Here is a 288,358-nt window from a genome sequence, read left to right on the forward strand (position 1 = left end):
AACATTAAAGTATTATTTAATCTTGATTACTAAGATTTTTGGCAACCTCTTAAATTTTGCAGTGACTTATTCACCTCAGCCTGTTTCAAAGGGACTCACTATCTTTGACTATTTGGTCATTTTTCCCCTTGCATGAGCTAGTAAAAAAAAAGGGAAGGATTTTTTAAAAATAAGAAAACTAAAAAGAACTTTGTGCTTGCTTCGAGTACCTGTAAGTAACAGAGAATGTATCTACATTCTGTTTCTCTGTGGATTGGTTTGGGAACAGAGAAATCCTGGAAAAATGACAGCTGTTAATAGAAACTGAAATGGATGAGCCAGTCTTCAAGGCTCTCAAAAAGTAAGGTATATGATGATCTGAGCAAGAAATGCAACCTTGGGAGGTCATTCTACCTTGGCCTAAGCTTCTGTCCTCTGAAGTTCCTACCCAGGTCTTAGGAACCATCACCAATAGTTTTTTTTATGTCTTTTTTATTCTTAAGATTTATTTTATTTATTTCTCTACCCTTCTCCTCCCCCAGTTGTCTATTCTCTGTGTACATTTGCTGCATGTTCTTCTGTGACCGCTTCTGTTGTTGTCAGCGGCATGGGAATCTGTGTCTCTTTTCGTTGCATCATCTTGCTGTGTCAGCTCTCCCTGTGTGCGGCACCATTTCTGGGCAGGCTGTACTTTCTTTTGCTCTGGGCGGCTCTCCTTACGGGGCGCACTCCTTGCACATGGGGCTCCTCTACGTGGGGGACACCCCTGCATGGCAGGGCACTCCTTGCATGCATCAGTGCTGCAAATGGGCCAGCTCCACATGGGTCAAGGAGGCCGGGGTTGGGAACCGCGGACCTCCCCTGTGGTAGATGGACGCCCTAACCACTGGGCCAAGTCCGCTTCCCTACTACCAATAGTTTTTATCTGAAGGGTCTTACTCTGACAGTCATGCTGCTGCATAAGGATATGTAAATTCTCCATTATTCAAAATTAGTACTCCAAATGCATTTTTCTGTAACAATGCCGATAAGATTCATTTATTTGACAACAACAACAGAAAAAACAATATTTTTTGCCTTTTGTATACCTGGCACTGTACAAGGTCCCTGAGATATAAAAGTAAATGAGAGGACTTCTGCTTCCAGAAAGATGGAGTTGATGTAACTTTCCCTATTCCGTCTCCCAAGTGCAACTAAAAACCCTGAACATTATATACACAACAAAAAGAAGATTGAAAAGTTGAGAGAAGTCAGACTGTATGGGGTCCTCTGGACCCAAGGAATAACCACAGATGAATTCCTTAGATTTTCTTTTATCTTCATATATTCCAGTATTGGAGTTCAAGAAGCCTGGAAATGCCAATAAGCACTGAGAAAAAAGCCCCAACAAAAGTCTGCTATGTTTAGTCAAAGGATCAGCAAAGGGGAAGTCTAGCAAAACAGAAAACTTAGATAATAATTGCTCTTCTCTGGCTAAACACCACAGAAAAAACTGTCCCTCCATCCCCAACCATACCAGTAAGGGCTGAACAGGCAGCCTAGATTTTCAACTTCTCCTGGTGCTGACAAAGTGCCCCAATATCTCCAAGAAAGTTATCAGAGCAAGCCAAAAGAAGATCTGGGAATTTTATACCCACAGGGCAGTAACAAGGTATCCCACATCCAGTATAACAGTGGAAACTATGTGAGGAGCCTAGACTTCCATCCCTACCAGGCAGTAATAATGTACCCTTTCTCCTCCCTACTGGCACGGTATCAGAAGAGGCTTGTGGAGAATCTGGACTTTCACCACAGCTTAGCAGTAATGAGGCCACCTCCTTTCTCCTCCCTTCCTCCCCTGTGGTGTCAGTGGAGGCTACAGGAAAAGCAGTAATGAAGGAGTCCTACAACATGCACTCAGGGAAATATCAATGGAGATCTAGTGGAGCACCCTATCCAGCAAAAATAAGGAGACTTCCCTGTGGGAAAGATTGATTATAGAAACTGGACATATTCCTCCACCTGGCAGTATCAAGTCAGCCTCCCACCCTTACATACTGGAGTGATTTCAGGAAGAATAAGCTAAAACAGAAGATTTACATAAGATCCAGAATCTCAGAACACAACACCCAAGATGCGTAAGGTTCCGCTGGAAATCACTCATCATACCAAGAATCAAGAAGGTCTCAACCTTAAGGAAAAAGGACAATCAGTTGGTACCTACATCAAGATGATAGGAATGTTAGAATTTTCTCTCCAATATTTTAAAGCAACCATCATCAAAACACCTCATCAAGCAATTATGAACACATCTGAAACAATGGAAAAAAATAGAAAGTATCAGCAAAGAAATAGAATATAAAAAGAATCATTACTGAACCTGTGGTTGGTGGTAGGGTTGGTGTATGCTCTGGAGACTTAGAATTACTGGATGGTCCATGTGCCAGCTGGGCCCTGAGCCTCAGCAGAGTTGCAACACCTACACTCCAGTTCGGTGATTTACCCAGGTCAGCTAACAAGGAGGTGCAGATGGTCAACCACCACACCAAGGAACCGAGAGAATTTACAACTACAAGTAGGAGAATCCCATCTATCAGCCATGTGGGATCTAAGTCCCATTTCAATTTAGAGATGGAGTGGGCATCACCATCCCAGGGTCCTCAGGATGGAGGAATAAAATATGGATTAGAGTGGACTTACTTGTATTCTACTATAGAATTATTGTGACTCTAGGAATTGAAGAAATTATATCATTGGTGTGGAGACAGTAACCACAAGAGTTGCTGAAGGCAGGGAGAGGGAAAAAGAGGTGTGATATGGGGGCATTTTCAGGACATAAAGTTGTCCTGAATGACATTGCTGGGACAGTTGCAGGACATTATATATCCTGCCATAACCCACTTATGGGAACTGGGAGAGAGTATAAACTACAGTGTAAATTATAATCCACGCTGTGTAGCAGTGCTCCAAAATGAACTCATCAAATGTAATGAATGTACCACACTAACGAAAGAAGTTGTTGACGTGGGAAGAGTGGAGGGTGTGGGGAGTGGGGCATATGGAAACCTGTAATATTTTTTAATGTAACATTTTGTGTGATCTATGTATCTTTTAAAAAAAAGATAATAAAAATGAAAAAAATAGAATCAAATACAATAACCAACTTTGAAAAAATAGAATAAAAAACTCCAAAACCCTCTGGATGGGCTGAACAGCAGAAAGAAGAGAATAGAGGAGGAAAGAATCAGTGAATTTGAAGATAAAGTAAAAGAATTTACTGATCAACAACAGAGAGAAACTAGACTAAAAACAAACAAACAAAAAGAATAGAGCGTAAGGGACCTGTGGAACAATAACAAAAGAGCCAACATCTCTGCCATCAGAGTCCTGGAAGAAGAGGCTAAAGAGGGTGGGACTGAAAATATTCTTAAAGAAATAATCACTGAAAATTCCCTAAATTTGTCAAAAGAACTATAGATTCCAGAAGCTGAGCAGACCCAAAATAGTATGAACCTAATGAAATTTAAACCAAAGAACATCACTGTTAAACTTCTGAAAACCAAAGACAAAGAAAAAATCTTGATGCAAGAAAGAAACATTTTTATTATAGGAAGAAAAGAATAATGACAGCAAATTTATCACCAAAACCAATGGAAGCCAGATGAAGGAGCACTGCATTTTTCAAGTACTAAAAGAGGAGAAGTGGAAATCTAGAAAACTATACCCAGCAGAAATAAATTCAGGTGTAAAGGGTAAATAATATCATTTTCAAATGAAGGAAAACTAAGAGAATTTGATAAAATGGCCAAAGGAAGCTTCCCAAACAAAAAGGAAATTATGAAAGAAGGGATCTTGGAATATCAGGATGGGAAGGAACAGGGTAAGCAAAAATATGGATAAATACAATCCAATTTCCTTCTCTTACTGAATTTTGTAAATAATATTTGATGGCTGAGGTAAAAATTGTAATTCTAGTGTGGTTCTAAATGTATTCAGAGGAAATATTTAAGACTACTATACCACGGAGCGGAGGCTAAAGGGACATAAAGGAAGGTTGCATTTCTGTACTTAAACTGAAAAATGATACCAGTAGACTAAGTTGTGTATGTATAATAAATAACTAGGGTACCTGCTACAAAATGTAATCAAAGAAATACATTAAAAAATACTGCAGATATATCAAGATAGAGTTCTAAAATATATTCAAGTAAACCACAGAAAGGCAGATAAAAAATAGAAATGAAAAACAGCAAACAAAACTGAAACAACAAATATGACATTCTTTGGCCTTAGTGTATCAACAATTACATTAAATGTAGAAAATACCAAAGAATCTACAAAAAAAGAGAAGAGAAATGAATGCTAACACAAAAATCTGTACATAAATTGTTTATAGCCACTTTATTCATAATAGCCAAAAACTGAGGGAAAAAAAAATGTTGTCCTTCAACATGTGGATAGTTAGGCAATCTATGTGGATAGTTAGGCAATCTATGGTACCATGGAATACTACTCAGCAATAAAAAAGAACAAACCAACTATCTGGATGAATCTCCAGAGAGTTATACTGAGTGAAAAAACTTATCTCAATAGTTCACATATTGTTTAATTCCATTAATAACAACATTCTTGGGATGACAAAAACAAAAACAAAACACTCCTCAGAATTCTTGAACTCCTTGATTTTCTCATTTTATAGACATTCTATTAACCAAACCTTGTTACTTTCAACATATATGTGTAATTTGTGATTGATGTTTATAAAGATAAATCAGCGCCATTGCTGTAATCTGAAGTGACCTTTTTAAAATTAATTTTTAAAAATAATATATGCCCAAGATAAATAATTCAGAGTCTAAAAGAGGAGAGTAAAATTTTCTCTCATCTTAACTTCTGGTCCCCCCCATTTCCTTCTCTGGAGGAGATTTACTGTTACCAGTCTCTTGTATATCCTTCTAGAGAAACTCTATTCCTATATAAGAATATTTACATATATATATGTACACAGAAACAGATGTGTGAGATTTTTAAAAATCTTTATTCTTTTCAGTCACTGCCTATTCAAACCTACTATAAAGAGCTATTTCTTTCCTGCAGCTTAGAGAATATCTAGGACAAGTTCTATTACTTTTCTATTGATCCTGCATAAGCAAAAGTCCTCCAGAGCCTTCTTGTCACAAAGCCTTCTCAATTCAGTAATTATATGTTCAATTCAATGCAGTTAAGAAACAAAAAAAATGCTACCATTCTCAAATGAAGTAAGACTAAGAGAATTGGACCCCATGAAACCTACTTTAGTAAAATGACTAAAGGAAGTTCCACAAAGAAAAAGGAAATGATAAAGGAAGGGATCTTGAAATAGCAGGAAAGAAGGAGGAACATAGTAAGGAAAAGTTATTATTTTTTCATATAAAGTTATTTCTTCTGCCCACCTTCATCTTGCCTTGCCTTAAGCTGGCTGCCTGTGTTTCCCCACTTAAGACTTGCCTCCCACTCATTAGACTGCATCGCATCCCCATATTTCCAGTTGTGAATCAAATGGCTAGTCCACTGTGTGCTCCAAGTTCAGGAGACCCATAACAAGCTCCTCCATGGGTCTGCTTAGAAGCTCCTTTTCCTATCCTACCCACACACTGATGCAACTGGAATGGGAGGCAGTCTCAGTGCTCTCTCTCTCAATCTCTTCTGTCTTTTTATAATTATGGGTGGGGTCAGGGAGGTTCACAGGTATATGAAGCCATTTTTTAAATAAACTTTGCAATTCCTGCATGAGTAGTCTGGCATCTTATTTAGAAATATGTAGGTAATTGGCACATAGTACTGGGGGACTTCGTCTGAAAATAAAAGAGACATAGTTCCTTCTTCCATTTCAGGACATGGTTGTGTGTGTGTGTGTGTGTGTGCATGTGTGTTTGTATCTATATATGTCCATATATATATATATACACACACACACATGCACACACATATAATATATATGTATATATATGGGGAGAGAGAGAAAGAGAGTCCTGCCTTATTTTTGTAATTATTTTAATGTAACTTCAAAGATTCAAATATTCATAGAATATTTGAGTCATATGTTGTTGTGTTCTAATACGAAACTTTGTACCACCCACTGGCATGTATCTTAATTTTATAAGTTGTAAAACATTTGGGATTCACTCATTTCCCCACCTTTTGCCTTTCTAAGAAAATCCCTGGGGAAGACAGCATTTTCTGAATAAAAAGGCAAGCCTCACAAGGGGAGGCTCTTTACTCAACCCCACTCTCATCTTTTTTTCTCTCCTTCCTAGAATGCAAATGGAAGCAGCCATATTATCTGGACAAAAGTCCCATTCTAAGAATGGTGAAGTGGAAAGATAGAGTCTAGAATATTCATATTTTCTTGAAATCATTGCACTAGACTTTTTTTATGAGGAAAAAATCAACATTACATTTTATTGCTTTGTTATGTTTATCTGCAGTCTGTTTTTCTTACACTTGGCATCAGTGCAGTGGTCTTTGCCTCCAATAGAGCTCATAAAGCATGCAATTATAGATATTTTTATTGTATTCAGTTTGGGGAGAATTTATTTTAAAGAAAAACAGAATTTATTCTTATACATATCATGGACAATGTTTCTAACTTTCTAACTCATTTCTTTTGATAGTTGCATTATATTCTATGCATTTACTGTAATTTATTCAGGCATTTTCCTATGGAGGGACATTCAGGTTGGTTCCATTTCTTTCATTCTCTCTCTCCTCCCTCCCCTCCCCTCTTCTTCCCTCCTCTCCTTTGGGGACCCAAGCCCCACTAAGTTCTCAGCACGTAGCTGAGATCTAGACATAAGTTAAAGCTTATGTGATCTAGACATAAGTTAAAGCCTGTGTGATCTAGACCTAAGTTAAAGTTTAAGAACTCTCCCCAGAGAGGAGAGAATGCATAGAGGGTATCATAAACTATAATCTTCCCAAAGCAGTAAATGTCCTTGGTAAACATCCTTCCTATGCAAAATACAACCCATTGACAAGTTTGGAACAAGATATTCTCATTTAAGACTGAGATTCGGCTGCTATCTTTCAATAAGATTTGCAATTATATTTTTTTCCCTTGTAGGGGAATGGGTGAATAAACCCAGGCCTTTATTAGGATAAGCTGTATATAATGATTTAGTTTGGATAATGGCTGAGTCTGTCATCATAGATGGCATCACTCCTGTGTTCATAGAATGATGATAGAATCCATGATGTGGAGTGGTTACTCCCTGTGTTGTGTAGTTTTACTATCAAGGCTAGATATAGGGTAAGCACATTCCCTGGTGATTCTACCCATTCACCATTTTTGTGCCAGGTGTGACTATAATTGTCACTGAAAGACACATAATAACTTTAGCTGTTGTCTTTTATACTGTTGCTGTGGAATGTGGATTCAATGCTTGTCTAAGTTTATTTATTCCAGAGTCATTGCCTCCCAGAACAAGGTATTAGTCATGTGGGGATTTCATCCAGTTCCAACCATGGTGCCAGACTCACCTTCCCTCAACCTCAATAGAATAACCAAAGAGTTTAACATCTTATCAATTAGGGTCTTCTGCCCTTAACCAGTATGAAGCAGCTACAGGAGAATGACCACTACTCCTCAGCACCCCCTCAAGAATAAGGGTGTGAACTCTCTGAGGGGAGAGTTGAGGCAGGCTAGGATACGAAACAGGGAAGGTGACTGGTCAGAATAAAGTCTGCCAAAGACCATAGTCCTGGCGTCCAGTTTGAAAGTCCCAGACTACTTTGTTATCTACTAATGGAAATGTTGCTTTCTTATTTTTTATTTTTTATTTTTTAATCTTTATTCATTTTTTAATATTACATTAAAAAAATATGAGGTCCCCATATACCCCCACCCCCCTTACCCCACTCCTCCCCCCATAGAAATGTTGCTTATATACTGTTAGACCAGCATGATTTGCCCCTTATTGTTCCCCATAAATGTCTTTCTTTTCACCTGTAGTGCCCTAGCCAATACCTTTCTCCAGTGGGCTTTGACAGTAACTCTTGTCCATGGCTAAACTCAATGTTGGGTTTGCACAGACTTTCCATCCTTGGGTGTTACTGGCTTTCCTTGGACCGTAACTCCTGCAAATTGAACAGCTTGGAGCAACTTGCTGGCATGGCAGAATATGAGCCAATAAGTCTGGAACGTTATCTTCTCATTTAAGACTGAGATTCAACTGCCATCTTTCAATGAGACTCATTATTATATTTTCTCCCTTGTAAAGGAACAGGTGAATAAGTCCAGGCCTTTATTAGGATATGCTGTGTATAATAGTTACTGAAAAACACATAATCACTCTAGCAGTTGTGGAATGTGGATGCAATGCTTGTACTATAGTCAATGTAGGTCACTGGGGTGGATTGTGGGGACCCAGGCCCCCCAAGTCCTCAGCACATAGCTGCCTGCATGACCTGGACATAGTTAAAGGTAAACAAGTCTCCCCAAAGAGAGAGAATTCATAGATGTTATCATAAACTATAATTTTCCCAAAGGAGTAAACATCCTTGGTAAATATCCTTCTTACTAGTGTAGCGAAAATATCACCACACTCCATGTGTATGTCTCATGTGACATGAGGAATGTCCTTGTTCTCATACCCTGGGCCTCAACATTTAGTCATACAATGTGGTTAAATCAAAGCCCTAATCTTAACATAATTTGATCAGATGTCTCAGCTGAATCTGATACAATCAAAGGATATCATACCCAGAGAAAAGACCAGTTTACAAACATAACCTGTATTTCTTTTTGGAATTCATCAAAAATATCAAACTGTCATAACACCCAAATGCTTGAGCCACATCCAATCCCTGCTCTTTTTCTGTTGTTTTTGTTTACTGTCTGATGGTTGTTTGCTCATTGTCTTGCTCATTGGTTTTGCTCGTTGTCTGCTCATCATTTCTTTTTCTTCTTTAGGAGGCACCAGGAACTGAACCCAGGACCTGAACCCAGGACTTCCCATGTGGGAGGTGGGCACCCAACTATCTGAGTCACATCCATTCCTTCCTTCCCTCTTGAACTTTTTTCACTACAAGCAATTATGTAATAAACATTCTTTGGTAGTGATGTTTTTATTTTTGTTGACTAGACTTTCAACATAGATCATGTGCTCTTTTATTTTTACAGATATTAGCAACATTTTATGCCTCTACCAGAGTGCATGAAGTACACATTTTCTCACATCCTCACCAATACTATTAGCAGTTGTTTTTTGTTTTTTGTTTTTTTTGGGTAAAGCCTAATAGATTAGTTAATTGTTTTAACTTTTATTTATCAAACTACAACTGAGATTGGGAATGTCTTCATATATTTGTTGGCCGTTTGCATCTCCTTTTCTATGCCTTTGCACTTTGTTGATTTTTTTATTTGAAGTTCTTTGTCTGGTATTAGTATTAGTGCTATTAAACTTGTAGAGGCCACAAGATTTACAAATATTTATTTTCCTATAATTCATCTTTCGACCTATTTTTGGAATCATTTACTTTTATCTATTAATATTTGGAATTTTTATCTATTTAAAAATGAATATCTTCTCCTTTATGACTGCTGGTTTCCAGATTTGCTTAATAAAATTACCTCACCTTTTTGAAAATTTAGATTTTAATCTGATTAATCTGTGACTCTTGAAATAGGACAAGAAATATGTGGAATTCATGAAAGAATAGCATTACTGGATTACACATGATAAAATCCAATAGAACATTTCAATTATTGTACAATTAGAATTGTGTAGTAGATACTTTTCCTAAATTAATTTAGATTTGACTGTGAATTGAGGGGAGGGTGCCTTTTACATCAGAGTGTTGGTTTAATGTCAATTTTATTGGGCTGTTCAGTAAATATTCTCAAATTTTGCTTTGGCTTTCTTTTTGGGTATATAGAGAAAAGGATCCTTCCAGTTATCCTTTTATCTCTAGCTAACTTGAGAACATTGCCTCTAACAAGCAGCACAATGATGCTAGAAAGAACTTGTTTGGGGAGAATCATATCCATTTTCCTAGTACCATCATCCTTTTCCACTTTTATATCCTAGGCCATATCCTCCCTTTTCAATGCACAGTTCATATAGATTCACTGATGTCACATTGAATATCTTCTCTGGGAGAATATACAGATTCACAACTTTTCTCCACTTTAATGACAATCTGCACTAATGACATATGCATAGCTACTTATTTTCTTTTTTTTCTACCTTGCATTATATGTCAATCATATGCTAAAGGAAACTTTGTAAACCTAACTGCCATTAAAATAGAAGGACTAGAACTCAGGATTTCCTCTTTCTCAAAATGAATTGATTTATTTTCTCCAAGTATAATTTCTCAATTGTCAAGTAATTTCTTTTAGTTTAGCAGAAATTCTACCCTTTTGCCTTTCCTATCATACATTTTTAATTCTCGTATAAATTCATTGTGCTAATTCAGCTGAACATCTTAATAGCCATAAATACTCTATAGGCCATGTTCTCTTTCAGTGTACACTAATCTGGGTATTACTAACAAGATTGCCAGATATTCTGCTATGAGTTAAATAATGATTATAAATTTAGGGAAGATGTAAAGAAAATCAGAGTAAGTTCTTCCCTTTCTTTTTCTCTCATTATTGTCAAGGCACATCATCAAGCATTTGGTGGGAAAAAAAGAGGATAGATATCAGAGAGAGGTAGAAATATTTAGGATAGGAAATATTCAGTTTGCATGACATTAATAAAAGAGTGTATTCTCTGAAATGGCTTCCTGACTCACTCTCTTAGTCATAAAAATTCATTTGTATTTACTATTTCCCTTTTTTAGTCAAGGTCTTTTTCCAGATGCATTGCTAGTTAATGCTTGGCAATAATCCCTAAGTGCCAGGGAAGTTCTTCCCCAAGAGTCATGTCCCATGCTGGGGGGAAGGTAGTGTGTTTATATGCTGAGTTTGACTTAGAGAGAGGCCACATTTGAGCAACAGGGAGGCTCTCAGGAGGTAACTCTTAAGCAGTATACAATACTAGGATAAGTTTCAATTTCACAAGAAAAGGTTCATAAGTACAATCATCAATATCAAAGGCCAGGCATAGTGGCATGTCTTCCTTCATTAGACATTGCCCTTGTACTCAGGGGATTCTTGCTGTCCTATTAAAGAATGTAGCAGAACTCCCCACAATGGGAATTCAATATTCTTTTGGTTATTGTGGATCTCCTCCCATTGAGATAATGTCCCATGAACACTTGAGCATATCATGTATCTTAGAGGCATGCCCCAGGTGAAACCCTTCCAATGCATCCTCACTTCACTGACACCATCTGCCCCATGGGATCTAAGCCCCTTCTCAATTAGAAGCAAGGTGAGCATCGCCATCCCCAAATCTTCAAGATGGGGGAATAAACAGTGGACTAAAGTGGACTTATTATTCTACTACAGACTTACTATTATTCTAACAATGGAAGAGCTCTCATCATGTAAAGGTGATGACCACCAGAGGTTCTGAGAGATGGGAAAGGGAATAATTAGATATAATATGGGGGCATTTTTTGGACATTGGATTTGTCCTGTATGACATTGCAGTGACAGATACATGCCATTGTATATTTTGTCATAACTTACAAAATTGTGTGGGTCAAAGTGTAAACTATAATGTAAATTGTAGTCCATGGTTATTAGCAATACTTCAATATGGGTTCATCAATTGTAACAAATGTATCACACCAATGAAGGATGTTGTTAATGTGGGAAAGTGTGGGAGGGGGAAGGAGTGGAGCATATGGGAATCTCTAATATTTTTTATCCAAAATTTAATGTAATCTAAATCTTCTTTAAAAATTAATTATAAAATAGTGTATTTGTTTATGAATATTTTGCTTGAGCACATTTTAATAACAGCTTGGCAATTTAACACATTACTAGCTAGTGTTATTTTCATTCAGTGGCTTGAACCCAAGAGAAAAACAAGGAAAAACATGTCATTTTGATAAAATAAGCTGTCTTTCTAAGAATCTAGCCCTGGCCACGGTTCCTGGATCCCTTGCTTTAATCACAACTCTGCATACTGGAAATCAGACATTTCCTGGGATTCCATGAGATATGTAGGCTTGGGCTTCCCAAAGATTGGTGGATGACTATTCCCCTTTTGTTTTTTGGTGTATCAAAAATATTGAGATCCCATAATCATTGCCACTCTTTTTCCTTAGGATTGAAACTTTTGCTTGAGAATTTCTCTGCTCTCCTTGTTTCTGGGAATTCCTATTGAAATGCAAATGTCTCTAGAATAGACCTGCACAGGTCTCTTGAATAAATGTCTTTACACCAACCACTACTGGAATTTGTGATGAGGAATTTTTAGAAGATAATTACCTAATTATTTTAAATTATTTTTAATTTAAAAATTTAAAAATTAGTTTTAAATTATTTTAAATCACAACCAAAAATTGTAAGCACTTTTCTTTTTTTTGCTTTAGTTCCAAGCCCTTCTCTGTAAATATGAATTTCCTAACTGGAATTATCAGATCTTCTTTGTATAAACCATACCCACAATATATCAGCCATGATTTCCATTTTTGGTTTATTTAATATGGAGCTAGAGTTTAGGTTTGCAATGCAATCTGAATATAGAATCATGTTAGACTTTAAGTTCCCTTACTCCCTTCCCCAATCTATTACCACTCTCAGATCCATCTAATGCGACAGTAATAGCTTTTGGGTGGTACACACTTATCAGTCTTTTAAAGCTTTGTTTTCATAATTTTAGAGCTATTTTTTCTTCTCCTCATTCTCATATTTTATATACTTTAATCAGTTTGTTAAGATATATAATTAAAATAATAAATAAAACCATTATGAACAGGCATGGGAACAAATTGATGTGTGTGTTTGGACAGTGGAAGCAAATATGCTTAGAGTTTGCTATCCATGATGTTGTACAGAATAATGGAGAGTGTGAGTTAATCTGGCAATTAAGTTAAGAGGAGGACATTTTAGAAAACTTTTTTGTCTTAAATGCTAATTTTTCAAAAGGAGAAATGAGAATTGCAAGATTTCAGGAAGTATGACTTGCTAATTTGGGGCACAGGATAAGTGATTTAGGAAAAGAGATGAATAATGTATTAAGTAAAGAGGGAGTCAGTACTGTGTAGTGTGATGGTTATGAGCATGATCTAAAGTCAGGCTATCTGGGTAATATTCTCACCTCCACCACTCTAATAAGTTGTGAAGCTTTGGGGGATGTTACTTAAACCTTCCAAGCCTCAGCTTCCTTATTGAGAAAATGGGGATAATATTTACTACCCTGATTTCTCATAGTGTCATTGAAATATAAAAATAAAATAAGATATTATTTAAGTATTAGGTTTTTATTAATACAATTATTTGGTGAAGATAAAAGAATAGGAGGAAGCACATTATTACCATTAGAAAAAAATTAGTGTACTCATGATATAGCAATTTCATAATTTAAAATATCCACTATTGGGAATGTGTATAAAGTTTATTTTATATCATAAGTGTAGTAGATTGAGTTACATGCCCCAGAGGGCAGGAAACAAAATAAAACATATTCTTAATCTTAATTTGTATCTGTGGGTGTAAATAGGACTATTGTAAATAGGACCTTTTGAAGATGTTTCTTTTAGTTGAAGTATAGTCAAATGAATCAGGTCAGGCCTTAATCCAGTTTACTGGATTTCTTCAGAAGCAGAATGAACTTCAGACAGAGAAAGCCATGTGAAGAAGTTGGAAGTTAAAAAACCTAGAAGATAAAGGAGAAGACATCACCATGTATGTTGCCATGTGACAGAAAAGCCAAGGACAACGATCACTGGCAGTCAGCCCTAAAATACTTGTCTTCAGGGAGAAAACATTGCCTTATTGATACCTTGATTTGGACTTCTCTTAACCTCAAAACTTGAAGTCAGTAAATTCCCATTGTTGAGGCCAAGTCATTGTATAGTGTTTGTTTTAGCAGCTGGGAAACTAAGGCAAGCATACATTTAATACTTGGTGGTTCCCTTCTTGAACATTCTAACCAAGTGAATGATGGGCAATTTGCCAACTATCAGAGAGTCTCTATTGAGTTTTGAACTACTCTATTCATTTGTTTATTTTCTCATCAATCATTTATTGAATATCTACAGTGAGTAAAATGTTAGGCATAAAAGTAAATTAGATGACTTGCCCCTTTTCTTAAGGAGCTCAAAGCATAACTGTTAGGACAAATTTATAAAGAACTAATTAGAATGCAATGTAATAGGTGCTACTTTCAGGATATATACAAAATATTTGTGTAGAATCATTTTTTATTAGATTGAATTTAATTATATTCCTGTATCTTTTTCTCATCTACTAGGTTGTAAGAAAAATAAGGATTGACTATGGCAGATACTCTTGGAACCCAACAGCCATCTCTCTCTTCCTCCTCTTCCTAACTGGAAGAGTATTAACTGTGTACAGGCATTTAGTATTCCATGTGCATCCTGTCAGTCCACAGGGATGGAAAATGATTAACATGAGACAATTGTGATAATTCTAACCACTTCTCTGTCATGGTTCTGACATGGGCATGTGATCCACTACTAGCCAATGGAGACTGAGGGGGAAATTTGTGAAATTTCCTTTGTGTTTCTAGAAAGGATTTTTCTTTTCAATAAAATGAGGTATCCCATCTTATTCAGCAGTTATTGTATATCCATGTGATACTTGGAATTGCTTCAGCTACTCTACAATCATAAATAGAAACATCACAGAAATACTAAAGTTGACAGAATGGAAATATGACCTGGGTCCTTCATAAAGTTTGCATGATGCCGAATAAAACAACTCTGAGATATTCTTCTCCTCATTTATTATTTAAGTTAGGGGAGGGACCAGGGGAGACTTAGAAGCCATTTTATACTATCAAGTCATATTAAACTTCTATGAAGCTAAAGCTCTAATATATGCACACAGAAACTACAACAAAGCTATAGCCCCTGTTCTGTAGTAATAATCATTGAAAGACAAATTCAGCATTTTACATTTGCTCAATTCAATGTCATCCTATTCAAGCCATACAACTCTATCTTTTCAAAATCTTTGTAGGTCCTTATACTGCTACCAGCATTTTTGTTATTATCCCTTCCTCACTATTTGTAAAAGTGTATGAAAGGACCAAGATGTCAGAGCAAGGTGCTCCAGGGCTGTCTTTCTATAGAAGCTTTGAACAAAGATCAAGAACAGCCAGAAATATATTTCTCAAAGCTCTGATAATCAGTCAATGGGTTACAGTAACAGAGAAAGCACCAACATCAAGAAAAAGCTCAATTCAAATAGCAAAAAAAGCTCTAATGCCCCTGCTGGCCTCTCCTCCATCCCCTTACCAGCTCAGCATGGAACCGTCCTGTGCTTCCAGTGTGTGTGGTGGTCCTGGTGTCAGAGAAAGTATAGTATGTCTTTGACAATTTGTTTGGAGGCAGATTGAAGGACTGAACCAGGACACGAATGACAGGTTTGCCATCCCAGACCTTGCCCTGGACCTAGAGATGGCTAACAGCTCATCTACAGAAAGCTGTAGGAGAACAGTCAAATTGCAACTGCCTGGGGCAAAGGAGTACCAGCTATGCAACGTGCAGTGAAGCACCAAGGACCTTGAGGAAACATTGTTTCCTAGGGGAATGAAGACATTCATATCTATGCAAATTGTGGGAACTCCTAGGGTTACATTAGCATTGCCAGGAGAGTACACATACATAGAAAAGACTCAAAGGACCCTATGGTTTTGCTTTGAGCTGATCTATAAGTTCATTATTAGAATAGCAAAACTCTGAAGGGAGAACCCTTATGCAGGCCTATTGGCAAAGACTGGGGAAGGTGTTTTCTTTATTCCTTTTTAAAACAAATTTTTGTTAACCACTGATATTCAAATAAATCTCTATCATAACACTATCTGATTTCAAGCTTAAGGAAGAGATATCTCATATTCTAAATTTTAGAGATAATACATTAAAATAGTAAAATTTCCAGGTTGCAACAAAAATTGCAAAACATGCAAAGAAACAGGAAGCTATAGCCTATGCAAAGGAGAAGATTAAGGTATTAGAAACCATCAATGGGTAGCACCAGACCCAGGACACAGCAGACAAACATTTTTTTAAAATGGTCCTAAAAATGCTTAGAAAGCTAAAGAAAATATGGGCAAAGAAATAAAGGACATGAGGAAAATTGTAGATAAACACAAAAAGAATATCAATAAAGAGAGAAAAATCATGAAAAAGAAGAAAATAGAGCTAAGGGTCACAATAACAGAAATAAACATTTTCTTACAGAGGTTTAGCAGCAGATTGGGGCTAGCAGAAGAAAGAATCAGTGACTTTAAAGATAAGGCAATTGAAATTATTCAGTCTGAGGAGTAAAAAAAAGGTGGTGGGGGGGAATGAAGAAAAGTGAACCTCAGAAGCTAGAGTACTATGGGACAGAACCAAGGGTACCAATATATGCATTGTGGGAGTCCCAGAAGAAGAAAGAGAGAAAGGGTTAGTTAGCATATTCAAAGTCATAATGGTTAAGTAATTTCCCAAACTTAATGAAAGATATGAATATACACATATAAGAAGCTCAATGAACAAAGTAAAACCTAAATAGATATTCATCAAGTGTGATAGTCTGAAATCCTTTTGTGAATCCCAGAAAACTGTGTTCTTAGAACTACTCCATTTTTGTGGGTGTGGGGCACTTTGATTGTATTGCATCAGTGAAGCATGACCCAGGTTGGGTCTTAATCCTCTTGCTGGGGTCTTATATACACTGAGAACTAAAGCAGAAATACACAGAGAAAGACAGTTACTATTTTTCCCTGCCATGTGAAAGAGGACTTTGGGATCAGCTGAGAGAGAGGTTGGAAATTGGGATCAGGGAGCACAGTAAGAATCCAATGGGAGGCAGACCCATGGAGCAACTCAAAGCTGAAGATATGTACCATACCATGTGATTGATTGCCCACAACTGAGCTTGAGTAGAAAGAAGCCTGAAGAAAAATGCAGAGACCTAGATTGAGAGCCATCGTTTTGTCTTGCCATGTGGCACACTCTGGGATTGGCCAGCAGTCAACCTTTGGTGAACTTGGAACTGTAAGCTTTTATCTGAAGAAATTCCCTTTATAAAAACCAACTAATTTCTGGCATTTTGCTTTGGTAACCTTAGCAAACTAAAAAATCAAGACATATGATCAAACTGTATACATGCCAAAGATAAAGAGAAAATTGCAAAACATGAGGACTGTATTACATACAAATGAGTCTTAATAAAATTGTGTGCTAATTTTTCTTTAAAAAAAATACCTTGGAAACAATAAGGCAGTGGGGTGATGCTTTAAAAGTCCTGAAAGAGGCGGCAGACTTGGCCCAGTGGTTAGGGCATCCATCTACTACATGGGAGGTCCGCGGTTCAAACTCCGGGCCTCCTTGACCTGTGTGCAGCTGGCCCATGCACAGTGCTGATGCACGCAAGGAGTGCCATGCCACGCAGGGGTGTCCCCTGTGTAGGGGAGCCCCATGTGCAAGGAGTGCGCCACGTAAGGAAAGCTGCCCAACATGGAAAGAAAGTGTAGCCTGCCCAGGAATGGTGCCGCACACATGAAGAGCTGACACAAGATGACACAACAAAAAGAAACACAGATTCCTGTGCCACTGACAACAAAAGAAGCAGACAAAGAAGAAGATGCAGAAAATAGACACAGAGAACAGATGGGGGGAGGAGAGAGAAATAAATAAATTAATTAATTAAAAAATCTTAAAAAAAAAAAAGTCCTGAAAGAAAAATTGCTAACCAAGAATTCTATATCCAATAAAAATGTTTTAGAAAGTGATTGAGATTAAGACTTTCTAGATAAACAATAACTAAAGGAGATTGTCACCCCTAGACTAGCCCTACAAGAAATGCTGAAGGAATCTCTTTAGGTTGAAAGGAAGGATCAGTAGACAATAGATTAAAGCAGTATGAAGAAATAAAGATATCAAGTTAAGGTAACAACCTATGGGTAAATATTAATGCCCATAATATTGTATTATTGGTTTGTAATTTCACTTTCTAGTTCCTACAGGAACTAAAATGTAAATGCATAAAAGTAATAATAAATCAATGGCTTTTGGACTCAAAGTATAAATATGCAATTTGTGACAACTACATAAAATTGGGAGTCTAAGGGGTATAAGAATATAGTTATGTATGCTAATGATGTTACATTGGAATAAAACCTAATTAGCTTTTTATAGATTTAAGATGTTAAGCATAATGGTGTGCTTGGGAGTGGTTAAATGGGCAAGATTGTGTTGTATGTATGTTTCTACAAATTAAAAAAGAGCAACTAAAGAGATGAAAATTAAGTGTAATTTATTATCCTGGACTGGATCTAATAATGAAAGAGAAAAGGCTCAAAAGGACATTATTGGTACATATGAAAAAACTGGAATATAGATTGTAAGCTTTATACCAATGTTAAATTTCTTGAACTTGACAACTGTACTTAAGAGGTTATATATAAGTTAATATCCTTGTTCTTAAGAAATGTACAGGAAAGTATTATGAGTTAAAATAGCATAATGTATATAATCTATTTAGAAATAGAAGAATAGATAGATTGATAGATGGATAGATATTGATGATAGACAGACAGACAGATAGATAGATTGATAGATAAAATGTGGCAAAATGTTTAAATTTGTGTATCTGTGTTTCTGGAGAGGGTATGTGTTGAAGTTCTCTTTATGGGTTTTGTATTATTTTTACAACTGTCCTATAAGTTTGAAAGTATTTCAAAATAAAAAGTTTATGAATAAAAAGTACATGAAATGCCACCACCACTCCATTCATGACTATATCTTTATTCCTGTGCCATAATGTAAATTCCACATGACAGGAAATTTTTCTGCTCTGTTCATAGCCATTTCCCCAGTTATGTCTGGACATAAGTGCTTAGCCCATATTTCTATAGTGAATGAATGAGAAGAGATTATATCTCTAGGTTGATACTATTTAAAACAAATACATGTACAGTAGGAATACTAATATAATTACCCATTGTTTTAATTTGACAGGGCTGCTGTAACAAAGTACTACAGACCAATTGGCTTAAACAACAAGAATTTATTTTCTCACAATTTTGGAGGCTAGAAGTCCAAAATCAAAGTGTAAGCAAGATAATGCATGCAAAATAATGCATTCTCTGATATCTGAAGTGTTCTGGTGGTGACATTCTAGCAATCAGAACTCAATCTCTCTCCATCATGTGGCTGCCCCTTTCTAATCTATCTCTTTCTACAGGGTCTATATTTTCTCTGTTTAAAATTAAGGACTTTAATCAAATCAGATGGTTTAAGGTTCAGCCTGATTCAGTTTGATTTCCCCGTCATTAATAGCATCTTTAAAAATCCTGTTTATGAATTGGCTCAGATTTATAGGACTGTGAGTTAGGCCTTGAACAAATTTTGTGGGGGAAATTATTCAACCCATAATGCCTTATCAACACTCATGTGCAATATTCCAACATATATTACCCATTATCTTATCTACAACTAGCTGGGAGAAGAAAACCTAGGAACAGAATATGTTTAGGGTTTTTGGTAAGAAAGAGGGAACATGGCAAAAGCATGAAAAATTGGCCGTGGTGGTAAAGGTGTGGTTGGAGACTATAGAAAGAACTTCTGATTTGTTTAGTGGCCACATGATTATGCTGAGCCCCTGGGAATGAGTAAATAATCTTATACAGTAATGGGAGCAAGTGCTCTGAGCAAGAAGTAAGATCACATGCATCTCTGCTGCATAATTCAAGGAAACACAGGAAAATCTGGCAATCAACATAAATAATATTTTAGTGCACTATTTAAAAAATCAAAATCAATGCCAAAAAATCCAGGATGAAGGAAATAACAAAATTGTAAGTAAATACAGGATCAGTGGAAGCAATAATCCACTCACACTCTACTCAGAGTCCAGAAGTGAGCCCCAAAAAGGTATACATGCATACTGATTATTTTCTCAAATATTAGACTAGTCAGATTACCCTCATCCTATTCTCTATCCATGCACAATTTCTGCTGCTTCCTCCTCAATGAGGACTTCTTAGGGGGATACCAATGTACTTGAATATACTCTTTTGAGTATAGAATCAGATTTCAATATGCCTTAGGTATCCCATTAACCTCTTAATACCCCATACATAAGTCACATTTATTTTCCTATTTCTCTGTCCTTGAACTTTGAAGGGGTCTGCAATATGAATTATTTGAAATTCAAACATATATTTCAAAAGTTTCTTAACTTATGCACATGATTGTAATCTGTTATATTTAAGAACACTTTTCTGGAAAAATTCTGGGAGATTTCCAATGGAAGTCTAATCCTAGCCATATTCTCCTTGCTCTGGATCCACACAGATGGTTGCCTGTTTATGACTGTGAAAAATGCTGACTTCATCATATAATATTTATCTACTCATATGCTTATAGTTATATTTAGTAATCTCACAAGGCAGTGGGGAGATTGAAATTTATAAGGACTTTTCTGATTCATGAGCAAAGAAGCTATTAATCCCTTGCTTAATAAGGAACATTATAGAAATATATCCTTAACAATATATTATTAAAGAAAATGTCACTTTTTTCTAAATACATGGGCAAATAGCTTGGATTTAATTATGTTTGTTCAAAAGGAAGATTGTTAATCTAAATTCCCTCCCAACATGAGCAAATTCTGTGTTGTTTAGGCCACCAAAAGTTTGAATTAAGAAATTTAATCATTCAAGGAGAAACTGTAGGGAAAATGTGTTATCATTATTTGAGGATACATATTGATTATGTAGTCTGATATAGAAAATACTGGGTGTTTTTCTCAAGTAGTTATTGTCTTATTTCTCATAATCCTTGTTTAGAAAAGTTAAGTAAAATTAGTAAGTATGGGTATAAAAGAAAGTGAGTATATAATATAAAATTTAGTATTTACTATCTCTAATATTAATGTTTTATATAATAAAGTTATATTAATTTCTTATTAAAAAAGGACATATGGCTGCATTTCTTATATAATGTCTTTTTTTATATTTGTATGTGATATTTTGTGATGCTATATGGAAACTGGTCAAAAATATGGCATAGTGGAAAAACAATTATTTCCCTGTCATTATGCACTAGTATTCTTCAAAGTCACATCAATATGTTTGCTTAAAATTAATTTCTATGGCAGTAACTGTGCAGTAGAAATAATATCAAATAACTCATAAATAGGCAACAAAGTGAGATATTTACAATGAGAAAGTAAACGGTTACCACCTTTCTGGGAAGTATTTTCATGATTAATTTCTATTGTGTTTTAAAATGTCCATTACTTTGACCTAGAGTAATGGTTAGGCTAATGAGTCAAATTGCCCAGGTAATGATGCCTAGTTGTTAGGTCAAATAAACATTAAGCTAATTGTAATACAAGGACATTTCATGGACTTTAATCATCAGTGAGTTGATTGCATAGATAGCTGATTACATCTACAATCAACAGAAGAGATTTCTGTAAGCAATTAGTGGTGTCTCATCCAACCTGTTAAAGACCTTGAAAGGTGAAGTGACTTCAGCTTTCAGAAAGAGAATTTCTATCTCTACTTCAGAAAACCAGTAACTCCTGGGGAACTCATTGAGGATTTTAATCTGTGTCCATGGCTTGCAGCCTACCCTACAGAATCTGGACTTGTGCATCCCCATGGTTGCATGAGACAATTATATAAAAGTTCATACTATTTACAGATATGTCCTGTTGGTTCTGTTTGCTAGAGAGTGCTGACTAATACAGCTTGGTGCCAGGAATGGTTCTTGAGAAACAGAATCTTAACAGTGGGATTTCTGAATTGTTTCTGTGGTTTTTGAAATTGGCCCTCTACTCTGAATAGATTCAAGGACATTAACGATTGTTTCTAATAATCAAGAGGCCACTGAGGGAAGTGGATGTGGCTCAAGTGATTGGGCTCCTACCCAGTTGGGTTCGTTCTTGGTTCCTCCTGGAGAAGGTAAGCTGGCATGATGGGCAGGTGAACTGGGCAGACACAATAAGATGATGCAACAAAGAGACACAAAAAGGAAAGACAATGAGAGACAAAAACCAGGGAGCTGAGGTGGTTCAAGTGATTTAGGTTCTGTTCCTGGTGTTTCCTAAAGGGAAGACAATCAGACACAGAGAGCACATAGAAAATGGACAGAAAGCAGGTAGCCACTGCAAATAAAGAGGGGTGGTAGTGAAATAAATAAATAAAATAAATCTTAAAAAAAAAAAGAGGCCACTGACAGTTTATGGTGTAAATTGACAATAGAAATACACAAAATATCTCAACACTGGATATGATATACAACTACTTCCATACTTTTAAGAGGCAAAGCTCTGGGTGAAATTGTTTTCAATACCTCAAAAAAGTTTTGTGGAGTTAAAAGGTACAATGATATTAGCTGGCTGTTCCTAAATATGCTGGGTACAATTACAAAAGAAAGGGATAAGTCTTCAAATTTGCAACTTAAGCACCATTTGCATGATGGGAAACTTTCTATCTGTGCCCTGAAAGAAAATCTTGTTTTGTGCAAGCTCAGACTTGAAATCTCTGAAAACCAGACTCAGAGTCTCATTGTGCTAGTAGCAGAGCTAAAACAGAAACTAAAATCTCAACCTTCCAGATGTATATATCTTTAAAAAAATACAATTTACAAAAATGATGGGGGTGGGGTATGGGGAGTGGGTTATATGGGAATCTCTTATGTTTTTTAATGTAATGTTCTTTGTGATCTATCAACTTTAATAAAAAAAAGTGTTAAAAAATCTCAACCCTTTGGGTGTCTGCTGTTAAAAAGAGAGGGCATTTATTGGAAAGGATTGGAATCTTCAGGATTGGGATGGAGACATATGGGTTGATAATCATGGCAGTGGGAACATTGAGACCCTAAATTCTGCTAAAATTTTGACAGATAATCCTGTAATGATCTGCCCTGAAGAGACAGCCATCAAACCTCCTCCTGACCATGAGAAGAGGTCAATCCATCCTCAACCCTGCACCACCCAACCTCAGCCTGCACTACTCAACTCTGAGCCTGCCCCAAGGAATCCCGACTTCCTTCCTGCCCTGAGAAGACAACCATCCAAACTCCACCTTGCCCTGAGGAGTCTGCCATTCAACTTCACCTAAAAAGATCAATATTGTCTCACCAGATGAAATTGTAACAAAATGCCCTGAGGTAATTGACTTGTAAGATGCAGCTAATGCTTTCCCTTACTCATCGCCACCACCCTTCTTTTCTCCCAGAACTATACCTAGACTACAGCCACAAGAAACCCCCAAAGGTGAAGTATAAAGTGTGACCCATGAGGAAGTACACTATACTCTAAAAGAACTGCATGTTTGTTTTCCAATTTATATAGACAGATATCAGGGAAATATGTGTGGGAATGGATGTCAAGGGTATGGGATAATGATGGAAGGAATATCGAGTTGGATCAGGATGAATTTATTGATATGGGCCTACTAAGCAGAAATTATTCTGACATGTGTAGACTTTGGTGTTGGCTAATAGATTATGGGAAAAACTAGAAGCAAAATAGTTTTTTGAGTAAAATTGCAGTTTACTCAATTGCTACTTGATTTGTATAAGCAAAAGAGTTCCAGGTCGAGTGAACAAAAGCCTAACTTGACTTACAGAAACAGAAAGTCACAGCCTCTTAATCAATTCCCAGACTTGGGACAGTTTACAGACCCAGAGCCCTTAAATGATGGGGAGGTCAGGTTCCCTTTGGGAAGGATCCTGGGACACTGGCAAAAAAAATTATATTGTTAATATTCTACCCAGCATTCTCCAAAGAGACTTACAGCCTTTTACCAGGGTAATGTGCATTGGAGAAAAAAAAATGATCAGACATTTCAGGGATTATTAGAAACTGGTCAGAAATGAAATTAATTAATTTCAGGAGACCAAAAAGTCATTGTGTTCCATCAGTGAGAATAGGAACTTATGGAGGTAAGGTGGTGGGTGGAGTTTTAGCTTATGTCCACCTCACAAAAAATCCAGTGAGTCCCCAGTCCCATTCTATGGTTATTTTCCCATAGTAATGGGATGCATATTATGAATAGAATGCATAATTGGAATAGACATACTCAGAAAGTGGTAGAATCCCTACACTTTTTCCAGCTCATGGAGTGAGGGCTATAAGAGTAGGAAAACCTAAGTGGAAGCCACTAGGACTGTCCCTACCTGACAAAATAGTAAATCAAGAGGAATACTGGATTCCTGGAGAGATTTCAGAGATCAGTGACACCAACAAGGATTTGAAGGATGTGGCATTTGTGATCCCCACCACATTCCCATTCAAATCTCATATTTGGCTTGTGTAGAAAAGAGATGGCTCTCAGAGGATAAGAATGAGTTTCATGGACTTAACCAGCTGGTGACTCCAATTGCAGCTGCTGTATCATTGCTTGAGCAAATTCATGCATCCCCTAGTACTGACATCTAGCTATTGATTTGGCAATTGTTTTTTCCTTTATAAGGATCACCAGAAACAGTTTTCTTTCACCTGACAAGGTCAGCAATATATCTTCACTGTCCTACCTCAGGGGCCTATCAGCTCTACAGCCCTATGTCATAATATTGTCCACAGGGAGCTTGACTGTCTCTCTTTCCCACAAGGCATCTCACTAGTCCACTATATTGATGATATCATGCTTATTGGGCCTAGTGAGCAAGAAGTAGCAACTACTCTAGATTTATTGGTAAGTCATTTGTGAGAGAGGATGGTAGATAAATCCAACAAAAATACAGGGGCCTTCCACCTCAGTGAAATTTCTAGGTGTCCAGCGGTGTGGGACATGTTGAGATATCCCTTCTAAAGTGAAGGATAGGTTGCTGAATCTGGCCCTTCCTGTGACCAAAAAAGAGGCACAACACTTAGTTGGCCTCTTCAGAATTTGTTGACAACATATTTCTATTTGGGTGTGCTACTCCAGTCCATTTACTGATGACCAGAAAAGCTGATAGTTCTGAGGGGGGACCAGAAAAAGAAAAGATTTTGTGACAGATCTAGGCTGCCATGCAAGCTGCCCTGTCACTTAGGCCATATGATCCTGCAGATCCAATGGTGCTGGAAGCATCAGCATCAGAGAGGCTGTTTAGAGCATTTGATAGGCCTCTAAAAGAGAATCACAAAGCAGACCCTTGGGATTTAGGAAAAAGTTCCTGCCATCTTCTATAGATAACTACTCTAACTTTGAGAAATAGCTATAATCCTACTACTGGGTCTTAGTAGAGACTGAAGTCTTAGCCACGGGCCACCAAGTTATCATTAGATCTGAGTTGCCTATTATGAGCTGAGTATTGTCTGTTGTGCCAAACCATAAAGTTGAGTATGCCCAACAGCACTCTATCATAAAATGGAAGGGTTATATACAAGACAGAGCTCAAATGGGTCCTGAAGGCACAAGTAACTTACTTGAGGAAGTGGTACAAATGGCCATGGTCACCATCCCTGATGTGTTACTTTCTCATTCCCAGCCCACAGCTATGTTCTCTTGGAGGAGTTCCTTACAATCAGTTGATTGAGGAAGAGAAAACTCAAGATAAGTTTACAGATGGTTCTGCATGATATGCAAGTACCACCCAAAAGTGGACAGCAGCAGCATTGCAGTCCCTTTCTGTGACTTCCCTGAAGGACAGTGGCAAGGGGAAATCCTACCAGTAGATAGAACTTTGAGCAGAACATCAGGTTGTTTATTTTGCTTGGAAGGAGAAATGACCAGAGGTGCATTTGTACTGATTCATGGGCTGTTGCCAATAGTTTGGCTGAATGGTCAGGAACTTGGAAGGAACATGATTGGGAAATTGGTGACAAAGACATCTGGGGGAGAGGTATGTGGATAGAGCTTCCTGAATGGCAAAAATCATAAAAATATTTGTGTCTCACTTGAATGTTCACCAGAGGGTGACTTCATCTGAGAATGGTTTTAATAATCAAGTGGATAAGATGACCTGTTCTGTTGATAGCCATCAGTCACTATCCCCAGCTACTCTTGTTATTGACCAATAGCCTCATCTCTACCTTAGACAGCTAGTGTCTCCTGAAGAACTCATTAAAGATCTTCATTGGAGTCCTTGGCTTGCAGTCTGTCCAACAGAAATTGGACTTGTGCATTCCCATGGTCATGTGAGACAATTTTATAAAAATCTCATACTATTTACAGATATCACATGTTGGTTCTATTAATCTAGAGAAACCTGACTAAAACAGTCCTATATTTTGTAAAAAAAAATAGGATGAAACACACTATTCAAATAAAACATGGATTTTATCACTCCTGTTGTTGAGAATGAGAAATCATGTATCCCCACAATAACATTCCTTCTGACTGAAACCTTTCCCCTTCATGTCAGAGAGTCCTAAATCACAGGATAATAAGTTTTCCTCAACTTTAAGTGGTAATGGTTCTTCAGTATTTCATTCTGACTCATAGCTTTACTTACTCTGTGTTTCTTGAACAGAACAACTGGTTTAATATATCCATATTCACTTGATTAAAAACAGTGAGAACTCTTGGACCTACAACAGAGACAGTTTTCATATAACTGGAACACCTTTTTAAAATTGTTGGAGGTTTATATAAAAACCCTCATGAATGATGTTTAAAAGCATCTAACAAATTGGGAAATAATATTTGTAATATATATGACAACTGGATAACTTCACAAAGAAGTATGTGCTGTATTCATTTCATTAGTGTTTATAATAGCAAAACAATGTGAGACTTAAAAGCATAAAAAACCATAACACAACAATCTGTTCTTTCTTAACTTGAAGCTACCTAATTGTCTAACAGCAGGAGATTAGTGAAATAAATTTTGTCATCTATAAAAAGGAATGTAATAAAACTACTTAAATTGGATACTCAGTTGATCATTTAATAATGTTCTCAACAAGGGTTTGGGAAAATCCTTTTTAGAGAAGTCTACCACCATTCACCTTTTTTCACAAATCATCAACATTGTGTATTGAAAAGAAATCTGAGTTAAAGGAAGGATATCTAATAAAAGTCTCCACAATGAACACATTATATGATAACTAGATTGTTGCATTTATCACATGTAGTACCTCTTTCTTTGATCTTTGAGGCAGGTAGTTTCTGGTCTTGAAATGTGACTTTCAACTGAAATTTGCCTATGACTAGAGAAAATGCTTTGGGATTCCACAGTCAAAATGCTAGTTTGGGGCAGGTCTGCAATTTCCTTTAGATCAAGAGTTCTTAACAAGGAGTCTGGGAGCTTAAATTGAAATTCAGAAAATATTATTCTTGTGGAGATGTGTTGGTGAGAGTGTGGTATATTTATTAAATAATACACAGCGTAGTGTGGACTTAGTAAGGGGTCCATGATTTTCACCTGACTGGCAAAGGGGTCCATGGAACAAAAAGGTTAAGAACCCCTACTTTAGATTGAGTTCAGTGCTGTGGTAGTTTGAAGCTGCATGTACCCAAAACAAGATTTTCTTAAAGTTAATACATTCCTGTGGGTGTAAAACAGTGTAAATAGAAACTTTTCTGAAAAAAAAAGTATTCTTTTTCTTTATTAGAGAAGTTGTGGATTTACAGAACAATCATGCATAAAATACAGTCTTAACTTTCTATTCTCTAATCCAACCCCATCCCCTGGCAACCTATATTCTAGATTCTGACTCCATGAGTTTGTTTATTGTAACTGTTTCAATACAGTGAGATCATACAATATTTGTCCTGTTGTGTCTGGACAGGGGAGACTTGAGGACCTTTTGGGAGAGAAAGCCATGAAAGCAAGAAGCTGAAAGCAATGGAACTCAGAAGAGAAGGGAGAGACCAACAGACACTACCATTTAATGAGGAGCCAAGGATTGCTGGCCTCTGGTTTTGGGGAAGAAAGAATAACCCTGATAATACCTTGACTTGGATATTTTCTTAGCCTCAAATCTGTAAGCAGATGAATTCCCATTGACCAGGCTGAACTGTTTCATGGTACTTGCTTTAAGCAGCCCAGGAAACTAAACAAATTTTGGTACCAAGAGAGTGGGGTGCTGCTATTGCAAATACCAAAAATGCAGAAATGGTTTTGGAATTTCATAATGGGTAGAAGCTGGAAGAATTGTGAGATGCTTGAAGAGACTGTTCATAGAAATGTGGACACAAAAGGTACTTCTGATGAGGCCTGGGACAGAAATGATGAATGTGTTATTGGAAACTTGAGGGAAGATGATCCTTGTTTTAAAGTGGCAGAGAACTTGGCAAAACTGAGTTCTGATGTTGGATGAAAGTAAGAATTTGAGAATGATGAGCTTGGATATTTAACTGAGGAGATTTCCAAGCTAAGTGTGGAAAGTGCAGCCTGGCTTTTCCTTGTAGCTTAGAGTAAATTGTGAGAGGAAAGGCATAAGCTGAGAACAGAACTCCTGGGCACAAAGAAACCAGAAATTAATGGTTTGGAAATTTCTGAGCTTCCAGAAGGTGAGTTCACAGAGAATAGTGTTCCATGTAAGGATTTAACTGGACATAGATCAAGTCAACCATTTTAGTCCAAGTTAGGATTGGAGGTGCAACTATCCTGGAGGATCTGTGGAAAGTCCTACTGTCTGTTGGTTTGGACCTCTGTGTATTATATGCAAAATCAATAAGTTTTTTTCAGATTTGTATGAATGAAATGACTGCTGGCCTGGACTAAAAGGGACAGATTGAAAGAAAATTCACTGCAAAGGCAAAATGTGCAAGCTCCAAAGGCATCTTCTTGGACCAAGAAAGCTGGTCCATCCTTTTGTGTGTATAGGGTGAGTCAGCCCCAGAGCTTAGAGTAGGAAGACTTTCCACCCTTTTATTCATAAAGAATGCTACCACCCATTGTTCTCAGAAAGTGAAGCCTATTCCCTCGTGGCTGTGGGGAGTCTGGCCACCACCCCAGGTTTCTTGGAGGGTGTAGCCTTTACTCCAGTGCTTGAGAAGAGCGTGGCCACTGTACAAGCCCTTGGAAGGGGTGGTGTTGCTGTTCCATCAGACCTGGAGGGAAAATTATCATTCCATAGGTGACTCTCAGACCTTGAAATATAATATAATATAATATAATATAATATAATATAATATAATGTAATGTAATGTAATGTAATGTAATGTAATGTAATGTAATGTAATGTAATGTAATGTAATGTAATGTAATATGCCCTGTAGGATTTTGGAATTGTTAAGGACCTGTGATCCTACTTCATATATGTTAAATGCTCAGGATGTTATAAAGTCACCATGGTCTTAGCCCATGCACAAAGAGTAATTTTGTGTGTTGATTGCTCCACTGTCCTCTGCCAATCTTCTGTAGAAAAAGCAAGTCTAGCATAAGGATGCTCCTCCAGATGGGAGCAGCATTAAAAGCATCCTGAGGGAAGATAAATGGGATACCATCTCAATAAACATTTTGGATACAAAAATTATTCCACTTTCTCCCTATGGGAATGGGAATGATTTTCCTATGCCTGACCTTCCATTGTATACTGGAGACATATGACTTCTTTTCTAGGTTTCACAGGTCCACAGACAAGGGGAATTGTGTCCCAGGACAGACCACACCTATAATTGATTTTGAGGAGAATTTGTATTTAATATTGTTACTGAAATCACTTAAGGCTTTTGGGATATTTTGATGGAGCAAATATATTTTGTATATAAAGAGAACATCTCTTTTTAGGGTCCAGAGAATGGAATGTGGTGGTTTGAAGTTTTTTATACCCCAGTAAAATACATTTTTAAAGTTGATACATTCCTGTGGGTATAAACTCATTGTAAATAGGACTTTTTAATGAGATCACCTCAGTTAAGTTGTGATCCACCTAGTTCAGGGTGGGTCTTAATCCTGTTACTGGAGTCCTTTGAAAATGGAATGAAGAGAGGGAGCGAGAGAGAGAAAGTCACAGAAGCAAGAAGCTGATATCAACAAAACCTGAAAGAGAAGGGAGAGACCAGCAGATGCAGCCATGTGACTTGCCATGTGGCAGAGGACCCAGGACCACAACAGCCAGTCTTCAGGAAGAAAGCATTGCCTTGATGATGCCTAGATTTTGACATTTTCTCAGTCTCAAATTGTAAGCTAATAAATTCCTATTCCTATATCAAGCTGAACCATTTAATGGTATATACTTTAAGCAGTCGAGGAAACTAAAATGAGTGCTAAGTGGAATCTTCCTTAGGCTGGAATTTCAGTAACTTGGTCAAGAAAAGTAAACCTTAAAATAAGGTAATAAATGGGGGTAGTTAAATTGAATTAATCTTTTTTTTTTTTTCCACCCCCACCTCACCACTCCCCACCCCCCAGCAACACTCATTCCCATCATCATGACACATCCATTGCATTTGGTAAGTACATCTCTGGACACCTCTGCACCTCATGGTCAATGGTCCACATCATGGCCCATACTCTCCCCCATTCCATCCAGTGGGCCCTGTGAGGATTTACAATGTCCGGTGATTGCCCCTGAAGAACCATCCAGGGCAGCTCCAAGTCCCAAAGACGCCTCCACATCTCGTCTCTTCCTGCCATTCCCCATACCCATTAGCCACCATGTCCACTTTTCCCACTCCAATGCCACCTGAATTAATCTTATTCATGCCAAGGAAGGTCTCCAATTTTAAGTACAACTAAGATTTAAACAACAAGCAATCTCTCTCTCTTAATCTCATCTTTTTATTTTATTAAAATAAGTGCTCCTACACAGTTGATAGTAATAAATACTAAAAAGTCCAAAAAACTGGGATAGAGAAATTTCAAAATGGGATGCTTTTCTATAGCTAACTTGAGGAGAAAGGAAAGGAACCAGGTAGAAAAATAGGTGGAAATAGTGGATTAAAATGAAATAAAAAAGGGAAGCAGCTGTGGCTCAATCATTTGGGCTCCCGTCTACCATGTGGGAGGCCCTGGGTTCATGGCCCAGGATCTCCTCGTGAAGGCAGTCTCACCTGCACACTGTGGAGGGCCACCAGCCCAGGCACCATGGAGTGCCGCCTGGCCCGCAAGCACCACAGAGAGCCGACTCAGCAAGGTGATGCAACAAAAAAAGGGAGACAAGCAAAAAAATGCAGAAGACAGTGCAGTGAATGGACACAGAGAGTGGACAGCAAGGCAAGCTGCAAGGGGGGAGGAATAACAGAAGAGTGCTCAGCAAATGGATGCAGACAGCATACAAAAAAAAAAGCTACCCGGGGGGGGGGATGATAAAAAAAGTGAATAAAGCAATTTATTTTAAAAAAAAAAAGGTGCAGAGACTTCAAGTTCAAGCAACATGATAGGCTAAGGCAGCAACCTACTTCCCCTTCTATTGAAATTTCTTTATATAAAAGTATAGCACAAAGATGTATGAAACGTGCTTGAATATGAAAGAAGGAAAGAAGGAAAGAAGGATGGGGAGGAAGGATCCATATATGAGATCCAAAGGTGATATTCAAAGCCAGAGAATAAGTGTTGGATGATGCTGTGGCATCCTGGGTGGTATCAAACCTGGATATAGGCTGTATGGGATTCTTACTAGGAGAAAGGAGGAGTGGCTGTGGCTTAAAACTTTTGAGCTTAGAGACTGGAAGAGAGCCTCCACCAGCAAACCCCTTTCAAATTCTGTTCTTTAAAAGGCCCTCCAGTCCATGAAAGGGGCTAGAAAAACTAAATCAACCTGCATGGAGATTCAGAAAGATATGTTGTTGTCTCCTCAGTCTTAAGATGGAGGAAAAAATTCCTATGAGAGACTGAAACTCAAAGTTTGCATACTTATGTGTAGGTGTGTTGGCTGAATTTATTCAGCCAGAGAGTTGCTGAATTCTCCAAATAAGTAATTCAGATAAATACCAATCCAAGATCATGCAACAGAAATATCTGTTTAGTAGATTTATATTCACAAAACAGAATGCATTGGAGACACATAGATGGATATAGTAGATTTATAGACCAGTGGGCAAAAGAGGGAGTCCAGAAACATTTCCATGTATAAAGGGGACTTGTTAATTCATAAAGGAGTCCCAGCAGATCACTGGGTAAAGGTTAGACTGTTCATTTGTAACAGCTGTTGAAATAATAAAATCAATAATATGCCTCACCATAAATGTTTTTAAAACAACTTTAAAGCTATGGAAATAAAGGACCTATATTTTTTAAAATAAAATTTTATTGAAGTATATTATCCATACACAATACACACAAACAGTAAATGTATAGCAAAATTTTTGAATTTATGCAACAGACATGCATATCATCATAAAAGGCTTCCATACATCTCCCCACCACCAACACTTTGCATTGTTGTGAAACATTTGTTACAAACTATGAAAGAGCATCATCAAAATATTACTACTAACTATAGCCCATATCTTACATTTGATGTATTTTCCCCCAACTCACCCAATTAATACCCTATTTTAGTATTATATATTTACCATATATATTTGTTATCAGTCAGGAGAGGGATTATCATTCAGGGGAAAATGTTCTCAAATTCCTGAGTCCTGTTAACCAGTTCATCATTCAGCACTGGATTACCTCTGTTATACAGTCCCATGCTTTGTACAATCCATTCAAAATGTACACTCAGTGGCTCTCATTTTGATCACAGAGTTGTGTTGTCATCACCTTAGTCAATTTTAGAACATTTTCTTTACTCCAAAAGGAAAATTTTCATACCCTTTTAACTCCCCTATTTTGTCCCTTAGTATTAAAATATCTTCTACCCATTGCTGCAATATATTGCAATATTACTGTAAACTATTATCCATAAGTTACATTAGTTGTCATTTTTTCATGTACCACCATATTCTTAGCAGTTTATGAAAGAAGAGCATTTTTATATTTATACTATTAACCACAATCTTCATCTTCCACCAAAATCACTCTTACACATTCCCTAGATTATTCTCTAGTTTCCTCTCAATTGACATTTATTAATGCATCTACAGACTACCCCTCTCACCCACAATCAGATTTAAAATCATCAGTGTTAGTTATACTCACTACAATGTGTACTCCCAACTCTATTTATTTATATACTTCTATAATAAACTTTATTAAAAATTCTACATACATTAAGCAAGATTCTCAACTCACATTCTCTTTACTAGTCACTTATACTGTAGAGTTTACCTCCCTGAGTTTACTCATTGTATTCAGTTCATATTAATGAGACCACACAAGATTTGTCCTCTTGTATCTGGCTTATTTAACTCAGCATAATATCTTCAGTATTCATCCATTTTGTCATATAACTTCAATTTCATTTCTTCTTTCAGCTAAATACTATTCCATTGTATTTATATACCATATTTTCTTTAGTCATTCATCAGTTGATGGTCACTTGGACTCAATTCATAATTTAGCAATTGTGAATAATGCTGCTTTGAACATTGGTGCGCAAAAGTCACTTTACACCCTTGCTTTCAGTTCTTCTGAATATATTCCTAGTAATGGGATTGCTGGATCATGTGGCAGTTCTATATTCAGCTTCTTGAGGTACTGACAAACTGTCTTCCACAGATGATGCACCATTCTACATTCCCACCCAAAGTGAAGGAGTGTTCCTGTTTCTGTTTCTCCACATCCATCCAAAACTTGTAGTTATGTTTTTTTTAATAATGGCCATTCTATAATGTGAAATAGTATCTCATTGTAGTTTTAATCTGCGTTTTCCTAAGTGCTAGTGATGTTGAGCATTTTTTCATTAGCAAGTTGTGTATGCTCTTTGTAGAAATGTCTTTTCAAGCCTTTTGCCCATATTTAAATTGGGTTGGTTGTCTTTTTATCATTGAGTTGTGTGGTCACTTTATATAACATAGATATCAAACAATTGTCAGATATGTGGTTTCCAAATATTTTCTCCCATTGAGTAGGCTGCCTTTTATTTTCTTAACAAAGTCTTTTGAAGAACAAAAGTGTTTACTTTTTAGGGGGTCCCATTTATCAAGTTTCTTTTTTTTTGTTCATGCTTTGGGTGTAATATTTAAGAAACTACTTCCTACCACAAGATCTTGAAAATATTTCCTACATTTTCATCTAGGAGATTTATGGTTGTAGCTTTTATATTTAAGTCCTTGATCCCTTTTGAGTTTTTTATTTTGTTTTGTTTTGTTTTTTTGTATAAGGTATGAAATAGGGGCTCTCTTTCTTTCTTTTAGTTATGAATATCCCAACACCACTAACTAAATAGACTGTGGTGGGTTTAAGGCCCTTGTAAAAAATCACTTCATCATAGATGTGAAGGTCTAGTTCTGAGTTCCAGATTCAGTTCCATTGGTCAAATTGTCTATCTTTATGCTGGTACCATGCTGTTTTTATTTTGTTGTTGTTATTGCTGTTTGTTTTGTTTTGTTTTACCACTCTAGCTATGTAATAACCTTTAAATTCAGGAAGTGGCAGTCCTTCAACTTCATTCTCTTTTAAAACATTTTTACCATTGTGGGCCCCTTACCCTTCCAAATTAATTTGATAATTGTCGTCTCCATTTCTGCAAAAAAGACTGTTGTTGGGATTTTATTTAGATTCCATTAAATTGGCAAGTCAGTTTGGGTAGAACTGACATCTGATTTTCCAATTTTCCAATCCATGAACATGGAATGCTCTTCCATTTATGTAAGTCTACTTTGGTTTCTTTTAGCAATGTTTTGTAGTTTTCTGAATGTAGGTTCTTTATGTCCTTGGTCAAGTTTATTTCTAAATATATGATTATTTTAGACACTATTATAAGTAGAATTTTTTGCTGATTTCCTCCTCAGATTGTTCATCAGTAGTGTATAGAAACACTACTGATTTTTGTGTATTAATCTTGTTTCCTGCCAATTTGCTGAACTCGTCTATTAGTTCTCATGGCTCTATTGTTGATTTTTTAGGATTTTCTAGTTACAGGATCATATCAGCAAATAGCAACAATTTCACTTCTTTATTTCTAATTTGGGTGTCTTTTATTTCTGTATCTAATCTAATTGCTCTAGCTAGAAATTCTAGCACAATATTGAATAACAGTGGTCACTGTAGGTGTGTCCCCTGCTCCCACCCTGCCTTTCGCTTCTTTACACTTTGCCCGCCTGTTCCTCGTAACCTCCCTGTATTATGGCCCTTCTCAGCAGCAGTTTGTGCTGCTGCCTCCCTCTGCCCCTCCTCCCAGCCACTGTTATCTTCCCCCTCCCAGCCGATCGCTGTTCTCCCCGCCTCATTTCAACCACCCTCATCCCGTATCCGCCCCGGCACAACCTCGGAAACAACCCCCTCTGCCATCAATGGCTTACGTCATAAACCGCAGGTCCGCCCTTGCCTCTGCAGCCAATCCTCAGCTGCCCCGCGGACATGCCCCTCCCACAACCTCCCCGCCTCCATGACACTATAAAACCCCATGTACTTCCCGAATAAAATCAGACCTGCGCATAGACCTCGTCTCCGTGGTTTTTCCTCCATCGAACCGCGCGTCCCCCAAGCCTTGAGCCGCCCGCTGCCGCCCCGGTCAGGCCGTGGCGTAGGCCCGATCCCCGGCAGCGACTCGCCTGCAGTGACCCGCCTGCAGTGCCGCAGCGGAGGCCAACATAGGTGTCTTTATCTTGGTCCTCATTTTAGTGGGAAAGTTTTCAGTTTTTTGCCATTGAGTACAATGCCAGCTGTGGGTTTTTCATATATGTACTTTACCATGTTGAGAAAGCTTCCTTCTATTCCTATCTTTTGGAGTGCTTTTGTGAAGAAAGGATGCTGTATTTTGTCAAATGCCTTTTTTGCATCTCAATTGAGAGGATCATGTGATTTTTCTTCTTCAATTTATTAGTGTGGTTTATTTCACTAATTGATTTTCTTGTGTTGAAAACTTTTCATACCTGGAATAAAACCCACTTGATCATGGTGTATAGTTATCTTAATGTGCTTTTGGATTTGGACTGCAAGTATTTTGATGAGGATTTTTGCATCTGTGTACATTAGAGATAATGATCTGTAATTTTTTTTATAGCTGGTTTTAATATTAAGGTGATAGCTTCATAGAATGAATTAAGTAGTATTCTTTCCTGTTCAAGTTTTTGAAAGAGCTGATCAACATTGGTTTTTGAGCATCTTTGGATGATTGGTAGAATTCACCTGTGAAGCCATCTGGTCCTGGGCTTTTCATCTTTGGAGGATTTTTATGATTATTTCAATCTCTTTACATGTGATTGCTTTGTTGAGGTCTTTTGTTCCATCTAGAGTCAGTGTAGGTTGTTCGTGTGTTTCTAGGAATTTGTCTACTTTGTCTTTGTGGTCTATTTTTGGCATACAGATATTCCTAGTATCCTCTTATGAACTCTCTTATTTCTGTGGGGTCAGTGGTAATATCCATCCTCTCACTGATCTTTTTAGAGAACCAACTTCTGATCTTGTAGAGTCTCTCCATTGCTTTTTGTTCTCAATTTCATTTATTTCTGCTCTGACCTTTATTATTTCTTTCCGTAAACTTTGTTTGGGATTAGTTTGCTGTGTTCTTCTCATTCCTCCAGGTATACAATTAGGTCTTCCATTTTAACTCTTTATTCTTTTTTTAATGTAAGTATTGAGGACTATAAATTTCCCTCTCAAAACTACCTTTGCTATGTCTCATAAGTTTTGATATGCTGTGTTCTTATTTTTATTTGTCTTAAGATATTTACTGAATTTCCTTGGAATTTCTTCTTTGACCCACTGATTATTTAAGAGTATGTTGCTTAATCTCCATATATTCATGAATTTTCCCTTTTTATTTCTGTTATTGATTTCCAGCTTCATTCCATAATCACTGGAGAAAATGTTTTGTATATTTTAAATCTTTTTAAATTTATTGAGACCTGTCTTGTGACCCAACATATGGTCCATCCTGAAGAAGGTTCCATGGGTATTTGAAAAGAATGTATATCCAGCTGTTTGGGGCATGTAATGCTCTATAAATGTTAGTTCTAGTTCCTCTATCATATTATTCAAGTTCTCTGTTTCTTTATTTATCCTCTGTCCAGATGTTCTATCCAATTCTAAGAGTTGTGTATTAAAATCTACCACTATTATTGTAAAGATTTTTATTTCTTCTTTCAGTTTTGCCAGTGTGTGCCTCATATATCTTGGGGCACCCAGGTTAGGTGCATAAGCATTTATTATAGTTATTTCTTCTTGGTGAATTGCCCTTTTTATTAATATATAATCACCTTCATCTCTTATAACAGTTTTGCATTTAAAATCTATTTTGTCTGACATTAGTATCACTATTCTAGTTCTTTTTTGGTTCCTATTTGCGCGAAATATTTTTTCCAACCTTTCACTTTCAACCTGATTGTTTCATTATGTCTGAGGTGAGTCTCATGTAGGCAGCATTTAGATGGTTCATATGTCTATGTTTTTTTGATTGGGGAGTTCAAGTCATTAGCATTCAATGGTATTAGTGTAAAGGCATTACTTACTTCATCCATTGTATCCTTTGGCTTTCCATTGTCATACCTTACTATTGTGAGTCTTTTTACCCTTTAAGTTACCCCTTCCTAATAACCTTCATTTCTACACTATTCTCCAAGTCTCTCACCCTTGCTTTTTTTTTTTTTTTTTTTTTCATTTTTATTTCAGACTGCAGCACTACCTTTAGTATCTCCGGTAATTCTGGTCTTTTGGTAACATACCCTGTTTTTGCTTGTTTGTGAAGACTTTAAACTCACCCTCATTTTTGAAGGACAGTTTTGCTGGATGCAGAATGGTTGGCTGGCAGTTTGTTTCTTTCTGTTTCTTAAATATATCATGCCACTTTCTTCTTGCCTGCATGGTTTCTGATGAGATGTGGGACTTAATCTTATTGAAAAGTTCCCTTGTATGTAATACGTTGCTTTTCTCTTGCTGCTTTCATATTCCTCTTTTTCCTTTTGATATTTTTCATTCTGAGTAGTAGGTGTCTTGGAGTAAGTCTATATGGAATTTTGTTCTGTTTGTAGTCCATTAACATTCTTGGATATTGATATCTCTGCCTTTCATAAAGGATAGGAAGTTTTCAGTCATTTATTTCCCCAAATATTCCTTTTGTTCCTTTTCCATTCATTTCTTCTTCTGGGACACTAATAGCACTATGTTTGTGTACTTCACATTGTCATTCAATGTTTGTGTGTGTTCATATGTAAATGATATAAAGATAATGGTGATGGTGGGGTGGGTTTGGGGAAAAATACTTTGATTAGTGGTGGTGTTTTGATGATACTCTTTTATCATTGGTTGGGAAAATGTAGCAACAGTACAGGGTATTGGTGGTGGGGTGAGTTATGGAAGTCCTGTGTGATGTTATATCTGTTTGTTTTGTAGGTTCACTACTATTGCTGTATACTTGTTGTTTGTGTGTGTTTGTATGTGAGTGATATACTTCAATAAATTTTAAAAATACAGTAAAAAAAGATATGGTCAATATTTTACCATTTATGTAGGCTAAAAAATCTACAGAACAATATCTATATTAGTAATGTTATATGTAGTGGTAAAATATACAATTATAAAATGCAAACCTTGTATATACACACTTCAGTATACTGCTAGTATGGTGAGTCAGGAAGTAACATGCATTGGAGTGGAGTGGTGGTACTTTAGTTACATTGGTAACATTTTATTTATTTTTAAAAAGAAGGGGTTCCAGAGTAAGTATATAAAATAATAGCATTTGTTAAGACTGTATGATGGGTATATTGGTCATTATTGAATATTTCCTAAGTTTTTCTGAATGTCTGAAATACATATATATAAAACAAAAAAGGTGTGTGTGTATACCTCTGTGTGTGTGTATGAAAAACAAGGGCATACAGGGTGAATTTCTGTGTAGCATAAGCTTGGAGTGAACCTAGGAATGATACATTGACTTAAATGTAGAAACTCACTTGAAAATTCACATTCCTATAGAATGCTCTAGATGAGGTAATGGAAGTCAAAGAGGTTACGTGACTTGCCCAAGATAACATGTCCATTAGTTGTAGAGCTCTGTCTAGTACCCAAGTCTTTCTATGCCCTATCCAGTGTTCTTACTACATTGCCTTGAATACATCCTTAATATATGACACATCTTTTGCAATGTGGTCTCATAAGGTAGATAATTTTATTTTCCTTAGATATGTAGATAGTATGAGCTATACTTTGTCGATCTTTTTTTTTTTTTAATCTACTGGTTCTGTCTACAGCAAAAGGCATTTCTAAGTGGAGTTAATATTAAGATGCCCAAAGTAACTGTGAGATGATAAAATTTACTTCCACACAGGAATTTTCCAGTTACCATGAAGCTTGAGATTCAGGTGAGGATTAGTTTCAGGAATTTTTGCAACATAAAATCAATTACTTAGAAACTTACTTCAGTAAGCACAAAAGCCAAAGTATTACAAGTGTGTTAACTGTTATGTCAAAAGAGAAGCTGTCTTAGAGTTTTGCTGGAGTCAGTATTAACTACCTGATCTTTTGCATTAAAATTTTGTCTTTCTAACTAGAGTACTAAAAAAAAAAATGTTTCAATGAGTATATTAGTATCAGATTTTTTTTCTTTCCTTGACAACTTAGATAAATGGATTTGTGACTAGCAAAATGGATTTTTTTTTTTCTCTTCAGATATTTTGTAGAACCACATAGATTTTGCAGAAAATGGCTATATTTTTAGTAAGGGAATTATTTCTTCTGGAAAAAAGTACTGAATGTGGAAACATTAAAACAAGATGTGGAGCTGGCCCAAGCACAGTGCTGATGTGCACAAGGAGTGCTGTGCCACGCAGGAGTGTCCCCACGTGGGGAAACCCCACACGCAAGAAGTGCGACCCATAGGGAGAGCCACCCAGTATGAAAAAAGTGCAGCCTGCTGAGGAGTGGCGCCTCACACATGGAGAGATGACGCAACAAGATGATGCAACAAAAGGAAACACAGATTCCCATGCTGCTGACAACAACAGAAGCAGACAAAGAAGAACACGCAGCAAATGGACACAGAGAGCAGAAAATGGGAGGATTGGGGGGGGGGAAGGGGAGAGAAATAAATTTAAAAAAATCTTACTCATTAAAAAAAACACAAAAAACAAGAGACAAAGAATGGAGGTCATTTATTGAACTGATCTTATTTGTCCTATATTTATAGTCACTTAGAATTTAGAATTCCTTGGGGATGGAGCATACAGCTAGGTATTAGGAACAGAGTTCTTCTATTCTGATACCTCCAGCCCCAGTTGTTTTCTGTACGTCATTTCTCCATGTAGAAAATGGATTTTAATGCCAAATAACCCAAAGATACAGGGTAAGAAGTTATTAATAAATGATAATAAAATATTGTCATTTATAAGTTCTTAATATGAATGCCTGATAATCTGGAGAAATGATAAAATCTCTACTGCTGAAAGGCATTGGACATGGGAAAAAATAAACAAAGTGATCATTAAGCTGGATCCTGGCTTTAGCAGACAACTGGAATCCAGATAAAACATCTTGGAAGTTACTAACAGGCCTATTTCAGGAATGGTTTGTTTCTGCTCCTTAATATCTGCAACACACATATTGCTTTCCAGGTGACCTGGGCTTTCTCACAACGTGGTGGTCTTCGAGTAGTTGGACATTTTACTTGGTGGCTCAAGGCTGCAAAGGCAAGTGTATCAAGAGAACTAGTGGAGGCTGATTGGCATTTTCTTTACTTTTGTTCTTTTTTGTTTTTTTAAAGATTTATTTATGTCTCTCCCCACCTGCCCCCTGTTGTCTGTTCTGTGTCTATTTGCTGTGTCTTTTGTCCGCTTCTGTTGTCAGCGGCACAGGAATCTGTGTTTCTTCTTTTTACTGTGTCATCTTGTTATGTCAGCTCTCAGTGTGTGAGGCCCCATTCCTGGGCAGTCTGCACTTTCTTTCGCACTGGGCAGCTCTCCTTACGGGGCGCACTCCTTGCACGTGGGGCTGTTAGCCTCACAAGTCATATAACAATACTTCCACTGTACTAAATTGGTTAAGGTGGTTATATGCCCACCTAGATTCAAGAGAAGAAGGCATAGACCCCAATTCTTCATGGGAGGAAGCCAAAGAATTTTGGAGTCATGTAGCCATGTGTTGAAGGTCACCAATATCGATAATAAAACAAAAATGATGGTGAGAAATTCTTTTTTGCCCAGGCTTCCCTACCAAGGGAAGGCATTTTGTTTTAAAAAAGCTGTGGTTTCTGGTGTCTATCCAAGTGTTACATTAAGATTTCTCTGAGGCTCACATTCTTCTGTTGTTTCAGGAAGCCGTTCTTACCAACATCACAGCAGGGGGGACAATAAGAATTCCTCACAAACCCACATTACTAAGTCTCTGGAAACCCCTTGAAGGGAAGCAGCAAAAAAAGGGAAGCCTCCTACAAGATTATTTGCTTATCATCAGCTCAGCGTACTTAAAGTATTCAATGTTAGACTATTCATTTACAGATATAGTAAAAGGTTTTTCAGATGTTGTAGCATTTTGATATTATTGATGAAATCCAAAAAGAAATATTGGATTATGTTTGTAAACTGGTCTTTTCCTCTGGGTGTATTAGAGTGTATTGGCTTCAGAGATTTTACTTTTATTTTTACTTGATTAAATAATGACTTAGCTTTTGACTGGGCCACATCAGTAGGACAAGCTGGTTCACAGAGAAACTACACTGCAGAGAAGGGAGGTTGGAGTTTTTGAGCTGGAGTCCTGGGAAGTAAATACACAAAGAGGCAGGGAAAGAGAGAAGGCTCCATTAGACACGGCAGAGACCCTGGGAAGAGAGATGAACCATTCACCTGATGGTCTACAGGTGACCTTTTGGAGAGAGCAGGGCAGCTGAACCAGGAAAGAAACAAAGCCTGGGAAGAGAGGAACCCTGGATGCCTGAACTCTTGGCAGATTTTGGCAGCCATCTTGATCCAATACGTGGCAACAGCCTTTAGTGAGGAAAGTAACTTATGCTTTATGGCCTGGTAATTGTAACCTTCTACCCCAAATAAATATCTTTTAAAAAAGCCAACAGATTTCTGATATTTTGCATCAACACCTCTTTGATTGACTAATACAGATGTCAACAATATTTTTAAGTCCAATTTCAAGGAAGCTCTTTCTTTAATGTAAGTCTTCTAAATATAATATTGTCTTCAGTGTGTACATCTATTGTTGCACCTCCCAGAGAAACTCTGTGGTACTTGGCTTCAGGATTCCAGAAAGAGATGTTGTATCCTATCTGATTTGCTAAGCCAGACATTTTTGAGAAGAGCCAACTATCCCAGTCAAGTACTTTTCCTCAAGGTCTCATCCTGTGTCAACTCCACAGTGCTTCTCAATTTTTTAAAAGGAGGTAACAGGAATTGAACCCAGGATCTCGTATATGGGAAGCAGGCACTCAACCACTTGAGCTACATCTGCTCCCCCCCAATATTTTTTATATCATATCTCACAAAAGAAATTATATTTATTGAACATTTAGTGGCAAATGGGATGATATTTTTGGCTGGAGACAAACAGCTCTTGGATTCCTCCTATCCCAGGCTCCATCTAGCTGTGTAAAGGAATTAATGTCTTCCACATGCATATATGGCCCACTCTTTTTAAATAATTTATTGGAGAAGTAGTAGCTTTACAGAAAAGTCATTGATTGGGAAACTGATTAGAGGCCATGACTCTGGATTAGGAATTTGGAGATATGACTTCCAATCCTGTCTGTATATCCAACTTGTCATGTGATCTTGGGCAAATTAATTGCTCTTATTATGAAGTGCTTCTACTTGCCTCACTTCCATTTCTTAATTTGCTTGTTTCTCCCTCTATCATTCTTTTCCCCATTAAATAGTTCTTCATATTTTTATTAATAATATTCACCTCAGTGTACTTTTTATGTTATTGAAACAGACCTTATTAGAAGATAATTTCTTCTTGCCTACAAAATACTGATATTTTAGGTGAAAATTTAGGTGATGTCTACTTTTCCATCCTGCAATTTATATCAGAAAATGCTATTTTGGTCATTGTAGAAAGAAATATGTCAGTTATTTGGAACAGTTTTATGCATTGAAATCTGAGCCTAAATAAAAGGATGCAGTTGCTCAACCGGCACCCACATCCTACAGCAAAAGCACAAACACTCTCAGTGAAACACTTCTCTGGGAAAGAAGCCTGAGAGAAGCTTTTCTTTGTTGAAAACACTTATGACCCAAACATGAAATAATTCCTCTTTGGCTATGTCTCTCTGTAAGCCCCATAGCTGAGTATCTGTTTCTCCTCTGGGAAGTAGATAGAAATGAATAATAAGGAAGATAAAGTCCCTGGGGTAAAGGGGAAGAATGTGGTATGAGGCGGTGTGAGAGTAGGAGTTGTGGCACATACAAAGTGTGGGAGGGCTAATGGTGGCAAATGTTAAAGGACACTTAAGGCAGCATTCACAGCACAGTGGACATTTTCATTTTGGGGAAGAAAGAAAGCTAAAAAAAAAAGCCACTCTAACTAAAACGCAGTGATTTAAAAGAGAAAAGAGGACTGCCAATTTCTCTTAGTTTTAGAATAGGATGCAGTAGAAAGAAATTAGGACACAGATGAGGTAGACCATGCACCTTTACAGTATATCTTCATTGAAAAGGACCTTTCTCCGAGGTTCTTTCTTGGTCCACCCTTGAAGAATTCCTACATGCTGGTTTTCTACCCAAGAGTTTGCTGAAGGCAATATCACTGGAAAAAAGAGACAATTGTTGGCTGCTATGGGTTATGAGAGTGAAGAAGAGACAGAATGAGGAAAGGTCCACATTACACTGCATAGGGAAAATTATCAGGATGGGTTCTAAGGATTAAAGTTGGAAAGCCCCCAGACTAAAGAATCAATTAGGTTAACTCTGTTGTAAATGAGACTTGCATTATTAACTTTGATCAATGAAGAAGAAAGCACAGGTACTATAAGATTCACGGCAACAGCAATGATGTGGAAAGTATTCATGAGTTTGTTTATTTATTCCATATCCACTTATTGAATGTTATGATGTGGTAGGCACCATGCTTAGCATGGAGGATCCAGAGGTAATGAGATGAATTCAGCCTTCAAGGAGCTCTGAAGACTGGAGTGGAAAAGAAATATTGTTCTTCCATTCATGGCTCATTTACTTAAAATAATTATTAATGATCTGTCTCAATCTCTTTCTCAGACTGATCTAGTTCTTTGTCTTCAAAAAAACAGTTTCAAATGCTTTAACTGCTGGTGATGGTGGAAGAGTTGTAGTTCGTAGGTCTGCAAGGCTAAAATATAAATCCCCAAAACATGTTCTTGTCCTAATCTAGGAATCTATGATCACTACTTATTTGGGAAAAGAATCTTTGTTGACATCTTGATTTGTGCACCATGAAAATGATTTTGGGCTTCTGGCCTCTTCCCTTATGAGATTCTGAATGGTTACTCAAACAGCCTTTTGTTAATGGAATTGCTTAATGTCAAAAACATGACTAGTATCAAGTTCAATTTTTGTCAGACTAAACTGGGTGGTAAATCAAGGATTTACCTCAAAGATGAAGGAAAAAGTAAAATATACTAACATCAGGCTACTTGTTAAAATGAAGTAAGGCAAGGATTCAGGTCCTAAAGAGCACATTCTACCACTGTTTAATTGGCTCCAGAGTGATTTTGGCATAAAGATTTTAGAACTGGCCTTCACCACAGAAATGTAGGCATTGATTAAGATTAAAGGCTCCCATGAACCTTCAACTACTCAATTATCTCTGAAGAATACTTACCAAGAGGTCAAGGTTGGAAAGATTCATTAGTGGTGTAGGACACATAAAGGGAAACCTAGTGCCAATCAGAAATGTATAAAGATCCAGAAACTATTAGTGCATGCATGAGTCATTTGTCCAATTTCAGTTTTAAATGCGCTCACCTAATTTCCCTGCAACCACAAGCAGGATTTATAAGAAGGTTGATACTGTCTAGAATACTAGGACATGTTATTTAATAGTAATAATAGTATAGAAGTAAAGGACTACAATACAATTCTTTAGTTTGTAGAGTCTTAACATATGCAGTTGACTGAATCACAGTATCAAAATACATTAATTTGATGCTTGCAGTATATCAAGTCTCTGAATTGAAGATTATGTAGTGTTTGCTGTGGATGAGTCTCAGGAAAAGCAGCCTGCATCTGTGAGAAGTGGAACTGGGTATGTGTGATTTGTCCTTTTAATAATTAACAATTTCAGATTTTAATAAACTGAAGTTTGTAATGGTAGGCGAAATGAGTCTTAAGGATCTTCCCATTATGATTTTATAGAGGGAGAGCTAATATTTTACCAATGGGTTAGATCGTATAGCCATCAAAACTAAGGAAGAAGCCTAGATAGAGCAAGGAAGAGAGAAGGATTCAGATAATTTAGCTAATGTAAGTTTTAAGATACCATTTGTTTGTTTGTTTTTGTTTTTCTCACAATTGAGGGAAGTTCCTTGATTACAGTTTCAGTAAAATAAGTGCCTCTATTGCTTGAGAGAATAGCGAGAATTTCCCAGGTGGGGAAAACAAAATCTATTAGCATTTTAGCTACTGTGAGGACAGTGACTTATGACTGTTTAAAACTTTTATCCATTTAGGCAACAGACAGGTGATAACAAAGAAATATTTATATCCCATTGCATTAGTCAGGTAAAGGGATGCTGAAGCAAAATACCAGAAATTGGTTGGTTTTATAAAGGATATTTATTTGGGATAGAAGTTTGCATTTACCAGGCCATCAAGCATAAGTTACTTTCCTCACCAAACTCTGTTTTCATGTGTTGGAACAAGATGGCTGCCAGTGTCTGCAAGGGTTAAGGCTTCCTGGGTTCCTCCCTTCCAGGGTCTTGTTTCTCTTTCCTCTGTGAGCTTACTTCCTGGGGCTCCAGCTTAAGGCTTCAGCATCAAACTCCAACATCAAAACTCCAACATCAAAAATTTTCCAACTCTGTCCTTTGCCATGTCTTTTATCTCTGAGTCCCCACCTACCAAGGGTCAGGTACTCAATGCCCTGCTGATTATTTAATCAAGTAAACCTCTGGATCCAATATGATCTAATATGCCCAAAGGAAAAGATCAGTTTACAAACATAATCCAGTGTTTCTTTTTGGAATTCGTCGATAATATCAAACTGCTACACCCATAGAAGAGAGAAGCTATTTAAAGTCCATTTGGAGATATTTAAAGGGTCCTGTTGGTTAAGTTATATGACCCTGTGTCATCATTACAGTTTTTTCAGGTTTATGCAATAGATAGGTGGAACATGATCTATACGCTTGTTTTCCTCTTTTCATTAAAAGTCCCTTTTTTCTTGCAGACAAAGCTCTGACTTGTAGTTGATTGTAAACATTACGGAGACCCTTAGAATAAAAATTAATGTAAATAACAAGGAAATGTGGTTGTTTCTGTGGCATGTAAAATTTTTAAAGAAAAACTGAAATTATGACAGTTAATAAATATATTGTTCAATATTACTTATAAATTTCTAGGAATTTTATGTAATTTCTGAATATTTATATTAATATTTTATCTATACAAATTTAACCATCATAAGGTTAGAAAATCCCTTTTAGCTTGACAACACTTGATATGCAAGTCATATCATATTAAATAAACCTAACTATTTCTTGCACCACTTTGTTTCACAAAGTAAAAGAACAAATCTTTGTGATTTTTCTAGGGGCCTGTGACAGTTTAATATTATTGATGAATTCTAAAAGGAAATACTGATTATGTTTGTATATTGGTCTGTTCCTCTGGGCTAGTAATACTCTTAGATTGTATTGAATTCAGAGATTTCACTTTTATGATTAAATTAAGCCTAGGACTTTAATAGGGGCCACTTCAGTAGGACATTGAGTTCTCACCTCTTTTGTGGGCAGGGACTTACAGAGAAAATGACAAGGAAGAGTAGACAGTTGATGTTTTAATGCTGGAGCCCCGGGGAAATAAATACACAGAGAAGCGGATACATTAGGATACATTAGGAAAGAAAGAACGCTCCATTAGACATGGCAGAGTCCCAGGAAGAGAGATGAGCCATTCACCTGATAGTTTACAGCTGGCCTTGTGGAGAGAGCACAGCAGCTGAGCCCAGAGAGAAACATGACCCAGAAGAGAGAAAAGATTTGTCCCAGCCTACAGCTGATATTGAAAGAAGCTGGGACCACAGAGTCTTAAGAGGAAGAGGAAGCCTGAATCCTTGCAGACATTGGCAGCCACCTTGCTCCAACACATGGCAACAGACTTTGGTGAAGGAAGTAATTTACGCTTCACGGCTTGGTAACTGCAAACTTCTATCCCTTTATAAATACCCTTAATAAAAGTCAACAGATTTCTGGTATTTTGCATCAGCATCCCTTTGGATGAATAATAGAGGCCCTTTGTAAAATCCCAAACACATTTTGAGATCAAGAAGACATCATATAGGATTGGATTTCGCAAGGCAAAATGTCAAAAGTTGTCAGGTCTGAACACTTGGTTAAATATGATCATAGTTGTGAAAAGTACCTGGCTTTTTATTTAACCAAAGTGTCAATAAAATATTATTAAAATAAAGAGAGGAGTTAACATGATTATAAAACAAAAATTAATGTGAATTTATTTTTTAAATTGAAAAGACTTGTTTTTTTCAGTAATATAGGATGATAAGGTTAACATAAAGCACAGGAAATTATTCTGGTAAAACGTAGCATCTTTGCATTCTGGCACATTACTCACATGGTTAAGAAAAAGTCTTTTACAACCTCTAATTAAGAACAGAAAAATAATTCAAGAAAATTTTGTTATTTTAAATGAGAAAAAAACCACATTCTAGTTTTGCATGAATATATTATTTGGTATAATTGCTCTTAAAAATGTTATAAGCCTATGAAATCTTAGCCAGTGTTGACCACAACAAATAAAATTCCTTTCTGTGAATTTTCTACGACTTTCCATATTCTTCCAGGTATTGTTTTACTCTCTCCTCCTCATTCTGAAACAGTCATTCTACTTTAGGACAAAATTATTTTTTTCTTTATCAAAAACACATCCTGTATACCTTACATATTTAGTTATTGAAAAGGTATTGGGAACTATCTTTAGACTGACAAATTATAAAATATAATTATTGTTGAAATAAAGTTTATCAGAATAATTACTGAATTTGCTTAAACATATATTTATATTTTCATCATCATAAATATCTAGCAGGTATTATGCTCATGTATTTGAACAGTAAGCCTGCATAAATTTAGGAAGAAATACCCAAGTAGAATAAAATCATATATGTGTATTGTACTTAAACATTGATAACTTAGAAGACTTTAGGAATATTTATATCAGCATTTATTTATCTTTAAGCCAATTTGAACAGAGCTCTTTGAAGGGATATTATAAGCTAATTTGTTAATACCATCCAGAGGTAAGAAAATATCATATACATAACTTATATAAATAAACATATAGACAGATACAAGTAGAGGACTAATAACTTAAAATTTTCAGCCATGAGTCAGACAACTGACTCAGAAGCATAAATTCACTTGTTTATATAAAAGAGCTGGTTTTCTGTTCTTTCTATATTTTTATATTTTTAGCAAAATTATGTTCTTGGCAGATGGAACAAGCAAATAAAGGGTATTTGTTCAATTTGTGGGCTAAAGCTGCCCCCCAGTATTTGTGAAGGGGACTTTTTAAGATTTTGTTTGTCTTTATATGAAATCTTACATTTTGACCCTCATATTTATTGTGGAAAAAGGGATTCTGTAAGTCCCTTTCCAGATCAGTCCAATGAAGTTTTGCTGTCCAGGATTTAAAAACTGAGGTTCTGACCAACATGAGTACTAGCTGTTATGGATCAGGTAACCTTGGATATCCACCCAAAAGATTTGTAATTTTTTCTATGAATATTTTCTCATCTTGTTTGGGTTTAGGGAAAACTTTTATGTGAGCTCTAAGTTCTGCTTGAGTCCAAGGTTTAAATTCTCTAGTTGCCTGTTTACCTGGCACATGGGAGGGATGGAAATTCAGGGCAATTGGCATTATGGGGTTTAAGAGAGTTGTTGGGAAAAGATAAGTGATGTGGACAAGAAGGGAGATGCTGACAGGTACAGAAGTAGAAAACTTAGAAGTTTAAGAGGAATGAGGGAGGTCTGGATATAGGAAGACTCCTGTAGGACAACACAGGGTAAGCATTTAGAATTTTGTTTGGAGGTCTCCACATACCAGTAAAAATTGAAGACTGCCCATTGGTCACGTGTTCTTTTCCTTTTTAAGCAACAATTTTGTTCATATCAAAAGTTCCCCCAAAGCAGCCACTGCAAAGTCAAAATGTACTTTGACAGTTCTATCGATGAATAGGAAAGTCTTAGATAGCAAGTCCATAGTACAACTACATATAAGAAGCAGGCGTTTTAGGAGTAGAGAAGAGGTGAATCTGGAAAGTCCTGAGAAGGTAGTTTATTTTTTCCTTCTTTTTCTTCCTCTCCTCCTCCTCCTACTCCCCTTCCTTCTCCTTTTCCTCCTCCTCCTCTTTCTTCTTTTGTTAGCTTCTGGCATTCAAGAAAAGCTCTGGCATAACATAACTCCAGTGATAACACGTTAAAATATCAAAATGTCCAGGTTTCATCAAAAGGTTACAAACAGGCAAGGAAACAGAATGTGATGGTCCAAGCAAAGGAGAAGATTACAGAATTAGCAACCATCATTGAGGAGGACCAGACCTGGGACATACCAGACAACAAAGTAAACAAAGGTCCTAAATATAGTTAAAGAGCTAAAGGAAAACATGGACAAAGAACTAAAGGAAATCAGGAAAACAATAGATGAACACAAAGAGAATGTCAATCGAGAGATGGAAATTATGAAAAGTAACCAGAGCTGAAGACCACAGTAAAAGAAATTAAAAATTCCCTTGAGGGATTCAATGGCAGATTGGAGCTAGGGAATGAAAGAATCCATGAACTTGAGATAAAACAATTGAAAAATCCAGCTGGAAGGGCAGAAAGAAGAAAGAGTGAAGAAAAGTGAAAAGAACCTGAAGAACCTGTGGAATACCATCAAGTACAACAATTTAATGTTTTGGGACTCCCAGAGAGAAAGGGGCAGGGAGAATATTCAAAGAAATAGTGGCTAAAAACTTCCCAAATATAACAAAATGCATGAATACATACATCCAAGAAATTCAACAAACTCCAAACAGAATAAACCCAAAGATAAAGGGAGAATTCTGAAAGCTGCAAGAGAGAAGAAACATGTCACGTACAAGGAAGCTGCAATACTATTAAGTGCTGTTTTCTCACTGGAAACCATAGAGACAAGAAGGCAGTGGAAGATATATTTAAAGTGCTAAAATAAAATTTCCAACCAAGAATTCTACATCTAGTATAACTGTCTCTCAAAAATGAGGAAGAAATTAAGACAATCCCAGATAAGCAAAAGCTGAGGGAGTTCATCACCACTAGACCAACTCTATAAGCAATGCTAAACAGAGTTTTAAAGGTTGAAAAGAAAGGACAGTAGATCAAAGCTGCATGGAGAAATAAGATCTCTGGTGTGGGTAATAACTTGAAATGTAAATGTCAGTACTGTTTTTTGTTTGTTTGTAATCCACTTTTTAGTTTCTACAGAATCTGAAAGTCAAAGGCATAAAATGTAATGATAAATCAGTAGTTTTGGACTCATAATGTAAAAATATGTAACTTGTGACAAGAACTACATACAAGTGGGGGGATGGAGATGGAACATATAGAAACATAGTTTGTATATATTATTTGTGGAGTTTGAAATTATCTTATGAATCCACAAAAGAGAAAGATAATGCTGTAAACTAAATCTACTTCTTGATTGCATTAAACTCGATAGTCATATGATTAGATTACTTGATACGATCGATCTAGGCTCTAGGCCTTTGTATTAGACTATGTCAGTGAGGCATGACTCAGGTTGAGTGTCCGCCCTCTTGCTGGGTCTGATATAAATGGAAACACAGAAAGAGACAGGACACAGGAAATGGAAGCTGCCATGTCAGATTCTTTCACATGAGAGAGGACTAGAGGATCACTTAAGCACGAAACCCCAAGAGGTTGGACGAATAGAGCAGTTTAAGAAGAGATGAGCCATGGTATATGCCTGATAGCTTGTAGTTAAACTTGAGAAGAAAGTGAAACAGCTGAGACTCATATAGGAGGTCTGGAAAGAGAGAAGTCCTATGTCTAGTTGTCCCCAACTGAGCTCAAACCTTGACAGAGATCAGTAGTCATCTGACTTCAACACGTTGCAGTTGACTTTTTTGAGAAAGCATCTCTGATGGTGCCTTGGTCTGGACTTTTCATAGCCTTGGAACTGTAATCTTTTACCTCAAGTAAATCCCCTTTATAAAAAACCAACCTATTTCTGGTACTTTTCTTTGGCAGCCTTTGGCAAACAAACACTGTTGAAGTAAGTGGGTATAAAAGTAAATGAGATTGTTATAGAAGTAGGATCCTAAATTTAGGCCCCATAGTAACTACAAAGAAATTTTGAGAGAATATGCAAGCTCATAGAGACAGAAATTAAGAGTACAGTTTGGCACGAATGAGGTTGGTAATGGGAAGGGGAAATAGGGAGTAAACACATAATGGGTGTAGGGTTGCTGTTTTGGAACAAGGGGAAGTTTTAGTAATGGAAGGTGGAACAGATATCAGGACTGTGAATGTGATTAATCCCATTGAATGGGATGCTTGGGTGTGGGTGATGTGGGAAAGTTTGTTTCTACAATTGAAAAAATAAGAAACAGCAACTAAAGAGAAAATGACAATTAAATGCAATTCACAATCCTTGATGGTATCTAGCAAGGGAGAAGAAAAGGCACAAAGAGACATTTTTGGGACATATGAAAATATTGGAATATAGATCGTAAGCTTTATATCAATGCTACCTTTTTTTAACTTGGTAACTGCTTTTAAGGTAGTTACATAAGTGGATATCCTTCTTAGAATATGTGCATGGCAGTAATAAGTGTTAAAGGAGTATGATGTATGTAACCTACATTCAGGTATTCATAAAATGGATAGATAGAAAGAATAATACAGCAAATGTGGCAAAAAGTTAAAATTGGTGGATCTGGCTATCTGCGGGGGTAGGTTTATATTGGAATTCTCTGTATGAGGTTTATATTATTTTTGTAACTGTCTGGTAAATTTGAAGTATTTCAAAATTAAAAATTAAAAATAATAAAGTGTTTCATTGATGCAAACTAAGTGCGTGTGTGTGTGTGTGTGTGTGTGTAAAGTGAGAATTCTTATAATAGAAGCAAGGTCACAAAATCTTTCAGGTCATAGAAATAATATTCTTAAAATGTTTATAGTAAACTACAATGCCTTTGTGGTCATGGAGAACTACATTTTATGATAAGGGAATATATTTTCTGTGACCTATACCATAGACCTCTATATATGTGCCAACTTTTGTGGAAATGTAAATCAGCAATTTTGATAAAAAGGGCCAGACTTACATTGTAAGAGGCAGAGTTTATTTCTTTAATAATTAAATATTGGAAAAAATGCATATTTTCTCTTTTTTTTTTTGCATTTGAAAGAAAAAAAAGGCAAAACAATGTATCAAGAGGAGAATATGGACTATTATATTTGAATATTTATTCTAATAGTCATATACTTGGGGATATCCCTTACTTTTGATCAGTGGTAATCCGTGTATAGAGAAGTCAGAGCTATCTGAGAGCCCATTCAGATTTCCCATCTTCTCAAAGTTTTGAAACTGCACTGTCATTGAACTTGTCTCCAGGGCTGGAATATGCCATATTAAGCCTCTGGTACCTGATAGGAGTATTTCACATGTCTTAAATGTTATGGAGTAGAAAAAAAAAAAAGATTTGTGAATCATTGTTTTCAATGCACCCTTATTTATGAAAATCTAGATTTACACAATAGACAAATGGGAGGTACTAGTGTTGTTAAGATATTCCCAACATTTCACGTGTTCTCCTAAGGCTCTCATGACCACATACTTCTGAAGAACCCTCAAATCCTTTTTCAGACAGGATTTGCCACTCAGCATCAGAGTCATATCTCGAGATACATCACCTAGATGTCCCAAATATTTCCAAACTTAATATCCCCTTAACTGGACTCCGATTTCAGTTTCCTCTCCTGTTCAGTGTTCCTAAACCCAGGGATTGGTCCTGCTGTTTACAAAGTCTCCTATATGGAAAACTGGGAGTCTCTGTTGAGTTCCATTTCTCCCTCCCCTATCCAGACAGTCATCAAGTATTAAAAATTTCTAAAAATGCCTCATATTCATCATTCATTTCTTTCCCTACCAATATTGCCTTAAATAAGCTCTTCACTATTTCTCATCTGGACAATTCCAAAGATCTTCTAAGGTTTCTTTCCTCAAATTTTATTCTCTCTAATCAGATTTCAAGGATCTTCCTGATGTACAAATCTTTTTCCCAGAATGCTTCCTAGCAAGGCAGGCAAGGAGTCTGGTTCCTTTCTAGCCAGAAGTCCTGTCTTCTTCATATCCTAAGATTTAAAGGTATTGAAGGAAAGGTCTTCCATGAAAAGCACCAACTTGACTTTCAGCTCCTTGCCTTTATGGTTGTTTTCACCTGCCTAGAAATTGCTTGAAGACAAAACTCCAGTTTTTTCTTTATCTGTGAACCCTTCTTGGCTCTTTTACACAGTCTGAAGCTCTCCTCCCATTTACCCTATATACACTTCCATTAAATCTTTATTGCATTATATTTCATTGTTCCTAGGATCCTTGGGAGTATGGATTATATCTGTCCTTCTTTCAGACCTTAGTACATGGTACAATTGCAGAATGTAGTGTTGCAGAATAATTATCTGGCTAATGAATGAATACATCCACTTAATTAGAAGAGTTGACAAAAGCAGCTAAAATTAAATTTACTACATTATAAAATTTGACTTACAAACTTCGGAGTTACAAATATATTATGTACTTACTAATAATCAAATAGAATATTTTAAGAGTATAACACTATCTGAGTTGAATATAGTGACCTCTTGGAGAAGTTTGCACATCTAGTGGATTATCACATATGTGCAGAAAGTTATAGACATCAATAGGTTTATAATCTCTACTGTCTATTTTGTGTCTTTCCCTCCTACAATCAGCTGAATACTTTGTATATCATATTTGTTCTCTTTTGGAAGGCACTGTGTGTGGGTGGTCTGATGTGTAATTGCCCAACACGAAAGAAAATCACTCTGGAGGAAAATGTAGGCAGTGTCTGTTCTTACCTTTGGGAAAAAAAACACTGTTATATAACAGCTCCTAAACCCTCTGAAGAAATTTTTTATCTTAATACTTTTTTTCCTCCCACACTATAGTGACTAAAATTGGCTCAAGGCTTCTAGCATCATATTCCTAAATATTTTTTTTTCAATCAGTGACTACTTATTGAACACCTAGTAATTGCCAGATGTTTTTCCAGATGCTGGGGTTACAAAAACTAAGACAGAATCATTATTCTCATAGAAATTATAGTCTATTAAGAAAAACTTTACAAAACTTACAAAAATTATGTGTGAGAGAGTAGGAACCCTGACTAAAACTGAGCTACCATGTGGTCCATGAACATGGCTCTCAACAGGATGGTTTCTCACAGGGTGTGTAGCATACATGAAGAATTCAATCCAAAAATTGAAAATTAACATTAATTTTTCCTTAAAAATGCCTGATTATTGCAAGAAGCACTGTGAAATATCCAAAAAGTCTCCTATACCCAAACATCTCCCAAAGTCAGTCATCAAAGTATAAGGCTGTTGTCCTCAATCTTCTCTTTCAGCCCACGCCATGCTCTTGGTTTATCTTTCTCGTTCATTGCCTCTCTTTCTCTCTAAAATTCTGGCCATTGCAGGCCTTCTAGCTCTCTTTTTCTTTTGATGCCTTCTTTTCTAAATTCATTCTCTTCTTAAAAGCATAGACTTTGCCTGTCTTAATGTAACTAACCAATTTGTGTGTGTGTGTATGCAGCCATGTTATACCTACACCATAATCCTGATCAGTCCAATGACCAAAGCAATGAGGAGCCCAGAAGCTATGAAAGGGTGAAGGGAAGCAAGGAGGCTGTGAATATTCATGTATTAACGTTTTCCCCTATCCCAATAGGAAATTATGACATTATACATCCATTGCAGTGGTGGGATGCATTGGGTAAATTAAAACCTTTCCAGTTTATGTGAAAGATAATAACACCATGATTATTAAGCACCCTGGACCTAGAAACTTAAAATTATAAGAAGTACATTTGACTGCTATAATGAAATGAGCAGAAAAGAACACAAAGGGAAATAATAGATAATTCTTTAGAAACCTTGGCCTGGAATGCTTATAGGGGTAAAATCTATGATAAGGTGGAGGTATGTAGTTATACAGTGGAGGGGCATGATAGTGGCATAATAATACTGTTGGGTTGGGTGGTGTTGGTTTGTCAGGGAGGTGGAGTGGGGAGGCTGGGTTGGACTGTCCATGGAACTGGGGGGTGGATTGGGGGAGGGAGCAGGTGAACATTGGGGATTGGTGGGTACATGGTTAAAACTACAATGTTGGAAATGCTCTGTCGCCAATATAGCAAGTGAGTATTGCTGGTCTGGGATGTTGGATGTACAGGGCATTCGGGACAGGGCGCACCTGGGGTAGGCTTCTAGGGAGTGTGTGAGTGTTTGTCTGGCCATAGTGTGTTATATCAGTGGGTGGGGACCCACATAATGAGGAGGAAGATGGTGGACTGTCATCTTGGGGAAGCCCAATATGTTCTCAAATAGAGGGGTGAGAGTCTCTGGAGAACATGGAAAATGCCTAATAGGGGAGGACAGGCCAGTATGTCAAAGCCCTCAGAGTTGTTGCAAGTAACAATGAATCTTGTCCTTCAAAGAGTAAAGCCTGGTGGTCGCTGTGGGCCCCAAGGGGTAGGGGAGGGATGAGTAGAATAGATGGAACAGGGGGGATTTGGGGGCAATGGAAGTGTTCTATACGAGCTTGCTATGATGGATACAGGCCATGATAAATTACATCAAAATTTATAAAGGTGTATGGTTCAAAATGTAAACCATAATGTAAACCACTGACAATGGTTGGTAGCTATGCTTCAATATTTGTATATCAGTTGTAACAAATTAACCATCCACATATAAAATGTTATTAATAGGTGTAGCAGTTTGATATTATTGACAAATTCCAAGAAGAAATACTGGATTATGTTTGTAAACTGATCTTTTCCTCTGGGTATATTAGATTATATTGGATTCATAGGATTACTTGATTAAGTAATCATGAAAACCTCTTGTGGCAGTAGGACAGTGAGTCCCCACCCACCCAAGGGTGGTGACTCACAGATAAAAGGCATGGCAAAGGATATATTAAGGGTTTTTGATGTCAGAGTTTCAATGTTGGAGTTTGATGCTGAAGCCTTAAGCTGGAACCCTGGGAAGAGAGGACCCCTAAGCTTGGAAAGAAACAAGCTCTGGGAAGAGAGGAACCCAGGAAGCCTGAACCCTCACAGATGTCGGCAGCCTCTTGCTCCTACATGTGAAAATAAACTGTGGTGAGGGAAGTAACTTATACTGTATGGCCTGGTATCTGTAAGCTCCTATCCTAAATAAATACCCTTTATAAAAACCAACCCATTCTGGTATTTTGTCAGGAGATCATTCTGGAGGTTATACTTGTGTACATCTCAGCAGGATCTCATTGACTACCAAAGTAGATACTACCCCAAATAGCAGGGTTACTGAGGGCTCTGGAGCCATCCAGATGCTGTAGTCAGGGCAGATAGCTCAGGAGTTTGTTGCCTTGCCAGTGAGATCTACTTTAGAATTTATGCTCCCCAGGGTAACAGAGTTGGACTCAGTTGTGCTTTCCCTGCACGTAGCTCTTCTCACTCTTCTATTTGAACATATAATTAGTACTAGAGTTGGTAAGTGTACATCCAAGAGTCTTCAATCTTTGGGCCATGTGCCAGGGGGGCCCCAAATCTCAACAGAGTGGCAACACCTACTCTCCAGTTCATTGGTCTCACCCAGGACGACTAACAAGGAGGAGATGATGGACAACTACAATACCATGGGACAAAGAGAGTCTACAACTACAAGCAAAAGAGTCCCGTCTATCGGCCTTTAATGGATTGCAACCCCCTCTCAATTAGAGGTGGAATGGATATCACCATCCCAGAATCCTCAGGCTTGGGCATGAACTATGGACTAAAGCAGACTTACTGGTATTCTACTATAGACTTACTGTGATTCTAACAATAACATCATTGCTGTGGAGGCAGAGGCCACTGGAGGTTCTGAGGACAGGGAGAGGGAAAAACAGGTGTAATGCACAGGCATTTTTGAGACTTGGGAATTGTCCTGAATGACATTGCAGTGACAGATACAGGCCATTATATATCTTGCCCTAACCTACAGAATTGGACGAGAGAGTGTAAACTACAATGTGAACTTTAATACGTGCTTGGTGGCAATGCTCCAAAATGTGCTCATCAATTGCAATGAATGTACCACACTAATGAAGGATGTTGTTAATGTGAGAAAGTGTGGGCAGGACAGGGAGGTTGGAGGGTGGTGGCAAAGTTGGAGCGGGGAAGTTCATGGGTCTGTTAAGTTCAAACACAGGTGAAGTGAGACATATCCATGGATGACTGGGGCATTGTGCCTCTGCAATCTCTTTTGGTTGTAAATCTTAAGGTATATTTTTAAGTTATCATCCAACTAATTAATCAAGAGAAGATGAGATAAGATAAGAGCATTAGGATACTCACTCTATTAGAGACTTCTGTCCCAGTTGCCATAGTCATTGCCTAAGCATTTAGTGGGAATAAATTTTCAGCCAGCTGAGACTTCCACCAACAACATGACCTTCCAGCTCATATTTCATTCCATTCCTTGAAAAGATCTTTGATGTCTATGACTAAATTCAGAGATGAAATGAACTACACCAAGGCCAGACTTTGCTGGTTTAATCTATCCCTCATCTCTGATCATATTATTTGTTGGTTCAATTTCTTTCCCTTCCTCCCCTTAACAGGGATATTTGCATTGCCATACATGTGAGAGGCACTCTCTAAATATGTACTATTTGATCTGAAGTCTGACTTAGCTTTATTCCCTTGAAAGCAACTATATGGTCATGTGTTGTGGAAAGGGTGGAGGGAAGCAGCACCAATAACATTTCCAGATAATAGATGTACTTCAAAATTAGGCACCGTGTAATTGATGAATGTCTGGAATTAAATATATTGCTTATAGATATTCAGGTAATTAGTTATATATTTTACGACACTCAGAATTTTAATCACAGGTCTAAACAAAGTGCTCTGTATTAATCATCTTTTCATTTTAGGAAGATTTTCCTTCCTTCTCTCCTTCCGTTCCTTCTTTCCTTTCTCTTTTTCTGCATGAACATAATAATAGCTCCCTCTCTCTTCCTCCCTCTGTTCCTTCTTTCCTTTCTCTTTTTCTGCATGAACATAATAACAGCGACATATATAATGGAGCAATTATGCCTTTGGGTGGTGTTGCAGAGATTAAATGAGGTAATCCATGTACGGCACTGACCATGGTGCCAGCAGTGCTACCTGATTTTGTGAGTGGTTGTTCATTTATATTGAGTACTTATTTTTTCAAGGCACTAGCCTAAAGCACCTTATATAAATTATGTCTTTTTATTTATCAATAAGCTTATTATCCTCACTGTGAAGATGGGGTCCATGGTTACCGAGCTGGTAAAAGGCAATGACAATATGTGACTCTAGGCAGCCTGGTTCTAGTTTCCTATTCTTAGCCAGCATACCATAGAGCCTCTCCATGAGACAGCTGTGACTTACTCTTATTTCCCTCCATGTGTAGCAAGCCCAACTCTGCCATGCTGTACCATAAGATTTCCAGATGTAACAAAAGCTTAGGTCGTTTGAATTACTTGAGTGAAGTTCTTTAGCAATAAATCAGCAATACAGAGATTTCCCATGACTATTGATAATCACCAAGAGAGCTCTAAATTTAAACTTTATTTTAATAAATTTATTAAAATTTATATTTTTAAATTATTGATACATTTAAGGTATCAATAATAAAAGCATTGTCAGGGAGAAATCAAATGTAACTTAAATTATTCTGGAAAAAATGTTCCCTTTGTTATTTAACAGTATAGAAATAAACTACCTTATTTCTTTCATTGCTGCAGCAAGAACTCCTAACCCAATATAAAATTTCACAAAATTGCGAGTGATATTAATGGAAGAAACTTAAAATTCCTTGTATTTTACTAATATACAGATCTCATTTAGTACTTTTTCCAATGCTAGGGACATAGCCATACAAACACACACACACACACACACACACACACACACACAGACTGCAATTAAAATTTCAGTAAATTCAAAATGAAAGGTAACACTGATAATTTAAGGGACAATATTGATTTGTATATTTTTCCCTTTGAAGGCTATAGATTTATGCCTGACTAATTCATTCAACAACATCTCTGGCCACAGTATATTTTTGAAGTAGTTTATGTTATAATTTGCCATTCTATATTTCATAATACTTACTGTTTGGGAGAATGCATTTAAATCAAGACCTGTAAAACATTCAGAGGAAAATAGGAAAGATATGAAATAAATCATGTTTTAAATTATGTGACTATGCTCAAGAAAGTTCTGGGCTTAAGAAGACAAACTGTCTTATTCAAAGGACTACTTTAACTGTGACATAGAATTCTATTGGAGACACATGGATTATAGGCATCCTGCGTCCTGCACTAACACTGGATCCCAGCTTTTAACTTAGTGTAGTGTCTACCATACAGGGGAGTCTCACTAAGTGTTTGTTAAATGGGCAAATTTTAGTTACTTAATGGAAACAGTACAGATGTTGTGGTGCTTAATTTTATGTGTCAGCTTGACTACCTTATAGTGTCCAAATGTTCAATCAAATACTGGCCTAGGTATTACCGTAGAGGTATTTATTTCATAGAAGGTATTAACATCTATAATCAGTTGACCTGAAACAATTACCCTTCATGATGTGGGTGGGCCTTATCCAATCAACTGGAGGTCTTAACAGCAAAAACTGAGGGTTTCAGAAGTCAGAAGAATTTCTGCCTCAAGACTTCAACATTGCTTTTACTGGAATTTCCAGCCTAAGGCATGAACTATGGAAATCAGACTTTCTAGCCGCCACAATCATTTAAGCCAATTACTTATAATAACCCCCCTCCCCCCATATATATGTCTAGGTATATACATATATTCTGCTGATTCTTTTTATTTGGAGAAATATGATTAATACAAATGTGATAGTGCATGTGTGTGTGGAGGGGTGTTTAATAGGAAAAGACAGCTCATTTATTATTAAGGAGAAAAAAGTTTATAAAACAAAGGTTTGAATGGCAAAGGTTTTTAAAGGAACGGGTTATTAGAAATTAAGAGCTCAGATGGGTATGAATGATAAAAGTGAATTGTTAAGTCCTATTTTAATGCCATGTGACCGTCTTTAAATATTGTGCTTTTGGATAATTTATTTTGTAGACATTAATTTGTTGCCTCCAACTATGTCATGAAGGAGTATGAATTAATAGAAAAGAAAAATAACTGTACGTAAATAATAATTACATTTTCCAACAGGTCAAATTTGAAAATAAATTTTGATTATACAAGATCTCCTTTTACAACTTTGCATACCTGACGATTTTGTTTTTTCTGTAGAAAACATTGTCTTGCACGAGCAAAGAAAGTGGTTTAACCCATACAGGTAAATTCCTCTAGTTATAACCCACAATACTAGCTGTGATCTTGAAGTTCATTTGTAAGTTGACAGTTGGGAAGTTACAAATATATTTGTGTGTGTGTGTGTGGAAGCAATGTAAGAAATGGACCTTAGGTTCCCAGAGTGACAGAGGTGCCATGGCTTGTCCCAGAAATTAAATGTAAACCTAGGTTCTGAACTACGAAGGATCAGAATTCAAATTGTAGCTCTTTAAGCATTAGTTTAGTGTGTGGATTAAATGAGGTAATGTGACATAAAGTACAGAAGCCATTGTCTGTGATTGTTAAGTCTACTAAACACCCCAGTAACTCTATTTTTAACATTTTTATTTTAATCCAGTAGTTTTGGAGACTTAGGCATGTGCAGTGTTTAAAAATTATCCATGCATAGTGAGAGCACAACAGCCCATGGTACTTTGGTGGTCCCTCCATGAAAATCTCCAGGGGATTTTGTCATCATCTGTGATGAAGCTCTAAATAGCATTAGAATGAAAAGCGGGGAGTCAGCAGAAAATAGTAGTGCAGTGTTTTAGTCTTAAAGGCATGACTGTTATTTACAAAGGTATTCAATCTGAGGAAATTTGAAAAGTAGAGATTTGTCCATCCTAGTGGCCAAAGTCTAAAATAGTCACTTTGGCTCTTCCAAACAATTTAGTCGTTTCTGTTGCTCTTTAAAAAAAAAAAAAAGAATTGGTCATTGTTGATTTCCATTCTGTCTTTTAGCCAGACTTACATTTGGGGGCTTGATACAATCAGTCAGTTCAATTTTGCTTGCGGTTCTGTGTTTGTGTTTCTCCTCTATTATTTATTTTTAAAATTGAGATCCTAGTCTTAAAAAAATTAAAATTAAAATTAAAAAATTAAAAAAAAATTATCCATGTAATTCTGCTCTTCCTCACCGAATGGATCTCCTTGCCTTTCCTCATGATCTTTTCTGAGTTGGAAAAGAATTTCCTACTATTTTGCCTTTCAAGTCCCAACTCAAATATTACTTCCTCTTGAAAGATTTTTTTCCCTCTCTTGAGTGAAAATTAATTAAGAAAAGCTTAAATATTGAAGCTAATACTGAGCAGAACTAGTTGTAGAACCAAGAGAGCCAGCTTTGGGGGTTGCAGGGAAGCAGGTAGATAATCTAAGGGGGGATTGTAGATTATTACGGGCTCTTTTGGTAGACAGCAAATATGTGAGAGCCCTGATATCAAGGATCTGTTGAAATAAATCACAATAGAGTGAAGGAGCACAGAAATCCAATTTGAGTTAGGGCACGTAAACTTAACTGTAAGCCTGTGTGGGCAGACACACTGTTTAGGTCATTGTATAATCTTGCCTCTAGCAAAGTATAAGAGAAAGATACTTTAGAAATTAAGCTGCACTGACAAGGTTGCCTAAATCACTGTCAAAGTTCTTATCCTTAGTCTATCCTATATTTGAATGAATGCCTGCTTGGTATATCTATTTCATGGACAGAAATGGGTATTTTCTTACATCTAAGTTTTACTTAAAACTTCGTGCAAAAGTAATTGTAGTTTTGCATTGTTGAAATTTGCCATTTGATATTGGCATACATTCTTAATTAAATATGGTTATTTTATACATCATTTTAATGTGCATTTTTTGTTTCATTTATTTATTTGCTAATGACTTATTACTTGCTATTCGTTTTATATTTATTTTAGACTATAGAAATGATATTAGACAAAAAGCAAATTTGAGTGATTTTCTTATTTGAGTTCAAAATAGGTTATAAAGCAGTGGAGACAACTCGCAACATCAATTATGCATTTGGCCCAGGAATTGTTAATGAATGTCCAGTCACTGGTGGTTCAAGAAGTTTTGCAAAGGATAGGAGAGCCTTGAAGTTGAGGAGTGCAGTGGCCAGTCATCAGAAGTTGACAATGACCAATTGAGAGCAATCATCGAAGCTGATCTTCTTAAACTACACGAAAAGTTGCCAAAGAACTCAACATCAACCATTCTATGTTTGTTTCACATTTGAAGCAAATTGGAAAGGTGAAAAAGCTCAATAAGTGGGTGCCTCATGAGTTGACCAAAAATCAAATAAATCGTCGTTTTGAAGTGTTGTCTTCTCTTATTCTACGTGACAACAACAAACCATTTCTCCATTGGATTGTGATGTGTGACAAAAAGTGTATTTTATGATAACCAGTGATTACCAGCTCAGTGGTTAGACCAAGAAGAAGTTCCAAAGTACTTCCCAAAACCAAACCTGCACCAAAAAATGTCATGGTCACTGCTTGGTGGTCTGCTGCTGGTCTGATCCACTACAGCTTTCTGAATCCTGGCAAAACCATTACATCTGAGAACTATGCTCAGCAAATTAATGAGATGCAATGAAAACTGCAATACCTGCAGTCAGCATTGGTCAACAGAAGGGGCCCAATTCTTCTCCACGACAATGTCCAATTGCACATCGCGCAACCAACGCTTCAAAAGTTGAACAAACTGGGCTACAAAGTTTTGCCTCATCTGCCACATTCACCTGACCTCTTACCAATTGACTACCACTTCTTTAAGCATCTTGACAACTTTTTGCAGGGAAAATGCTTCCACAACGGGCAGGAAGCAGAAAATGCTTTCCAAGAGTTCATTGAATCCCAAAGCATGGATTTTTACACTACAAGAATAAGCAAATTTCTTGTTAGCAAAAATGTGTCATTGTAATGGCTCCTATTTTGATTAATAATGATGTATTTAAGCCTAGTTATAATGATTTAAAATTCAGTCTGAACCACAATTCCTTTTGCACCATCCTAATAATAGAGACTATTAAAATTAAAGGAATAAAAGGTAACTAACCACTCTTCATATTTTGGAAAATATCCTTCCAGTTCTTTCTCTCATTTTGTTAATTTTAATTTGCCTTTTTCATGGAATATGTTTCAGTATCCATATATAGATGTGCACATCATTATTTTATGGCAAAAAAACTGTTCCACTTGGCATACGTAAGATAATTTATATACCCATGGCCCATTCCTGAGGTAATAGATTGCTTCCAATTTCTCATTATTACACATTTTTCATTCATTTGAAAACAAGTGCTTTCCTTATGCCAAATACAAAGCTCAGCTTAACAACAATACATTTGAGCAGCCATTTCATTTTTTCTAAATTAGGAAGAATAATTTTCTGAAGTGTATTTATGGTCAATTCTACTAAAGATGAAAAATAAATTACTAAACTAAAATTAGGCTTGGTTATTTCTCAATCTGCCAATGTAAGAATATAAATATAGAGACTCCATCATGACCATTAAGTCATAAAAGAATTTATTTTTAATGAGATGTTAACACAACATCAGAGAAGGCTATTTAATGCTTATATCTTAGACATCTTTAAAACGAAAGCTTTTCTTTTATAAACTAATCTTTTCTCAATCTACCTGTTCTATTGAGTTGTGATTCACAAATGTTTTTAAGTTAAAAAAGATACAGTCTAAATACTGACAACACAGTTGGGATGAATGTTTTCAAGTAGCGTCTAAACGTCAGATTTCTTAAGTCTAACTGACATGATTTGGTTTGATCACTCTCAAAAGAGGGAGAAAAACAGAAGAGCTGCTATGAAAATCCTGTCTTGTGAAGAATTGCAATAAAAAGCAAAATGAGAGGACTGATTCCTGCTCTGAAAGAGGAAAAGCAACAATGAGTGACATGTAATTTTTGCTGTCATTCACAATTGTCCAATGAAGAAATAATTTCAGATTTGACTTCAAACCATCATTGTGAATGTGTATATCTCTTATGTGGTGATTTGGAAAAGAGCAGAGTGGTGGGGGAGACAAGAGCCTTTACTGAATATTAAAAATTCTAATGCTTTGATTATGGGACTTATAAATTTCATGTGTTATCCTTATAACATTCAGAACTGAAATGTTGGTAGTTACAGAATAAGATGATTTTGAGAAGGGCAAAACCACATACACATGAGCAGAGAGAAAGAGAACTTATATCTTATTTTCCATTTTTCTAGTCCACCAAGTTATATTGATAATTCTGATTTTCCCAGGAAAGAATTTTACATTTTTGGTAAATATCGTTTTTGTTTTGTTTTGTTTTACTTAAAGGGTAACAGTGACTAAAGGCTATGATGTATTGGCACCCAGGATACTTAGAAGAGAGTGTCTGGCTTTCTTCCAACTCTTCCATTCAGCACATGGCCTTCCCAGGGGGACTGTTCTATTTTATAATTATGCTGTTATGGGCAACCACTTTAGTCAGGTGCAGTGGAAATTTTTTCTTCCTTTCACAAATGCTAAGCTAGCCACCCCCTCACAAATGTGGTTGCATGTCTTTCTCTGAGTATCAATTTGTAGGTTAACACCTTCAGATTTTGTCCTTGACCTTCATGGTTTCTTCTGTTGATGTCCTTTGGCTTATTTCCTTTCTTCCTTTGGAGTCTAGAACTATCTCTGAATATATTAAAGATGTCCAATTTAAATTTCCAACTCATATCTCTCTCCTAAGTACCCAGTTACATCTATCTATCTATCTAAAGGCCTCCTAAACATCCCTACTTCTATATCCAATATATTGAACTCAACATGTAAAAAACTTAACACAAAATTGCTCTCTTTCTTTTTCTTACAACAATCTGATCTTTATTTCAGTGAATGCCATATTTATTTAGGTAGTTACCTAAGACGGTGGTATGAGGACAGAACTCCAACCACTTCCTCATCTCATATAGCCAATTAATTCATCTTTATTAATATCTTTGGAATCTGCCCCCTTTTTTTTTTCCCTGTATCATTGCTTTACTAAGAGCCTTATAATATCCTGCCTGTTTTACTGTAATAGCTTCCAAAATGTTGTCTGCCCCCAGTCGCCAGCTCTTTTCAATTTTCTTTCATATTGCATCAATCCACAGTGAATGTTTTAAACACAGAACTTGGGTTATAAATTTGTCTAATATTCTTCTGGACCAGTAAATTCCTTGAGTTTAGTATATCTTTTTCAACTTTGTATTTCTATTGTCCCAGTGAATTTTGAATATGAAGTAGATTTGCAAATTCACTTTCTTATTCATTTATTTACTTTTGTATGCATGTGTGTGCACAAGATTTAATAAAACAAACAAAATTAGGAATGCTTGCTTTCAAAGTTTTCAGGTTGTGATAGATTTATACAGTTACCTGTGGTGTGGTTCTAAGCTTCATCAGTGGAACAAACACAAAATGCTGTCCTTCTCTCCAATGCCAATCCCACAGAGGGAAGCCAAAAGCTGGCTCGCTCAGGGTTAGGCACAGTGACCCCTCATTTCCTTCTCTACCCTCTCCCATAGGCAAGTGAGTTGACAGTACTGTGATATAGGCAAAACCAGTTTGGGTTGTTCACCTTTTTCTCCACCCAATAGAAATTAAGCCTATCTCATGGTGTGCTCAGGTCCAAGTGCCCCACCCCCCAAGCTCCAAACCAGTGCCATCATGCAGCTGAGCTTGAGACTCCGTAAGAGCCCTGTTTCCACACCACACAGAACTAACTTAGATAAGACTGAACTAGCTTAGCTTGTTGCCCAGTGGCAGGTGGCCGTTAGTGCTCTGGTTTACAGTAGGGAAAGGATTCTAACACTTTTCCTACTGATGAGTTAATTTTGGAATACCATAGAAAATAGCTTTGACAGACAATAGGAAGTCAGAATCAACATGGCATGGAATGGTGTGAAAGCCATAAACCAGTCTCTCATGCATGCATACCGACAGTTAATGCTAGCAGTAATAACAATAAAAAAGCGAGTCCTTGGGCTGTGCTGCTGTAAGCTGAGAAGGGTGTGTGTTCAGCTACTCTTTCTTTAAGTCCCTGGATTCAAAGAGCTTCAGAAGTCCTTGCTAGGTCAGGCTTTCTTTCTTTCTTTGACCAGATATTTCTCAGTTGCTGGCTGATAGAGTACCTGTCTGTCTTCAAGATATCAGGGGTGCTTTTAGATTTCACTACATCATATCTACACACAGTGATGTTTTCCAGGAACCTTTCACCCAGTGCTTCTGTAGCTGCTGTAAGCTGATTTTTCAACCTGCTGATGTCACAGCCTGTCTTTGCCTTCACAATACTGAACTCCCCATAGATATCTTTGTACACATCATTAGCATACTTCTTGTGCCAATGCTGTCTGTAGTACATCCTTGAGAGCTAATTTCCTGTACTGTAGGTACTGTGTTTCCCATTCATTGACATGCAATAAGACCTCTAGCTTGCAGGCCTCCTTTGCCTTGTGTAAGAGGCGAATCACCCGTCTCCCCACCACCCTCCCAGGTCAGCAATGTCTGCGATCTGGTGAGCTCCGCTGCCAGGCGATTCTTTAACTCCGCGTTGTGGGCGCTGGGCTCCTGGTTCTGGAGCTGGCACTGACGCAGGCCTGCCACTCCGCTCGGTCGCCTGGGTCAGGTATGCGTTCTCCAGGCACTTCTGTGAGTACTGCTCGGACAGCAGCTTCACCTGACGCTGCACCGACTGCAGCTCTTCCCACATACTGCCGCCTTAAAGTTTCAATGTCCTGGTTGAAACTACTGATCTGAGATGGCTGGCTCTTATTCAGCTCACACTTGTCCTCCCGGTGGGCGTTCTTCCAGGCTTCCATGGCAGAGATGGTGGCCGCATCTCCTTGGCCAGGAGGCGGTCTTTCTCAGGAAAGTGCACCTGAGACCCATTTCCCGCTGGGGCTGCCTCTGTGGGTCTTCCATCTCCTGGTGAGTTTTTTTCTGTTGCGGCCTGTAGCACGCAGCCCTCCTGAGCCCTCTGCTCTTAGGCCAGAGCCACGCACAACTGGTTCTGGAGGAGCCAGAAGGTCAGAGGCCTCCTTCTGGTTCTGCTCCAACTCCTTCTCTAGCAGAGAGGTCAGCCCAGGTGTGGAGAGCCGATAGCTCCTGTCCTCGCAGGAGAACAGGTGCAAGTGGGCGATGGACACCTGCTTCTCTTTCTGGAGAGGAGTGGTATCTGCCTGCTGCCACTGCTGCTCCATCTCCACCTGGGCGTTCTGTGCGTTGAGGTCTGTGGCCACTAGCAGCCGCATGCTATGGTGGATGTCCATCTGTAAGTGGCGTCTGCAGCGCTCTCGGGTTTGCGCTCGGCTCCGGTTTCTGCTCACACTCCAGATCACCGGGCTCTGCCTCGGCCTACTCCTGAGTCAGGGCCTGCTGGATGGAGCGCAACTCGGCCTGCCCAGTCCAAGGTATGGCCTGCCTCTCCCGCTTCCTCTCCCTGGTGAGGTTTTTCCTCTGCTGGGGGTCAGACTCCCCAGGGGCCACCTCCTGCTTCTCACTCAGCCTCTGGCGGTTCACCAAAGTGCAGCTACTCTTGTTCTTTTCCTGTGGCTAGGAGCTCGTGATGCTGGGAGCGGTGGCTGAGTGGACATACTCCCTGATGGTTTAGGTCCAATTCTGCCACATTACGTGTGAGGGTGAACTCGCCCTCCTGCATGTTAATCTGCAAGTTATAGTTCCTCTGCACTGCATGTTCATTGGCATCATTGCAAGCAGACAAGTCCATCTCCCCTTCAGGTCAACTGCCTCCCCAGCCACAGTTTTCCTGTAGTATCTCAGGCTTTGATTCGCAAGAGCACGTCAGTGTTTTTTTTTTTCTGCTGGCCAGACTTTCTTAAAATTCAGCAAGTTGGGTATCATTAGGGCTCTGTGAACCTCCTGTCCTGTGCCTTGGCTTTCTGGTGAGGAGACAGAGGGGAGGCTGAAGCATCTGGGAGAGAGCCCAGACGGGGTTTGGTGATGAAATCCCGCCTCCCAGAGAAAAACTTCTTCAGGTGGCTCTGATGGGCATCGGTCCACAGCGTAGCTGGCCAATGGATTGTTCTCTGTGTACCCTGCCCTTTCAATGTCCAGGGCCTCAAATTTCTCAATGATCTAGGACCTTCTGTTGTTGGGGGTGCTGAGCCTGGGCGGGGAAGAGAAGTAGGGGCAGCGGCTACACTTTGGGGTCTTCAAGTCTAATCTAAGGAGAAGTTACCACCTTCGCCCAGACTTTGAGGCCATAGTCCATCCAGTCGCTATCTATGGCACTCTTCCATTTGCTCTCCAGCTCAGGTTCCCTCACAGAGCTGAAAGCTGGTGACTAACTCTGGCCTGCACTCTGTATTAGACACAGGCTGCTGCCTTCTTTCCGACTCTTGGCCCCCATTCCTTCCTGCCAGAGGGTGGACTTGATGGGTGGGAGGGGGGACTTTATCCAGACTGAAGATGCTGCTGCTACTGGTGAAGCCACCTTGGCAGACCCCAGCTCCTGTGGCTTGGTTGGCTCCACCTTTTGTTTCTTCTTCTGATCTGCTTCTTGGTCTTGGGACAGACCATGCATAAAGCATCTCCAGCAACTCACTGATGATCTCTCTATTGTCTGTAGGGATTGCTCCTTCTCAGGTGTCAAAATACACAGAGAGAACTTCTGACCAGTCTGTTCCTTCCTGTCCACCACATTCGTGTAATGGTTCACGTTGCTGGGGCCCTAAGGGGCGTCATGAGTCTCTCATCTGGGGCAGAGCACAAGAGGCTATTTGTAGAGGATGAAGAACCTCTGTGGCCATGGTCAATATATTTTCGTTCACTGCCTGGCTGAGTGAATATAAAGAAGGTGGGGAGCTTCTTTCTTTGTTTTGGCATTGGGGATATCACAGTCCCTAACTACCTGAGTGCTATAGGGGGGGGGGGGGGGGAGTGTGAATCTGGAAGCCTTGCTGTCTGCACCTGCCTGGTTGGGGATGGTGTGGGTGAAGAGCCCCAGGAGTTTCCCAGGTAACTCCCTGTGCTGGAAACTTCTAGCTGGAGGGCTGATTCCTTTCCTTGCTGGCCTTCTGTATTGCATGCCTCAAGTGACTGCCCATACTTCTGTATGCTGGGCCTGGGGCTTCTCTCCAATTCATTCCTCACGTTTGACAGCATCTTGGGACTCGTGGGAATCTGATGATTCTCCTAACTCACCCTACCTGCTGTCCATTTTCCACCTTGGAAAAAAAATCATGAGGAGACAGGGGGTGAGATGCCTTATCCTTACCTTGCATTGGTTTTTAGGTCTTTTCAAGCTCTTTCATTTAAATTTCCCCTGGATACTGCAGTCAGCAATCTGTTTGAGAAATAGGCATTGAGGAGTAGTGTGCCCTAATCGCCTTTGGACTGTTGATTGGGAGTCTGAAATGTCAATAATGAATAAACTAGCAAGTCTCAGTGATATTTAAAATGGCTATGATACTGTTTTTCCAAGTTTTTAAAAAGCCCTAAGCAGAGATTTAGAAGCATGGCTTCAAAGTGAATAAATACCAGGAAAAAGGAGAAATTATTCCAATATTTTGATTCATATTAAGGGCTTGATTTCCCATTAGAGCAAAAAGTCCTATAATTGTTTTTTAAAACAACACCAAATTCAAATATGCTGTCTATTGTCTGCCTATATCTGAACTGATCTAAAATTTCTAGTATTTCAACTTACTAACTGGATCTCCCAACCCCTTCTTAAATGCAGAGGCTCCATTTAGATGAAAAAATAAATCACCATAATGGAGATAGAATAGCAAATTGTTGTGTTTCATAGACAAGAGTATAGATTTCACAATAATGTAATTAAATAAGACAGTGCTGCATAATATACTTAACCAAATTTGTTTAGATATTTATGAAGGTTGGTGGAGTTAGGAAATGTGTGGAAATGGATTCTTTTTGGTGTTGTGAAGTATTAGGGGGGTTGAAGCCAAACAGACCTATCATTTCTTCCCTCTCACCTTTGGGAAGAATTTCAGTTCCTCTCAGCTTTAGACCTGGGACCTATTCCCTTCAATGCAGTATTTTCCAAGCTTGCCTGGGGGTAATAATTACCTTGCCTAATCCTTAAATATTACATTCCCTAGTGCCTCTGAGATTGCAGGCTTTTTAGAGGAGGGGCTGGAGAAGTTAGATAATTAATGCCTCAGATGATATCTGAGACTGCATTTGACTTCATAAAATCTAAAATATAGAAGAGGAGAATTGAAATTTTGATTGGAAGATGAGATTTTAGATCATTATAAGAAATTAAATTGATTATGATGAATTAAATGATTATGATAAATAATTTGCTTTCAGTTGTCATTCAGGATATCAAAAGATGAGCTGTGCTGGCATTTTACTGCATACCCCTTATCTTAGGTCTGTTTCTTAAAAATTTAAATGAATACATACAAAAATAAACATGATCTCTATGATCTTGAATAAGAACAAAGTACATTATTTCCTCCCCTTTTGGACTTCTGTATTATAGAAATAGGGGAGATGTTGCCACATTCAGTTCGTGGGAGATGTGATTTATTTAGAAAGTGCTACTCTAATTTTGTTATATGAAATAGCAATGATTTTGTATCCTGTTAAGAATTAGAATTGAGTTTGCCTGTCTTTTTATTGTTGTTACTATTTTTTTTAATTGCAAGTTATGGTCATGAATATTTTGAATTGGTTAAAAAAAGTAGAAATTGCATTATTTTTTCACATGATTAAATTAGGAAATCACTTGATATTAGGTGTCATATATTTTACAAGGAAGAAGTTCCTATAAAATATTTTAAAAGAAAGATTCTCAGTGATTATTCATAATAATAATAATACATTTTAAATAATGAAAGGAGTAATTGTATTATAATTTTTAAAATACAAGTGAAATTAACAAAATTGGTTAAATCACAGTTCTATAGATGGCTTACTCCCTATGTGAGTTTATTATAATAAGTCATTACTTATTTAGTGGTTGGTTAGGTGAACCAGCTATGTTTCTGTGTGTCAATAGTAGAAACAGCCCTTTTTGCTTATATTTCATTGTTTTCAGGGGGTAATGTGGCACTTTGAAAAAGAAGATTTCAAAGTACTACTGTTCATGCTATTACTGAGCATTCTGTGCTTGATTTAATTGAAAAATGATGCAATTACCTTTTTTTTTCAGTACTAGTTTAGATTTTAATCTACATTAATGGTGAATAAACCAATATTAGGTAATTTAAAACAAATGAAAATATGGTTTTTTAATTTGCTTCACCACATTGTGAGATTCAACCAGATCAGAAAGGAAGTAATAAAACCATACAGTGAAGACCAGACTAAAGAAAGAAGAAAAAGTATATAGTTTCTCATTTTAGAAAACACATATTTTTTAATTACAGGAAATATGGAAAATACAAAAAGGAGAAATAAGAGGAAAAGAACTCCAGTTTCACTATCCAAGCACAAGGTTTACTAACCTTTAATATTTTTTCCTCCACTGTTTTATCTATGCCTAACTTTTGAGATTTTTGTAGTTGCATATAAGCAGTACCAAATGCTGCTTTTTTCCCATCACATTTAGCATATGTTTCCTATATTGTTATACATTTCTCACAGATTTAGTTTTAAATATCACCAAAATATTTCCATTTACCAAATTGTACCAAATTCATTCTATCAGTCTTCTAAGGCTGGACAGTAAAAGAAGCTCTCATTATTTTCCATATGGCTTTGCTATTTCTCTCATTGGCACATTTGATTTCTCTATAACTCTCTATATATACCATAAAATTACCAGTCCTTAGAAAAATTGAGCCTGTCAAAAAAATTGAAATCATTGTACTTTTCAAATGAAGCTAAGTGGAATTTTCCAGGAATGGTAATGGAAAATTGACCAAATTTTTATTTTATTGTATGGGGACATATCATATGTAGTGATACAGTAGATGTAATTGACTTATAAGTTTTACAGTCAACATATATCCATGACCGATCTCAAAATCGCTACCTGGAAAGTTATATGTTAAGCAATATAATTGTAACTAAATGGCATAAATTACATGAAAACAATAGTTTTCCTAATTTTAAAAATTTAAATGTGGCTATATCTTTGCTGTACACCTGAAACTGAATATTTTCATGTTAGATAGAAATAAACTCCAGCACAAAGAATAGTGGGAACCAATCCTGTACCTGAGAAACTGCAACCTGTTCACAAAAGATCCTGTCTGGAGCACAATGTCGATGAAAGTTAGACTGATGAATTGCATTTCCTTTTATGTCTGGGGACACTGAATCCAAGCAAGGTTGCACTGTTATTTGTTGAAATAATGACTGGAAACAGAAAGTGCTATTGATCTTTGCATCAGTAAATCATGTGTAAACAATGCAAACTCCTTGAACTGCTAGGGGAAAATTATGATATCTCATTTCCCATTTACCTCCTTCAGTGGAGCAGAATCATTCATTAAATGTGCAAAAAGGAAGTTCCAATTCAGAGTGGACTTCTAATATAGCATTTTTTTCCTCTGAGAAAATCGTACCTCTATAGCTTCATCCCTAATAACAAACAGCCTTTAATGTCACTTTCTTTCCTTTTTTCTTCTTCCTCATCCACATTTTTTTCATCCTCTTCTTCTGCCTCATTCTCCTCCTCTTTTTTTTTTTTTTTAATGAACACAGCTTTCTTTGGGAGAACTGAAATTAAGTTACTAAATTTTTTTTTTTAATCATAAAAGGCAGAAGAAATTCCTATACTGTGTTCCCTGCCAAAGCAGATGGGTATCTAAGGCATATCCTCTCAGGCAGTAGACTGCTGTTAGCACTGGGACTCAGCTGTATTGGGGTTTGCTAGGTCTGGAAAATATTAATAGAACTACTGTGGTAGGTGAGAAGTCCAGTACAGGCTTTAGCAGTAACCAAATAGAGGAGAGCCAGGCATTGCAGGTGGCTAAGGAAGAGCAGGCTGCTCAGTAGGTGCAGCAGGTGGTACAGTGAGCAGTAACCTAGTACTTGTCGAAGGATTTTGTTAGATGATAGGCCAAAGGTTCTGACATGTTAGCAAGGTATAGAGTGAGGGAATTTAAAAGCAGGTAGAGGGAACTAAATCACAGAATCCTGAAGAGCAAGAAAAGTCCAAGTCTAGAAGAAAATCCTTGTGGAAATTCTTATGGATGCAAGTACAATTATGGATATATTTATTAACAATATCGTTTTGTTCATTGTGCAAATTATACTACAATTGCATAATGCTCACTGCCTATTAAAATTTTTCAGCAGATTTTGAATATGTCATCATTTATGCTCAATTAACCATGCTATCTTGGCCTTTGGGACCTCAATGTGATTGAAATTATTATTTAGAAATAAATGTGTACACACTAAATTGGAAAAATATTTGAGTATAAATGTAACAAACAAATTACAATTTTGGGGATATATGTGTCCATCTATACCAGAGTAATAAGAAACGAGTAAATTAGTAGGTACCAAGCTCTAGAAAGATCCTTTAGTATCACTACAGTGCTAATGACTTTCAAAATGTAATTAAATCTGCAATTGGAAATAAACATTAGAGACTGATTAGACCATGTCTAGATATGTATCTTTTGGTTACCCAAGAATGAATTATGAAAAGCACAATAATTGAACAGTGCACTGCAAAATTTATTTTAGTACCAGTCCAATGTGTAATTATGGACGAATTATGTTCCCAACGTAATTTGTTGATTTTGTGAAAAGATAAGAAAACCAGTCAGCCAACCATCCAATCACCAACTCATTGGTGTCAGGAGATTTGTAGCTCTCACTACAATGAGTCATCTCCTCAAGCAGATGGATATTGGTACTCATTGACACATGTGTAGGTGAACTGAAAAATCTTGGTAATTTTGGCAGCATATTTTCTTCTATTCAATCATATGCTAAGTATCCCTGGGGAAATTGAGTAAGGACATGGATGACTGGGAGTGACTGGATATTTCCTACCATCAGAATTTATCTATGTGCTTTATATTTTAGAATAGAAAGGAAATGTTTCAGACTATGGATTTTGTTATAATAGCACTTAGTCTGGAATGAGAATTTACTCTCTGCAAGATATTCTTTTTTACTCTCCCTGTCTTGAAAATAGAATCAGATTTCTGTTCATGTTCAAGAGTTGGTATTTTTTAATGGAGGAAAATAAAAATTAATGATATCTACAGAAAAGAACAGCATTATGTGTCTTCACAGTTTTTGCTTTATGAGTGGGCTGAGTAAAGAAAAGTTCAAGAGCCTTTCCTTTGATGATTTCAAGTGAATATAAAGCATCTTTTGATAGTGCTGCTAAATATTGAAATTGTTTCATTCAAGCTTGAAAAGATTATTTGTTGGGTGTAGGTTTCTCAATTTTACATCTATGTAATTGAGTTTATTAATTGCATTCTCTAAATCCTCTCTCTTTTGTAAATTTTTGGACATCCTCATCTATCCATTTCTAAAAGGGATATATTTAAGTCTTCAATTATATTTGTGAATTCTATAAATCTCTCATTATTCTGTAATCTTTATATATATTTTGAGACAATGCTTTTAGGTGCTTACATGAAAATTGTCTCTTCCTTGTATTCCTTTATTATTTTCTTTGAATGAAGCTCTTCATCTCTATTAGTAATCTTTGCATTCAATTTATTTTTATTATATTAATTATTATAGACAATTGGTTATGATATTCCTGGAAAATCCTTATCAATTTCTTCACTGTTAAACTTTCAAGTGTCACTTTTAAGGTGTACATATTACAGTGAATATCTACCTGGATTTTGTTTCTTTGCTGTATATTGATTTTTTCCTTTTTATAGCTGCCATTTTGTTTAATGTTTTATTTTGCTTTCACTTTGTTCCCTCTTTTCTGGAATTCCTGTTAGATGTATATCAGAGCTTCTCAAGCTATTATCTATGACCTGCTTGAAAATTTTTTATATGTGTAATCACATATATATTAGTGTATTACTAGAAATTTAGTAAATACAAGTGCTAAAATATCATCACAGAAATATGGCAATTAACATTAGATGTTAGTGCCAAAAGGGTTATGTCTTTTCACTATTTTTCCATGATATGACAGTACAGAATACATCCACTCACTTGTATGAACAAATCTTTTAGCAACAAGGAACCTCTGGGGCCTTCTTCAGATAGGAAACAAATTAAGTACAATGTAAACAAACATCATGGGCAGCTATGCCTCAAGGGCAGAGAACCCACAAAAGAAAATGTGTCATTTTGCTTGTAAATACTGGGCTATCAAACCTGCTTCTAGTTGTTAAAAGCATTTGCCAAGCATGTCATTACCTAAAGACAACCTGCATTTGTTTCCTGGGACTGGCTCTATGGAAATGCTGGTTTATTTTGGCACAGGGCATCTCTGGAACCCAACCACCCCCCGCACACTGCACGGGCAGTCAGTGTTCTACTAACCAGATGCACTATGCTTATAGGTTTAGACCTTTTTTACTTTCAGAGAGGCTTACTCTAAACCCCCCAGGATCATTCATTCTCTTGTAAATGACCATGTGCCCTAAAACCCAACCCTAGAAAGGAAAATCAGGACTTACTCTATGTTAATGAGGAATGAAAGAAACTAAATGTGTTAGAAATATCCTACCCTTTCTTCAAAAGGTTTTCTGTGATGATTTGCATAAATCAGCTTACAATCATCCTTAATACCGCCACAAAGTAATGCCTAACTTGATCTTTCCCAGGCACAGGGGCTTTCAATTTACCTAGTGCATTGACCCTATGTCTTTTTATTTTTTTTTCAATCCCTTTTTTTAAAGCTTTTATTAAGTAACTTTTAATATGTAGTTTCTGTTGACAGGCCAACCATAAGTCCCATTCCTCTTTAAAACCAGTATGTCCCTTTTGGCTGTTAGTTTTCAGCATTTTGACTATGATGTACCCATGATATGGGCTGTGGTGGGGGGGGAGGTGTATGTTTCTTCATAAATAACCTGGGCTGTGTGTGTAAGCTAAATATATTAATTTAAGCTTACCTGGAATGTGGAAAATAGGTGTGTGTGTGGGGGGGGGGGTATGTCAATTCAGACTTATCTAGAGAGTATGTGTTAATTCAAAACCTATCTGAAACTTACCAAGAGAGTATGTGTTAATTCAAGGCTTATCTGATACTCAGATAAAACACTTGAAACTCTAAAAAACTAACAAAAAGTCCTTTTGCGTATAAAAACCACTGTTTAACTCCTGACTCCTACATCCTCTGTGTAAAAGAAACCCAAAGTTCCTATTCGGGGCTTGGGGTTTTGAACAGCAAAGTTCCTGAGCCTAGCCAGTTGTTAATAAATTTTCCTTCTCAAAATTATTACTGAGTCCTGGCCTCCCATATGCGATCATTGAATCTCCCTGCTTCCACAACACCCAGATGATTTTCTTTGTATTCTTCCTGTATGGGGCTTAGTGAACTTCTTGAATATGCTGACTGATGTCCTTTATCAGTTTTTAATCATGTCCTTCAACATTCTTCCGGCCTCTGCAATTGCCACCTACCAAAGCTACTTCCATGTTTTTAGGTATTTGCTGCTGCCACCTCCCACTTCCAGGTACCAAGATAGGTATTTGTTTCCTTTTGCACATGTAACAAATTACCACAAATTCAGTGGCTTAAAAAGAAACAAAACATAAATTTGTTATCTTACAGTTCTGGAGATCAAAAATCCAATAAGGGTCTTTCTGAGCTAAAACCAAAATGATGGCAGGACTGTGTTTCTTCAAAGGCTCCAGTGGAGAATGTTTCCTTGCCTTTTCTGGCTCCTAGAGATCATGTGCATTCCTTAGCTCCAGGTCCCTTTTTCAAAGCCCACAGTTTAGCATCTCTAGCATTTCTCAGATCCTGACCTTTTTTTTTTTTAAAGTAGATCAAGAGAGTTTATATTTTAACAGGCACATATAAAATTTAACAAATTGTTTTTTTCCTATTTATAACTTCACAGGGGTATACTTTATAAACAATGTACCACACATTTAAAGCCTGGTACGTGGATTGTCTTTTTGGTTTCTTAAAGGCATCTTTCAAAGAACAAAGGGTTTTGATTTTGATAAAGTCCAGTAGATCATTTTTTTCTTTCATGGTTCATACTTTTTGTATCCTATCCTAGAAATCTTTGTTTATTCCAAGGTCACAATGACCTGCTTTTAAAAGTTTTGACTTTGTTATCTCCTTAGTCTTTATTGTAGATAATTTTTTCTACATTGTCTTTGAATTCCCTATTTTTTTCTTCACAGTATTTTGAATTGAATTATACCTCATTTTTACATTTTCAATTTCAGTGAATTTATTTGATCATTTCTTAGGGTTTCTAATTTATCTTTTTAAACCACTTGTTTTTTGCATGTGAGATTGGGATAATAAATTATTTTACTAACCATCTTAATTTGCTTGAGTTTCCATTTTACCCAGCAAATTATAAAGAAGAAACAGAGGTTAACTAAAGTTTGCTGACATACCAATAATCCTTTGTGGTGCTAATAAAATCCCCTGCTCCAGCCTGGGAAGAAGAACTGTAACAAAGAGTTCAAGTGGACACCAGCTGATATTCACCAGATGGCCACAATCTTACACCAACATCCTGCTTGCTAATTAATATATTGAACCCCAAGGACACCCTGCCCAAATAGTGTAGTCCATGCAGGTCACGGACCATACATACTAACCATAATTTGTGCCCTTTATCCCTCCCCATTCCCTCACACCTTTTCTTTGTTTCAAGCAACCATATAGGCTGCTCCCCCAGCTCAGCTCTTTGAGTGGAAACCTCTTTTGGTGCTGTTCCTACATTAATGCAACGTTAACTCAATAAGCTTGTTCTGCATCCCCTTTTTAAGTCTATTTTATTTTCTGCACAGCAGTACCATTTCTTCAAGTTGGTTTCATAATTTCTTGTTCTATTTTGATTAATGCTATCCCTTCCTTTTGTTTTCTAAGGATGCCAAACATTTATTTTAAAGATACTTTCTGTTTGCCATATTATTTTCATTTTATCTGGAGTGAGTTTATCAACTTCTTTTTAAATGTTGTAGATGATCTGTCTATTTAGGCTTATACTGGGTGGGAATTTTAATTTTTTATTTCTCCTGCTTTTTCCTGCTTCTCGTTGGCAGTACAACAATTGCCTCCATCCAAAATCTCTAGAACTCCCAGGCGAAGATGAGGTCTTAAATATGCAATTCAGGATTCCTGTTCCTCAGAGATTCTGGCCATATGGGAAGTCCTTTTACTAAACTAGTTGATAATATGGCCATGTTCTAACACTTAGGTTATGTTTGTTTGCTTCTACTTCCCTTGCTGACTCTACACGTTAACTCAGGCAGTGTTTGGTGACAGTTGGAGAGACCTCCCTAAGACTTTGGTATGGTAAGATTTGTTATATTGTCCAATTTGGCATGCATCACTTTGTTTCTCTTACATCCTGGGTTGGGATATCCCAACTGACACTGCCTTCTTATAGACCCCAAATTTGGCTGGCCTATGGTTTTCATTTTGCTCTGGCACTGCATTTTGATTTTATTCTTATGCTATATAGATACTGATCTTATTTTAGATCTTAGATATTCCTTTTTAATTTTAACTTTATTCTTTTACATTTTTATCTCCCAATCATGCATATTAGCAGTAACAGGTCTCAGAACATAAAGCTATAACCCTATGTTGCCCAAGGTTGCACTCTCCAGTATAGCCACATCTGACATTTTAAGTTAAAATTAGCTACAATTAAATTAAAATTTTAGTTGTTCAGTCAGAGTACAGTTCAAGTGCTCAATAGCAACATGAAGCTAGTAGCTACTCTTTTGGATAGTACAAATGTAAAAAGTTGTCTTCATTTTAGGAAGTTTTATTGGACAGAGAGATCCATAGTATGAAGCCAAGTATTGGAATGAAAAAAATAGGCTGCATTTTTTTTAGCATATTGTGTTTGTTGGAAGTCTTCAAGCTCATTAAATGATTTTCGCAACACATATATAGACTGTGCAATAAGATTTTTAATCTTTATGTTTTCTTTTCAACATGTCTATAGTAGCCTACTATGAATTTTTTTTTCTAAAATATAATCTTATGATTTTGAAGCCAAAAGACCTGGGTGCAAGTTCCAGCCCTGCCCCACACTAAGATTGTGATGTTTAAATAATAGAGATATCCATGTCAAGTTATTTTAATAACATTAAATTTTTAGTAAATGAAAAATTATATTTTCCTTTCCAAACAAGTATGCCTGTGGGCAACATTCATTACTAATGAAGCTTATCATGGTGGTTTTGAAGGCATTTCTATTGCAGAATCCCACAACTGCAGGCTCAGTAGATGACGTATATGTTTCTAAAATTTAATTTAACACATTTCAACCTGTAACATTTTAACAATATTACAGCACCAATTAAAAATAAATGACTGATTTTTATCAGTGATAATCAGGCATACTATGAAGCTAAGAGCTGAAGCCATAAATAAGATTTGGCTCTAATGGTTGTGTCCATTTCCACAATCCAAAGAGTAGTCTTTAAACTTGTGCAGTTTGGTCTTTTTTTTAGTAGAACATCTTTACAGAAATTATTTTATTAAGCACTTTAGTTAATAAAAAATTTTCAATGTTTCACTCTAAAAACATATATATATATATTTATATAAAAGTAAAGTCATGGTAACAAAATTTCTTTAATCATTCCTGAATCATTATATTTATTTGTTTAACTAAAATGCTAATTTTGAGGAAATATAGGTAGTCAAATAATAGCCATTTTTTTAAAAGTACTATTTATTCTACTTAAAATATCTATCTACCTTAACAATTGTTTGATATTTACCCAATATTTATTTCTTCTTTATGAATGTTTGGAAATGCATTGTTCTAAAATCTCTCATTTGTAAAATTTTTTAAGCTGAGATTTATCCAAGTCCTTATACTTCTGATGTGATGATTTGGTTCTAGCAGCTGTTCTTATTATAATTGCAATAATAGCAGTTTCTTTTCACTTTCAAATATTTGTGTTATTTGTAATTCTAAATATAACTTTATTTTGAAAAATGAAGAGTAAACAAATTCTACAACTTGGAAAATAAAAGGAAGAAGGAAAAATATTTTTACATGTTTAAGTCAAAAGCAAATGTTTATATTTTTTAGAAGGAAAGCCAAAATGTTTCAAATCTGTTCATTTCTCACTCTTGTGCCAGTCAACATCATCTCTGGCCATCAGTAGCAGAAGAGACTTCTACTTTGATAGTCCCTCTTCTTCCATTATTGTGGATGGTTCTCTTCCAAATACTGGGAATATCATGTTAGCAAGACTGACATGATTCCTACAATTATGGAGCTCATAGAATTTCACATTCTTGGAATGGAGTCTGAGCATCTCAGTGATTTAACATGTTCCCAAGCTGATATTTTTGTACATGGTCCACAGACCTTACTTTGACAAATACCCCTCTAGAGTGATGGTTCTCAAACTTGCTAGTCATAAGTTTCACTGGGGATCATTGTTAAAATAAAATAAAATCTCCAGGGTTTCCCTCTGACCTATGTCTGACAAATGTCTAGGGGAGGATCCTGGAAACTGTACTCTTAACTAGGTCCCCATAGGATTCTAATAATAAATAAAATTTGGGAAATATTGCTTCAGAGACTCTGGGCAAATCGTAGATTACAACTCATAGGGCAGAAACAGTGAGAGTGAAATTCTGAGTACCAAGAGATCAACTTACCACTTCTAGACCAGTAACATCCAGGGCCTGGAGGCTAAGCAGCCAAGGCAGACTAACAGCCTTACAAGGGAAACAGCTGACAAGCTAGAAAGCAGAATCCTTGCAACATTTAGAACAACCTTCCATATATCCAGACATCCAGGAGAATAGAGCCATCCTTTTCCAAGAAGCAGAAGGAATTCTCTCTCTTGGCTGAGGAAGTCAAAATTATTTGGTGGTGACTGACCCATTTTAAGCCAACCATAGGAAAAGTTAAATAGTTCCATGGGGTATTTTTCAGATGGAAATGGTTATGGGAGGCATGAAGAATATGTGTTCTGGGACTCTTAAAAATGCTTTCTCCTGCAAGGCAAATATACATCATCCATATTTTAAAATTTGATGTAATGGAAGTACAGACCTTTAACTTTTCCCAAACAAGGTTTTGATTGAAGCCCAACTCCATATTGGTTGTCTTGCAATAAGGGCTCAAGACAGAGTCCTAACTGTGATATTGAATATCTATTTTTTTACCCCTAATCCTAATTAAGTATTTTAAATTTTACACTGATTGCATTTTTATTAGCTCTTTTGACCTATTTTATTCTCTTTTTTTAATAAGGCATCAAATGATTATTTCTGGGAATCAAACCATAGACAGTGAATCTCACCCAGAATGCCTAAATATTCTGCATTCAAGTAATCAATGGCCCTTTTTTTGCCTATTATCATGTTTCCTCTAATGTCTCATCTTATAGTCTAGTTTTAGCATAGGTTTTATAATTGTCTATTCACTAGTGATGTTGTCTTTGTTATAAAGTTAGAATTATGTTAAAATCTTACTTTTTGCTATATGAAAAGTAACTATAAGATTGGCATAGAAAGAATTTATATGTAAACAATAGTGGAATAAAAGAAATTTAAACTAATCATAGCTATTTGTATTAAAATATAGTACACCATGGCATACGCTCCATGCAGAGAAAAAAGAAATATGACCTTTTGATTTCACTTATTAGAAAGACTAAACCAGTAAAAGCTTGGGAAATTTAGTTTTCTACAAAAAGAATTTTATGAGTGGTTTTCCAGGATACTGAGAATATATAAGGTGATCCTGAACATTTATTTTGCATTTATGACCAAGTTGTTTCTCTTAACTCAGTTTGTAGTAGTTTGACCTCTACATGGAAGGTTTATGCAATTGTAATGTGAAGCTGGAATGAGTTTTAAAAGATTATTTATGCCTATTCCTTTCTCTTCTCATTTCTTCTGTACTATTCTGATGTGGGCTATGGGTGGGAGGCTCTTTGTCTCTTCAGAGATAACCTAAGCTCTCTGACTTGTGGGTGTGACAGTAAGAGGCTGCAGTCCTGCCCTTGGTAACAATGGCAAGGACTCCAGTCCCAGGAAACAGTTTAACAATGCAAGGTCTATAAACTTTAAGTATTTAGGGGAAATGCAAACTAAATATGCTAAAAGCTTACCTAGAATGTCTGAAGTCCATGCTAAAAGCTTACCTAAGATGTGGAAGATATATATGCTAATTGAAGTCTATTGAGATCTGAAACAAAGGGACCATTTGGCCTTTCCTCTCTGTATAAAAGGGATTCAAAAATCTTGTTCGGGGCTCAGGATTCAAACAGAAAGCTCCTGAGTCCGGCCGGCTGTCAATAAACCATTTTTCTTTCTCAAAATCATTCCTGAGTCCTGGCCTCTCTATACGCAAATAATTGAACCTCTCTCAAATTCTACAACAATTCAAGGCAGGTGATGTTTTGAAGCTATTAGAGAAAAGCTCACAGCCAAAATACTCTACTAACTCCAGTAACCTACTCTCTTGCTATATGCTCTATTTTAAAATCTATATCAGCCTACAAGAATTAGCTCGTAGGAGAATGATGGGAGTAGTGAGAAAATGTGAAACTATGTCATAAAAGGGAAAATGAAGGATTTTAGTTAACTAGGAGAATCATGAGACATTTCTCAAGCATTTGAGAAGATGGTAAAAAGAAAAGGGGAAGACATTTGTGTCCTAAAATTGTCCGTGTTAATGAGTAAAAGCTGCAAGAAGACATATTTCAGGATGCTCTGAGAACAGTCATTTAGAGAGTTTTCCAAATTTGCAGGCATATCATAGGGGGAATTGAAGTAATAAACCAGTATTTGGGCTGAACAATTGTCTGCAAATTTCATTTTGCAGACAACATATTTGGACATTAGAGAAGTTAAGTAACTTTCTCTAGTTATGTCAGAGCTGGAAATCAAAACCTAGTGTACTTCAAGTCCAACAGTTTTGCATTCTACCCTGCTTTTGAGGTTCAGCATGTTAGCCAATCGCCATCCCTTCAGTTTTTCATGAGACAACTGAGTCCCAGAGGGAGGAGGAAACCTACCTAAGTTTACATGTCAAACCCAGTATATAAAAGTGTACAGTTTGCATAAATGGCAAGTGACTAATATGGATTGGTTTTTAGGGTGGAATGGATTATGGATGGAAAATTCTCAGATCTTAGAAGTGAGAACATCTGCAGAGGTCACCTTGTCAAATGTAAAGCTTCCTCTGTAGCTTGCCTGGCAAATGGTTATTCAGCAAGAAAGGATAGATCTTCTGAGGGATTTACAACCTTGTGAATACTCCTTTCCATGTTTGATACAGGAAGTTTTTAGGTCAAACTAGAAAACAGTTTCCTTTTCTGGCCCAATTTCTATACTCAGAAGCCATAGAGAATGTTAATTCTCCTTTATATGCCAAATCTTCAAACTTCGAAGACATCTTAATTGGTAGAATATCATCATTATGCTTAATTGTGTGGGTTTTTTGTTTGTTATTGTTAACGTTGTTTTTGTTGTTTGCCCAATTTATTTGAAAAGGTAAAAGACTCAAGTAATTCTTAGAATACCAATACTTATCTTGGAGAATTTTAGTTTGTGAACTATTCTTATGCAAAATAGAAATTAAAAATCAGAATAAAAAGTGTGTGGACAGAATTTTAACTTTATGAATTGTAGTGTGACTTGAACAATACTTCCTTTTGACCACTAGAGGTCTTCAAAGGACTTAAAAAACTACACCTCAGTCAACTGGGAAGGAGGAAAATAGCTCTAAAAACTAGGCTGACAGAAATTCTTAGCAAGTAATTTACTCCAGAGCTTTTGTAATTATTGATGTTCTGTAGTTTTAAGACTAAATATTTCTGCTAGCTAGAGTTCAGGCCAAAAATTTTAAAAAAGGAAAAAAAAACCTCCCCCCACAAAAGAAAAAAAACTCCAAAAACAAAAACAAAAACAAAAAAAAACACCAAACCCCACAAACAAACAAAAACAAACCTTCAAATAAAGGAGAGTTATGCTTCATTTTGTATTTTAATTCATTGCCTAATCATTTTAGTTTGTTTTGGGGAGCTTCTGATTATAATTGCAATGATAATAAGCTTCTTATAAATATTTCACAAAGTGGAAATCTACTATCATTTACCTATGTTATGAATATTTTATAAATAAATTAACATACATATAAGTATATACATGTGCACACACAGAATATCCCAAGTTTGGTTTCAGATTCGAAGGCTAGGAGATGTTGTGGACTAATTCTTAGACTAATCCCAAAACATTGTGGAGCAAGTCTAGGACAAGTTTTTGTATCAATTTAGAAAAGGGGCTTCCTGTTTGGATTTAATAAAAGAAAATCAAATCACCAATGACCTTAGATGAACTAATAGATCCTATAATGATCTGAGTAACAATTTTCTGATTTCATTGGTACTTTATTATTTTGTCTTAATTACTGAATTAGTTCAGTAAATACTTATTAGGAGTCTACTACATGCATGCCATTTTAACAAGTAATTGCATACATAATAATTGCAATCACATATGATCCTAATCAAGCAATTAACAATTTGGGGTGGGGAGAGACTTTATAAATGCCACATTAGAAAGATAATAGTAAGGCAATGGGAACCCAGAAGGCTATCTAATTTCTTGCAAGCCAGAGATGTCAGGAAAGATCAGACATATGAACCAGATGTTGAAAGATGAAAAGGCACTTCTGTAGGAAATGGGAGGGATAATGTTTCACTGAGGAGAAAGAACACATGCAAAGCAAAGCCCCAAGGCAGGAGATAGCAAAGCATATTAGGGAATTATAGGAAGTAGATGGAGCTTTTAACACATGCTTAAAAGTATGATTAAAATCTTAAAGGTAATAATCAAATGAGTCTTGAAAGTATTCACCTCTTTCACTTTTTTCCCCTGGAGATTTTCCCCTTCTGTTTATAAAATGGAATTAGGAACTACATCTTTGATTGTTTTATATGGAGGGTCAAGAAAGGGCTGAATGAAGTTAAAGTAAAAATTGATATTTCTGAATTCTTATTTGTTATTTTAGCCATTAACCATTTGACAATAAATAATGATAATCCATCAGAGTACAAAATATTTTTTAAATTGGCTTTCATAATGAGCTAAATAAAAAGCAATCTAAAAATTGTTTTCCCTTTATATTACCTAGCCCATATCTTTTTTTCTCATTCACTGCCCATTCACTCCCTCCCTTCTTGCTTCCTCCCTTCCTTTCCTTCCTCCTTCCTTCCCTCTCTCTTCTCTCATTCCCTCATACTTTCTGAAGGTCAGCTTACTCTAGTGAGTAAGGGGTGGTGAAGAGTGCGCCATGTCTGATTTAGAGAAGAGGAGATGCTGGTTAACACAGGTGTGGTCAATGGAATATTTATGTGTTTAATATTTTTTGTAAGCAGGAAAAAGGAAACATTACAAAATCATTCAAAATCTTCACAGTAGAAATAAGAAATAAATTTGAATTATATTTTATGGTAATAACAGTAATGCTCTAAGGAACTTACCCAATTCAACCATTATGTTTCAAGATATTTCCTGGTCTTCTAAGAAAACAGCTGTTGCTGTCTTCAGTCTTCATAATGTAAAATCATTAAAAATTGTTGGAATGCCAAGCTTGGGGATTCAGGTTCCTGTTCTTTGCAGGGTTCAGTTTGAGACCTCTAATTATATTTATAGTTGAATAACAAATAAAATATGTTAAGTGGAAAATTCCTAACCAGTCTCACTGCCTCTCATCTAATTATCCTCTGTCTGATTTAATCATTCTGCTGACTTTTCATTGTCTAAACATAATGTCTAAACACCTATACAAGGTCACTCATGATCCATCTCTCCCCCCAAGCTCTTTTTCTTTCCTTGCTCTATAGAGCTCTTTGGTCTAGTCATATCAAACTTCTGTCATTTTCCATAAATTCACATTATAGGAAAACCTCCAGGCCTTTGCACACATTGTTCCCTTAGTCTTAAGACTGATCACTTTAGTCTTTCCCTATCACTTCCCTTGTTTATCTACACAATAAAACAAAGATCACACTCAAGAAATTATAGTATAACAAAAATATTAATTTCATTTACAGTAGTTATCTCTACTATTTTTTCATGAGGCTGTGACAGCCTTGAGAAAAAGGCTTTTATGTTTTCATCATGATATCCCCAGCACCTGGGTAAGTGCCTGGCACATAGTAGGTATTTAGTAGAGTTGTATTCAGTAAATGAATGAATGAAGAATTGTAAGGGGATCCATACTGAAATAATCATACAGACAGGACTATTTGGCTCCATTTTTTAAACTTAGGCGTATGGGTTAACTGTACTTCAATGTGTTTTAATATAAATAATTCAGGTATCATTAGCTTGCTATTTTCCTATAGATATATTTTGTGATTCTGAAGAAATACATTTCTCATTCCTTCAAGGTTTTCTGATACTACATGCTATTTGATTAAATTCTTCTCCAGAATTTATTTCAGCTAGTTCATCTTTGTTTCATCTTTGTGCTGTCACTTCAAGCTCTTTTCCAAAGGGAAATAATTTTTGTTACTTACTACTCGATTAATCACCTATTGAAAGGAGTATAATAGATATTTATGGTAGGCTCTTTGTGTTTTGTTAATGTTTGAGATTGAGAAGTGAGGAAAATATCCATTTCCTTCCAATATGCTTCAAGTCATGAAAATACAAATACAGATTTAACACATTTTATCTCATCCATCAGCACCTCATTTAGAGGAAGTCAACCCTTTCCATTTGTTCCTGGTGGTGAAGAAGTGGTGAATATGTGGTCTGAATATTCAACACAGAGTTACAGCAGAGCAGGTGCTCCAAAATGTCGACCAGGACTTCAGGGCTTTGGAATAGACTTGCTTTCTCTTCAGTATTGCTTTATTTGCTAACAAGGATTTCTGAATAATCTCATTTGTAGATTTTATGCATTTGGAATGTTGCTACTGAATAAGGAGACTATAACCTTTTAATCAGCCTAGCAGGAAATCAGTGTCAGATCAGCTTTCTTGTTCTTCCTTGACACCTAGACTTCCATTTGGAAAGGACCCATTTAAAAGTGTAGAAGGAGAATTTTCAGCTTGGAAAAGTTTGTTGATTTACAGGAAAAACATCTACCAGAAAGACAGTAAGAAAATAAGCTAGTCTGAAGTTTATTATTATTAAAGAAAATCTTTAAATGTTAACATCTTTCCTACTATGTATAGTATCATTTAATTTCTAAGAGATCTTAGATCTACAAGTTGATTTTTAATCATCTTGGTCAAGGATCTGCAAACTATGACTGGTGGCCAGCCGGCTGCCTGTTTTCATCAATATATTTTATTGAAATACAGTCACTCTCATTTATTTACCTATTTTCTATAGATGCTTTTGCACTTCAACAGCAGAACAGAACAGTAATGCCTACAAGGTCTAAAATATTTAATATCTGTCTTTGACAAGAACTTTTGGTCTACTCTTGATTATATATGATGATATTTAATACTATTTTATTTATTTTATTTTATTTTAAAGATTTATTTATTTATTTATTTCTCTCCCCTTCCCCCACCCCAGTTGTCTGTTCTGTGTGTCTGTTTGCTGTGTGTTCTTCTTTGTCCGCTTCTGTTGTTGTCAGCGGCACGGGAATCTGTGTTTCTTTTTGTTGCGTCATCTTGTTGTGTCAGCTCTCCGTGGGTGTGGCACCATTCCTGGGCAGGCTGCACTTTCTTTCACACTGGGCGGCTTTCCTTACAGGGCGCACTCCTTGCGCGTGGGGCTCCCCTACGCAGTGGACACCCCTGCGGGGCAGGGCACTCCTTGTGCGCATCAGCACTGCACGTGGGCCAGTTACACATGGGTCAAGGAGGCCCGGAGTTTGAACTGCAGACCCCCCATGTGGTAGACGGATGCCCTAACCACTGGGCTAATTCTGGGGCCAGTACTATTTTGTTGGTCAACATAATGTTACTATTTATCATTTGTTCTTTTTAGATAATGATGTAATAGGATATATGTTACAAATTAAAATTTTACAACATGTGTCATTGGATAGAGACCCAAATAATGAGAGTGAAGGTATACTCACATCCCAGGGAGGACTGATGCCCTCAAATAGAGGGAATTGTATCTCTCAAGAGAAATGGTGGTTCCCAGTGCATTAGGGCAGTTGAGCATGTCAAGCTCAACTTGCAACTGTTGCAAGTATCTCTGAACATGGCCCTTCAAGCAATGAAGATTGACTGTCACTGTGGGCCCTAAGGGGAGGGAGAAAGAGGTATTGAATAGATGGAACCAATGTAACTGTGTGGGCAATAGAAGTACTCCACAAGAGTACGCAAGGATGGATATAAGACATGCAAAATTACACCAAAAATATATAGGGGCTGATAGACTAAAATATAAATCATAATGTAAAACATAAGTTAACTAAAATTTTAGAAAATTGTATAGTCTAAAATATAAACCATAATGTAAACACAAATGTTACCTTGTTTGAAAGCTATTGTCTCAATATCTGTACATCAGTTTCAGTAAATACAATATGAATATGTAAAAGGATTATTGCTATGGAAGGGAAATGGTTTTATGTTGGATATGTGGGAGTACTGTATATTGTATATATGAATTACCGTGATTTAAAACTCTTGTGAAGATAAGCTTAATAATTAGAAAAAAGAAAAGAAAAAGATAGGACGTAGACACTGAGGAAAAGACGGAAGTAGTTGCCTTGCCAATTTGCATACAGGGCAACACTTATTGCAGTGATGGAAGAGAAAACATCAAAAACAAAGCTTTTGCATTTTTTAATTTTTTGATACTCCAATTTATTTTTACCGTAATTTTTCCAAATTAATATGTATTCTATATCTAACCTTTAAACTCATCGCTATATTCCATTTTACTATTAATGGAACTTGGCAATTTATTGGGCTTCACTTTTCAGGAAATTTTGGATCACAGAGAGGTTCAGCAATGGTAGGGGAGGAATACTGGTGTGGGATGTTATTGACAGGGGACACATGGTTGGCAGGGAGTTCTCCAGGGCATATATCCAGGGTACATAAAAATGTTTGGATATTTTCATAGTGGATACAATTAAAAACAACAACTGAGGGAGTGCTGAGTTCCTAGCCAGCGGAGCTCTATCACAGTCCCTAAAGGAACAGCAACAATCCCCCAAGTGCAGCAGCAAAGACCAAAAAAGAATGAAGGTCCAACAATGAGCCCTTGATACTGACTATGCTTGTGAGCCTGTGCACCTGAAATAAGAACAAGTTCTAGAGCTGCAGGGTGCCTAAGAGTTACCTCCTGAGAGCCTCCATGTTGCTTAAATGTGGCCAGTCTCGAAGCCAAACTCAGTATGTAAATGCATTGCCTTCCCCCCAGGATGGGATGTGACTCCTGGGGATGAGCCTCCCTGGCACTGAGGAATTACTACCAAGTACCAGCTGATGATGTAACTAGAAAATGACCTTGAATAAAAGGGTCAACTTGGACCAGCAGAATATCTCAGTCTACATATAATACCAGGAGTTAAAAATGCTTTTTGACCTGAATCAAGGGAGAAATGGAAAGGACAAATGAGTTTATATGGCTATGAGTCTCCAAAAAGAGCTGGGAGGTTATCAGAGGGGTTGCCCTTTTGCACACTTCAGCAGAGTCCCAGAGACAGATAAAGATACAACCCCGGGTATTGGTTCTTCTGAGGGCTACAGAGACCCACAGGTTCTATGGTCATGGCAGATGGAGTTCAGTGCCGTGTCAGTTGGCCCTTCTTTGGAGTTGGTGTTTCTGTGTGATGGAGCTGGACTCAGATGTGATCTTTTTTCACAAGACTCTCCTGTTACTTTTACCAGAACTGTAGTTGGTGCTGGGGGTTAATATATATCCAGGGGACCTGAATCTCTGGACTGACCATATGATATCCAGGCCCTGAGTCTCAACAGACTTCAGCTCCTACACTCTGGTTTATTGGACTTACCCCACTCAGCTAACATGGAGTTGAAGAAGGTCAACCACCACACCATGGAGCCAAGAGTGCCTACAACTGAAAGCAGGAGGATTGCATCCAGCATCAATGTGGAATCTAAGCCCTCTCTTGATATAGATGTGGAGTGAACACAACCATTCCAAGGTCCACAGATGGAGGACTAGAATATGGTTTAGATGGACTTACTGATATTCTATTCATGAACTATTGTGATTAGTAATCAAAGAAAATGTGGCATTGGTGTGGAGAAAGTGGCCATGGTGCCTGCTGGGTGTGGGGAATGGGAGGAAGAGATGAGATGTGGAGGCATTGTCGGGACTTGGAGTTGTCCTGGGTGGTGCTGCAGGGACAGTTACCGGACATTGTATGTCCTCCCATGGCCCACTGGGTGGACTGTGGGAGAGTGTGGGCTATGATGTGGACCATTGACCATGATGTGCAGTGGTGCTCAGAGATGTATTCACCAAATGCAATGAATGTCTCATGATGATGGAGGAGATTGTTGCTATGGGGAGAGGAGTGGGGTGAGGGGGGTGGGGTATATGGGGACCTCATTTTTTTAAATGTAATATTAAAAAAATAAAGACAGAAACAAAAACAAAAAACAAAAAAAATTTCACAACATACATAGAAATAGGGATAGGATTTTAGGTTAAGTGTGCCTTGAATAAAAAAGGTTAAAAATATATGTATACAGGATTTTTTTTTTTGTAAAATAAAAGCAAAATTGGTAAAAGAGAGATGAAATAAAATGAGTAGAAGGGATAAAAATATCAGTATTATGAATAACTCTGTAGGTCTATCAAATAACTTTCTTATAAGAATATTGTTTACTATCAAAATTCTAAAGAAAGAAAAATTCTAATTAGAAGAGAATTAATACTACTTGCGAAAAGTAATACACTTCATCTATTTTAGGACAGCAAAATTCTATCAAGGTCATTCAAGATATTTTTTCTCTTCTTAAACTATAACATTATGATATTTGTGCCGTTTTTACTGCCGTTTCCAGTAATTAAAACAGCAGGCTACAGATGGATTATTACAATATGGCACAGACATTTTCTTGCCCTTGGGTGAGATGGACATTGTCTTATGTAGGCACTGTCCATTCGCCACAGGCCAGACTCCCTCAGCTTGTCCTTGGAGAAGCAAATTAACCTAAATAAAACTCTTTTTATTTGTCCCATGAATCTTTGAAACAAACTTTATTAATGACTGTCAGCCGAGCTGGTCCAAACAGGAAAATAATCCAATAATCTTATTTTTTTATGTCAACTTGACACAAACTTTGAAGTTAAAAGGAAAAAGATTGTTATTAAGACCAGATTTTTGAAAGTCTACTTTGAAATGCATAGCTATTTGTAAAGTATGTTAAACTTTTTTTAAAGCTGATTGAAAGAAATCTGTTCCCTCTGAAAATAATGCTCTAATGATTTCTATTGTAATACTCGCCTGTACAGTGGAAGTTAGGAAAATTTTAGCAAAAGAAGAGAAAAGATGAAAATGTTTCAAAACAATAAGCACATTTGTCTTTGGGTGGGGAGTCATGTCATTTGGCAGAGTATCAAATGCCTCTTTATCCATTTATTTAAGCTCATGCAGAATTTGTGGAAAAAATCTTAACACATTCAGCATGTGTCCCTTAGATGATCTAAAGTTTCTATTCCATCTCAGAACTAGGAAACCTCCTCCCCTCCCCTCCCCTCCCGAAACCGAGAATATAGATATCTATATAAGGTATTACAGTGCCTGAGGGAAAACTTTTGTTTTACTTATTGTTCCTATGTGTATAATGTGTAGTTTAAATTATCAGCATTTTTGAGCCTTAACGAATGTTTGACACTGTCCCAAGTTCCTTTAGGTGGGTCCCTATGTTAAGAACTCCAGAAGCTTAAATTAACAGTCTGCTTTGGTTTTAGAGTACATTTTTTCATTCCTTACCACACATCATGAAATAACCGCTGCCTCCTGCTTACCTAAATTCCTTACCACTTCCTCTCTTCACCATCAGTCAAGATCCTACCCATCATTTCACACCAAGAACTGTCACATTCATGAAGTCTGATCACATAAGTTGGCAGTATCTCTCCTTCCACTGGTCTATCACAGCATTCCTTACCAATTCAATGTATAGCTTTTGTATTATACTCTATTGGTTTGTCTTGCCTTACCTTTATTAAATGTCTTATTTGTCCTATTGGGCAATAAGCTTCTAGGCCAGTTACTGGGTCTTATACTTTTGGGTTTCCCCTAATGGTAAATATACTAGTCACTCAAAAATACCTGAAAAGCCATTCTCATACAAGATATAAATGATTTTGGATAGTTACCTTTTAAGATTACACATACACTTCTTTGTAATAATTCAGGTAAAGAGTTGACTAAATCATCCCTGAAAATGATCTTACTTAAGGGACTAGAAGAAAAATCTCTTCCAAATCATGGTTGAAACTTCATGAATTATATATTCTGCAGAAGACAGCTTTATGCAAAATCAAACCTAAGAGCAATTTCTGTCTTTATCTATGATTTTTATGGTAGTACCCTAGGGCTTCATTAGCCTGAAACCTCTATTTACTTTTTTTTTTTTTTTAAAAGAAAGAGTTGCCTTCCTTTGAAACAAACACCCATTTGTGAGAAAAATCGTGTTTACATCTATAAAAGATAGAGAATATTTGGATCTATCTATCCATCTATCTATCTATCTCTCTACCTAACTACCTATCATCTATCTATCTCCAAGCAGAGGTTTAAAATCAATATAGTAAATACTTTGTATAATATTGTTTGAGGAGAAAAGGGAGAGCAGTAGAAAAATAATTCGACTTGTCTCTAAATTTATCAGTGTTTTGAAATTTCCACTTTTTAAATTACTTTAAAGAATCTGAATTAGGCCTCATCCAAAGAAGAAAATTGTCACTATTTGAGCAAGTGCCTAATGGAGCACGATGGAGAGCACATTATGCAGACATCATCCTGAAGTACAAAGTAATTACTGTATTATTGAGTGTCTACCCCTCTGCCAGCATATGTTAGGTGTTTTACATACACTGTCCATTTTATTCTGCACACTACCCCAGGGGGTGCTTTCAGCAGTTTTATTCTATTGGTAAATATCAAGCTAAAGCTTAGAGGGAGTTGTGGAGCAAGTTTCTACGGCAGTGCCTAGTGGGAACATAGCTTCAGGGCCCGAAAGAAACTTTCAGCAAATGACCCCTTTAGTGTACAGAATAAAGAGTCCAGAAAGGGCAGATCTCTTTGTCACTTACTTAAACAACTCAGAGAGTCCAAAAAAGCAGGGGAAGAAGTCCTAACATGGCTGGTCTCCCAAGGTGGCTGAAGACTATTCCAGGTCAGAGTCCATAAATGGCAGCTCTGCACACCCCACTTCACACCCAAGAAGAAAACCAATCTATGTTTGAGTGTGGTTTTATCCACCTGGTAGGGTAAGGGAGCCCTGCCACTGAGAATTCCTCTTCTATTAAGCATTTGGGGCTGCTTATTCCCAGTATTAAGGTCTGGCAGACATTTTTTTAAAAAGATTTATTTATTTACTTTATTTATTGCCCCTTCCTGTCCCCTTCCCCCTCTCCCCTAGGTGATTCACTCCTCTGTCTGCTCCTTGTTTGCATGCCTTCTCCAGGAGGCACTGGGAACTGAACCTGGGACCCCCGACATGAGAGGTGAGGGCCCAATGGTCTCAAATCACACCTCGTCCCCGTGGGCTGCAGCATCTGCTGGCATGTGGCAGGAGTGGTGTGTCTAGCTCGTTGTGATGGGGGTGGCATGGCAGAGACTTTTCATTAGACTTAACATCTCCCCCAGGTTGTGAAATAGCACATGGAAAAGGTGGTGGGGGTAGCAGATGGCCACTTACATTGACCCTGTGTTTGTGACTTCCCCAGAGGAGAAGGAAGTGGGAGTAGATAAGTTCTGGTCAATGGTTGCTTAACAGGTGCCTGTAACTTCCCTAACAGGAGAGTGTAGCATTTGCCCAAGACCACACATGGAACTGGAAGGGAAAGGCAGGCCTATCTGACTCCAAAACCTATGTTTTTTCTCTTATCCCATATTACCTTTTACAGAAATGAATTCCCATCCTTGAGCAATCTTGCTTGTCAAAATCATCAGAAAGTTTCGAGTTTAGAGGCAATTGAGATATATAAATTTATAACTAGATGATAGGGAACCTTTACAGATATACTTCACATTATTCTCAAAGAACTTTTTACATATAATCTTTGGAAAAAGCAGGATTTGCCATTTACCAGGAGTATGGCACTACCAACTCAAATTCACAGTGCTCTCCATTTGACCTCTGAAACCCTTCCTGTTTTATTTTTGCTTAACCTGCCTTTCTCTTTTTTTAGAAAAGCAATATTCTTCTAATGGATTTTCTTTCAGGGTTGGAACTTAGTTCAATAGGATTCTGACACTCAGAGATGCAGGAGACCTTAGGGAAAAATCCGACATCAAACCCTCATTTAACATGGGTAAAATGCTGACACTTGGGGAAGTGAATTTATTTATCTAGATTATGGGAGGGATCCAGGTCCCTAATTCTCATCTCAGTGGTCTTCTGTGACACACTGTGTCTCAGTAAGAAACCTAGAAATTAAAACAATTAGGACGTTATAGATAATTGTTTTTTGGTGCTTAGTGATCACAATACTTTTCCACCCTCTCCTTTCCTGGTTCATTCCAGAACTTGCCATATACTTCATGTCATTTTCATTTAGTCCCTAGTACTTTCCAGATCTGAACTGTCTAGAAAAATCTTATGTATTCTCCCTTTCACATGTCTGAACTTTAGTCATACCTTCTGTTTTAGTTTCCTAGACTGTTTAAAACAATATACCAAGACAAGGTTTGACTTTTAAGAATAGGGATTTATTTGCTTACAGTTAGAGTCTGGAAAAATGTCCAAATCAAGGTTTCATCAAGACGCTGTTTATTCCTGAGGTCTGGCTGCCTGCCACTGGTGCCTCTGTCACATGGCAAGGCACATGATGGCATTTGCTGGTCTCTCCTCTTCCTGGTCTCCTTGCTTTCAGCTTCTGACTTCCATGGCTTTCTCTATCTTTGTCTGAATTTCATTCTCTTATACAGGATTCTAGTAAGAGGATTAAGAGCCACCCTGGCCCACACTTAACTGAAGAAACCTAATCGAAAGTCCTGTTTACAATAGGTTTACGCCCACAGGAATGGATTAGTTTAAGAACATGATTTTCTGAGGTACATACATTTTCAAACCACAACACTTTTTCTGAACGTTAGACGAATTCTTCCACTGTCTGTTCTCTCATAGCAATTTGTCCCTAACTTTATTACAGTATTTATTTACCTTTTATTGCCACTCTATATTCACTTATCTGCTTCTTCCTCCAAATTGGAAGTTCCTTGACACAAAGATTTTGTCTTAATCATCTTAGTATCCCCCATGACAACTCAATGCCAGGCACAATGTAGGTGCTGAAAAATATTCCTGCTAAATGAATTCCTTGAATACCATGGTGTTTTGTACACAATATCCTAAAAGAAAAAAGTTAGAAAATTAGGACTATAAGTAAGATTTTCTGCTAAGATAAGTATTAGGCTTTGCTGTCATTCTTATTAATTGAATTTTGTCTTGTTACAAAGTTTGAAGCTAATAGTTTATTTTGAGTGGTCTGTTTTATGTTGCTTTTTAAGTAATAGAGAAGGGTTTATGATCACAATCATAATCACTTGATTGGTTGCTTAACTTGTCTTTCTCCTTTTAAGTCATTATGGCTAATAACATTAATTCAGCTATTTGATTGCTCAAAACTAAGCCGCTAACCACTTCTTCTAATTTGACATAATAAATCAAGTCAATGACGATTATAAATCATTGGCCTTTTTGTCACCATAATTTTGTTAGAACCAAGGTTTAAGATGGGTTTTATATAGATAGAGAACATATCCATTATAAATAAAATCAACAGAGTCAAATTCCTAGGGGTGTGGGCACCCTGTCAGTGGGTCTTACCTTGGAATATATAATGCCTTATCCCCCAATGTATCAGAGTTGGACTCATTTACACATGATTCTTATGCCCTTTTTATTTTAACCTTTAATTAGCACTATACCCATTAAACATCTGTTCCAGAGAATTAAATCTCCCAGTTGTTCATAGGCTGGTTGAGCCCTGAATCTCAGCAGATTTGCAGCCAACACATACTCTCTGTTCATCCAACTTTCCAGGACAACTAACAAAAGGACAGTGGTGGACAACGCCCCTCCCAAAAAACAGTATCTGCCAACTGCAAGCAAGGCAGTTCCATCCATCTGTCCCATAGGATCTAAGCTCCTCTTCAATTAGAAGCAGAGTGGGCATCATCATGCCCAAATCCTTAAGACTAAGGAATGAACAAACATAAGGGGGGGAATGTGACCATAGACTAAAGTAGATTTATTATTATTATGGTAATGGAAGACCTGGTAAAACTGATATTAAGGCAGTGTTCACCAGTGTTTCTGAAGGGAGGGAGAAGGGAGAATAGGTGTAATATGGGGCATTTTTGGGACATTGGATTTGTTCTGCATGATATTGCAACAACAGATACAGGCCATTATACATTTTGTCAAAACCTATAAAATTGTTCAGTGCAAAGCGTGAACCATGATGTAAACTCTAGACCATGGTTATGTGTTCATCAGTTGTAAAAAATGTACCATACTAATGAAAGAGTTTGTTAATGGGGAACAATGTGGGAGGGGAGAGGGTGGGGTATATGAGAATCCCCTATATTTTTGATGTAACATTTATGTAATCTAAAGCTTCTTTAAAAATAAAATAAAAAGATAATAAACCTATCTGATCATATCTATAGAATTGATTCACATACACATGCTTTTCATAAAGCTATGGTTTTTTTTTGTAAATCTTCCCAGCTGATAAGAATGAAAACAAGCCAAACTGCAGCTGTAGGATATCTAATTTGATAGATTATATTAGTTTATCAGGGCAAATGTGTTCATCTGTACAACTCCAAACCTTAGGCAAGATTAATAAAACACTGAGATCCTAGAGACAGTGTCTTCTGGCCCATATATAGAGTTATGTAATGCAGAGCTGTTTGCAATTAATCACAGTTTATAACAGCTAGTGAGTTTATTCTGTACACTTTATTTTTTTTATTTTTTTAAATTTTTTTTATTGACTTTGTAATAATATTACATTAAAAAAATATATATATGAGGTCCCATTCAACCCCACCCCCCCAGCCCACCTCTCCCTGCCCCCCCCCCCCCCCCAGCAACACTCGTTCCCGTCATCATGACACATCCATTGCATTTGGTAAGTACATCTTTGGGCACCTCTGCACCTCATGGTCAATGGTCCACATCATGGCCCATACTCTCCCCCATTCCATCCAGTGGGCCCTGTGAGGATTTACAATGTCCGGTGATTGCCCCTGAAGCACCATCCAGGGCATCTCCATGTCCCAAAGACGCCTCCACCTCTCATCTCTTCCTGCCTTTCCCCATACCCATCAGCCACCATGTCCACTTTTCCCAATCCAATGCCACCTCTTCTATGTGGATATTGGATTGGTTGTGTCCATTGCACCTCTATGTCAAGAGGAGGCTCAGATTCCACATGGATGCTGGATGCAATCCTCCCACTTTATTCTGTACACTTTAGAAGAGCAAAAATGCTGTGATATTTTTGTGAGCTAAATAAACAAAAGTTTAGACACAGGCAAACTGACACATTAACACTACAATTCATTATTGGAGAATTTTACTTTACCAATGACTAAATCCAGTGAAACATCTGTAAGTATACTTAAATTGGGCTTGATGGACTTGGTTTATGTAACAAATTGTAGTTGCATAATCTATGACTGAAACAATGCTTAGGTGGTATAAATGAGCTGCTTCTTAGCGATTCCCAGATTGTGTAGAATGCAGGTGCTAGAATCTGGGATACTGTATATGGAATTTCTAACAGGTCTGCTACTTTTCTTTCTCATTTCAGCAATTACAAAAATGGTCTGCCATTGCAGTTGCCCTGGTAAAGAAAAGGTTGTCACGGGATGGATCTAGATTTAATTTAATTCTTTTTCTCTTTACCCTATTGCACTTCCAGGGGAAAACGTTTCCATATAGGTAGGTTAGGGTTATCCTACATGAAATATTTTGATTAATATACTACATATGGTCTATTTCTTCCCTCCTTTTAATGACCGTGAAGTATTTTGCTGTTAAACTATCACCTTCATTCACAGGAAATACACACGTTATAGCTAATTAAATGATACTACAAAAATCACCATGAAAATTTCCAGTTTACCTGAGTTGTTGCAACATTCTTTTAGTAGAAATACCATCTTCTTGTCCTGAGAAAAAATTATATGAATAATTCTAAACAAAGGAGTAAAAAGAGATTCCATTTGATAACTTAAATCGTGTTTCCAAATGTGCCCCGCTTATCAAGTTACTATACCTAGGTCATTCAGTTCTTTCCTTCTAGCTACTTCTATTGATCATGAGGTGTTTTTTTCATGTAGAACACAAGACTTACAATGCTTTCATTAGGACTTCATATGAGTGAAGGAAAATGATTATCAGAGGACAAATTCCCCAAGAGCAGACACTTATACTCTAGGGTTTGCATATCAGAGATTTATTGGGAATTGATCTTGGGAACAACTAGGAAAGGTGAGTAAAGCAAGATTGAGCAGGGGGAGAAGTTGAACTGGTAAGGTTTTAATAGAAAGCCCAGATGATCCTATAGGAAGTTCTCCATTTGGTATGAACCTTCAGACTTTATCTGCCTTGAGGCATGGACCTGTCACTGCTTGCAGGCCTTGGAAGGAATGAGTGCTTCCATTTTGAGAAGGCGTTCTGGGCAGCATATCACAATGCCCCTTACAATGAGATGCTTGAATTTTAGTACAGCAGTTGTGGGTGATGATTAACTTGCATGATATAGAACATTTAAACCATTTAAGTATACCATGACTTGTAAATGGTGGAAAATATCAACATTATTCCATAACATGGTTATCTTTAGAAATAGTCTATAATTCCCACTAACCCTCAGGTAAATTATAAAGATTATCCTTAACTTTAAGGAGAACAATTTGTATAGAATGACACATTAGTAAAAGAATAAAAACATACTCACATGTTAAATTTTGAATATCCCTTTGTTTATTTCAGCCTTTAAATGAATACAAAGTTATAACTGTTTTCAGAGCTTTTACCAAAATAACCAAGAATTTTTTATATTTTTATTGTTTTATTCCTAATAGATTTTCAAATATATTACTATCCAATTTTGACTATTTAGAAATATTTCTATTAGATAGATTAAAATGTAGAACTGAAGAACAGGTAATCTGTTAAGAAAAATAAAATGGCTAGATTTTAAGGATCAAATGGATCTACTTTTGAAGCTGTGTTTCAGAGTGAAAAGAGGATATAATTGAATGATATAAATCATGATGTTTGTTGACAAAGTAACTTCCGTGGCAAAAATAAATCCAGATGTATGGTGAGCATATAAGAGAGTTAGAGTGACATAATTGAATTAAACACAGAGTTTACTAGCTTAAAGAACAGGTCAATTAGCATTTCACACTAAGGGATCAACTGAAATTTGAAATGAATGTTGGTGACAGATGACAGAGTAGATAAAAACAGATCAAGGAGTAGAAATATGGTAGCACAACATTGAAAACATAATTAACAGCACTGAAATATAATTCTGAATGTGGTTAAAAGGGGAAATGTTTGTATAAATGGTAAATAGAAGAAAAAGTTGTAAAAAATTCATGGAATTTCACTACCCAAACGTGAACTAAGTTAAGCCATGGACTATAGTTAATAGTACAATTATAAAATTGTGCTTTCATCAATTGTAACAAATGTGCCACACCAATGCAAGGTGTTAATAATAGTGTGGTATATGCATGATTGTTTTGTTAACCCACAACTTCTCTAGACCAAAAAAATTACAAAAAGGAAAACAAAGAAGTAGAAATAAATCCAAACACACTAGTAATCAGAATAATTGTTACCAGATTAATTATCCCTACTAAAAGACAGACACTACCAGATTTGGTTTTAAAAGATGTAAACAGTCAGGTACGTATGTGCTGATTGTCAATGATAATGCCTTACAAAAGGAAGGTTAAAAATTATTAAATATGGAAAGGTTATTCAGTATAACCTGTAGTGAAATTAGTGCATATGAGCACAGGTGAACATGTATAAGGATTGATTCCCATTGAAGCATTGTTGTTTTTTTTTTGCAGAAAAAACTGGAAACCACCCAAATACTCTGTGATAGAATTCTATCAGGTAAAATTAATGAACCAGATATTTATGTGTGAAGAATTTAAAAAACATATTTTGAGCGAACAAAGCTAATTAATTACATAAATTGCATAATTATATGAATTAGAAATATAGCATTATATAATATTTAAAGCTAGTGGCAAAAGTAATATATTAAAGATTCCAATAAACATATGATGATGAGTAATATAGAGAGGGGATAAGGGAATATCAAACGTAATGTTTTATTTCTTTCAAGAAGAGAGAAAAACATAAAATACCATGACTTTAAAATGCTGTTTGACCTAAAGTAAGGGGGAAATGGAAAGGAGAAATGAGTTTATATGGCTACGAGTTTCTAAAAAAGAGTCTGGAGGCTGGCAGAAGGTTTGCCCTCATGCACAACTGAGCAGAGTCAGAGAGACAGATAAAGCAGATACAACCCCCAGATATTGGTTCCTTTGAGGGCTAAAGAGACACCCATGGGAGTTATGGTCATGGCCGATGGGGTTAACTACCAGGGCAGATGGCCCCTCTTTGGAAATGGTGTTTATGTGTGATGAATCTGGACTCAGATGGGATCTCCCTTCATAAGACTTTCATGCTAATGTGCTGGAGGTGCAGTTAATGTTGGGGTTTAAGATATATTTAGGGGATTTGAATCTCTGGACTGACAATGTGATAGCCAGATCCTGAGCCTCAACAGACTCCAGCACCTACGATCTGATTTATTGGACTTACCACACTCAGCTAAGATGGAGTTGAAGAAGGACAACCACCACACCATGGAGCCTAGAGCGATTACAACTGAAAATGGGAGGATTGCATCCAGCATCCAGGTGGAATCTGAGCCTCCTCTTGACATAGAGGTGCAATGGACACAACCAATCCAATGTCCACATAGAAGAGGTGGCATTGGATTGGGAAAAGTGGACATAATGGACAAAGGGTATGGGGAAAGGCAGGAAGAGATGAGAGGTGGAGGCGTCTTCGGGACATGGAGCTGCCCTGGATGGTGCTTCAGAGGTAATCACCGGACATTGTAAATCCTCACAGGGCCCACTTGATGGAATAGAGGAGAGTATGGGCCATGATGTGAACCAATGTATATGAGGTGCAGAGGTGCCCAAAGATGTACTTACCAAATCCAATGGATGTGTCATGATGATGGGAACGAGTGTTGTTGGGGGGGGGGGGAGAGGGGGGGTGGGGGGGTGGGGTTGAATGGGACCTCACATATATATTTTTAATGTAATATTATTACAAAGTCAATAAAAAATAAAAAAAATAAGAAAAATAAAAAAATAAAAAAAAGAAGAGAGAAAAAAATAAATTAAAACAAATATAGTAAAGATTTTTATTTGTTCTGGGTAGTAAGTACATTTATGTTGTGGTTTCCCTTAATACTTTAATGTGTTTAACATAGGTGCACATTTAGTTTAATTCCTTAGATATTTATTTCACACTTAATATATATTCAAGGAGGTAAGGATTGACCATTAAAAAAGTAAGTTAATAGTCTCAAGCTTCAAGGAACTTTATGGGGTGATAATAAAATATTCATAAATAATTATAACTACATATTGTATTTATTTACCATTGTAAAGTTCAGAATGTAGTCTCCTTTAAGTCAGGCTAGTGTTTATGCAACACCAGCTGTATGTGATTCATTATGATAGTTGCTAGGGATAACAAAATATATGAATGAGTCCCTGTTTTAGGGAGCTCAATCTGACCAATGATATAGACACATAAATTCTGAAAAAAAATTTTTAAAGTTAAAAAGGCAAGAGGACAAAGACAGGGATTTGAAAATAAAGAGAATTTCAGTGACTTTATTTATTTTTTTAAAGATTTATTTATTTATTTATTTATTTTTCTCCCCTTCCCCTCTACCTCCCACCCCGGTTGTCTGTTCTGTGTCTATTCGCTGCATCTTCTTCTTTGTCTGCTTCTGTGTTTCTTTTTGTTGCGTCATCTTGTTGTGTCAGCTCTCTGTGTGTGCGGCACCATTCCTGGGCAGGCTGTACTTTCTTTCACGCTGGGCGGCTCTCCTTAGGGGGCACACTCCTTGCGCGTGGGGGTCCCCTAAGCGGGGGACACCCCTGTGTGGCAGGGCACTCCTTGCACGCATCAGCACTGCGCATGGGCCAGCTCTGCGCATGGGCCAGCTCTGTGAATGGGCCAGCTCCACACGGGTCAAGGAGGCCCGGGGTTTGAACCGCGGACCTCCCATGTGGTAGACAGAAGCCCTAACCACTAGGCCAAGTCCACCACCTCCTTCAGTGACTTTAAAGGACAAGTTTGAGTAGATCATTAAGAAGATGGGTGAATGGAGTATAGTTTCTGAGGGAAGGAATAAATGACAGTGGACTACTTCTAAGGGCAATTTTCACTTTATAGTTACCTAAAGATGCTCAACATTAGGAAATTTCATTTATTTAAAGGGAAACATAAAAGAAATAAAAGGCAATTATTTTAATGCCTCTATAACTTCTTAAGCACCAAGAGTATGTATCAAAAACCAACAGCAAGTTCTGAGGAAGGAATGCTAAGGGATACGGAGTCTTTGTTTTTGGAGTAATGAAATTTTTCTAAAATTTTTGAGAGGATGAATATACAACATGGTGATTATATTAAAAGCCATTGATTAAACATTTTGGGTGAAATACCCGGAAGCAGCAGCTATGTACAGTGGGGGAAGCATAGAGAGATTGAGAGGTGAGGAATTTTCTTGTTTGTTTGTCTGGTTTTTGTTTATTAGTATTATTGAAAAAATGAAAATGTTCTAATAATGATTGAAGTGATGAACACACAACTATGTGATTATACCAAATACTATTGATTGTACACTTTGGATGAATTGTATGCTTTATTAATATGTATCAATAAAATTGATTTGGTAAAAAAAAAAGTACATTGAGAGGGGAGTGGATGTGGCTCAAGTGGTTGAATACCTGCTTCCCACATGGGAGATCCTGGTTTGGTTCCTGTGCCTCCTAAATAAACAAAAATACAAGCAAACAAATGAAAAAACCAACTCAGGGGAGCTGATGTGGCTCAGTGGTTGAGCACTGGCTTCCCATATATGAGGCCTGGGGTTCAATCCCCAGCTCCGGTACCTCAGAAAAAAAAAAGTACAGTGAGAGGGAATGTACACTATGGACCTTGGTTAGTGGTAATAATCTGATGATATTATTTCATAATCTGTAACAAATATTCCACCGCAGTGTGGCGTATTGGTGAAGGGGTGTTATATAGAAATTCTATACATGTGCATGATTGTTTTGTAAATTCACAACTTCCATAATAGAAAAATATTTAAAAAATGGGAAGTGGATGTGGGTCAACTGATAGAGCATGCGTCTACCATATGGAGGGTCCAGGGTTCAATCCCCAGGGCCTCCTGACTCGTGTGTGGTAAGCTGACCTATGCGCAGTGCTGCCATGCACTAGGAGTACCATGCTGTGCCATGTAGGGGTACCCCATGTGCAAGGTGTACGCCCTGAAAGGAGAGCTGCCCCATGTGAACAAAAGCACAGCCTGCCAGGAGTGGCACTGCACACATGGAGAGCTGATGCACCAAAATGATGCAACAAAAAAGAGACGCTGTTTCCCAGTGCTGCTGGATAATGCAACTGGGTGTAGAACAACACACAGTGAATGGACACAGAGAGCAAACAATTGGGGTGGGGGGCAGAGGGGAGAGAAATAAATAAAATAAATCTTTAAGAAAAAAAATATATATTTGAAAAATAGTGTGGGTTGGGGGAAAATACACCAAATGTAAAATATGAACTATATAGTTAGTAGTAATATTTTGACAATACTCTTTCACAATTTGTAACAAATGTTTAACAACAATGCAAAATGTTGGTGGTGGGGTGATGTATGGGACCCCTGTATGATGTGCTTGTTTGTTTTGTAAGTTCTCAACTTTTACTATACACTTATTTTTAGGTATGTTCATGCATGAATGACATACTTCAATAGAATTTTTTAAAAAGTAAAAAAAGAAGCTAGTAGCAAACATAATATGTGGTGAAATATTAAAGACATTCCCTTAAAATTAAGAGCAAGGTAAGGATGTTTATAGTCACTGTGATGGTTCAATACTGTTTTTGTGGTTCTAGCTAATGGAATAAGATGTCATGTGGAATAAATGTAGTAAGAAAAAACATTTTGTTTTCAGATGATACAGTTGAACACCTAGGAAAATCAGGAAATACAACCAAAGATCTATTAGCACTATAACGAAAATTGAGTAAGATGGCTGGATAGAAAAAAGCAATGTTTTCCTTTTATTTTGGTGTAACAGGATGTTAAATTGAAAGTTTTGACTGAGCCCCAAGTTATAGTGTGCTGTGAGTCAGATCACTAAGCTGAAATTTCAGAGAAATGTCTGTGAATCTGTTAGATGAGTCATCTACATCACGGATCTAAAACAGTCAGGATTTGGTGAGGAGGACTGGTTTGGAAGACTCTGTGCCGTCCTTCACATCTCCCACCCACAGGGAAGAAAAGGGGATAATATCCAGTGAGTGCAGTGTCACCAGGACTGTTTGAAGAGCTCATATGAATTTCCTGCAGCTGAGGACAACAGCGGCTGATTTCTGATTCATGCCTGAGAAATCTGATGCAAAAAGATTGTAGCTGGCTGTTTGTCTAGGTGACTAAGCTTCTTTCAATGAGCTATAATGAAAGCAGATGTCATGTCCCCCGCTTTCTCATTCCTCCTTCCTGTTGCTGAGAGAAATGCCTGCTTGTTGGCATTGGAGCAGTTATCTTAGAGCTTGAAATGACCTATGGCATTGGAGAAGAAGGAAGGAGTCTGGGCATCTGATAATTATGGCCCACCATCCAGCCCTAAACTGCCTATACCTGGATATCTTTTACATAAAAAAAGGAGAAATGTACTTTTGTGGGTTTTCCCCCCCTATTATTAACAGCTGAACCTAATCCTCTCTTTTAATCTTCACAATCTGAGAGGTTTAGAAATGAAGGGAAAAAATCACAACTGATAAGAGATGGTTGTAAATAAACGAAACCAAGGGCAGGCCAAAGCTGGTTTAGAGGAAGCCCTCTGTCCCTATAAACTATTTTTCTGAGCTAGTTTAACTGCAGGTCATGTAACCTGGGCATGTGCAGAAAATACTGACTCTTGTCCTTAAGATGACCTTTTGAGACACCAAGAAGGAAAGTCACATCCCTTGGAACGAAGATAATTAAATCAGGGAGATACTGGAAATAAATGCTAGAGGTCCTTCAATGAGGAAGACCCGGCCTAAAATATACTATACCTCACTTGGACACTCTATAATTAATTGTTTGGGTTATGCCAAATCAAAACTCTCTACTTCTGTCCCTACCTTTTACATCCCATTCCCATTTCCATGAAATCTCCTTAACTTTCAGGCTGGGGAGACAGATCTGAGCCTTGCCTATCTGCTCGTTGGTCTACCTCACAATAAAACTCTTTTCTCAAAATCCTAAAGTCATAGCATTGACCTCTGTGCATGTTGGGCAGTGAAACTCTTCTCAGTAACATAAACATAAAAGCTGATGTGGAGTAACATTAAGAAAACACATTTCAGAGAGGGAAGGAATATAAAGGTAATGTGTCAGTGTTGAAATATTTTCAAGTATTTACTAATAAATTATGCTCAAAATTCTTATTTTGCTTTATGGTTTTCTATACTCCATTCATACTTTTGGCCGTAAAGTTTCATTAATGAAGGAAGTAGGAGCTGAAAAACAAACACAAATTTTCAATATTTAAGCTGAAAGGTGCCAAAGGCATATTTCACACAAGAAAATTTCAATTTACCTCTTTCCACAGAGAATGGTTGGAGTCAGAGAAAGGAGCAGAGTGAAAGCAGAAAGGTTTCTAAGAAGAGACTGACTTTTTAAGGCCAAGCTCCATGGTGAGGAAATGGCATGAAGGTGGAGAATACAACTCTTCAGATAATTTAGTGATCTGGGAGTCAATAAAGGTAGCCTCTCTATCTGTAAATTTCTATCTGCCACCATGGGAGTTCAATAGGTTGATGAGGATCAGAGGTGAGAAGAGGAATGACTGATTGAAGTGTCAAGGATTGAAATGGTCTCAGGCAGCCCTACTGGTGTCCTGTGTCTTCAGAGCTGCATGGAAGAACTGTGTAACTGTCCCATGTTTCATAAGAAGGCTGTTGAAGTTAAAAGAGAGAAAGAACTAAAGAGAGAGCTGTTGGATGCTGAAGGATTCTAGAGGTTATGAAAAGGGGCCACTGTAGGGGAAAACTGTGTGGAGCAACTTTGGAGGCATGGCCCTAATTTAAGACCTGAAAGAAGTGTGTATCTCAGTTGTGACCAGTAGAGAGAAGCCAACAACCAGTCATCAGACAACCCTCTGTTCCCTCTGCTCAGTGTTGTTTAAAATAAGCTTTTTGGACATTTCATGCTATCCTGGGGAGATGGTATGTGTGTAGGGCTTGTATTTTTTTTTTTTTAATTTTATTTCTCTCCCCATCCCCCCCGCCCCACTCCAGTTGTCTGTTCTCTGTGTCCATTTGCTGCATGTTCTTCTTTTTTCCGCTTCTGTTGTTGTCAGTGGCATGGGAATCTGTGTCTCCTTTTGTTGCGTTATCTTTCTGTGTCAACTCTCCGTGTGTGTGGCGCCATTCCTGGGCAGGCTGAACTTTCTTTCGCACTGGGTAGCTCTCCTTACAGGGTGCACTCCTTGTGCATGGGGCTCCCCTACGCAGGGGCATCCCTGTGTGGCACAGCATTCCTTGTGCACATCACCACTGTGTGTGGGCCAGCTCCACATGGGTCAAGGAGGCCCGGGGTTTGAACCGTGGACCTCCCATATGGTAGACGGACGCCCTATCCACTGGGCCAAGTCCACTTCCCTAGGGCTTGTATTTATTGAATTTAATTCTCAAGATGGTAGGACTTACTAATAATTAAATGGATTAACATTCTGGTACATTGACTAATGTTGACTTGAAATAAAGATTAAGAAATTTAAAAAATTTTTACATTTATATGTATAAACTCAAATTAGTGCCCTACAGTAGCTTGAATTGTGTACCGCAATGAAAGACAAGTTCTCAATCTCAATCTGCATTCTAATGGGTGTGGACTCAAGTATATATAGGGCCTTTTGCAGATGGTATTTTTAGTTAAGGTGTGGCCCAACTGAATTAGGGTTGACCTTAATCCATATTACTGGAGTCCTTTATAAACCAAAGAAATTCAAACACAGTCAGAGAAGGCCACAAAGAAAGAAGCTGGAAGCCAGTGGAAACTGGCACAGCAGAGACAAGGAGAGAGATCACTATGTGACAGGAGGCAGAGATGCAAGCCAAGCTACTGGAAGGATTGCAGCAAGCCAGCACTAGAATGCTACAGTAGCAGTTTGATATGGTTATGAATTCCAAAAATAGATGTTGGATTATTTTTGCAATCTGGTCTATTACTGGGCATGACTGAGTTATGATTAGGACTTTGACTGGGCCACGTCATTAGGGCATTGGCTTAGTTAATAGTCAGTGACTGATGATAACTAGAGAATCCCAGATTAAAGTAACACAATACTGTCTTTCATATGATTGATGAAGCTTTTTGGATATGCAACATGGCAAGGTTAACAATACTGACCACAGATAATTTCTTACAGTGAAAAATGACTTCACACATTTGAACTCAGACAAATGTTAGATATTACAATTTTTACACAATTAGTTTCCTCACATACGGATTGAGGTCCTTATTTAGGAGTAACTAGATGAATAGAATACATCATTGCCCTTGGAAGCTTAACATTTATTTATTGTGCTGTGCTTTTTCTTCCTCTTGGCAATGGCAATAAATATACACTGACCTTCCTTCATTCTCTTGTTTCATTTTGTGGCTAAGGCATTTGGTATCTGAAGGAGATTAGGAGTATAGTCCATTTTCAGAGAAGAGAGCAAAAGTTATAGTACCTCCCAAATCAGGAAGACCTGACGATAGTGGGATTTGCATGCAAATACCAAAAAAGCAACAAGTATCATCATAATTCAATTCTCTTGTGCATACAGCAATCTGAAATAAACTGATGTTCTTTTGTGTTTACTCACAGATATGGTGAAATTTCTGGTGAGCCAGCAATTAAACCAGGCAAACTCCATTATCCTTAGTGAAAAACTCATTCTTGTGGACTGGCTTATACAAATGAACAAACTATGGAAATCTGAATTTTAGGCAATCAATATTTTAAAATATTAATTTGATTTACTTTAAATAGCACTGTCTTTTTTGAAGGGTCAAATTGCCTAGAAACAGTTGCAAAGGCTCTGGTATTTATGTAGTCACTAAAAGCTCTGATTTATCTAGAGATTTACTGTCTTTTTTTAAATGAATTTTAAAAATTGAATTTTAAAAATCTGTGTGGTTGCTCAATAGAGTTAATTTTATGAGTGAAAATTGAATGTAATAATAATAAATAGTATATTGTCATTTGATCAAGTACTGTAATTTTGTTTTAACTTTGTTTTGCTTTAAACATATAGAATTGGAGATTCCCATCTAGTTTCCTGACTGTACCATCGGGAAGTAATTCTAAGACCTACTTTAATTCATATAGATCGATAGTGGCATTAAACAACAATAACAACTGTCATTTTTACTGCTAACTGGTTATTTTCAAGTATTCCTTTTGAACTTCCTATTTCTGATGGAATTCCTTGGAATGACATGTGGTTCTGTGTATGGATATTAAGATAGGATGGGGACTAGCACACTAGGCATTGGAGAGATGATTAATATATCCAGAAAAATTTCTTTTATATGTGCCCTATTCCACTCTAAGCTTCTCTGACATCATAATGCTAGTTATGCAAATTGCTCTACAGTAATGTTTTTCAACCTATTTTCCACTACAGGCCCCTAAAGAGATTGTTCAGAGATTTTTTCCTAATTGCCTACTCTTTTAGTTTGCTAAAGTTGCTCAAAGCAGATACTATAAATGTGTTGGCTTTTAACAACGGGAATTTATTAGCTTACAAGCTTACAGTTTAGAGACAGAGAAAAATGTTCAAATCAAGGCATTATCAAGGTTATTCTTTCATCCTGAAGACTGGCTGCTGGCAATCCTGTACTCTCCTCTGTAACATGGCAAATCATGTGGCATCTGCTGGCCTCTTCCCCCTCTTCCAGGTTTTGTTGCTTTCAACTTTTTGCTTCCATGGTGTTCTTTCTCTGAATTTCATTCTCTTATCAAGGACTCCAGCAAGAGAATTAAGACCTACCCTGAATGATATGTTCTTACCTTAACTTGAAGTTTCTACTCACCAAAAGATTCTAGTTACAATGGGTCCACACCCACAGGAATGGATTAACTTTAAGAACATACTTTTCTGGGGTACATACAACCTTAAAACATCCCACCCCCCTCCCATGAAATTTTAATACCTTCAAAATATTAAATATATGACTCTTGAAGTACTGTATGTATATCTGTACAGTAGACATAAAAATAGTAAAATTATTTCACCTCCAGTTATGGATTGATTATGTCCCCCACAAAAGCACATTCAAGTCCTGACCTCTGGTCCTGTGTAGTGTGAAATCATTTGTAAATAGGATCTTTGAAGAGCCTATTATATAAGGTGAGTCCAAACTGAATGAGGGTGGGCCTCAATCCAATATGACTAAAGTTCTTATAAGCAGGGGAAATTTGGACGCAGTAGGAGACAGAAGGAGACCAACAGATGACCATGTTATTGAGGCAGACACTGAGCTGTGGATTAGTGGCAAACCACCACCAGAACATTATGGACTTCAGAGAAAGGATGAACCTGCCAACACCTTGATTTAGAACTTTTAACTTCCAAAACTGAGGCAATAAAACTTGTTATTTAAGCCAATTAGTCTGTGACAATTGTTATAGCAGATCTGGCAATCTAAGATACTCCCAAGAACAAATTTTCACCTTTTGGTGGCAGTATCACCCCATCATGAAAACATGCTATAACACAAATAACACATTGCTGGCCATGTAGTCACTCAATAAATGTTTGATGACAAAGCATATTTAGAAGAAATTCTCTTAATAGGAGGTCGATAGACCCTCATGGAATCCTGGATGGGACCACCAAATTATATAGAAAAGCTTGGTTCATCAACAATTTTTTGGAGCAGTTATTATTATATACTCAAACTGTTCCTTAAGAAAGAAATGAAAAAAAAACTATTGGTTTTAGACAAACAGGAAGAAAGGCATTTGTATTTTGGGAATAATTTTGCTAATGATTTTTATATATTCTGAAGGACAAGACAGATTTTAAAGTCATTAATTGAATTAATGTATCTGTGTCAGTTTGGCATTGTTTATGAATTCCAAAAATAGATATTGAATTGTGTTTGTAAACTGGTTTCTTCCTCTGGGCATATTAGATTATATTAAGTTTAGAGGTTTCACCTCTACTTGATTAAATTATGATTAGGGCTTTGAATCGCCATGTCAGTAGGATGTTGCATCCCTGCTCCATGGGCAGGGATACACAGAGAAAACCCACAGAGTAAGAGAACACAGAAAGTTTAGTTTTAGGCATTGGAATCCTGGGGAGAGAGTCAAACCATTCACCTGATAGTTTGCAGCTGAAGAGACTAGAACCCTGAATAACCAAGAAAGTCCAGAAAGACACAAGCCTCAGGCAAAGAGACAAGCCTTATGCTATCTAACAGCTGAGAATGGAAGGAGCTGCAACCATGGAGCCTTCGGAGGAAGAGGAAGTCTGAACCCTTCCAGAGACTTGCGGCCATCTTGCTTCAATACGTGGCAACAGACTTTGGCAAGGAAAGTAATTTATGCTCTCGAGCCTTGTGACTATAAGCTTCTACCCCAAATAAATACCCTTTATAAATGCCAACAGATTTGTGGTACATTGCATCAGCACCCCTTTGGCTGACTAATACAGTATCCTATATAATAGTTTCCATTTTTCTCTGTTGAAATGACGAAATTCAATTTTAATCACCAAACATTAACAGAGAATTGACTTTATGCAGATGGTTGCTATGGTATGTGAAAAGGAAGTGGAATACTGTTTTTAGAAGCTTTGCTTGGAACAAGAGTTTTTGTTACATAGTTTGCACTGCTAGCCAAAGTTCTAGCCTTGAAGTTGCTGGTAGGATTACTAAAGACCTCTAAATTCATACGATTATATTATGAAACTTTGAAGTATATGTGTGAACTTATGTAAGCTTTTTAGGTCACTGAATGGAATAGAGAAAAAGAAATTGTCTGCAAGTGATTCAGAAGGGTTTAAATTTTAGGAATTTGGTAAATAAGTTAGATAAAACCAAAGCTGAACAAAAGTGGATATGCAGTAACCTCTATTAGTGTATTTTCTGGGCAAACTCTTTTAAAAATTTTTCCAATACCCGAAATCTTTTCCTGCATCACAAAGACTTAGTAGATGTCAAGGTAAGTGAAAGAAACAGACTTTAATAATAAATATATCTCATTAGCAGTTGTGATATATTCATTATTTACCCCAACAAAGACACATTCTTAATATTAGTCTGCATCCTTGTTGGTGTGAGCTCCTTGTAAATGGGATCTCTTGAAGATGTTGTTTTTAATGAAGTTATGGCCCAACTGAATCTGTGTGGATCTTAATCCATGTTACTGGAGGCCTTATAAAGAGAAGAAACCAGAAGTCAGAGAGGTCCACACACAAAAGAAGAACCTAGAAATCATGTGAAAGTGGAAGAGGAGAGAGAGACAGAGAGAACCAGGTGTTGGGAGGCAGAGATGCAACCCAAGGAACTCCAAGGACGGCAACAAGCCAGCGTCAGAACACTACAGACTTCAGGGAGAAAGTATTGCCTTGCTGATGCCTTTATTTTGGGTTTATGGTCTTCTAAACCATCAGAAAGTACACTCCTGTTGTTAGGCCAATCTATTGTGTGGTATTTGTCAGAGGACCCTGGCAAACTAAGATAGTAGTGGAATAAAGAAGTAAATTATGGCATATCATGCAGCAGTGAAAATGAATATTCTACAACGACACACAACAACATGGATGGACCTCACACACATCAAGTTGAGCAAACAAAAAGCCAGGCACAAATGTTATTGCTATGACTCCATTTATATTCAAGACTAGCTGGTGATAAAACTCAGGAGAGTAGTGGATTTGGGTGGTGTGTGTCTAAGGCGGCTATTAAAGAGGTTTTGTGAGTCACTGGAAATATTCTATTTCTTTATCTGGGCAAATTTTGCAGTTTGTATGTGTACTTTGTGGAAATGCATTGTGTTGCACACTTATGATATATACCCTTTCTATGTATTCCATACTTCAAAAATTTCTGAAAAACAAGAATAAATATTTCCTTATGTTACTGAGGTCTCCAGATGTAGAGGCTATACAGTTAATTGGGCCTTTATTATTTTATCTTAATAAAATTATTTTCTAATTATTTTATATATATAATTTATGTTTGTGGGAAATATATACTCTATGTTAATGGTACTGTAAAAGAGTTACCAATTTAGAGAACAATTATAAAAATAGAAAAATCATGCTCAGTTTGTACCTTCTCTATCCTGAGAATCATTACTCTTCAGTTACTATATTTACTTTAGAATTCTGAGATTCAAAATTCTGGAATGGCAGAGCGAAACACAGCTTAGTGGCTATGAGCTTGTTCTCTGGTTTAGACCTTGGGCAAGTGATTTAACATCTCCAAGTTTCATTTTGTTTACTTGTAAATGAGGAGAATAATCACTATGAGTATCTAATATGATAATGTGCATAAACTGGTTAACCTAGTACGTGGCACACACAAGGGAAAACAAAGAATTTAACTATTATAAGCAGCATTGATAATAACAAAGTATTCCAGATTAATCTGAATCAGAGATTAAAAAGCATTTTTCCTCATAATCTTTCTCAGTTTTTCCAGAAAACTCTATATTTATTTCACTTTGCTCCCATGGTATATCATATTTTACTTGTTTTACCACCAGATTTTATTTGACATCTTAAAAAAGGGGCTGGTTCTTATTAATCCAAGAAATCCCAGGGAAAACTGCCTGGCTTCTTTCTAAAAGTGCCTGTCTGGATCGTAGACTGGTAACTACACCAGAAAAACAGCAGGTGCTCTTTCTCCCATCATCTCAGTCACTGGACTCAACTTCGTTGTGTGTTTTTCCAGGTGGCATGGCTAGTTGAGTGATTAAATATTTGCCACCCTTGTCCTTTCTCTTTCCTTCCTCCCTTCATCCCAGGTCATGAGTCCTTCCTTTTTCATTAAGTGCTTTTCTTTACCAAAGTAGCCCTTGAGAGTTTCCTGGTTAATTAGTGGTGGGCTGGTAAATATTTAACCACCAGGTCTGGGGTGGGGTTGGGGGAGGCCTGATTTGTAGCATTTGCTTATTTTCACAGTGTAAATACACCTACTGTAGCCTATTTTAAACTACCAACCTGAGATCACCGGGCACAGAATTGTGATGCAATGAGGACAACCTGTTCTGCCAGCCATGCCAATGCCAACCAGCCCTAGCATACCCTCATTAGTTCACATTTGAGCCCAGACATTGAAAGCAAAAGTTCATTCAGGTCTCCTTCCCTTCCTCCCTCTCTTTGTTCTCTTCTCCCCCATTGCTTTAAAGACACTATTCACTCAATAGTTGGTTCTCCTCCTCCTAAGAAGTCATCTTATTATTGCTCAGGCTGTTATTGCCCTTTCTCAGGGCTTCGCGAGAAAGCTGCAAATGGCCACCAGGTGGCCAAGTAACTTTGTTTACTCCTTTACACCCAGGTCTGCACTTTCCAGTCAGATCATTAAGAACACAGTTAACAATTATCCGCCTTTTATTCAGAGTGTAAATTCTTTTTATAGCTAGTCCAATTCATGAACAATTATAACATCTTCTGCGTTTAATGAAATGTAAAGGATAATATAATCCAACCTGTACAAAAATAATGTAAAATCATTAAAAACATATGATTGGCAAAATTGGCCATGTCAGTTCAACTTTTTTCCACAGAGGCTTTGCCAGAGTTTTGTTAGGACAGTATAGAGAACAAAGTTTGTTTTGGTTTTCTTTTTTTTCCAGGAAAGAGGGCATTGTCAAGAAAAAAAAAAACAAAACCCTTACATCTTTTCCTAGTGTAAAAATGTTTATTCTGTCGTTTGATACGTGAAGTTATTTTTGAAGTTAGACAAGTTTCCTTTATGAATTATATATCAAAAAGTTAAAATCTAAATGAAATTTCTCTGCAGTATGAAATGAATGAAGGATTTCTCTTAGCCACCATGGTGAAGGCCAGTTTGTCTTTGCTTGTCTTCATTTCCTCAAATCTTTGCAAGTATCAGCCTAGAGTCTTTAGACCAGTTGCCAGCATAACAGATTGGTCAGCACACTTCTATTATTAAAGTGAGGTGCCACGCCAGCCTACGTTTACCAAGATGGGTCCTACCTGACATCATCCACTGAAGAAGGAGAACCGCAGCTTTTTGAGTGGTGCTCCAAAGCACCCACCTTGGCCAGCTGGTATGAAATGTGTCATATACCATTTGAAATTCTTTTGAACTTTAAACAGTTTAAAACTGTTTTGTTTTTTTTTTTCATTTCCTGATTTATTGGCTAAGTCTTACTTGGTTTCAGTCTGACAATTCTATTTAAAACTCTTGGGGTAACCTGGTATCAATTTCAAGTTCTCACTATTGCTTTAACAAATGCCTGACTTACAAAAAAAATTTTTGAGCACCTACTCCATGCCAGGCATTAAGGAAAATGTTTACACACATTATCCTTAATATTTACAGTTGTCCTACGTAGTAGGTATGATTATTCCCATTCTACAGGTAATGTAACAGGCACTCAGAGAAACTGATAGTCTGAGGATTTGAGCTTGTCTTCTCCAAAGTCTGAGTCATTCCAGCTTCTAAAATACATTGTAGCTTTGTTAGTGGACACCCCAAAGACTAGACTCTACGTGGCCCTGGATATGTAATTTATATATAAATACTTGCATTTCATTCAGTCCTACTTTGTGCTAGACACCATGCTGGGCACATTATGTACCTTTATAGTACATAATGTTCATTACTGTAACCCTATGAGGTAAGAACTAATTATTTCCATTTTAGGAATGAAAACCTGAAAGAAATCTACTGAGAACCACATAGCTACTAAATAGCAGAGCTGGGGTTTGAATAACCATGGTCTTTCTAAATCCAAAACTATGGCCTTAATCATTGTTTATGCCATAGGCAAATAATGACTTGAGTAAATTATATCATCTACCCCATATGGTTGATGATTCAGACATATTATAATATCCAGTACTATAAAATTGTTTGCAAAATTAAGGCAATGATTCGTGGGTTTACAGTGATCAATAAAATGCTTTGAAGAGGAAGAAAAATTGCTTTGAAGTAAACTTAAACTAATGAAAGATTATTTTAAAAGTTAGTTTTCCATAAGTAGAAACACATATACACAATATTCTGAAAGGCTACATTCTAAGGTTACTTTTCTTAAGTTTACATTTGTTTCCAAGGTCATTGCCTGCACCTGTACAGGCCCCTCCCAACCCTGCCCATGACTCAGGCCCCCTTTTCACATAAGTGTCCAAGAAATCCAGTAAATACAAAGGCCAGCTGGGTTTCCAGAATCACAGGCAGGAAACTCTTGAATAGATACTGTGAAGAAACTCAAGCTTAACTTCAAAACAATAGTTTTTGATAGATGTGCATATAATTTGCATTTCCATTTTCATATTAAATCTTTTATTTTCTTTCAAATAACTTTGATTTCATTTGGAAAATTTAGAAAAATAGAATAGTAACTGATAGGTTGTTTTAGTTTCCTCATTGCTAAGGTAAATACCATGCAATGGGTTGGATTAAACAATGGGAATTTATTGGCTCACAGTTTTAAGGCTAAAAGTCCAAATCATGGTGTCAAGGTGGTTCTTTCTTCCCAAAAACAGGCATTCTGGGGCTGGCTGACAGCAATTCTTGGTCCTTGGCTCTTCCGTCTCACGGCAGTGCACATGCCTATCTTCTCCTCTGGATTCCTTTGACTTTTAGGTTCTGGCTGCTCCTTCTGTGACCTTCCCTACAAAGACGTGTGTAGTTCTTAATTTAAAATCTCACATGTCAAAATTGACTATGAAATGACGTAAAATGAAAAGTATCCATACTCCCACTCCTCACCAGTTGAGTATTGCTTACCCCCAATGTAATCTCTGATGGCACTTCATAGTCTTCAAAAATAATTGTATACAAATGCCATTTGTGAACTGTCAGTATACATATTTATTGCCCACAGGGGGGTTACTCTCTATGCACTTTAATTTTTATTTACTGCCACTGAAAATAACTTTTATTGAGTACATACTATGTACCAGGTAATATTCTTTTTACCTACAATCATTATCTAACTTAAGCATCTCAACAACCTTACTATTATCCCTATTTTATTGATCATGAAGCTGAGTGTATTAGTCAGGGTTCTCTAGAAAAACAGAATCAACAAGAGATATCTGTCAATAGAGATGCGATTCTATAAGAGTCTCTCATGCAGCCGTGGGGATGCACAACTCCAGGTTCCACTGGCAGGCCACAACCTGGGGCTGCAACGAAAGTCCAATGAAGGTTCTTGACGAGCTCTGGGAGATGTTGGCTGTCCGAAGACGAGCTGGGAAATTCTTTCTCAATGCTGGAATCACTTCCCCTTTTAAGGCATTCAGCTGATTGGGTTAAGTGTCACTCCTTGCTCATGGTAATCTCCCTGATTGACGTAATTATAACCAGCTATCTATGATTTACCACTGCAGTAAAGTCAATAGTGACTAAAGTCCATAAATGCCCTTGTATTACAGTGCTTGTTTGACCAAACAACTGGGCACGATTACCTGTCCGAATTGATACAATAGCCTAACCATCACACTGAGGCTGAGATATTAAGTTCTTTTCTCAATTTGCATAGCTATTATGAAAATGTCTAGCCAGGATTCTGGCTTCATAGTCCATCTTTAGCTATTACTCTGCCCTGCCTCTGCCCATGTACATTTACCTCACTCCCTTTGATAGCTCCTACTATTTCATAATATAGATGGAGCATAATTTATTTAAACTGCTGCTTTGAGTAGCTATTTAAGTTGTTTTTCTGCTTTGTAAATAGACTTATTACCAAATTTTCTGTAATAAACATTTAACATATTTTGGCATACCTGCGCTATGATATCAGTGTAGCCTCAGACTACAAGAGGATTTACATGTAATTGTAGTTGTTATTTTAGCTTATTTCTTTTACTAGTTATTGCAATTATCTTATGTTAAGTGAGATAATTATAATACTGTTGTTTCCAGAAGCTTTCCTTGCCCCTCATTTATAGCCCGTTATATTATATGAACAGAGTGATTTATAACACTGCTGTAACCAGATGCTTGCCCCTTATTTACAGCCCTCGTTTACAGCCAGTTAGTGCTTACCATAGCTAGCTTTTATCAATTTTCAAGGGCTTTTCAGGCTCACATTTGCACTCTCTCTATTAATTGTAAAAGAAACATAACCAATTGATATTTAACACTTAACATCCCTATCTTCACCTCCATTTGTTTGCATCCCATAAAAACCCTGAGCTCTTTAGACTTGGAGAGACAGGTTTGAGCTTTTCTCCTGTCTTCTTGTTTGGCTGCCCTACAGTAAAGTTCTTTCTCAAAATCCTGGTGTGATGATATTGACTTTTGTGTACATTGGGCAAAAGAGCCAATTTCTTAGTAAAATCACTAAAATGAATTCCAAATACAGTAATTGCTATAGTTTAAATCATAGGTAATTGCATTTTACATTTTATAGACATTTTCCTATTTCTTTCCAAAATGGTTGAATGAACCTGTACAACCATTCTATGGGTGTGCTCTCCCCAACTCTACCCCTCCCCATAGCCTCAATATACTGGGTATTATTGATCTTTAATATTGTTGCCATTCTGATATGTGAAAAACATCTATTTTAATTTCGATTTTATTATGACTGTGGTTAATCAGCTTCATATGTGGCTAGTACCAATTCATATTTCTTTTTTCTATGACCTTGTTATTCCTGTCTTTTGACCCATATTCTTAATTGATTTTGTGTGTTTTTTTCTTATTTAATTATATATTATCATTGAAAAACAAATTAACACTATCTGTTTTGAGTTCTAAAGTATTTTTTCAGCTTGTTGTAACTTCAGTTTAATTTTTTGCTCTACAAAAGTCTTTATGTATTTCTGAGTGCATGAGTCCTTTCCTAAATGAGTCTGTGCTGCTTCTTCCCTCTTTAAAAATTATAAAAAAATAATCAAACTAAACTTCACCCTTGTTTTATTTTAACCTTTGTAGTTTGATTGTTTTACTTTTAATCTTTGACATCTTGTGGAATTTATCTTGGTGTAGGGAGTAAGGCAGAAATACAGTTAAAATGCTTTTTAAAGTTCTAGCCACATATCTCATTATCATTTACTGAGAAATCCATTTTTGCCTGCTACCATAAATGATCTTTATGCAAAATTTCTACTTGTATTTGGTACTACCTCTGGACAGTGTATTCTATTCCCTTAATTTGTTTATTTATTTTTCATTACCAAAATATTTTAATTATTTTTAATATGATTCATATATATATATAGTACTTTTCTATTTGGCATGATAGCTTTCCCTTATTTCTCCACTTTAAAAAAAATTTCTCTCCTGATTATTATTCTAGATTAATGAGCTGATAGCTTTTCTTTTCTTTTTTTTTCCTTTTTTTTTTTTGTAATGAGCCAGGTAGTAAATATTTTATGCTTTGCTGGTCATATAGGCATACAGGCTCTGTTGCTACTATTCAGTTCTCCTATTGTAGCTTGAAAACAGCCATAGACAATATGTAAACAAATGAGTCTGGCTGTGCTCAAATTAAGCTAAATTTATTAAATTTACCAAAACTAATGGCTGACCAGTTTTGGCTTAGGGGCTGTAGATTGATAAACCCTGTTCTAGATAACAGACATTGCCATTTTTAAAGGCTTTCCTCTAAAATCTCTTTAATATTTTCACTGGCATATTATGAAATTTATGGACTAAGCATATTGCCATCTCAAAATATAGTATTTTTCTCTCCAAGAACAAGCTATGTTTTTATTTAATACCATTTTAAAAGTTCCTCAGAGAATTATTGGGGTTAACCTCATATAGGTTTTTCACATTTCCTTTTAGGCATATATCTAAATATTTCATATTTTATTGTTATGTAAAAAAGGTTATTTTCATCTGATACATTTTCTAATTGCTTGAGATGGTTATTGATTTTTAAATTGATTTTATAATCTACCAACTTATCAAATCCTCTGTTGAAACCATTGATTTTTTAGTTGATTCTTTTGTTTTAGTCACAGTAGGTGTCATATCACTTTGCATTACTTTTCATCCCTTCACTCATCACTATTTAGATGTATTGCCCCAATTTAAAATAACCACACACTTCATGACAAATGGAAGGGATATTAGCAATCAATGGGAAGAGCAAGTCTGAAAACATCATCTTTGTCTCACAACCAAAGATATTTTTATTTCAGAAGTCTTGAGTGATGTTTTTATTTTTTTGTAAACATTTTTCAAACTGTGATATATATTATTGCCCAGTATCTATGGGAAAATCTATGCACTTGATTTCCCATTTTCTTGGCAATAATAAATCACTAGTGATTGGAAGAGAAATTTATTGTTATATGCATATATATACATACACATACAACATTAAATGACCAAAAAACCCACCAAATTCTTTGATACTTCTAATTAGGTCAAATAGAAAGTCTCCATGACTTGCTATTATGTCTTGTACAGTTCTCTGATATGAAAATTTCTCCTGTTTTTAATAAACAGAAAGCAGACCTCAGAGTAAATCTTAGAGAAGAGCAAATTGCTTAAGGAAAATCATGAAATCAGTAATATTTCAGATGGTACAGTGACTGAAAAAATGGGAAAAGTATCTGAAGATTTGAGCTTTGGGAAATTCTGCTTAGATACATTCCTAATCTCCACAACATTCTTAATGAATAGATAAGAGGAACATAAAATAGAAATAAATCTTTCACATCCTATAAGATCTACATTACTGGAGTTTAATGGTAAAGTAGACTGAGCAGATAAACTAAATCAAAATGAAAGGCAAGTCGTTACTATATTATCCTTTGCATAGCTTAATACACTTGGAAGCGAATATATTTGGAAGCTGAAAACTATCAAGGAAAGCAGAAGTTCTTCTATTACTAGAATAACTGATATGGAGGCAGTGGCCATCGGAGGTTCTGAGGGGAGGGAAAGGGGTAAAATAGGTATAATATGGGGGCATTTTTGGGACATTGAATTTGTCCTGAATAATGTTGCAATGACAGATATAGGCATTATATGCTTTGTCATAATTTACAAAATTGTGTGGAAGAGAGTTTAAATTATAATGGAAACTATAATCCATACTTAGTGACAATGCTCCAATACATTTTCACCAATTGTAACAAATACACCACACTAATGAAGGATATTGTTAATGTGGGAAAGTGTGGGAATAGTAGAGAGTGGGGCATGTGGGAATCCCCTACATTTTTTATGTATCGTTTATGTAATCTAAGTATTTTTAAAACAATTTTAAAAATTTAAAAAAATAAAAAGGAAAGCAAAAAGATGAGAGAAAGATGTTGGGCAAGGTAGGTTTGACTTTAAGCTTCTCCTTTTAAGTGATGTGCACTGTGTAACTCACCCATGTTTCTATTAAATACCCCTCTTTAAAGCATAACTAATTCTATTATCAATCAGGTAAAATAAATGGGGTTGTAAGAATTCTCAATTCTGGGGTGTATATCTATGAATGTTTCCCATAGTAAGCAATATAATAATACTTTAATATTTCATACAGGCTACAAGAATATGAAAATGAAAAGCATTTTCCCCTTAAATAAAGCTAGTTTTTAATAATTTTGTTCTCCATGTATAATTTAAAAAATATCTGAAGATAGTTATACATTCTTAATGGTTCTGACATGCTAGGGACATAATTGCCTCTAATATCTTTAATGATGTATCTTGTAAAATTATGTATAATCTTCTAGTTTTGTGTTTAGCAGTTATAGGATTTCAGGGAGAAGGATTTGTCTTTACAATAAGAAATGTCATTGTTTAGCATAATTTTGAGTAATTTTATACTTTCAAAGCTTATAGAAAGACTCATTCAAAGTTGAATTCTGGGGACCATTTCTCAAACAATCAAAAATTTTTCTTATAGAAAGAATGAACTCTTCTCATGGAGCATTCCTAATGGCTTGATTATTTTCTAGGTATAAAGGGTATGCCATTTACTACCTGATGGCTTATTTCTTTGGACATTCTCTTGTCATTTATGTTCTTCACCTACTCCTTCAATCTAATTTTCATGTTTCACCATCAACCAAGAGGTAAAAATCAAATACCTAGGAAAACACAATGACTAGCCCTTGGTATTTTAAATATAAGTTTCAGATGCCATGAAGAAAATAAATAAAGCATCTTTTTCTTTTCTTTTTAATCTGATGCAGGATTGGCCTTGTCAAAGAATAAGTTTGACAAAAAAAAAAACCTAACAACACAAAAATACAAAACCTTGTGTATGTGTTACTATCAATAGTTTGTCCTAGTATGAATCATCTTTCTGGCTAGGAAGACCTTCCCCTAAGAAAGTGAGGCTGAAGATCCTATTAAGCTTGGTAGAGTGACTTTGGGCAACTTTGTTAAATATCTTCTTCTCTTCTTTTTTTTTTTGAAGTACTGGGGATATGGATTGGACCTGGGGCCACGAATGTGGGAAGCCAGCGCTTGTTGTTTGTTTTTGTTTTTAGGAGGCATCGGGGACTGAAATCAGGCTCTCCCATGTGGGAAGCAGGTGCTCAAATGCTTGAGTCACATCCACTCCCCTGTTACATATCTTTGTTCCACTCGTTTCTACTTGGAAAACTAGCGGGAACATTAGGATCATAATGATAGCTCCTGACTCAAAATTCTACAGGGTTTCTGATTTTTATTAAGTTAATATCTATAAGGACACTGGAGTTCTTTATAAATTCTTAATATATTATTTTGTATGCTTTATATTATTTTCTAGAGTTTTCCTTGTCATATCTATGCCATATAGTTGTTTCTTAGTGCAAATGGTTGCACAGTAGGAATGGGTAGAATTCTACTATGGGATATATAAGATTTCATTTATTAATAAAAGGAAAGGATAAAATGTTAGAGTCAGGAAGATACAGACAACTGATCTGCATATTAAAGTGTATAACTTAGTAATTACCTTCACTTTAAAAAAGTTAATTGTGATTTGTTTCTGCTCCATGATGACACTTGCTGCCACAAGAAAGCTAGATTTGTGTATGGGACTAACTATTCAGTGCATGTGAGATTACATGTATAGCATCTAGTGCAGTGGCTGGTTAGAATAAGTGGTTATAAATATTGGTTCTCTTCTCATCTTTGTCCTCTTATCTTATGAAGAAATGTACAAAAAGGGAAGTAACAAATGACTTAAATTGGATTAATATATTGCTATAATGATGTTATAAATAGTGATATGTTATTTTGTTTAGTTAAAATACAATTAATTTTATCTAACAGATGTAGGGAGTCTTTTGAGTGTTGTGCTTTTTTGAGTGAAGGCAGGCATTCACATGTAGCTAATTTAAGTTACAGAGATTAATAGAATAATGAGGGTTATAGTTTGATTTTATTATTGTAGGAAATTAAGATTGAGGATAGTTTTGTTGTAATGTAGCTAACACATATTGAAAATTTACAATCATTTACTGAATTTCTAAATCTGTCTGCCAGATACTTAACTCTAATAGTCAAGCAGAATATATTCACCTTAGGTATCTCTATGTAATAATGTTGGAGGAAATCTTTTGCTTGTGATTTTGTAAGGATGATGGATAGATGTGTTAAGAATTATTTAATCTAAAAACATTACTATTTTTTATCAAAATTACAAATGAAATAAGGTTATACATTTACTCTACATATGTATGTATAACAAACTAAATAGTTCATTAGATTCTGAAAATAATTACAGAATATGTTGTCTGTTCTGCCCTTAATGCAATCCCCAAAATCTAGAGCAGTGCCTGACTATATTAGATCTATACTTACCCCATTGTTTCAGTATAAATATAGCAGCAGCTGAGTAAAATGAAAGCTTCCCACCAAAGTGAGTGTAGTATCAGACCAAAGAAAGACTTGGACAAGTCCAGGTTGGCTAGTGAAAGAGTGTTTAATAGGGGACTTATGTGGGGCCTCGCCCTCTGTGGTCAGAGGAGAGTCCTCTCTCTCAGAGATACTGAGCCTGGTCATGGCCTGAGTCCTCCTGCGTGGTGGCCAGCAGAGAGCGTGGCAGTTCCAAGGCTCGAGCCATGCTTGACACAAGCAAGAGGGGTCTATTTTACTACATGTCTACATGTGGATGGGGAGGGCACGTGGAGAGGGAGCATGATTAAAAAGTGCAGTGTTCAGGACAGATAATGAAGGACAAGACCATTCATAGTGTTTTCCAGCAAGGACAAAGTTATGCTTTCATAGTAACTATGTAAAATGATCATTTATATTGTTAGTAAGGCTGAAGTTACATCTTTCTATTGATATGAAGGTCGTTACACAGTTCACAGAATAGATTATTCTTTGAGTTTCCTGAGAGAGGAGTCTGAGCATACTTATCATGAGCTCTGAAACAGTTATTTCTCAAGGCTTTCTGTGTAAATATTAAGAAATAAAATACTGACTAAAAGAGGAAAGAACTGGAAGGACTGTGGGAAAAAATGCAAAGCCTTATATGCAGCACACATGAATGAATGAATGAATGAATGAATGAATGAATGAATGAACTCTACTAAAGGAACTCCGGATAGTGTCTCAGTTGTTACTGACTACATTAGAAATGGTTGAGTACAATGGTAAAGGCATAAGCTTTTTGTTCATACCTTAGCTGTGCCAGACGCTGGGTGTGTCCTTGCATGAATGACTTAAAGTTTTTGTGCCTTAGTTTCTCTATTTGCACATTAATTTATAGGGCAGTGGTGAAATTTAAATAGGTCATACATGTAAAACACTTGAAACAGAGTCTGGCACAGAGTGAGCACCTAGTAAATGTGAGCTCTTAGAATTATTATCCCTTACAGGTGTGATACATTGTTCTCTTTCAGTGCTCACTGCATAGGAATGTCTGTCTTTTCAGTTTAATTACTAATTGCAAAAAGGTTTTATTCACTGCTGAACACACTGATTCTATCTTCAGACCTTAAGTAAATTTGTGTCTTTTGAAAGCAGAAAACCAGAGCTTGTTTTCTTTTTCTCTTGAATCTGGGTGCCCTGTGCTTTTTTTTTTTCCCCTCTGAATTCTCTCTGCAGCACCAGCATTTTCTACATAAAGAAGGGTTATACTTACCTGTTGGCGAAGAAGTGTTTTTCAAACTGGAATGTTATGTTGAAAACAATTTTTGCCTTGTAGCATACAATTGCACATCTTGTATAGCACTATTAAACATTTTAGCACATTCAGTTACTCTTCACAACCATTTTTTGTGTCAATCATTTTATGTCTACTATTATATAGACTATGTATTTTTTCTATTTTTACATTAATTGATTGACTTGAGGGGATATGTAGGTTTATGTTCCTGCTCCTTCCACACATCTGTCTTTTTAATTGGAACAATAGATATATTTTTGGAGTTTACTTGGCATAAACATGAACTGGGGTTAATTTCTATAGTAATTTTCTCACTTGAACATCTACATCTAGAATTTTTAAACTTCCAGCTGCAGGCTCTACTAAACTGTAGCAAGGAATTCCAAAGAAACCTGGGAAAATGATAGACTATTAATACATTATTTTCTTTTTTTTTAATATCAATGCATTTTATTTCAAGATGTTATAACTAGTTACTGATTATAGACTTGTTTTTATGTTATTGTATTCATAATTTCTGCTGACTGGTATTATTAAAAAATTTATCCATGCAAATAATTTACATGCTAATAGTTTCCTTTTGATTAGTTTTTGTACATGTAGTCCTTAGTTTCTGGGTATCTTGGTGAACAAAGTGATAGAAAGAGTTGGAAGTTTGAATTTTATTGTAGTAGTCTCATTATAGGGACATTATGTTTTCTCTTAAAACCATAAAGTCTACCCATTTTGTTAAGTAATTATCTTAAGATACCTGCAAGTTGTTATTAAAATGCCTGTGTTTTTTTGTTTTTTGTTTTGGTCCTCTCTTTTCTTCCTGTATACCCTGTTTCATTTCAAAAGGAATTTGAGGCAGAATAGAATATTCCACAAGAATTAAAACATAAAGAATAAATTATAGACAGATGCCTATGAAAATTTAATTTTAATGGAAAAATCAATAATCTGGATAGACAGACAGCAGAGTTCTGGAATTTACTCGACTTGAATAATATATTTAGCTCTGAGATTCTTAGTGGTTAAAGGTTAAACCGGATTGTTCATACATAATATATTGTTCATGAGAAAACATGCCATGTTCTTGAGGAAAACAAATTTTATGATTTAATCCTGAAAAGACATTTTTCACATGGGATTTGTATGGAAGTCATTGAGTAATACTGTAGATAATATGGGAACAAACACCATGGCAGATTTTATTAGCATTGATAAATTGACCTCAGAAAAAATACCTACTATGAGTGAACTCTGTAGAGAAATAGGGTTTTCATCCTGCTGCAACTTCAAATTTTGTAGTCATTATTCTTCTGAAACATATTTAAATTAGTCCCAGGCAGTTCTTATGCCAACTGTCTTTGATTGTATTTGTACAGTTGTTTATTCCTAGAAGCAAGGAGAACATGTTCTACATTTGTCAAATTCAGGGCAAAGGATTTTGAGGAGCACTTTGACACATGTAACTCCATTTCTGCACAATCAAAGCCTAAATTTTTTATATGTTTTAGAAGCACTAAAACTTCTGACAGAGGGTTTACACATTCTTAATTCACAGATACCCTTTATTATTGCCATTCGTGGTGATCTATTCACCATCCTTAAACTGAATGTGAGCACCTACTATTGGAACATTTAAGAACTCTTTACCTAACTGAGAAACAGATATGTATCATCATGGGTGGATGCTATTATTTTGGTCAGCTGTCCCTCCAATACCTGAAAGATAATATGGTTTTTAGAAATGAGTTCCTGTGCTTTTCAGTCTACAACAATCTCCTTCACTAATCAGACCATCAGTCTGTCAGCATTATCATCCATCTGTTCTGCCTTCCAGGTACACACAGATACAGACCCTCCTATATCCAAGTCATCACCATGTCCTCCTGCTGTTTTCTGTGTATCATTTCTTGAGTGTGCTCTTTCTTCTCTAACTAGACTTCAAAAGCTTTATTCAAATAATGAGTAATTCAAAGCTAGACAAAAGCAACATCTTTTACAGGGAATTTCAATCTTCAGTTATACACATGAATCCAGTCTTCAAATATGATCAGGGAAGGACATCAAACATACTGACAAGCTGCAGGAGGAGACAGGGAGTGTAATGTCTAATGATAAAAAGAATGCTCTTGCTATCTTATTGTGGCTATTGCTTTTCATTTCCCTAATGACTAATGATTTTGAGCATCTTTTCATATGCTTTTTGGCCACTTACATATCCTCTTCAGAAAAATGTCCATGGTCTATGCCCACTTGTTTAATTGGGTTGTCTGTCTTATTGTTGTTGAGTTATAGGAGTTCTTGTATTGTGTTGTTTGTATGTATTTGGATATTAACCTTTATCCAATATATGGTTTGCAACCATTTTCTCCCATTTATAGGTTGTCTTTTCTTTTCTTTTTTTTTTGTAAATGTTCTTTGATGCACAAAATATTTAATTTTCATGATGTTGAATTAATTTATTGTCTCTTTTGTTTCTTATGCTTTTTGGTATTATATCTTAGAATTCATTGACCAATCCCTGGTCATGAAGATTCACCCCTATTTATCTTCCAAAGGTGGTATAGTTTTAGTTCTTACGTCAAACCACAATGAGATACCATTTCACATCCACAAGGAAGGCTATTATTTTTGAAAAATAATAACAAGTGGTGGGAATGTAGCATGGTGCAGCTACTGTGGAAAGAAATATAGTGATTCTTCAAAAAGTTAAATATATAATTACCATATGACCTGGTAATTCCACTCTAATAGTGTGAAAACCGGGTCTAAAACATATTTGTACACCAATGTTCATAGCAGCCAAAAGGTAGAACTCACATGTCCATCAACAAATGAATGGGTAAACAAAATATGTTACATAAGCACATTAGAGTATTATGCAGCTATTAAAAAAATGAAGTTCTGACATGCTGCAACATGGATGAACCTTGAAAAAGTTATGGTGAGTGAAATATGCAAAGTGCATATTTCATTTATATGAAACATCTAGAAATAGCAATTTTGCAGACAGAGGGTAGATTAGAGGTTACTTGAGGATGGGGGAAGGGAGAGTTTTGGCTTGGTGGTTATAACATGTAAGTAAAAATTAATCTTAAAAAGAGGATACAAATCATTTATGTGTTATTATTAGAACTCTATTGTCTAATTTTTCCCCAGGAATTCAAGGATGACTTGATTATGAGAAATTTATTAATGTAGTTCCAATTACAGATCAAAGGAGAAAAAATGTGTTCATCTTCACAGATACTAAAAACGCAATATGCATTCTTGACTATAAAATCTCTTTTTAATACAATAGTAGATATATATTTCCTCAACATGACTTTCTGTCTGAATCCAGGGTCTTGCTTAATGTTGGAAATCTAGACAAAGACCTCATTAAAATAAAAAATAATTTAACATTGTCCAAGCAATACTAGTCAATATAATAGGCTAGAAAAATAGCAACACATTACAAATCACCTAGGTATATGTCAACAGTAAAGTGGTTAAGTAATGATAGAACATAGAGTATAATACCAAGAAGCATTTGTAGATAAGGAAAAATGTCTATATTATTAGGTAAGAAATGGAAAACAAGGTATAGAACACTGAAGATATTGTATATAGGACCACCAATAACTTAAGGAAAAAAGGAAGATCATCTATATACAGACTGTTTCTAAAGAAGGAGAAGTGAAACAGATAATAAGGGAAAGGGAAACTAGGAATCTAAGGGTCTGGAGCAAGAGTAAGATTTTTCATATAAACCCTTTTGTAGTGTTTGAATTTATATTTGCATATATCACATTTTAATTTAAACTAAGGATAAAGCCCTTCACAGATTACATGAATTATAGGAAAGAAAATGTCTAACAATAGGAAATTGATTAAATAAATGCTAAATGTACATAATGGGATTTTGTGTGACCATTAAAATTATATGTATAAAGTTAAAATACCATGAAAAATACATATGCTGTGAAATAGTGCTCCTCATAATATGATCTTCCCTTGACATATTTCAATGTGTCCCTATGTACCAGGAACTAGTCTAGATCACAGGTATTTAAATGAGATCCCCAAATTTCAAAATCATGGAATCAGAAGTGAGGACAAACTATCTGTATTCAAGTGGGATAAAGGAACAGAATAGAAAATAGGTAATTCTGATGTACCAAAACTCTATCTGTCCAGTTAGAGGGATATCAGTTGGTGATATGTATCCTACACAATCACATTTTATATATAGAAGTTTCTGTATATAGAAGTGAGAGAGAAACTTTGACACTCTTTTCATCTTCTGGAAGTCTATTCCACATAATCAGAACAAATGATAGACATTACCTGGCCTTACTGACATTTTCATGCCCTGAAGAGTAAAGGAAGTGATTGTAGGAACTAATATTTGACTTCATTTTAATCAGCAAGGAGAACTTGGTTCATAAAGCACAAGTGTCAGGAAACTTTGTAAAAAGTGGCCATGTCATTTTAGAAGTTGGAATATCTTTAGAGGGATATTTGCTAGACAGGTACTCTAGACTTTAAGAAGGTATATTTCAAAAGTTTCAGTTACAGAAAACTCAGATGAAAACTCAAAAGGTAGTAAAATTGCTAATGTTATAATCTGACAATGCAAATCTCAAATTGTTTTAATGAGAAAGAAAAGACGACAACTGAAATTTGAAGAAAATGGCATAATTATGCAGTTAACGTTACTATGTATTTGGATTATAAAACCATACACAGAAGATGAAAAGAAAGTCACATAAGCAAAAGAAAGGCAACTCTATACATAAGAGTATGCATGGGACAGTAAGAAGAGCATAGGAAGGTCAGTGTTCATAAGGAGCCGGATTCTCAAATTTTTCTACTGACTATAGAGTTTGGCTTCAAGTGGAAATCAGTAGGGCTATTTTGGGTTAGAGTCAAAACTGCTCTGGTGTTCTCTTGTACTCTGGTCTTTCTTTTTCTGTTTAACAGAGATACTGCCTAATTTTAAACTGAAATTCCTTTTAACTCCTAGCACTTCCGTTAAGCCTTTTATTTTTAATTTTTAATTTTATTTTTAAAGAAATTTTAGATTACATAAATATAGGGGATTCCTATATACCCCACCCTCACTCCCTTCCACACTTTCCCCCACTAACAACATCTTTCATTAGTGTGGTACATTTGTTACAAATGATGAGCATTTCTACTAACCATGGTCTAAAGTTCACATTAAATTTGAACTTTGCACTGCACAATTTTATAGGTTTTAAGAAAATGTTTAATGGCCTGTATCCGTCATTGCAGTGTCATGCAAGACAATTCTAATATCCCAAAATGTCCCATGTTACACATATTCTTTCCTCTCCCTCCCCTCAGAACCTCTGGTGGCCACTGCATTTATCTTAATGTTGAAAGTTCTTCCATTGTTAGAATAGTAATAAGTCTACTTTAGTCCATAGTTGCTTTTCCTTCTTATGTTTGTTCATTCTTCAATCTTGAGATTTGGGGATAGTGATGACTACTCTGTTTCTGAATGAGTGGGGGCTTAGATCCCATGGAGCAGTTGGATGGAACTGTTTTGCTTGCAGTTGTAGGTACTCTATGTTTTTTGGGATGGGCATTGTCCATCACTAGCCTTTTGTTAGTTGTTTTGAATGAGTCCAATGAATTGGAGAATTGGTGTTGAAACACTACTGAGATTCAGCATTCAATCGGCATATGAACAGACTGAAGATTAAATTCTCTGGACATATATTTAATGAGTATATTGTTAATCATAGGTTCAAATATAAAGGCCAGAAGAGCCGTGTGTAAGTAAATTATAAATGAGTCTAACTTAGTTACTTTGGGGAGCATATATTCCAAAGTAAGGCCCACAGCCAGGGTGCCTAATTTCTGAGATTGTCTGCCCTGCCTATAGTGTCTAGATGTCTCTAGAGCCCTCAGGATCCCCACTGTTTGAGACACTGTTTACTGTGGCAGTCAATGAGATCCTGTTGAGATTTACAAAAGCATAACCTCTGGAATGTCTTCCCAACTCACTTTGAAATCTCTTACCCATAAAAATTCATTTGTATTTAATATTTCCCCCATTTGGTGAAGGTCTTTTTCCAAATGCATCACTAGTTGGCATCTTTAAGCCATAATAGGATACTTTAAATTTAAAAAAAAATTCCAATATACCAGTATTAGAAATGGAAGGGACCAAGTAAAAATGCCAAGCTGAGCATGTCAAGAGGCCACAAATTCACAGGGAGAAGATAAAAGGGGACCTTAGGGTGCACATCTGTAAATGAAGGGCAGAATTCATACTCACAAGATTATTTCTACCTCCTGGTAATATATTCCCCTCACCAGCTGTGAGAGGACCATCATTAAGATATTCTATGAGAGTGAAAACTGGGGAAGGAAATGGCAGATAAGCCTTGTTCAACTTACCACTTTTATAGATGGACTGGAAATCTCAAACCTATCAGTGCACGCTCCTAAGATGCAGGAAGTTAGAACCAGCCTTGACTAGTTTAGAGTAACCCTAGGAACACCAGTGATTAATTAAAGAAGTTACGGTGTCAGTAATAAAACAAGGGGGTTTAAAAATTACGTTGACCCTTAGAATTACAAGATAAATTTGGAATGATTTAAGAATGATTATGGAAGAAAAGTAACATAGACAGGAGAATAATTACATGCAAGATATTTCATGAAACAATACCCAGACTATATTACCCTCCTGTTTAAAGACTTAACAGTTTTTAATTGCACTTAGGGTAATATTCTCCCTGACCACTCCCTCCATCAAATTAGCTTTTGTTTTGTTCTCCATTTTTTCTCTTTTGAAACTATTTATTATTATATTTTAAAACATTTTTCAATTTGAGAAATTGTGTTTACAAAACCATCATGCCTACCACACAGAATTCCCCAGCATCAACAACTTACACATTTCCTACAAATGATGAAAGAATGTCTTCATAATATTACTGCTTTCTATAGTACATAGTTTATATTTGATGTATTTTCCCTACAAACCATCCAATTATTAACACCATGCAAAAATATTGTATATTTGTTATCGTTCATGAGAGAACGTTCTCATAGTTAATCATTCACAGCAGATTCACCTTGTTATACAGTCTGCTGCCTTGTACAATTCATTCAAAGTGTACACCCAGTGGCTCTCAGTTTCACGGAATTGTGCTGTTATCAGCTCAGTCCATCTCAGAACATTTTCATTATGGGAAAAATCCCATACCCCCTTAAAACTCTGCATTACTGACCCTTAGCCTTGATATAGCACCTTCTTTGCCATTGCTGTAAAAATATTTCAAAATTGCTTTAACTATAGTCTATATTTACATTAATTTTATTTTTCCCATGTATCTCCATATTCTTAACACCTTGTGATAGGAAAACATTCTTGTATTTGTACTATTAACTACAATTATCATCTACCACCAAACTCATGATGTTGTCCAGCCCCTAGATTATCCTCCAGTTCTCTTTCAATTGACATTAACCTCCCTAGAGTCACATGCAGATTAAGAAATAATACAAGAGGTCCCATATATACTTTAGCCAGTTTCCTCCAGTGGTAATGATTTGCACATTTAAACTTGTATCTCACAAATGAGAAATGGACATTGGTACAATCCATCAGAGTTCATCAGATTTATGCACACTCATTTGTGTGTATGTGTGTTTGTCACGATGTGCATTTAGTTCTATGCAATTTTTTCATGTGCAGATTTATGTGAATACCACCAGAGTCAAAATACGGAGCAGTCTGATCAAAGATCCTTCCTGCTATACCTTACTTTTTCCCTCCCATACCCCATTCCTTATCCTTAATACTGGAAACCACTGCACTCTTCTTCGTTTCTATAATTTTGACATTTCAAGGTTAATATGTAAATGGAATCATATATAATGTAACATTTTGAGGTTGACTTTTTTCTCTCAGCATAATTCTTTTGAGAGTCTTCTAAATTGTTGCATGCATCAATGGTCCAATCCTGTTTATTTCTGAGTAATATTACATGGTATGCATATACCACAGTTTATTTTAACATTCACGCATAAAAGAACATTTTCATTGTTTCCAGTTTCCACTATTATGAATAATTCTGCTATTAACATTCATGTACAGTTTTTTGTTGAACATAAGTTTATATTTCTTTAAGATAAATATCCAAGAGTTGCAATTGCTGGGTTGTATGGTAAGCCCAATTTAAGTTTTAAAAGAAACTCCCAAATTATTTTCCAGAGAAGCTAAATTATTTTATATTCCCACCAGCAATATATGAGTGATTGCGTTTCTCTACATCCTTACCCACATTTGGTGTTATCATTGTTTTTAATTCATTTATAACCATAAAATTACATATTTGCTCATTTTTTAATTATACAGATTTAATTTTAATTACCAATATACTTTAAACCTGATAAGAAATGTTTCAAGTTCTTGAAAGGCAAAATTAAATATAGCACACTACCTCAATCTTAGTCCTTTTATTAAATAAATATGAACTAAAATAGTGAGGTTTAAAATTTTGTGTTTAAATGATACTTTCATGAGTTTGTCATTGAATATTTGATATGTAATTAATGTGTATTTTTCTAATATTCATATTACGACTCCAGTTTGATGGTATTTAGCAATAGTTTACAGTGAAAGACCTCATTCTTCTTTGCTGATTCTTGTTGACCTTTTTGTTTTTAAAATGAGGGCAGCCCCAGGGCTCAGTCTTTGAACATCTTTTCTACCTGTATTTACTCCCTAGATGATCTCAAGTCCATGCCTTTAATTACTACCAATATGCTGATGACTCTTAAATGTATATTTCTAGCTGCACCCTCCTCTGAGTCCAGTCTTGTAAATCTATTTGCCTGCTCAGCCCCGTCTCAGAATTCCAAACATAATGTATAAAGCCAGACAACTGATTTTCACTTCACAATCTCTTTGTTCTGCAGACTTCTTCATCAGCACTCTTTTCTTAAAGTTATTCCATTAAAAAAAACTAAAACAACTTAAGTTCATCCTTGTCATCCTTCTTTTATTTTCATCCCACATCCCATTAACTAGGAAGTTCTGTAGACTCTACTTTCAAAAATACTGTCAGAATCCAGCCATTTTTCTGTCCAATTCTGTGCTGCTATTCTTGTGCAAGCTGCCATCCTCTTATTTTAGTTAGTAAAAATAGACTCTTAAGTGGTCAGACACCATAACTTTCTTCACACAGCTGCCATAGTGATGCTTCTGAAATATTAGTTAGACTACACGACCCCTCTGTGTAAAATCCACCATTGGTTTCCATAGCACTCAGAGTAAAAGCTGAAGACCTTACTAGGATTTCTAAGTCTTGGGAGAGCTGGCCACTATTCTCACCTGACCATGCTACTGCTGGGACCTTATCTCCTTCTGTATTCATTTTCTTTTGCTGTGTAACAAATTACTGCAAACTTAATATCTTAAAACTCATTTATTATCTCACAGTTTCCATGGATCAGGGGTCTTGGCCCAGCTTAGCTGCATCCTCTGCTTAGTTAGTCGCAGAATTGACCCCTTTGTGGTTGTTGGACTGTGATACCTGTTACATTTGGCTGTTGGCTGGAAACCAATTATTGGCTCCAAAAGGCTACACACAGTTCTTTTCCATGTGGTCCACTCCATAGACCCCCTCACAAAATAACAGCTTACTTATTCAAAGCTAGAAAGGGGAGGCTCTCACTCCAGTTAGCTAAGATGGAGTTTCAGAAAATGTAATTTGATTATAAGAGACATAAAATCACCTTTGTCATTTAAGGTAGCCTAGTCAATGCAGAGAAATGCCATCACCTTTCCTATAGTCACAGACTCTGCCTATAATTAAGAGTACGGGTTAATGGTGGATATAACACAAAAGGCTGAAATCAGAGGAGCTATCTTAGAATTCTGTCTACCACACCTTCTAATGTCCCCATCACTTACCCTGCACTAGCTTATTTGTCCTTCCTTCTTTTTCTCCATTCATACTTCTGTTTTAGAGCCTCTTTACCTGCTGTTTCCTCAGTTATTCTTCCCCAGATATCCACAAAATTCACTTTCTTACTTCTTTCTTTCTCTACTCAAATGAATCTGTAGAAAAGAGGCCTTCCTGATCATACCATTCAAAATAGCATGCCCAATTATAGCCCCCCTTCCCTGTCTCCATTATATTGCTCTATCTAGCTCCATAAGGCTTGGCACTGCCTGGATTATTATGCACTCCTTTGTTTATTGTCTACTTACCTTCACTAAAACAAAAATTTCACAAGTCAGGGACTTGGTCTCTTTTGCTCAGCATTTAGAATGGTGCTTTTCACATAATAGGTTCATAAATATTTGTTGAGTGAGCAAAGAAATGCATTATTTGGCAAAGATGGTCAGTTTGGTGAGTTAATAGAAGTAATTTAGTGCCTGGGAAGAGTTTTAAAACTAAATTTTGTTTGAAAGAATATAGTGGTTAGGTTCACAAGTTCTGAGTCATTCTGGCTATGACTGAGTATCCATTCTGTGGCTTAATAGCTATGTGAGTTTGTGAAAATTGCATCTCAGATTTATGCCTCAACTCTATTATCTATAAAATGACTAAAAGCATAGTATGTCTTCTTTGGTTTTATAAGAAATTCTTAAATAACACATGCAAAATGTTTATTATAGAATCCTGTAAATAGAAAACTCTATAAATATTGACAAATCTAATTGCTAGTGGTATTTTATTCATATCCAATTCATTAGATGACTGCCAACTCTCATCTTCATTTTATATCTTATAGGCACAGCTGTTTTAATTATATCATCCTGCATCATAATTTACCCCAAACTTAGTGATTAAAAACAACTAATTTATTACTTGTAATTCTATGGGTCAGGAATTCAGGCAGGGCTCAGTGGGGTTGGCTTCTTTGTTTCACATGGTCTTAAATAGAGAACCTAAACTAGGGTTAAAGGATCTAAGATGGATGGCTCCTTTTCATAAGACTGGGACCTGATCTTGGATGACTCAAATGGCTGCTAATTGTGAAGGATGACTGGAACTCTTCTTTCATTGAATACCCTGGATTCCTATGTTGTGTTGTTTCTCCTCCATGTCATTTCTCTCTTCCCACATGGTGACTCAGTCTCTAGGGTCTCTTTCTCTCCGGCCAGATTATCAATGATGGCTGGCTTCTCAGGAAGTAGAAAGCAGAAGCTGCCAGACCACTTAATGCTTAGGTGCTGAACCGGTATAGAATTGCCTCAACTACAGTTTATAGATAAAGCAAGTACAAGGCCAGCCTAGTTTCAGAGAAGGAAATAGAGTCCACCTCTTAAGTAGCAGGAGTATGCAGGGATGGGAGCAATTCTGGCAACAATTTAGCAGACAATCGACCACAAAAACCCAACAAAATATTTATTCTGAATAATTTAAAGCAGAGGTTAGAAGGTGGGCCAAAAAGTGAAAATCATGGTATTTCCAAACCACTCCCTTATATCTGACCTAAAATGGAAAGAGATAACAAACCAAAACATATACACACATACATACCCACACATGTACACACACATTAACAATAATAAGAATTGAGAGAGTAAAACATTAGATTGATGAAAAACAATAAGATAAATTTAAATCACTCAGTCAGCTAATAATTAAAGAAAAGGACAGCCATCAGAAGATGCAAAAGTGTGCCAAAGAGACAAGCAAATTAAATCAGAGCTAGAGCTGGTGATTAAGAGCAATTTGAAGATAACTTATAAAGTAAATATGAGTGTTTAGACCCTGAGGATACTATCTGATAGTTGGAAATAGGAACATGATTTTGAAAGCTTGATTGGCTTCCCTATATTTAAATAAAATAAGAAAGAGTTTAGACATTAGATTTTTCAGTGCCTATTTTAGCTCTGATATGGAAATGAAAAGATATACCCAACTCTTGAGGAGGGATTCACAATTATATTTTTCCCAGTTATAAAAATAATAAAACTGGAGGATATCTGCAAAAATAAGTGTTTTAAAGAGTTAAGTCACTAAAGATACCACAATAATTCAATTCAATATGGGTTTATAAATTCATACTAAACACAAACTGATTTTAAAAAGTAAACAAGTTTCTATAATAATTTTGTTACTTTTGATTCCTAAGAAATGTGATAGACTCACTCTCATGACAACTAAAATAATGGAATAGAGAGGCAAAAATTTAAAGACATGAGTAATGATCTGGACATGGAGGAATTCAGGATTTTACTCTTTGCTTTACCACTTATTAAATGGGTGAACTTAAGTTTATGAGGACTCATTTTTCTTACTTGTTAAATGAGGGTAAATTAGACTGATGACCTGTTGGCAATATTCTGCAGTGTATGTGTTTTTTTAGGCTTTTGCTCGATTTACTTTTGAAATTGGGAGGTGTAACAATAAAAAATTGATCTACTGATTATAAGAAGAAAGAGAAAGAAGAAGGTAGAAGGCAAAAGAGGAAGAAGAAAAGTAGGAGGAGAAGGAGGAAAATAAGGAATATCTAGCTACAATGGGCTCATAACAGTAATTAGCTAGAGCATAAAAGTGACTGACTCCTTTAAATGAGTCACAAGGTCTTGAGATCCTCACCATCTCCACTACTCCCTGTTGTATATTACTTGGTTTATTCATCCACTTTTATTCCCTGCATATATGCATGCAAGATCATTGAATACACCACTCAATATAAATGTATGCAATAAGGTAAAGGAAAAACTATCTAAATAGTCCTTTTCTATTATCTTCCAGTAGAAAAAGGAACACTCGCTATGTGTACATGGACAAGTCAGGCATGAAAGGTTTTCCAATTGCGCTGTCAGAGGGGACCTTTCCTTTGTAACTTGATAAGCAGTCATCAATGACATAAGGAAAGCTTGTCTTTACCACATATGCCAGAGAAGTTTCAACATAGAACAAACATATGTAAGAAAGTTGTCTAATGACTGATTCAAAATCCTACTAGAGTTAATTTCTAAAATATCATCAAAGCTATTTGGTTAAGTGTATTTTTAGTGTTTAGATGACAACTCTAAATTTTGGTTATAACATTTGGACTACAGGTTTGACATTTTTTCTATGCTATAAATATCTAATTTACTATATATATATTTGTGAGATAGAATTGCCCTTTTTCTTTTTGTTCAACCATTCTAAATGTATCTAGATCATAAGACAGAAAAAATATTACATCAAGGCTTGAAATCTGTTCTTCAACTCTCTAATGGAAATTAGTTTTGCATACATTATATCCAAATTATGGCACTTCTGTGAATTTCCATGTTGTAATTAAACATTGTCTAATCTACTACATACTATGTAAACTGTAAATAGATCACACATTTTAAAAATTCAGAACAGGGCCACAATCTTAAACTTAAAAAAAAGAAACTCAGAATATCTTCTCAACATAAAATATTACATTGTTTGAACAAGTTATCATTAGTCTCCAAAGAAATTATGATCTTTTTAAAAAAGAATAGTGAATGTAACTATGTATAAGGTACTCATTTTTAAAAAGCTTTCTTCATCAAAGGAATCAATATTGTCAATAATAAGAAATGTCAGAAATGTTCAAATCAGCTAAAAATAAATCTTAAAAGGAAGCAAAAGCAAATCAAAGAAAGGTAAGATAATCTAACTCTCATTTTTAGACTTTTATGTATTTTGGAGAACTGATTATATATTGAATATCCTGTCCATATTAATTAAAATTGAAGTGAAATTATCACACTTGGGGATTGCCTGCGGCACACATTCGAATATTCCAATGTCAGGCATAATGACTTCAGCACTTCTTGAGCTAACGCCATTGTCTTCACGTTCTTTAAAGCTCTTCCATTCCTGACCTGTGTCCTGAACAGTGGCTGTTTTTAACCTCAGACTACTGGCAGGCACCCAACTGATATGTAAGACTGTATAAAGGAGAGACGGGGGAAAGAGCGAGGATATTACATTTTAGCTTCATACTGTGCCATCATTGGGCCTCATGCATGACTTTTAAATTAGAATTTTAAATAGTCTAATTGTTTATCATCTTACACAGCCTCAGGTGTGTGTGTAAATGTGTGTAAATATGATTGTGATATGATAACCCTCGGGAATTAGTCTCCTTTCATTTTAAGAAATTTTAAGTAGTCAAAAAATATATTACGTTGTCAAAGAATTGTGTGTTAAATTCAGTCCAAAAAACAATGGTAATTATATGTTATGTGATATAATTATGCGTTGTGTATTACGTTTTGAATTTGAGTTATATGTTATGTTTTAAAAGATGCCCTTTCCTTTAATTCACATTTTAAAACTTCAGAAGAATGCAGCTGGAGGTTTGTGGAGTTAAAGTCAGCCTTCTACATTTGGCATGGAAATGCCTCAAACTTTAATACCAGTACCAGAACTATCCAACGTGGGTTATAAATAAAGCCATATGTATGGCACTAGCAACATGATATTTAAAACATATTCTGATTTAAAAGATTAGAAATTTCCTTTATGTCTCATCAACTTATGACTAATTCTATTTGGGAACTAAACACAATTTATAGAATAGGAAAATAGAAGATAATGAGATATTGCCAGTGATGGTAGCCTCTTCACAATTTGTTATGCTATCCCCAGACCCAAGATTTTATAATCTGTGACTGTGCGTGCAAAGCCTATGTCATGCATTTCAACAACACGCAGTTCTTTACCACCTACTGGAAGTCTTAGAGTTTAAAGCCTTAACAGGTAGGAATATAGAAGTTATTTGATTAGATATTTTGAAGACAGTATAAATTGGTGTTTGATAATTATTTTAATAATCACCTTGATTGATTGATTTTCAATATTTTACTTAAAGATTTACCTTATAAACCAGGGACCCATGATTTAAGATTTCCTAAGGAGAAATCTGACAAAAGCTAATAGCTTCATGAAATCGGGTCCTGTATCAACAACAGCTGTTTCTTGCCATGAAATAATGCTTCTACTTAAACCTGGATTACCTTGAAGAATTGAGAAAGCAGGTAGGAAATTAAAGAAAATGGCAAAAAATCTTAAATATAGGAATACTTTGCATGTTGGAAACCATTAGTACTAATAAGCTTACTTCAGGCAAACGGTTTCTGAATTTCTTTGAATCTTTGCTTTGACTGTCTTTCTCCCACACATCCCAGCACATTGTGGAGTGGTATATCGAACGGGTCTTATTCTCTCTTTATGCTGTTACCTTGCGATGTTGTTATCTTGGTGACTCCAGATTTCCTTAGAACTATTTTTGCAGGCTTTATAGGGTTAAGGGCCAAAGGGCCTTTAAAAGGTCCAGAAATTTTTTATGTTCTAAAGTTGATGGGCAACACCATCCTTCAAGAATTTCCCAAGTATGCACAATAGTTTATTTTTTAACAAAGAATAAACCCAGGCACAGCCAAGTGTAAGACATTGGGAATAACCATTTCTGAAGTTCACCAGAGAAAGCTAAAATGTCAAAAAACTTCTTGTAACATTAATAGCTGGCATTTAATTTTTTTCCAGTTTAGCAAGCTGGATAAAGAGTATTCTTAATTCTTCATGTGAACGAAAACAAGACTTTCTTCAGTTCAATCAAGAAAAGTTGCTTAGAGTACACAGGGTTCAGGCCAAAGAAAACACAGTATCACTAAAAAGAAATGAGCGATTTATGATCATCTACAGCATTTGAATGATACCACGGTCCTTTTCTTTAGCTATAACTAAACAAAATAAAACCAAAGATGTAAAGCTTTTTTTTAAATGAAAGTAAAATATAATGCTAACTGTATTTAAAGTTTAGTAACTTTTCTACCTATACCCAGACAGAAACAAGCATCAAGGCATTTTCACTTATGAGGTCTCATTCTAAGAATTTGTAAGCTGACTGACTAATAATAGAAGATAATACTGTAATCGAACTGCTTGAATTCTGTATCTTGGTTTCCTGGTCTTGTAATTGGAGGGGAAATTCTACTTATCTTGGGGAGATTTGGTGAGGATTAAAAAGATCCTGGCACAGAGCAGGCACTCAGGGAACACTGGCTTCCTCTTTCCCACATACCCTTCCATAGGTTCAACCTCACTCTTTGCAGTGTCTCTCATATTCTTGTGTGGGCTTGCAAATTTGAAATTCGATTTCTGATTCACTGGTAAGGAAATTATATGTCTCAGAATCACCAGTGTTTCAAAAGCTGTGCATATCTTAAAAATTAACAAAGTAGCTGATACTAATGTTTCTAAGTCATCTTCTATCTTTTATCATCAAAAATATTTGTTATTCCATTTTACTATACAAATAATACTTCAGTGAGAGAAAGAGAGGTTCTGGCTTAGAGGCTTTAAGACTTGAAAGAACAAATTTACTTTCCTTACAGGAATTTTATTAGTAGTCATTTATAGCCATAATTGTGTAGTTATAAAATCTTATTATCCCTGAGCGTAGAGATTTGGCTGTTTATACTTAATCTGTGCTCAAGATTATTCACCTTGCTTTTACTTTCCAAGCTGGTTATTAGTAGAGCTGCTTTTTGCACATTTTCATCTTTATCATATACCTTTTTAACTAATGCAAAGGCACTTTAGCAAAACATATCTCTCTGTTGCTTGTGTAATTCCCAGAATCAGAGTAGTTGTAACTAATGGTGGACAGGACATTAAAGATTGCTCTTTAAACATTCGTTTTCTTTAGATACCATCTGCTTTATGCAGACTCATGGTATGGGAGACATCCATTTTGAACTGTTTGAGGTATCAAGGTGTTTTTACCTGCTGCTAATATAATACATAAGATAGGTTCTAAATAGTAATATTTGTTTCACTACAGTAAAAGCAAGAAGTAGGAAGTTCTGGGATTGGTCCAGGAAATTAAAGATGCCAAAAAATCCTGTTATCTGTCAAAACTGTCCTCCAAAAATGAGAGTGAGTTTAAAGTCTTAACAGACAAGCCACAACTGAGAGAGTATGTTTCCAAAAACTGAATTTTCAAGAGATAACAAATGTGGTGCTGCAGCTTGAAAAGAAAAGACAAGGGCAAGAAACTTGGGGAAGAGTATAGAAATCAAGATTCTTAGTAAGATTCACTTAAAATATAAAAAGACAGACACTATTAAGATATGACAATGGAAAGCCAAAGGATAAAATGAAGTAAGTAATGCCTTTACAGTAACAACATTGAATGTTAATGGACTGAATTCCCCAATCAAAAGACATAGGCTGACAATAGATAAAAATAGGCTGTCTACAAGAGACTCACCTTAGATGTAAGGACACCAGCAAGTAAAAAGTTGAAAGCTGGAAAAAGATATTTCACACAAATAATAACCAAAAGAGATCTCGAGTAGTTATACTAATATGGGACAAAATAGATTTTGAATGCAAAACTGTTATGAGATGAAGAAGGTCACTATATACTAATAAAAGGGACAATTCACCAAGGAGAAATAACTATAATAAATATTAACGCACCTAACCTGGGTACCCCAAAATAATTGAGGCACACACTGACAAAACTGAAGAGCGTTATAGACATCTCTACAATACTAGTTGGAGACTTCAATACACAACTCTCAGCATTAGATAGAACACCTGGACAGAGGATAAATAAGGAAATAGGTTGAATAATATGATAAATGAACTATTAACTCTATGGCAGGGAACTGTATAACACAGTGAACCCAGTGGTGAAGTACAAATATGAGAATGTTCTCTAATGAACTATAACAAATATACAATACTAATACATGGCATTAATAATAGGATGGTAGATAGCAGTAATATGATGATGTTCTTTCATCAATCGTAACAAATGTATCACTACAATGTAAGGTATTGGTGGGTGGGTGATATATAGAAATCCCATATAGTATGCATCATTGCTTTGTAAACTCACAATTTATCAAAAAAAGAAGCAAAACAAAATATAAAATAAAAAGGACTTTGGCTGTTGAACATGGTTGTATCATATATATATACATGTATGTATGTATGTATCATATATATATGATATATATATACACACACACAAAGGAGAGAATGACTTGCAGTGAGACTGGAAATAAAGAGAGTGGCCATATCATGCAAGGACATTGAAGTAAACACCTGGCAAATAACTTTTGAACATCCTCTTACATGTTGCTAGTTCAGCACATAGAGACTTTTGCTTTTCCAAGACATAATTCAAAAGCTACAGTTTCTAATATCCTTGAAGAAAAGGTGAAAGCGTGTCACTTAGTTTCAGTAAAACAAATATCCTTACGTGAAACTTTGTTTTGACAAGTGAGCTACCTGAGAAAATCAGCTGAGTACTCAGCATTTTCCTTGGTGATGGGTTGAAACGGCAACATATAGAAAGAATTACATATCATGACTACATGATATTTATACTAGTAATTTGAGGTTGGCTTAAACATCCAAAGAACAATTTATGTAATTGTGTTTGCCAGGGCTGCAGTAACAAAATATCAGAGAGTAGTGAGCTCAAATAACAAGGATTTGTCTCAATGTTTCACTGTTCTGAGGCTGGAGGTCCAAATCAAAGGTCAGCAGGGCTTCTGAAGTCTGTCGGGGTCTGGCAGTGGAAGGCAATCCATGATGTTCCTTGGTTAATGGCATAACTCAATCTCTGCCTCCATCACATGACAATTTCTCCTCCCCATCTCTCTCTCTGTACCTCTGTCTGATTTCATCTGCTTGTAAGGACATAAGTCATATTGGATTAGGCCCAATTTAATCCAATTCATCCTTATTTTAACTAATAACATTTTCATAGATCCTATTTGTAAATGAGTTCACATTCACAGCACTGGAAATTAGGACTTGAACATGTCTTTTTGGACACCATTCCATCTATAATAGTAATGTACCATATCAATAGACTAAGGGACAAAAACTACATGATCTTCTCAAGCAACTCAGAGAAAGTGTTGACAAAATCTATCACTCCTTCATGAAGAAAACATTCAACAGAATGTGAATAGAAAGGAACTTCCTCAATCTGATAAAGAACATATACAAAAAACTCCAAGTTAACAACTGGCTTTTGCTACTTCTTTCCAACATTGTACTTGAAGTTCTAACAAAGGCAATTAGGCAAGAAAATGAAATTAAATAAAAGACACTCAGCTTAGAAAGTAAGAATTAAAGCTATTCTTATTTACAAAACTTTTAGATCTAACAAATGAATTCAACAGGTTCAGGATGTAAGATCAAAATATAAAAAAGGATTGTATTTTTATAGATTAGCAATGAAATATCCTGGAATGTGACCAAGGAAACAACTACATTTACAATAACATCAAAAAATAAAAATATGAATAAATTTAACAATAGGATTATAGAATACATCCTGAAAATTATAAAACATTGGAGAAAAAAATTAAGGACACCCTAAATGAATGAAAAGGCAACCCATGTTCATAGATTAGAAGACAAATATTTTAAGATGACATTGCTTCCTAAATTGATCTATAGATTCACACATTCCCTATCAAACTTCCATCTGACTTCCTTGTTTATATTAACAAGCTGGTCCTAAAATTCTTATGAAATACAAGGTACCTACAAACAAACTTGAAAAAATATATCGTTGGAGAACTCACACTTTCCAATTTCAAAGCTTATTATAGGACTATAGCTATCATGACTGTGTGGTACTGGCTTAAGGATAGACACATAGATCAATGGAATGGAGTTGAGAATCATAAATAAACACTCATATTTAAGGTCAGCTGATTTTTGGCAAGGGTACCAAGACAATTCAAAGGGATAAAGAATAATTTTTTCCATAAATGGTGTTCTGACAACTGAATATCCACATGCAAATAGAATGAAGTTGAATCTCTTCCACACAACTTACAATAAAATTAATTTAAAAGAACCATGGGCCTAAAAGAGAGAGGAAAATAATGGACTAAATCTTTGTGATCTCAGAAAAAAGAAAAATAGATAAATTGGACATCATCAAAATTAAAAACTTATTTGCTTCAAGAGACACCATCAAACAGTAAAAGACCACCCACAGAATGGGAAGAAATACTTGTAAATCATGTATCTGAGGAGGGATTCATAAAAGATTTACCTTTGACTCATTCTTGTCTGGGCTTTCATGTTATATTATTGCTAAAACTGATTGCTATATATATATATATATATTTTTTTTTTAACTTACCCCTACCCCCTGAGATGTTTCCCTCATCTGTCAGCTTGTTCCTCTTTTTTGCTTGTTGTTTTGCTCATTGCTTGCAGTAATTGTCTGCTCACTGTTTATTGCTCGTTGTCTGTTTCTTCTTTAGAAGGCACCAGGGACTAAACCCAGGACCTCTCATGTGGGAGGTAAATGTTCAACTTCTTGAGCCACATCTGTTCCTGCTACAATTTTAAAATATTATTTCCCCATTTCATTGTCTTTGCCATAGCTAGGTTTAAGGTATTTATCATCCCTGCCTAAGTGATAGCAATATATTTCTTTTCCCCTACCACCTAGTCTTAGTGCATATCCCCTCAATATACTACTGCCAGAGCTATCTTTCCTAGATTATTCTCAAAGTTGTCTCTTTTCTGTTCAAAAATATGTGATTTGGACACTGGCAGTCAGAGAAGGCCACAGGGAGAAGTCAGCAGAAGCTGGAACAGCAGACACAGAATCAAGGCCATCATCGTGTGATGGGAAGCAGAGACACAAACCAAGGAACCCCAAGGACTGTGGCAAGCCAGCACCAGAATGGATTTGGGGAGAAAGAATTCTCTTGCTAACCCCTTGATTTTAGGTGTCTAGCCTCCAAAACCTTGAGACAATAAATTCCCGTTGTTTAAGCCAAGCCACAGGGTGGTATTTGTCATAGCAGCCAGGAAAACTATAATATGTTCTTACTGGTTTTGTTTTTTGACAGACTCTCTTTTATTATTCACAAAATACATGGTGATCATAAGAGTACACACCACAAATTATAAAAGGGAAAAGTAGAGACAAATATGTTAAACAGAAAGGTGACCTGTCAGGGTTGTTTCCTTCTGGAGGTTCTACAGGAGAATCCCTAGCTTTTCCTTTTCCAAAGTAATTCAGCATTCCTTTGCTAGTGGCCTCCTTCCATCTTCAAAGCCAGCAATGGGATGGCTGTCAACTCTTGCTCCTGTTGACTCAATCTGACACTGACTCTTCTACTTCCATCTCCTACGTTTAAGAAATTTTGTGATTTCATATGTCCCACCCAGCTAACCTTGGATAATATTCCTATCTTCAGGTCAGCTTATTAACAGCCTTAATTCCATTTGCTACCTTAAATTTCCCTTTGTCATATGACATAATATATTTATAAGTTTCAGGGATTAGGACTTGGACACCTTTGGGAGGTCATTATTTTGTGTACTTCAAGCCCATTCAAAAATAGAACTGAAAACAGTAACTTCCAGAAGTTTGTCCAGGGCTTATTAAAATGTGATTTAATCAGATTTGTTATTCATATCCATCTACTGGTTTCTTACCACCCCTCCTTCTTCCCCCAGGGAATCAATGCATCACGGGACTCTTGAGTCTCCCACCCAAGGAAGGATGTTTTGACTCCTTTCCCCTTTCCCCTGGTCAAGTAGAATATCTTCAAAAAATCAATAGAAGAGACTGGAGGTGAAGTAAAGGAGGTGGCAATTCATTTCATGAATGAACTTCTTTTAAAGCTTCAGACCTAATGCTCTGCCTTCTATGCAAACCTAGCAGGCAAGAGACTAGAATTAGAGAGAGGTGGTAGGTATAAAGGTAAGCAGGGGTCAAACATTTTAACATCCACTGTACTTTGATGATGAAGGTCAAGTTTAAAAAGTACCAGCCCCTTTGTTCCAGCGAACCCCTGGCTTCAAAACTCTGGAGGAAATGAATCCCGAGTGGATTGTGTGCTCTCCACTTTCAGACTTCCTCTAACCCATGACATAAGCCCTGGTGGGGAGGATAAGAGGTAAGCAATAAATTGGATCAGAGTGGATGAGAATCTAAAACCTAAACCTTATCAGACAAGTATAGAATCTACACGAGAAGACTTTAAAGGATAGCAAAGAGAGATTCCATGGCAAATGTTTTAAAATAATCATGGGAGAGAATAAAATCATTTATTTTTATACTCCAGTAGTTTCATCCTGCTATATACAATGGGTACCAATACAATAGCATAATTTTCTTCTTTAATTCTTCTTATTAAAGGGATATGCAACTATTTCAGACATATCAAGACAATTGAGAAACACTCTGGCTTCCTTGATTAAATATGAGAATATTTATAAAAATCAATTCAGAACTAACTTGCCATGTTCCATAAACTCATATGTAAATAACCTTTTCAAATTTGGGAATTAAATACATACTGTTTACATATGAGAGGGTGATAGTTTATGAATTTGTTTTGTGAAATGTGATTGAACCTTTATACTTTAACCTATTTAACTGTATGAAATATTTATTATAACCCCATTTTACACCTGAGGAAACTGAGGCAGGAAGAAATGGGGTAACTTGTCCAGTGTCACAGAACTATGAAGTGCTGGCACTGTACACCACTAAGCTTGCAGCCTACCAAACAAAATTGCTGTTCATGAGACTTGTTTAATTAAATTGAAATCACTATTACACCTTATATATAGTCATGATTATCACCAATTTAGATACTTACCTAGCTCTCAGTATTTGATAAAATATGGTAAGACAAACTGTTCTCCTCCAGAAGTAGTAGCAATTCAAACTGTTAAATTGCCTAATTTTCCAATTGTCAATTGTTAAATTGCCTAATTCATTCTCTCAGCGGTATTTTGTTTTCCTTAAAGAAGTAAACAAACTGTAAAACTCTTTTATCTCAGGCATCATGGGAAAAGGCTTCTCTCTGAGCAGTGCTTTTGCAGGGGTTATAGCTGATATAAAATCATCTTTAAGCATTTAAAAGGCAAATTGCTTTATCTATGACAATTTTATTGTGTTAGAAAGCTTAATTGCAGAATAAGATCTTTGCTCTCTCAACTTTAGTGTCTGTGGTAACCTTGAATTTAATTCCTTATTAACAAGTATTGAAGAATGGGGTTCATACTTCAATAGAAACAACTTGAAATACAATAAAAAATGAGGTTATGTTATTATTTATGGTTAAGTAATTATTCAGTGCAAAATCTCTACAGGGAAGTAGATTTCAGGCACTCTGAGATGAAGAAAATCATACATATGTATGTATTTTTTTATTTTTAAAGAAGATACTTAGATTATATAAATGTTACATAAAAAATATATGGAATTCCCACATGACCTGCTCCCCACATCTCCCACACTTTCCCACATTAACGAGTTTCCTCATTAGTGTGGTACATTCATTGCAATTGATAACACTTTTGGGGGCATTACCATAAGCATGGATTATAGTTTCACAGTTGTTTACACTCTCTCCCTCACAATTTTATAAATTATAAAAAGATACATAATTGCCTATATCTGTCATTGCAAGGTCATTCAGGACAATTCCAAAGTTCCCAAAATACTCCCTTATTACACCTGTTTTTCTCTCTGCCTGCCCACAGAACCTCCAGTGGCCTCTGCCTCCACATCAATGATATAATTTCTTCTATTGCTAGAATCACAATGAGTCTATAGTTGAATACCAGTAAGTCTATTTAGTCCATAGTTCATTCCCCCATCCTGAGGGTTCTGGGATGTTGATGTCCACTCCACCTCTAATTGAGAAGGGGCTGTGATCCCATAGGGCCAATGGATGGGACTCTCTTGCTTGCAGTGGTAGACTCTCTCGGTTCCTCGGTACAGTGGTTGTGTAAGTATGTATTTTTAATAATATATTTTCCAATTAATACCTTTTAGGTATTTTAGGTATTCATGCTTAATACCTAAAACATCCAAAAGCATACAGAATAATAAAGCCAACTGTCCATAATTCACTATCTAAAAATAACTACCATTATCATTTTGGTATACATAATTATAGATATTTGTTTTCATGTTTGTGCATTTATAACTACCAATGTTTCTCTTTATAGAAATACAGAACAAAAATGGTGCTCAATAAATGCATATTTTGAATAATTTTTCAGTTATAAAATAGATCACTAAGATCTTTCAATGCCCATATTCTTCTATAATATAGATTTATTGGCTACACAGTTAAATAATAACATCTTAATTGTTTATTGAAGTAGTTATCTTAGAACTGAATGTATTTTGACCCATCTAAAATTGTTTCTGATGTGTTCATCTTTCAGAAATTGAATACTGTGCAAAATAGGTGTTTTAACTCAAATTGATTGTGACAGGTTGAAAAAAATACATCTTCATTACCAGATAAAGTATGAATTTGAGATTTTAGAAAATAATAAGGCATGACAAACACATCCATTTATAAAGTGTATACAGATATTTGAGATTCCCACATAGACAAAAATTTTGCTTCCTCCCCTATGCCCACCAAATCTTGGGTCAAGGTACAGAGCTGTGCACTGTAATTATCAAACAACTTGACTGAGATCACCTCTCAACAATCTGAAACCGAATTCTGAATGGATTCAGACATGGGTAAAAATTCTATGCCAGAAAAGACCATGAACAAGAATAGTTTGTGTTAAGGAAAGAGATGCTCAGTAGCCATTAAGAAACGGTTTTACGGCAGCATTTTGAAATGGGCAACAGAATGTGAAAGTTTAAACTCTTCCTAACATCTATTTGAAAAAGCTCACATTTTCTTACAGATTATTAATTATAAAATTATATTTTTGCTATCTAATTCTTAACATTGTCTTGAAAGTTTTAAATAAATCTCATTGGACTCGTCAGTAGAAAAGTGGATTTATAGATACTTTATTAGTGAAACCTTTTATAAATAATTTTAAATTAGAATAATATTTTAATTAGATGATATTGAGGAACGGGATGAAGGATCCAGAGAGAACGAAGGAGGCAAGCAAGGGTCTTACTAGCATGAAAAGGTAAACAAAACCCACATGTCATATACACAAAAGTATGTACTAAGGAAGAATGGAGGGTGCTTGGAGCTTGGGTCAGCAATTGGGTAAGGATGTGAGGTGACCACTCATCCTAGATTATTAGGGAAAATCCTGATTTAGCAATTGTCCTAGATTTTCCTTTCCTTTTTTTTTCTTTTTAAACAAAAATAAGCTGGTATGACTTAGGTGGACCTTTGCACTTCTAGCTCCTGTGGTTGTCTGGTCTAGCAGACAAGACACATAGGTGAACAGAGTTTCCACTTTGTCACATAGTCAAGTTTGCAAAACAGCCAGCAAACCCATCTCTTTTTCAGATACAACATACCAAATACCGATTCAAAGAATCAAGGTAAAATTTGAAATTTATGCATAATCTTTGATTTGAAATAAAGCTTTGTCACATATGAAACATTTTACATTGTTATGAATATGGTAAATCCAGTTACAAAGTTCAATTCAGCAACCTTCCAGCCCCAGGAGCAAGATTCTTGGTAAGGGCCAAACAACTCCCTCCTTGCTCTAGGCCAATAATTACCTATATTGAAGATTTTATTCAATCATCATTCAAAATATCTAGTCTTTTCTTATATAGTTGGGAGGTTAGTGATGGACTTAATGGAGTCTAGAATAAATCTACCTTTTATAAGTCTTACAAGGATGGATTTGGAGATACACCTTAGCATGTGGGATGTATTCATCATGTTCAACTGCGTCAACATTTCAGATCTAGCACAAAGGTCATTGCACCAAATAAATATTTAAATAATCCAGAAATATGAATGCTCATCTATAGTTCCCTACTAACTAGCTCAAAAAGTACTTCCCTGTGAAGCTTTTCCTGGAACCCTTAACTCTGCCAGATACGGTCACTATTTATTCCTTCACCCAGACTTCTATGGTGGTGTTTCCTGTATCATATTGTGTTTACTTAGGTGTCTGTATTCTCACTACATTGTATGCTTTTTAAGTGCTGAAACCACATCTATTCATTTTGTCTTTTTATCGACTGAGATAATTGGAACATTTCAGACACTTTAAAATAATTTAATGGATGAATAAACAACCCAATTTTTTCTTCCTTCCATCTCTGTACTTTCATCTGAAAATTGAAGATGTTGAACTAAGGATTTATAAGTCCTCTCTAAAGCAATAAAAGTGGACACGCTAAGAGCCATTATATATTCAAGATCAAATGGTATTACATTTTCCTCCAGTTGTAATTTAGTTGATAGCTTTTTCTCCCCTTTATGCTAAGAGTTACTAGCATTTGTAAACAAGTGTTATGAAATGTTAAAAACTATTAACAAAAGAGTCTGAAATGATTATGAATCCATTTTGGAATTTTGATAAGAAGAACAATGTTCACATTTTGACTTTGTACCCTTCATGATAAACATAGAGCTTTAAGAAGTCTTTTTGTTATATCCGTTGAATACCAATCAAATTAATTGTTTGAAAATCCTACAAAGATAACAATTTCTCTTTTTAGGCTAGGTATGTTTTCAAATCTGGCTATGATTTTGAAACACAGAAAATTCAAGACAAAAGTTATCTGGAGATGTTGTTTTAAGCAATATGTTTTAGCTTTTTCTTTTTTCTTTTTAAAATATTACTCTTTGTTTCTTGGCTGGTTATCAGCAGCCCAAAGTACCTCTTGCTGTGTTCTTGTTATTTTATGCAATTTGGAAGTTAATAATCTTTAACCTAATCATGAAAGATCTTTTGCAAGAGTTAGATTTTAAAAGAGAAAAAAAAAAATCTATAAAATCTTATAGATTGGATGGAGACCTTTATTTTTTTATAAAACACCATTGGCTTGAAAAAGACCTGAAAAATAATATCTGATACCTCTAGCCCTTATGGATGTTAACATGAAAAGGAACATGATGATAACATTAATGATGGTGATGATGATGATGATGATGATACAGATGATGGCATCTGTGAAGCATCAAAATATGTCCAAAGGAACATGGTATTATAACATTATATTCTTTGGCAGCATATTAAGAAAAGTAAAAAAAAAAAGAAACAAAATTCTGGGCTTTTGTTTTCCTTAGGCATTTTGTTTATCTTAAAAGAAATAAAACATTAGTGTAAGTACTTTGTAAATGTCAAAGTAATTTACAAGGTTATCCATTCATTAGTTGGGATATTACACAGCAGTAAGAAGAAACCAAGTCGTATAGTATATGAGAACATGGGTGAACCTGGAGGACATTATGTTTAGTAAAGCCAGCCAGACACAGAAGGGAAAACACTGTATGCTTGAGCTATTATGAACTAAATATAGTGTGTAAACTCATGGAATTAATAAGTAGAATATAGGTCACCAGAAAATAGAATGAAGTTAGGAAATGGAAAACTGAGGATGAATCTGTGATAGAATTGGTAAAAAAGGTTGTCTGCAAATATTTGGAAATGAATAGAAATAATGAAAGCACACCACAGTGTTGGTAACTAGTAGTGCAATTATATGGGTATGACAGAGTTTGAAAGGGAGAGTCTAAGGACATGTATATTACTAGAAGGGAAGCTAATGATTGTAACATGCGACTGTATAACATAATGAAACCTCATGTGCAATATGAATAATAGGGGGTAATATTGCATATATAAGACTGTTTTTACAAAATATGAATACAAATTTACAAAGATAAAGTATTTTCATCACTGTTATTGGTATCACTATAATTATGCTTAATGGAGCAATGGATATTTGTGACACAATATGTCATTATGTTTTCACACTGACATGTGTCCAGAGAATATAATGATGAGAATCACCTTGCCCAAGGCCAAGATAGGCAGTGAGGGATATCAGGAACAAAACCACAATTTAGTTCATGACTCACACGTCTGAGCTTCAAGACTATGACACATAGCTCTCTTGTCACCCAGCTTAGAAATAACTTCAGTGTTTCCATTATACTGTTGGAAATACTCATAGAATAAAAGCTTATCTGAAATTGGAATCATTTTGGCAAAATGGGATCCTGATTGCAAAAGGTTCTTGTTTATGTTGTGTATATGACTCTGGTTACATAACTCAGTTGAAAGGGAAAGAAAAACCTGGAACAACTTAAAGATCCTTGGTAAACTGCAACATTTCTTGATGACTCATTTTCTATCTTCCAGTCTCTAGCTGGTGAAATTTGGAACATACCAGAATCAACAATCCCAGTGAGTAGCTGCCAGGAGTGTAAATCTCACCCGAAGAACTTACTGAAGTGTATTGTCCCACAACTGGTGCACCTGTGTTCTTATTGAGAGTTAAACCATACAGCACATTTCCAGATGGTGGGCATTTATACAGAGGATATAAAAAGTGATGATTTTTGATGAACTGTGTTGTGCAGAGTCCTGCACTGTCCAATATGTAGCTCCTAGCTCTGTGTGGCTCTTTAAATTTAAGTTAAAATTCTATACAAGGAAAAATTGTTTCCCAGTCACATTAACTACATTTCAAGAGCTCATTGTACAATACAGAGCAGATAGAGAACATTTCCATCATCACAGAAAATTCTACTGGAAAACACTAGCACAGACACTTGCTTTGTAAAATACGATCCAGGGAAGAGGCCGGCAACAGCAGCATCATGTGGGAATTTGTTAAAAACCAAAATCTAGGGCTCCATAGCTACTGAGTCAGAATCTGCATTTTAATAAGACCCTAGTGATTTTTAGGCATACTATATTTGAGTAGAACTGTAAGTTGGCAAATCAGATAACTGAATGTGTTTCAAAATAGAAATATCAATTTGGGACCAAAATAAGTTAACTAACCTTATAAATTTGGTAGGTCTGTGCCACTGGCAAAAATTGTATTACAATTTCTCTTATATACCTGGAATTTTGTTTATTTTTCCACACAAAATGTAATTCAGAAGGGAATAGCTCTAAAACCCATAAAGGGGAGTTAGCATAACAATTCAAATTACATTAACATCAATTTAATCATACAATTAATCCAGATGGTTTGCAATTAATTTAATTTTTACCCACTTACAGTCTGCATTCTAATAGTCATATTTCACAGACGGTGACAATAGGGAGTCATAAAATCCTAGTAATTTTCTTAAAGCTTCTTATTTTGTGTATGTGTGAGGTTTACCTAAAAGAATCCTACTTTCCCTTTTCTTGCTATATTCATCATGATTTCAATCTTAATCCTCAAGATTATAATCATTCTCCTTGCCTGCATAAGTACTTATAACTTACTACAATTTCTAACGACAATCCTAGGAAAGATTTCAGATAATTCTCAAAGAAATATACTCGGCATTTCTGCTCTTGATGAACTTTGGTCAATCTTCTATTTAAGTTCAAACCTGCCTTCTTCAGCCTTGTACCAGGAGCTGCTTACTTACTTACAGGTACACCAACATATTTACCCAGCACATATATACTCCCTCTACCCCCATCCTTCCTCCCAACACATAGACTCTTGTCCATTCATACATCCATTTTCCAATGTCTTTAATGTGGCTCATTGGATATTTCAAAATACCTAGACAGTAATAATTATTATAATAAAAACTGCCTCAAATTTATAGTTCAAATCTTCAAATTTTATTTATTTGACAAGTGAACACTAAATGACTGTGAACATGTTCATGGTTTTTCCTTTCTCTTATCTTCTACACACACACACCAAAAAGCAAAAGCTACTTGCAACTGAATTTCTCTCTTTCTGCACATTCTTTGTGATGCCTCAGAGTTTAGGAAGTGAGACATGGGCTAAAAATAAGAGACACTGGAGTAGAGTTAGAAGTGCAATGGACCAGAGCTTCTAAATTGAAATTATATAATAAAAGCTTGGAAAGGAAAAAAATGGCTTTGTGAATTGTGAGAGGCTCTCCAGCAACTGCTGGGTATGGAGAATAAGGTGGGAAGAAAGGGACTACTGAAAGTATTAGTTTGGGATTTCAGTTGGGTGTTGTTTTAGTTTGCTTAAGGTTGCCAATGCAATATACCAGAAATAGGTTGGCTTTTATAATAGGAATTTATTAGAGTAAAAACTTACAGTTCTGAGGCTGCAAAAAATGTCCAAATTAAGACATCAGCAGAGATGCTGTCTCACCAAAGGTTAGCTGCTGGACCCTAGATTCCTGTCCCATGGCAAGGCAAAATGGTGGCTCTGCTGGTGTTTCTTTAAGATTTGGTGCACTTTATAGACAATGGGTGTGGCTAGAGCTTTAAATTGGTGAAAACTGAAGGTTTATTTTATGTATTTTTTGTGCACCAATGATAAGACAGTTGTTCAATAAAGATGTTTGTTGGTGAAATTTAGAGGCAGAGAAACATCTGGTCAAGATTACTTCCTAACTCTCTCACATGGTTTTTAGGGTTTTTAGAACCAAACACCTTAAACCTGTAAAAATGAATCTATTTTACAGGTATAGTAATTTTTTAAATATAAATGTCTGTCTACTCCCCTCACTTGAGGCATTCTTCCATCTGTGGTTCCCAAACAGGAAAGCCTCTGAAATCCCCTTGGGTTGCATGTGGCTGGTGATGGATGATCTCTGGGTGCTTTGTGGGTCTTTGTCTCATGGCAGTTTGTTATTATTTAAGAATTCCAAAAAAGAAGGATTATGTTTGTAAACTGGTCTGTTCCTCTCGGTATGATCCCCTTTGTTTGTATTAGATTCAGCTGAAGTGTCTTTGATTAAATTATGTTAAGATTAGGGCTTTGATTCAAACACATCAGTAGAGTGTAACTCAGGTTAAGTCCCTGACCCCTTGGTCAGCAGATATAAATGGTCACTCACTCAAGAAGACACAGAAGATACACATAGGAAGAGAGAGAGCGTCATAGTTATGGAAGAGATATATTTGATCCTAGGGCCACAGGAAGAGACAAGCCCTATGCCAACCTACAGCTGAGAGCAGAAGAAGTTGGAACTATGGAGCCTTAAGAGGAAGAAGGAAGGAAAGACCAGGAGAGATTGCCCACCATCTTGATTCAACACGTGGCAACTGGCTTGGGTGAGAAAGCAACCTTGAGTTGGACCCTTTAAGGCCTTGTAACTGTAAGCTTTTACCCCAAATAAATATCCTTTATAAAAGCCAACGGATTTCTGATGCTTTGCATCAGGAGCACTTTGGCTGACCAATACAGCTGGCATAGAGTAACATCTACTTCTCTTGATCCCAAGTTCTTACTGACTGCTTTCCCCAACTGTTCAAAGCAAATGTCCGGGGTTTATGCAGTAGGCATTACTGAAATATATGGCTAATCTTCCCCCCAAAAGAGTGATATTACTCATTGTAGTTGTTAAGTCTTGGGTTTGGGGTTTAGTTTGGTTGAATTGCAATTCTGACTCTAGCACTTACTAGCTGGTCAGCAGTGGGTAAGTTACTTAACTATTCTGCCCTGCAGCTTCTTCATATCACCAAATGAGAATAACAATTGTACTGACTTAATAGGGCTGTTCTGACCTGTAGTGGGGCCTTGCTCTGTGCCCTGCGTGATAGAGGGCCCTTCATATTACAAATAAAAAGAAATGAAAATGAATTTATTATAATCCATATGGACACATTAGCACTAGTACAGTGCTCTTAACATATATGTCTACTCCCTTGATTAACAACTTTCAAGTCTCGGAAATATTTTTCAGTATCTCTCGGTCTATGTCCTCCAAACAAAAGGCGACTGTCTAATTCCATGGCTTGACGGCTGTTCCATTGCTCTTCTGATAAGAACAATCTTCAAAATGTTGGGAGGATTGTGTTGGAAGTTCTTGTTAAATCCCTCCTCTCAAGAAGAAAGCAAGTTTCTTGGGCTTCCCAACAATGTTGAACTTCCATCATGCTTCTTTTCTTTTATTAATTTCTGTTGCCAGAGCTACTCACAAATTAGCAGGATGTGACAGTTTGAAACTGGATGGACCCTGAGAAAATCATGTTCTTCAGGGTCCATCCAGTTTCATAGAGTTAATCCATTCCTGTGGGAATGAACCGTTGTAGGTGGGAAATTTTGATTAGGGTACTTCAGTTAAGGGCCTTTTTAATATTTTTCTTTTTTAAGGATGTACCGGGGATTGAACCCAGGACCTCATACCCATGCACTCAACCACTTGATCCATACCCACTCCCTATGAGCCTTTTGATTATGTTACTTCAATTAAGACATTGCCCTAGGGTAGGTCTTTATCCTCTTACTAGAGTCCTTTATAAATGGGATGAATACAGAGAGAGAAGAGAGAGAACCACTGAAGCAAGAAGATGAAATCAAGAAAACCTGGAAGAGAAGGGAGAGACCATCAGATGCCACCATTTGCTTTGCAATGTGCCTTATCCTGTGACAGAGGAGTCTAGGATCACCAGCGGCCCATTTTCAGGGAGAAAGCAATGCCTGATGATGCTGTGATTTGGACATTTTTGTGGTCTCAGAACTGTAAACTTGTAAGTTAATAAACCCCAATCATAAAAGCCAACTCACTTCTGGTATATAGTCTTTTGGCAACCTAGCTGACTAAAATAGTCTATTTGCAACAGCTGTGCTTGGTGCCTGATGGAAACTATGCAATTTTATATCATTTTTATTATTCTTAATTGAGTGGGTATTTATGCCAGTTCTTTATGTTGGTAACTGGATTACCAGTTTATGCTGGAATTGCTAATCACTCTATTTTTATTAAATAATTTAATCATAATTTCAGGTTTATTTAAATAATTTTGACTTGATATTTAAAAATTGTATATTATCACCTGTGTTTTATTTTTAAGATGATTTTGAACATTTTAAAGAAGAATTCAAAAGTAAAATAACTTTTGTCATTACTCGTATTTTAATGCATATATTTTGATGAATACATGTTTTCATATTTTGTGCATTATAAAAAGACTTTCCTTTTATTACCTTAGGGTATTAGAATTTCTAGAACACAAAATATAGAAAATTTAATTGTGACATCATGATAAAAGTTTTTCTAAAATAAAAACAAGAAATCAAGTTTTATAAAATAAATACATAATACTTTATGGATTAAGTACTTCTTTTTTATTTTTCATTCAAACATCTGTTCATCAGTAGAACCGCTTACACCATATTTGACAATTTCGTCATTTTATAGGCAAATTTGTTAAGGTAGGAAGATAAAATATGTTAGAATCTTAATAGTTTGTCACTTGATGTATAACTTTTAAATATTTAGACAAATGATATGTGGGCCTCCATTTGTATGTTCTGACTCCCATAATATTAGGGGTGGGGCTGATTCTAAGGATTAAATGAGATGATGTATAATCTTAGAACAATTCCATTAATGTTATCAAAAGTATCTTTCTAAGTGCTAAGAAACAGTAAACAAACAAACGTTTTTGCTTATGTTCTAGTGCAGAGGTTGGTAAGCATTTTCTACAAAGGGCCAGATAGTAAATATTTTAAATGTTGAGAGGTAGATATGATTATTGTCACATATTATTCTTTGTTTTTGAATCCTTTAGAAATGGGTGCACACATTCTAACATTCTTAGCTTGCAAGTTACATAAAAGCAGGCCATACAAAAACAGGTTTGGGGCCAAATTTGACCCTCTGGCCTTAGTTTACAGACCCCTGTTTTAGTGCATGTAGCTGCAACGGATCTGGAGGGGATGTTAGTGAAAGGTCAAATTGAGCCCTCCTCACTTCAGTATGTTCTGTGTTCATCACTGAATTCAAACTGATTACTAAATGTCAGTATGGTGGAACAAGTTAAGTTATTTGGGGATATGACCAAGAAAGCTAAATGCAGTCAAATACCATATGCACAAACTACCATTCTGCACAAGGCACTCTGTAATATATCGTCCATACTCTTTCCAGTGAAATGAATTTACTATTTATTCCACATATATTTGTTGAATACCTTCTATCTGCCAAACTCTGTGTTCAGCATTCATGTAGCTCTCTGCTTCGAAGCAAAGTGTTAAAAAGACTATTTGCATACAAAAATAAATTCATTTATTTTTGAAATATCAAAGTCAAACCTGGCCTTAGGAACCACTTTGTGGCTTTTAAAAATGATTTATTTATGAACATATTTTAACCCTTTAATATCAGTAAATATTTTGGTAAGTTTGACAAGTATTATTCTAGAGATATTCTAAAGGTCAAATTATCCTAAGTTTAAAAAAATTAGCTTTTGGAAATAGATGATCTAGAATGTTCACATAGAGAGTATAAATTTGGTACAAATACACAAAGATCTTTATTGGATCTCTCTTTTTTTGGTGCGTCTCATAAAAGTTGTATTTGTTTTAAACATAACCATAATTAGTTAAGTATAACAAATAATATGTACACATGACTTTGAACTCAGCCCTAAAAAGTGCCGGTAAATTAAAAATTATAGCGATGTTAACACATACAACGGTGTTCATTTGTTTGTATGCGTATGTATGTGTGAAAATCATTTTGTCCTCTAATAAAGAATCTATATCGTCTTAAACCCGCAAAACAGAGTGAGTGTTCTTTGACATAAAATATCACAAGGAGGCTGGTCCATTCAACACAAAGCATACAGGATTACACTCTTCTCATATCAACAGAGAAGCACTTTATAAAGTTTAAACTTCTAATTCTATTCTAGGTCAAATATTAAAGGAAATTTGAAGAAAACTGTGGCTTGATTTCTGTCTGTCCAGAAATCATCTTTTTATTCTTCTGATGAATGCGTTGTAGTTTGAAGAAATCACAAAAGAGATATAAACTTCAGTCACTGAATCCAAAATATACTTCAGAGGAAGTCAAGTTACAAACATCTACAGGGGACACATCTGTGTTTCCAATATTTCACTTTATGAAAAAGGGGAAATGATCAAAAAGCAAAAGGAACTAGAATATTCTTCTAATCCTACTTAAAATTATTCCACAGAGCTCTAACCATCCATCCCTCTCCCCCTAATATCTAAAACTATGGTTATAACTATATCACATGATTAGAAACCTTTTTAATATATCATTTTTTGAAGTTACAGAGAAAGAAATAGAAGGAATTTAATTATAGTCCTCTAAAGGCAGAAACAATGCCTTATCATTAGAAACAGGGACTCTCAAAAAATGAGAAGTATTAATTCATTTAATGGGATACATTTCTATTATCAGAAAGTCTTCTAACTTGATAGTCTCATTATGTAATGCTGTATACAAGTAAACTTATCTTATGGTTAATTTTTCTTTCAGTTTGTAGTTCATAAATTTTTCCTTGGAATGCTATTGAAAACCTCAAATGGGGAATAATAATTATTTCACCCTTAGAACACCTTCTTTTATTCTATTTTAAAGTAATTAAATTAAATTTTTTTTTGTTTCAGCATTGCCTAAAAAATGTCAGTCATAAGCCATTTATCAAAATATACACTATATCTCCCAAAGTACTTCAGATGTTATGTTAAAGGAAATTTGAAGTACAAGGTCATGGAGTTTAATAGACATGGGTTCAGAGCCTGCTTCTGAGCACATCAGATTAGCAGAATTTAAAAATCTGTCAATACTAGTGATTAGTGAATGAAACATGGTGTATTCATAAAGTAGAATGCTAGAAAGCAGTTATATACAAGAACAGATATATAGGTATTCAGATATCTTCAAAACACAAAACTGATTGAAAGTATCAAATGGGTGACAAAATACTATTCTAACCAATGATTACCATATATGAAAAATAAAAACCTATTCATCATACTGATTACTTTCAGGAAGAGAAGAGATTGATCCTATGGTCCTGGGAGTGGAGGTTGGTTAAAGAGTCCTCAACTTTATCTTTAATGTTTTCTTTGTTTGAAAGAAAATATATCTGATATAAATAAGAAAATATTACAAGTGTTAATTCTGGCTTATAGGAGCATGGATGTTATAATATCTTTGGGACATTCTTACACAAAAATTCTCATAAATCTTCAACACTACAAACAGTGGTATGCTATATAGTTCCTGAAGTTTCTCTGTATAAGGAAAATTCTTATTATGAATCATATGAAGCTTCACAACTTTCATTCTGAGCAGTCCATTCCCATGTTTTTATTCTCCTCTTCTACACTGCTTAGAAGAGAACTCTTTTGGTCTAATTTGTCATGTGTCCACTTTTAATTCTCTGCCATTCAGTCAGATATAGTGACTAATGTTCTTCTGTATCTCTTCCATGTATAATATGAGACATATCAACACTTAAGGTTTCAGCTTATTCCAACTTTTCAATTACTGATCATTAATCTTTCATTACTCACTAATCTTGAGATTTATTTGCGTCTATGCTTATTTGGACTTATTTGCTAGGAAAATTTGAAGTCATTACTAAGGAATTGAATGCATTCATTTCTCAAACTCCATTAAATCATGAAAACTGAAAGATCCTTCCTTGATGCCATTAATTGCAACAATGTCAATATGCATAGGTTCTATATGGCTTTCCTGATTAACAGTCTTCCAAGCAGTGAACTTAGGGATCCTGGCTTCTTCCATCTTGTGATAACTTCATCTTCAATATATCATATTCTTTTCTGTGCACGAAGCTATCTTCAGAATGAGAGGGCCTCCTTTTTGCAGGTACAGGCAATTCTTTACTCTAAGGCTACTTAAGGTATTATGTAGAATTTATTTCAGTGTCCAAAGGAAAATCCAGTCCTCTGATTACTATTAATATTACCCATTGAAAAAGAAAAAAAGCCATTCCCCTTTTTTCTTTTTAAAGAAGTTGTATGTCTGCAGAAAGGTCATGTAGAAAACACAGAGTTCCCATTTGCCTGTCCCCATTTTTAATATTTTACATTATTGTGGTGCCTTTGTTCTAATTGATGAGAAAATGTTATTTTAATTGAACTATTAACTATAGTATGTAGTTTACATTAAGGTTCATTGTGATGTACATTATGATTTTTAAAAAACTTATTCTAAAAACTTTTATACCATCTAAAATTTCTAGCTTTAACCACATTCAGATATATAATTCAATGGAGTTAATTGCATTCACAATGCCGTGTTATCAGATTTTGGGTGCTAATAAACATTGGTCAATGGAATTCAACAGGTTCTTTAATCCAAAATTCCAAGGATAAAAAGTATCTGAACTTGTGAAGGATCAGGTATTTGATGTTACCATTTGTAAGCTAATGTTAGCCTATTACTATTTCATAGATGCAGGCAGAAGATATGAGACTCCTGGGTCAGAAACAATGGATCTTATTACTCCGGACACAGCAAGCTACATGAGTACCAGATAATGTATTCACATTTGTTCCCTTTGCTGCAAAGTTCCAAAAGGACTTTGTAATAGGCACAGATGAAGCTATATCCGCAATGGATTTATGTCACAGCTGCGGAATAGTGACTTGGGGAATTCCACTGCTTTTACTGAAAGCAGTAAGCGTGCCTGCCCTTTGTGTGTTATGTGGGGAGGTGGGCAGTATTACCTTACCTCTCAAGATTACTTGCATAAACAATCCCTATAAGTGACTACAAAAAGAGCAGCCCAGACCTTGCAGTCTTGGCACACTCACCAAGATGCATAGGAGCAAAGAGACCCAAGGAAACCTTTCTGTAGATGATATTATTGGAAAAGGGCTCCATTAAACATATTTAGAAAATACAGCCATACACATAATGCCTATCTATTTTTTGTTTTTTATAATCTGGATAACAATTACATATTATTATATTTAATATACTTCTGATTTTCAATTAAATTAGTTAATTAAAAATGCATGAGATGGGAATAGTCTAAGGTGGCCCCAATGATGTCCACCTCCCATTTAGTTGCTTTTTACCAATAGACTATGACAACTGGGATAGGGTGTCACTTTTGTTATTATGTTACATTATATACAATTCTGCTTAGCCAGCAGATCACTCTGGAGACTTCTGGCTTGATGGAACAGGCAGCCATATTAAGGAAGCCCAAGTGATAAAGAACTGCCCAGAGTCTCTAGAACCAGAGGACAACCTCCAGCCAATAGCAAGCAAGAAGCCAGATTCTTGGTCCTACAGCTACAAAGAAATGAATTCTGCCAAATACCTAAGTGAGTAATTCTAAAAGCAGATTCTTCCTCAATTCCCCAACTGAGAATGGATCCTGGCCATCACCTCTAATGTGGCCTAGTAAGACCCTAAGCTGAGAACCCAGCTCAGTTGTACCCAGACTCCTGGATGACAGAGACTGTGAGATAAATATGCATTGTTTAAAGCTGCTAAGTTGATAGTAATTTGTCACTCAGCAATAGATAACTAATACACTATAGAAATATGAGTATCAGTGATATTTTAAAGATTAGCAACTCCAATAATTTTAATAAATAAAAATAATCAAAATAAAGCTGTTGAACATATTTAAATTTTCACTTTGTGTACTTTTTTGAAAAAATTAATATTATCATTTAGACTTAATTTGTATAAAAACTATAAGCCTAACTATCTGATCAAGATGATTTTTAACTTGTTAGTAAAATGATTTATACTTGTCATAGTATAAAGTTGTTGTGGGAAACTGGCTTACCTGTTTGTTATTGTAAATGTTACTACTGTTCTATTGTAGATGTTGCAGTTGTTCCCTGTTGTAAATGATGTTGCAGTTCAGATGGCAAACAGCTGCTTAGCAGTTTCCCAATAAATGCGATGGGAAAACTAGCGTTGAGGCTCTCAGTTGCAGAAGCTGTGAGTCCCCTGGTCCCAGGTTTGTCTCCCCTCTTGTGTCTCTACCTTTATTTCTGCATTGCCTTCCCTTCGAGCCAACCTATTGTGAGCTGAATGCAGCATAAAGTTATTAAATATAATGAGTAAAACTGCAGCCAGCCTTTGCATAGTTCATTAGCAAAATTAAACCTTGACAGAAATCAATTCATGAAGACTAAAGACATTCTACAAGCAGTAATGAATTTCAACTGAAGAAGTATCCAGCAAAGACAGACAGTGAGGCATCCTTGGGTATAGGACAAAAAAGAAGTGAATCAGAGGAACAGGGGAAAAGCAGAATACACAGGCAACTGGAAAAGAGATTGTGACCTTATGCACATTTTCTAGGCTTTCATAGCTGTTCCTTTGTTAGGAGAAAGCACAATGTAATATCAAAATGCATTTGGGTAACCTTGACACTTATTGATTATAATTATGTATAAGCGAACATTTACTAAACTGCACAATATATTACTTTTCATGTTGTGGGTTTAGCTGTTCTTGGCAAATCATTTTTTCATTTTAATAAGATCCCAAGTTAAAGCCAGATAGTAGGTACAGTTATATATAGACCCCTGGTCCAGGTGATACGTGACTATTATGATCAAAGTTCCATTGCCAAATACTTGAATATTTAAAGTGATTTCCAAAGATTCGCAATAATTCTCTATAAATTTCCTGGTGACAAATGTGGGGTGCATTACACATTTTTGCACACAGTAAAATGAACTCACATAGCATACATATCCTGAAAAATTGCAACTATCAAAAAGTATCTATGTTATTGTTTATTACAGGAGTGTAAAGCAAAATACATATGGTTATGGAAATTGTGGTTTTGTTTAGATTCCAAAAATATCAGTCACTCTTAGCTTGCCTAAATTTTTCAGTAAATTTTTCCAAGCCTGAAAGACTATGACTAAGGTTAAATCAGGCATGCTGAAGTATTTTGAAACACTACATGCAACCATTAGGGTTTAAACAATTTCTCCCCTGGCAAGGATCTCATTTGCTGATTGCTCATTGGACAATTTTGGGAAGCTTAATTTCACTTTATGTGTCTTCTTGAATATTTTTTAAGCACAAATTCAAATGTCACCCTTGCATTTACAACACAGGCATGACAACATATTTCTTTGTTGTGCTTAAAACGACACCCCTGGGTCTGGAGGAAGTAAGTGATTGGTTATTTTCATTCTCTGCAGTGGTAGGAAAAGCTTGTGAGATACCTCTCTTTTCACTGTCAAGCCTCAGCGAGTGCTGCCGTTTCTGCAATGCAATAATTAGGCAAGGGATCATTTCACTCCCCTTAATCATTTCACACTTTTCAAGATTCTGAGATTTATTTCATATAGGTATTGCAAACTGGCCTAAATTTTACAAATCTGATCGCAGCAATGAGGAAGTTGCTAAGAGTTTGTTTTTCAGCTTTTTACTTTTATTTAATTATTTTTAATAATGCAGGTTTATCGAGGTATAATCCATGCTATACAATTTACCTATCTAAAGTGAACAATCGGGGAGTTCTTGTATTTTCATGGAATTGTGCAATCACAATTAATTTTAGGATATTTTCATCATCTCAAAAAGAAACCCTGCACCAATTAGCAATCTGTATTTCCTCCCAGTTCCTCCAGTCCTAAGTAACCAATGATTACTATAGATTTCCCTATTCTGGACATTTCGTTTAAATGGAATCATGTACTAGGCGGTCTTTGTGACTGATTTTTTAAATCTTAGCATAATATTTTCAATGTTATAGCATTTATCCATGTTGTAGCATCCGTCTATCAGAACTCTATTCCTTTTTATCGCTGAATAATATTTTATTGTGGGCTGATTGCATTTTATTTGATGGACAATTGTGTCTCTTGACTTTTTGGATATTATAAAAAATGCTGCTATGTTCATTTGTATACAAGTTTTTATGCAGACACATGTCTTCATTGTCTAAGAGTTAAATTGCTGGGTTATATTATAACTCTTGTGTTTAACCTTGTGAAGAACTATCAGAATGTTTTCTCAAGTGGCTGCACCATTTTGCACCCTACCTGCAGGGTATGGAGTTTCCAATATCTCTACATCCTTGTCAACATTTGTTATTGTCTGTTGTTTGAATTATAACTCTCCTAGTAGATGTGAAGTGGTAACCATTTGTGGTTTAGATTCGCGTTTTCCTAGTGGATAACCATGACGAGCATCATTTTATGTTCCTTTACTTATAATTTGACCCAATGACTCTCCATCAGAAATACCCACATATTTGTTTGGGCAGTGGAGATCCCACATGGCTAATAATTATTGCATGGTATTTTTGGGGTGTATGTTGTATCTCTTCTGAAGGGTAAAGATCCTAATCCATGCATTAATATCTCAGTAGGTACGGGGATTTGTCTTAAAAGAAATGGGCAGAATTAAGGAACAGAAAAGGTCAGAGGAAGATTCAAATTCATAGAGAAAACTGAGGACTAAATTCAGAAAGTCATGAACTCAAGAGTCAGAGAGAACATGATATATTCCAAAGCCATTGCCAAACTGCGTGAATGGGCAGCAAAGTGAAGTACAATGGGTGCTTTTAGTGAATGGAATTAGAATATCCTTTGCTATCCTATCTTTATTTACCATTAGATTCCTGGAAAATGGGAAGATTGGGACGATTTATAAGTATAGTGTGAATGAGGACATTTATTTATTTGTTTGTTTATTAGAGTTGCCAACATTTATTTTGGGGAGTAAGGATACTTTTAAAAACAACTACTGGGAAACATACTTGGCCCAGTTGTTAGAGTGTCCGTCTACTACATGGAAGTTCTGCAGTTCAAACCTCGGGCCTCCTTGACCCGTGTGGAGCTGGCCCACACGCAGCGCTGATGCGTGCAAGGAGTGCCCTGCCACGCAGGGGTGTCCCCACGTAGGGGAGCCCCATGCGTAAGGAGTGTGCCCCATAAGGAGAGCTGCCCAGCGCGAAAGAAAGTTCAGCCTGCCCAGGAATGGTGTCACACCCACGGATAGCTGACGCAACAAGATGACACAACAAAAAGAAACACAGATTCCCGTGCCGCTGACAACAACAGAAGTGGACAAAGAAGAACACACAGCAAATAGACCAGAGAAAAGACTACTGGGGTTGGCGGGGGAGGGGGGAGGGAAGGGGAGAGGAAAAAAAAATATAATAATTAAAAAATAAAAAATAAAAACAAATACCATAAATTACTGCCATCTTCCTTTTTAGTTGTTTTCTTTTTTAAAAATCAAATCAATTTCATTGATACATATTAGTAAAGCATGCTTTCCATATAAAGTGTATAGTCAATGGTATTTGGCATAATCACATAGTTGTTCATTCATCAATTCAATCATCAGAGCATTTCCATTATTTCAATCAGAATAATAATAATAAGCAAAAAACAAAAATTCATCACCTCTCAATCTTTATATTTCCCTTGCTATGCATAGCTGCTATTTCTGACTATTCTTGCAAATTTATTTATTTATTTTAAATTAGTTTTATTGAGAAATAGTCACAATATTGTACAATCTATCCTAAGTGTATAATCAAAGGATCTTAGTATAATCATAATGCTGTGCCTTAAACACCAAAAAGAAAAAGTCCCCACCCTTAGCAGTCACCTTGCAACCCCTATATCCTTTCATAGCCATACATAACCACTAATCTAATTTGATCTTTATAACTTGATCTACATTTACATATTAAATAAATGGAATTATACAATACATAGCATTTTGTGTCTGGTTTCTTTAACTTAGCATGATTTTTTGTCTGATATTAACATCTTATAACATTAATATAATTTGTTCAGTTTTGAGAAAAATAGTCTTATAAATGCAATGTCACCCATATTTGTATTTCACATGAGGTTTTACTATGGTGTACAGTCCTATATTACAGTTTTTAGCATTCCTTTTAATAATTTACATTACTTCAGACTTTCCCTTTCAATCACTGTCATACCCATATAGTAATACTGCTGGTTACTAACATTATATTGTGCTTTAAACTTTTCTGTTTATTTCCAAAGATTAACACATATACTTTTTACCAGTTCTGCACTAGTTAACCCTCAGCTTTCCATTCTGTGAATTTATTCTATTTTCTGGTGACCCATATTGAAGTTATTAACTATATAAGATTACACAATACATATAGTTCATAGTAGCACAATCAAACGGTATTTTTCCTGACTTGCTTCACTCAGCATAATGTCCTCCAGGTTATTCCATGTTGACATGTGTTTTACAATTTCAAATCTTCTTACATCTGCATAATATTCCATCACGTGAATACATCACAGTTTGTTCATCCATTCTTTGGTTGATAGACACCTGAGTTGTTTCCATCTTTTGACAATTGTGAGTAAAACCACTATGAACATTGGTGTGCAGTATGTGTCACTGCTTTCAATTCATCTGGGTATATACCCAGTAATGATATTGCTGGGTCATGTGGCAAATCTATATTCAACTTTTTTAGGACTGCCAAACAATCCTCCACAGTGGCTGTACCATTCTACATTTCCACCAACAGTGAATAAGTGTTTCTATCTCTCTATATCCTCTCCAACATTTGTAGTTTTTTCTTTTTAATGGTGACCATTCTAATAGGTATGAAATGATATCTCATTGTAGTTTGGATTTTCATTTGCCTAATCACCGATGATGTTGAACATTTTTTCATGTTTTTTTGCCATTTGTATTTCTTTGGACAACCGTCAGTTCAAGTCTTTTGAACATTTATTAATTGGGTCATTAGTCTTTTTAATATTGCATTGTAGCATCTCTTTATATATCATGGATATTAAACCATTATTGGATATATGATTTCCAAATAATTTCTCCCATTGAGTCAGCTGCCTTTTCATCCTTTTGACAAAGTCTTTGGAGGTACAAAACTGTCTCATTTTGAGGAGGTCCCATTTATTTATTTTTTCTTTTGTTGCTCATGCTTTGGGTATAAAGTTCAAGAAACCACCACCTACTACAAGATCTTTAAGATGCTTCTCCACATTTTTGTCTAGTAGTTTTATGGTACTGGCTTTTATATTTAGATCTTTGATCCATTTTGAGTTTATTCTTGTGTGGGAAGTGAAATAGGGGTCCTCTTTCATTCCTTTGGTTATGGATATCCAATTCTCCCAGTACCATTTGTTGAAGAGACTGTTTTATACTGTTAACATAGACTTGGTAGGTTTGTTGAAATCCAGTTGGTTGTAGAAGTGAGGTTTCTTTCTGGACTTTCTGTTCTACTCAACTGATTGATGTGTCTATCTTTATGCCAATACTATGCTATTTTGACCACTGTAGGATTGTAATATGTTTCAAGATCAGGCAGTGAAATTCCTCCCATATTTCTCTTCTTTTTTAGAATGTATTTGGCTTTTCAGTTGCACTTTCCTACCAAATAAATTTGATAATTGCCTTTTCTAGTTCTGTAAAGTAGGATGTTGGAATTTTGATTGCTCTTGCATTGAATATATAAATCAGTTTGGATAGGATTTACATATCCACAATATTAAGTCTTCCAATCCATGAATACAGAATGTCTTTCCATTTGTTTAGGTCTTCATTGATTTCTTTTGGCTAAATTTTGTAGTAATCTGAATATAGTACTATACTTCCTTGGTTAAATTGATTCTTAGGTATTTGAGGTTTTTTTCTTGCTATTTTAAATGGATTTTTTCCCCTGATTTCTTCCTCAGATTGTTCAGTACTAGTGTACAGAAACATTATTGATTTTTGCATGGTGATCTTGTATTCTGCCACTTTGCTGAAACCATTTATTAGTTCAAGCAGCTTTGTCAAAGACATTTCAGAATTTTCTAAATATAAGATCATGTCATCTGCACATAATGAGAGTTTTGCTTCCTATTTGGTTGCCCTTTATTTATTTATTTTTGTTTAATTGTTCTAGTCTGAACTTCTAGAAGAATGCCAGTGGTCATTCTTATCTTTTTCCCATTCACAGAGGAAAAGTTTTCAACCTTTCCCCATTGAGTAAGATGTTTTCAATATATGCCCTTTATCATATTGAGGAACTTTCCTTCTATTCCTCTCATAATATCCTCTTATGATCCTTTTTATTTTCTGTGAGGTCAGTTGTAACTTCTTCCTTTCATTTCTGATTTTATTTATTTGTGACTTCTCTCTTTTTTTTTTTTGTTAGTCTAGCTAAGAGTGTCAATTTTATTGATCTCAAAGAACCAGCTTTTGGTTTTGTTATTTTCTCTGTTGGTTTTGGTTTTACTTTCTCAATTTCATTTAATTCTGCTCTATATTTTTTCTTTCCCTTTGCCTGCTTTCAGAATGGTTTGCTGATCTTTATCTAGTTTCTCCAGTTGTTCAGTTAGAACTCTGATTTTAGCTATTTCTTCTTTTTTAGTGTAGGCAGTTAGGGCTATAAGTTTCCCTCTCTGCACTGACTTCACTGTATTTCATATTTTAATATGCTATGCTCTCATTTTCCTTTGGCTCAATATATTTACTAACTGTACTTACAATTTCTTCTTTCACCCATTGATTGTTTAGGAGTGAGTTGATCAGCCTCCACACATCTGTGAAGTTTCCTCTTTCCTATCTATTATTGGTTCCCAGTTTCATTTCACTATGATCTGTGAAGGTGCTTAGCATAATTTCAATCTTTTAATTTATATTGAGGCTTGCCTTGTGACCCAACATGTGTTCTATCCTGAAGAAAGATCCATGAGCACTTGAGAGGAATGTATAACCCACTGATCTGGGATGCATTGTTCTGTACCTGTGTGTTAAGTCTAGCTTTCTATCATATTGTTCAAGTTCTCTGTTTCTTTGTTGATCTTCTATCTAGTTGTTCTATCTAATGATGTGAGTGGTGTGTTGAAGTCTCCAACTACTACTGTAGAGATGTCTATTTCTCCCTTCAGTTTTGCCAGTTTGCCTAATGTATTTTGGAGCACCCTGTTTAGGTGCATAGACATTTATGACTGCTTTGTCTTTCCAGTGGAATGTCCCTTTCATTAAATACATAATGGCCTTCTCTAGTTCTTCTAGCTTTTATTATATTTAATGTCGATTTGTCTGATATTAGTATAGTTTCCCCTGCTCTTTTTTGGTTACTGTTTGCATGATGTATTTTTTTCCCAAACTTTCACTTTCAGCTGGTTTGTATCCCTGGGTCTAAAGTGAGTCTCTTGTAGGAAGCATATGGATGGCTCATGTTATTTTTATCCATTCTGTCAACCTATAATTTTTGATTGGGGAGTTTAATCCATTCACATTCACTGATATTACTGTAAATGCATTATTTACTACCACTATTTTATCCTTTGGTTTTCATATGCCATATCTTATATTTGCCTGTCTTTTTATTCTTTTGGTTATCCTTTCTGCTATTCTTGCCTTCTACACTCTCTCCTGTCTTTTTCTTTTGGGCTATATGGCTCCCTTTAATACTTCCTGCCAAGGCAGATTCTTTTTTTTATAAAACCACCTAGTTTCTGTTTGCTTGTGAATATTTTAAACTCATCTTTATATTTGAAGGACAATTTTGCCAGATACAGAATTCTCAGCTGGCAATTTTTCTCTTCCAGTATCCTCATTGTATCATACCTCTCTCTTCTAACCTCCATGGTTTCTGATGAGAAAACCGCACAAGTCTTACTGGAACTCCCTTGTATGTGATGGTTTATCTTTGATATTTAACATTCTGAGTAGTGTGTGTCTTGGAGTAGGTCTATTTGGATTTATTCTGGTTAGGGTATGCTGTGCTTCTTGGACATGTAAGTTCATTTCTTTCATGAGAGTTGGGAAATTTTCAGCTATTATTTCCTCAAATACTCCTTCTGTCCCTTTTCCCTTCTCTTCTTCTGGAACTCCCATGACACACACATTGTTGTGTTTCATGTTACCATTCAACTCTCTGAATCCCTCTCAAATTATTCCATATTTTCTTTGTTCTCTTTCAGCTGTTCTTATTCTTCTATCATTTTGAGTCTGCTATTGTATGCTTCTAATGTATTTTTGTTCTCTTCTATCATGTAATTCATTTCCATAAACTCAGCTACTTTTCTATTACAACTTTTTCAAATTCTTTGTGCTTGTTCAGTGTTTTCTTGATGTCATTTATCTCTTTAGCTACATTATCTTTCAATTCATTAATTTGATTTTGGAAATTAGTATGAATCTCATTGATTAGTTGTCTTAAACCCTGTGTCACAGTTGGATCTTTGATATATTCCTTTGCTAAGGCCATTTCATCCATTTTCCTAGTATGGATTGTAACTTTTTGCTGATGTCTACACATCCAATTATGATGGTGAGTTTACTCTGTTGCTCAATTTTTCTCTCTTTTGTAGGGTTTTAGTGGTGGGAGACTGTATTATTGCCATTCTTTGATTCTTGGTTCAACAGTTCTATGTCTTTAGTATGGTCCCTGTTAGTTGCTCAAATCTGGACCCTAGACCCAGTAATGTGTTGCAGACCTACTTCCAAGGGTCTTGGGTGGGAGGCTACTAAGGCCATAAAAACCACTTTTACTTACTTACCTTTCTTTTTTTTTAATCTGCACCAACTGAATTTTATTATTTTTTATTTTTTTACACTTTTTAAAATTAAAGTCAATAGATCACAAAGAATGTTACATTAAAAAACATAAAAAACATAAGAGGTCCCCATATACCCCATTCCCATCATTTTTGTAAATTTTAATTTTTTGAAGATATATACATCACACAAAAAAAATTACATTAAAAAATATGAGGTTCCCATATACCTCCTCATCCCCCACCCCACTCCTCCCACACCAACAACCTCTTCCATCATTGTGGCACACCCATCGCACTCAGTGAATGTGTTTTGGAGCACTGCTGCACCACATAGATAATAGTTTACCCTGTAGTTCACACTCTCCCCCAGTACAATGAGTAGGTTATGGTGGGATATATAAAGTCCAGCATCTGATCCTGCAATATCATTTAGGACAACTGAAAGTCCCAAAAATGCCGCCACATCACATCTCTTCTTCCCTTTTCCTGCCCTCAGCAACTACTGTGGTCACTTTCTCCACTTCAATGCTACAATTTCTCCTATTACTAGTCACAATAGTTTTATAGTAGAATATCAGTAAGTCTACTTTAATCCATATTTTATTCCTCCATTCTGTGGACCCTGGGATGGTGATGTCCACTCCACCTCTAGATCAAGAGGAGGCTTAGATTCCACATGGATGATGGATGCAATTCCTCTGCTTGCAGTTGTTGGCATTCTTGATTCCCTGGTGTGGTGTTTAACCAACTTCACCTCTCTGTTAGCTGACCTGGGTAAGTCCAATGAACCAGAGAGTAGGAGTCGCAACTCTGCTGAGGCTCAGAGCCCAGCTGGCACATGGGCAGTCCAGAGATTCAAGTCCCCCAAGTATGCAGCATCCCTAGCACTAACCACAGGTTCACTAAAAGTGCCAGAAGAGGCATGTGTAGGAAGGTCACATCTGAGTCCAGCTCCATCACACTCAGGAACACAGATTCCAAAGTAGGACCCTCTGACATGGCACAGAACTCCAAATCCATCTGCCATGACCATATATCCTGTGGATCGCTATAGTCTTCAGGAGAACCAGCACCTAGGGTTGTATTTACTTTGATTCTCTCTGGGGTCCTGTGTGCATAAGCATGACCCCTCTGATGACCTCATGACTCTTTTTGGAAGACTCTTAGCCATATAAACTCATTTGTCTTTGCCATTTCCCCCTTTTATTCAAGGTCTAAAAGCAATTTTTTACACTTGATCCAATATGTAGGCTGAGATATTCTGCTGGTCTGAGTTGAACCTTTTATTCAAGGTCTCTTTCTAGTTGCATCACTAATTAGTGATTGGTAGTAATCCCTCGGCACTAGGGAGGCTCATCCCCAGGAGTCATATCCAATGCTGGGGTGGGGCGGGGGGAGCTAATGCATTTACATGCTGAGTTTGGCTTAGAGAGTGGCCGCATTGGAGCAACATGGAGACTTTCAGGAGGTAACTCTTAGGTACCCTGCAGCTCCACGCCTAGTTCATATTTCAGGCACACAGGCTCATAAGCATAGTCATCAGTATCAAAGTTTCATTATTGGAGGAATACCCTCATGTCCACGTCTTTAGTTGGCCAGCAGATGATGCTCTTTGGCAGGACTTTTATTTTGTGTGTTTGCTACAACATGGACTGGAGGACTGGATTGATGATGTGACAGAGGTTCCTGCCTAGAGGCTAAGAGCCTAGCAAATCAAACATTCTCAGAGACAGTTCTCCAACCTTTACTGGCCCCTCCTCTCTCTTTTCCTCCATAGAAAATAATTCTGCTCCTCTCTACATCCTCAAAAGCCAGTCCTGGTCAGTTGGGAGGCATCTGAGAGGGTTGAATCTCTTTAATGTCAGCTCCCAAGGCAAACAATAATGTAGTCCCACCTGGCCTGGAAGGGCTTGTGGGACACAGCAGATCAAATTTGTGGGTCAAAAGCTGAATAGCCTTAGGATGAATCCCTTTTTCTCCAATTTCCTGGGAAGGTGAATCTCTGCGGTCCCCTTTTTCTATAGCTGCAGGCCCAAGGCCAGAGAATTCAACTTTTTCTCCTTGTTAGGTGAGGGAGGGCTGCCTGCAGCTCTAGCTGTATCTATTCATGATCTTGATGTGGAGGTTCCTTTCCTGTGCTTCTCTCTCATCTGGGTAGTGTGCAGCCTTCCCCTATTGTCCTATACCCTATAATGTTTCTCCCAGGCTGTTTCTGCATGTCTTCTAGTTATTTCTCTGTGAGATGAGAGGCTTCTGTGTCTTTCTAATCCACCATCTTCCTGGAAAGCCCAACATTTAGTTTTAATTCTCCATTTTTAACTTGCACTCCAGGACTATAGAATACTCTTCCTCCCCTCCAAAAACAGACATGAAAGAGTCTTACTGTTTTCTGTTGACTATCATTCGGCTAGAAACACAGGCTGAAAGCCCATACATAAACTGGAGGATGAAAAAGTTGTGGGAGTTGTAGTCATTGAATAATAAGGCTAAGATCTGTGTCAAAATTTAGGAGAAGAGTATCATTTCCTTCCTTGGTTAAAATAAAGGTCCAAATCTAAGTAGAGTAGCCCCAATGTCATAGTCAAAGGAAAAACAAAACGAAACAAAATACAGTGAGTAACAAGATGTAAGATACAGTTAGTCCAAATTATTTACCACATTTAAAAGATAAGGATCCTGATCATACTTAGAGATTTTTTCTCTTTTTGTTTGGAATTAGTTAGGGTGGATTTTAAATTTGGGTCTGGTAGAGGTCAGGTATGACTCAACAGGAAACCAAGTCCATAATGCATGCAAAAAGATAGCAGATTACTCACAGGTCCCAGAGAAAAAGACAGGTGCCATGAGGGGAAGATTGGAAAGAAAATGGACTAGGTTGATCCAAGCTGCAGGTGCTGGGCACACAAGCAGAGCAAGAGGGACCTGTGGGCTTGTGCCTTTACTGTTGTTCATGGACAGAGGTTAGTAGATTACCTGGCAAGAGTCAAAGATTGATTAATTTGAAGCAAGCACAATATCAGAGGAAAGGGATTGGGTCATCTAGAGACAGTGAGGATGGTTAGCTTATGATTTGGGACCAGCTATGGATTTTGAGTGAAGTGCGTGGGTGGTAGCTGCAAAAGTGAATTGGGGCTCTGGGGGAGTTCAAGTTCTGGGATTGGAAAACTACTTATTAACTAGGTCAAAGTTCACTGTTGAGGCAAGCAGCAAGTGACTTAGCCAAATTAACATGCATGCTGAGGCAACACACAAAAACTTTTGATATTTATGACAGTTTTAAAGAGGTCTCTCCCTAAGCATGGTTATGTGACAATAATGCAATTTAAAGCCTCATTTTCTGAATGAGAAACTAAGAGTTAAGGGAATTAAGGAATTTATCCACTATGCAAATGCTAGCTATATTAATAGACACAAGAACTAGAGCTAAAATAATCTGAATTCCAACCTAGTGATTTTTCCTTTTCAATATTATTTCAATTATTTTTTAAATTCAATAGCAAAATTGGATCTGCTTCTTTCTAATATAGAGGGAATATTTAATAATAATATACTTAATTTAGGTTTCACAAACTCTATAATTTAGTTTACATTCTACTACTTCCAAGTTTTCGTATATAACTACTCTTTCAAAAAAATTATTCTATTCTGGGACCCAAAAGCTTAGCTGGCCTCCACCATTAAGCAAACATAGTATGAGGCATAGATACTACTTTGTAGTGGATGAAATACTCCACATATATTGTACAAATAATGTATATATGAGAGAGGTCAATTTATATATCCCTAATAATAATTGGTCCTTAAAGCAGATAAAATGACAAAGTGAATCTGACTGATCTGAGCCATTTAAGTGGTTTCCTTGGCAACCAGTCAACTTCCCTGCAGAATAAAACAAAACAAAGAAACTAAACCAAAAACAAACAAATAGTTTAAATAGTTGAACAGAGACAAAGTATTAACTAAAGTTTAGCATTTAATTGGTAACTTTAGGAAGTTTGTTCTCTTTAAATTTTTTTCATTTAAAAAAAAATGTGCATCACACTATGTATATGCCAGAAATAGTTGTGGCCTACTTAGAGTTCTAAATGTTAAATTTCTGAATCAGTAATAACCTCCCTCTGTTAGTCAGATATTTATATATCTTTCCTCCTTTTTAGGGTCTTAAGGGAATTTAGACTGCCAAGAAACTAAAAGAATCATTTACAAAGCATTTGTACACCATGGATGGGCTTAGTGAATATTTGCTGATAATGAGGTTGATGATGAATTATCACTTATTTGTTTATCTCGGAGTGGTTTCTCTGCACTGAAACGTTTCCTGTTAAAAATGATGTTTTCCTCCTACGCTTTTTTTAATACCCCTTGATGATTGCCTTCATAGAAATTGATATAAGAAAGTTGTCATTCTGTTCTCTGTGTCCCAACTGGCAATTACATAGAGTTTGTAGAGCTTGAATGAATTTTCTTTAAGCATCTGTTTCAACAGATTTTTAGCATTTATCTGATTATAAAAGATATTGTCACAAAACCAGAAGTTTGCAAGTATAGTTTGAGAAAGACTTATCCAGCATTTTTAGCTAAGAAAAGAAATGACTTTATTGGAGGTATATATCTCGAAGGGCCATTTTGTGTGAAGAGTTAGACCCTAGAGTAAGTTCAGAAAGGAGAGTGCGTAATGAAAAATGGACTGGGTTATCAATACCAGAAAACGGAATAGACATGTTCAAGCATATGTAAGTCTAATATTCACATTTAAGTTTTTTGCAGAGATCTAAGTAGAAGTGCTCTATCTTCTTATATCTTAAGGAAAATCTGCCATACACACATAATGAGTTTATCTTGGTGGAAAGAAAATTGGTAGAGTACTACCATTTGAAAAGTGAGGTACATATTCTATATGATAAGACAATTAAAAACCTAGCTAATTCAGTAGAAGCATGAGCTAAGTATGACAAAAGATGACCAGAAAATCTGCCTCCTAAGTACTACTACTTCACTACCATTCCATGAGTCCCTGGAAACCTTGGGAGGAACAATGGTTACTGCCATCTGTGGACTGGGGTTGAGACTCATTCACTGACTGCTGCTTCTGTTGACAATTGAATTATACAATTGTTACTTCACATCTCAAAACCACATTGACTTGGCACCCTTACTTTTTAGAAAACTACTTATGATAGACTTGTCATAAGATAAAAGTATTACTTGATTCGATCTTCTTAATAATTTTTCACTTCTACCGTTTATTTAGCATTTTCTGATTCCTCAATCCTGTGTTAGATGTGTCAGAGAGATATTTTAAAAAAATAAAGGAGATATGCTCTTTTCCCTTAAAAAATTTACTTTCCTGTTGATAGCAATATGAACACATGAATTACTAACTCTAATTATTCATTTGCAAATCTGACTACCTCACTGGACTATATGTAGGACCAAATTATATTCATCTTTACATCCTCATTGCCTAGAATAGTTCCTGGGACATATTTGGTATTAACTAAATATTTATTGATTAAAATGATAAAATACAAAATAGCTAGGGATATTTATGTAAATCTGTAATCGACCTCTGTTTTTGTTGTTGTTTGCTTTCTAAGCAGAAGTAGAGTATGAATATAGAAAGGTAGGCTTGGAGGGTTAGAGGAATAATGGAAAGCATCCAGAAAAAGCATCCTTCATAAAAGGGTAGAACTAGTATTGGCTAAGAGTGAAAAGCCTTAAGATCTCTAGGGTAAGAAAAAATATATGGAACAAGGACATCAAATGGGAAAGGAGCATGGCCTCATGAAGGAACATGAAGTAGAGGGACAACTTGAGTGATGAAAACCTGTGGTAAGTACATGGGATTTGACTCAGATTATTAATAGCTCTGACAGTCTTCAATTAAATCTGATTAAGCAAGCTCAAAGTTACCTCTATTAGTTTTTCTTCATAAGAAATGTGATCAAAGTATTATTTCTGGAAAACGTGTTTGATAGAAGTTATGGGATGTTATTGAGTCAGAGGTCATGAAGTGAAGTAGGAACAAGTCTAAAATAACAAGTCACCCAGGCATCAAGTAGGAAGGGAATCAGGGCTGAGATAATGGCTGTGAGAAAGTGGAAAGAGTGCTGAATCCAAGAACTGAGAAAAAATGTAAATAGCTGAATACTGATTATGCAGGGAACATCCAAACCACATTCAGGGAAGATCGGGAGAGAGCAGTTCAATAGGATATTGAGATTTGTAGGCTGAGGAGGAGCAAAGGAGAAATTTTCATTTATTTGTTTATTTCCTTCTTTTTGAGAATCAAATTGAAGGCAATTTGGTAAAAGGGAAACAGGGATTCTGGAGAAGAAAGATGGGTTAAGTCTTTTAGTCATCCACACAGATATCTATTATCTGTGTTTCCACAGTCTGTGTAGAATGGGGGTGAAGCAGGTTTATTACTCTCACAGGGCACTGTTTCTGTTTCTTAATGACCTAATTATTTGGCAACATCTCTTCTGAGCTTAGGCATATACTTCTTAGTTTCCATAAGGAGGAGTCACCATATTGTTCTCTTCTGGTCCAAATGAACCAGGCACCTCCTCTTTGACACATTCCCAAAGCTGCTAACTTGTCATTTCTTTCCCATTCCTTCTCTGTGCTGTGTATGAGTTGGGAAAGATTCAAACAAGAGGCAAATGTTGTCAATTCTCTTCCCTGATTTGTTCTCATCTCAAATAAGGACAATGATCTCTCCTAATTGTGTCATTCCTTTTTTTGTTTGTTTTAGCTGTAGGTCTCTTTCTTTGTATCTCATTCAAAAATGAGTCCATGGTTAGGTGACAGCAGGGTAGATTTCAATATTTGTCAAACATTTTTTATTTTATTTTTCATCAAATTCCTTTTAACAATGGTGGATGTGAAGAGGAGATGATTAATAGTTAGTGCAGTGTCTAATTCTATATTCAACTTAATAATTTGGTTATATGTAGTTCAGCTTTGAGAAATACCTCCTAAATAGTCAAACTCTGAGAGTCACTATGTCATGGGCAAGAATGAACATCATCCTGTCCATCATAATCATTGATGATTTCATGTTTCCGAAAGTCCACCCTCATAAGCATTTACTCTGGTTCTAAATTGTAGGTGTCAAACTTTCTATTTTTAACCTCCAATCCTTATCCTTAGTTTAAGTAACTAAACCTTAGTTTCAATAAAAATGTTAATTATGTCAAAGCATCAAGAATAAAACATTTGCTTCTTTTGTGATATAACAAAAGTATTTGGTAGAGGAGGTGCACAGGAAGGGGTTAAAGGTTTTGTATGCCCATGACTGAAGAAAATTGGAATGATGTGTCAGTTTGTGTGTATGTGTGTTTTAGTGAAGCAGAATAAAAAAATTACTGGTTTATAAGGCGACAAACTCAGTTTCAAATAACTAAGCTGTGGGCCTCAAAGTACACATGCATCAGCTCCTTTTCTAAGCAGGCTTGTGCTAACTGCAAGGGCTAGTGATAAGGAGTCCAGCCTAATGAGTTCTAGCAGGTGGATGGCATCTTCTTCACAGTGAGGACAGCAGCAGCAGCATGAACACCCTCAGGCTCGCTGATAACACACCCACACTCATAAATACACACACAACTCACTGTGTATCAACAGAGTTGTCATGAGAAAAGGAAAAGACAGCAAATTAGCCAGTATTAAAACAGCAGGGTTATCTGGATTTTGCTTCTTCATGCATGTGAAAAAGTTTTAAAAGCACAGTAATTAAATAAAAAATAAACAACAAACATGTTTTCCAAATTCTCAGAATCCATGCCTTGTTACATCACCGCATTCTCCTGGATTTGAATAAGTTTTATCTCGTGCTTACAGGGGTGAAGGAAAATTACAAGTAAAGTTATAGAGCATGGAGAATAGCCACGGGGTATGAGGAAGGGAGGCTGAGAGGTGGGCTGGGCCCATGCCAGTAAGGGCAAGCTGCTCTGAAAAGAAACAGGCTTAATATTTTAGCCAAGTGCAGTTGGTAATGAGTTTCACTTCTCAATTCCCTCTTTACATGGCTTAGTTATTTCTCAGATATTTCCTCAATTTTTGCAAATCACCCCTGTTTAACCAGTCACAACATAAGCCTCAGCCTTACCCTGAAAACATTATATACTCATGCAAAACAGATACATACTTTCCTTCCAACAATGAATTCTGTGAAAGAGCCTTTAGGGGATTACTTAATATATTAGAATTGTCTTTTTCTGAAACAAAAGCAAAATAAAATGCATTTAATAATCAATTCACAGTGGCACATTAAACTAATACAATCCCATTGTGTATTTGGGCATGCACTCATAGTAATGAACAGTTCTCTTTAATTTGTAGGCAGTGGGAGCAAACAAGCTGTTTCAGGTGATGACTGACCAAGTATGAATAATGATATCTTTCAAACCTTATATCTACTGAGGATTATTTCTAAATGCTTGGCAAGGAAATACTAATTCTGTCATTTTTTTCTTCCAATTTTTCCAATATTTCTGCAAATATTATATAGGAGGGGGAAGAATGAAGATGATAAAATGAGCAAATGTTAATATTAAAAACTAAGGCTTGTTTAAAAGACTCGACATAATAAAAGGTAATGGCACTTGGAATTCTTAATCTTTAACTGAAACTTCTTCTTTGAGCTTATAGATGTTACAGCATCAGCAATTGACAAAGCCCCAAAGTACCTTTATATACTATGCTGTCAGTATTGGCAAAATCACCTGGATCTACAAATATTACTTTTTTCATTTGATTGTAACTGCATACGTATAAAATCAACCCTGCAGTTCATTTTACCACTCATGTCAGAATTTTAATATATTTGTTGAATACCACTATACCATGATCACACCCTTTCCTGAAAATCCTCAAGAGAATTATAACACAACAAAACAACTACAAGTTCCATTATGGTTTACAAGGAACTTTTACACATCCTCACTTGGTTCTATGTAATTAACATTATTAACAAAACATTTATAAAATAAACTGTAGTTGACAGAGGTCCATTCTCTCTGAGAAACATCTGTTCTTTGGCTTTTTGCAAAGTAAGATAGTTAGGACCACATAGCTGAACTATTGTTCAACAGGCACTATTAGCTCAGAATCTGTATAACTGCTTTTATTGCAAATGAATAAATAGAGCTAACTGAGAGATCAGAAGATGAGGAATTGAGATATTTAATGCCATTTGCTTCTTTTTTAATATAATCCAAGACCTTTTTTTTTTAAATCTTTTGAACTTATTTCTTTTTTATTCTTAGTCATGAAGGCTGAGTTGGTTTGGAACATTGTCGTGGCCTAGGAAGAATGGAAATGGGGTTGTTTTTAATTATAGTAGATTGTCTATAAGCTGTTTGGTAATAGAATAGGAAAGAAACATTTTCTTGATTATAGAGCTATCTAAATGGTGAGGTTACTAATTTTCCTGTATTGGACACAAAATTGAGTCACTGCCAATCAAATGACTCAGGATTTGGTTCTCTTTGGTGCTTACCGAAGCTTCTGCTAGCCCTGCTTTAAACCTTAAGAAGGGTCTTTCAGGTCTCTTAGGGATGTAAATTCACAAAAGCCTGGAAAGGATTTGACTCTCTGATGGCAGGTGTACTGCTTGCAAGCTGAAAGCAATATAAAATTTAAATTATATTTTTACTTACCACTGGCTTAATAGGTCAGAAATGCTTACCCAGACAAATAATTAACTTTCACAATAGAAAGGTAAACAGAACTATAAGTTATGATTAGAGGAGTGTTCTTCCCTGCTGAGACAAAGTTGTCAACATTTATTCTTCAGCTGTGATACGTAGACGTTATAATATTGAGAGAGTTTGGCAAATAAATTGGTAAAATATAATTAAGAATCTGAAAAACATATTCTATCATTCAAAATATGTATGTGTGTTGTAATATAGAGCCTTGACTTGTATCTTACTATGTCATTCTCCCCTTCTCTGCTAGAGATAAAGAAATTCAAGAGGAGAAGTTGAATGTTTTTAATTTCAAGGGGAAAATAAATATACTCAAGGTAGCCTTGTATAGAAAAACATTTTCCAATTGGAAGTTCCTTATGACAACGCCAGATTTTCTTAACTTGTCACAAACAATTCTTGCTATTTAAATGCAAACATTTAAAACAATCTAGTGTTAAATTGTCTAGTATTAAAAGCACAGTTTCCTTTACTTTAATCTTCCAAAATCAGCATTTTTTTAAGAATGGAATCTAATCATTTTTTTGAAATTTCTAAGCAATGCATTTCTTTTAGTTTAGTCTTTAGGAAAAGTTAGGTCAGAAGTTATTTTTTGTTTATTTGTTTTCTAAACTCATTGCTGTATAAACAGCAGTTTCCTTTTGAATACTCATGTCTAGTATTACAGAATTCATACTTCATGAACTTGGATGTGTGAGAAAGATATCTTTTAAGTTTAAAAATTTTTTTTTTCCAATCGAATAATTTTTTTGTTGGGCCCCATCAATTTATGGTTATCTCACTCAATCCATGATTTCTCATACTTTTTCAAGGCAATATTTAAAATTCTGAGATGTTTAAATAATGTCAAAGTATAAAATAGATAATGATACTCATTTAATTGGCTCTGATGTTCTCAGGCATCTTTCTCAGTCCAGTTCCCAATGTTGATACATGCAGATTCTGTTTGAGGTCTTCTTACTTCTACTACAAAATCCACTTTGTGTCCATTAGCTCTTTGTCTCATAGGAAACTTCTGCTGTGTGCCATCCACCCACCCATGAGGAACCAAGCAGAACCTCTGTGAACCTCATGTCTGCGTGCCTACATGCCTAGATGCTTTGTGTAGTCATTTATGGAACATGGGTCCTGTGGAAGGTGGAATAATGGCTCTCCAAAGATATCCCTGTCATAATTCTCAAAACCTGTGACTGTGAATATGTTATGTAGCATGAAAGAGGGAAAGTAAGGTTACTAATCAGCTAACTTTAAATCAAGATCATCCTGGATTATCTATTTGGGGATCAACATAATAAGAAGGATTCTTAAAACTGGAAGAGGGAAGCAGAAGAAGATTCAGAGTAGGGAAGAAGATGTGATAATAGAAAAGGTCAGAGTCATACAATGTGAGAAAGACGCAACCCATTCTTGCTGACTTTAAAGATGGAGGAAGGGAATCACGAACCAAGGAATGCTGGCAATCTCTAGAAATTGGCAAGGTGAAGATATGAATTCTTGCCCAGAAGAATTCTTCCCTAAAAGGAAAAGCAGCTGTGCTGAAACCATGATCTTAGCCAGTAATACCTGTTTCAGGCTTCTGAACTACAGAACTGTGAGATAATGAGTGGGTGTTATTTTAAGTCACTAAATGTATGACAATATATTTTAGATCCATAGAAAACTATCACATATCGTGTGCCAAACATGACACAAGAAACTTGGCAGTCTTGCTAACTTTCAGAACTTCACCTGGGAATACAGGCACAAGTAATCTTGCTCTCAAAGTCTCTAATGTTACTGTTTTCTCTTTTTCCCTCCACTTTTGGTAGCTTAGCTAAAATTGAGGGTGCTTACAGCCCTACCAATATCTAAGGTTTTTTGGTCCCTTTCTTTTTGCCCTCCGTCTCTTAGTATATAGAATCTTTAACAGATAAAGGGAAAGGGAAGGACTGCCTGGCCTCACAATTCTTCTTCAAAATCAGTTGTTTATGGAATAAACTTCAGGCCTGGAATCCTTCAAGTCTGACACAATTGCAAGTAAAAAAAGGTCAGCTTTTGCAAAGCAAAAGTTTTGGATTTCAAAACTATTGTTTGACGCTGAAATTTGAAAGCTTATTCAAAACTAAGGAAGAGGAATTGTTTTCTTTGTTGCCTGGACTTACTAGCAATCTATCCCTGGGGGAAATGCAGGTGGAATAAACCAGTTGTCTAGAGTAGGAGATTGTCACATGGCACAAAGATAATATAGAGAAAAACAAATGAGCTAAAACCTTATAATACTACCCCCATAAATAAATTCTGGGCTCTTTATGTAAAACATTCATCATTTAATTATCCTCAGTCAAGTATAATCTCAGGGAATCTTTCTGCTGTGATCTAGGACATTACTGGGTTGCATTCTCCCGTCCTCAGTTATTTATTTTAAGGGTTATGAATAGAAATATTGCAGATTCAAATTGCTTGTGAATTGAAGGGAAAAAACACTTCTCTTTACAGACCCCATAGTATACACTCATGGTTTTATAAGATTCCTGTCCTATTTAGTTTAAAGCACATCTTATCATCAGTGAGGTGGTCACAGAGAAAGTTGCAGAATGAGCTTATCTCAGCTTGACCCTATAAAGGGGGGGTGTCCTATCAACAGTGATTTTGTTTGTGCAAAGGGAGAGTTTGTTGGATTTGAGAAGCTTATGTCCTGCTGTTCTATTTTGCTTTTTAACTCAGGGTTTGCATCTTTTCTGAATCGACACAATCTTTGTGTGTTTTGTGCCCAATCAATTATCAGTGAAGCCACATCCTTGTGGAACTTAGTGAGAGCAAAACAGAATTGGTGTTGGGGAGCAGATGTAGCTCAAGTGGTTGAGCACCTGCTTCTCACATACAAGGTCTTGGGTTTGATCCCCAGTATCTCCTAAAAACAAGCCACAAACAGACAAACATAAAAGCCAACTCCGGGGAGCTGGTGTAGCTCAGTGGTTGAGTGTCAGCTTCCCACATACAAAATCCTGTGTTCAATCCCTGGCCCCGGTACTTAAAAACAACAACAAAACAGAATCTATGTCCAGGTATCCCTGAGTATAATCTCTAATTCCAGCAACAAAATCTACATCCCAACTCATTTTATTACAAATCACATATTAGTAGGAAGAAAAATATGTTGGGAGAGAATATAGTATATTTACATTTTAATATGTTTTGAGTCCACTGTTTTAGATAACACACTTCTTTGCTTCTCTCAGCATGTAAAATTAGAAGGTGGTTGCATCTTTTTGTGGCTAGGTATCAATAGAAAGTTTTTGAAACCTGGTTTCCTTTTCAAAAATACCATAATTTGAGTTTCAAAGGTAAAGCTAGATATTAGGGTAAATGATCAATCTAATTATTAATTTCTCTTTACAAAAAAATAATATTTGAATTATGTTCATGAAAGAAAATTGAATTTTAATAATTACAAATATTATATATCCTAGGTTAAATAATTAATGATTATTTCAGAATTAAATGTTTTCTCCACCCTGAGTGTTTAAGTTCAAATTAATATCACTCAGCATAATATATTCATGTTCAAAAAAGTCAAATTTCTATACCAACAATTTTAGAGCTACTCTTCTTCAAAGTGGCAATATTCTTTATTTTAATAGTATTCTTCTTTATTTTCATATTAATCTTTTAGCAAGTAGTTAAATTATGTAATGTTATAACCCAGATCCTGAAGGGCTTGAGTTGGTGAGGCTGTGGGACTAATGAACATAACTGGCATTTAGTCAGGTATAAGCTTTATTGAGACTTACTAATAGGTGGTTATCAAAGAATGAATGAAGTTAGAGCTCTGCAAAGAGATGAGAAAATGAAGGGTGATATATAGAGTTTCTGAACGACGACATTCCATTTGGTATGAGAACAGAGTTCCTACTAGGGTCATGTGATGCATACTCATGGCGCATGGTGATGTTTTCACTACATTCATAGGAAGGATGTTTACCAAGGACGTTTACTGTTTGGGGAAGCTTATAGTTTATGATTACATCTATCCTTCTCTCCCTTCTGGGAGAGGTTGCTAACCTTTAACTTATGTCTAGGTTATGCAGGTGGCTATGTGCTGAGGACTTATGGGGGCCTGGCTACCCACAATCTACCCTCACATAGTGGCCTATATTGACCATAAGACAAGCATTGCATCCACATTCCACAGCAACTGTATAAAAGACAACAGAATAATAGGAGTAATATATTATGAAGTAGTCTGGGACTTTCAAACTGGATCCATGACCAGTGCTTTTGATGGATATTATTCTGACCAGCTGCTTTCCATGTTTACTATACTAACCAGCCTCAACATCCCCCCCAGAGAGTCCACACCCTTATTCTTAAGAGAAAGCCAAAGGGTGATGGTCCTTCTTCTATAGCAGCTTTCTGATGGTTAGGGGCAGAAGACCCTGTAAAATTCTCTGGCTCTCTATTGAGGTTAAGGGAAGGTGAGTCTAGCACCATGATTGGAACTGGATGAAAATCCCTGCATGACTTGTTCTGGAAGGCATGATTGTGGAAGAAATAAACCCAGAATTTTGAAGATACGTGGTCTTACTAAAAGGATAAAAATAAACATGGTAAGCCAAAATGGGAGCCAGCCATGACATACTGACATACTTGACCACAGGAATGAGAAAGGCCAGGTACCCCAGAGGCTACATCCTCATGAAGTTGATGGGCTTGACCTTGTAAACTTCAAATGCTATCTAGGATATTGCCAGCTCCAGTTCCCACAGTAGTATTTATGCACAGGACAACTAAGAGATGTATAAAGAGAGGCACTGCCCTACACACAAATATACAAAGACAATATAGGTAACAATAAGATAAGCATATGGTAAGCAAACTAACACAATATTTAAGAGAGCCATTCTTTTATCTTATAGGCATGTTCATTAAATACTTAGGAAATGAATTAAGTTTACAAAGACTTTTAACAAGTTCAATATCCATTGGCATATGATCTAGAATAGAAGAGATATTACTATATTCATCAATTATGTAAGTATAGAAATTAATACTAATCAATGCACTAGTCAATGCGTAAGTTCCTCTTTGAGGTGCGGTTAATAGATCTAAGTTCCAGGTTTGCAATATCATTCATGTTGTCTCCCCATGGGAGCAGGCCATAATGCCAATTTTGTCTGTTTAGGTTCTACTCACATTATTCTTGTAATTATTGCTCCATTTGGTATTTCCTTCACACAGCCAGCATGCTATAGCACCATTGACCCTTGAAAGGAAGTGCCAGTGTTTCACCAGCCTGGTGCATAGTGTCTGTGAGCACTGTGAAACAGAGCCAGTCTTGAGGCAAAGTCCATTGCAAATCTGACCATATCAAGCCATCACTGGCTACTACAGGAGTCCAAAATTGCAATGTACTATCCATCCACTTCAGGAGCCATGTCTGGAGATGTGATAATACTTTTATTATTTTAGGGGTCTTGGTGACTAGCTTAGCTAATAATTCAAATGGAGAGGCACCATGCCGAATACTAAGGCCTGGTTTGAGTGCACAAGAGAGCTTGACAATACTGAAATTTTATTTTTATATACTTTCTAAACACTCTAATTCATTTTATAACACATTAAATAAACTTAGCTATTTTAATACTTTACTTTTTGCTTCTACACCTTTACCATGATTACATTAACTAATAGATATTTTACTTTAGCAATATAGGAAAAATTATTTTCTACCATTATTTTATAGAAACTTAAGATTCCCAGTGGAATCCAGATTATCTTCCCCTTACCACCACTTAAACCAAATTCTAAAATTTAGAATAACTTTAAAGCATACTGACTGCCAGGTTCTGGAATATATTATAATTGTTTAATTTTTTTTACTCATAATTTAGAAAAATCTTTCCAGAGCTTTCAAGGACTTTTTGGACATTGGAGTACTATTGTTATTTCAAAAGCTGTTAAAATTTAATTGTGAATTAGAGAGCAGACTATACAAAACACGGTTTGTTCTGTAATATCCCCTCTGTCCCTATTATTTTAATTTCCAAGCCTAATAGACTGAATGTTGGGCTGAATTCACATCTTCCTTATCTTTCCACACACATCTCACACCTTAGTTTCCTAAACAAGTTTTACTGGAATTCAGTCAAGATTAGGAGAAGACCCTGGGAGCATGATATGCTAAAGAAAGATTATGGGAGAATTCAGGATAAACTTTTTGGTTACTTTTCTTTAAACAGTTTATTTATTCAGATTTTATGTGTCTTTTTATCCTGTTTGGCTTTTCTAATTTGGACCCCAGGAGTATTTAAATTTTTGTCATTTGAATGGAGCTATTTTAAGAATTCTCATTTGTTAATTTAATATTACCATCTGGAGGTATGAAAATATACACTGATCAAATCGACAAACGTAAAAAGAGTTAAGACTCACGAATAGAAATATAAAACTCACTAATTTGACTCATAATTCTCACTCCTTTGATATCACTGTGTCAAAACTCTCCATTATGTCACATCTGATTTTTACTGCTTTTAAGACCTCCTCTGAAATCAGTGTTGCCTGTAATATGCAAGCTTGTTCTTGTAAACACTTTTATTAGTAATCAGTAACCAGCTGGGAATACTTAAAGAGTATGAATGCAGATAAGCACTAAATTAGCAGTTTAGACAGATATTTAACACTTACATATTCTGGGTTACTCTTCAGGAGTACACTTAGACTTGAAATTCAGGAGTAAGCTATTGATTCAAAACTGAAAGTTCTTGTTAACTTCTTGATAAAAATTCTAATAAAAATAGAATGTGAATAAAACTCACAACATTGTCAAAATAACATCCCATTAAGCTCTTACAATTAATACAATTTTGCAATATAATTGTTCATCAACTTGGTACAGGTTATCGGCTAAGAAAGCTTCCATCTCTGCCTGTACTAGGACTTATTCCTTTCTAACTTTTACTTTACTTCTCAGTGACACACAGAGGCCTTTGCTAATTCTTCTGCCTCAGTAGCAACCCACAAGTCTCCTAACAAGGGACATCCTATAGCTGCCGCTATTTGACAGTTTCTCTTTTACTTATTTAAGTGCAGCTGCTCTGCTATCTTCTAGAGCACAGCCAGCATACTTGCTTTAGTTTTTTGTGTGTCCCCATATTCTCTTGACAGTCTACACTTGTCCTGGAGAGCAGCCATCCATCCCCACATGGACATTATTGGCCAACCAGGATTTCCCTGCAGATTCCCCTTTTTCTGAGTTAATGCCCATTACTGCCAGTGGTCCTTCAGTCTCCTGGTTGTGCCTCACCAATTTTTTATGACCCAACTAAGGAAGGGCACGAGTTGGTGAGGCCATGAGACTAAAGAACACATCTGGCATTTAGTCAGGCATAAGCTTTATTGGAATTACAACCAAGAGAGATTATTTGATGGAAGCAGGTCAAAGAATGAATGAACTTAACACTCCACAAAGAGATGAGAAAATGAGGGGTGTTATATAAGTGGTTTCAGAATAAAGACATTCCATAGGGTATGAGAACAGAGTTACTGCTAGGGTCACATGACATGCACACATGGTGTGTGATGATGTTTTCACTACACTCCTAGGAAGGGCAGTTTACTAAAGATGTTTATTGCTTTGGAAATATTATAATTTATGATAACATCTATACATTCTCTCCTTTCTGGGGAGGGTTGTTAACCTTTAACTTATGTTTAGGTCATGCAGGAGATTACGTGCTGAGGACCTAGGGGGGCCTGAGTTCCCACATATAAATACACTAAAAATCTCAATATTCCAAAGTATGTTGTGATGACTCATTTCATAAGTAATGAGGCAAAAAGAGACAAGCAATGGTATTAAAATATATTAGTGCCTCCTCTACCTCAAATATTGTGCAAGATGAACCTACAAATGTAATTTCATTTAATCTTCATGATTCTATACTCTATTATTGGTATTTACAAATACCAGTATAATTATTAACTTATTAAAAAAGCATACAATTAGTAACTGGTAAAGCAGATATTTAGGAAGTCTGTCTCACTCCAAAACATTTATTTTTTCGAACTACATTGCTTTTAACTGCTTGCCAAGTCATCTTCGAAAAATGAAGACAATTTTTCCGATGATAAATCTCTTTTGTTAATTTTAAAATCAATAAATCATCTCAATAAAATGATTGAAAAATATTCATTCTAATGAAAACCATAAAAATAATCTAGTCTATTTCATTTTACTTAAACAGAAATAGGCTCAACAAAATAATATACTAACTGCAGTCTAAGCACAGGCAAAGATGATCCATTGCTTTTGGAAAAAGCAGGAATAAAATCTCTTAGGCAGGAAATTTCCTGCCAAGACCAAGCACAGATGCAGGCAGGGTTTAGCCACAGGAAGAAGGGGCAGGAATGTTGAGAAAGTCCCACCCTCTGCCCAGGGCTTGCCTCAAGCTGAGCAAAGACTAAGGAGAACCCATTTGCCAGTAGGACAAATCTGCATCTTTAACAAGGAACAAGACCACTGTAGCAGATGCAGGAGCCTGGAGAAAGAATGCCTCTGTGACACAGGTGTGCAGAAATAGCTGAAAACTGAAAGGTGAGCAGGCAAACAAAAAGATCCCTTCCAGGACCCTTCCAATCACTGGAAGAAATTGAAGGTTGTGATGTCCTGAAGGTAACAAAAGTAACAACAACAGGCAAATACAACTCAATTCCTTAATATATTGATTCCCATCCCTCTTCCTGCACCACCAATGGCCTAACAAAGAAACCTGCCCTTTAGCAGGTATAAATCCTGTTTACTACACAGCAGTAAGAAAGCACAATGTACTGATACAAACAACATTGACTTTTGATCTCTAAGGCATTATGCTAAGGGAAAAAAGCCACGCACAAAACAGTATTTATTTTACTATTCCATTTTTAAGACATTTTGTGAGTCGGCAATCATCACTGTTTGCCAACAGGTGGGAGTGGTTAAAGGGATTGACTAAGAGGTAGCAGAGAATTTTGGGGGTGATGAAGATACTCATGTCTTCATTGTGATACTGAATTTATACTTGAATTTAAATGTATGCATATTATACCTCAATAAGATTGCCTCTTAAAAAGACTGCACTAAGAGTAGTGTCATGTTTGTTGAAAGGGAAACTCAACTAGAATTCAAAAGTACCAGCTATTTTTCCAAATGTATTACTGGTGATTTATCACATATGTATGTCCTCAAATTCATGTACTAATTCCCTCATTTATTCATCCATTCTTTTAATATGTATCTAGTGTTCTAGGAAGTGTGCTAAATACTCCACTTACAGTATTAAAGGAATTGATGTTTCTATACTCAAAGAGTTTATAATGGAAGAGATAACAATAAACAAAAAAGAAATTAGCAAAAAATACAGTTTCAGATATGGAAAGTTCCATTATGAAATAACAAGAGGTGAAAAGACAAAGCATCACTGTAGAAGTCAGCTCTAGATAAGGTGAGGAGAAGAGAACATTCAATCAGATTGCTGAAAGATGTGATCGAAAATGCTACACAAACCTAGGAGAAGAGGACTCTTTGCAGAGTGAAGAGAATTGCTAAAATTAGGTTTTTCATTGGAATTTTAAAATGGAGGAATATGTAAGAATACATGGCCTTAATAAGAGTTTCAGTACATGCTCAATTTATGGTTATTTAAGACTTTTTTTTGCTGATTAAAATAATCACAAATAGTGTTTTTAATAAATTCCATTTTAAAATTTAGTCATTGTTCTTTATGAATTATTTTACATGTACTTAGGAAATAACATTATTTCCTATCTTTTTTGTGCAGGGTAGAATGTGTTAATTGTGTAGTGGTTATTGACTCAACACTGCTGTGCTACTCTAGGCTTGAGTCATCAACTGCTATGTATCTGTACTAGTCAGAATTTTCTAGGGAAACAGAACCAACAGGAGATATCTGTAAAAAGTATGTAATTATATAACATTGTCTCATGCAACAATGGGGATAGACAATTCCAAATTTCATAAGACAGGCTCTGAGCCAGGGACTCTAATGAAGGTCCTTGATGAGTTCCCCAGGAGACACTGGCCGTCTGAAGTAAAGATGGGAATTTTCTCTCTGAATGCTGAAATCACTTCTCCTTCAAAGGTCTTCCACTGATTGAATGAGATGTCACAATCTCCTCATTTGATTTAACTGTAATTAGCTATTTATGACATCAACTCCCTGATGATAAAAGTCCATGAAATGCCCTTATATTACAGTTATCCCAGTGCTTGCTTGGCCATACAACTGGGCACCATTACCTGGCATATTAACCAAACAATTGTAGTGCATCCCTTGTCAACTTAACAACCATAAGCATGACCTTAATCCATACTTAATTTCTAAATAAAATCCATAACATACATATATATATATATATGCATTTCACATAATAGTACTAAACTGTCCTGTGTACAATTGTAAATGCTCTAATGCCCTCCAGAATAGGATACAAGTCTTTGGTTAAATTCATTCTTTACCTTGACATTCTTAAATATATGAAATTAATACAACTCAAGTCATATGATAAAGGGAAGGGATAGGGTAGAAAACAAAGGTATTCATTTTATGTCCATATATTAACATACTCATAACAAAAAAAGGAAGAAATATTCAAGACCATTACAGTCCTCTTCCACATGGTGGAAGTTCATATTATCACTACCTTCTTCCACTACCCATTCCATGTTCCTGTTATCCTCAGCAAGTGCCTTAGCTGGGCGTGGTTCTTTGCCTGGTGGGGTGACCCAAACCCTCATTCCTGAAGATTCTGAGCCATTGTTAGTCCTGCCTAGATGGGGTAGGCCTGGTTGTTGTAGTTTTCCATTGACTTTAATCACAATGCATGGTAGTACTAAAAGATGCCTAGGGGATCTCCTGTATTCCATGCACTCCTCTGTACTTCCATTGTGCAGCTGCAGTCCTATTTCCCCTGGAGAGTCAGGATCAATCATCCCAGCCAGTAAAGTAATTCCCTTCTTTGCCTGTTGATTCAGAGGCATGAGGAGACCAAAGTGGCCAGGTGGCAGTTTTAACTTCCAGTTCAATGCAATCATGGCTGCATTCCCTGGTGAAAGCACTCCTCCTTCAGGAACTAAAAACTGTAGACCAGCAGCTTAAGGTTGCAAAGACAGGAAGCAAAAAATAGTGGATCACTAGGGGTAATAGTGAGAGGTGCCACTCCCCCTTCTACCTCTTAATTCCTGGACCTATGAATCCTATCTATGGGAGAAACAATACCATAGAGTAGATGCAGATTTAGAGCATACACAGCTTCCTGGAGAACATTGCTCCAGTCTGCATGGTATTGCTACCTAGCTGGTACTATAACTGAGTCTTCGAAAAGCCATTCCACCATTCCATCAATCCAGCTGCTTCAGGATGATGGTAAACATAGGAAGAGCATTGAATTCTATGAACATGTGCCCATTTCCACACATCATTTCCTGTGAAGTGAGTTCCTTAATCAAAATCAATGCTGTGTGGAATACCATAGAAGTGCATAATACATTTGGTAAGTCCACAGATGGTAATTTTGGAAGAAGCATTGCATTTGGAGAAGGCAAACCCATATCCAGAGTATGTGTCCATTCAACTTAGAAAAAATTGCTTCCCCTTATGTGATGGAAATTTTCCAATGTAATCAACCTGCCACCAGGTAGCAGACTGATAGGGAATGGTGCTAGATCCTGAGTGTGGATCTCTGTTACTGGCAGATCGGGCATTCAGCAAAGGCTATAGCCAGGTCCATGTTGCTGAACCCATACATAAGACCCTTCCCTAACACTCTGACCACTTTCTTCATGAGCCCCTTGGGCAATGACTGGAGTAACTGGGAAAAGAGGCTAACTGCTATCCAAAAAACAGGTCATCTTATTCACTTGATTATTAAAATTACCCTTTGCTGAGGTCACCTTTCAGTGAGCATTCACATGGGACACAAATATTTTCATGTTTTTTGACCACTCAGAAAAGTCTAATCATATACCTTTCCCTAGACCTCTTTGTCACCAATTTTTCAATAATGTTCCTTCCAAGTCCCTGAGCATCCAGTCAAACCATTGACAACAGACCATGAATTAATGTACAAACACACCTCTGGCCATTTCTCCTTCCAAGCAAAATGAATAACCAGGTGCAGTGCTCTAGGTTCTGCCCACTGGGAGGATTTGCTCTCATCACTGTCCACTTTCAGGTTATACCTGCATATCGTGCAGAACCATCTTGCAGCACTTAAGTTGCAATTTTGAAGACCTCAGCTTATCCCTTTCTTTTGTAACTATATCTGGCACATTTAGGAACAACCAGCCAACATCACTGTAAATTTTAACTCCACAAAACTCTGCTAAGGTTTTAAGAATACTCTCACCCAGAGCCTTACTCCATATAAGCATAGAAAGAGTTGTATTCAGTGTTTATGTTTTGCATATCTCTATTGCCAACTTATGCTATGGACACTTGGTGGCTTCATTATCACTGAAAACAGAATCCTTAGTACCCTTGAATCTAATCAGAGTAGAGAGCCAAATGCAAAAAGCCAAAAACCAGTTTAAAAATCCTGTTTGTAAGATTCTATTTCTCAATAACAACTCCAGATACCAAGCTGTATTCATCAGGGTTCTCTTAGGGAAACAAAACCACCAACAGAGATCTGTAAATAGTTTGAGATTTATAAAATTGTCTCACGCAATGATGGGAATGCATAGTTCCAAATTCTGTAGGGCAAGCGGCAAGTCAGGAATTCTGATGAAGGTCCTCGATGAGTCCCCCAGGAAACACTGGCTTTCTGAAGTAGAGATGGGAAATCTCTCTCAGAATGCTGAAATCACTTCTTTAAGGACTTCAGCTGATTGGATGAGATGTCACTCATTGCCAATGGCAAGGTTTTAGACGTAGTCAGCCATTATGCAATCAACTCACTGAGAAAGTTCATGAAATGCACTTGTGTTACAATTAGCCCAGTGCTTGTATGACCAAACAACTGGAAACATTTCTTGGCCAAGTTGCCACATTAGGCCAACCATCACAGTATCTTTTGCTCACTTTTCCTTTAATAAATATCAAATACAACTTTTGAGGATTGTTCCACATTAAAATTCATTTTCCTTTGGGGAAAAGAGCCTTTGAAGTGTTTCAATTAAATTTTTTTTCTCATCATTAAAGTTAAATTATCAAAGAAACAGTTCATATTTCATTAATATATTAAAGACTACCAGAACTTAATGATTTTGAAGCTTTTAAAAATGTTTCATTCAAATAAATGTAATTTAGAAACTGCATTTACCTGCACTTGACTCTCAGTAGTAAATTTTTCTTTATCTTATACTGTGAATCTTATAACTATTCTGAAGAGGTATTGATTATTTGATGTGTAAGTTAAAGGAAGAAGAAAATCTACAACATTGATACTAAGATATAGATAGAAATTCTACTTCAAGATATTAAAGAGTCATTTTTATCAGAACAGTCCTTTCTATAAACAACTATGAAATATGGTAATAAAATGAACATTTTTAAAGGCATCAGAAAATAAGTAAGACTGCCAGTTCCTAAATTTCCAAGACTTTATAGAGAATAAATATTGGACATCTATACGAAAAAGAGAGTTTTCATCTTTACATCAAGCCATAGGCAAAAATCTATCATTGTCAGTGGATAGTAAACAAGAAGAGAAGATAATACATATTTTAAAAGAAAATGTACAATCTTGTGATAGGGAAAGATTTCTTAAACATGGCACAAAGAGTACTAAGTATAAAGGACAAGATTTAAAAATCTATATTCCTTCAAATACAATTCCATTATCAAAATGATACCATAAGGGTACAAATGTGAACCACAGAATGATAGATGGTAATTGCAATATGTAGCTCAAATAATTAATATAATCAGTAGATAAGCAATTCTTTAAAATTACCAAGAAAAAACAGCCCAGTTTTTAAAATGGGCAAAAGACTTAATCAGATGATCCGAAATGAAAGAAAAGCCTATATAAATGTCCAGAAAACATAAATTAGTCATATAACGAGTACAAAATAAAACTGCAATGAAATATCAGTACACAACAACCAGAATGTTTGCAATTTTCAAAGCAAGCACACACATATATACACACTAAACTCCTAATAACACAAAATTTTTGCTAAGATATTGAGAAAATTTAACACATTGTTGGTGAGAGTATTCATTGATATGACCATATTGAAATAAAGTAATGTCTATTAAAGCTGAACATGTTTTTCTGTGACCGAGCCTTCTCCTATGCAGAACAAGTGGAGAAAATGAAGGTAGTTTGAAACTATGTATGGAAGTTCCCCCCAAACAAAATTTCTCCTCTTTTTGCCCTTGAGCAGATTTCAGTTAAGACAAACATTAGACCATGGTTTGCTTTCCTAACTTGCTTATCTACTCTACCATGTGATAACTGCTAGGAGGTAAATTTTCAGCAATGAGAAAAATAAAGTGAACTTTACAAGACCCAACTGAACATCCAGACACTTAGCAAGAGTTAATAACATTTGCAAAGTTAAATAATTGTGATGCTCATTTCTCTTGATTTATAAGTCTTCATTTCCCTTTACTGAGGATCCACAAAGTTTGATTTTATTTTTAATGAAGGAGAAATGACTTCTATCCTGTCAGCTTACCTTAAAAGTGGTATCTTTGAGGTTGATAGAAAAAAGTGTGTTTCTTTCAACAATAAGTCCATTCATATTCAAAGGTATTTAGAGGATGCTTTCTTTTTCTATTTTTAACATTAGATGGGGAGAGAAAATAAAGGAAAAAAAAAAACCTTGTTAATGAATTTGTAGTAAATGTGAGGAGGAATCGTCCTAATTCACATTATTTGTGTCCATCCACCCTCCCTTTCTTTCACACCCCACAGAGGCCTCCCCTGATGTGAAAGCTGGCCTGACAACATGGAATAAAGCCCAAAATCAAAGCGGATGAAAGCAAAGGCTGTTGCTTTTGAACCTAACGAGGATTAGAGGAGAGCTGATATATACAAGACTCTGTTATGTACAAAACTCACGTATTTTTCCTGCCAGTAGCTACAGAACATAGCAGGGAGTATCTCTCCCAAGCAGAGAACTTGCCTCTGAACTGCTATAAAAGGCATGTTAGTTCAGGTTTTATAGTAATCTTTAAAATGCCCAGAAAGAAAATGGAAATTTTAAATGATTGTAGGTTATTGTTTTAGGTATTAGTGTTAAATTTTAATGAATTATATTTCTTGTGTGTAAGTGTCTAATCTACATTAAGTGTGGATACTTAAATCAGCCTTATTATTTACTTGTCTGGGAACAGCAAAGTCCTTTATGTGTATGGTAGAAAGGTCACTAGTCAGTGAATGAGGAGACCGGATACTAATGTCAGAAGATCCATCTGTAACCAAAGTCAGTGCAACAGGTCATTCAGCTCCTAGTTTCCATATCTGGGCTAGATTATTTCTAATGTTCTTTTACAAGCCTAAAATCCATGAGTTTCTAAAGCATACCACAACAACTTTCCATGTGTGATGTTAAAAAAATTTACAGAGTGAAATCATTTGGAATCTACTTTTGAAACAGTTCCTGTCATCAAACATAACATAAATTTTGGAGAAACAAGCTCTCTTCAATGCAATATTCTAAAAACTGGAACCATGATAAAACAGACAAACACATGAAATCAGCTTGGTAATATATACCATATGCATTTTCATTTTTCTTTTGTTTTATTATCCCAAAGTCACAAGTTTCATCAGCACCTTTGACAGTGCAAGGCATCAAGTAGGTGCTCAATAAATAAATGTTGAATAAATGGCAATAAATAAGGAATAGAAAATTACAAGTAGATCACTCGCCTTTCTTCTTCACAAGTATTCAATATCCCAACTTTTATGATAATCAGCTTTTTTTGCTTTTCTTTATAGCTTTACCCTGAAAGCATGCTTTCCTATGTGCCCCCAAGTTACCATGACACCTGAGCTGCCTATCATGAGCGGGGTATTGCTTGACCTGCTAAACCAGTGGTTCTTCACCTTTTTTGTTCTACAGACACCCTTGTCAGTCAGATGAAAACTAAGACCCCTTACTAAGCCCACACTATACTCTGTATTATTTAATAAATACATCACACCTGCACCAACACACTCCAAGAATAAGGTTTTTTTCTGAATTTCAATTCAAGCTCATGGACTCCATGTTAAAAATTCCTGCACTAAACCATAAAGTTTGGCTGCACTGCTAGCAGCACTCCATAAGAAAGTGGAAACGTTATATACAAGATAGGGCTTGAGCAGATCCTAAAGGCACAAGTAACTTACATGAGGAGACCAAAGGCCCATGGTTACCACACCTGCTATATTACCTTCTCTTTCCAAGCCCATAGCTATGTCTTCTTGGGGGAATTCCTTACAATCTGTTGACTGAGGAAGAGAAAACTCAGGACTGATTTACAGATGGTTCTATGTGATATGCAGGTACCACCTGAAAGTGGACAGCTGCAGCACAGCAGTCCCTTTCTGAGATGTTCCTGAAGGACAATGGCGAGGGCAAATCCTACCAGTGTGTAGAACTTAGAGGAATATACATGGTTGTTCATTTTGCTTGGAAGGAGAAATGCCTGGATTTGCATTTGTACACTGATTCATGGGCTGTTGTCAGTAATTTGGAGGATGGTCAGGGACTTGGAAGAAACATGACTGGGAAATTGGTGACAAAGAGGTATGAGAATAGACCTTTCTGAGTGGTCAAAAAACATGAAAATATTTATGTCCCATGTGAATGCTCACCAGAATGTGACTGCAGCAGAGGAAGATTTTAACAATAAAGTGAATAAGATGACCCGTTTTGTGGTTAGCACTTAGCTTCTCTCCCTAGGCAATCCTGTCATTGCCCACTTGACTCATGAACAAAGTGGCCATGGAGGTAGGGGTGGAAGTTAAAAATGGGCTCACCAAATGAACTTTCCCTCAACCTGGCTATAGCTACTGCTGAATGTCCAGTCTGCCAGTAGCAGAGACCCACACTCAGCTCCGCGTATGGCACAATTCCCCAAGGTGATCATCCTGGCAGGTTGATTTTATTGGACCACTTCTATAATGGAAGAGGCAGTAATTTCTTTATAGCTAGCATAGACACATACTCCAAATATGGCTTTTCCTTCCCTGGATATAATGCTATTTCCAAAATTACCATCTGTGAACTTACTGAATATATTTTGCACTGCCATGGAATTCCACATAGCATTGTTTCTGACAGACAAACCCAATTCATAGCAAATGATGTGTGGAAATGGGCACATGTTTATGGAATTCATTGGCCTTACCATGTTCACCATCACTCTGAAACAGCCAGATAGATAGAATGGTGGAATGTCCTTTTGAAGACTCAGTTATGGTGCCAACTAGATGGCGTTGTCTTACAGGGCTGGGGCAATATTCTTCAGGAGTCTGTATATGCTCTCAATCAGTACCCACTCTATGGTGCTCTCTCTCCCATAGCCAGGATTCACAGGTCCAGAAATCAAGGGGTGGAAAGAGGAGTGGCACCACTCACTATTACCCCAGTGATGCACTAGGAAAATTTTTGTTTCCTGTCCCTGAAACCTAAAGCTCTATTGGGCTACAGGTCTTAGTTCAAAAAGGAGAAATGCTTCCACCAGAGAACACAACAATTAGTCCATTGACTTCGAAGTTAAGACTGCTACCTGCCCATGTGGTCTCCTCATGCCTCTGAATGAACAGGTAAATAAGAGAATTACTATACTGGCCAGGGTAATTGATCCTGACTATTCAGGGGAAGTAGGACTGCAACAATACAATGGGGGTAAAGAAAAGTTAGTCTGGAATACATGAGATCCCCTAAACATCTCTTAGTACTACCATGCCTTGTGCTAAAGTCAATGGAACAGAATCTTCAGAAATGAAGAACCATGGTCAACTGAGGACCTTGCTGATGATAAAGGAATGTGGAATGGGTAGTGGAAGAAGGTAATGATAAATTCAAACTTCAACCATGTGATCAGTTATAGAAAGGAGGATTCTAATGGTTATAAATATAATGGTTATAGATATTTCCTCCTTTGTTTTATATAAGTATGTACACATACATATATGAATGTAAAATGAATATCTTGGTTTTATTCCCTAACATTTCCCCTTATCATCTGACATAAGTTGCATTAATTTCATGCTGTAGTATTTAAGGATGTAAAGTTTAAGATGAATAGTACCTAAGGACTTGCAACCTATTCTGGAGGGAGGAATTTAGTGCATTTCTGGCTGTTCACAGGACAGTTGGATATTGTTAAGCGAAAATGTCTATCTATCTGTTATTGTTTTAATTTAAAGACTAAGTATGCTTTCAGGTAAGGTGTATGATGTGTATGGTTGCCAAATTGACACATCTTGTGGGCTAATGTGTCAACTTGGTCAGGTAACGGTGCCCAGTTATTTGGTCAAGCAAGCACTGCACTAATTGTAATATAAGGGCATTTCATGGACTTTAATTATCAGTGAGTTGATTGCATAGATGGCTTGTTATATTTATGGTCACCTAAGGATATTGCCATCAATGCATGACACCTCATCCAATCTGCTGAAGGCCTTAAAAGGGGAAGCGATTTCAGCATTAAAGGAAAGAATTCCTATCTCTACTCCAAACAGAAAGCATCTCCTGGGACGTCATGAAGGACCTTTATTGGCCCCCTTGGTTTGCAGCCTACCCTATAGAATTTAGACTTGTGCTACCCATAGTCAAGTGAGACAAGATTATAAAATCTCATACTACTTACAGATATCTCCCTAGAAAACTGACTAATACAGAAAGGAAAGGACTAAAAGATTTCCTGTTTGTTGAAGAAATGGTCCTACTTGGAGAAAAATGCTGAAAAATCTACAATATAGCTACTAAAGTTAATAAATAAATTCAGTAAACTGTTGTATTACTAGATCAACCTGCAAAAATCAGAAGTGCTTTTATACACTCCTAGAGAACAATTTGAAAAGGAAATAAGAAAATTTTTTTTACTATAGCCACTAAAACAATAAAATATCTAGGAAAAAAAATTAACCAAGGATGTAAAGAACTTGTACATGGAAATCCACAAAATATTGCTAAAAGATATCAAAGAAAACCTAAACAAATACAAAGGTATTCCATGTTCATGGACTGGAAAACTAAATATTGTTAATCTGTCAATTCTATCCAACTCAATTTAAAGATTGAATACAATCTCAAACAAAATTCAACAGCCTTCTTTGCAGAAATTGAAAAACCAATCATTCAGTTACCTGGCAGAGTAAGAAGCTCTGAATAGCCAACACCATCTGAAAAGGAAGACTGAAGTTGGAGAACTTATGCTTGCCATTGTTAAAACTTATGTCAAACCCGTAGTAATCAAAACAGCATGATACTGGCACAAGTATAGACATGTAGACTAATGGACTCAAATTGAGAGTTCAGAAATAAATCCTCATATATGTCCAACTAATTTTGGACAAGGATGCCATATTTTATCCACATGAAAAGAATAGTTCTGTCAACAAATGATGCTGGGAAACAAGATATCCAAATGCAAACAAAATCCCTCAAAATGGATCAAAATTCTCTATGTAAGAAGCAAAATTATAAAAATCCTAGAAGAAAATATAGGTAATTGTCTTTGGGAACTTAGGTTAGGCAATGGTTTCTTAGACTTTATACCAAAAGCATGTGCAACAATAGTAAAAATAAATAAATGGGGCTTCATCAAAATTAAAAACAAAAAATAAAAAAACCAAGACTTTCGTACTTCAAAAGATTTTGTCATCAAAGTAAAAAATACAACCTATGAATGGATGAAAATATTTAGAAACTGCATATTCAATAAGAGTTTAGTATCCAGAATATATGAAGTCCTAGACCTCAACAATAAAAATACCAATAACCTAGTTAAAAATGGGCAAAAGACTTGGAAAGACATTTTTCCAAAGAAGATATACAGATGGCCAAAAAGCATATGAAAAGATGCTCAACATCATTAGTTACTAGGGAAATCAATGTCATTTCACATCCACTAGTATTTCTACTATTAACAAAATGGAAAATAACAAATGTTGCAGAAGCTGTGGAGAAATAGGAACAGCACTCCATTTTTAGTGGGAATGCAAAATGTTGAAGCTGCTGTGGGACACTATTTGGTGCTTCCTCAGAAAGTTAGTATAGATTTATTATATGACCAGGCAATCACATTTTTAGGTATATACCCAAAAGAATTAAAGCAAGAACTCTAATAGATATTTGCACACCAATTTTCATAGGAACTTTATTAACAAATACCAAAAAATGAAAGCAATCCAAGTGTACACCAACAGATGAATGAGTAAACAAAATACGGAAATATACATACCATGGAACATCATTCAGCAGTAAAAAGGAGTGATGTTCTGATACATATGACAACATGGAATAACCTTGAAGACATCATGTTGTATGAAATAAGCCAGATATGAAAGGACAAATATTTTATAATCTCACTGATATGAAATAAATAGAATAAGCAAATGTCTAGAATAAAAAACTAGAGTACAGTTAATCAGGCATTTGATTGGTGGTAGGGAATGAGGTCTATTAATTGGTATAGAATTTCTGTTTGAGTTGATGGGAAAGTTATCCTAATGGCTGGTAGTGATGGTAGCACAACATTGTGCATGTAATTAACATTATTGAATGATATATTTGAATGTGGTTAAGAGGTGAAAATAATTGTTGTATCTATATTACTAAAATTAAAAATAATTAAAAACATAATAGGACAGTACAACACTTTAATGTAAATTATTGACTATAGTTATTAGTATAATTATATTCTTTAATAAATTATAACAAAGATATCACATTAATTCAAATTGTTAATAGTGGGTGGTATATGGAAACTCTCTATTTTCTGCATGATTTTTCTGTGAACTTACTACTCTTTAGTAAACAAAATAAAAAACAAAACAAAAACAGGTTACTGCCAGGATGTGTCCCATGCTTTGTAGTCTGATGGTGTATATAAATATACCAGCATTGATTTATGCATTTTTTCTTCCATGAACATTTGTTTCCAATGTGAAACCTTTACAAACTATGATACTAACAACCCCTTTGTATATGACTCTTGGTGAACTATTGGGCACATATCTACTAGTGACATTCTGGGTATTATGTTATCTATATGTTTGCTTTAGTAGATAATGCCAAGCTTTACTCCAAAGCTGTTGCACTGATTTGCACTCATACAATAACGTATGAACATTTATAATACAGTTGTTTTTTTTCATTAGTCTTAAAATAGCCAGTCAAAATATGATTTTTCAAAGTCACTTAGGTCAGCTCTTTTATCCCCCAACTCCTTCACTGAGGTTATGCCATACATATACAATACAGGTAAAGTCATTTGTCATAGTCTGTATTTTATTCAGGAATTCCTGAAATCTTGGTTTATTTTAAAAATTTTCATACAGTAAAATTTGCTCTGCATGAGTTTTGATCCATTCATAGATCATGTACCACAGCGAATGGACACAAAAGCAGACAACTGGTCGGGGGGGGGGGCCGGGAAGGGGAGAGAAATAAATAAAAAATAAGTCTTAAAAAAAATAAGAGGTTCCTATATACCCCACACCCACCCCACCCCACTCCTCCCACATCAACAACTTTTTTCATCATTGTGGCACATTCTTTGCATTTGGTGAATACTTTTTGGAGCACTGCTGCACCACATGGATAACAGTTTACATTGTAGTTTACACTCCCTTCCAGTACATTCAATGGATTATGGCAGGATATATAATGTCCAGCATCTGTCCCTACAATATCATTTAGGACAACTCCAAGTCCCCAAAATGCCCCCACATCATGTCTCTTCTTCCCTCTCTCTTCCCTCAGCAAATACTGTGGACACTTTCTCCACATCAATGCTACAATTTCTTCCATTACTAGTCACAATAGTTCTATAGTAGAATACCAGTAAGTCCACTCTAATCCATATTTTATTCCTCCATCCTATGGACCCTGGGATGGTGATGTCCACTCTACTTCTAAATTGAGAGAAGGCTTAGATTCCACATGGCTGATGGATGTGATTCTCCTATTTGCAGTTGTAGGCACACTCACTTCCCTAGTGTGGTGGTTGACCATCTTCACCTCCCTGTTAGCTGACTTGAATAAGTTCAAGGAACTGGAGAGTAGGAGTTGCAACTCTGTTGAGGCTCAGGGCTCAGCTGGGACATGGCCAGTCCAGAGATTCAAGTCTCCTGAGTACCACATGGCAAATTTTATTTGTTATTTTGTAGATTTATGATCTTACCAATGAATTACTCTGTACTTACTAGATAATAACCAAAATTCTAACATAAATTCATCATGGCCTTTTATTATGCCTTTAGTATAATTAAAAAAATTAAATTGGCCAATAATAGCTACTTTAAGCTGTTTTAAACCAGTTATAATTATGACTGATTTTATGACTCTAGATTTTGGGAGAGAGATAGAGAGATTAAACTTGAGAAGATTTGGTATCTTAGTGCTGGGGGACACGGTGAGGGTAGGATGCAGAATAGGGAGATATGTATTCAGGAAGACTATTCCATCATCACAATTAACATTAGAAGCAGCTCTTTCAAGCTTTTCAAAGTGATAAGATTTCAACCTGTATTTTCATTTGCTTCAAATACACACAGACAGCAAGAGTTCTATTATGTTATTCTGCCCTAACTGTAGCAGAGCTCTTGACACATTGCAGATGTTTACTAACTCACAGAGCATTGAATAGGCGATTTATAGTTGCAGGTATACATCCATATTTATTTTAAAAAAATGACAAATTAATGAAGTTAAACAGTTTGAAGTCAGTGACTTACTAGTTAATTTTAATGTAGTTCCTTTTAAGAAAACGGCATAGAAAGGAAATTAGAGCTAGATACATCAAGATGCCAACGTAATTATTCTTGTTGGTAAGTTTGTGAGTGATACTTATTTTCTTGTTTCTCACTTTGTTGGATTTTCAAGCTTTCTAAAACAAACATGACATTGTAAAATCATTGGGAAAATTCCTTTAGTTTTAAGTCTTAAAAACACTTTTGACTTTTTTCCTTCCAGGCTGACTTCCATGTGCAGGGACAGCCATCACTTCCGAGGAGAATGTATCTCCCTATGGTACATAAGCGGTCATCAATCTTTTTCCGGAGCCTTCTGAGGGAGAATGAAGTCACAAGGCTAGAAAGCTTTTGGTTATGAATTTCCACTTCACAAGTTCATGGTAAAATTGTTAAAGGCACGACAGTAAACAAGATCATGGTGCTCTGGCAACAGTACATGCAGAGAAGATGCCTCTGAATCAACATGGTGCCAGAGTCCAGGCATGGGCTATTCAAGTTCAAGCAGACTGGGCCTCCCTCCTTACTCACGCTCCTTGCCACTGATATTTTTTTATGCTTTCAATTTCTTTCTTTTTTTGACCTTATAAAGATAAGAAGGACTATAAAATAGTTCATTTCTGCATATTTAAAAGTTTAAATTGACATAGGCCATGATTACGTCAGTGCTTTAATCTATGGCACTTCTTATATCAAATTCTATCTCAGTAACACAGACAAGTAGCCAATTTGATGCAAATATAAATGCAAGTGCTAGCTTCAAAGGGTAAGAAAAGCAGTTAGGTGGGAGAAAAAAATTCTTATTCTCTAAAAGAGTTCTGCATTGTTGGGGGAATATGTGGTTGAGGTGCTTTGGGTGAGAGTGGAGGGAGGCACAAAATCACTAAGCTGCTTTCTAGGATCTCAGGTTTCCCAACCATGAACACTTTTGCTTTTCTGTAGGTTAAACAATTAAGCTAAGGGTAAGAACCATAGATGCGATTGAGAATGTATGGAGAAAGAAAAGATAGGGTTGAGCCTGGGTGTATTGAGGAAAGGCGCTCTGGGGAAGCAGAGCTGCCTAATGGGGGATTTGTGCACTTTTGCTGGTCATTGAAAGATATGAATTCCTCTTCCCCAGCTCCGCATGAAATCTCCATTTAAATTTTATTGTACCCCAATAATATCTCTGAGTTGAAATTGATTTTGTGAGGCAACAAGGACTGAGTTCTGCTAAGAAATGAATAATGGTGGAGAACAGATGCCCTTGGGGATCAGGTACACCTAGATCACTCACAGATTGAGGAAATCCTCTTCCTCCTTTAACTGCATAGAACAGAGCATAACATGATAGGAATAGTCCAGGCTGAAACTCAGACAGACAGATGCTCTAGTTACAGCTCTAGCACTTACAAATTATGCAACTTCAGAAAAATTACTTAACCTCCAAAATTATTAGAAGAAAAAATTATTAATATGGATCTTATAGGGCAATTTTGAGTATTTAAGTGGTTGTTATTTGTAAACTGCTGAGCACATAGCAGGTACTCAAAAGGTGGTCATATCCCTCTTTCCTCGAATTTTTGACTCTGGAAATGAAATGATATGAGGATATGTATTATTTCTAATATTGATTAAAGGTAACAAGATGGCAATCCAATACCAGTCTATGGTTACTAGCAAGAAATTATAGAATAGTAATTAAATATTCAGTAGGGCACAACTGTGCCTTTGTGTTCGCAAGCATACTTGTTGAATATTTTTAATGGTCAGGTTAACCAGTGACAAAGGAGCGTTAAAATTGATGGCCAAAGCAGCTGAATGCTGCTGAATGCTGCTGAATGCTGCTTCATCAATTTGCACATTAGAGATTAACTTTAGGTAATTATAATGATTTATTTTTTAGTAATTGAATGGATAAAACATTGGCCACACATGTAGGAAGGCCCAGCTATTTAGACAATATTCTAGCTCAGAATTGCTGCTTATCAGGAAGCATTTAAAGTAAAAGCTCTGGAGGGAGAGTGCTGTAAATGAAAATCCAAAAGTAATGGCAAACATTACACTCTGAACTTGGCATATGTCAGAAAACTTGGTAATTCTTTATAATAGGTTTTCTAGGGATGCTTTTACATAATAGACTTCTCCCATATACAGACTTGTTTCTGTCTTAAAACTTGAATTTCTTTTCAAATAGATATTTTGGGTAAAATGGCCAGAGATACTATAAAGCAGAATGCTTGTAAATACATGACTCATGAGATCTTATTAAATTAAAAGAACATATTTGTAGAAAAACAAGTGGGGATTTAATCAGTGTTGGCATGCTGCCAAATAAATTGGTGAAAAACAGTCATCACATAACAAAACTCAAAAGTAATCACTATCAATCAAAGCAACCATGCTAAACAAAAATAAACAATTAGACTAAAGCAGACACAATTTCTGAAAACTATATTTCTGGGCCCTACACACCAGAACTAGCTTTTATGTGAATAATTTTTACACTCAATCTGAAATTCCTGGATAGTACACTTGGCCTGATCATTTCAGAAACTTTTTCTCTAAGATTAAGTACAATCTTAAATTTTTTTTCCAAAAGTAAAAAATAAAAAATAGACTGATTGCTACAGGTTAAGCTTTGGCATTCCTGAACTAGGTTACTGTTTCTGCTTCCTTTTGCTCTCAGTTTCTTAGCCCAGAACTCGAGGAGTCTTCTTTGTTCTTCTCTTTCCTTTCCTTCATAGGGTATAATCCAATCCATCAGTGAATTCTGTCACTCCTGCCTTCAAATTCTATCTCAAATTAAATTTCTTCTCACCACTTCCACTCTGTCACTCTATTCTGAGCAACGAGGCCACCATCATCTCACTTGATTTACAGCAAAAGCCTCCCAACTGCTCTCTCAGATTCTATTCTTAACCCCTCACTGTCACTTTGTGGTACTTTGCAAATGAAATCATGCCTCTCTCTCTCTCTGTCTGGCTTAACATCCTCTAGCAGCTTTCTATTAAACATATTTCTATTAAACATATAATAAAATTTAAACTACTTGATCTGGCCCCTCTTCTCATTCACTTCATGCTCTCTCAATTCAGCTCACTTTACTCTAGCTGTTCTGTCTTTTAAACAAGCCAAACTGTTCTTTTAAATGCATCTTCCCTCTGTCCTGGTGCTCTCTTTCTTTAGATTATTCACCTAGCTCTCTCCTTCAAGTTAGCTGTCCTTGCTCCAACTTCTGACGTTCTACCTTTTTACTTACTTCATTTCTTTGATAACATTTATAACTATATGAAATTATACTCTTTATTGATTGTTTACTTGCTAATTGTGTTTCTCCTCCAATAGAAGATTTTATTAGTCAGCCAAAAGGGTGATGATACAAAATACCAGAAGCTGGTTGGTTTTTATAAAGGGTGTTTATTAGGAGTAGGAGCTTACAGATGCCAGGCCATAAGCATAAGTAACTTCCCTCACCAAAGTCTATTTTCATGTGTAGGAGCAAGATGGCTGCTGACGTCTGCAAGGGATTAGGCTTCCTGGGTTCCTCTCTTCCAGGGTCTTGCTTCTCTCTGGGCTCAGGGTTCCTTTCTTCCTGGGACTTGCTTCTGTTTCCTCTGTGAGCTTATTTCCCAGGGCTCCAGCTTAAGGCTGAAGCATCAAACTCCGACATCAAACCCCTCCAACTCTGTCTTTTCTGTGCTTTTATCTGTGCGTCCCACCCACCAATGGGCAGGTACTAAATGCCCTGCTGACACAGGTGTTGTCAGTGACCAGGTAAACCCCTGTGTCAATAGAATCTCATACGCCCAGAGGGAAAGACTAGTTTACAAACACAATCCAATAATTCTTTTTGGAATTCATCAATAATATCAAACTGCTCCAAAACTATACTCCCACTAAAGTTTTAAGGCCTTTGTTTTGTTAATTGTTATATTCCAGTTCCTATAGTACTTGGTCATATTTACTGAAAAGATGAGTGAAAAATGACCGCGTTTCTGTTGAAACCCTAGACAAAAGTAAGGAGTCACTGTTCAGAGAACCATTCTGATAAAGTGAATTCAAGAATTAAAACATAATTGAGCAGGCTGACATTGGGAGCAGATGGTGCCTCCTAAAAACAGAACAAACAACAAACAAACAGAAAAACCAACTTGGGGTAGCCTATGTGGCTCAGTAGTTGGGTGCCGGCTTCCCACACATGAGGTCACGGGTTCAATCCCTGGACCTGTTACCTAAAAAACAAAAAACAGAAACAAAAAAAAACTTAATTGAGACTACAGGATAGAATAAAAAGTAAGAGCTAAATCATCTAATTTGTGGTACTAGAGCATGTTAAGACCTTCTTTCTTAAAGAGTCCGTCTATTAATATTGACAGGAATTGAAATAAGAATAGCGTTGATTGTTCTTTTTCTTACCAATGTGAGACTATTACTTAAGATTTATGTTTAAATATAATGGAAAATGTGTGTGTGAGTGTGCATGTGTGTATTTTCATTTGCTCAGAAATACCAGGCACGGATATGGAGTTTTGGCCGAGACACGTGATCTAGGATTCAGACTTTTCTTTTCTAGAATTTGCATACGAATACAAAGAAAAAGAAGCTCCCCCTTTCCTCTTGCTTTTGTAACATGGACTTTGAATCCTAGGGTTGTTTTTTGACAAGTTTCCCTCTGCTTGGTGCAAGTTTAATTGTACCAAGAAAGAATGAATCCAATTTAAGATGATATAGAGATAAGACAGGATGCTAAGGTGATGTGGGCTATGAGTGGAAGGCTCTTTGTCTCTTCAGAGATAACTAAGTTGTTTGACTTGTGGGTGTGGAATGGTAAAAAGCTGCAGTCCTGCCCTTAGGGACAGTGGAAGCGGCTCCAGTCCCAGGAAATGTTTAACAATGCAAGGGCTATAAACTTTAAGTATTTAGGGGAAATGCAAAAAGTAAATATGCTAAAAGCTTATCTAGAATGTCTGGAGTCCATGCTAAAAGCTTACCTAAGATGTGGAAGAGATATATGCTAATTGAAGCCTATTGAGAACTGAAACAAAAGGACCATTTGGCCTTTCCTCTCTGTATAAAAGACGTTTGAAAATCTTGGTCGGGGCTCGGGATTCAAACTAAAAGCTCCCGAGTCCGGCCGGCCGTCAATAAACCATTTTTCCTTCTCAAAATCATTCCTGAGTCCTGGCCTCTCTATACTCAAATAATTAAACTTCTCTTAAATTCCACAACAAAGGGAGTAGGAGGAGAACCAGATGCCATTATCTAAGACCTTGAGTTTAGGCCAGATCTGCCTCTGTCATTCACGGAGTACAGGTGGCCAACTCCACCTCTGTCCTTTCCAAATTGGTGAGCCAATTAATTACCTTTCATTTTTTGAACTAATATGGGTTGGTTTTCTGTCATTAACAACAAAGAGTCCTGAGTAATTCATGTAGAGAAGAATAGCATCCCGGATGAGTTGCATCAAAATTTATTCTTATTGGACAACAGTATATTCTGGTCAATATGACATTAGAATCATAGACATAAAAGCTTAAAGTGGAAGGGTTCTCTAGAGTGTCTTCGGTTCAGGGTAGTCAGTACTTTGTATAAATGTAATTTCACCAGGATTCTTGTATATAAAGCAAATAAAAATGCTGGTGTTGTATTTCGTAAGGGTGTTCCCAGTTTCTATACACGGAGGGCCTTGAAAAGGCTCTTTGTAACCCTAGGACTCGCTGGGACATAGTTTAAGAAACAACGAATTGTAAATATCAAAGTAGAGAGTTAAAAAATGTTCCCCAGGCATATAACTAGTTGATTTACCAAGTGATCAGGAGAAAGAAATGGATATTGACTGTAAATTCTAATCTAGGTTTCTAACCTTAATTCAGAATAATTTCTTATCTTTTTACTTCTTAATGTTACAATACCTCTTAGAATCTCTAAAATTTCTAAAATTAAGCTCAGACCCTCTAACCTCAAACACAAGGCTCTTTATGATTAGATCCTGTTTTTTTCTCCAACTTTAATGCCATGACATGCATTTGTCAAGCTATTAAAGACCCTGAACGCATGGTTCTTTTTATTTTTTCTTTCTGTTTTTACATGTGCTTTTCCCTTTGACCACATTTACTACTAGATTTTGCATAGTCTGTGCTTTAAATGGTACTGGAGATTTGGTAGATATTCAATAGATGAATATACGAATGAATGAACTCATTGTCTTCTGTAGGCACTTATCATGTAAAGAGATTGGAAACATCTGAAAATATGTTGTGACTAGCATTAAACATACATAAAATATTGCTCATTTAGAAACAGGAATGCTTGAATGGAGTTGTATAGTTTTCAGATTGGATAAAGATGAAAACATTTGGGATTGTACAACAGCATTTACTTAGATTCTTTGGTCTTCCTGCTATAGGATTCCTGAACACTTCAAAGACTTAATTGTAGTATCCATAAAAAGGAAGTAACCTCATTCTTCAGTCTTTTATTTTTTTCATTCTACCTTCATAAAATGTTTACTAAGCTGTGTGACCCTGTGTAAATATAACACCAGGCCAAATTACCAATGTATAATTTCCTTTAGTTTAAAGACACTTGTTATTTTAAAAGTTCAGACTCATGTAGACAACTCTTTTAGATTGAACATACTCATTTTGGCAGCATAATTTAATTAGATAAAAATTCAATATTTGAAAATAAATTTTTGATCAAATGTGTTAGAGAAGGGCCATGTGTTTTCCTAAGTGTTGAATATTTATTTTAGATGTTAAGAAGTAAGAAAATGAGTAGATTTATTTTTATGCTAGTTTATATAGCCATGCATATTTTTGCTTTTTTAATGGGCTTTCTTTTATCTGTGAATTTTGGTTAGCAAGAATACCATGTTCTCAAAGTACAGCATGGTGGTTCTTCAAATTTAGTGCCTTTGTAAGACTCCCTCAAAGGCTTAACATAAACATATATTCTGGGGTCTTATATGGACTCTAGAAATAATTTTTCCAAGTCTTGCAAGCAATTCTGATATGGCTGATGTAGGGACCTTATTTTGGAGTGGAAAAAGCTAGCATATTTCCTGTAATATGCAGCTAAACAGCAAAACGAGAGATGGAACTTATTTTTCTCTTTAGAAAGAAGTGTCAGATTTCTAAGGTGTTCAAATAAACAGTGGAAAGGGCAAAAGGATTGTATTTAAAAAGGAAAACACTTTGTCCTGTTAGTTGCTGATCGAATGTTGTGAAAAGAAGAGTAGCTAGGAAGAACTTCTGGGCTTTGAAGTCAGAAAAGTTGGCTTTGAATTTTTGTTTCATCGTTCAATAATTTTGAACTTACTAAACCTCTCTGAGGCTGAACTTTTTCATATACAAAATGGAAATAATGGTACTTACTCACAGGGTTGACGTCAGATGAGAGTAAATAAAAGTGAATGCAATGGCTTTACTCTTTTCCAGATACTTCCAGAGGGTTTGATTCATTATTTATTAAGCAAACTTATAATGAAACATTAACTGAGTATTCTTTGTAAGTCAGGTACTGAACCTACTGTGCTAACGCCTGGAAAAGAATTAATTTTTGTTAAAAGGATGCAAAGTATGTTTTATTTATTTTATTAATCATTAATTATCACAGCCATAGATAAATATATACTCTTGGTAAAAACTTATCAAAGTCATCCACTTCCCGTCCTTCAGCACTTCTTCCATCTCTATAGTTAACCATTGTATAAATCCATCTAGATACTTTTCTGTAATTGCCATGGTTTTGTATTTAGTTCACCAAATTCAAGTATTAAAATATTCTTTCCTTATTAGGATGATATTGATTTCAATAACCATAATATCTGCCAAACAAAGGCAGAGCTGTTTATTAGCTCACAAATCAGGTCTAAGACAGGCAGGAACTCTATTTGGTATTCTTTTATTTTTTAAAAGATTTATTTATTTATTTATTTATTTCTCTCCCCTTCCTCCCCCCCCAGCTTGTCTGTTCTCTGTGTCTATTGTTGAGTCTTCTTTGTCCGCTTCTGTCGTTGTCAGAGGCACAGGAATCTGTGTTTCTTTTTGTTGCATCACCTTTTTTTTTTTTAATTTTTTAATTCATTTTGTAAAAATATTACATTAAAAAAATATGAGGTCCCATTCAACCCCACCACCCCCACCCCACCACTCCCCCCCTCCCCTCACCCCCAGCAACACTCTCTCCCATCATCAAGACATACAGGGCAGGAACTCTAAGGTAAATCCCGTGGTGAAATTTATATCAGCTAAGGCATGGGTTCCCTCATTTTCTCATAGTCCCATCCTCAAGGTGACAGAAACATTCTACCTTGCCTATATTTGCACAATGGCTGCAGCTCTTCTAGGCATCAGATCCTTGTACAACAATGTTCAAAAGTAGGAAATATCTCCTTCTAAAACATTTTCTCAGAAGACCCAGGAAGACATTCCCTACTGTCTCATTGGCCAGGGTTACAATTCATGCTATCCCTTAACAAATCACTTGCAAGGACAATGGAATTGTTACAAGGGGGTTTGGACAATTGACATTTACTTGCAAATTCCCTGCAAGTTCAGGAGGGTAAAAATGAACAATTAAGGGCTCTGCAATAAGAAAGAGCATGACTGAGTGATGATGTATGATTGGTAAACCTCAGTGCTTGCAACAAATTCAAATTATGTGGCCACTGTGTTGCATACATATTAATTACTAGAAAAAATAAAGATAAATGTTTCCATTTATCCTACAAATCTCAGCTCATCCACCACTTCCTCCAGAAAGAATTTCCTTGATTTCCTAAACTAAGACAAGTTCCTGCTTTATATCCTCAGAGGGCCTTTATCAATTTCAGACCTAGCTAGTGAAGATCTGATAAGGGATTATTTGGTTTGCTTATGAAGTACTAACTAGTTAATAAAATCTATGACAAAAAAAACTAGGCCTATTTTTTCTCACAGTGCATAACACATAATAGTTGTATAAAACTTTTATGTAGAATGAATAAATGAATGGTAGGGAAGAAGGGTAGTTTTTACTGTTTACTGTCACTGAAATAATCCTATAGTGGAAGATATTCACTATACTCGCTATGCTGGAAGATAATCACTATATTGTGAAGATGTAAAGTAATGGGATGGAAATATATCACAGACATATTAAACCTTGGATCAAGCACATTTTAAACATTGACAGATACAGAACAAACCTGAACTTTAAGAATTTAAATGTGCTCTCTCTGGGGCAGGAGATGATAATTTAAATTTTTTATTCCATGGACTCTCCAGTATTACTATTTCAATGATTAAAAGCCCTCTCACATGGAGTATGTGTAGCTCAGTGGTTGAATGTGTGCTTCACATGGACGAGGTCCCAAATTCAATCCCAGGTACCTCCTAAAAAAACAAAACAAAACTCTCACCTGGACTTAATCATTTAATCTACAACTCTCTCAAAAACAACTGAGCAAAGTCTGCTCTGTGTGAGTGTAACTGGGAGATGCGCTTTAAAATATAATTCCATTTTAAATTAATGAAAGCTTTGGGAAAATTAAAATAAATTAGTAAAACTAACTAATAGAAAAGTAAATCTCTTCTGTTCTGCCCTATAACAAGACAATCAGAAAGTAGGACCTTGAGATTGGAGATGAGAAGAAAAGAAATAGATGATTCTATGTTATTTTATTTAAAGTTTCTAAAGGGGAAGAGAAAATGGTTCTTCCAAAAAATGGCGACCCTCAATCTATTTGGCCTTAGAAGGGAGAAAGGATCTCTGAACTATGTCACACTGTTAATAACCCTGCTCGAGGCATCCTGGTTGTGTGAGATTGATGGAAAAGAAACAGTGTGGTGAGAAATCAAGAACAGAGCAGCCCAATCGATCTTTCTAGACAGGCGCTTCTGAAACACAGCAGCCTTGAAAGGTCATGATGTATGAATTGATCTTCTTGAAATCGTCCTGCCACAAGAAAAATCCATGAGCCTTTCCAGTTAAAGAATGATAAAATCCTTATACTTCAATGTTCTGAAACTTTGTTACGGTCCACGGAATTGACTCTCTTCTTATTCTTGTGTGAAAATGTAGCCGGTATATCTTTGTAGCTGAGTGTGCCTGTTTGTGTTCTCTTCTGGTTAATAAAATATCATTCTTGGTCCCCAGGTTGTCTTTAAGGATTGCATTGTGTGTGTACTCAACAGATAGTTGCAATTAGATCATTAGAAGACACTCCAACACAGTGAAATGAGTAAGGCAAACAGCATTAGTAACAAAGTATTATTTCAACTATACCCATCATATTCTTCTGCAAAGTCATCAATATATTTTTAAGTAATAAAGTGTCTGTTAGTGTCAACATAATTTCCAGTGAATAGTGAAGTGTCTTGACTCTTTAGCTTGGGACAATTCATCATATAGAGCCAGAATCATTTCTATTGAAAAATAAATATGAGGTGCTTTTTTAATAATAAACACTTCATCAGCTCTTTGTCAAATCTTGATCATGTTCTAGTTCTTCAATAAGCTCAGAATTTGTTGGCTACTCAACTTCACTATGTAAAAATAGCGTCCTTTTTGACTGAGGGCTGCACTTTCTACCCTCTTCTAGTTAGTGGATTCTAACTGTCAAGATCAGGGAAAATTGGTATTCTCAAAACTGGGTTCTACTGAACCCAGAGATGGATGAGAATTGTGACTAATAGTACAATTGTAAGGATGTCCTTCTGTGAACTAGAACAGATGTATACCATTATTGCAGGGTTGTGGGAATGTGGAGAAGCATGGGAAAAATGCAATTAATGTAAACTATGGACTAGAGTTTATACCGATAGTGTAATATTCTTACATCAATGCCAAAGATGTACTATGTTAATAATAGGGGGGTATGGAAAATTATGCCACTATGGACCATTGTTAGTGGCAATAGTCTGATGATATATCTCATAATCTGCAGCAAACGTTCTATAACAGTGTGGCGTATTGGTGAATGGTTGTTGTATGGGAATTATAAACATGTGCATGATTGTTTTGTAAGTTCACAACTTCTGTAATAAAAATATATTTCAAAAATGTCTTTTTGACTTTACAAAATGGGAATAGTTTCCTCCAGGAATCAGGATACAGAAGACCTCTCACAATTTCTCTCAAAACATTTTCCCAGTCCCTGAACTTTGCTTATTGTTTTCCTACTGGTATGTGAACAAGAGTTGAAACCTCTGATAGTAAACCCAGAACAGTCTGGGTTTTGAAGCAGCACATTCCCCAACAGCAATCTTGCAATGGTGGCTGAGGTTATTGCATTGTTGATCAATGGACTATGGCACAACACTACTCATTCTTTCATTTTCATGGTAGACAGAAAACATGAGACCAGCTATTAAAATATATTAAGAGAGAACACTTAAAATTATAGTACAAAATCCATGGTCCTCAAATTGAGTTTACTTTTAACAATGTAGGTTGTGATTTATTCTTACTGAATGTGTTTATGATATGTGACAGAAAATCTTTGGTTAAAAATTAAATATTCCATTAAATGTGAAGCATAGAGGGCTATGTAAGCAACAAAACATAAAGTGAATGGTTTTATTTATGCCTTGATCAAATTGACACAATTGGACAAAAGTTCATGCAAGTCATTCAATTGAAAGTAATTTTCTTATCCTTTGCCATTTCTCTGTACTATCATGTTAATTTATAGTTAAAATCAAGGGGTGGAAAAACATAGCTACAACTTTTTTTCTTCTTCTTCTAGAGTTACCTTATTTCATTTTAGGTGCTTCTTTCAATTGCATTTTCTGTGTAGCGAAACTATGTGAAAGCACTAGATGGCCTGAAAACGAAGCTTCTATAAAAACAGAACTTAAGAACAGAACATAATAACAATTTAGGACAAGGCCCCCAAATTTAGCAAACAATGAAAAAAGCACCAATATTTCCAGGACAAAAGCTGCAAATAGGTTTCTTTGATCAAGATGGTTTAAAGTTATGATTTGTTTTAATTGTGTTTTAGGGGATTGATTTTATTGTCTGAATTTTACCTTTTCTCTTCTACCCCTTTACTGTATCGCCCTATCAGCTATAACAATTACTTAAAAGATTTTCTTTTAGTAAGTAGAAAAAGAAAGAGCACAGAAGTCAGTAAGAAAAAAAGGCAAGGTCAAACTGATATCCAAGTGGTAAACAATGTAGTAAAGAGAAAAGCATTTTTTTTCTTAATGACATTAAAAAAAATCTATTAAAAAATTATGTGGTAAGCAAGAAGAACTAAAGTTCATCTAATTGTTGGGGAAGAGGACTTGGCCCAATGGATATGGTTTCTGCCTACCACATGGGAGGTCCGTGGTTCAAACCCTGGGCCTCCTTGACTTGTGTGGAGCTGGCCCATGTGCAGTGCTGATGCGCACAAGGAGTCCTGTGCTACACAGGGGTGTCCCCTGCGTAGGAGAGCCCCACGTGCAAGGAGTGCGCCCCATAAGGAGAGCCGCTCAATGTGAAAGAAAGTGCAGCCTGCCCCCGAATGGCGCTGCACACACGGAGAGCTGACACAACAAGATGACGAAACAAAAAGAGACACAGATTCCTGGTGCTGCTGCTAAGGATAGAAGTGGTCACAGAAGAACACACAGCAAATGGACACAGAGAGCAGACAACTGGTGACGGGGGGTAGTAATAAATTAAAAAAAAATAAATCTTTAAAAAAAATAAAGTACATCTAATTGAGTATAGAGCAACATAAAGAAGGTGACACTTTTAGTACGCTGAAGGAAGGTACTATTTTATTCTGATACTAATTTATTTCCCCAAGTTTCTGTTTAGCAATTAACAGTCTTTACTGAGGTAGAGCAGCTACAACTTGTGAGTCACCTGCCTGTGTTGGTAAATAGAGATTTATTGGAACACAGGCATACCTAATCAGTTATCTATTGTCTATGGCTACTTTTGTGCTACTAGGGAAGAGTTTAGTAGTTGTGACAGAGACCTACAAAGACTAAAATATTTACTGGCTCCTTATGGGAAAAAAAAGTTTTCTAAACCCTGGCCTATACAAAAGAAAGTAAACTTCAGCTATTTTAGATGCCTTGATTGAGACAATTTTACAAATGAAAAAGGTGAAGATAAGTTAGAAGTCTAATAAGCAACAGGGGGTTATGAAGTTTACTTTTCTAAAATTGTATTACCTAGAAAAAGTAGTTTGACTGCAAAGAACACAATGAGTATGCACATGTGCCTATTAGTATTTCTTTTAAAAAGAAAGAGAAACAGTCTAAAAATGTATTCTTTGTTAGGGTAGGATAGCTATTATAACAAACTCCTAAATTTACATATCTTAACACATTGTTACATAAATGTACATATCTTAACACATTGTTATTTTTTTATTTTTAAGTCATACGGCAGTCCCCAAAAGGACTCCTCTTCGTGTGACTTTCCTGGGTTATTGCCCTCTGAGCAGCACTTGGAACTTCTTAGTTTCTTATGTTTTGTGGTAGTATCTTCTTCTTGAGCCTCATTTAACCTTCTGAATGGGAGAAAGAATGGAGGATTGTGAATAGAAAGAGTTTATGGAGTAGATTAGAAAGTCCAAGTCATTCTTTCCACCCAGATTCCATTGTCCAGAACTTAGACTCCTGACTTTCACATAATTGCAAGGGTGGTTGAGATATGTAGTCTCACTGTGTGGATGAGTGGTAGTGGTAGAGGAGATAGAGAAGTCATTCCATGAACTAGCCAGTTGTTGTCACAAGTGTGTGCATTCATATGTGTGTGCACACACAAACCATAAGTGCTATACTCTGGAAGAAGCAGCTTGTACTTGTCATTAATAAACAACAGAAAATTGTGTTATTAGTAGTAAGGTAACCCAGTTTATGAGTCTATGATAATTGTTCAAGATCAGACATCAAATTACATCAAATTTATTTATAGAAATGATTTTTCTCTTGACATTAAAGTGCATGATACCATCTATGAAAAAGAACTTACAGGGAAGCAGCTGTGACTCAATCAGTTGGGCTCCCATCTATCTTATGGGAGGCCCTGGGTTCGTGTCCAGGGTCTCCTTGTGAAGGCAGGCTCACCCGCACACAGCAGAGAGCCACCGGCCCACAAGCAACGTGGAGAGCCAACTCAGCAAGGTGACCCAACAAAAAGGGAGACAAGTAAAGACACAGAAGAGTGCACAGGGAATGGACACAGAAAGCAGACGACAAGCAAGCCACAAAGTGTGTGTATGTGTGTGGGGAAATAAATACGGATACACAGAAGAACACACAGCAAATGGACACAGAGAGCAGACAGCAAGCAAGCCTCAAGGCAGGGAAGACGGGGGGCGGATAAAAAAATAGCTTACATTTGTTTAACAAGAATAAACTTTAATGCTTGGACATTACAAATAAAAATTAAAAGTTATTCTGTAAATAGTCAGACAAGTTATTATGAGAATATGACTGCTTTGGTATAAAATTGTACAAAAGACATGAAGAAATTATCAACTTCTTCATTCTAGGGAGTGTGACTGTCCAAAAGTAATATAATGCAAGCTACATATGTAATTTAAAATTTTCTAATTACCATATTAAAAAAGGAAAAAAGAAACAGGTCAAATTAATTTTAAGAACATTTTATTTAATTCAATAAATCCAAATGGTATCTATTTAACATGTTATCAATATAAAAGATTTAAGATATTTTGCATTTTCCATAATTAATCTTCAAACTCTGAAGTGCATTTAATACTTAGGCATATCGCAAGCCATATTTCAAGAACTCAGTAGCCACATGCATCTATGGCTACCATATTGGAGAGTATTGATCTAGATCATTGTTTCTCAAACTTCAGGAATTCTGAAAATCACCTGGGGAGTTTGTTCAATGTATGCATTACAAGTTCTTTTGTAGAGAGCTTCTAATTTGGCAGGTCTGCAGTGGGAATCTGGGAATCCACATTTTAACAGATATGCTTATAAAACTCACACAGGAGATATCAGGATTGCACTTGATAAGAGGCTGATACAGAAATTTCTATGGTCTCCTCCAACATTAATTTTATAATTTTTTGGATTTTTAGAACCTGTAGTTCTACTGATTTCGGCTTAGAGTGCTTACAATAAGTAGCAAATCATTTTTTAAAAAAAATGTGTTCAGAGAAGCATATTAAATTTCAAATCCTTTGAGATTTTTCACAAAGGCATAGGGGTACATTTTAGCTGACTGGGGTATCTTTGCCTCAGTTTCTCCAGTGAGTAAAGGACCAAAAAGGTAGAAAGGACCACTAGTGTCACTGAGAAAAATGCTCTTTCCATTGCCTTATATGATGAAACTTACCCATTTTGATGATCACAGAAAACTTTGGATTTCAGGAAACAAATTAAATCCATATGCAGTAGATCTCGGCTTTAAAAAATGCATTTCACATTCTACCTCATTAGCAACACATGGTTTATTTTTACTGTTTTATTACTCTTCCCTATTGTGAATTTCCCTCATATCCTCAAGCTCATATGTTTTCCTCTAGACTTTACCAGATGTGTCTTTTTTTCTGATACTGTACTTATCTGAAATACAAATGACCACTATGTGGAAAATTCAGCATCTCTGTATAAACAAACAATTTGGATAATTATGAAATTGGTTTCTAAAACTTCTTAAAGGACCAAATCTCTTAAAAACCCTCAGTTTCAGCTTTAAAAAATATATGGCAGAATATTTCATTATTTTCCAAATAAAAGGATTGATTTCTTTCACTTACGATATCTGTGAAGCAGCATCGTGATCCTATCCTAATTTTAAGAAGATGAAGGACTTTCTAGAGTTTACATCCTTTCTTAAAACAAACAAAAAACTCAAGAAGAGAAAATTGTCTTTTTCCAAAGATGCTTCATTTGTTGGCATGAATCCAATTCAATCCTCTCCATGTTCAACCATGACCCAACATATACCTTCAAGCTATGAAATACATTAAGATTTTTCATAAAGAAAGTTGAGAAACAAATGCTGTTGAGTCAACCTATGCTGCTTAAGACCCTGTGAAATTCCTTGATAACTTTGAGAGAAGTGTAGCCTAGTTTTTCATTTATCCCCTCAAATTTCTTACAGAGTAAGGTTTCTTTAAAAAATATTAATTCTAATATACACTAGATCTACTGTTTTCAGGCATAACTTGAGCAGATTCTATTGCAAGAGACCGCCACATATTTTACTAGGGACATAATAACATTTAAGAGGATACCAACCTCCAAATAGGTTCAAATTTTGCTTTTATACATGCCATTTCATTTACTTTTCATATAAAACTTTATAATATAGGTATTATTATTATTCCAGCATTATAGATGAGGAATCTTATACCCAAAGAAACAGAGCTCTTAAACATTTAAATAGGGTTATAAACCCCAGAAACTCTACTACACTGGGAATAGGGGGAGAGGGGCAGAGTGTAGACAATTTCAATGAACATTATTAAAGGGGTTATTATATTTATTTTAATTCCTCCAAGTATGTAGTAAAATGTAATACCCCAGATGGTTTTCATAAAAATAGAAAAATCTTGTATTTGAACAAGTGATGTGGAAAAAACGAGACTGCTCAAGATTGTAAAGAATAGAACTGAACTAATCGTATTTCCACTTAAAAATACATGATACATTACTTATTCTTAGGTCCCATTTAGTCATTTTCTTATGCCTGAGAAATATTTAATGTTATATTGTTATGCCATCACACAATGAACAGTGAAAATTGGTGTAATTTATTTCTTGTAGAAATCTATTGAGACCCTTAGAGTAAGAAACTTTTTAAAGTGACAATCCTTCCTGGAGTGTTAAAAAATATCAATTGTTCTATAGTCTGACAAATCAGAGTTAAATGATAGTTAATAACATGCTTTTAAGAGAGAAAAGACATAAAGTACTGTACTATCTTTCTTAGCTTTTTATGTTAGCAGGGAACAATTTCCCAGCCTCTTTCAGTCTCCACCCACCAAAAAAAAAAAGTGATTTAAAATTCAACAATATTTATTAAGCTACAATCAGGTTATAGGAAATACCATTGCAGAGGCAGGTTGTATATGTTGAAAATATTTCCAAACATTAATGGTGGTTCACAATAAATAAACTTTATTGATATGTGTATGCTGGAATCTTATACAGCTAGCCTTTCTTCAGTACCTTTCATTTAATAGCGACTCTAACATAAAAAAATGGATAAATAAATAAACAAGGAATGCTGTTTAAAGGATAGGGACAGGATAGTTGATGCTGAGATGTAAGGTCAAGATTAAAATGATCAGGGGCCTCATTTCATTTTTGTATTTTCTCCCTGTTCTTCAACTTTACCATAGCCCTTGTTCTTTCAAGGCTCAACACAAGGTCTTTGAACATGTTTTTTCCTCTGCTACAGACCTTTTCTTCATCCCCTTGTTTACCCTACAAATATAGTTGATTTGTCATTTTTCTCTGTAAAAGGCCTTTCTCCCCATTCTCTGAGAGGTCACATCTCCGTAATATATCTTACGTAAGATTATGTGCCCTACCTTAGAAACACCTATCAAGGGTTTAATTTTCTTTTTAACTGTATGATTATTTAATTTGTCTCTATTTTCTCTACTAGGTTATAGGAAAGCAGGTTTGGTATCTCTCTGAGTAGTCAGTGTTTGCCCAGTATCCACTGAAATAGGCATTTCAACAATAATCTGTTTAAGATGATTCCTTCTTCCTTATCTTCCCATTTAGCCACTAGTGTTTGTCTTCATTTGCTGGTTAATTGCTTGGCTTTGCTGCAGCACCATTTTGACTTTAACATTTTTCTATTTATTAAAAGGGGCTAATATAATTTTGGTGTTTGATTATGACTATTTTAGAGATGCTGCAATAGTTACAGACACCGATTCACACTTATTCAGATTTAATGAATGTATAAATATTCCACTAATGTGTTTATTATTATTACTTTAGAGTTTACCATAAAATGCTTAAGTTGTAGTAAAGATATTGAAAATAATAAAAACTCTCAAAATACCAACTTCCAGATTAAACAATAAATAATACAACTTTGCTAAAGCAACTGATGCCATTTATGAAGTATTCCATGTTCATCTTTCCAACAGCTCCAGGAAGAAATGCATATCTTAAGTTTGTTGTTTATTAGTCTATGTATTTATCACACACATATATATGTTCTTGTGTGTGTGTATATATATATATACATAATATATAGTATTGTTGCATATCTCTTTGAACTTTATGTAAATGGTGGGTAAATTTTTTACCCATTCTTTGGCAACTTGCTTTTATCACTGAATACTATATTTGTGGGATTATTCATAGTTTTGTATAGGTTTAATTCATTGATTTTTTTTACTGCTGAAGAAGTATAGTTAGGCTACTTCCAATTTTTTATTATTTAATAAAAATGTTACTATGACTATTCTTGGAAATGTCTCTTTATATATCTAGGCGAAAGTTTCTCTAAACTATGTATATATAGGTTTAGAATGGCTGGGTGGCAAGTTTGGTACATGGTTGATTGAATGGGATATGCAAATTGTTCTCCAGAGTTCCCTCCAGCAATTTAATAGATTTATTCTTGCCTCACATCTTGATATTGACAATAGTTAGGAATACCAGATTTTAAAATTTTATCAGACAAGAGCTATGATCAGCAATGTAAATAAATTTTAGTTGTAGTTAATATAAACTTTCAGAAGGCTACATACAATATCAAGCAAAATCCCCTCTTCTGAAAGTTCAGAAATTTTAGTTAAAAAGTCATTGTATTTTACAAAAAATCAGAGGGATAGTAAGTCCAAAGAAAATTGGTTTTCTCTGTAGGAGGTAGTATATAGGTATAAAGGATGGAAAGAAAACATCGTAGAAGAAGTAAATTATTGTTAATGTTCTACAACTTGGACTGGCTTTTGGGCTTGTGGTTGTTAAATACATTATAATAGATAAGATAGCAAGCCATATATGTACCAATGCATGTATTATGTTAGTACGTCATTGTTTTAGTTAATAGGGATGCCAAAATGCAATAAACCAGAAATGGATTGGTTTTTACAATGGGGATTTATCTGCTTTCAAGCTTACAGTTATGAAGGTCTAAAAATGCCCAAATCAAGGCATCATCTAGCAAAGTTTTCTCTCCAAAGACCAGAGATCCTGGACTTCTCAATCATATGGCAAGGCAAAATGATAGCATCTGCTGGTCTTTCCCTTCTCTTCCCAGTCTCATTTCTTCAGATTCCTGCTTCAGTGGTTTTTGTCCTGTCTTAGATCATCCTGTTTATAAAGCCCCAGTAAGAAGATTAAGACCCATTCTGAGTCATGCCATGATGAAATAATCTAATCAAAAGGTCCTTACCAGAAATAACTGGGTCAAAATGTCCCACCTGCGATAGGTTCATGCCCACAGGCATGGATTAGCTCTAAGGATATGATTTTTCTGGGGTCCATAAAAGCCTCAAACTACCAAAGGCATGAACTGTGAAATTTAATTAATCCAAATACTATTCATCCAAAGATTAAACAAACAAATAAATAAACCTATCAACAAAGAGAAAGATAGCTAGATTGATGGAGGTATAATGTAACATATGTCATTATGTCATCACATTGTAAATTTTATTAGCAATTTCCTTATTTTCCTTTTAAGTCTATCTGTTCAAACTCTATTGGCAATTTATAATTTCTGGTCTGGGAATTATCTGTTGAGATCATTTCCCCATTTTTCTATTGAATTAATTATACTTTTCTTCTATTACAAATATTTTTATATGTTTTAGCTATTAATTATTTACTGGCTGTATATGTGCAAATTTCTTTTCCCATTATTTCACTCATTCAACAAATATATTTTAAGTGCCAACTATGAGCCAGGAAAATGCAAATTTATAAGTAGTTTGGATAGAATCAAAAAATAAAAAGACTATGTCCCAAGCTTCATGTAGCATATATTCTATTCGGGGGAAAGAAGATCAAAAAATCTATATGTCAGGTATTGATAGTTACTTGGGAGAAAAATAATATAGGATAAGGATTAAGGAATTATTAAGTAGGAGAGTGCTGCTATGCTTTTATAGAATGATCAGCAAATACTTCCTATAAATAAAAAATTGAGGGGTAGAGTAATGTAGATATGTGGGACAAGAGTGATCTAGTCTAAGAGAAAAGGGCAGTCAGTGGCCCCAAAGTAGCCCTGTTTTTGGTGTGTTTGAGGAAGGATAAGGCAGTCAGTTCGTAATTCAGGATGAGCAAAGGAGAAGTAGTAATTTTGATGAGAAATAGAGAGAAAGGTCAGGTCATGAAGGAACCTACTGGCTTTCACTTTGAGTGAGATGCCAAACCAATGGAGGATTCTGAGCAGAGTTTTACTTATGTTTTACAGAATCATTCTGACTACTGCATTGAGAATAATTTGTAGGTGACAAAGACAGAAAAAAATATGTTCCTAACCAGTGACCTGATTTTTATTTTCATTATGATGTATTTTGATAAAAAAAGATATTTTTAATTTCAACATCCTTTTTCCTATTCCTACCTAGTAACTATACATATATGTATCTTTATATTAGACTTTGATATCTTGTAAAGTATTATATGTACCCATCTTATTCTTTAACATTGTCTATTCTTGACCATTTTCTCTTCCATATGAATCAGCTTATCAAGTATTCTGTAAAAACATGGTAAAGATTTTATTGAAGTTGTGTTGAACTTGTAGATTAGTTGGGAATAATTGATATCCCTTGTTTTAATTTGCTAAGCTGCTCAAAGCAGAAACCATAAAATGGTTGGATTTTAGCAATGGGAATTTATTAGCTTTAAAGCTTACAGTTTTAAGGCTGAGAAAAAAATGTCAAAATAAAGGTATCATGAAGTGATGCTGTCTTTCCAATGACCAGTTGCCACCAATCATGGACTTCTTTGTCACTTGGCAAGGTACATGATGGTATATGCTGGTCTCTCCCTTCTTTTCTGGGTTTTGTTGCTCTCAGCTTCTTGCTTCCATGGTGCTTTCTCTCTCTCTCTCTCTTCATTCTGTTTATAAAGAATTCCATTATGAGGATAAAGACATACCTAGGCCATGCCTTATCTGAAGTAACCCAATCAAAAAGTCCTACTTATAATAGGTTTACACCCACAGGAATAGATTAGCTTTAAGAACATGATTTTTCTGAGGTACATACAGTTTCATACCACCACACTCCATCCTCTGGACCCCCAAAAGATGTATGTTTTCCATATACAAAATACACTCATTCCATCACAATATGCAAAAGCCTTAAGTCATTTCAGTACAACACTAAGTACAAAGTCTCATCAAAGTCAGTTACAGGTGTGGTCTAGCCTGGGGCAAAATTCCCCTCAGTCTGTGGACTGTGAAATTTAGAGAACAAGTTATCTGCTTCCAGGATACAGAGAAGGAACAGCCCTAGGATAAACATTTCCATTTCCATAGGGAAAAATTGTAAGAAAAACAGGTTTCTGAGTTTCAAACAATTTCAAAAGCTTGCAGGATATACTCAATTAGATTTCAATATCTCAGAGTCATCTATGGAACAATGTTTTTTTCCCTGGGCCTGATGGAGTGGCAGCCCAATCCTTTGCAAGTGCTTGTGCAGTAACCATGCTCTCCATGAACAGTAGGATGAAGGCTTTAACATCTATATGCATAGGGTAATGTCCAGGCTCTTGACTCCACCCTCATCAAACAGTAGTCTGGTGGCCAAACACACTACAATCCCCCAGGCATCTGAAAAAACTGAGGTGGTAACACTCTTCTGAACAACAGGGCAGAAAGCCTTTTCTCTTCAAATACCAGGACATATTGACACTTTACACACACATGGACTGCTCTGCTATCTTGGCCCAAAAAGATAGCTTCAGTCCAGACCTAAGATTCCATGGTTCTGCCTTTAAAGTCATTGTTTCCGTCAATCTGTCCTTTTTTGTTCCTTTTAGTCTTGGCTGGCAGTAGATGCATTCATAAAAATCTTGCAAAAATGTCTTGGTTTGCATGTAGTACACAGGGTCTAAACTGTCAAACAGAAGGACTTTCATAAGTCCTTTCTGGATAACTGCATTTCTAATCCTTATTTGCATCGAATGGCTGACTGGTTCAATGTACAGTTAAATCATCACATGGGGCACTACTTTCTGGGGATTCGTTTTTCAGAAGCTCAGAATTTTCCAAATCATCAATTTCTGGTTTCTTTGTGTCCAGGAGTTTAGCTCTCAGCTAATCTTCTTTCCTTTTGTATTTTACTATATGTTGCAAGGAGAAACCAGACAGCAATTTTCACATTTCATTTAGATATCTCAAATAAATATCCTAGCTTGTCACCAAAGAATTCTGCCTTCCATCCAATGTCAGGACTCAATTTTGCCAAGTTATCTGACACTTTAAAACAAGGATCACCTTTCTACCAGTTTGCAATGACACATTCATCATTTCTGTCTAAGGCCTTATTGGAAGAAACTTCAGTGTTCCTATTTCAACTAACAGTCTCTTCAAAGAAATTTAGGCCTTTTCAAACACCTCACAGTTCTTCCCATCTTTAGTCATTACCCAATTCCAAGCATTTAAAAAAGTTCTGGTATTTGCAATAGCACCACCTCACACTACTGGTACCAAAGTCTGTTTTATTTTGCTAAGGTGCTCAGAGCAGATATCATAAAATGAGTTGGCTTTTAGCAATGGGAATGTATTAGCTTAAAAGCTTACAGTTTTAAGGCAGAGAAAAATGTCCAGGTCAAGGCATCATCAGGTGATATTTTCTGCCCAATGCCAGTTGCTAGTGAGAGTGGACTCCTCTGTCACATGATAAGGCACATGGTGGTGTCTGCTAGTCTTTCCCTTCTCTTCTAAGTTTTTTTGCTCTCGACTCCTGGTTTCCATGACTTTCTGTCTCACTCTCTGTTTATCCCATTTATAAAGGATTCTAGTAAAAGAATTAAGATCCACCCTGGGTTATGCCTTAACTGAGGTAATCTCATCCAAATGTCCTACTTACAATTATAAGCACAGGAATGGATTAGCTTTAAGAACATGATTTTCTGGGGTACATACTGTTCCAAATCACCACACTTCTATTCATGTCTTCATATCCATAAACATGGTTTATGTCTACAATTATTTACTTCTTTAATAAAGTTGAGATTTTTTGAACAAAGATGAAAGACCTGGAAGCCACATTAGGATTTTGATATGACTTCGATTGTGGAAAACTCCTGATATTGGAGTAATATCTGAAACAGGCTCTGAAGTAGGACATAAGATCTAATTGTACCAGATATTAGACCCTGGAAGTGGGATCTTGCATTTTGAATCAGGCCATTTAAGCACTTCTCCTTATGTGATTAAGTAGGGTATCCAACTGTAATATGGGCCAGGAATTTCGCATCCAGCCCTTTTCTGCCATATCAGCATTCATGTTGGGTGAAGTACTAGTTTCCCCTTTGTGAGATCAGGGAGATGGGATCCAATCCTTTATGTTGCCTCTGTAGGGAGTGGTTGCATGAAGTACTGGGTATAGCTCATTTCCTAAGTCCCTTTTATAGAGGGCTATACTGTAGGATCAGTTTTGGACATGTCCTTTCTTCTTAATTTTCTATGTAACGGTAATGCAAACTTTTTTTTAGATTGACTCCCAGGTATTTTTTTTTTTAATCATCATTATAAATGGCATTTAAAAAATATCTAACAAACTTGCTGAACTTTCATTAATACTAATAATTTGTCTATATACCCTTTTGGGTTTAAAACTGAATTGTCTGCCTAAAATCACTTTATCATGAAAGTAAAATGACAATCTACACAAAGGGAGAAAATATTTGGAAACCGCACATCCCATAAAGGTTTAATATCCAGAATATTTAAAGAAATCCTTCAAATTAACAACAACAACAAAAACAACCTAGTTAAAAATGGGCAAAAAAGCTTTTATCTCTCCAAAGAAGATATGCAAAAGACCAGAAAGCATTTGAAAAGACACTCAACATCATTAAACATCAGGGACATGAAAATCAAAACCACCTGGAGATACCATTTTATACCCACTAGAATGGTTGCTATTAAAAAATTGAAAATAACAAGGGTTGGAGAAGATGCAGAGGAACAGGATCATATATTCATTGCTGGTAGCAGTATAAAATGGTATAGCCACTGTGGAAGAAAGTTTGGCATTTCCTCAGGAAGCTCAGTATAGAACTACCAAAAGACCCCACAATCCCACTACTAGGCACATATTCAAAAGAATTGAAAGCAGAAGCTTGAACAGATACGTACACACCTATGTTTTTAGTGGCATTATTCACAACCGCCAAAAGACAGAAGCAACCCAAGTTGAATGGATAAACAGGGGTATATTCATATGCATTGGCTGAGCCTTTTGCAAACCCCACATAATTATGTCCTAAAATTGAATCTAATATGAGCCTTTGATTTGATTAGATTACTAAAGGGTCATTTGATTAGATTGCTCCAGTAAAGCCTAGTCCATGGTGGTTCTTAATCCTCCTATTGGAGTCCTTTATAAAAGGAGCAATAAAAAGCTATAGACATAGGGGAAAAGCTTCAGAGACAGAGAGGACCCCACTAAGCAGAAAGAAGACCACAAGATCAAGAAACTGAAAGCAGCATGGCCTGGATGAGAAAGCAAAGACTGGCAGAGCTGCCGTTGTGCTTTGTCATATGGCAAGAGTCCAGGATCTCCAGCAGCCAACATTTAGGGTGAGGGCTCCAGTTGTTGTCTTAATTTGGACATTTTTCTCAGGATCAGAACTGTAAGATTTTAATCTAATAAATTACCATTAAAAAGCCAATGCATTTCTGGTATATTGCTCCCAGTATCATTTAAGAAACTAAAACACTATACAATGGGATATTATTCAGCCATAAAAAGGAATGAAGCCCTGATACATGAACAACATAGATGAACCTTGAAGACAACATATTTATTGAAATAATCCAGAGAGAAAAGGGCACATATTGTATGATCTCACAGATTTGAAATAATTAGAATAAGCAAATTCATAGAGACAGAATTTAGAAAATAATTTATCAGGCATGGGGTAGGAATAGGGAATAGAGAGGCTTAAAATCTACAGGGTTCCTATGCATAATGATGAAAATGTTTGGTAATGGATGTGGTGATGGAAGCACAATATTGCAAATATAATTAATAACATTAATATATATATATGAATCTGCTAAAATGAGAAATAATAGATTTTAAATATGGTAATAGAAATTTTTTTAAAAATCCATGGACTCACATTACACAGTGAACTTTAAGCTAAACCAGGTACTGTAGTTAATAGTACAATTATAAAAATGTACCATCACCAATTGTAACAAATGTTTCACAGCAATGAAAGGTGTTAACATTAGGATGGTGTATGGTAACCCTGTATTTTATGAATGATTGTTCTGTAAACTCACAACTTCTCTAATAAAGAAAAAATAAGAAACAATACAAATTTGAATTGTGCTTCTAGATTTGGACAATTAAAAACCTTCTCTTCGTATGTATAGTCTTTAGATAATCAAGTCATCTGTGAACATTGACAATTTATTTATTTCTATAATGTTATTATACTTTTGCTTGTTGTTTCATACTGCAAGGTTAGAACTTCCTGAATGATCTTTAATCGAGTCAATGAGAGTGAGAATTAAAGGGAATGTTTCCAAGATGTCACTGCTATGAATGAATGAATGATGGTTGTGATAGGCTTTTGATAGATAACCTCTATTAGGTTAACTCCCTTCAAATCTTATTTTGTAATGAACTTATTCTTTTAAAATTAATGACTGCTTAATTTTTTCTAATACATTTTCTTTATAAAAGTAGGCTCTTTCCCTTTTAACTGTATGTGCTTGTATGTTCTTTGAAATCTTTACTGGAACGTGCATTACTTATATGATTTTATTTTATTTATTTATTTATTTTTAAGATTCCTTCCTTCCTTCCTTCCTTCCTTCCTTCCTTCCTTCCTTCCTTCCTTCCTTCCTTCCTTCCTTCCTTCCTTCCTTCTTTCCTTCCTTCCTTCCTTCCTTCCATCTTCCTCTCCTCCCCGCCCCTCGTTGTCTGTTCTCTGTCTCTATTTGCTGTGTCTTCTTTGTCTGCTTCTGTTGTAGTTCGCGGCACAGAAATCTGCGTTTCTTTTTGTTGTGTCTTCTTGTGTCAGCTCTCCGTGTGTGCGGCACCATTCTTGGGCAGGCTGTGCTTTCTTTTGCTCTGGGTGGCTCTCCTTACGGGGCGCACTCCTTGCACATGGGGCTCCTCTATGCAGGGGACACCCCTGCGTGACACTGCACTCCCTGCGCTCATCAGCACTGCGCATGGGCCAGCTCCACATGGGACAAGGAGGCCCGGGGTTTGAACCACGGACCTCCCATGTGGTAGATGGACACCCTAACCACTGAGCTAAGTCCGCCGCCCACTTATATGATTTTAAAAGGAGAGAAATAGGATGAGCATTCATAATCTTTTATGTAATTTGTCAAAATCTGAATATTATAGATATTGGTAATAACATTCTTGCTAGCTTTCTGCAGCCATCCCCTTCATTAATTTTATCAGTGGCATTTCTTATTCAATACAATCTGAAGAACATACAAAGTATGTCCACTTTAGACATAAAAAGTAGAAGTAGGAATAAGGAACTCTTACAAGACATGTTGAATATTAACTCTTTGTTAATTCTAGTAGGAAGGTTAAAACAAAATTAAGTCTCCATTAAATTAGTAATTGTTTCCATGTTCCAAATGCACAATTGGTTTTGGAGATTGTCTTATTTCATCTTTAAAAACAATTTACCAAAATATAGTAGGCTGTTATTTATATATATGTTTTTATTATTTTACTTTATATGTACAGGTTACCATGTATTCTAAATTATTTCTTAGTAGTGTTTATTTATGAGTTTGAATTGACAATTTTGCAATACGCCCTGGGAATTTGTTACAAAATATAATTGGTCATGGTCAGGGCTGGTCTTGCCCTTGACCTTAACACCTGAACTTATTCCTCAATATCACCTTTTATTGAATGGATCATTTCATCTTGAACTATGAACAAAAACTATGCAATGAGACACTTTGTTTCCTTGGCTATTCAAAGTAAATAACATAAAATGAGTTGGGTTAAACAATGGGAATTTATTCACTCATTGTTTTGAGGCAGAGAAAATGTCCAGATTAGTCATCATCAAGGCAATGCTTCCTTCCCAAAGACTAGTGATCCTGGACTCCTCTGTGACATGGCAAGGCATATGTTGGGATCTGCTGGGCTCTTCCTTCTCTTCTGGGTTTTGTTAATTTCAGCTTTTTGTATCTGTGTCTTTCTCTCTGTGTGTCTAATTTTATTAGTCTCCAGTAATTGGATTGAGAACCATCCTGAGTGAGGTGGGAAATATCTTAACAGAAGTAACCCCATCAAAAGGTCATATTTTCAATGGGTTTCCACCCACAGGAATGGGTTAGATTTAATAACATGTTTTTCTGGGATACATTTAGCTCCAAACAGACACTTCTCAGGCAATTTATGTCTGGGGAAAGCTGTGAATTTGTGGATCTGCTAGGAAATTCAGCTGGTTTTGTTTATCTTAAAAACCTGGCATTAAGTCAATTTCAGACAATAAAAAGGAAGCACTTCAAGAGAAAAAGAAAAAGGAACTGTAATTTCACTTTAAATCATCAATCACAAGTTTTGTTTTGTTTTGTTGAGGTATTGGACACAGAGATCGAACCCAGGACCTTGTATGTGGGAAACTGGGCTAAACCATTGAGCTACACCAGTTCTCCACAAACAAGATTTTTCCCCCCACTTAACTAACAATGCCTTGTTGTACATTGATGCTAAGGAAGAGATTTTCCAAAGTTTTCATCTGTGTGGGATGAGTCATTTTGGTGACTGAAGTTTTTCTGACTGATTAGAGATATAATGCTAAATAAATTTTTTTGATTCCTGTCACTTCTTAACAGGCAACCTATTGGATGAAACATCATTTTTAGGCCTATTGATACAAAAAACTTAAAAAACTAGAAATATTTTCATTGTAGCATTTTGAGATTCATTCCTAAAACAACTGAAATTTGAGAATTTTAGTGAGGTAATTTCTAAGAAAAGTATAATTGAAAATCTTTGTGTATGTGTATTAATATGTAATGATGTAATGATGACTGGAAAAACAAACTGATTTATAGTAGGTAAATTATTGTAGGTTTTCAGAGGACAATGACTTAGATTCCATTACATTCCTTATTTTCAATTTAGAAGTTAATTCTTTATATACAAAAATGCCTGTATTTTTTTCTTTTTACTTTTTTATTGTCTTTTTAAAAAAAATCACATAAAAAGTTATGTTAAAAATCATAAGAGGTTCCCCTATACCTCACCCCCCACCCCTTCCCCTGCTCCTCCCACATTTCTCCTTTCGTTAGTAAGGCACATTCATTGCATTTGGTGAATACATCCTGGAGCACTGCCACATCTCAAGGACACATCTCTATAGTTCACATTGTAGTTCACACTCTCCCCCAGTTCAGTGGGTTAGGACTTTTTCTTCCTTCCTGTTTCCTCTGCTCCCTCACTGGTCTCCTATGGGGTTACTTAAGAACTAAAACACATCTCTGGATATGATTTTTAGGGAGCCAACCTAAGACATGCAGAGTTTAAACTCAGATTTAATTAATCAAAAAAAAAAATTCCAATATCTCAATTACTTTAAATGCTACTTCTTTTCCATGTTCTCATATTCCCTCTCTTTCATCAGTTTGATTTACTGCTTTTATTTTATTTTTTTTTTACTTTTATATAATTTTATCCTATTTACTCAAATGTCACTACAGTTATTCCTGTTCTATACACATGCATTTCAATATCTCAGATGGAGCCCCTGTTCACAAAAAAATGGATTCGTTTATAAATTTTTTGTAGCCTTTGCTAAAATGCTTAAGCTTTTCTACTGGGTGTTTATTGTTCCAATGTCCTTGTAGGTAGGGGAACTAGTCTTGATTCTCCTTTGTTAGGTCTAATTTTCCCCTAATTTAGACAAAGAGGATAGACAATGAATATGTCTGGGCACAAGAAAGCCTATTTTAGTAAGCAAGGTAAAACAACTTAAATGTTGATATATTCATATATTGATTGAGTTAAATATTTATGATGAGATTACCATTTTCCAAACATGATTTTAGGGACTGAGGATACAGAGAAGATTTAAAAAAAAAAAGATACCCTAGTCATTTGGGATAGTGATGGTGGGATGAGACAGATAATAAGCAAACAAATTTAAAAAGATTAGAAATGCTAATAATAAATAGTGCTGTGAAGAAAATAAAAAATACGAACAGCAAGTGACAATAGGTACTATTTTATATTTGGAGGTGATATTTGAAGAGAGACATGAATAATAATAGTTTTCAGTGAAGGAAGAAGCCACAAGAATGTTGGTGGCAGAATTGCTCAGATAGAGGGAAGGCTCTGAGATGGGAGCATGCTTGGGGTATGTGGGGAAATGCAAGGAAGGAGTCAAAGACTGAGAACACCGATCATATTAATTTGAAGGTTGCTGGGCAGGATGGTTCTGTGGTGCAGTTTAAGATTAAGAGGCAAACACCACTTAGTAAACTAATGAAAGCCTATTGTGAATGACTGGGTTTGTCAATGAGGCAGATCAGATTCCAATTTGATGGGCAGTCAATCAATAAAAGAGACACACCTGCACAGTTGGAAATGGAGGATGAAGATACAATTGATGTGTTCCAGGAGCAGACAGGTGGAGTCTATTGAAAAGGAAGCCTACTACTTTACTCCAGAGCTCTGTTCCTACAGACCAAGAAAACATTTTCAATTAGAAAAACTGCAATTTGGTTCCATCGCATCCTGACTACTACAGTATAGTTTTCTCTATTCTTTCATTTTACTCTTCCCTGTTCCGTTATTGTACATAAAGTAACTGGTGTATGTGCACGAGCATATTGCTTTTTTTTTTTTTAAACTAAATGGCCAATGGTATGGTTTGATCAACATCAAATGGAGATGGGATGGGGAAAAATATTGGTTCTGTGAAAATACCCTCTTTCTCCATTAGTGGCATGCTCATTCAGCTCTTATCTTTATATTCCAGTAAGTTATTTTGCTCTCACTGTTAAACAAAAACCAACAACATAAAAAATCCTTGCATACCTTGTTCAACTGGAGAATTTTAATGTTTTTCATTTATCATTGTAAAACCAAGGACAATTTTATAACTTTTTTGTACGTAGCTGTTACATGTAGGGCAATCTGTCTTTAAGTAAGGATAAATTACTCTAAAAGAAATGAATCCTAGATAGTTTTCCCTTCACGTCAAGCATTTTGTTGTTTAAATAAACTTCTTTTTTGAAATGAAAAAAAAAGAAAACACAGTGAGAGAGGGAAAATGGCAGTACATGGGAACACTGAAATAACCAGGAATCAGACCTTACAGGGTCTTGCAGGCCATGGTAAAGACTGAATTTTCTTGTATGTTAGAAAGCCATCATAAGGTTTTGAGAGCTGTAAAAGGTTTTCTCTGACTACAGTGTAGTATGTGGGCAGACTTTAAAGCGGCAGGAGTACAAACATGGCAGGTAGATGTTAGGGTCTGTCAATGATATTCATTATGCTTACAGATCACTGAAATCTTCCAGAAATAGAGAAAGATATTCCATGTATATTACCCTTATTTTTTTTATCTTCAGCTGTGGTTCATTTTGATTTTTTTTTCCACTTTTTGGTTATATGAAGCCAACACAATTTTTTCCCCAAAAGACCTCTATATAAGCCACTGATATTAGATGAGTATGCTAATTATTATGAAAAAGAAAGATGGGCAGTTCGATAAAATAGTTACTTTCTTGGGTTCATTGTGAGCAAGATTGCTCAATTTCAACAACATTGACATTTTGGGCATTATAATTATTTATTGTTGGGCTGTCCTGTGGAATTTAGGATATTTGGCAGCATCCCTGACCTGTACTTACTTGATGTCAATAGCACCACTTCGGTTGTGACAACCAAAATTATCTCAGATATTGTCAATTGTCCCTTGGGGGGCAAAATCCCCTGGTTAGATAACATTGATTAAGAAGTTTTGCAAAAGAAACCAGCTTTATTCCAAAGATATTAACCAAAATATTGGATAATATATTACATTAATGATTTTAAATACAAACTGAAATCTTTTTCTTTTTTCAGAGGCTAATGATTTCTATAGTGCCATTTAACCTACTCCTATACTTTCACCCTTCCCGTTATCAAATATCAGTCTGTGTCTATTTGACTACTATACCTAATTCTAGACTGATCGAGAAAATATAGATTCTCTCAGATATAAATCGCATGTTAATAGCAGTTCCTGTTCAGTTCATCTAAGTCTTGTGATGGTTAAGTTCATATATCACCTTGGTTAGGTTAGGTATTCAGTTGTTTGATCACGCACGCACTGGCCTGCTTATTACTGTTATAGTATTTCATGGATTTACATCATTATCTAGTTGATTACATCTATACCTTAACAGACTTTTGGGGAATTGAGAAAACATAATGATGTGAGCAGGTTGTTTCTACATATGCTAGATACATTTGTTAAAGTAAAGGATGAGCTCAAGGCTTAAAATTCCTAGCTCAAGCACCACATGAAGGACATGAAAGTTTCTACTGGTGCCCAGAAAGAAACTTTATTTTTTATAGCAACAGATTTGAGATTTGTATAAACCAGACCCATATTCTTTTTTTTTATTTAACCAATTAATTTTTTAAATTGTACTTTTTTGAAGTTACATAGATCACAAAAAAACATTACTTTAAAATATATGTGGTTCCCATATGCCCCACCCCCACCCCACCCACTCCTTTCACATCAACAACCTCTTTCATCATTATGGCACATTCATTGCATTTGGTGAATACATTTTGGAGCACTACTGCACCACATAGATAACAGTTTACACTGCAGTTTACACTCTCCCCCAGTCCATTCAGTGGGTTATGGCAGAATATAGAATGTCTAGTATCTGTCCCTGCAATATCATTTAGGACAAATCCAAGTCCTGAAAATGCCCCCAGATCATATCTCTTCTTCCCTTTCTCTGCCTTCAGCAACTACTGTGGACACTTTCTCCACATCAATGCTGCAATTTCTTCCATTACTAGTCACAATAGTTCTATAGAATACCAGTAAGTCCACTCCAATCCACACTTTATTCCTCCATCCTGTGGACCCTAGGATGGCGATGTCCACTTGATCTCTAAACTGAGAGGGGGCTTAGATCCCACATAGTTGATGGATGTGATTCTCCCACTTGCAGTTGTAGGCACTCTCAGTTCCCTGGTATGGTGGTTGACCATTTTCACCTCCATCTTAACTGACCCGGGTAAGACCAATGAACAAGAGAGTAGGAGTTGCAACTCTGTTGAGGCACAAGGCTCAGCTGGAACATGGCCAGCCTAGAGATTCAAGTCTGAGTATACACCACCCCCAGTGCCAACCACAGGTTCAGTAAAAGTGACAGAAGGGACATGTGTAGCAAGGTCACATCTGAGTCCAACTCCATCATGTTCAGAAACACAAACTACAAAGTAGAGCCCACTGGCAAGGCACTGAACTCCAGAGCCACCTGCCATGACCATAGAACCTGTGTGTCTCTGTAGCCCTCAGGAGCACCAATACCTGGTGTTGTATTTACTTTGACTGTCTCTGGGATCTTGCTGAGGTGTGCATAAACATGACTCTTCTGGTGATCTCCTGACTCTTTTTTGAAGACTCTTAGCCATATAAACTCATTTGTCTTTACCATTTCCCCCTTTTGATTAAGGCCTTTTTCTAGTTGCATCATCAATTAGTGATTGGTAGTAATCCCTTGGTGCCAGGAGGCACATCCCCGAGAGTCATATTCTTATTGTGCACGTGGCTGAAATACAACATAAATTGAATCCCCAAACTTGCAGGATGTCTACTGTAATGTAAAGGTATTGATTGGAAAGGAATGGGATTCTGAGAACTAGAATGGGGACATATGTGCTGATAATCATGATACTGGGAATATGGAAAGCATAGATTTTGCTGAATCTTTGCTAAATAATTGTGTAATGGTCTTCCCTGGGTAATCAACCTCCCAAATTCCAATCTGCACTGAGAAATTAGCCAACCTCTCCCTCCATCAAGAGAGTATACCTGCTGTGCCTGATAAGCCTGCAAATTCCTCCCCTGAGGAAACACCCTTCACACCTTCTGAAGAAATTAACCCTGTTTCACCAAATGAAACTGTAATGGAATGCCCTGAGGTAGCTTGCTTGCAATATACTGCTAATTCCTCCCATGACTTTCCTCCACTACTCTTCTTCTATTCCTGAAGTACCAACAGGTCCTGGATGGTGAGATAAAAAGTGTGACACATGAGGAGGTTTGCTACATTCCATAGGAACTTCATGATTTTTCCTATTTATATAGATGAAAATCAAGGGAAAATATGTGGGAATGGATATTGAAGGTGTGGGATAATGGAGGAAGGATTATAAAGTTAGTTCAGGCTGAATTTTTTATTGATATTGGTACACTAAACAAATATTCTGGATTTAATGTTGTAGCTCAATGGACTAGAGTTATTCTAATAGTTTGTTTAGGTGGTTGACTGAATTATGGACCAAGAGATAATCTAAATTACCTGATGCTAAAGTACCAGAACTATCCTAGTATAATGTAGATGATGTGAAATAAAGGCTTAGATAGACTGGAATGTGAGATAGATTTATCACGTAGAACCTGCTCACCCATCCCAGGTATATCCAGAGCACATACCTTTCTCCAGGTTTGTGGAGAATAAATTTGTGAGAGCAGCAAAATCATCCCTGAAAAGTTCTGTGATTGCTCTGTTCTGTAGATCAGCTATTACTGTGGGAACTGCTATCACTGAACTTGAATCCTAAAATATGACAGGGAAGATCAGATCCTAGGTTAGTGGGAGTCAAGAGGCAGTACTTAATCACTAAAGACGTGATGGATATAGCTACTGTCATGGACACCAAAATCAAAACAGTAATCAGAATAGTCTGAATCACAGAGACCTACAGTGTTGGCTAGTTGATCATGAGGTACCTGAAAGTAAAATAAATGGGCAGTCTACTTAATTCTTTATTGATTTGTTTAAGGAGCTAATTTTAGGTCAAATGAAAAAATCTAATTTGAATCACAAAAACAGATTCTCCAGTCTGTCTATCAATTTCTACACTTGAGATAGTCTATAGATCCAGAACTCCTTGAATGTAGGAAACCTGGGTCACCATGGGGAAGAATTCTTCTACACTGTCAAAAATGTATACTCCTGATCTCCCTCCTAGCCTTCCACAAAGGAACCTACAACTTTTTACCAGGGTAACTGTGTATTGGGGAAAAGAAAGTGATCAGATGTTTTGAAGAACATTAGAAATTGGCTCTGAACTGACATTCATCCCAAAAGACCAAAAAAACATCATTGTGGTTCATCAGTCAAGGTAGGGGTATATGGAGATCAGGTGATCAGTGGAGTTTTAGGTCAGATCTGTCTCACAGTGGGTGAAGTGGGTCTTAGGACCAATTCTATGGTTATTTTTCCACTTCCAGAATGCAAAATTGGAATAGATATACTCTGCAACTGGCAGTATCCCCACATTGGTCCCTGACTTGTTGAGCAGGGGCTACTATGGTAGGAAAGGCCAAGTGGAAGTCACTAGAACTGCCTCTACCTAAGAAAACATTAAACCAAAAGCAACACCACATTCCTGGAGGTATTACAGAGATTAGTACCACTATCAAGGACTTGAAGAATGCAGGTGTGGTGATTCCTACCACATCTCCATTCAACTTTCCTATATGGCTTGTGAAGAAAACACATGGATCATGCAGAATGATATTGAATAAAATAAACTTAACCAGTTAGTCAATCAAATTGTTGCTGCTCTTCCAGAGCAAATCAACACATCCTTTGGTATAGTGTATTCAGCTATTGATCTGGAAAATGCTTTTTTCTCAATACCTGTTAGTAAAGACCACCAAAATAGTTTGTTTTCAGCTGTCAAGTCTAGCAATACACCTTCACTGACCTACCTCAGGGGTTTGATGGTTTGGAATTATATGTGCCCTAGAAAATCATGTTCTTAAAGCTAATCCATTCATGTGATTGCAAGTAGTACCTTTGGATAATATTACTTCTGTTAAAGCATAGCCCCATGTAGGTCTTAATCCTCTTACTGGAGTCCTTTGAAAGAATGAAATTCTAAGAGAGAAAAGAAGAAAAAGAGCAACAGACACTACTACATACCTTTCTCATGACAGAGGAGCCCAGGATTGCCAGCATTTAGTTTCAGGAAGAAAGCATCACCTGATGATGCTTTGACTTGGACATTTTTCCCAACTTCAAAAATGTAAGTTTATAAGCTAATATATTCCCACTGTTAAAAGCCTATTCATTTTATGGTATCTACTTTCACAGCCTAATAAATAAAAGTTAGAGGTATACTAACTCTTCAGACCTATGCCGTAATCTAATCTAAAGGGTAAATGATTACCTTTCACTTCCACAAGACATCACACTGGTCCATTATATTGATGACATTATGTTGACTGAACCTTTTGAACAAGAAATAGCAGCTACTCTAGACTTATTAGAAAGCATTTGCATGTCAGGGACTGGGAATTAAATCCAATAAAAACTCAAGTGCCTTCGATATAGTAATTTCCAGAAATCCAGCAATGCAGACATGTGGAAATATCCTGTCCAAGGTGAAGGAAAAGCTTTTGCACCTGGCCTCTCCTACAACTACAAAAGAGACACAATGCTTAGTTAGCCTCTTTGCATTTGGGGGCAACTTATTCTCCATTTGGGCATACTACTTCAACCCATTTTCTTAGTGACCTAAAACCTGCTAGTTTTGAGTGGGTACTGGAACAAAAGGAATCTCTCCAACAGGTCTGGGCTGCTTTGCAAGCTCTTCTGCCACTTGGATCTTATGATCAGTAGATCCAGTATGCTGGAAATTTCAATGGCAAATAGAGATGATGTTTGGAGCCTTTGGTAGGCCCCTACAGGAGAATCACAGTGCAGACTCTTAAGATTTTGGCACAAAGCCCTGTCAACCTCTGCAGATAACTGCCCTTCTTTTGAGAAACAGTTTTTGCCTGCTACTGAGTCTTAGGAGAGACCCAATGCTTAACGATGAACCACCAAGTTACCATGAGACCTGAGATGCTTATCATGAATTGGGTATTGTCTGAACGACCACACCATAAAAGTTGGGTGTGCACAAAAGCACTCAGTAATAAAGTGGAAGTGATATACATGAGATGGAGCTTGAGCAGACTCTGAAAGTACAAGTAAATTACGTGAGGAAGGGGCTTAAATACCCATGATACCTTTTCCTGCCACATTCCCTTCACTTTCCCCGCCTGCAGCTATGACCTTTTGGGGAGTTCCCTACAATCAATTGACTGAGGAAGAGAAACCTTGGACTTGGTTAAAGAGGTACCATCCAAAGGTAGACAGTAGCCCATTCCGAGACATCCCTGAAGGATTGTGGTAAAGGGAAATCATTTCAATTGGCATAATTTAGAGCAATACACCTTGTTGTTCACTAGGCTTGGAAGGAGAAATGCTTGGAGGTGAGTTTGTATACTAATTAGTGAGCTGTGGTCTATGGTTTTGGCTATATGGTCAAGGACTAGGAAGGGATATCATTGAAAAATTAGTGACAAAGAAGTCTGGGGTAGCAATATGTAGATAGACTTTTTGAATGGGCAAAAAATAACATGTTTGTGTCCCATGTAAATGCTCAACATAGGGTGACTTCACCAGAGAAATATTTTAATAATCATTTAGAAAGGATGAGCCTTCTGTGAATACCATTTCAGGTTCTTTCCTCAGCCAATCCTGGCATTATCCAATGGGTTCATGAACAAAGTGACCATGGTAGTAAGAATGGAGTTTATGCATATGCTAGAAAAATAGACTTCTATTCACCAAAAGTGACCTGGCTACATTACCCTACTGAGTACCCAATTTACCAACAACAGAGACCAGCATTTAATTTCCAATATGGCAAAATTCCCTGAGGTGATCAGCCGCTGCTTGGTGGCAGGTTGATTATTTGGACCACTTCTTTGATAGACGGGGCAACATTCTGTTCTTGCTAAGATATACACATACTCCATATATAGATTTGCATTCCCTGCATGTAATGTTTCTCCCCAAACTACCATTTGTGGACTTACAGAATGCCTTATGCACCATCATGATATTCCACATAGCATTGCTTCTGATCGGGGGATCCACTTCACAGTAAATGAAGTGTGGGAATGGGCACCTCCTCATGGAATTCACTGGCCTTACTATGTTCCCTATCATCCTGATGCAGCTGGATGGATAGATTGATGGAATGCCGCCCCCCTCCCCTTTTTTTGAGGTTTTAAGCTGGGGATTGAACACAGGACCTCATATGCAGGAAGCCAGTGCTCAACCACTGAGCCACATCAGCTCCCTGATTTCGTTTTCTTGTTTATTTGATTGTTGTTTTTGTTTTTTAGGAGGCACCAGAGACCAAACCCGGGGCCTCCTGTGTAGGAAGCAGATGCTCAACTGCTTGAGTCACATCCGTTCCCCTGGAATGGCCTTTTAAAGACTCATTTATGATGCCAATTGGGTGGCAACAGCTTACAGGGCTTAGGCAAAGTTTACTAGGAGGCTGTATATTCTCTAAATCAGTATCTATGCGTCAGTGCTGTTTCCATAGCCAGAATTCATAGGTTCAGGAATCAGGGGGTAGAAATGAAAGTGGCATTGCTCATTATTATTCCTCTTGATCACTAGACAAATTCTTGCTTCCTGTCCTTCTGACCTTAATCTCTGCTTGTCTGTGGTCTTGATTCCAAAGGAGGAGTGCTTCTACCAGAAGACACAACAATGATTCTATTAAACTGGAAGTTAAGACTGACACTTGAATACTTTGGGCTCCTCATGCCTTGGGATTAACTGGCAAAGACTGGAATTACTGTGCTGCTTGGTGTGATTAATCCTGATTATCAAGGGAAAATAGGACTGCAACTACACAATGGAAATAAAGAAGAGTTTGCCTAGAATAGAGGACATCCCTTAGGGTATCTTTTAGTACTGTCATGCCCTAAGATTGAGGTCAATGGAAAACTGCAGCAGGACTACCAATGGCCCAGAAACTTTAGGAGTAAAGATTTGGGCCACCCACCAAGCAAATAACCATGACCAGCTGAAGTGTTCGTTGATGATAAAGGGAGTACAGAATGATAGGAGAAGAAGGTAGTTTGACCACTTGACCAATTACAGAAATAAGGACTGTAATGGTTATGAATATTTTCTTCCTTGTTTTGTTATGAATATCTTTGTTATATAAACATAAATCAAATATCTTGGTTTTCTTCTCTACCTTATCTCCTTATTGTATACCATAAGTTTTATTAAGTATATATTATAATTTAAAAGTCACAGCATATCAAGTTCAACAGTGAATATTACCCAAGAACCTGCATCCCCTTCTGGGAAAAAGGTCAGGACACTTTTGGTTTTATGTAGGACAGTTTAATTATATTAAGCAAAAGTATGACTGCTACTGTATTTATTTAGAGATTAAGTATGGTTTAAAGAGATGTGTATGGGTAGCAAGTCAATAAGGGGTAGACTGTAATGATTAAGTTCCTGTGTCACCTTGGCTAGGTTTTGGCATCCAGTTGTTTGATCAAACAAGCACAAACCTGGTTTTTACTGCGAGGTGTATTTCGTGAATTTAAATCATTAGTCAGTTAATTGTATCTATTGTTGATTATACCTACAATCAACAAAGGAGATTGCTTTCAGCAGGTAGAAAGGTCTCATTCAATCAGCTGAAGGCCTTAAAGGGAGGACTTATGATATCAGTTGTCAGAAAGAAGAATTTCTATTACAGCCAACCATAAACGTTCACTGTAGTTCCCAATTTTCAGCTTGACCTATGGAATGTGGATTTGCCAATCCCCACAGATGCATGAGCCAATTCTTGAAAGAAATCTCTCTCTATAGAAGAGGTAGTACAATTTAGTTCTTGCCCTCAGTAAGTTTACACTGAAATTTGAAGAATTATATGAAAAGTATAGAAAAGAAAACCACAATAATCAATGTCCTAGGATTATATTATTGAGCGCCAAAAAACCTAATACCTGCACAATTAACATTGATTGTTTTTTAGATAAAATAAATCTACTGTGTTTTAGGTTGGTCTCAGAAATTAAGGAAAAGTCAAAACTTTAATCTTTAAACTTTGAAAGATGGGGAAAATGTGGCGGAAGATATGAGCAAAATGATAATGGAGGGAGGGAAAGTAAGATTTGATTTATGAGGAAGCTAGATTAATTGGAGTAATGGGAATCTAAAATCTACATCACTAGCAGTCCTGTGTGTAGGTGATCTAAGCAAGGATGGAATTTTTGTCATGTGAAATAACCACTGAAAGATTTGGTTAATGTAACTTGCATTGTAGTTCTCAATTTTCAGCCGACCCTATGGAATTTGGACTTGCCAGTCCCCACAGATGCATGAACCAATTCTTGTAAGAAATCTCTCCTGTTGGTTCTGTTTCTCTGGAGGACCTTGACTAATAAATACACCCTCTGTGGATTAGATGGTTACACGATTATAGGTTTTTCTATATTAGATCAATGAGAATAAGGATTTTTTTTTTTTTGGTGTGTTTTTATGTATACACGTATTTTCTTTTTGTGAGACATATGGAGAATTTATGCACTATTTGTTAATGATATTTTTTGTAATCTTATAATGGTCTTTTTCCATTGTTTTTAAAGTAGATTCTACAAGTTAGGCCTAAATTAATTAGGATGCATATATAGAGCACTCATATTCAGAATCAACTTTGGTACTATGCCACATCATGTCCTGGAAACTATATGAGGCTGTTCATTGCACATTCTAGGAATCAGCATTCAAATGTGGATTCAAGTGTGAATGGTATCCTCTGGGGTTGTCCAATATGGCAACTTTATGTGGAAATTCTAACATTAGAGGCAATAGTTTTTTGGCGTTGCAATCTTCAGCCAATAAAAAGTAAGATGTGCATAGTAACACAACTTTTTAACACCATTATCATAGTTGCTTGGAGTACTTTATCATATTTGTTTGGATTAAGCATAAATCAGGGAACTCTTGGTGGTACTGGATGGAAGCATTCTGAATAGAACGCAGGTATGCAAAGGAGAAGGCTCATTCAGAAGCCTGAGCTGGAGGAATGGCAGAATTGTGACACTTGGCAACTATAAGAGGAAAAGGTCCTGAAAGTGAAGGGGTAAGAGAGCCAAATATGTATTTGCCAATAGCATATCCAAAACAATGTGTTTTCTGTTTATAGAAACTGTTGAGTTGAACAAAATATTTCTTTAAAAATACTGTCACATTAAAAAATTAAACAGAGTCCCGGAGCTGCAGCCGCCCAGTCTGGATCCAAGCACCGTGCGCAGCAGACGCCCGCTCGACGTGTAGTCCCGGTTCCTTCCCATTCCAAATCTAAGATGGCAACTCTCAAGGATCAGCTGATTCAGAATCTCCTTAAGGAAGAACAGATCCCTCAGAATAAGATTACAGTTGTTGGGGTTGGTGCTGTTGGCATGGCCTGTGCCATCAGTATTCTGATGAAGGAACTGGCAGATGAATTTGCACTTGTGGATGTCATAGAAGACAAACTGAAGGGAGAGATGATGGATCTCCAACATGGCACCCTTTTCCTTAGAACACCAAAAATTGTCTCTGGCAAAGACTATAGTGTGACTGCAAACTCCAAGCTGGTTATCATCACAGCTGGGGCTCGTCAGCAAGAGGGAGAAAGCCGTCTTAATTTGGTCCAGCGTAATGTAAACATCTTTAAATTCATCATTCCTAATGTTGTAAAATACAGCCCAAACTGCAAGTTGCTTATTGTTTCCAATCCAGTGGATATATTGACCTATGTGGCTTGGAAACTAAGTGGCTTTCCCAAAAACCGTGTTATTGGAAGTGGTTGCAATCTGGATTCAGCCCGGTTCCGTTACCTAATGGGGGAGAGGCTGGGAGTTCACCCATCCAGCTGTCATGGCTGGGTCCTTGGGGAACATGGAGACTCTAGTGTGCCTGTGTGGAGTGGAATGAATGTTGCTGGTGTCTCCTTGAAAAATCTGCACCCTGAGTTAGGCACTGATGCAGATAAGGAACAATGGAAAGAGGTTCACAAACAGGTGGTTGACAGTGCTTATGAGGTGATCAAACTGAAAGGCTATACCTCCTGGGCCATTGGGTTATCTGTGGCAGATTTGGCAGAAACTATAATGAAGAATCTTAGACGTGTACATCCTGTTTCCACCATGATTAAGGGACTCTATGGAATAAAAGATGACGTCTTCCTTAGTGTTCCTTGCGTCTTGGGACAGAATGGTATCTCAGATGTTGTCAAGGTGACTCTGACTCCTGAAGAAGAAGGCCGTTTGAAGAAGAGTGCAGATACACTTTGGGGGATCCAAAAAGAGCTACAATTTTAAAGTCTTCTAATGTACCACTTCATTGTTTAAGCTACAACAGGATTTTAGTTGGGGGCTGTTCCTGTTCTTTTTATCTGATCTTGGATTACGGCAGTAATAGTAAGATGACCTAGGAAAAAAGTTAGACATAGGAATGTTTCTTAAAACCCTAAAGGTATTTACTGATACTGAAGATGATACCTATCTTGTATAGTCCCAAACTGATTATATAAAATAGTTTATGTCTGAGGCACCAGTGCCAATGCACATGCTGAAGCTGCCTTTCAAACCAGAAGAAAGTGTGGTTACTGTGTATTTTATACCTTCTGGTTCCTTTACCTAACATGCCTCGTGTAATTTCCTTCCTCCCAATCAATCATATCCTGAACTCCAATGTGTAAATCCAACATTGCATGTCTTGTGCATAACTATTTTAAAGGATCTTATTTTGTGTACCAAATGTATCAAAGTAGTGTACATTGCCATGTAATGTAAAAAAAAAATTACCTATTACAATGCAACCAACTGTTCAAGTGTCGTACCTCAAAAATGTCAAATAAACCATAAAGAGTGAAAAAAAAAAAAAAATTAAACAATGAGCATTCAGAGCATTAAATATTTCAATTTTCAAAATAGAATATGCTTTCTGAGGTATTGAGAAATAAAAAAATAAGGGCAGATGCTGAGGTGAAAAAGCAGCCTACTTAGAAATCATATTCAAATCAGTCTTATAACTTATTCATAAAAAATGTCCGAGCCTATATTAAATTTTTTCCTCAACTCTTTTAATACTTCTCAATATTTTTAAAGATAAGGAATTTATTACTGTGAACAGTAGCATTAACACCTTCAAACCATTGTGTTGGTCATTTATATTTTAATGTATTTCTAATTTTATTTTTGATAGGTATTTTTAAACCAATGCATTAGGTAATTATGTGGTGTTGCTCAATTCTAAGAATCTTGAAATAATAGTAATTATTTTATTCATTTTAATTAAAAATGAAATAGAAATAAAATGGTATTTAATTAATTTCTGGTATTATATTATAATTACAAAAATTTGAACTCTAAATTTTATTGGCTAAATAGAGAACAACTTTACAAGAAAAGCTATTCATTTAAATATAGTCCAAGAGGGTACAATTACATAAGCAAAATCTCTTCAGGAAGAGCTATTGATCCTTCAAATGAAGGATTGGTCAATTATGGCATTGATGCATATTATTTTCTTATAATTGTTTGAGCTTGCGACTCATTTCGTTAATTTGTTGATTAATTTGAGTGGGATTAATTTCAACAAAGACATGTAGTCACAAATTGCCCTGAATAAAGTTAATATAAATGGATCCTGATAGTCTTATTAGAAATAAATCATTCTAATATAAAAGGGAAAGAAATGTGTTTTGGATTGTAACTAAGCCCTTTATAATTGATAGCAGGTGTTGAGTTAATTGGTAGCAAACAAAACAAAACACTAAGCAACTGACATATTTTCTCAGTGGCAATTGCTAAGCATGGAAGTTGTCCCCCATGTTATGGGTAAAGATGAGGTTGCTACTACAAATAAATCATATTCAATATCAACCTGCTTCAGATAATTTCTATGTTTTAAATCTAACAATGAATGGAGGACTTGGGCAAATATTCTTTCCACAGTGATTATGTATGACTGTATGAAAGGCATTGCAGAAGACTTTCCATTTAACTCTTCTCTTTCAGCATTTGGCATTTTTATTAACTAATTTTACAAATCATTTTTATTTATCTTTAAGCATTCACCTAATATCCAGAGGACCATAGCTATGAATTGACAAAGTAGAGTCTGGCAAAGTAGAACGATTGAAGTGACAACAGATCTCTCTCCTCTCCTGTACCCTATTCACAAATGAAAAGAGATTCTTAATGATCTCCCACAGTGATTAAAATTACATAATTAAATGTTTACTTGTTCGGGTTTGTCTTCAGAGATTCCCAGTTAAAATGCAAATCTACCCAACAGGGGAAAAGGTTGTTCTTTATTAGCCTTAGAAACATTAGCATGTATGGGTTTGTCACCATTATAGAGAGAGCAAATATATGAGGAGTGGGACACAAAATTGGAGTTATTTTTATAATAGAATGGATAAAGGGATAGTATTGAATCATAGACCCCTGGCTTTGATTTCAGACTTACAATGAGGGACACTTGCCAAAAAGGGACTGCACAAAGGTCTTGAGGTGGGGAAAGATGCCGAAAAATAAGCACCCAAGGCAATCCTTACTTATTTTCCAATTTTGTTTAAGATAAGCCTAGACTACTATGGCTAGAGAGACTCTGTGATACATTATACTGACTCCTGATTAATTTCTTTCTTCTAAAAGCTAAGTATTGCAAATAACACTAATCTATCAAGGATTCTGGTCACTTAACTCCTGGCTAATTGCAATTGGTGTTTTTCTTCCCTATCTGGATATTTGATAAGTGACTTTTCTCCCAAAGATCCTCAGTGACTGTTCAATTCTTAGTTTCAATTTGTTAATGAAGATTATATCCATACAATACTATTTTACTTGATAAATATAATTCCTTTCTGCCATAATTTTAGTTCCAAGCATGGTTATGATAAGCTATATATCTTCACCTGAAAATTTATACTTGGTAATTATATTATAGAATTATATAATATATTCCAAGTTATATATTTGGTAACTAATTATTACCAGATTATATGTGGCAGAGACAAAAAGGTACTTCTGGATGGACAATAACCTTCCTGTTCATCTATGGACATTTCACAACATTTATACCTTTCACAAGTAGTATATTAAGTGCATGGGCAAAGGATAAACAAATAACCAAATATTCTACAAGAGGTAATTTTCTAAGTATCATTCTTATAAGGACATCATCTGGTTAGCGATTTACTTGCTGATTGTCTAAACTAACTTAGGTCATTTCACAGTATTTCCCTACTTCCTTCCTACTTTTACCATAGTTTCCATCCTTCATTACTTTTCTTTCCTTCCCCAGTGTTCATCTTCATTTATTAAGGCCTTATAATCTTCCAAGCATTGTACAAAGGCACTAAATAAAACTTTCATAATTTATATTTTCACCCAGTACTCCAAGCCCACAAGAGTTAAGAAAGCTGTACCTCTGTGATGGTTAGGCTAATGTGTTATTTTGGCCAGGTAATTGTGCCCAATTGTTTGTTAAGCAAGCACTGGGCTAATTGTAATACAAGGACATTTATGGACTTTAGTCACCAGTGACTGTACTGCATAGATGGCTGATTGTGTTTACGATCAACCAAGGAGATTGCTGCCAGCAATAGTGACGTGTCATTCAATCAGTTGAATGTCTTAAAAGCAGAATTGATTTCAGCATTCAGAGAGAATTTCCAGCTTGACTTCGGACAGCCAACATCTCCTGGGAACTCATAAAGAACCTTCATTGGAGTCCCTACTTTGCAGCCTGCCTGCAGAATTTGTACTTGTATATCTCAATGGTCACACGAGAGAATTTTATAAAACCTCGTACTATTTACAGAAATCTCCTGCCAATTCTGTTTCCCTAGAGAACCCTGAGTAATACAACCCCCTTTACATTTCCCTCAGCATATTTTTAATATCATGCATAAGGTAGAGATGACCATCAAAATGATAGAAAACTACATGATATTAGGTTGGACATTAGGAAGAGTAGCTATGAAGGTTTCAAGGTCCTAACTCTTTTCAATTCTATGAAGGTTGAGAGAGCTAAGGAAGCTGCAGAAAAAAAAAGTTTGAAGATAGCAGAGGTTGATTCATGAGGTTTGAGGAAAGAAGCCATCTCCATAACATAAAAATGCAAGGTGATGCAGCAAGTGCTGATGCACAAATTGCAGGAAGTTATCCAGAAGATCTAGCTTAGGTCATTGATGAAGGTGGCTACACTGAACAACAAATTTTCAACGTAGATAAAACAGTCTTCTACTGGAAGGAGAATTCCATCTAGGACTTTCATAACTAGGAGTAAGTCAATTCCTATCTTTAAAATTTCAAAGGACAGGCTAACTTTCTTGTTAGAGGCAATGCAGGTGGTGAACTTTAATTGAAACCAATGCTTATTTACCATTCTGAAAATCCTAGGAGCCTTAAGAATCTACTAAATCTACTCTTCCTATGTTCTCTAAATAGAGCAAAATAGCCGGTGTAGCAGTTTGATATTATTGATGAATTCCAAAAAGAAATATTGGATAATGTTTATAAACTGGTCTTTTCCTCTGGGCATATGAGATTATAATGGATTCAGAGGTTTACTTGATTAAGTAGGGTATTGAGTCCCCACCTTTCAGTGGGTGGGATTTCACAGATAAAAGGCATGACAAAGAACAGAGTTGGGGGTTTTTGATGTTGGAGTTTTGATGTAGGAGTTTGATGCTGAAGCCTTAAGATGGAGCTCCAGGAAAAGAAACAGAGCTGTTCGCCTGATAGTCTACAGCTGACCTTGTGGAGAGAGGCAAAGCCTAGAAAGCCTTGTAGACTATAGCTGACCTTATGGAGAAATCAGAGGATCTGAGCCCAGAGAACTCAGGAAGCCTGAAGCCTCACAGACATCAGCAGCCATCTTGCTCCAACATGTGGAAATAGACTTTGGTGATTGAAGTAACTTATTGTTTATGGCCTGGTATCTGTAAGCTCCTAGTCCAAATAAATACCCTTTATAAAAACCAACCAATTTCTGGTATTTTGTATCAGCACCCCTTTGGCTGACTAATACAGCCTGGATGAGAATGCATCAGTTTAAAACATGGTTTCTTGAATATTTTAAACCCACTATGAGATCTGCTACTCAGAGAAAGATTCCTTTCAAAATATTACTGTTTTGACAATGCACTTGGTCACCCAAGAGCTTTGATGGAGACGTACAATGATTTTAAGGTCATTTTCATGCCTTCTAACACAACATCCATTCTTTAGCCCATGGATCAAGGAGTCATTTTGACATTCAAGTCTTAAGAAGAAGTACATTTTGTATGGCTATAGCTGCCATGGATAGTGTTTCCTTCAATGGATTTGGGCAAAGTAAACTGAAACCATTTGGAAAGGCTTCACCATCCTGGAGGTCATTATTCATAACTAGAGGTAAGTCGATGCCAACTTCAAAACGTCAAAGGACAGGCTAACTATCTTAGAGGCAATGCATTTGTCATTCATAGGAGGAGTTCAAAACATCAACATTAACAGGGATTTGGAAAAAGTTGATTCCAACCCTTGTGGATAACTTGGAGTGTTTCAAAGCTTCAGTACAGGTAGCAAGTTCAGATGGGGAATAAATGGCAAAAGAACTAGAATTAGAAGTGAAGACTGAAGATGTGACTGAATTGCTGCCATCTCATGATAAAACCTTAGTGGATGAACAGTTATTGCTATGGATGAACACAGCAAGTTATTTCTTTTGTTAAGTTATTAAATAATTTGTTTATTGTACTACATTTACACAGAAAACAGACAGTGCACCCAGTAGAAAGAATAAAAATGTATTCAGGATTGTATTTTTAACTGACAGCAAACAGAAATCCTTACTGAGAGCATGGCAATTTGACAGTATTATGATTAAGCTCAATAAAGGAACATGGGGTACTTGGAAGAAAAGGTTCTACAGCTACCTCTTTCCACATCTTCTACATCATCTGGCTCCTTAAATTATAGGGAAAAATCCCTTAGTATAGTGGGAAAACATTTTCAGAACAAAGTTATAGCTTATTCCTTCTATGAACATTTCCAGAAAGTGGTTTCTTGAGATAGAATCTACTTCTAATGAACATGTTTGTGAACACTGTGAAATGAAAACAGGATGATAAAGCAGTAGCAGGATTTGAGACTTCAATTTTGAAACAAATTCTACTGTGGGTAAAATGCTATTAAACTGCATTGCATGCTACAGAGAAATCTTTCATGAAATGAGGAGTCAACCAATGCATTAAATTTCTTTGTTGTCTTATTTTAAGAAATTGCCACAGTAACCCACTTCCTTCAGCAGCCACCACCCTATCAGTCTGCAGCCATCAATATTGAGGCAGGACTCTCCACCAGGCAAGAGATTATAATTCACTGATGGCTCAGATGAAGGTTAGCATTCTTTAGCAATAAAGTACTTGGTTTGCACATTGTTTATACATAAATATATAATGCTATTGCACACTTAATAGATTATAGTAAAGTGTAACCATGACTTATATACACTGGGAAACCAAAAAATGTGTGTGACTCCCTTTACTGTGTTATCTGCTTCATTGTGTTGGTCTGGTACAGAACCCACAATATCTCTGAGGTATGCCTGTATCGAAATCATTTTTAATATCTATAACTTTGGTCCTCCTTCTAGAGCCTTGACAGCTATAAAACAAAATCAGTAATTAATTCAGTGCTTATTTATACTCATATAGGACATTCAAAGATCATGAAATTAATGCACTGCTACTGTGAATTAAAAGTCCATGCCTGAGAACTAAAAAGCACATTTTAGTGAGACTTGTCTTCAAACTTTATAAACTATTAGAACAGAAGTGTTCAGAATCTCTGCGTTAAGGTTATCAGCATTTCCTAGGCCAAAAATGGCCTAGGAAAGAATTTAATATATTCAATTATTATATTGCTTCAGTAGAGTTACTTTGGGGTATATTGTGTGTGTGTGTGTATGTATATATATATATATATATATATATAATCTCAGATTCTCTGATTCTCTAATTCTCTGATTATTTCAATTAGATGAAAATTTTGACTCTATTAGACCTAGGTCTCTACTCCTTTGTACTTCGGCTTTCCCTTTAATGAAATAACCAGATCGTGCCTCTGTAGTGTACTTTGGCTTTCTCCTTAATAACCAGATCATGCCTCTGTAGAGTTTAAAGATATTTTGTCTTAGAAGAATTATGTCTGTTTGTGGGATTTTTTGGGTTTTTTTGCATATTCTTTTAAAAATTGAGATGAAATTCACAAAACATAAAATTAACCATTTTAAATTGAAAAATATATTCTGTGTGTGTGTGTGTGTGTGCATTTTAAAGCCTCCTAATCAGTTGCTTCCAACTTTGGAATCCATTAGAAAAACAGCGTTTCAACAAAAAACAAAATTAAAACTGGAGAAGGATTTAACACTAGGGGGCACCAAGAGCCTCTTTTAAACTTTTCTGCCCCTGCCTGCTCAAGCTGCATACTGGTTATCACACCCTGTTTTATTATTTATAATCTTCAAGGGATACTTGCCTTCTCTTTATTTGGCTAGTAGGTTTGTCTGTCTAAAGGCCAAGAATTGAATGGGGAAATGATGTATTAACTTGTATTTTCAGACTTAGACAGAAAGTACTGTAAGAGAAGATTCTATATTCTCAAACACAGGACCAGGCACTTTTTTCTGGCATTTCATTTTTTAGTAAAAGACATAACCTTAGACAAGACACTTCCAGGCATGACTAACTGAGTTTACTAAAGAAAGATTAAGTCACCATTTTCTGTTATTCATATATTTATGGATGGCTTATTGTAATAACCTGTCCTTACCAAAGATTATTTTATTCTAAAATCACACAGTGATAATGATAGTTATAATATATGTAGCATTTTCCCTGTACCTAGCAAAGTATAAATCACTTTAGCAGGATTTTATATTTTAATTTTTACCACACTTCTATATGTTGACTCTTTAATTTACTCTACCCAGAAGACAAGGAAAATGAGACATTTGAAGATCAATATATTTGATCAAATAAAAAACATTTAATGAGAGTGAAAGCAAGTTAAAAATCCAGGTCTCTCTAGCATCAAGGATGTCTTAATTTAGATGTACTCTATATTGAATATTTGTCTCATTTCCATAGGCTAGTTCCAATTTAAAATATTCCCTTTACTTATGAGAGTATTCATTTATTTTTCAGGCCATGAGCCTTCTTTCGTTTCAGAAAGTATGGTTCATATTTTTTAAAAAGAACCTTTTATTCGAGGAAATCCTCTACAATAAGAGAGTAATTTATTTTTCAGTTATATCATTTGAACAAAATTGTTTGTTCTACTTCAAAAAGTAAAATTTTTGTACTACTTCAAAAAGTTCCAGTGTTTATGAAAAAATATTTGTTGTATGCATATTATCTCTATTTCTTATCTAATTAACCACTATGTCAGCATCATCTATGAGGGTTTTAAACTCTCTGAGGGAAACAATATGATAGAGTGCCACTTCCACAGATTCCCAACTTGTGGCCTCCTTTATGGAATTTGAATTTACTAATCCCTATAGTCATGTGAGCCAATTCCTGTAAAAAAATCTCATAATATTTACATACTATAGGCCCTGGAGAACCCTGACTAATATAGCAAGTAAGAGTACTTCTAATTTATGGCTAAATAATGTTACATTATATAAACACCATATTTTGTTAATACACTCATCAATTGATGGACATTTATGTTGTTTCCATTTTTTGGTTAATATTGACAATGCTTCTATTAAAATGTATGTACAAGCTTTTGTGTGGATATACGTGTTTTCAGTTCTTTTGGGTATATAACTTAAGCATGGAATTGCTGGGACATATAATAAAGTTGATATTTAATTTTTGAGAAACTGCCAAATTCTTTTCCAAAGTGGTTTTACTGTTTTCCTTTCCCATCAGCAATGTTTGAGGGCTGCAATTTTCCCACAGCCTTGTCAACATTTGTAAGAGTCTGTTTTGAATTACAGCCATCTTACTGAGTGTGAAGTGATATTTTATTGTGATTTGATTTGAATTTTCCTGATGACTAATGATACTGAGCATCTTTTCATGTGTTTATTGGCCATTTTTAATACCTTCTTCAGATAAATATCTATTAAAATCATTTGCCAATTTTTCAGTAAGGTTGTTTGCTTTTTATTATTGAGTTGTAGTTTTTTATATATTGTGCTTACAGGTCCATTATTAGATATATGATTTGAAAATATTCTCTCTCATTCTGTTGGTATAGCAGGTTGAATTATATAACCCACACACAAAAACATATTCTTTTTTTAAAAAAAAAGATTTATTTTTATTTATTTCTCTCCCCTTCCCACCCCCCCGCCCCAAGTTGTCTGTTCTCTGTGTCCATGTGGTAGATGGATGCCCTATCCATTGGGCCAAGCCCACTTCCCACATGTTCTTAATCTTAATCCATTTTTGTGACTGTAAACTCACTGTAAATAGGACATATTGAAGACATTATTTTTACTTAAATTGTGACCAACTGAATCAGTGTGGATTTTAATTCTATTACTGGAGGACTTAGAAAGAGAAATTCATGGGGAGGAGCCAGAAGCAGGAAATGAACAGAACCTGGAAGAGAAAGGAGAAGACACTGTCATGTGACAGGAAAACAAAGGAATACAAGGATTGCCAGCCTGCCAGAACACTACTGAAACCACAGGTGAGAGAGCCACGAATCCTAAATGAAAATCAAGACTCAGGCCCAAACCTGCTGCTTATCAGAATTTCTTCCATTCCCATTATTAAAATTATTTTCCAATCTTATGTTACAATCTCGTTTGACTGTTTACAGTCAAACTTAGCCACAAACTCAGCTGCCAATAGAGTATGTGCACAGACACAGACACAACATGTTCTTGACCCTTGAATGACCTCTGAGACACTAGGAACGAAAATCCCCTTCCTTCAAATCAAGATTACAGGGCTGAGGAATCATTTGAAGCAAATGAAATGTGAGTGGTCCCTCAAAAGAAAAGTAAAATGCAGCCTGCTAGCATATTTCTACCATATATAGACAGTCCTATAAATAACTAATCAGAATATGCCAACCTGAATCCCTGTCACTGTCTCCATCTCCCTTTGTTTCCATCTGCTTTAGTTTGCTAAAACCTGCTGGGAGCAATGTAGCAGAAATGGGTTGGATTTTACAGTAGGAATGTATTAGGTTTAAAGCTTACAGTTCTGTAGCCCTGACAGTGTTCAAATCATGGCATTATCAGGAGATCCTTTTTTCCTGGACTGCAGCTGTGGTGATCAAAGCTCTCTCCCTGAAGGTTGGCTGCCAGAGATCCTGGAGTCCTGCATGGGGCAGGGAACAATGGTGGCTCTGCTGGTTCCTGCCTTCTCCTCTAGGCTGCATTGCTCTCAGCTCTTTGCTCTTGTGGCATTTTATCTCCCAGGTTCACCTGAAGGCTTCTCTCTGTCTCTATAGCTTTTTTTCTGTGTCTGTTGCTTTTGATTCCTCCATCTATAAAGGACTCCAGTAAGAGGATTAAGATTCACCCTGGACTATGCCCTACTGGAGCAATCTGATAAAATGGCCCATAACCTATCTAATACAACCAAAGTTTCAAATTAGGTTCAATTAAAGAATATAATTTTCTGTGGTCCACAAAAGACTCAAAAAAACACACACACCATCCCACAAATCTTCTTTAGTTTTTAGATTTGGGAAACAGATTTAAGCTTGCCTCCTGTCTCCTTGTCAGTCAACCTCACAATAAAACTCTTTCTTTTCTCAAAATACTTGTATAAGAATATTGGATTCTGTGTGCATCACGCAGCAAATCCATTGTTCAGTAACACTACTGACCATGGGAGGAAGCAAGCCTTTCAGCCTCTGAAACTATGGGGCAAAAATTATCCTGCTGTTTAATCTAACCCATCAAGTATTATTTGTCAAAGTAGCCTGGAAACTAAGACATTTTTGGTAACAGAAAGTGGAATCTTGTTACTGTAAATGTGAAAATGGCTTTGGAACTGGGTAATGAGTAGAGGCTGTGAGAATTCTGAGGTGCTCAATTTAAAAAAGCCTAGATTGCTTTGAGGACACTGTTAGTAGGTATATGGATATTAAAGAAACTTCTGATAAGGCATTAGAAGAAAATGATTATTGTGTTATTGGAATCTGGAGGAAAGAAAACCTTTGTTGTAAAGTAGCAGAGACCTTGGCTGAATTATGTTCAAGTGTTGGAATGAAAGTGAAACTTGTAAGCAGTGAACTAGGATATTTATCTGAGGAGATTTCCAAGCAAAGTTTGGAAAGTGTAGCCTGGCTTCCTCTTATACCTTATAGTAAAATGCAAGAGGAAAGAGACCACGTAAGAACTGAACTTTTAAACAGAAAGAAATCAGAAATTGTTACTTTGAAGTGTATTTCCAGTAATAGGATTAAGATCAATTCTTGAATGTGGCCTTAACTGAAGTAACCTCATCAGAAGGTCCTAGTTACAATGAGTTCATTCCCGGAAGAATGGATTAAGCTTAAGAATCTGAATTTTCTGAGGTACATACAGCTCCAAATCATCACAGACTACCTCTCCATAGGCCCAGAGAATAAAACATTGATCCACAGATGATTATCAGACCTTGAAATCTAATGGAGTTTGTCCTACTGGGTTTTGATCTTGCTTGGGACCTATGATCCATGTTTTCCTTCCAATTTCTGCATTCTGGAATGGGAAATGTCCATTCTATCCTTGTCCCACCATTATATTTTGGGGCAAATAACTTTTTTTCTAGGTTTCATAGGTCCATCAGATGGAAAGGAATTTTACCCCAGGGCAGATCACGCTCATAAGAGATTTTCATGAGACTTTGGGTTTAGAGCTGTTCTAAAATGGCTTAAGGTTTTTCAGACATAATGGAAAAAATGTATTTTGCATGTGGAAAGAGCATTTCTTTTAGGAATTTAGAGGGTGGACTGTGGCAGATGGAGTTATGTACCTCAAAAAAACAAAAAACAAAAAAGAAAGAAAACTCTGTATTTAATCTTAACCCATCCTTGTGGATTTGAATCCATTGGAAATAAGATCTTTGAAAATGTTATTTTTGCTTAAGATGTGGCCAACTCAATCATTATGGGTCTTAATCCTGTTGCCAGAGAACCTATAGATAGAAAGCCAAAGGAAGGAGCCAGAACGAGGAGGTCAATGGAGCCTGGAAAAGAAAAGAAGATTGCCATGTGACAGGAATGCCAAGGAAACCAAATATTACCAGTTAGCCAGAATACTATCAACCTTAGAAGGGAGAGCAAGCCTTTCAGTTTCCAAAACCATAAAACAATAAATTCCTGTTGGTTAATCGAACCCACTGTGTGATATTTATCATATAAGCCTGTAAAGTAAGGCATGTGGATTGTCATTTCACATTCTTTAATCTGCCCTTTGATGACCAAGTTTTTAATTTTGATGAAGTCCAATTTACCTATTTTGTTGTTGTTGCTTGTGTTTTTGGTGTTATATCTAAGAAATCATTGTCACAAAGATTTTTGCCTATGTTATGCCTATGCTTGTGGAAAACCAATTTACAATAAATGTAAGGATTTATTTCTAGATTCTCAATTATATTCCATTAATTTATGTCTATCCTTTTGCTCTTATTTTACTGTCTTGATTACTCATGTTTTTGGAGTGTTTTAACATTGGGAAGTGTGAATCTTCTAAATTTTTTCTTCTTTTTCTGTAGTTTTGGCTATGTTGTTTCCCTTGCATTATTTATATGAATTTTAGGATCAGCTTACAAATTTCTGCAAAAATGTAGCTATGATTTTGGACAGGAATTGTGCTGAATATGTAAATCAGTTTTATAGAGAATTACCATCTCTACTATATTGTCTTCCAAACCATAAACATGAGCTATCATTCCATTTTTTGGGCCTTTAATTTCTTTTAATGATATTTTGTAGTTCTCAGTGTACAAGTCTTACATTTATTTTGTTAAATTTAATCCTAACTATTTTAGGAATTTTTATGCTATTGTAAATGGAATTGTTTCCTTAGTTTCATTTTTTGGATTATTCATTGCTAATGCATAAAAATACAGTTGATTTTTATATTGATCTTATATCCTACAACCTTGCTAAATTCATTTACCAGATATAATATTTATTTTTGTAGATTCCTAAGGGTTTTTAAATACAAGATCATGACATCTACAAAGAAAGATAGTTTTTCCTTTTTCTTTCCAATTTGAATGTTTTGAATTTCTTTTCCTTGACTATTTGCCAGGGGTATAACCTCAAAATGAAGTTGAATATTCTTTTCTATTGTTTTCATACAAATTGCATCTTTATATAATCCCATCAATACAGTTTCATAATCATTGCTTTATCATTCTTTTAAGTTAGATAGGAAAATAAAGGTATTATACACAAAAATACATTTATACTATCTTTTATATTTCTTTATCTAGTTATTTTAACTATTGATCTTAATTTCTTCTGTGCGGTCACCCCTCAGGCTGAAGTGTGGTTTGCTGGCCTGGCGGGGGAGCAGCCGCGGCAGGCCAAGCTGCTGCCCCCATAATAGGGTGGCTGGTCGGACTCACCGCCACCCCTGAAGGAAGCTCGGCATGGGCGCAGAGTGCCCTCGGGTCTCCCCTTCTCGGCAGCCATGCTTCCGCGGCCGCCCCTCCTCCCGGATGGCGCCACACGATGACTATGGGGCGGCACCCTTCTTCTTCTTTCTCCCTGCGCAGGCACAGGGCGGAAAATTCCAGTCTGCCCTTTTCCCCTCCCCCGACAGCAGCAACAGCCAGGCGTGGGTGGAAAAATCCAGTCTGCCCTTTTCCCCTCCCCCGACAGCAGCAACTGCCAGGCGTGGGCGGGAAACTCAAGTCTGCCCTCCACCCCAGCAACAGCAGCCACCAATCCCTAAACCCTGCCCCTTCCCCCAGCAACAGCGACAGCCAATCCCTAACCACCACCCCTCCCCCATCCAGTACCGCCCACTGACCTTTTGCCGGCAACCAATCAGAACAGGGCGTGGCTTTGACCAATCAGCCTTCCCCAGCCCCTATAAAACTGTTGCCTCTCCCTCAATAAAGTGGACTTGCGTGTTTACCTTGTCTCCGCGGTAGTTCTTCTGCCGTGCGCCCTCCAGTCCTGAGAGCCCCCGACAAGGGCCTGGCCTCCCTTGTCCCCAGTTCGTCGCCTGATTCTCCGGGCGACCCCTTCGTCGCTGGCTTTGCCGGGCGACCCCGTCAGCCGAACCGCGCAACCCCTTGTGAGACCGATCCCTCGTCTGCTGCCGGACCGACCCCTCGTCCCAAGTGGGACCGACCCCTCGTCCAGAGCTGGACCGACCCCTCTTCCACAGCCAGACCCCACCTCTACCGACCGAGCAAACCGTCGCACTTCTGTATATTCTAGTAACTTTCTCAAAGAACTCCCTCTGCTACCTGTTGTAGGGAAGATCTGTTAGAGACAGATTCAATTTTTCTTTTACTGAGAATGTCTGCATTTCTCCTTTGCTTTCTGAAGGATAGTTTTTCTGGATTTAAAATCTTAACTGATAGATTTCCTTTCAGCTATTTCAGTATGTGTCTCCTCTGTCTTCTGTTCTCCACGGTTTCTGATAAAAAAAAAATGACCTCTTAGTCTTACTGGATCCTTATATACGACAAATCCCTTTTCTCTCTTGCTGCTTTCAAAATTCCCTTGCCTTTGTTTTTTGACTGTTTGATTACGATGTGTATTGGTGTGGATCTCTTTGGGTATTTCTGCTTGGAATTCATTAATATATTGAACATGCAGATAAACATTTTTCAAATATTTAGTCAAACATTATTCCCACTTTTTTTCTTTTTTCTCTCCTTCTGGAACTCCCAATATGTGCATGTTGGCATATTTGATAGTGACTGATAGTTTTTTGAGACTCTTTTCATTTTCCTTCATTCTTTTTTCCTTAGATTGGGTGTCAATTGGTCTACCTTCCATATTGCTGATTCTTTCTTCTGCCAGTTCAAATCTGCACTTGAGCTTTTCTAGTAGATTTTTCACTTCATTTATTGTACTTTTCAATGCTAGATTTTCCATTTGGATCTTTTTATAATTTATATCTCTTTGTAGCTATAATTTACCAAGACATTCTAATATTTTCCTTTAAATCTTTAGCTATGTTTTCTTTTAGTTCTTTGAATTTATTTATAATGGCTAATTTAAAGTTTTTGTCTATAAGTCTAACCCCTGGGCTTCCTCAGGGACACTTTCTATTGACTGCTTTTTTCCTGTACAAGGACACTACTTTCCTCTTGTGTGTGTGTACCTTAGAAGTTTTTGTTAACTACATGATATGTGAAAATATAATGTGGCAACTCTGAAAATTATTGTTCCTGTTGTAGTTGTCATTTTTGTTGCTGTGTTTTTATTTAGTGACTTTCCTGGACTGATTCTGTAAAGTCTGTATCCTTTGTTATGTGCAACCCATGAAGTCTCTGATGATTAAATGCCTTAGACCAATAAATTTCCTGGCCTTCACTGAGGGGTTCTGTGAGTGTGGTAAGGAATGATTTAAGCACTCTAGTGGGCAGCTTACTACTGTGCCTTGATTTTCCCATCTAGATTGTTCATAGCCACTTGTTTGGTGAGAAGAGATTAAGGTCTTCTCAGTTCTTTTCCCAGTATGCACACAGCCCTGAACTCACTTATTGGCTTCTGGAATACAAGGAATATGCTAGAGGTTTTCAAAGTCTCCTGTGGATATCTCATTCTATAGGTTTTCCTTTTGTTTTTTAGTCAATCTCTTGTTAATCTCATTTGGAATTATTTCCTCAGGCAAACGTGATGTTAAACAATCACTGCTAATTGTTTTAACAAATGACTTAGGGATAGGGGTCTTTAAATAGACAAAGACCTGAGAAAGCTTAGATAGGTCAGATGAAATCAAGCCTTGTGTTTTAGTTTGCTAAAGGCTTTCAATGCTATACCAGAAATGGGTTGGCTTTTAAATTTATTAGGTTAAAAGCTTACTGTACTGAGACTGGGAAAAATGTCCAAATCAAGGTATCAGGCAAAGTTCCCCGAAGGTTGGCTGCTGGTGATCCTGAACAAGGCACAATGGCAGCTCTGCCAATCTCTGTCTCTGCCTTCTCTTATGGGCCTCGTTTCATTTAGCTTCTGGGTTCTTCTGTCTTTGACTGTTTTCTCTTCCAGGTTTGTTTTTTCAACTTCTGGAGGTTTCTCTCTGTCTCTGCAGCTTTTTTCCATATATCTGTGGATTTTTATTCCTATTTATAAAGAACTCCAGTAAGAAGATTAAGACCCATCTTGGGTCTTGCCCTACTGAAGTGATCTAATCAAAAGGAGGGTTCCTTAACTGAATCTCATCAAAAGATCCCATCTCTAATAGGTTTACATGTATAGGAACAGATTAGCTTTAAGAACATGACCTTCTAGGATCCACATAGCTTCATATGATTATACCCTGAAAAATGGAGCTTTCCATGAATCTGTCATATAATTTAAATAGTGTCAGTTCTCAAGGAATACAGCTTCAGGGGATTCCAAGCCCATTCTGCCCCCTCTAGTGGTCTCTTCACTCTTGGTTTTCATAGCTAATATAGTTTGCTAGGCTGTGAGTTTTTAAGACTATCTCAAAGTTGCAGGAAGGTGATAAAATACAAAAAATACAAAAAACGATAAAATACTACAAAGCTAAATTCTTTCATCAGGATTCAGCCATTTTCCTCAAACAAGTGCTTCTCAAATTGTTTTACACCTTTGGTTAATTTCAGCCATTAAGAAAAAGTTGATTTTGACAATTTTTTTTACAGCATTGTCATTGCTTTTGATGAAGGATCAGACTTTCGAAGGTCCTTATATGCTTTTGAGAGACAAAATAGGTATAATAGAAGATGAATATGGATTTTGGGCCTGGTTGGATGTGTGATATAAGAACAGCAAAATTGAGAGATGACTGTTGGATAATTGAAAGGAAAGGCTATGACAGTATCTGGAGATCTGAATTCTCATTCTGGCTCATAATGGATGCAGCTGGTGTCATAAAGCATTTAACTTTAGAATTAGTTAGGCCTGGGTTCATATCACACTGGACATGGGAATTTACTCAAACTTTCTGCCCCTCAGTTTTATTAGTTGTAAGATGAAAATAACAATGTATGTATTGCAGGGTTATTGAGAAAACTAAGTTCCCTATAATTCATTTTTCATACTCAACAAGATTAATAGTATTCAAATGAGGCTTTCATGCCATCACTAATTTTCTAAATATTCATCAGTCTAAAAGTCTTTAATACCTAATTGATAAATTGAAATTTCTTAAACTTCTTTTCAGAAAATTACATTTTAAAACATTTCAAATGTGTCTTAAAAACTAACAACTTCTAATCAGTGCCATTAGAAACTCAAATAAATATCAGCTGTTTCTTTCTTCTTTCCATATTGTTCCACAAGAGACTGGGCAGCCACTTACCCTTCTGATTTAGTTCTGCCAGTTCTCTTAACTGTAAATGAAAATAACCACATTTGCCTTAACTATATATCCTTAAGACAGCTCTCTATATTTTAGTTCCTTCAGCTTTTCTTATGTCTTTGACATTCTTATCTTGATATTGTCTAATTTATTAATGCCCTTAATTGGTAAGAAAAATTCCAGTTATAGTTAGACTTGCATGGAATAAAGTGGAACTATTATTACTTCATAACAGCATAAATGAACATTGTTCAGTAGAAAGAAGAAATAGCATTTATTTGAATAAGATTAGAGTCCCAGCCTTGCCACTATCTTATTGTAGTCCTTTACACTATGATTCTAACATAAAGCAATAATGCATTAGCACCTTTATTAACTATGCAAAAGATTTGTTCATAATGAACTGTATAAACCCTGTAGATTTTTTCACATAAATTTTTTTTTGTCTAAAGACAGAACTATTTCTTATATGTATGCAGCTATTGTTTATTTTGTATTAATATAAAAACAATTTTTGAACATATATGTATTTGGTATACCAAGCCATGCATTATCCCCAAACATATCACTTTGGCTTCCTTTGTTTAGACTGATGATCTTTAATAACGTTTAACACGGTTGGGCTAATGTGTCAATTCAGTCAGGTAATTATGCCCAATTGTTTGGTCAAGCAAGCACTGGGGTAATCGTAATAAAAGGACAATTATGGGCTTTATTCATCAGTGAGTTTACTGTATAGATGGCTGATTACACCTACATCAACCAGGGAGTTGGCCATCAGCAATGAGTGATGCTTTTTCCAATCAGCTGAATGCCTTAAAAGGGAAGTGATTTCAGTATTCAGAGATAATTTCCCAGTTCATCTTTGGACAGCCAGTATCTCCTGGAAACTTATCAAGGACCTTCACTGGACTTGCATTGGAGCCCCTAGTTTGCAGCTCCTTTCAGTAACTTGTATTTTTGCATGTCCACAGTCACATGAGAGAATCTTATAAATCTTATACTATTTACAGATATCTCCTGTTGATTCTGTTTCCCAAAAGAATCCTGACTAATACACATGTCAATAATAGTCAAATAATATAAGTGAAAATTATTGAGATATTCTGCTGCTCAGTGTGGAAACTGCTATCAGCAGATATAATGATCTTTATCGTAAGTCTTTGTTTCTTGCCATTAACTAGGCAAGGAACACTGTGGAATAAAGTAGCTTGCTGACTCTGTTCTCCTAATCCAGTAAGTGCCAGAGATATAACATTTGACTTTAGGGGGATTCTTGATGGACTCTCAGGAAAACCATTGAATTTCCTTAAGGAGTATCAGTTGTCCTTTCAACCATGAGTGAGATTTAGAAAAGATTATATGGAAAAGAGAAGTACAACATGCAAGAGTGAATAAGATAGGAAAAATAAGATTGTGGAATGTGAGGAGAAACAGGGGAGAGTGAGAGCAGGAGGAAGAACATAGCAAGATATGAGAAATCAAAGCAAGTATAATAATAAAGCAGAGATGCAAATATTGAGAACTGTTAAGAGCTAAAGATATTTACTGTGGCAGTCAATAAGATCATGCTGAGATATACATAGTGTAACCTCTGGAATGACCTCCCAACTCACTTTGATATCTGTTAGCCATAAAAAGTTACTTGTATTTAGTATTTCCCCCTTTTGGTCAAGGTCTTTTTCCAAATGCATTGCTAGTTGGTGCATGGTAATAATCTCTCAGTGTCAGGGAGCCTCATCCTTGGGAGTCATGCCCCATGCCAGGGGGAAGGCAGATCATACATATGCTGAGTTTGGCTTAGAGAGAGGCCACATTAGAGAATGAGGAGGCTTTCCAGAGGTAACTCTTAGGCAATATATAATACTAGGCTGTTTCAATTTCACAAGAACAAGGTTCATAAGTACAACATCAATATCAAGGGCCTGGCATAACTGAATTTCCTCCTTCAATACGCACTGCCTATGAATTCAGGGGATTCTTGCCACTCTATTAGCGAATGTTGTAGGACTTCCCAGCATGGCGGTTCAATATTCTTTTGGTTATTCTGTGGGTCTCCACCCAGAGACAACACTCCATGACCACTTGAACATATTCATATGCCATAGAGGCATGCTTCAGGTGCATCCCTCCCAACACATCAACCCATCACTGATACTCTGCCTCAGTGATCCTCCCCTGCAACAGTTGTGACACTTCTGTGATCCAAAACCTCCCCAAAAACAAAACCAAAAAAGAAACAAATAAAAAATAATAAAATAATAATAAAAAGTAATATACAAAACACAAAAATTTTAAAAAATAAATTAAAAATTTTTTCATGTGTGTGTCTTCCATCACTAAGATCTCTTCTCTTTTATGTACAGTGACAATTTCTTCCATATGTTCCCCAAATGTCTTATCTTTTTTGCTTTACTTTCAAAGAAGCTTTAAGTTACAGAAAAGTCACATAGAAAAGGGACTCAAACAACAGGGTTCCTGAGGGCTCTAGAAACAGCTAGACACTATAAGCAAGGAAGACCATCTCAGGAATTTGACCCCCTGTCAGTAGGTCTTACTCTAGAATATATGCTCTTCAATATATCAGAGTTAGACTCATTTATAATTTACCTACACATGGCTTTCTGTCCCTTTTGTTTGAACCTATAATTAACACTATAATCATTAAATGTATATCCTAGAGACTTAAATCTTTGGTCTGTTTATACGCTGGTTGAACTCTGAATCTCAGCAAAGTTGCAACACTTACTCTCCAGTTCATTGGACTTGTCCACGACAACTAAGAAAAGGATGATGATGGACAATGCCCATCCCAAAAAAGAGTATCTGCAACTGCAAGCAAGACAGTTCCAGTCATATGTCCCATGGAATCTAATCCCCTTCTTAATCAGAAAAATAGTGGGCATCACCATCCCCAAATCCTCAAGACTGAAGAATGAACAAACATAAAGAGAAATACAACTAAAACTGAAGTTCACATTATTATTCTAGCAATGGAAGAACTTGCATCATTGATATAAAAGCAGTGGCTAAAAGAGGTTCTGAGGGGAGGGAGAGGGAAGAATAGGTATAACATGGGACAATTGGGGGACATTGGAATTGTCCTGCATGACATTGCAATGATGGATACGGGCCATTATACATTTTATCAAAACCTATAAAATTGTTTGATGCAAAGTGTAAACTACAATGAAACTATCAATCATGGTTAGTAACAATGTTTAAATATGCATTCATCAATTGTAACAAGTGTACCACACTAATGAAAGATGTTAATGGGGGAAAGTGTGGGAGAAGGGGGGTGTGGGGTATATGGGAGTCCTCTATATTTTTGATGTGACATTTTTGTAATCTAAAACTTCTTTAAAAAAATAAAATAAAATGGAGCTAAGGATGAAGTTAGCGTAGCAAATTTTTCAAATACATAGGAGAAAAAGTAATGAGAAAAAAGGAGCTAGCATGTATCTTATGTATTGTGAGCTAAAAGGTATTTAGAAATAACTGCCAGGTGCAGGTACATTGTGACACACTTTGCTAACACAATTTTATTTAATTTCCTAAGATATCCTATTAGGTATGTGGCAATTTGATACTATTTATAAACTACAAAAAGAAATATAGATTGTTTGTAAACTGGCATCTTCCTCTGGGCATGATAACCTTTTGATTGTATTAGACTCAGCTGAGATGTCTGATTAAATTATGTTAAGATTAGGGCTCTGATCCAACCATGTCATTAGAGTGGGACTCAGCACTGAGTGCCTGCCCCTTTGGTTGGCCGTTAAAATAGGCTCTCAAATGGAAGTAGATACACAGAGAACCCTGAGGCCCCAAAAACTGAGATGAGACTGATAGTCTAGAGTTGATCTTGTGAAAAGACCAGAACACCTGAGCCCAGAATGAAACAAGCCCTGGGGAGAGTGATGAGCCTTATGCCAGCATACAGCTGAGATCAGAAGAAGCTGGGACCACAGATCCTTAAGAGGAAGGAGGAAGGCAGAATCTTCACAGATATTGCCTGCCATCTTGCTTCAACATGTGGCCAATGACTTTGGGAGAGAAAGTACTTCTTCTGGTACCTTGAGTTGGACTCTTCAGGGCCTTATAATGGTAAGCTTCTACCGCAAATAAATACCCTTTATAAAAACAAACAGAGTTCTGTACTTTGCATCAGCACCTCTTTAACTGACTAATAAGAGGTACATATTATGCCTCCTCTTTCCCTTGCCTTTTTCAGATCAAGAAAGAGAAGCTAAAGTTTCGGTCACTTTCCCTCGGTGATAATGCAGAAAAAAACACAATTCCAAAGTCCATGTTTAGAATATATTTTATTGGTGGTTCCTCAGAGGATTCCTATATTACCCCTTAGATTGTTCTTTGCAAATTTTGGGAGACAGTTTTTGTTGTCAAAATGATGGAGACACTAATGATATTCTGGGCAGAAAAATCACAACACAGATGTTCCTGTGGTATTGGACTAACCTGTATAATACACTTGCAGTAATTTGCATTTACAATTATTTCATTCAGGATGGTTCAAGCATGTGACTACTCTATTATGTTCTCTAAAGATGTCATGACTGAGAATTTACATACTGAAGCACATACTTTATGTTTCTTTTACATTATACTTAGGGACACTGTATGTTCTCTTAAAGTGTGTTTTTGTCTGTGAGTGGAAGAATTTCCCTTCAGAAGAGTAAAGTATTTATTTTTTTAAAAAAAGGTATTTAGTTCTGGTTAGTCTGATCTAGAGCAATGCCTAACCATTTCCTTACATTTTTATATATTCATTATTTTTCTTTAATCCTTATAAAATCCTGTTAGAATATTTATCATAATTTTATGAAGGAGGCATTGGAGGGTCATATAATTTGTACTTTTTCAAGAATTCATAGCTAATATGTGACAGAATCATGATTCAAGAGAGTCTCTGTGATTCCACAGCCTATACTTGTTCCTTTATGCCTAACTATCTCTATTCTTGGAGACTAATTGTTCAAGAGAGATAAATGAATACATCTTTAATCACAATACTGAATAGAATGGAGACGAAGCTAGAGCCCCAGTGATATTAACTAGGCAATTGGGAGGAGGGACTGGTAGCTCCCCCTACAAACTCCCACATGTATAAACTCTTAATAGATTTTGATACTAAACAATTGTGGGTTACCAGTAAATAGTAAATTTTGGTAAAACTTAATTTACCATATATTGTATTTTTAAGTTATTTTAAGTTCCTTTTCATTTTATGTTTGGACTCTTCACTGAAAAACGATACCCAGGTGGCTGGAAGCACCCAATTAGATACAGACAAATTAGACATAAGTTCATAATTGTAGTATTATGACATGGAGAAGGTATGTATCTCGCCTAAGGGGCAAAGGTGAGTCTATTTCATTGTCATACTCAGAACTCCACAAGTTACTTACTATTTTAAGAGCAAAATCATTATACATAAAAGGTAAAATATGCATTCAAAACTCCATTTGCTCTTTGAAAAATTATTTGTCTCCAGATAATTAGCAGAATATTTTGCTGACCTACACAAATTATCCTTCTTAGCACTACTGAGAAATTGTTCAATAATCTATTTTAAACTGCGATTCACAGTCTATCACAGAAATACAATTCAAGAACTACAGTATTTATTTAATATTTTAATATTCATCTGATAATTTGCAGGATATGATTTCTTCATGGTTTTTCTGTTAAAATAATGTCAATGTTTTTCTCCTATTTTCAAAGTGTCTGAATTAAAGTTTTCTGCTGTTGGCATTTGGATGTCCCAAACTTTTTAATATAAAAATATTTTTGTATTTATCATTACTTTCTGCTTTTTTTTTAAACTAAGACTTTTGTCTCTTGAGGCAAATAACATTCTAAGAAACAGCCTTGAATAAGGCTTCACATTCAGTGTTTCAAGAATGACAGAGTATCATATTCAAAGACATTCTTCTTTATGAATATTCATGGGGAAAATAATGGGGTGAGATTGTTTTTGAGCTTTCAGTTGGAATTTTGACTGAATTCATATAAGCCAAAACTTTTTGAGGTGCTTATTTTCTGTTAAAAATACCTATCAAGATGAAAGAAAAATAGAGTGTTATTTCTATAATGGAATTATGCTGAGGATAATTTGAATATCAGTACTTCTTTCCTTACACAATTGGATATCTTTGACTCAAATCTTGGATGATATTATTGCCTAACCTTTTGCAGGTGGAGAGGTATTTGAAAATGCTGAAGAAGGAGAGTAAAAATTGGGTAAGTAATTACCTCTTGACAGTAAAATAACATTAAAAAAATTAATATAAGAAAGGGAAAACATTCATGTTCAAATATAAAGTAGCAATTATGAACAACAAATCTTATTATAAAATAATATTTTTTGGAGAGCAATGTATAGGTAGTCACATATGTATGAATAAATGCAGTTGAAATGGTAACTCTCCATAGTGATAAACTAATTCTTATACATCTATGGCATATGGCTTTAAAATATTTAGTTATAACTAGATTTAGGTTTGAATTTAGTTAGAAATTATAATTTCTACCGAAATACTTCACTCAGCTATTATTTATTATATCTTAAAGATCCGTTTCTCTTTTTTATGATTTTTCTGTGTGCATATAGCTAGCTGTTATTCTTCAGAATGTTATTAGAATTAAGATCTTGCAAAATGTGCCCCCCAAATTAAACTGTTTAAGTGAAACAGATAAATCTACAAATTATACATGCACTTTGAAGAGAAAATGAAAACTCTCCTGTTTTAGTTTTCTAGGCTGGTCTAAGCAAATACCATGAAATGGGTTTATTCATTTACTGTTAGAATTCTAGGAAATTTTCCAAATCAAGACACCATCAGTGAAAAGCTTTCTTCCTGAATTCAGGCTGCTAGCAATCCTTGCCTCCTCTGCCACATAGCAGGTATATGGCATGGTCTGATAGTCTTTCCCTTCTCTTCAAGTTTTCCAGGTTTCATTACTTTCAGCTTTTTGCTGCCATGGTGCTCTCTCTCTCTCTCTCTCTCTCTCTCTCTCTCTCTCTCTCTCTCTCTCTCTCTCTTCTCTCTCTGTATTCATTCTCTCTTAAAGGACTTTAATAAGAGCATCAAGACCCATCCTGAATGAGGTAGGTCACATCTTAACTCAATGTGACAGTTTGAACTTAGTGAATATCATAAAAAGATGTTTTTGAACTAATCCATACTAATGCAATCAAAGGAGACCCTTTGATTGCACTAGATTTGTGCAAGTGACCTTGATTAGATCACTTGATTAGAATGCTTTGGATTGGACTATGTCAGTGAGGCATGACACAGGTTAGGTCTCTGCCCTCTTTCTGGGTTTCAATTTCAAAACTAAAGGTTCATAAGTGTAGTTTTGAAATTGAAACTTAGCCTAGTATTATAGGGTGCCTAAGAGTTACTACCTGAGAACCTCCTTGTTGCTCAAATGTGACCTCTCTGTAAGCTCAACTCAGCATATAAATGCACTATGTGCCCAGCAGCAGGGGGACATGATTCCCAGGGACAAGCTTCCCTGGCACCAAGGAATTATTACCAAGCTCCATTGAGCAATGCAAATGGAAAAAGACCTTGACCAAAAGGGGGAAAAGATGAAGACAAATGAGTTTTTATGGCTAAGAGATTTCCAAAGAAGTCAAGAGGTCATTCCAGAGGAACGCATGTCTCAGCAGGATTTCATTGACAGCCAAAGTAGATACTATTGCCAAATTGCAGGGCTCCTGAGGGCTCTGGAGAAATCCAGACACTATAGGCAGGGCAGACAGTTTAGGAGTTTGGGGCCTTAGCAGTGGGCTCTATTGGGAATTTATGCTCCCCAGTTTGACAGAGTTGGATTTAATTGTGGTTTCCCTATGCATGGCCCTTCTGCCTTTTCTATTTGAACCAGGGTTAGGACTAGAATCAATAGGTATATGACAAAGAGACTTAAATCTTTGGGCTATTTTTGTGCCAGCTGGGCCTTGAATCTCAACAGAGTTGCAATACCTACTCTTTGGTTCATTGGACTCACCCATGACAACTTACAAGCCCCCTCTCAATTAGAGGTGGAATGAGCATCATCATCCCAGAATCCTCAGGATTGGGGAATGAATGAATGGACCTGAGTAGACTTAACTGGTATTCTACTATAGACTTATTGTCTTGCCATAACTTACAAAATTGTGCAGGAGAGAGTGTAAACTACAAAGTAAACTATAATCAATACTTAGTGGCAATGCTCCAAAATGTGTTCAACAATTGTTACAAAGGTGCGACAGTAATGAAGGATGTTAATGTGGGAAAATTTGGGAGGGGTAGTGAGCTGAGCATATGGGAATTGCCTATAATTTTAATGTAACATTTATGTAATCCAAGTATCTTTAAAAAGTAAAAACATATACTAAAAAATAAAATAAAATAAAACTTTCCTGGGGGAATGGATGTGGCTCAAGTAGTTGGGCACCCACCCTCCCACATGAGGTCCCATATTCAGATCCCAGTGCCTCCTAAAGAAGATAAGCTGGCAGTGTGAAAACACAATGAGCAGACAATGAGCAGTCACAGTAAGCAGAGAATGAGCAGAACAATGAACAGACAGAGAAGGGAGACATTTGGGAGGCAGGTAATGTCCCCAAAAGGCATCGGATTAGGTATTCCAGTTAAAATGATCATGTTTCTTTATTTTCTTAAAGATATTTATTTAACGTGTATTGTTAACTCTTATTTTGCAGGCTGAGGATGACTAAACAATTTCCTCACAATCAATCCTCTGGAGGCTTAAATTTCACAGTATGAAGATGAAAGTGCTGTCTGTTGAATTACACCCTCTAAATAAAATCCTGATTACCTATGCAACAAGGACCATGGAGGGCACAGAATAACGTTATGAAATCAGTTATGCAATATGCATCTAGACCAGAAGCTACTCTGCCTAAATAACCCAGGAGAAAGAAAAGGACTTTCCCACAAGGGCAGAAATGCACAGAATCACTGCAAAGCAACCAAGAACACTCCAATACATTCTAAATTATTTTTAATCATTTTTCTTTACTTTCATATTTTTTAAACATTATTTTAATGAACTAGCTATAATTTTTAAAAGCACTTGCTTCTGTAGACATATTCACAAACTCTGTTCTACTGGGGTCATTTATTAAGTTATCTAGTGATCATTTCTTTTGATAAAAGCCTAAGAGATTTAACAGAATGCAACTTTTAGTATGAGGGGTTGCAATTCCCATTTATTTTTCAATATCCTAAATGTTTCTATTGTGACTTTTCCAGAAATTTTCAGTTAATCCTCTCTTTTATTCAGATAATTAGTATTCAAAATCCCATAAGATTTTCTATCACCATTGTTTTGGTTATTGAGAACTTAGTGGTCTTATATATCACTTTCAATTTTACTTTCTTTTGACCTATGCTATAATATCATCCTCTATGGAAGATTTTGTCTGAACACCTCATCTAAAATGCCACCACCCTCACATTGATTCTTCTCTCCTTTCTTTATCTACTTTAGTTGTCTTCAACACACTTATCACCATCTGATATATTACATATGTATTCATTTATTTGTTTTTTTAGTCTGTTTCTTCTCAGTAGAAATTAAGGTTCTTAAGGACAGTGGCTTCATTCAACATTGTCATCCTAGGACACAGTATCTGGCATATTGCAGGTGCTTAATAAATGTTTGTTCAGTGAATGCATGAAAAAGATAAAAGCTGGGCACACCAAATTCATTTCAATTCACTTTCTTTTTAATATCCCCTATGGCAATTTGATGCTTTTGTGGGCCCCAGAAATCATGTTCTTAAAACTAATCCATTTCTGTCCATGTAAACCTATCGTAGGTGGGAACTTCCAATTAAATTACTTCAGTAAAAGTCTTTGATTAGATCACTTGACCCAGGAGGGTATTAATCCTCTTACTGGAGTCCTCTATAAACAGAGGAAAAAATGTCACAGACATACAAAAAAAAGCTTCGGAGACAGAAAGAGGCCTCCAGAAGTTGAAATCAATGAACTTGGGAGAGAGAAAAGTCACACATGGAGCAGCCCAAGGCTGGGAGAAAGAAGCCCAGAAGAGGGGAGAGACAAGTGGACTGGAAGCTGCCATGTGCCTGATTGCCCACAGCTGAAGCTCAGAAAGGATCTCCTGATGGTTCCTTGAGTGACTCTTCCACAACCTCAGAACTATAAGTTTTTAACCTAATAAATCCTGATTGTAAAAACCAACCCATTTCTGATGTACTGCTCCCAGCAGCTCTTAGCAAAATAAAACAACTGCCTATTGTTGACATTTTCCATTAGTGTGGTAACTTTGTTGCAAATGCATTTCAATTCACTTTTCTTTCTTTCTTCCTTAGTTTTTTTAAAAACATACATTATATGTACTTTAAAGATACTTAGATTACATAAATGTTACATTAAAAACATTGAGGAGGCGGCGGATTTAGCCCAGTGGTTAGGGTGTCCGTCTAGCACATGGGAGGTCCGTGGTTCAAACCCCGGGCCTCCTTGACCTGTGTGGAGCTGGCCCATGTGCAGTGCTGATGCACAGAAGGAGTGTCGTGCCACACAGGGGTGTCCCCTGTGTAGGGGAGTCCCACGCACAAGGAGTGCGCCCCATAAGGAGAGCCACCCAGTGCAAAAGAAAGCGCAGCCTGCCTAAGAATGGAGCCACCCACACAGAGAGCTGACACAAGATGATGCAACAAAAAGAAACACAGATTCCCCTGCCGCTGACAACAACAGAAGTGGATAAAGAAGAAGATGCAGCAAATAGACACAGAGAACAGACAACTGGGGTGGCAGGGTGGGGGAGAGAAATAAATAAATAAATACATAAATAAATCTTTAAAAAAAAAACATAGGGGATTCCCCCCACATTTTCCCACATTAACAACAACCTTCCTTAGTGTGGTACATTTGTTACAAGTGATGAACACTTCACTTGCATTGCCACTAAGCATGGAATATAGTTTACCTTGTAGTTTACTCTCTCTCCTGCACAATTTAGTAGGTTATGGCAAGATATATTATATAATGGCCTGTATCTGTCATTGCCATGACATTCAGGATAATTCCCAAGTCCTGAAAATACCCCCATATTACACCTGTTTTTCCCTCTCCCTCCCCTTGGAAACTCCTGTGGCCACTGCTCCACATCAGTGATGAATGTTCCTCCATTGCTAGAATCACAATAAGTCTATACTAGAATATCAGTAAGTCTACTCTATTCCATTGTTCATTCCTCAATCCTGAGGAATCTGGGATGGTGATACTCACTCTTCCTCTAATTGAGAGGGGCCTCAGATCTCATGAGGAAGATGGATGGGATTATCTTGCTTGCACTTGCAGACTTTCTCTATCCTTGGCATGGTCATTGTCCATCATCATCTCCTTATAAGTTGTCCTGGGTGAGTCTAATGAACTGGAGAGTAAGTTTTGCAACTCTGTTGAGATTCAGAGCTCAGCTGAATATAAATCTCTTGTATGTACACCTATCAACTCTAGTACTATTTATAGGTTCAAATAGAAGGGGCAGAAAAGCCATGTGTAGGAAAACCACAACTGAGTCCAACTCTGTCACACTGGGGAGCATAAATTCCAAAGTAGGCCCCACTGGCAAGGCCCCAAGCTCATGAGCTTTCTGCCCTTCATATAGTGAGTGTCTGGATGTCTCCAGAGCCTTCAGCATGCTCACTACTTCAGATGATATTTACTTTGGCAGTCAATGAGATCCTGCAGAGATGTGAGTAAACATAACCTCCAGAATGATCTCCTTACTCACTTGGAAGTCTCTTAGCCATATAAACTTATTCATCTTCACCCTTTCCCCCTTTTGATCAAGGTCTTTTTCTAGTTGCATTGCTAGTTGGTGCTTGGTAATAATCCCTTGGTGCCAGGGATGCTCATCCCTGAGAGTTATGACCCCCACTGTGGGAAAGGTAATGCATTTATATGCAGTTCAGCTTAGAGAGAGGCCACATTTGAGCAACAAGGAGTCTCTCAGAAAATAACTCTTAGGCACCCTAAAATACTAGACTGTTTCAATTTCAAGTAAGGTTTTATAAGTACAGGCATCAATATCGAGGGCCCATCAATAATCCATTCTCATTCACTAGTCACTGCTTGTATACTCAGGGGATTCTTGCTGTCCATTGGAGAATGTGGCAGAGCTCCCCAGGATGGGAATTTGATATTCTCTTGATAATGGTGTGAATCTTCACCCACTGTGACAATGCCCCATGAACACTTGAACACATTTATATGCCTTATAGGTATGCCCCAGGTGAACCTACTCCAATGAATCCCCCATCACTGACATCCATACCAATGATCCTCCCTGCCACAATTGTAACCCTTCTGTGTTCCAAAACTCCTTCAAAAATGAAGCTAACAAAATAACCAAATACAATTAAGAAAATGGAGTAATAATGATAGTTTTAAAAATGACAAATAAAATCCAAAAAATAAAAAATATTTGGAATAATAAAAAAATATATAATTTTAAAACAATTTTGACATTATGTCTTTTATCATTGTAAGATCTTTTGTCTTGTATGTACAGTCACATTTTCTTCCATTTATCCCTGCAGTGCCTTATGTTTTTCGTTTTGTATTCAAAGAAGCTTTAGATTATGGAAAAGTGAAATACAGAATATAGGGGATTCCCATATACCCAGCATCCTCCCCCTTTTCCCCTTTTCCCTACTAATAATATTTTATATGTAGATGGTACATTTGTAACAATTGGTATAAAAATATTGAAAAACATTGCTACTAACCATGGTCAATGATTTACATTATGGTTTACATTTTGCACCATACACTTTTACAAATTCTGATGAAATTTATCATGACCTGTATCCATCATTGCAAGATCATGTTGAACACTTCTATTGCCCCCCAAATGCTCCATGTTCCATCTAGTCTATTCCTCCCACCTCCTCCTCCTCTCTGGGGGACCCAGGGCAACCTCCATTCCTTAAAGAACAAGATTCATATTTACTTGCAACAACATTGAGGGCTTGAAATAATAACCTGTCCTCCCCTTTTAGGCACTGCCAATGTTCTCAAGAGATTCCCACCCCTCTATTTGAGAATATAGCAGAACTACCCATGATGGGAATCCAACACCTTCCCACTCATTATGTGGGTCTCCATCCACTGATAAAACACACTATGACAAGATGAACACTCACACACTCACACACCTGCCCCAGGCATGGCCTGTCCTGCATGCCCCCCGCATTCAATACCCTAAACCAGTAACCATCAACTTTAATGCATTGCCATCTCACATGACTTATTCCCATGGCTGTTCTCTAAACCTGCTCAGCATTGTGTTTGTTTATGTTTTTATTTTATCATACTCAGACTGTCCAACAATCTCTTGATGGTTATCTTTGGCTTCAGATAGTCCCTAATTCCATCCTTCTTCACAATACTACTAGTCATCTTTAAAAATGAAAATGGGCCATGCCAGCACTCCAACCTAACTTTCTATCAGCACACATGTTCAGATAGCTTATGAGATTTTGAATCTGGCCACTGCCTGGACTTGGGGATAAAAGTGTGAATTCTTATCTTTTTTGGAATGCTATCCATTAAACTGCAAAACATAAATATGCCTTGTCTCAGGAATACCTTCTTTGAAGATCATGTTATTAAAGTAAAAGTATCATTGTTGTCCTGACATTGATACACAGAAATGCTTGTTACACAGAAATGCTGTAATGGCAATGAGTTAGAAAGCTCTAAAATATGAATGTCCAACAAAAATGAATAATGCATCTATATTATGTATTATGCAGGTATCACAAAGAATAAACTAGATATTTATGTACTGATCAGAAGGAATACCATACCCATGCTATCCCTAATTCACTGGGAGGAAAAATTAAGTTCGTGTGCATGTTAGAGAAAACTATAAAGGGAAATGGTAAATTTAGTTTAAACATGACTTTCTCATCATTAAAATATTTTTATTTGACCAATTTCTTTTAAGTTAAACCTAAACCTACTTGCATCTATGGGAATACAGTGCTTTACAAATGTAGGGATGGTAAAATCATGAATAGGGAAAGGACTTTGAAGTATATAGTTAAATTTTTCTCATTGTATTGTTAGGAAAGGTGGGTTGTGAGGAAATTAAGATACTTGTAAAAGGTCACAGAGTTTGCTAGAGCTCAGTTAAGACTTAAATGTATACCTCTTGATATTTAGGCTGCTAATCTTTCCATTGTGCTTTGTTGCTTTTCACAGGGAATATTTGTTTCTTATTGGACTGGATTTTGCTTAATTGTTATTGATTATCACATCCATTACATGCAGAACCACAGAATACTTTGTCAAGAATAAAAATGTAACAAGAAATAAAAACATTAAATATGCAGTGGTTTATAATGAATAATTACAATTTTTCCATTAAAAAGGTGTGATTAAAATTATAATTAGGCAAGATAGCGGACTTTAATAAACAAATAAATTACTCACACAGAAAATATTTTGAAGTTATGTAAGCTTCACAGGGCAGAGAAAAAAATGTGCCTAACTGAAATAGAAAAATAGACTGGATATTGTTAGGACTAACATGGCAGGTGATGCAATATACCAATTTAGTTTTCAGATCAATTTTAACATGATAATATAGCTGAGATTTCAGATTCACCTATATTGTATACCATCTAGCCATAGGCTCAATTTAAAATAACATAAATAATTTTTTGGTTGTTGTTTTTATTGTTCAGTTACATGTGGACCTGGACAAAACAAAAGCCAGATGAAATTGTTAAAGGGTTGTAATTTTGCTCTGGACTACTCTCTGCCATGCATTAATGGCTGTATTTAGAATAGTTTCTGATTTATTTAGAATCTTGCAACTGCATTTTTTATCAGACAAAATATATGACTTCTCGCTTAGCAGGAAGCCTTGATGATACAATTTTGAAATAAAAATCCATCACTCTTAGTTTGATGAAACAAAGGGGAAACAAAAGTTAAACTTCCACTGAGATCAAAAAGAAGAGTAATAAAACAGCCTCTGATATTTTGATTGACCGATTCAGCAGTTTGGTAACTATAAGCAGGAGCTGGCAGGGTAAGAGAGCATATTCATAAGCTTAAAAAAAGGAAGGAAATGTTCATGGCCTTTATTTGAAATACTGTGTGGGTATGTGCCGTGCATGATCTATTAGGTACTGAAGTATATTGGGAGGTAGGTCACCCCTAATGTTGAGTTCCTTAAAAATTTCCAGACCCATAAGACATTTTGAAAACTGTTAAATACTAGCATAACCAAATGCGGCCATACAAGGCTTTCCCCAACACTTTAAATGACTGAATCCAGGAAGGTATATCTTCAGAAGATTTTATCATTGAGGTGGATATTGAGCACAATGTGGAATGAGGGTTGAAGGAAGGTAGGTGAGATAGAATGGATGTTTCACTGGTTTGGAGTAAAGGAAGATGAATCCAGCACAGTCAGTGGAAGGATTATTTATTGACAGGCTGCGATCTGTTCACCAGGGAAGATAGTGATAGAACTAACTGGACTTTAATGATTTGTATTTACTAAAGGATTCTGGAAAAGAGTAGTTATCTTATTAAATGAAAGATGAAGATCAGTATGTCTTTATTAGAGCAGTGGTTATGAAACTGAAGAGAGAAGTGTGAACTCAAAAAATAAAAATGTCAGAACCTTGAGGGTTCTTCATAAAATATTAATTTCCTTTCATAATAGTACTATCTGACTAAATTAATATTTAATAAATAAAAGTTTAATTCAAACATACCTTTAATTGATACTGATATGTTTTTTCTTTATTTTTTTAATATAACATTCAAAACATATGAGGTCTCCATATATCCCCACCCCCCTATCCTGACATGTTTTTAAAATAATCTCTTTGAATTCTGTGTCCCCCTTACTTCTGCTTGTTATTTTTTCTCTTTCTTTCCTAAATACGTCTACCTTCTAATCTCTTGTCTAATTTCTTATCATCCACTAACCCACTACTTCTCTTTGTTGTAGTCATCTTCTGAGCCTAGGTTTTTCACCCTCAGTTCTTGAAGAGTGTAGTTTCTGGTTCTTTTCAATTCCGCCAGCACAACTCTCCAGTTAATTATTGATAATTTCAAAATATAGCTAGATGATCCATCTATGACCTTGGCCTCATGTTAACAGATACCTATTGTCCATGTTCTTAGCCAAGAGCCCTCCTTCTGTGAATGGAGGCCCAGCCCCTCTTTCTTACTCAAGGCATTTCTCCACCATCTCTCCCCTTTTCCTCTTGCACCATTATTTCACTTATTTCTACTGGATAATTTCAATAAGGATGCAAGTTCTTATTTCTCCCGTCTTGAAAAACAAAAACAAGAAAATAAAAGGTCTTATGATATCACTTTTCCCTCCAGCATAGTAACTCATACTTTGCTTCCCATTTATTAAAAAAAAAAACCCAACAAACTTTAAGGTTTTATTCTCAGTGTCTATAAATCCTTCCTCCTTTTCTCTTTAAACCTACCATAGTTTCACCATTCACCATTCTTTTCTTGTATTGGTCACTAATAATTTCCATATTACTAAATCCAGTGTTAGTTTTCAGGCCTCATCTTTTCTGAACTCTTTGTTTGGCAGAGTTGATCACTTCCTTCTCCTTAACTTGATTCCCAAGATACCACTCTCAGGTTTTCTCATAACACACTTGCCTCCTTCTCAAGATCCCCATTTTTGGATTCTGCTCATATCCTGGACCTCTGACATTAGAGTATCCCAGGTTTAGCCCAACTCTTCTCTTTCCATCTAAATTCACTCCTTTAATAATCTTAGCCAGTCTCTTGGCTGTCGCTACTATTTATTTACTGATTATTCACAAATTTATATCTACAACTTAGTATTCGCCCCTGAACTTCAAAACTGTATATACTATCTATTAGATAACAGTTCTTGGAAGTGTAAAGAGGCATGACAAACTCACATGTCCAGAAATAACTCCTAACTTTTTGCCCAAACCCTACTACTTTTGAACTCTTTCTTATCTTGGGTAATGAATATTGTATCTTTATAGTTCTTCAAGCCAAACATCTTGGATTTTTCTGTTTCTTTCTTATCCCACATCCAATCCATCAAAAAGTCTTAGACTCCACCTTCAAATTATAATTGTTTTTTTGACATCTACTCACCACTGCTGTCCTAGTCAAATCCATCATTGTCAATACCTTATCAGTAGGATATGGAGGAAGTTTCCCTATCTCTATCCTTATCCTCCTACAGTCTCATTTCTACTTAGCAGCAAGGTTCTCATTTTTAAAAAATAATTTACTTTTATCACTCATCTGCTCAAAATTTTCTAATGACATCTCATTTCATCTAGAAGACTTACAATGGTCTATGTGCTCCATCTCATTATTTTCCTGACTCCATTTCCTGTTATCCAGTCCCACATACTCCATTCCAGATATATTGGTTTCTTTGCTGTTCCTGAAAGTGGCAGACTTGATCTTATTTCAAGATACTTGCATTTACTGTTCTCTTTGCCTAGAATTCTTATTCCTAGTTATCCTTTTGGTCTATGCTAAAATGCCACATGCTCAGGGAAGCTTCTTTGATCACTGGTTTACAATGGAAATCCCCTGCACTGCCTTTCCAACTTTCTTATTTTTCAAATGTGCATTGCATTTATCATCATCTAACATACTTGTATGAACATATTTAATATAGTTTCTCTACCTATGGTTATTGTCTTTCATCTCCAAGTAGAATACATATGGTTGTATCAGTTTTCTAGGGCTGCTGTAACAAATTCTACAAACTTTGTGGCTTCAAACAACTTAAATTACTGAAATTTCACAGTTCTAGAAACTTGAAGTTTGAAATCAAGATTTTGACAGGGTTGTAGTCTCTTCAAAGTCTCTGCTATATAAGTGTATTTTTTTTTAAAAGATTTATTTATTTATTTTATTTCTCTCCCCTTCCCCACCCCCAGTAGTCTGTTCTCTGTGTCTATCTGCTGTGTGTTCTTTGTCTGCTTCTGTTGTTGTCAGCGTCATGGGAATCTGTGTTTCTTTTTGTTGCGTCATCTTGTTGTGTCAGCTCTCCGTGTGTGCAGCACCATTCCTGGGCAGGCTGCACTTTCTTTTGCGCTGGGCAGCTCTCCTTATGGGGTGCACTCCTTGCACATGGGGCTTCCCTACGTGGGGACACCCCTGTATGGTATGGCACTCCTTGCACACATCAGCACTGCGCATGGGCCAGCTGCACACGGGTCAAGGATGCCCGGGGTTTGAACTGCAGACCTCCCATGTGGTAGATGGATGCCCTAACCACTGGGCCAAGTCCACTTCCTTGTAAGTTGATTTCTAATGAAATAAATAAATATCACTCTGGAGGAGAGAAAACAAAATAGCGTTGAAATAAAAATATACAATGACATATTGCTGAATCCAAGTTGTGTATATATCAAACTATTTAAACAGGCATTTACTTCCATTTGAAATTTTAATAGTCCATTGTTGACATTTTTTACTATTATTTATTTTCTCCTTCAACTGAAAATTTTATTTACAAAAAGTCATCTCAAACCTTACAGTTTTGAATAAATACCAAAGCTAAAATTGACACTTACAAACTCTGTTATTGAGTACTTTCATTGCTTTTCTTTTTACACACCCCCCCCCCCACGTGGTTTGCTTGCTATCTGCTCTCTGTGTCCATTCACTGTGCGTTCTTCTGTATGTCTGTATTTATTTTTATTTCCTCCACTTTGCGGCTTGCTTGTTGTTTTTGCCCTCTATGTCCAATCACTGTGCGCTCTTCTGTGTGGTTTTTTTTTTACTAGTCTCCCTTTTTTTGTGGCATTACCTTGCTGAGTTGGCTCTCTGCAGCACGTGTGGGCAGGCGGCACTCTGCTGTGCTTGCAGGCAAACCTGCCTTCACAAGGAGACCCCGGGATGCGAATCCAGGGTCTCCCATATGGTAGATGGGAGCCCAACTGATTGAGCCACAGCCGCTTCCCCCTCATTGCTTTTTGATAAGTAGCCTGTTCATATTTCATGAATACTTATTATTTTAGTTGTTAATTTATTAAATACACAGACAGATGTCTCCTTACATAACTGTTCATAAGATATCTGAGTAAAGCCTATTTTTTTGTGCTGCTCTTTTTTTGGTGGGGGAGATACAACAATTTTATTGAAAGAAAAGTGCAACAAAATTTCTTGAAAGCTTACAAAAAGGAGGATTTAGATGCCTCCTCTCAAGTGCAGGACCAGGTACAGAGTTAACTATTTTTGGATATGGTAGTTACACAGGGTGTTTCCATATTCCAGCTGATGGGAAGAATCTCAGGGCTGAACAAAATATAGAGCTCTTTTTTCAGATCAGTGACTCAAACTTTGTATAAAGGAGAAAAAAAAAATTGGTCTGAACTTTCTAAACTGTCGACAAAATGCTTTTGGAACTACATTTTATATGTTCATAAGTTCTTGGTATATTCTACATCTCAAATATTGCTTGAATATTAAATAGCACACTAAGCTTACTCATATCTGTCATTTTGTCATGTGTGTATCAAATTATTCCAAAGGAAGTAAACATTTTTTCTCACCTAAAAAGCATGAATTACAGTTAGCTATTTGGTGAACTTTTTAAAAATATATTTACTCAATTAACAAGCACTCCATGACAAATTAAACATAGTCTATTCTACTTAAAACAGTTAGAAAAGAAAAGGAATAATTAACAATTAGAATTTGCAAAACCTTCAGAGCTAGATTAATTTATGGATGATATATAAAGAATTTCATCTGGGAACTTACAGAAACATGATATTTAATTTTCTTCTCTATTGGTCATTCTGTTGCAAAGAGATTTAATTTTCTTGGAGTAGGATATTACATACTAATAATCTCTTTTAAGATCTAAATTTAAATTGCTTCCAGAATGCATGATCATTTGCATGAAAGAAGCTTTTATTAGAAATTTTAGAACAGCATTGTTTTTTAAAGAAAAGGTCATTTTTCACACTTGAATTACAAAGTAACCCAGCTCTTCTAATGAAACCAATGAATATAATGTCCAATTAATTTAAAATTCAAAATGGAATAATTTTTTTCTGAAACTTCTTCAACTAATGAAACCTGATTCCTCTTTTGAGTTAGCACATGACCCTTCTCACCCATCACCTTCACACAAAAGCCAAAGAAATGTCTTCTCCTTTCCTGTGCTGAAACAATGTACCCCTTTTGCCTCTGGACTTCTGAGATTTTTACTTTTTTATCTATCTGACTTGTCATTTCTCATTCTTTCTTCCCTAGTTTCCTGTATGTATATCTAGTCCATACACTATATTTTCTTATGTTTTTTAAATATTATTCTACAAATTTGTAGGAAATATATGTGAAAAGTTCTGTTTGTAATTCTCACTCTATGGTAATGGGAAAGAAGATTTACAAAGATTATACAATCATAGCAAGTTGAAAAATAGTTTTTTTTTTTTTGTTTTGTTTTTTTTACTGTTAAATTATACCTTTTATTTTTTTTTTCCAGTTTTATAACCTTTTTTTTTTTTTAATTTTTTAATTTTTTATTGACTTTGTAATAATATTACATTAAAAATATATATGTGAGGTCCCATTCAACCCCAGACTCTTCCTCTGATGATGTAATTCTTTCTCTCTCACTCAAAAACAGAGTCAAACACTAATACACAAATCATGAGGGTTTTTCTCCCTGAAACTATGTTATCAATTAAAGTGTACCATTGTCGAACCAAAAGGATAAAAGAATTTATCCAGTTGAAGGCATGCCTGCTGTATTCTTCCAGCCTGCCAGTTGTTTCAGGAGGAAATAAGTAAGTTAACTATGAGAAACTGTTTTTGTTTTGCTGCAGGAAGGGGACTGGTATTGTAAAGGGTCTGGATCTAATTCCTTTAAGTGCTCTATAATTCAGGCTTCAACCAAGAAAACAGACCCTGCTCTACATATTTCTAGTGGGATCAGATTTAATATAGAGAATTAGAGAGAGACTTATAAAACTATCAGAAGGCTGAAGGAATTAAGGTTAGGGAAACTAATATTGACATTTAGGAAGTTGAGAATTACAAAACTAGCAGGGAGATATCCCTAATGATTTTAGCTGCCTGCTCCCTCAAAGTGGGTGTTTTGCAGGAGGACGCTAAGAAGCCTGGACAAACCCCTTTCATACTTAACTGCCAAAGTTCAAAGACCTGTCAACTCTCCTGAGAGAAGCAAGATTCCTACTTCTCTTCCTCCTTCCAGATCGTGCACAAGGAAACTAAACCAGAATCCTTCTATTGAGGGAGTCTGAAAGTGAAAGTTTCCAATCTTCCAGCCTCAGTGATACAGGGACAAGTTTGTAATGGATAGTGCTGATCACCAATTTCCAGCCAAGGATGTTTGGTTCTTATTAATATTTAAAAACAATTTTAAGAGTAAAGAGTTTAATGTTTCTGTTTCTATTTCTCTTAATGTCTCAGCATTACACTTTTTCCCCCTCTGCTACAGGAATTCCTTTTATGACCAGGTGCTAATGTAACTTTGCTCAGATGCTCTCACTTCAACCATCAGATTTCAATAAGTTCTGCCTAATGGTCTCATTTATTACATATTTTTAGTATGGGTGAGTATATCTATGAATAGAGGAATCATACTCTAAACCAATGATTTCTCAGATGATATAGAAATATATTTAAGTACCTACTATATTCCTGGGACTATTAGGAATATCATATAATTGAGCCTGTGCTATGCCGTAGTGAACCACAAACATTTATTTACTGGCTCATTTAATAGTAAAACGTTAGAGCATACTACCCCAATATATCCATGTGCCTTCATTTATAATTTACATACTATTACCATGAAATACTAAGTATTTCTTTTTGAAATCATATTCAAAAATATTTTAAAAGGATGAAAAGAATATAAATTAAACAATATTTTCAACTATTCTTAATTGTAATTATTAATCAGAAATACACAGTGATGATAGTTTGATGACAAATACTTAATATCTTATGAAATTTTGATTTAGTAAAGTGTTTGGAAATCCTGGTTCTAAATTCTGTTTTTTTCAATACTTTGTTTTAATGGCTGACATAACTGAAAATCTTACTGCCCAGAGATACATAGATCTTCAGGGTTTTTAAAAAAATTTTTTTCAATTCTACAAACTATATGTTTATTAATATTAATAATATTATTATTTGGCTATAAATTTTCATGTCCCCTGCTCTCAGTTTTTCTTACAAGTTATTGGAATGCTAATACATTTTTATATTTTTATAGATACTTTCAAAATCCACCAAAATTCTCCATTTATAAAAATTATTTTCTTGTTATACTGTATGGAATGTAGATTTAAGAAATTTAGAAGTGACACATGTTCAGTAGTCAAACTTAAAATCTGTTAAATATTTTTTAAAATGGTCTCTCCATAGCAAACATTGTCTTTTGCTTATTTTTTAAGTTATCTTTTAAAAGAGATAATTTTTTGGTCATTCTTTTTTGGTATTTCTTAGGATAGACATTATTAAAAGTTATTCGTAGAACAATTGAAACACTTGTCTTTTTTTTGCAAAAATAAGAAGAAAAAAGATGCAATGTAAGTAAAATTTTAATAACTTTTGAGAAATTTTCCAAAAAATTACCAGAAACTATCTGTATAGTTTTAAAACAAAGATCTTAAAGGGCATAGTATATTAACAAAATAGTACAAAGTTTCTACTATATTGTGTACTTTTTGTTTCTACAAAATCAGCGACACCATTGAAGTACTGCAGAATTTCTATTTCCAACTTCCTTGCCACTATAACTTGCCTACAAAGATGCAGTGAATTGTTTCACATGTGGTACTATTACCTGGCACCAAAATTCTATTTAAAAAAATCCAGTCATAGGAAACATACTGTTAGCATTTATATTTCCCAAAAAACATTGTTTTCCTTAAAGAAAATTACTGAATTCTGTGGGTTAAGAAGTAAGCCTCAGGGAGCAGCTGTGGCTCAAGTGTTTGAGCACCTGCTTCCCACATGGGAGATCTCAGATTCAGTTCCCAGTGCCTCCTAAAAATAAAAAAATAAAATAAAAACATGCAAAAACAAAAGATTCTGAGTATTAATTATTATGCTGCATGTCATTTAGATAATATACTGGACTGAGGATTTTTAAAAATATCAATGGTTAAATAGTCAAAGATCATGGCAGGCTTCATATTATTATTAGCTAATGTAGCATTGCATCATATAAATTTAGGCAGAGGTTTATCAGCAATAAAAGTAAAATAAATTGGTTTTAAATAGTCATTTGTATCCTTGTGATTATTTTGTCTGACTTTTGTCATATCTAATTCAGCTATAGTTGGTTTTACCTTACAGCATGTCTGATAAAATGCCCTTAAAATACAAAGGAGAATGCTAATTCTGCCATATTCTTCCAGTACACTTGTCCTTGTATTATAAGTTTTAGCTTTAACCTTTTTTTTTTTTTTCATTTTTCTTTCTTAAGCAACAAGTGAAGTGCTGCATTCCCCATCTCCTTTTGAGATGCTCCAGGTGTTTCCTCAGGATGCCTCTGGACAATGTAAGGAATCACAAGATCTGACTAAAAAGCAATGAGGTAAAAATAAAACACTTTGACGTGCTACATATGTGTTTTCCTATCCAAAGATCCCTTCTGAGAGACTCAAGCTTCTGTCAACTTGTTGCCATAACTTAAATGTCATTTGGACTTTTCCCTTGGAATTGCCATCAGAGTCCAAGGCAGGTTATTGTTGTACAATTACCCTTAACTGTAACACATCAAATTTTCTGATAATTTTCTCCTGTTTATAACCATTTCAGCTATTTCTTTAGGAATTTTTTTCTTGCATTCTTCCTTTAGGGGGAACATAAAAAGTGAATGCTTATGGATAATATCTGTTTTATAAAGTTTTATGGGCTAATTGATAGTACAGCAATAATTTTTATAATTAATGTACATATTGTACCTTTAATTCAATATTCTCTATTCACTTTTTGAAAAAGCAAAGATGGGTCTGAGAATGGGAGTGCTGGGTATTTACCAAGCAGTGATTGTATTCTCATGAAATTCTCATATCTCAGCCCGAACTGGACTGTTTGCATGTCATTACTTACATCAAACATTCTGAGGAAGATAAATGAAGGCCAACAAGAATATGAAAACAACATCATTTATGAGGGAAATGCAAATTAAAACCATGAGGAGATATCGCTGGATACCTATTAGAATTGCTAAAATCCAAAAAAAAAACAAAAAAACTGGCTTTACCAGTTGCTGATACAGAAATGGAGTGACTGAAGTTTTTCATTCATTGCTGGTGGGAAGGAAAATCTTAAATCACTTTGGAAGATGCCTTGGCAGTTTCTTGTAAAGTTAAAGATATGTATATTTACACTGAGATTCAGAGAACCCACTCTTACATTATTTACCCAAGTGTTTGGAAAACTTACTGTGACAGTCTGATTTTTGTGAATCCCCTCAAAAGATTATGCTTATAGACTAATCCT

The 288,358-nt window shown here is 36.1% G+C and overlaps 1 protein-coding gene and 1 pseudogene across 1 annotated transcript; one reads left to right on the forward strand and one right to left on the reverse strand.

Annotated features, from left to right (window-relative positions):
- Positions 1 to 66,551: 66,551 nt before the first annotated feature.
- On the reverse strand, positions 66,552 to 193,263 carry LOC101434033 (myosin phosphatase Rho-interacting protein-like; annotated as a pseudogene).
- A 52,278-nt stretch (positions 193,264 to 245,541) lies between these two features.
- On the forward strand, positions 245,542 to 247,201 carry LOC101445802 (L-lactate dehydrogenase A chain). The gene has a single exon (XM_004464249.4). It carries the CDS (start codon positions 245,636 to 245,638, stop codon positions 246,632 to 246,634), a length of 999 nt encoding a protein of 332 aa, XP_004464306.2. The 5' UTR covers positions 245,542 to 245,635; the 3' UTR covers positions 246,635 to 247,201.
- Positions 247,202 to 288,358: the final 41,157 nt, after the last annotated feature.

The sequence above is a fragment of the Dasypus novemcinctus genome, chromosome 2 (genome assembly GCF_030445035.2).
Source record: "Dasypus novemcinctus isolate mDasNov1 chromosome 2, mDasNov1.1.hap2, whole genome shotgun sequence".
NCBI classification, from domain to species: Eukaryota; Metazoa; Chordata; class Mammalia; order Cingulata; family Dasypodidae; genus Dasypus; species Dasypus novemcinctus.

Bases quoted from the DNA above. Each gene is read 5' to 3' on its own strand.
- LOC101445802 (XM_004464249.4), top strand. From the start codon at position 245,636: ATGGCAACTCTCAAGGATCAGCTGATTCAGAATCTCCTTAAGGAAGAA.